General features: G+C 39.0%; 8 protein-coding genes across 19 annotated transcripts; 3 read left to right on the top strand and 5 right to left on the bottom strand.

The window, feature by feature from the left end:
* The first annotated feature begins 21,602 nt into the window (after positions 1–21,602).
* Positions 21,603–26,108, top strand: wfdc2 (WAP four-disulfide core domain 2). Its single transcript, XM_057817002.1, has 5 exons — positions 21,603–21,696; positions 22,921–23,039; positions 23,141–23,284; positions 23,401–23,538; positions 23,643–26,108. The coding sequence occupies exons 2-5, from the start codon at positions 22,943–22,945 to the stop codon at positions 23,774–23,776; spliced, it is 513 nt and encodes a 170-aa protein (XP_057672985.1). The 5' UTR covers positions 21,603–21,696; positions 22,921–22,942; the 3' UTR covers positions 23,777–26,108.
* On the bottom strand, positions 24,693–44,897 carry pigt (phosphatidylinositol glycan anchor biosynthesis, class T). Its single transcript, XM_057816966.1, has 11 exons — positions 44,260–44,897; positions 40,028–40,205; positions 39,748–39,875; positions 37,703–37,803; positions 37,392–37,566; positions 37,209–37,306; positions 36,978–37,134; positions 36,662–36,862; positions 36,036–36,201; positions 35,820–35,903; positions 24,693–32,573 (listed from the first exon to the last, which is right to left on the bottom strand). The coding sequence occupies exons 1-11, from the start codon at positions 44,732–44,734 to the stop codon at positions 32,324–32,326; spliced, it is 2,013 nt and encodes a 670-aa protein (XP_057672949.1). The 5' UTR covers positions 44,735–44,897; the 3' UTR covers positions 24,693–32,323.
* A 472-nt stretch (positions 44,898–45,369) lies between these two features.
* phactr3a (phosphatase and actin regulator 3a) lies at positions 45,370–103,236 on the top strand. Of its 2 annotated transcripts, none has more exons than XM_057816988.1 (12): positions 45,370–45,652; positions 84,908–85,069; positions 86,500–86,667; positions 89,564–89,785; positions 90,301–90,529; positions 91,472–91,725; positions 91,915–92,068; positions 99,182–99,237; positions 99,893–99,954; positions 100,045–100,185; positions 100,265–100,341; positions 100,692–103,236. In XM_057816988.1, exons 1-12 carry the CDS (start codon positions 45,550–45,552, stop codon positions 100,705–100,707), a joined length of 1,644 nt encoding a protein of 547 aa, XP_057672971.1. In that variant the 5' UTR covers positions 45,370–45,549; the 3' UTR covers positions 100,708–103,236. The 2 variants fall into 2 exon arrangements, with proteins under 2 accessions (XP_057672971.1, XP_057672963.1); XM_057816980.1 differs by having other exon boundaries at positions 84,905–85,069.
* On the bottom strand, positions 101,232–143,098 carry LOC130932177 (synaptonemal complex protein 2-like). Of its 7 annotated transcripts, none has more exons than XM_057861657.1 (43): positions 142,968–143,091; positions 136,704–136,838; positions 136,471–136,602; positions 134,729–134,833; positions 134,617–134,641; positions 134,461–134,543; positions 134,303–134,394; positions 134,179–134,213; positions 133,944–134,086; positions 132,681–132,733; positions 129,586–129,631; positions 129,332–129,436; positions 129,021–129,081; positions 127,793–127,941; positions 127,356–127,421; positions 126,193–126,279; positions 126,040–126,115; positions 124,907–125,037; positions 123,977–124,037; positions 123,840–123,885; positions 123,684–123,754; positions 123,360–123,577; positions 119,295–119,410; positions 119,157–119,181; positions 119,023–119,090; positions 118,285–118,330; positions 118,152–118,195; positions 117,973–118,033; positions 117,706–117,856; positions 117,523–117,587; positions 117,264–117,410; positions 116,707–116,830; positions 109,882–109,961; positions 109,494–109,697; positions 109,371–109,410; positions 109,141–109,245; positions 108,754–108,923; positions 107,663–107,757; positions 104,311–104,404; positions 104,131–104,189; positions 102,645–102,720; positions 102,404–102,460; positions 101,232–101,481 (listed from the first exon to the last, which is right to left on the bottom strand). In XM_057861657.1, the coding sequence occupies exons 1-43, from the start codon at positions 143,019–143,021 to the stop codon at positions 101,458–101,460; spliced, it is 3,825 nt and encodes a 1,274-aa protein (XP_057717640.1). In that variant the 5' UTR covers positions 143,022–143,091; the 3' UTR covers positions 101,232–101,457. The 7 variants fall into 7 exon arrangements, 6 of the variants coding, with proteins under 6 accessions (XP_057717640.1, XP_057717647.1, XP_057717655.1 ...); XM_057861664.1 differs by lacking the exon at positions 101,232–101,481 and adding an exon at positions 140,691–140,752 and having other exon boundaries at positions 102,106–102,460; positions 142,968–143,098; XM_057861672.1 differs by lacking the exons at positions 101,232–101,481; positions 142,968–143,091 and adding exons at positions 140,691–140,752; positions 141,830–142,936 and having other exon boundaries at positions 102,106–102,460.
* Positions 143,099–154,828: 11,730 nt separating this feature from the next.
* ppp1r3da (protein phosphatase 1, regulatory subunit 3Da) lies at positions 154,829–159,221 on the bottom strand. Of its 3 annotated transcripts, none has more exons than XM_057828626.1 (2): positions 158,937–159,212; positions 154,829–156,885 (listed from the first exon to the last, which is right to left on the bottom strand). In XM_057828626.1, exon 2 carries the CDS (start codon positions 156,856–156,858, stop codon positions 155,935–155,937), a length of 924 nt encoding a protein of 307 aa, XP_057684609.1. In that variant the 5' UTR covers positions 156,859–156,885; positions 158,937–159,212; the 3' UTR covers positions 154,829–155,934. The 3 variants fall into 3 exon arrangements, with proteins under 3 accessions (XP_057684609.1, XP_057684591.1, XP_057684601.1); XM_057828608.1 differs by having other exon boundaries at positions 154,831–156,885; positions 159,039–159,211; XM_057828618.1 differs by having other exon boundaries at positions 154,833–156,885; positions 159,082–159,221.
* Positions 159,222–159,482: 261 nt separating this feature from the next.
* On the top strand, positions 159,483–165,093 carry fam217ba (family with sequence similarity 217 member Ba). 2 transcript variants are annotated; one of them, XM_057830441.1, is made up of 5 exons: positions 159,483–159,734; positions 159,820–159,977; positions 160,110–160,209; positions 162,468–162,532; positions 162,618–165,093. In XM_057830441.1, exons 2-5 carry the CDS (start codon positions 159,871–159,873, stop codon positions 164,002–164,004), a joined length of 1,659 nt encoding a protein of 552 aa, XP_057686424.1. In that variant the 5' UTR covers positions 159,483–159,734; positions 159,820–159,870; the 3' UTR covers positions 164,005–165,093. The 2 variants fall into 2 exon arrangements, with proteins under 2 accessions (XP_057686424.1, XP_057686423.1); XM_057830440.1 differs by having other exon boundaries at positions 159,483–159,977; positions 162,618–165,092.
* Positions 165,094–165,445: 352 nt separating this feature from the next.
* On the bottom strand, positions 165,446–169,090 carry LOC130912383 (probable tubulin polyglutamylase TTLL9). 2 transcript variants are annotated; one of them, XM_057830442.1, is made up of 14 exons: positions 169,038–169,090; positions 168,591–168,649; positions 168,416–168,508; positions 168,240–168,351; positions 167,960–168,145; positions 167,778–167,846; positions 167,618–167,711; positions 167,511–167,551; positions 166,971–167,058; positions 166,696–166,754; positions 166,363–166,559; positions 165,961–166,074; positions 165,703–165,827; positions 165,446–165,628 (listed from the first exon to the last, which is right to left on the bottom strand). In XM_057830442.1, exons 1-14 carry the CDS (start codon positions 169,056–169,058, stop codon positions 165,585–165,587), a joined length of 1,302 nt encoding a protein of 433 aa, XP_057686425.1. In that variant the 5' UTR covers positions 169,059–169,090; the 3' UTR covers positions 165,446–165,584. The 2 variants fall into 2 exon arrangements, with proteins under 2 accessions (XP_057686425.1, XP_057686426.1); XM_057830443.1 differs by lacking the exons at positions 166,696–166,754; positions 166,971–167,058.
* Positions 169,091–170,036: 946 nt separating this feature from the next.
* On the bottom strand, positions 170,037–180,822 carry LOC130912384 (probable tubulin polyglutamylase TTLL9). The gene is made up of 13 exons (XM_057830444.1): positions 180,678–180,822; positions 179,971–180,063; positions 179,780–179,882; positions 179,514–179,699; positions 179,334–179,402; positions 179,163–179,256; positions 179,027–179,067; positions 173,021–173,108; positions 172,797–172,855; positions 172,515–172,711; positions 171,529–171,642; positions 170,926–171,050; positions 170,037–170,825 (listed from the first exon to the last, which is right to left on the bottom strand). Coding segments are annotated over exons 1-13 (1,242 nt in total). The 5' UTR covers positions 180,680–180,822; the 3' UTR covers positions 170,037–170,754.
* Between the last annotated feature and the right edge of the window lie 37,694 nt (positions 180,823–218,516).

Raw genomic sequence — 218,516 nt, 5'->3', positions numbered from 1 at the left:
GTCCCTTCAAAGAATGCTAATTGGTTAATCATTTTTGACGTTGCACTGCTGCATCAATTTGAAACTTGACATGAGTTGGAGCCTGATACCTCACAAGGTTGGCGGTTTGGCATGCAGTAAAATAGTCTTTGCACAGTGCTTGATGTAAAGTAGACATATGGATCTGTCTCCTTTTTGGACATATTCCAATATGGAATGGTTCTGCTTTGGCCCCAACACAACACCCATCCCCCTAGGAAAGGGGTATTTGCATAACTTTGCCTAGAGTCAGAAAAACATACAATCCAAACAGAGAAGTTAATCACCTTTGCTTCTGGTAATAATCAAGAAAGACATCAAGATTTTTTTCGATTTGCATTTCAGACATTTTGTGTTTCAAGTACTAAACAGGTGGTTGAGTGGTTACCACGTCCGTCTAACAGTTCTTAGACTAAGGGTTCAGTCCCAGGCTCCGGCCTTCCTGTGTGGAGTTTGCATATTATCTTCGTGCCTGCATGGTTTCCTCCTGGTACTCCGGTTTACACCAAATCCCAAAAACATGTACGCTAATGAGATACTGATTGATGATGATATCTGGTGATTGCGAGTGTAAATGTTTGTAATAGAGACGTCCCGATCACATATTTTTGTACCAGAGTCTGAGTCAATCCGATTTTAAAAATCTGCCCATACCGAATCCCGATCAGATATCAAAAAAAAAAAAAAAAAAAAGTTCCAAACATGTTAATCTCCCACTGTGCCGCCTTCATAATGTGAACTATTTTTAAACAGGAATAACATTGAATAATACCCGTCTTTATTAAATGCTTCATTGAGTGAGTCTTCTGAAATCCACTCATGCTGCTTAGAACAGCCTCTCAACTTACACAATGAGTTGCCACAGCACACTTATGTAAATTTAACAATGATTGACACATTTGTGCCTTAGATAGTAGCGCTACCAAGCTTCTCTGGCAAGTTCAAAGCTACAAACCGGTCAATCATCGTTAACTTTAAGTACCAAACGCGAGCTGTACACTATGGTGCACTGCTTGGGATGAGGGAGGGTGAGAGGATGTGGCACTGTACGAGCACGAAGTCGAAAAACATATATATTTTTCATAATTATAAATCCAACACTTTTCACCTGATTCCAATCCTCTGAAAAATGGCACAATCGGCCTGTTTTCCGATCACGTGACCGGATCGTGACATCCTTGGTTTGTAAGTCTATATGTGACCTGCGGTTGGCTGGCAATGGATTTAGGGTGTCCCCTCCTCCTGCCCATGGATAACTGAGATAGGTGACAGTACAAGCAACAGCAACATGAAAAGAAGGATTGATATAGTGCAGGGGTCCTCAAATACAAATCTTGAAGGTCCAAAATAGTTTTTTTTTCATACAAGCACGGGTTCATTTATTAATGTCGGTTAAGTACAAGGCAGGTCGAAGACGGTGAAGGTGGTTTTCTTTTGACCAAACAAAAATACAATGCACATTCTGATTAAATGAATATACATTGACAAAACATTTTCTTGACTAAAAATACACACAAAAAAAAAACAAAAAAACATGCAAGTACAATGTTTACACATGTACACTAAATAATTGACAAGATCTGTCATTAAGGTGAAAACAATAACTATTGACAGTACATTTTGTAACTGTAAAACACTGCTGGACAAATAAAAACGTGTTGATGAATCTGGTAGTGAGATTTGTTTGATTTTTGTTGTCATTTCCTCCTTTTCTTTTCCATCGAACATTGCTGCCATCACTTCAGTCATGCACTCTTTTATTAATTTTCCATCAGAGAACAGCTTCTTATGTTTGGCCAACACCCACGACACTGAATGAGCACTCCGTTGCAATTTGTTGTTGTGTCATAGATTTAACAATAACCTTACTTGACACTTGATATGACTGCTTCAAGCTGTTAATTGCTTGCCTTATCAACTCTGATTTAGGAAACTTCTCTTCAACTGAGCTGTGCTCTTTAACATAATGGCGTTTCACATTTTCACTTTTAACAGCGCAATTGTCTTTAAGCATACTAAGCACATAGGTTTTGTACTTGCAGTTGGTAAAATGGACGCATAAATGTCAGTCCATTCCTCATTGAAACAGCGATTTTCATTGTCCACTTTTGTTCTCTTGGTCAACTTTGAGCATGACATTTTGTTAGATTCGGTCTTCCGCTGGTGGCATGTAAACAGACAGATTGCAAAGTGCCGGGTGAGACTCGTGTTTCACACTTCTGCGGTCTGTCCACTCTAGCTAGCAGCATGCAGGCTCTCTCAGCCAATCAGCGCATCCATGCACGTTCTCGCAGCCAATCAGCGCGTGCATGCAGGTTCTCTCAACCAATCAGCGGATCGTTGTCATTAAGATGACACCACAAGTGGGAACACGGAAGATATTTGACTAAAAATGAAACAGAATTCAGCGATAGCATAGTAGTGCATAGCGATAGAGCGGCGATTCATACAAATAATATATGTTAAAAAACAGTTTTTTTTTGTTTTGTTTTTTTCGTTTATTTATTTATTTATATATTTTTTTGAAAAGTGCCATTTGCTCTGGGTCTGCAGAGAGGTGTGCCGTGGTCCGGTCGTGGACCGCAGTCCGCTAATTGAGGACCCCGGATATAGTGGATCATTTAAAAATATTCAGGGAAATATGCCACTTAAATCATATATAACCAGAGTTGGAAAAATTGTAATGCAAAATGTGTCATGAAAATGAAATGTTCAGCAGCTTGTGAGCCTTAAACCTAGAGCCTCCTGAAAGGAGAAAGTGAAGGTTAAAAGTTAAAAAAAAAAAAAAAACCTTCATTGCAAAGTCAAATGTCTGCATGTCATTTATTTGTGACTCTTTAAAGTGCGTACGATAGGATAAGAAAAAAGTCTTAAATAGCATTATTATGTGAATTAAAATCATATTTTGAGACGATTCGACTATATACAACAATTTGTCAAAGCGCAAATGAAGAGAAATTAGTCTTTTAATCCACCGTTTAGCCACGCCTACCATTATAGGGCTCTAGCGTCCCCAACAGGAGGATGATGTGGGGAAGGTAATGGTTTCATCTGATTTACAATTCAACCCAGTGAGAGGAAATTATTTAGAACGAGGAAAATGCGACGAAGAGAGCCGCAAAATGTAATTGTTTCAGTCTCTCTCCTCCAATATTCGACGTATTTCCCCCCCAATTACTAAATAAATGGAATGGTCAGGGAAAATAAAAGTCTTGTGTTTAATGGATAATAATAAAAATGCATTTATTTAGTACGACATAGCAAAATTACTCTATGATGGTCAAAACGGTGGACTTCACCTTAACTGTCGCACCTCCCGAATTATATTTTATGCCACCGTAGTTAGTCAGGCTTTTGTCATTTCCCTGCCCGGGCTTCGGAGAATGTAAACACACCATGAGGCATGACAGCTAGCAGACATGCTAACCCAAACAGAGTGACGTCTGAAAGTCTTATTTTTGCTTTTCGAAGCGAAAAATCACACAAAACTAACTCGGTGTTCGGCCATTCCTTACTACGCGGCGAAACCTCCTACACAATGCTCAGGGCGCTTGCGCATGCATCCACACGCATGCGCACATCGTTTAGAAGCGGCGAGTACTCAATATTTTTGTTTTTATTTAGTTATTTAGAACCTTTTCACTGCCTCAAAGATACTTTTTGCATGTATTACCCTCTCATACTTTTAACCATTGTGGTTTTTTTGTGTTAGCTTTGAAGCAGTTGACCACATTAGTCACGTAGTGTATTTAAACCGTCCTTATTTGATATAACTACATTTAAGTATTTTCTGCAGGCATTTTTTTGGTACGTTATTCCTGTATGCATCTAAACAAAACAAGTTTAGAGCGCACGGTAGTACTTTAGGTGTCAAATTCGACTAATGTAGGACGTTTCGCCGATGTAGCATATTTTGGCAGAACACCGGATCATTTCACATGGTAGCGGGGTTGTCTATTGTCATCGCCGATCGGTAACCCGCCCGGCGGAGTGCAAGTTACAGATCGTTCCCCTGCGACGGACAGTAGAGCTCGCCGGAGAAGCAGCTGGAGAGTACCGCCGGACAAACCGGCCGACATCGGAGGAGTGCGTAGGTGCCACATGGTCAACGCGAATATGGCGTAAAATAATGCTTTACTACACGGCGAAGACGTAAACAAAGAGCGGCGTGCAGTTGTTGTGCAGCTAACATGGTAGGATGTGTCTGAGGAGAACTTTTCTACATGTTCGTCCATGATCAAATGTAAATAAATTGTTCTTTATTTAAAGAAAAGTTGTAGTGTTTACTTTGTGATAGCTGTATTCGCAGCCATTTTTAACACAAAGTTGCAATTTCTGATGGGGTTTAAAATTTGACAGAACACCGGGCACATGAAGAGGGCAATAAGCCGAGTATAGCGCTCTCCCGGCGGGGGGATGTGCGACAAGCCGCCGATCGTTGACCGAGTGGACAATCGGCCACAAAATGCAAGCCACCTCTGTATTAAAAAATGTGCCATGATCCCAGTATTTGACATAATACAAAATACGGTGTTTACTCTCTTCCTCATAAGTCCAATGGTCCCACAGTAGTAGGGGCTTGTTTTGGCCAATATCAGTGGTGAACGGGAACCTTTTGAAACCCCAAAAGGCTCACACGCCTCTCCTTGATGCAGAAACAATTTTCTGCCTCCGTTTGGCTGACGTGATGCGAAAAATAAACAAATAATTCTGCAAAATCAGCTGAATCAGCAGTCCATCTACATGCTATGAAGCAATGCTGTATTGTGAGATGCTGACCCGGGTGACGACACGTTCGCATTTGTCCTAAAGCAGACACTGAAGCCGGAAGTCACTCATTTTCATGGCGCGGGATTCAAAAATTGTATATATAAAACAATCACTTCCACACACATCCAAGCGGTCCATTTCATTCAGGAGAAAATAACACCACTTTAAGGGTGAGGCCGTCTATTTTTAAAGTGTGAAAAATGTTATAGTTAAAAGTAGAGATGCCGATCGATCGGGTCCGATCACGTCATTTTCAAAGTATTGGGATCGGCAAAAAAATATCGGCCATGCCTTTTTTTAATGTATATATATATTTTTTAATTAAATAGTTTTCTAATTGTATTTAACGTTACAGACATAATATGTTACACTCATCCAGAGTCTTTAGTTTAGGCTTAAGGTAGGGTTATCAAATTTATCCCAATAACGGCGGTAATTAATTTTTTTAAAAATTGTATCACGTTAAAATATTTAACGCAATTAATGCATGCGTTGCACGAGCCACTCACGCATTGTCGAGCTCAATCTGTAATGGCGCCATTTCACCTATATAGAGAGATAAAAGGCAGCGTAAAATGAGTAGAGTGAATTTTGGCAGCCTTTGGAGCCTTTATTTAATTGGCTAAAGCCTTACAATCCCTCTCCCTATGATTAGAAATATCATGGGAAGCAATGTGGGGAAGCAAGGTAGCAACTGATCTTTTTCTTAACACCTTATGTTTTTTCCCAACGCAGAGAAGATATATCAATTGGTAGCACTACACACGTCATGGTTCCACTTCCCATCATGCATTGGGGCATGGCTACAGTATCATTTACTGAAAGCTCAACAAATACACTAGATGGCAATATTTACTCACAATATACAAAGTCACAAGTCTTTCTATCCGTGGATCCCTCTCACAGAAAGAATGTTAATGATGTAAATGCCATCTTGAGGATTTATTGTCATAATAAACAAATACAGTACTTATGTACTGTATGTTGAATGTATATATTCGTCAGAGTTTTATTCATTTTTTTCTTAATGCATTGCCAAAATGTATATGATCGGGAAAAATTATCGGGAATGATTAGAATTGAATCGGGAGCAAAAAAAAAAGCAATCGGATCGGGAAATATCGGGATCGACAGATACTCAAACTAAAACGATCGGGATCGGATCGGGAGCAAAAAAACATGATCGGAACAACCCTAGTTAAAAGTAAAACACAGCATGTACTTACCCTTCTGGGCAATGCGAGTCAGCAGTTGTTTTTTTATGCTCTAGAACAGTGGTGTCCAAACTATTCCACATAGGGCCGCAGTGGGTGCGGGTTTTTGTTCAAACCCACCATGAGGACAACCTTTCACAAATCTGGTGTCTCACAAGTGTAATCAATTGATTGCAGTCAGGTGCTGCTTGTTTTAGCACAAACTTCATTGGTTAAACGCTCTGTGCTCGATTGGTAGGATCAAAAACCAGGACCCACAGCGGCCCTTGAGGACAGGTTTGGGCACCCATGCTCTAGAAATAAAGCTGAGTTAATGAAAAGTTTTATCGTGATGACAGGTTGACAAGGATTTGACTCATTTACATTGTTTCCAATAGGGAAAACCATGCAATCATATATCGTAGTTAGACTGTTCCACTGCATTTTGTTGTTGGCTGCTAATGACTTGATTAGAAAGGATCAAAAACAGGGATGATAAAATCAATGTTGTGTGCTGCTTCATTACTTCCACGTTGCAGAAATCGTATTTTCTTTTAAACACTTGACCACAATAAACCCTATTAGTTGAAGCTGCAGCAGCATCCAATGTGGCTGCTTCGGTGTTGTTTTCTTACCATTTTATACTTTACATATACTCTATCAGAGTGCTCTCATCTATTGTAAATCAAGTCCATCTATGATGCGCACCAATTCCTGAAGTCATGATTATAAAAATGTGTCAGTGAGCAGCCACCTGAGCAAGACCTTGATAAGAAATATTGGAAAGCTTGAGTCTTATCCTGTAGACTGTTTCCTCTGTGCTGTGATGGAGGGGGGAAAGAGACTAAGAGAAGAAGAGAGAGAGGAAAGGGAGGGTTATGGAAAAGAGAAATGAGGTTGAGCTCTGATGAGGATGAATAGTGAAGAGAGGAGGAGGAGGAGGAGGTGGAGGGTGGGCTAAGAATGAAAGGGGGAAGGGATTGTAAGGAGGGAAGGTAGATGGAGAGAACGGCTGCTGGGAGAGGTCTAACTCTAGCATAAAAGTAAATTTAAATGCATTATTCATGGCGCTGTGTGTCGAAATATCATTTACGTGTGCTGTGTTGACTCATGGCTCGTAAAATGAGAAGGACATGAAAAGAAAGAAAGGAAGGGAAAGGAGGAAATAAACAACTCATGAAGCTTCCTCTTTTCATGGACAGAAAATCAAAAAGGAGACCTGCTGTGCTCTCCCTCAACTTATTAGGCATCAATTATTTATTGCATTTTCTGTTTATTATTCTTCATTTCTAGATAATAAGTGGAGAAAGTCAGAAGTCCGCCTTCTAACTTGGTTTAAAAAGGTTTTGTGGACAATGTTAACCAGGTGAAAGAAAACACTCATTACTTGATATTGATCCTCAAACCTATACACAGTTTAAGGAAGAGGCAACCCCCTTTTTTTTTTAATCCACTGTAGTTTGTTTTTGAATCATGAATTAAAACTTTGGAAACTCGCTGAAATTATGTTTGCATGGTCTGAGACAAACAATCCCATGTGGCCTGATAACTGTGTTAGTCACTGTAGATATTTCCTGCATAATGTAGGTTGTCACAATGGTACTGTACTAGCATCAAGCCTGCAGCTTGTCTTTGCTTCAGTATTATCCTTACATTGTCACCACAACGGCTCCTATCAGCGAACAGCAGGATGATGGCATTTCTTGTATTTGGAGTAATTGCATACAAGAGTGCATCCTGTCTTTAGGAGATAAACCATTGAAAAGGCTATCAAAGATAAATAAATGGCAAAAATCTGACTATAAAACTATATACGTAAGCTAAGTGGTGCAAATGTCAATAATTCCCATCATATACTTTTTTATGTTACATTATATTGAAAAGTTTACAGTTACAGCTAACGAAGGTTTCATACTATTTCACACAGCCCTCTTTTTCCAATCTAAGTTCAAAGCATATGCCCATAAAAGATCTTTTGTGTACACTTGTCTTTGAATTGTGTGGTATATTCTGCAATTTATGATGCAGAAGTAATTAGACATTTTTGTATTTTTTGAGCAGGTAGCTCTATGAGTGGTTAGCACGTACGCCTCACAGTTCCAAGGTCAAAGGGTGAAACCTGGGCTACGGGCTCCGGCCTCGCTGTGTGACATTTGCATTTTCCCCCCGCTTGCATGGGTTTTCTCCAGGTACTCCAGTTTCCTGCCACATCCCAAAAACTTGCATGGTAGGCTTATTGAATACTCCAAATTGTCCCTAAGTATGAGTGTACATCGTATCACAAAAGTGAGTACACCCCTCGCATTTCTGCAGATATTTAAGTATATCTTTTCATGGGACAACACTGACAAAATGACACTTTGACACAATGTTAAGTAGTCTGTGTGCAGCTTATATAATAGAGTTATTTTCCCTCAAAATAACTCAAAATATACCCATTAATATCTAAACCGCTGGCAACAAAAGTAAGTACACCCCTTAGAAACTACGTACATCCCTAAATGTCCAAATTGAGTACTGCTTGTCATTTTCCCTCTAAAATGTCATGTGACTCGTTACAGGAGTGCTGTCAGCATTGCTGCAGAGATTGAAGAGGTGGGGGGTCAGCATGTTAGTGGTCAGACCATACGCCGTATTCTACATCAAATTGGTATGCATGCCTGTCATCTTAGGAGGAAGCCTCTTCTGAAGACGGTACACAAGAAACCCCTCAAACAGTTTGCCGAAGACATGTCATCAAACAGTTTGCTGAAGACAGGTCAACAAAGCACATGGATTACTGGAACCATGACCTTTGGTCTGATGAGACGAAGATTAATTTGTTTGGTTCCGATGGTCTCAAGCATGTGTGGCGGCGACCAGGTGAGGAGTACAAAGATAAGTGTGTCATGCCTACAGTCAAACACGGTGGTGGGAATGACTCCCCCACCTTTTCAATCTTTGTCAGTGTTGTCCCATGAAAAGATATGCTTAAATATCTGCAGAAATGCGAGGGGTGTACTCACTTTTGTGACACACTGTATGAGTGAATGGTAGTCAGTCTCTTTATGTCCTGCGATTGGCTGGCAACAAATTCAGGTTTTACCCTGCTACTGCCCATTATCAACTGGAATAGGCTCCAGCATCCCCGCAACCGTTGTGTAGATGAGCGGCTTGGGAGATGGATGAATAAGATTCTGACTAAACATAACACAACAATGGACTTAAAACAGTCAAGCTGTCTAACTGAAGTGCATCGAAGACGTTTCACAAAAACACGAAATCTATAATTAGGTAATTACGTCATGCCATGTGAAGAATTTTTCAAATACATGGGTAGAACTTTGGGGGAGACTGGTGTTGCGGCGGGACCCGGGCCTGGGCCTCTAGGTTGCCCTGTTTTCGGGCATAAAAGAAGGTGTGGGTGGGTGAGGGTATGTTGTCAAATTATCGTATGATGATAAGTAGAATTCTAATAGAGTGTAAAAGTGTTTAAATTTCTCATAACCGTATGCTGCCAGCCCTCCTCGTTGAAATGAATTGTCTATTGCCATCAATGGCTGCCAAACAGTTAGGATCCCATGATGCATAGCTTAAAAATTGGTTTTGTCTTCAACAGTGTTGTCAGTAAGGCGTTACTAAACTGTAATCTGATTACTTTCAGTAACGAGCAATCTAACGTTCATTTTTCCAAGCCAGTAGTCTGATTAAAGTTAGTTTCCTTAGTGCCTGTGCCTTACTATTTTGTTGTTGCCTCATATTGTATGTAGAATGAAGAATACTGCAGTCATGTACGAAGAGCATTTGAATAGAAAATATTGCTCTTGAGTTTGGGAGTGACATCTCACGTTTTCTCATCGCGGAGAAAAAAAAAAAAAAAAAAAAACGAGTCACCATGCGAGCGCTGTCTGCCACGGTGGTCAACAACATAGCCTCGCTGCCTCGTCAGAATGCTAACAGTGAAGGGCAGAAGAGATACCACAAACTGCTGCATTTGCTCACTGGAAATACAGCCATTACTTCACATTTCTTTCCAGTAAAGATGACAAAAATATCTCTGTTCGTTGCAAACCTTGCGCTGGCTCAAAAGGGCTGCCGATCGCTAAAAACTCGACATCCAATTCAAGGAACCCTTGGAATTACAGCACAACGCGACAAAACTCAAAACAAAGCCTACAGGTAACGAGACAGCCAGCACTTCTACAGTTTGAAACCAGCCTTTATGTACATTTTATTGTTAGAGTTTGTAACCATTAGTGGGACTCGGGGCAAAGCATGTTGATGACTCTGACACAAAAGTCAAATGTTGGACACACCTAATCATCTTTGCGTTTTATATATTTTTACTACTTATTGTAAATGCTCACTGAAGACATCAAAACTATGAACGAACATGTGAAATGGCAAAAAAAAAAAAAAAAAAAAAGTGAAATAACTGAAAACAGGTTTTATATTCTACATTCTCCAAAATATCCACCTTTGAGGTGTCTCCAAACTTTTGGCCTATACTGTATACATATATATATAAACATCTTGACACTGTTGGTGTTCAACTGTTTAAGCTCAGTTGTTGGTAGCGTTTAAAAGCTTAGGTTTAAAGAAATTCTAAATAATCATCTTGCCTCCTCAAGTGTAGTTTTGGCTAAGCAAAGCAAAGGATACTCGCTAAGGTGCTAGTCACATGATCCGTTCGAAAAATGATTTTGACCGATTATGAAATATTTTGTTGGATTCTTGGTCATTTCATTAATTTTTGTTGCTTTTTTATTGCTTTACAACTTTTATAGACAACATTTTAACGGCTAGGTCTTTATTTTAAAGGGGAAGTTAAAAAAATTTGTCATTAGGCTTAATCTTGGCGTTAGCGGGGATTTAATTAGTGGTTGGAGCTGATTTGAACGACTTCTGTGCAGTTTGTCCGTTATTTGTTAGTTTCAGGGATCCGGAGTGGCTAAGCTAGCGCGAGTCAATGGTGGTTGAAATCAACTCAATCAACTAATTAAACCCCCGCTAACTCAAAGATTGAGCCTGTTTTTTGTTTTGAAAAATTCAATTACATGCGTAGACATTTTTCTGTTGTCATTTGTGTTGAGGCAGCAAAAGGAGAAAAATTGGTAAAAAGTAACTGATAAGTTAATTTTAAAGTAAGTAAAGTAAGGAGTAAGTAATCAGTAAGGAACTAGATTACTTTTTGAGGTGTAATAAGTAATCAAATTACTTTTTAAGTAATCTGTGACAACACTGGTCTTCAAATAGTAAATCCTGTAATTCATGATAATGAGCATCTTAGCTGGAGAATTTTGATTGCACATGTAACATTTATGTGAATCTACACTGAACAGAAATATAAACCCAACACTTTTGTTTTTTCTCCTATTTCATATGAGATAACCTTTAGATCTAAAACATTTTCCACACACACACGCACCCACACGCACACAAAAAACAATTTCTCTCAAAATTTGTTCTCAAATCTTTTTAAATCTGAGCTTGTGAACACTTCTCCTTTACTGAGATAATCCATTCCACTTCACAGTTGGGCATATAAAGATGTTGATAAGAAAGAATGATTACTGCACGGATGTACCTTAGACTGGCCACAATAAATGGCAATAATAATATATGGTACGTGTATGTTTCCATTCCCTGCCACAAGTGAACATGGCCGGCTTTGGTGAACCCGGAAGTGTTCGACTATCCACAAACACGTAGCCAAACAATTATTTTTCTCGTTTTAATTTTTTTTTTGTTTTTTTTACAAAGAAGTGATTCAAAATACACAAAGGTGTCTGGGAGCTTGTTTTCAAATGTTTACAATTGGTCAACTTTAAATGGCTAGCTATTCGTTTGAACTTTGATGATATTTTCGTTCAACAAAACCCTTCGTCAAAACTAGGGCTGCAGCAATTGATTTTTTAAGTAATGGATTAATCTATTGATTAGTTATTCCGAATAATCAGATTACGAACATTTCGTGCGTGCAGAATACATTTTAGGAGATGTAAAACAAACAAACAAAGCAAAACAAGTGTTTATGCCTGCAATAACATTAATTTTGGCTTGCTAAAATTGCACTTTTAAAAGCGCATTAAATGCGAATACAAAATAAAATTTGTTTCTTCAAACGATGCAGGATTGCACTTTCATTTCACAAGAGCAATAAATGCATTTAAAACTGAATTAAATACCTGAGCTTAGCCTCAAATGGTATGAAAAAAATTAATTAATGAGGATCTAAGTACAACAAAAAAACGATTGGCTAACTTGCGTTTAGCAAAAGTACGCTAGCTTAAGTGCTATAAAATACTAACATTTTTTTTTACAAAGCTCTTAACAAATCAGTCAAACACGTATTCCCAGAAAAAAACAACTTAATATATTCTAAACTAAATAACGAATGCATAAACAAACACATTAGCTCAAACAAAAATATACCTTATGTTGGTCTTAACAGAGGGCAGCTGGATTCACACCACCCTGGTAGCCACCCAAATCAATAAAACTAAATGCAACCCTTTCAATACAAACCATTACAACTTCATTCTAATCAAACAAATCCTTGAAGCAGCAAAATTGAATTCAAAGCTTTTTTCTAATCAAATTACTTGAGTAAATTGATTAATCATTGCAGCACTAGTCAAAACATATGAAAATTTATGTACCCTTTCCTTCATCATAATCTTGGCGACCATTGAGGCATTTTAAACAATGCCCACAAGCCAAATTTGGACGGCCACCTCACTGAGGTCTGAAGCTAAGCCTAATGTGCATATTCAACTGAGTAGTGTGCTTGAACAAACCAATATTTTCTTGTTGAATCAGTTATTTTTATCATTGACTAAGCGTTCCCAAGTTACCTCGTTCATTGCAATCAGCAAGAATATAAGGAAGTTAGAGGCCTTTACTTTGTACTATTGATGGTAATGGTAAAATGGGTCAAAGTCAGATCTGGAGATCTACTGAGTTTCTATTACACTCGCAGACCAAGACTAGCCCTACTTCCCAACATTTTAAATGAACATATCTTTATTATTCCTTGTTATAGAATATTGATCATGGAATCATGTTTCATAAAGATTCTAATTATACCACTTTAAAATGTTCAGTTCTATAACAGACAACAGTGCCACAGATTTGGTAATTTTTGAGTGTGTTCAATTGGCATGTTGACGGCTGGAATGTCCACCAGGGCTTTTGCTTGGGTATTGAATGTTCATGTACATATCATAATCCAGCTCCAAAGTCACTTCAGAGTATTTGGCAGTACACCCAACCAGCCTCACAACTGCAGGCCACGTGTAAGCACACCAGCCTAGGACCTCAACATCCAGCATGTTCCCCTCCAAGATCGTATGAGACCAGCCACTTAGACAGCTGCTGATACAATCTGTTTGCATGTTCGAAGAAATTCTGCACAATCTGTCAGAAACTGACTCGTGGAAGCTCATTTTCTTGCACATCGTTGGCATCTGGATCTCGACTTGACTCCAGTAACTTGCTGTTTATATTTTTGTTCAGTGTAGTTTGCTCACCAAGGTATATTGCATCTACAGTATATTGTTTTGGGACAGTAATATGAGCGCCATGTAAAATGATCATTTTTAATAGGTGATAGCGTCAACAATGCCACCCAGAGGTTCCGCTAGACTTTTTCGTTGTCTGTCATTTTGACTGACAGGGTCATAAAAATCCGGTCATAATCTATTTTTACCCGTCACTTAAATTTTTAAAATGATAATAATGACATATTCAATAGCAGTGTTGGTCAAAAGCGGTGCGTTACTTACTCAACTCTGAATAAATTGAAGAAACTACCAGCCATGTTGTGTCTACTCTCTGCTCTGTTGATTTGTCATCCAAGACTCGGGGTGCGTTCAGGTTTGAGCACGTACCTGACTCCAAGCTGTTTGTCCCTGCTCATTCAATTAGGCTACGTTCATACTACAGGTCTTAATGCACAAATCCGATTTTTTTGTCATATCCGTTTTTTGGCGTGCCCGTTCAGACTGCTTTTGTCCATTGAGACCATTCAAGTATTACGCATGCGCTCTAATTCGCAGTCCGACACGCGCCGGTGCGCAGAAGCATCAAAACAAATGACAAGTCATCCGTCATTCCAGGGATATCATATTTTGCTTTTCAAAAGGAGGAGACAAATAACAGACATAAATAATCCCCGTTTAGGCTTATATTCACAGTTTATATGGATCGCTAGCATGCACGCACTGTCCGTGCATGTCACACACACATACGGGCAGTTTGCCCCGACTCTCCAAAACAGGCTGCAGCCAGACCCCTCTCCCGACTCTCGGCCGTGTAGGAAATGTTGAAATATAGCTCACATAGAGCAGAGAGAAAACTAATCATTCTCATGCTTATCCTCAACCCATTTTTATTTTTTTATGACTTGTCAAGCCCGGCCCTTCCCCAAAAGCCGTGTTCACTGCAAACTAGGCTCTAATAACGCACAGCTGAAATCGGATTTGGGACACTGGACGGTACAGACCGCCGCGACAGTCTGGAAAAATGTGGCCCAGATCAGATTTGAACCACATACAAAAATGTCCCAGATCGGATTTGAAATGGTCCACTTCTATGCGACTTGTCCCGCTCAGACCATCAAGTTAATGCCTGACTCGAGTCGGAAAAACACGAAAAAATTGGATTCGTGCATTAAGACCTGTAGAATGAACATAGCCTTAGACAATGCTCTCCAAAGCTTCCTAACGTTTCCGTGTTTGCTACACCTGAATGCTAGTTCGGACATTTTTCCGAGTAAGGCCAACGACGTCATGCATCAAGAGAGACAATAGCTAATTAATATGCTCACTCGCCATCCTGTGGTCTGAGGTGTGAATTGCAACCTGTCAAAATGACGGATGGACTTCAGTTTTTTCCGTCACCGTTTTAAAAAACCGGTCAACGACGGAAAATATTCGGTTAACGCGACCCCTGATGCCACCCAACAAAATACCAACGGAAAATAACCACAGACTTGGGCGAATGTGTAACATTTTCATTCTCACCAGGTCAGCTCTATGATTGCCCCCCAGCACTTCCCTTTGTCGGATGGGAAAGTCTCTAGTGGCTCCGGATAATCAGAAAAAAATATACAATGTCAACCACATGCAGCAAGATAAATAATCTTAGCAATTATACATAGAAGCTATCTTCCCAAAGCACTCCATACATTTGCATGGACAGATACTGTATTCTTATGTACCTCTGTTCACTCCCATGAAGGTGGGCGCATATATGACCTGCTCCACTTCTCTATTTTCTGATTTATAACTGCGGTGGAGAGCATCATCACAAAATCACTTCATCTTCTCTCTTTTATTACACCACATTTGTTTTCATTTTCCTCCCAAGGCTTGGCTAGCTGAATACATCACGGATCTCCCATGGGGCAACATGGCCAGCCTCACCACCATGGGAGACAATTGGATGATCGCAGGGATTTCAGAGTATGCTTCATCATTAGAAGCATTAGCATTATCTTGACTTCAAAAACATTATTGCAGGATTACCATTACTCTCTGCATTAGCGACATAAGAAGACATACTGCTGGGGCATCGGTCAAGCTTATTGGTCATAATGGCAAACATGTTTAAGTGATAAATGGGAACATTAAAAATGTCAAATTACTGGAGGATCCTTTTATATAAAGTTACAAAAAGAAAATAGAGCAAGTATGTCCATACTCAACTATATAATTTCTCTTTTTCAATCTTGCTGTCAGATTCCATTTGGGTGACTGAGACAAGACAAGAAAAGTCATTTTTGAAGCCCGAGGCTAGAGTAGCGAACAGAATCAGTAGTTCGATTGCTATGAATGGAGATGATTTGGCATTTGGTTTTGCATGCAGAGGTCAATGGGTGCACAATATAATACATGATTGACTGTTGGAGCCCAAAGGGAGAGGGCGCTGAGGTCAAAGGGTGAAGTTTAAACTTGTTTGAGGGTCAGTGTGGACACAGTCGCTGCATGATTCGCTGAACCATTCCCTTGTTGTCATGTTTTTTTTTTTGCCTCATACGTACCCAGTAATCCTAAGATTTTAAGACTACATTTAGAGGCAAAATTCTCGTTAGACCCCTGTATATAAAAAGATGTAGCCACTGTGGTCAATGAAATAACTTCAAACTGATAGGAAATACTAGAATGCAGATTAGACTAGACATGCCTCAAGTAAAGAAATACCATTTTGAAAATTTGCTGATTTTGGCTTTGAGGGTTATCATGTCTACTGTAATGGCAACGTTAAATTGCAATCGTCATAGTAAAGGCAATCACAGCCATCTGGTGGCACCAATTGGTATTTTGTTATTCATGCTCGGGGTGTCATGGTGGTGGTGTAGGTGGACAACGCAGGCAGTTTTTAAAAGCAGGATTTATTTTCGGCAACGCTTTCCCTGCTATTATCACCTTTCTATGATCCATTATGCAAACGTTTTAAATCAGAAATTTCAGGAGTGACTATTACTACTTTACTATTAAATAATTACAAATTTAAAACTTTAATATTCTCACCTATAAATAGCAATTTGCCATTTCATTCGCATGTGCAACATTGACAACCAGTCCTGAAACTGATAGCTTTTATATCGTTTCAAGGACATACAATATCACCCATGAGCCAAACCTTCTTACATGAATACATAGAGGGAAGGTTTCCAGCTACACTTTTCCATAATTGAATTCCCAAGGACATGGCTGGGGGAAGGGCATGTGGTGGGGAGTGCATGGGGAAAATGGAAAAGGTTGAGTGGAGGGAACACAAATGATACGTTCCAAAGCTTTTGTGTGTTAGAGTACAAAAAAATAAAAACACATACCAAGAAGACACTTTATAAGGGTAAGCATACACCAAATCAGGGGAAATTATCACATTTATAATATAAATTATAAAAGAAAATGAGCCCAGAGGGGCTGTATGCTGATCTCTTAATAAGCAGTGCAGTTGTACATCCAAATTGCATGGCCTTTAATCCCCTGGGGGTTAAATTACTCTTTTGCTCCCTGCACTGGGTATAATAGACTGAGCCTGTTTGATGGTTTGGGGGTACCTGCCAATCATATCAAAGCCAGACAGAATATATTTGCATCCTTACCATGTAATAAAAGAGATAACTATAATTCAGACGTTACGTGAAAATACTTCAGTATAGACCCAATCAGATAAAGATGATTTGAAACAAACTAGTTCTCTTAACGTGTCATTTAGGTTTCCATATTTTTTTTGCATTTTATTATAATATTGAAATAATGGAAATGAATGTTGTTCGAGAAACTCAATATATTTTGAGTGTGACCGTTGATGCGTTTATGAGGTTTGTATCAAGATTGGTACAACAGCGCTCTCTGCTGGTTCGTGTCAAGAACACACAATTTAAAACCACGAATGGCTCACCTCTTCCATTCAATAAAAGACCATGTTCAGTCCCAGCAGGCATCCTCCATTTGCTTAGCATACTGTATGTGTGTTAATTTTTTAATTTTTTTTTTTAAAACTTAGTACTGCTGTTTTGGTTTTGAGGTAAGGGGCCAAATCTCAGTGTAGACCTGCCTTTGTGATGTTTGCATTTTTACTGGGTACTCAAACACCCTCCCTCATTTATAAAACATCCTATTATTATTTTAGCTACCTTTTGTACAAAAATTATACAATGGGGAAAAAAACATAAGACGTGTTTGATCTAAGATTAGCTGATTATTAAGTCATTCCATCTATGCTGCAAAACTTTTGACATCATGAGGTCAAAATACAGCACTGAACAATTTGTCAACATGACGTTATTAGCGAGAAGTAGCCACTGTGCTTAGGGCCTTTCACAGTGGGACATCAGCTAGTTGCAAGAGAAACAGACTAGAAAAGTTACAGAAGACATACAATTTAACACCCATGGGGGGAAAAAAAACACATAATTGGAATTTTGCTGTTCAACGGCCTGTAAGAGAACAGTGAGTTGTTTGACAATGAATCTCAAAGAGTTTATTCCACAATATTTTTTGGAAAAAAAAATATCACTGTTCACACTAAAGTGTTGCAGCAATGCAGTTCTAACAGCAGCCCCTTCAGTGGTTCAATCCTCAGGTAAAATCTGACCAGGAGGCGGAATGTTCACATGACTTCCAGGCTGCACCTCCACAAACCCATCGCCACACTCCTCACATATGTTATGCAGCGCACAGCACACCAGAGCCATTTTCTTAGCGAGCTCCACTTTGCAGTCCAGTTTCATCGTGAGGCATCTCCATCAACCTTTCAATCTCCCATAGGCAGCCTCTAAAATAGACTGGGCAAAGTTCAGTCGTAAGTTGTAGAAAACTTGCTCCTGAGTCAAGTGTTTTGCATTGAAGAAGGGTGTGAGGAGCCAGTCTAGCCAGGGGTACGCTGGGCCGCCAATGAGATAATGGCCAGCGTAACCAAAAATGCAGCCAAAAATGTTGACTTTGTTTTGACCCAAGAACCGCCCGTCACTTAAGAGCTTCCACAAAGGTGAAAGTTGCAGCACTGAGGCATCAGGCACACTGCCCGGAAAGTCAACCAATATGTTCCAAAAATGTCCTTTTCCATCCACAACTGCTTGAAGAACAATTGAGTGTCCGCCTTTTTGGTTGCTGTGGTGTTGAGGGTTCTTATTTGGAGTTGCTTTTGAAAGATAACAACCACCGATTACACCTACACACTGAGGTGCTTTCAAAGTGCAATGAAACACCAATCTTTTAGCATCAGGCTGAATAATGTGGATGGGAAGAAGTATCTTAATGGCAGTGTCGCAGAAGTCCCGTACAAAATGTCGACTAATGATATTGTAGCCACCACCATTGGCGAGCTTCCAAATGGCAATTGCGACTCTCTTTGATGAGGGATAGACAGACGGAAGTTTGTGTTGTTTTTTTCCCCCATCACTAAGCTCACCTGACGGCAGATGTACTCAAAGGACTTCCTGGACAAATGGAAATTCTGCTAGAACTGCGAAGGGCTGAAATTGGACGCATCCACACGGAAGGTGTTGCTCCCCTTGACATGAGCCACAACAGCACCTGATGTAGAAAGGCAAACAAACATGAGAGTATTCCACTAATAAAACAATATATTTTGTTCTCAATGCTACCTAGATCTCCATGAAATAATAAAAAAAAAATTGTATATAGAATGAAATTTCCAGAGAAATCTCATTGGGATGCTTTGCTCTCTCTCGAGGGTCATTTCTTTATTCTTTCTTTATTTTGAAAGTGTTTACATTTAGTTGTATTGATTAGGGTGGATACACTGCCCTCTGGTCTGCCTCATTTGACATGGCTGAATCCACCTGCTCCCTGTTAAGACCAACGTAAGCTAAGTTTTTGTTTAGGCTAATGTTTTTTTTTAATACATTCGTGATTTAGTTTATAGTTTATATTTAGCCGTTTTTTTTTTTTTTTTTTTTGCGGGAATATGAGTCTGAACCATTTGTTAAGAGCGTTGTTTAAAAAAAGTATTTTATAGCATTTAAGCTAGCGGACTTTTGCTATGTAAGTTAGCCAATTGTTTTTTTGTTGTACATAGATCCTCATATTTTTTTTAAATACCGTTTGAGGCTCATCCCAGGTATTTTAATTTTTCATGTTCCTTATCAGATTACTCGATTATTCGAACTAACTAGTTCATCAATTCATCACCTACTAAAATAACCGATAGCTGCAGCCTTACTTTCTAGTCATTTCGGGGCATTTCCTGGTCACTTGGCTGTCATTGACGGCACTAGACGTCCAATCCATTGGACCCTCCGAGTCCAGTGGAATGGACGTCTCGCACCATCAACGTCAGCCAATGAGTGTGCCCTGTAAAGACTTTAGTTTTGCATGGATTTTGTGGAGATTTTGTTTTTCAAATTTTCCGCCATTTTGCAACACCCCGCCCCCCGTTTCTGTTTTTTCCCCCGCTGTTTTCGCAGGAACGTTTTTTCAGTGTTGAAGTACAATTTTGACATCCACTGACGTCATTGGCAGCCAATTAGTTTATTGAGTTCCTCGCCCCAACCATCTGATAGTTAACTGCAAATTTCCTTGCAAATGATTGATGATAACACGACTTTAATATCATAATATGCTTTGTCTTGGTTTAAAAAAACACCAATAAGTATCACAAGTTTCCTTCGTCTTGCAATAATAATTGCCATAAAAAAGGCGTTTAGTTAATACCTTCAAAGAGCCATGGCTCACTCAGCAACTCCATAGGCCGATTTTGACAAATGAGGTACCATAAATCTTGTTTTTGTGATCTTTCCGGGAAGGTTTATTTTATTGTGAGACATTTGGTGTTTTTTGGGAAAATTCCTCTAAAGTGCCTAGTCAAGTGAACGGATGAAAAGTCAACCAAGACACTTGAGTTCCAGAAAACATATCACCATTCGAAAATAACATTACTTTAAAACTGTTACATAAATTACCTTCCTTCTGTTTCGTATTCTCTGTTGATGCATGTTATGCATGAGTTGAAGAAGTCGATAACGATTTCCAAAATAAAGTCGCAAAGAGAAAAGCAGAAATTTCACAGACTTCTCCATTGTTATGTTTAGTTTCTCTTTTTCATCTATTTGTTATTATGACGTATGCCAACCAGCGTCCACGTGCATTACCGCCACCTACTGGGATTTCTTGCCTCTGTTGCTGCTTTGATTTGACGTGACGCACCGAGTTCAGCCCCGGAAAACTGAACCCACTCACCCTGGAAAATGTCGCACACACAGGTCGCAGTTCCATGATCAAAACGGTTTCACAAATTATTAATAATAATAATGATAAAAAAAAAAATAATAATAATAATAAAACAATTATATGCTACTCTTGGCGTCAAGTGGAGAACGCTTTTCTCGTGACAAAAAAAAAAAAAAAAACAATTAAATATGCTAGAAAAAAAACGAGAATAAACGTTTGCGCTCATTATTATAATGCTCTTTTCATGTCTGTGTATTGTGTGAGTAAATTTAAAGGCACAATTTACTTAAACTAAATGTATCTCCCTTATTATAGAAAAAACACCTTTTTAAATGTAAATGTTTTAAATTGTAAATGTGTACAATTTAATCTTATTTTTGTTGGCAGGCAAGTATGAGGGGGCAGTCAGAAATGTGTAGGCGGCATCATATGTTCACATCAGGGTCGAGACCCTCCACCCCACCCCTGTGCTTATAGCAAAAATGTTTTCTTCATTGAATCGGGTTGTTAGCTGTGTCCAACCCCAACCAGGAGAATAGTGTGACATATTTGTCACACTATTCATCTAGATTTTATAAATTTACAACATAATATATACCTTAACCTGTTTACCTAAATTTCAAATAAATTCTAACCTGAGAACTGAAACTGTCTTATGAATAATAATAATAATAAAATACTACTCAAATTAATTTATAAAACACAACTGATATAGAACACACATTTTATCTCTTCTTTTATACATTTCTCTTTGTGAGCTGCAGCAAGTCGGAGTGGAAAATAAGCAACATGGCTTTGTATAAACCGTTGTGATATAACAAAACAAAGCAGTACAGAACTACAGTCTGGGGCGGGGCTTTACATAGCGGTCTGTCAATCACCGGTCAATTGTCTTCAGTCTGTCACTTGAAGTGGACATACTTATTTCTGTGCTGTACTGATTTCTGTGGGACTGAAAAAAAATGCAGCTGCTTCTTCAAAGTCTTCCTGCTCCGTGGACGCGGTGAAACCTGACACCAAATTGTCTGGTAACGTTTATGCTTATTTACATACTAACAGTGATTGGTTGTTTACTGGGGGCTGTGCGCGCATTACTGTGCGCGCACTCTGACCATCCTGTGAATATACACACAGCAGAGGGAGAGAGAGAGAGAGCTGGTAACGTATCAGCTTCGTGTCACCTTTTCAGCTGATTTTTTTCCCACCACTGCGGATTAATCTGTCAACTTGAAATGTATTCATTTTGTGAGTATATTAAAAATGTGCCTTCTCAACTTCTCACATTTTGATTTGAGTGGGCAAGATATTTGAGGGAGCACTGCCCCCTCTTGCCCCTGCGTCACTACACACGCAGTAGCCCATGTATAAGGTTCAAATTTAAAAAAAAATGTTTTAAAAGAGGTATTAACTCATTAATTTATTTTAACTTGTTGATTGCCATTGATGGCAAAACAATGACGCCACCCAGTCAAAATGGATTAGACGTCTAGCGCCGCCAATGGCACAGAAAGATGAGCATTCACGGCCAGTCTCATCAACATCAATGCCATGCAATGAGTCAAATGCTATGAAAAAAATCTTAACCTTAGAGTGTTACATAGGGCCATAACCAATGCGTATGTTTTTATTCATTTTAATTTGATTTAGTTATAATCACTAACTTGTTTTTTTCTTTTAATACAAAAAGTCACTTGCTCCATAAATGGGTAATAGTCAAGTGTCAATGTTTGAATAGCTATTAGGAGTGGGACCAGCAAATGACCTGTAAATGCCCCAAAACCCTGGAAATCGGACAGAATAACTGTAAATGCTCTGGTTTCAAATGAACAGACGTTCCCCGTCTAAATGATTAGGCGTCGAGCACCATCAATGCAGCCTTATAGTTAACTGAGACACTATTATGGTGGAAGATTTTGGTAGCAAGTTGTTGGTTCCCTTTTTTTTTTTTTTTTTTAAACAGTGACACCTTTTAAAAACGATATCTCGATTCTTGGCAGGAGCATATCGATAACTTTTTGGGATACAAAGTATCACGATATATCACCATTTCGATATATTGTCACACCCCTAATAGGTATCCACTGTAGTGACAACTGTCTATGAAAGGGTTAACATACCTGTCCATCTGAGAATTTTAATGCAAAAAGTTATCTTAATTACAAATAGGAACTGTGAGCGTAACACAACAGGGACTAGGACCCAGCATCATGTCTTGCGTGACACCAGTCTACAAGTTGTGTTTGTCCCAACAGGCGCACATTCTTGTGTGAAAGTATGGAGAAGTCTACAGTTTGTGCATTGGTTCTAGCTCTAAGTGCAATTGTGCAATTTAACACAGTTTTTACTCAGGATTCTAAGAGCAATCTAACAGGTGAGATTTTAATTTGTTTAGCCATATATTATGTGTATTAAAATTTTGCTGCAGGTATCACAATGTAGTCTAAATCACTGTTTTGTTTTTTTTCTACTCAGGCATTCTTCCAAAAGCGGGCCAATGTCCTCGTCTACTTAAGGTGCTGCCATCAAAGAAAGGGTGTGCATGTGATGAAGACTGCCCTGAAGACCATAAGTGCTGTGTCTTTGACTGTGGAGCTGTCTGTGTCCCTCCTTCTTTCAGTAGGAGCCACATTAGTTTTCTGAAGGAAATCAAATGCTCATGTGTCCTTCTGTGGAACACTCCATTCTCCTATACTACCTGCTTATCTTGTGATGTTCTGGTGATTTTTTTTCAGGTAAGCCAGGGTTGTGTCCTCGGAGAAACTGGGGCTCTGGAATGTGTGCCGAGTTTTGCTCTGATGACAGTGACTGTCCCAATGAGCAGAAATGCTGCCACAACGGATGCGGACATGAGTGCATTGCACCGTACAAAGGTGAGATTACATTTACTGTACCCAGTGAGTGGAAAATTCATAAATTTAATACTTTCTGGTCTATAACCCTACATGCATGCTTGTTTTTATGTTATGTGTGTCAGTGAAGCCAGGCCGCTGCACTCTACCCCAAGGAACTCCTATGTGTGCGGAGTACTGCTACCATGATGGCCAGTGTCCAGCTGAGCAAAAATGCTGCAGGACAACCTGTGGTCATGCTTGCAGTCAGCCCTGCTGAGTGGACATCAATCAACAACACAGATTAAGAATGCATTGTCTTGTTTTATCTTCAACATATACTTGGGTAGGGTGTCAGAATAACCAGCGGCCTCTAAAACGGTGGCCTCATACTAATAAATAATGATATTTAGCCACTTCTTAGATTTAGCTTAAATCATTTCCTTTGTGATGTTTGAAAAGTAATAAATGTCTTACATGTCCTGAAATGTTATTAGCTTTTTTACACAAAGCAGCATAATTTGTAAAATATTACATCATGCTTTTACGCTGTGATTAGGTATTGTATTGTATCGTACAAATCCATTTCGTTTTCATTAAAAATGCATGATTGCTACATAAGAGTTAAACCTCGATCTTCAGACCCGGCTTGCAATAACGGACTCTCGATTCAACCGACAGGTTCTGCTGGAAATAATAGCGTTCATAGAAACCATAGGCGGAGTTTGACTTTTGGGGAAGGGTGGGCACAACATGTTGATGACCCCGAAAATGCAGTGTCAGCAATAAAATTAACGTACAAGAATATTTAGAATAATAAGTTGACAATGAGCGTTTTTTGTTTCCCACCATTCTTGAGGGGAATTCTAAATCAGGCTGCTTAGGCAATAGTACTTTTTGCCAAGATTGTCATCCGTTGAATTATGGTATGCCTGCCAGTGTCGTGCCAATGTAGTTATCCCAATCAAAATTTGTATCCCCGGGGCGAAACCATATGGCGGTAGATTTGTGTCTTTATTATTCAATCCAAAAAATATTGCTTCAATCAAAATATATATTTTCAACCCAAAAAAAAAAAAAGGCGCTTCAATCAAAAAAAAAAAGTGTTTGAATGCAAAAGTAAATTTGAAACTCAAGATGTATGTGAAAGCTGTTTTTCAAGTTTTTTAAAATTTTTTTTTTTATTGAAGCAACTTTTTTGATTTTGGCTAGGACATTTTTGTCTTTATTATTCAATCAAAAAATAAGTTGCTTCAAAAAATATTTTCTAAAAGAAAAATAACCAATCAAAAAAACAACAATTTCAATCATGGAAAAAGTTTTTGAATGCGAAAAAATATTTGAGATTTGAAAAATTTACATTTGAACACTTAATTTTTCATCGAACAAGTTTTCTTTGATTGAAGCAATCCTTTTTGTGTTTGGGCCATATTATTTGTGTCTAAATCATTTAATCCCCCCAAAAGTTGCTTCAATCAAAAAAAATATATTTTCAATCAAAGAAAAAAATCATTTGAAAAATAAAATTGCCCTCCCCTAATTTTTGGGGGGGAATTATATGCAAAGCAAATGACCATCTAAGTTGCTAGTCACATGATCTGTTCGAAAAATAACTGACCCATTATAAAAATATATTTTGTTAATTTCATTCATTTTTGTTGCAGTTTTTTTTTTTTTTTTTTTAACAACTTTTTTACAAACAGGAAAGTCAATTACATGCAATGACACTCTTCGGCCGCCGGGGGGCCGCTGGCCCCCCTAAAAATCCATTTATGATAGGAACTCGGAATTCACCTCGGATTAGCAAGCGAAGTCCATTTGTTATATAATTGCCTGGTGTTTTTTTGCTTATACAATCAACACAGCTTGCTACTGTAGCTCTTGCCTCTAGGTTGGCTTGGAAAGACTCAGGACGACCTCTACCAATCTGATCTTGGAACATTAAGTAGACAGTGCAGTGCCAACAAAATTGAGGTGTGTCGCAGAATATTTCACTACACTAACCCGTCAAAAACACTACGGAAAAAAATGTAAACAGAAAACCAAGGGAAGTATGGAAGAAGTGTTTCAATTTAAAGGAAAATCTGAAATGAAATTAGTCCATTAAATTGAGGTTTAGCTGTATACATAGAAGACGGCTCTTTAAACATTGGCTCAGGAAAGAAACCATTTGCAGTTTATTTTCCCCACACCCACTTCAACATGGTGACCTAATGTGCTGGGATGAGCTTTAGACACAGAAACCTCTGTTTGTCTGCCCCATTTGCGTTTGCTTCAACAGTACATAAATGAAGGCAGTCAGAGGGAAGTAATCCAGTTTCACCCAAAGAAAGGTACTCAAAGTGTGTCTTAGCTCATGTTTAGAATGGTCATTTTTCACTGTAAAATGAAGGCATGATAATGTAAATTTTTTGGTAGTACACAATATATGGAGAACAAATACTTCCTCCTTGGTTAAGTAGGCCAAACTTTGATGTGAAATAAGTCTGAATTTAATCAGATGCATAATCGTGGAGTCTGGAAAAGCCGTAGTCAACTAATACAGCAGTACTGAAATCCCTGATTGTCATGGATCCAATTTAATGTCTGAAATGTCATCACTAAAATGTAATGTCATCATTAAATTTAATGTCATCATTTTAAAAACATGATAAATGCTAAGTTACATTTTCATTTTGTCTGGCCGTTCTTTTTTATGCATATACAGTATCACAAAACACCCCTCGCATTTCTGCAGATATTTAAGTATATCTTTTCATGGGACAACGCTGACAAAATGACACTTTGACACAATGAAAAGTAGTCCGTGAGCAGCTTATATAATAGAGTTGATTTATTTTCCCCTCAAAATAACTAAATACAGTAATTAATATACAAGCCCTTGGCAACAAAAGTGAGTACACCGCATGGGAACTGAAAGCACTCCTCTAACGAGTCACATGACATTTTGGAGGGAAAATGACGAGCAGTACTCAATTTGGACATTTAGGGATGTACATCGTTCCCATGCGGTGTACTCACTTTTGTTGCCAGGGGTTTAGATATTAATAACGATATTTTGAGGGGGGGGGGAAATGAACTATATTATATAAGCTGCACACAGACTACTTTTCATTGTGTCAAAGTGTCATTTTGTCATTGTTGTCCCATGAAAAGATACACTCTAACTGTCACTTCATAAGGTACAATCTTTTCATCATTGAAACAATAAATACATTTTTTATGGAGACATGTCAGGAAGGGCACACAACATAAACTGTGCAAAACAAATCATGCAAGTGACTCTAGGCAACCCCTTCCAGGACATGCCAAAAGTCGCAACAACAACTTAACCAATGTATTACATGTGTCGTGAACGCTTTGAAAAAGGTACAACTGGCATCTTCTGGGGCCCCATGGATGGACAGTCATCAAAAGCTGCTTTTGGACTGTAGTAACCTGAGTACTTAGTTCCTTTAACTATAGGCCTCTCCAGCAGTTATAGGAACTATCCTACACCAGGCAGTCGTGTTCGCAAATGGGTACTGCGCCTGAAATTAACTGCTGTGATGTAGTCTGTGCCAGTGATACATTATTTACTTGCCACCCACATCGCTGGCAAAATAAAACCGTGAAAACAAAGCTGAACGGAAAACAACGAAATGGAGACTGTCAAGGACACAGCGGCAATTCTTGCATGTTTGAAGGGAATAGTTTCCATCGGGGGGCAAATCCAGCATCTAACGAGACTGGAATAGATTTAATACAGGATCGTTTTTTTTTTTTTTTTTAAATATAGCGACTCCACGAGACATGCGAGTATGGAAGAGGCGTAGACGTGATTTCAGCATATCACCAAACACCTATGTAATCGAGTTCCTACGGCACCACTGAAAGTCCCTACCTCAGAGTAGGAACTGAAATGGTTCGCAGAACTCGAGTTTCTGGTCCCTAGTTCCTACATGTGCGAACACGCAAAATGACATCATTGTCCCCCATAAGGTTCTAGAGAATTGCGGATAGTTCCTACAGTGTGAAAGCAGTTAAATACATTGTATGAAGCTCAACTGGCCAAATAATAGCCGAAAGCATTTCACATTGAGTGCAAAACAAAATTAAGAACACTTGTTAGGTTTAAATCTCAGTTGCCATTTATAATTTTGGCCTCCAATAATATTAGACATCAGTGCAAACTAAATAAAAAATACAGTGTGGGAAATTTGGTCTTAATTAGTCCTCTAGCCAGTGACGTGCGGTCAGGGGAGGCAGGTGAGGCAGAGCCTCACCTGTCATCATGACAAAAAAATAATTATAGCATCAAATTTATATTAATATTTGTCCTTTGCTCTTTCTTTATGACTCATTTCAAACATTTTTTATAGTCAAAATCGCTGAATTTGCCTATTTCCTGTTCAAATAAAGAAATGAAACGAGAGGTGCGGCAGCAACGAGTAAAGCCTCACCTCTGATTGCGCAATCCTTAACAAACTGGGTTGATACATGGAATTGGAGCGTGCTGGTTGCCGTACATCTGCATGTCGCCATTATAATGTTTCCAGATACGTTTATTTGACCTGATTTTCCTCAGTCTGGCTAATGTCTTTAACCCTTAAAGTTTAATGTTTGTTAGCGACATAATTAGTTTTGCTGATGGGAAATAAAACCGCAGTGAAAAGACACAGGCTGCGGCAGATAGTACTCTGCCGCACTGCAAGGGGGCGTACGTGAAACTGGACTTTCCGTTAAAAGTGGACGCGGTTAACACAACGCCAGAGCTAAAAGGTTTGCTTCAAACTACGGGACAGAGGATAACTCGCGCTTTTCAAACGGACTGGTACACCCGAAAAGACTGTCTATGTGGCTGTCCTTCGAAAAATCGCCTTTGCTGCTTTCCCTGCCTTTTCTTCTCAACTTGTGCCAATGTCTGGACTAACACGAGATATTGTGACATTAAAAAACTACCACGAAGCCTCAGCAAACATGAGAGCTCGACCACTCACATTCAAAGCCTGTTTGCTTTAAAAACTTTTGGAAGCTCAAGGATCGATTTGGCTTTGACGAACAGCGGAAGCTCAACGGTAGCATCCTCAAAAGCTAAGGTAAAGAAAAGAGTTTGAAAGACCTCATTAATGCAACCTGCATCCTAGCTAAACAGGAGTTAACATTTCGTGGTAACGATGAGCGTGTAGCTCTTCTAAAAGTGGCATACATGTAGAACGATTACATGGTTTTGCTGAGAAAGATGAAAGGTTAGCTAGACATTTGGACACATCCACTGTGTTTTCTGGCATGTCAAATAGAACACAGAACGATCTAATTGAAGCAATCCTCTCCATTGAGGCGGAGAGATTTTTTTTTTTTAAAGTAAAGGAAAATAAGGAGGACTTTTACTAAAAGGGCGTAGGTTTGCATAGGGACGGTAGGGACATAACACTACCAACTTTTCAGCATGCTAAAATTGTCCCCACCAACTTTTAAGCAACCTTACCTTTTTTGCATGATATAATGTTCAGTTATATAGAGAATTTAGATCTTTCAATAGTTCCATATGTTGTAAGGATAGAATTGACCCTACCATTATTAAGTGAATTATTTTCACTATGTTTATGTTTGCTAATAAAAACCAGACATTTATTCAGGAAGTTTTCAAAATGTTTCTTTAGTATTTTTTGAAAACAAAGGTTTGAATTGAACAGTGTATCATCTAAACCAATGCACGTAAAAGTTATTATCAGTAGATAAGGATTTGTTTTGCATTGATCATTTTGCCTATTAATTAATTAGGTTCATATACATTAGAAATGTGGCCCTTTGCCCCCTTCATCCAATCTGTTTGGTCTAATTAATGTCCCGTCCCCAGCAAAAAGTGTACCTACATGCAGGTTATGCTGTTATATCGTCCCTACGAATGTTGAGACAAAACCTATGCTCTTCCAAAGTAACGCCGGTTTTTGTGGTGAAGGACAGGCACAAGACCACAAACAGTTTTCATTTCAATCTTATTTAATTAAAAAAAAAAAAAAAAAGCTTGGACCAAGAAAAATACAATAGAATATTTAAAAACTAAATTTTGGCCTTAAATAAAATATTATTTGTTTTTCTTTTCACACTTTTTGTTTAGCAATCTGTAATAAATTGATTAAAGTTTCAGAATTAAAAGTTTTAAAAACAACTGAATATTTCACTAAAGGTCAGAATTGAATTCTGTGGTTTTGTACACCACTCTTTACTCTCATTTATGTTGCATTAATTATAGAATGGTGACGGCCAACACATTGAGGGTGTAGAGCAAATGCATGTTATTTTCTTACTTTTACGTATCGATAATATGTACCGTGTGTGCCTGTTTTGTAAAGAATGCTGATGAGATATGAAATAACCAGTAGCCAATTGAATAAGCTACCCTTTTTGGTTTATATATTTGGAAATCTGACACTAAAGGAGTCAGTGCCTCACCAACCATGAACCTCACCGCACGTCACTGCCTCTAGCATAGTGTTTTCGAATCGCTGCACCACAGCAAGAGGCCTAGAATTCATCAGTTGTGCCACTGGAATTTATCCACCTCCACTTAAAGCAACACTAGGTAACTTTTCAACGTAACAAAATATCTTCACATTTATGATGCGACTGAGAACTAGTTGAAAGACACATCTTTTATATCTTGAGGGAGTCTGTATCGCTTTCACCGGCTCTAACTTTGAGGAAGGTGTCAGGAACCCTGCCACACAAAAAAACTACTCATCTGCTGACTGCGTTACAGCATACGTCACTTCCCCCTTTCATTATAAACACTGACGTCGATGTGAACGCTTTTGCAAATTCTACAAAGATGGCAGAGCAACAAAAGAGACAAAAAGTTTTGTCCGAGAAGGGAAAAAAAGGCTACCAGGGATAAAAGGATACTCAAGAATAAATGTTAGCTCAGCTTTCACTCGCTGGCGTGATGCCCCCCACAACCGAACTCGTCATCGGTAGCTAGAGGTTAGATCGGGCCAAAAAAATTCCAGGCCGACCCCAACTTGATTTGCAGGCCCGAGCCCGAAAAAAAAAACGAGATTGTATGTTTTATTTGTAGGCGCGAGCCCAAAAAACATGAAATTTTATGTTTTATTTGTAGGCACGAGCCTGAAAAAAAAGAATTTTTTTATATTTGTGAGGACTCAGGAGGAGGAGGAAATTTTGTTTTGTGTGATCACATTTGTGACGATACCTGTGCATAATGATAACAAATTAAAGCCAGTCTTTTGTAACAAATTCTCCCAGTTAAACAAGACTGTAAGATGCATATTCAATAAACATTTATATCTTTTACATTTGTGTGCCTGTTCTATCAGGCTAATAGTGGATTTCGACATTTAATCTCTCCGAGTTGGCAGGAAAAATAAACGCAAGTTTTCTTAATGTTTAAGTGGTCTACATATTTTTATGATCATAAATGTATTTACACAACAAAATGACGCTGGAAAAGTTTGTTATATTTCCCGAGAGCAAAGCGCCACATTTGTTTATATTCAGCGAAGCCGACACAGGTTTCTGTATCGCATCTTCAACAATCAATTTGAAGCCTTTCCATACCCAACTCCTACAGGTGCATGTTTACCTTTTGAATTCCCCCGTTTTTAGTTTGTTTTTCACGTCTTACTGCTCCATATCGAAAAGGAAATACCAGGATGCGGACTCCCGGAGGGCGTCAGGGCAGGCGGGGAACATTTAAAAAAAAAAAAAAGGGGGGGGCCACCGTGTTCACGTGCGCAGGCTTCCTCTGTTTTATCCAATTTATTTATTTTATAACAAGTATTCCTTAGTTTAACATACATACATCGCTTTAGTATACATAGATAAATATGTATTTATTATATAAAAAGTTAGCGAGAGAGAAGTCCGGCCTGACCCGAACGTAAATAATTGACATTTTGGGCCCAACCCGGCCCGGGCTCGATCGTTAGCCACATGGTTGCTAACCGTCATATGCTATTGTTTAGCAACAACAGGATTCATTAGCTTATTACTAGTCATCCTTTACATAGCCACTGAAAACAGAATTGTCGTTTAATTAATCTGCAGGTGACTGGGAGATCGTGATTTTACGACACTGTGTGGGTGTGCACTGGTCCTCATGGAAAACGGTGTTCCTTAAGGGAAAACACTACCGCTTTTGTCCCACGGCGTCGGTAAAATTGACTCAAACTCAAAAGTTACCTCGTGTTGCTTTAATACCCCCCGCCCCCCCCAAAAAATAAATTACTAATAAATTCGTTGTTCCTCTATTCATGCCATTTTAAAGTGAAAGGAAGAACATTAAAATAGTCCCCTACTAGAAGAGAAAAAGCTAATATATTTTGTATCTCCTTGACGCTGTTCATCTACAACGGAATAAATTCTTTGAGTTCAACTGAACGGCCATATTTTACATTGAATTAATAAGTTTTTTTTTAATTAATATTTTGTATATTGAGATATATTTATCACCTGTTGATGTTTTTAGAACGTTTGTTTGGAGATGTAATGTGAGGGTTTTTTTTTTTGTGTTAAAATCTTCTTGGCTAGATAAAGGTTGGAAGACACTGCACTGTGTATGTTCGGAGAAACTCAAGTGTAACTAAAACTACTAGTCAAGTCAAACATTCTGCTCACCTGTTTCCTTACGCTTGACAACTACAGAAATCATCTCTTACATCCATATCCAATACAAAGATTGTGTTTGCATGTCCTTAGGCAACCATATGTAAACATGTATTCTGGACAAATAGAAGAAAATCAATCAGTTATCCCCTGAAAAGGGAATATTTACCAGTGGATTCAACTAAAGTAACGAAGTAGAGTGGGTCATCTGTCCCAACATGTCTCAAAGTGGCGGGACACCCCTTATTTTCCGGATTACGTTGGCAATCCGTTTGGCCAGTCCAGGGGTGGGCTCCTCTATTTGAAAATTACGGGTGAGCAGGTTGAAAAGGGATCCATAACCCACAGCCAACACAGTGCAGGTCAAGCAGATAACGTTGTAAGGCATGCTGAAGTCTGGAGTGGGTAGTTGCACCAGCAGAGGCTCAGTGTAGAGGCGCACAAAGTAGCTGGACTCTTCTTTGTTGGGGAAGCTGGAAATGGACAGCAAGAAAAGAATTACAGGAGATCTTTTGACCTAGTAGAGTTATGCCGAACTCAAACTATCACGACGGTCACATGGTCAGATCAAAAGACATGGTGTCATGAAGTCGTAGTGTGTCTTGAAAAGGGGCAAGTGGTCACACTACAGGACCAGAGCCTGCATGACTGCGAAGAGCGCAGTCAGACAGTAGACGTCATCGGGAGGCGGGACATTGAGTCACAGTGACGGAGGCACTTCATATACTGTAATAATAGTATGATAGTCCTCTGCTCAGAACGGGAAAAAAAGAAACTTCTTCCTGGATGGCAGGGAGCTCTTCACCATTTCAAAAATTTATTACAAATGCAATTTTATTGATATTTCATTCAGATTTGTCCTATTTTATTCACTATTCAGTGATTATTAAAAGCTTTTAATCACATTGCATTTATGTTTCAGGGATCCTGTTTGTGAAAAAGGGGGTGTTGAATAAACCCTGAAAAAATGATTACCCCTCAAGAGTAGGCGCAATGTGTCTCATGGTTTATTGAAACAAAATCGGATCGGCAGACTCAGCAAAACTACAGGACTACTGGTAAGTATGGAAAAGATCCACCATCAAGTCTGTCAGTTTGTGCATTGCACAGGAAATTTATGGAGACAGGGACTGTGTTAGATAAGGGGAGGTGTGGGGGACCAAGAACATCTTATGAAAACATCGATCGTGAAGACCATCCTTTTCCCGTTCTCCCACAAAGTCCTTCTGTAGTATTGCCACACAGTTAGAGCGAACGTGTTTAACGGTGCAGAAAGACCTACGCAAGAACTTGCAATCATACGCAGGACGAAAGAGTCGGACTTAATACACTGGAGGACAAAAAAATCAAGCACAGTCTTGGTGTGCTTCGTGCAACTAATTGTGCCCATGTAGAAGTGTATAAAATGAGGGGGGAAAAAACCATTAATAAATGCTGATTACAATAAAACAAATTTAAAGTGAATATACTATTAATCTCCTCCGTGAATCATCACTATTGTGGTGGAGGGGTTTGTGTGTCCCAATGATCCTTGGAGAGATGCTGTCTGGGGCTTTATGCTCCTGGCAGGGTCACCCATGGCAAATAATTCCTAGGTGAGGGACCAGACAAACCATGGTTCAGAAGACCCCTTATGATGAGAAATACAAATGGACTCAATTATCCCTTGCCCTGAAGCAGGTTACCGGGGCCCCCCTCAGGCCTGGAGGCGCAGCTCAGAGGCGAGCGTCTGGTTGCCAGGCCTGTACCCACGGGCCGGGCACAGGCTGAAAAGGCAACGTGGGTCCCCCTTCCCATGGGCTCATCACCTGTAGGAAGGGCCAAAGGGGTCGGGCGGCAGCCAAAGGCAGGGGTGTTGGTGGTTCGATCCCCAGCTACGGAAGCCAACTCTGGGGACATGGAATGTGACCTCTCTGGCGGGGAAGGAGCCCGAGCTGGTGTGCGAGGCAGAGAAGTTCCGGAGAAGTTTTGGAGGTCTTGGAGTGTGTGCTGGAGAGCAATCCCTCTGGGGAATAACATATTGTGCTGGAGGACTTCAACGCTCACACGGGCAATGACAGTGAGACATGTAGGGGCGTGATTGAGAGGTATGCCCCCCCCCCCCGATCAGAACCAGGGCGGTGTTCTGTTTTGGGACTTCTGTGCTCGTCACTAATTTTCCATAACAAACACCATATTAAAAAAATGAGTGTGTCCATATGGGCACTTGGCACGAAAATACCCTAGGCCGCAGTTCGACGATCGACTTTGTAGTAGTGTTATTGGATTTGCAGACGCATGTTTTCGACACTTGGGTGAAGAGAGGGGCGGAGCTGTCAACTGCGCTGGCTATGATGGTGGGGGAAGATGTTGGCCAAACCTGGCAGACCCAGGCTGAGAACGTTTGAGCTGCTACCTCTCCTGCGTTGAGAAGAGCCCGCTGAGGTGGCTCGGGCATCTGGCTTGGATGCCTCCTGGACACCTCCCTAGAGAGGGGTTTCAGGCATGTCCCACCGGCGGGAGGCCCCAGGGACGGCCCCAGACGACTCTAGACATTACGACATATGAAGGATGTTTTCTTTATACGTTTCCCGAAACAAAAAACTCGAGAGGAAAAAATGTGAAGATAGAATCAACTTGCGTGGACTTTTAACGGCAGCTTGGTGAATCAATTCACATTTCATATACAGTAAACATTTTGTTGGGTTGGCATGGTCTTTCAGAGGACAAAGAGGTAAGCCATTTTGATATTGTTAACTTATTTTTTAGCGTGACGTTGTGCCGTGCTGCTTCTGTCCGACAATGAATGACCTGAAAAGAATTAGAATGGTATCCAACTGCCAGTTACCTTTTCTGTTGTTAAAAAAAAAAAAAAAAAACTTTAGTAACTAAACTTTGTAAACAAATTATAGAATTAAGATTTGTTATCAATGGAAAAAAGTTTTCGTTGGCTGTCACTGACGATCATTTGCGATCACTACACAAACTAACTAAATTACCCCCAAGAACGGTCAGAGACGTAGGACAACCAGAGGATATAATATATAAGAAAGACAAAGCTGGTGGTAAAGGATAGCTTGTTGAAACAGGAGAATGTCACGGTCAGTCGCGTAAGAAAAAGGTGTCGTTAAAAAAGCTAAGGCTATGCTTAGGTCGTCTCATTTTTTTCGTCTTTTTCAGCCCACGACACTCAAGCCATCTCTTTAACTGAACATTTATATGTTCTTCCACATCTTTCCTAGTGAATTTGGCACCAGGGACATCATTTTCGGAGAGAATTGGTAGTTTTAGCTCTGTAAACATCTTAGTACATGATTTCCATTAATTTCCTATTTGGGACAAACGGTGGCGTGTCCCCCCCTTAGCAACAGTAGCTAATGTCATGAATATTAATGAGCGGAAGTGACGTGTTGCTTGCGGTACGCCATTGCAGCTGTAATACATTTTTGAAATGGTAAAGAGACTTTGTGGACACCCTTTATATCCGGTGTCACATGCTGCCTACCTCTATACACTCAGTTTAAAATAAATAAGGAGAGACCGTGCACACGCAAAAGATGGCACACAGCAGTCACATTATGCAGCAATAAATCAGAGGAACACCTAGGATGTGTCACAATATGCAGCAGGACAAGCAGGAATACTGATACGCTAGACTTCTTGCAACATGGCCGTGAGGCGTCCGAGATGCCAGATCGGCAGTTGGTGAATATGTCACACAACACGAGGTTTATACTTACAAATTGCTGAAAAGAGGGCGTTCCTGTGTGGCATTTGTGTCCATGGCAACAATGCTTGGTACAAGAGAACTGACAACAGAAGACCTAAGCAATAAAGAGAGAAATTAGTACAATTTTAAAATACCAGCTACACTTTGACCATGAGTAACTTTAAAAACAAACTAGTGTTTGTTCAGCCACTTGGGATGATTTGACAAAACAAAAGCAAACACAAACCCAATATACAAGCCGTGATTGGGATCCGGAGTGTACTCAGTCCACTTGAGGAGAGCTCTTTCAAACTGCACTGTAACCTCCGTGACAGAGTTGGGAGGAAGCTGCACTAACATCTCCAGCATATGTGGCTTCACACGGTCTTTGGATGGCTGGTAGTGAATATAACCTGGGGTTGTAGGTCACACAACAGTTAGTTAAAGGAGGCATTCCATTACAAGTCTCTATATTGTATTTTATCATATTTGATATCATTTTTATCAGTTTTGCAAGCAAAGAAATTTGTGTTTACAATTCCCAGAATGTAATTTTCCACGCTTATATAGTTGGCCATTTTTGTTGGCCTCTGCAAACAGATTCTCATTATGGATTGGATATCTAGGGCCATCAATGGCAGCCAAAAACTTCATTGCGTGCCCTATTTATGGTTAAGTATAGCAGACTAATTTATAATTATTTTTTGTATTATGCTGTGAATGTGAGATTACAAATATGGATTAGAAATATGTACATCACTTTCTGGAAAAAAGCATTCAGTCATTATTAAAAAACAAAAACAAAAAATGTGCACATTTTAACATGCTTAAAGCAGTGAGTGAAAATACATTTTAATGATGCTCTTTACTCACTGGGACTGTTAGTCTTCCCCTTGCTGGTGACAGTAAGGGTGTGGATGTAGAGACGAAAGTACCAGGGCACCAAGTCCAGTAGTAGCACGGGGAACGACCTGTATGGGTGATTGTTGTACATCAGTGTGTGAATCTCTCCTGTTTGCAGCCCATAGCCCGCCACATAGCGCTCTGCATGGAGCAAAGGGCGCAGCATGTGACCTGTAGGAAGAAGAAAAGAGTGTGTTTTGACAGCCTATTTTGAGAAAATTTATGGCCATAAAAAGAATCACACAGAAATGGCTTAAGACTTTCTTTTTTTGTTTTTTCAACTTACCGTTACTAGATTTCCAGCGAATCAGAAGGTTGAGAGAGTGTGTTGGGCCAAAGGTGCTTTGTTGGGATAGGTCATAGACAGAGTAGGTCCGTCTGTCCCCTAGCACTACCGCTGAGCTAAGCAGAGGAGTAGGAGGACTAAGCTCCAACTGTTCTCCCTGGAAAATAACTACTCTTAAAATGTGTGAAGAAAGGATTTGAATGATTCGACTTTTTAGTGAGCAAATCAAACCTCAACGTTGTCTGAAATGTCAACGTAGATTTTACTGGAGGAAGCCAAAGGACATGCCTCTGTCAGGGTGCGGGAGAACATCTTGAAGAGAGACCACTCTGTGAAAAAGAGCAGTTCAACGAGATTGGTAAAACATGCTTCTGCTGTTTCCAACAAACTATAAACACAAGTCGGAATACCTGCCTCTTTTGCCTTGTCCAGAAGTGTGAAGGTCAAAAACAACATTTAGTGTCTGTCTCAGCTCCCATGAAATGATTTCGCACTGCGTGCCCTGGCACACAGGTCGTACATGTACTGCCTGGGAATGAAAATTGCTGTTGAAGAGCTTCTCTGACTTTAACAAGACTGCTAGTCCTGCCTGTGGGATCAAAATGTCAACATTAGGAAATAATTTGCTGGTGTTGGTTTATAAACAATAAATTCTCAAGATAACGCAAAGCATGTATTGACGATAAATTTGTGGTAGAATTAAACAGGCATTTTTGAGGACTTACCTTGGAGCCGCATGGCAAAAGCTTCTTCCAAGGTGTCAAATTTTCAGTGCAAACAATCTCGCGTGGGAGAGTGGCATAGCGAAGGAAACGCTGGTCGGTCACTTTGGAGGCAAGACAGAAAACATAGCATATAGTTAAAGCCAGTTTCATTAACGGATTCATTTTAGTTAGACTGACAAAAAGCTGTTTGAATGCCAAACCCTGATAGAGCTTAAGCTCTCATGGGGATAAAACGAGAAAGGGGGAGAGGGGGCTGTACATGTCTACTATTCTTCAAAGTGGGTAAGGGGGTGTGAATAGAGCACCCAGATTAGGCCTGAACGATATTGGAAAAAACTATTGTTGCGATTTTTTTTAGGTGTGCAATATATTGCGATATTATATTGCGATAGTAAAAAAAAAAAAAAAAAAAAAAATTTTTTTAAAGAAATATTCACTAGATGACTTGAATAGCTGTTTGGAAATACTTTGCATGACACACCGTGACCACAGTGTATTCATATAATACCGTTTCATTTGTGAATGATTAAGATTGCTGTATTATTATGAAGGGATCCAGGAAGCCATGTCTGCACAAAATAGATAATTTCTTGAACACAATATTTGACACTTCAACAGCAGCAAATACATGAAATGACAAATAAAAGAGCAGGTGCATTCGTCCCCTGAGTTTTTGACAAAATATAACAATAAATAACAACTTCGGTAAAATAACAACAAAGTTGTAAACATATTTGAACAAAAATATTAAATATGACAAATAAGAGTTGTTCACAAACTATAACAATAAATAAGAACCTCAGTAAAACAATAAAGTTGTCAACATATTTGAACTTAAATATTAAATCTGTCAAATAAAAGTGCAAGTGCATTAGTCCCCTGAGTTGTTTACACAAAATATAACAATATAGAACTGCAAAACTGCAACAAAGTTGTAAAAATATTTAAAAAATATTAAGTATCAAAACTTTATGTGCAGCTGTACTATAGTTATTTGAAAAATACGATTTACAGTTAATTTAAATATAAAAGAAACAGAAACTCAATTGAACTTGTAAATAATTGAACTGAATAACAGCAAATAACTGATGAATAACAGAACCATTTTAACTCCCAAATTTATGTATTTGTCTGCATATCGTCCACCTTCCTTGCTCAGCAATTCTCAACTGGGTCTCATAGGTTTTTGGCCAAGACTACTAGTTTATCCACCATTGCAGGCTTGAGACAACAACGTTGGCACGTAACAATGTTCCCACCTGTACTAAAAAGCCTCTGATGGGAAGCTCGTAGCAGGAATGCATAGATACCTGCGTTTTAAATGGTCCCACATGTTCGACGGATTACTTCTTGTTGAGGCAACCATGGCGAGGCACTGTCAACAGGGCTGTTTTTTGTTCCTTATATTCTTGTCGATAGCCAAAATACTTCCAAAACTCCTTTTGGAGACAGTCTTCCCTATTCAACGTGCTGCTTGATTGCTTGCTTTCACTTTGAAAACGGCCCCTCCTCCCTCCGCTCTGCTGTTCGGCCCCTCCTCCCTCCACTCTGCTCTAGCAGGGGAGGGGGAGGAGCCGATGACTGCGAGCTGGAGAGAATGAGAGACTGTGCACTCTCTTTCTCGCTCCTTGCTCAAAACAAACGTTTGTGGATTTAAAAAAATGAAATGAAAAAACTATCGCACGTCCTTGCGATGGGACTATTGCGCATGCGCACATCGCGATGGCGATGTTTAAACGATATATCGTTCAGGCCTAACCCAGATTCAAATGTATTTGCCAGAAGGGTGGGTTGGGGGAGCAATGGAGTTTCCAGTTGTTTTTTCAGGCGCAAAGTTTTTTTATCTTGCAGTTGTCGTGGAATGAAAAAGTTTAGAATAGCCCAGTCCCCAAACTTTACATGCAACTTTATGTTCCCATTGTTTTCCTCTTCAAATATGATGTGGCAAGGCTCCTAGGTATGGTCAAACATTTACATGCTTCATAGAGAAAGAAAAAAAAAAATCACGGAATAGTGGCCCTCTGGGATCCTTGCAGCAACTGTACCATTGCTTATCCCGAGTGGCTTGAAGGAGGCGCTTGGCTGAATGCTGTTGGTGGAGTCAATAAAGTTCAACGAAGCGCAGAAGATCCCCGACAAAACATTTGTCAGCTCACTCCACATGCGATCCACACTAAAGTAACCCAGAAAAAAAATCTCCATGACAATAAGCTTTTGGAACAATGTGAAAAACTAAAGAACACAAACTTTAAAGAGCTTTAGAGGAGCTTTTTTACCCGCTCGTGATCATAATAGGGAGATGGAATGGTATAAAGGACGACTCACTCTGTTACAGAGTCCTGGAACCAGACCCAGAGCTCAGCCCCAGGGGGAGAAGGCAGATAAGGTTGCCCCCACTGCATTGTCCTCCAGTAGCCCTGTGTGAAGGAGATGTGCAGCTCACGCACGGAAAATTTAGAGATGACCTGTCCCAGGGATTTGGGGAACAACCGGTAGTGGGATACTGTTGAGAAAAAGCAAAACTATATCATTTATCAGTGCAGTTTATCAGTCACTTACAGCAGTTGTAAAAGGTTTTTCTTCATTTATATGTCTTTGGTATTGTGTGGTCTTTAATGAATAACAATATTTCAATTTCTGCCTTTTCTTGGGGTATGTACAGATTAATGATATTCCCACTCATTTCATTGGGGAGAGATTATTATTTTATTCTTAAATTACCGTATTTTTCGGACTATAGGTCACAGTTTTTTTTCCATAGTTTGGCTGAGGGTGCGACTTATGTGTGAAATTATTAACACATTATTATATCATTTCACATGTTATTTTGGTGTTTTGGAGTGACACTGATGGTTTGGTAAACTTGTTAGCATGTTCTTTATGCTATAGTTATCTGAATAACTCTTAAATGCTATGTTACGTTAACATACCGGCCTTGTTCGGGTTTTATTGTTAATGCATCATGTAACATTATCATACTATATATATATATATATATATATATATACCATACTTATTCAGTGCGTTGTTCTCTATTGTAATTTTTTTTATTTTAAATTGCCTTTCAAGATGACATGTCTGTTCTATGTGTTGGATTTTATCAAGTAAATTTCCCCCAAACATGCGACTTATACTCTGGTGCAACTTATATATGTTTTTTTCCTCTTTGTTGGCCATTTTATGGCTAGTGCGACTTATACTCAGGTGTGACTTATAGTCCGAAAAATACGGTATTATTATTATTAAAACGTCTCAGGAAAAATATTACACAAAATACGACAGGGGGGGACATTCCCGCGTGTGTAACCATGATGACACCCAAAATATATTTGGACATACTTACTCCACCAATACGATTTTGGGCGGGTATGAATGATCAAAGCAGTGATTTGGAACTTGGTTACAAAGACCTTTCAAATCTGCATTTCATACTTTTCCGTGTATACCTTCCAAATGATAAAACCAAGCATTTGTTCATTACATTTCTACACACTGACAGCATATTAAGGAAAAGAAGACATTTTGTAGTTGCTGGCTGCCGCAAAAAGAGCATGAGGGTTAGTGTGTTACAAACGGTGTAAAACGGCGCTCTGCAAAACTCATATTAAAGTTGAATGCAATGATGTGGATGTGCAACATTTCAATCTCTATTTAGAAGAGAATATAAATGACAAGTTGGGATAAGGCCATTTTCTTATCACCACTGTGAGACATCCTCTCTTTCTGGTGTTCGTTATATGTGCAATTGATTTTTTTCAGATTCTTGTTTTTATCTGTCCCAACATTTTTATTTGTTGACACCATGAAATTTAAAATCCACCTGTTTTTCCTTAAAATGATACATTTTCACAGTATTAACTTTTGATCTGTCATCTTCGTTCTATTTTGAAAACAGAAATTTGGCAAACCCACATTATTGTATTTACTGCCTTCTATTTTGAATAGAAAATTGAAATTGGCCACTTCCACATTATTATATTTAGTCTTTATTCATAGGTTTTATAGCATCTGAACTTTTAGAATCCGGTTTGTGTTACTATAAGAATATTATTTGAGAGTAGGGATGTCCGATCCGATTTTTTTCAAAATGTGTTGCCCATACCGATCTGATACTGTTCCGATACCCATACTTTTAAACCAATTCAAACAATGCAAAAATAATCTAACCAGTAAATTACAAATCATATTGTTTGTAATAATGCAAGCCTTGTGGGTACCTCCACAAGAAAAGCTCTATTTACAAAGATTATACAATGATTTGTTTTATCATTAGTTTCTAAAGAGAAGTAGTCCCACTCATCGGACATGTTTGCCAAGTGGTTTGATTTACTGCAGTCAAAAAGCATGACGGTACTAAAAATACGCGAGTATTGGATCGGATCGGATCGGATCTTGTGACCAAACTAGATACTATTCGATACTCCAGATTCAGAAATACAGTGGTACCTCTACATACAATGCTAGTTCGTTCCAAGACCTTGGTCGTAATTGGCAACGGTCGTATGTCGAGCAGGATTTCCCCATAAGAATATAGTTCCATTTATTCGTTACACAACCAGAAAACCTACACTAAATACTTAATAAACTAAATAACTGCTGGTACCATTACAAATGGCAATTACACATGGCAAAACAAATTATAAATAAAAATTGGAACAATAATATAATAATAATTCCTGCAATAATGTAACGAATCGGGTTCTAATGTAGCGGATGTGTTTTGCGTGCTGTACCTGAATGGAACGCGTGGCTGACGTGACAGTGAGATAGGAGCGGTAGAGATTTTACTTTCTCTTTTAATGTTCTGTAGTTATTGGCGTCAACTGCAGCGGACAGTAGGCATGTTGTTTTGCACAAGTTCTGATATAAATCATTAGAAACCTGATGAAGCTGGCGATTTCTTTGGGGATGGTACCACAATAATAATTGACACCTTAACCCAAAAAGGAGGACTGTCGAGATTGTAGACATTCTACAGCCATATTGTCGAGCCAGTTAACGGAGGCGCACACCAGGTTCATATTTTTCTATCATTTCCATCTTCATTTCAATGGTAAGCGTCACCTTTTCCTTATTTTAACACCTGCATTAGCCACCGATGCGGATTCCTCTCACAGGAAAATCCACCGTGTGTCCGTCTTTCGGGAAAAAAAATAAACTGTGGCGCTGTGTCATCGGATTTAGAAACAAATGGCGAGTGAAATTTTACGTCTGGCGTTGAAAACATCCTGTGTCGATGCAATCATATGTCGAGGTACCACTGTAGCTGTATTGGCGCCGATATCGATACAGAGTAGCGGATCAGAACATCACTATTTGAGAATACGTCTGATAACAAATACATGTTTGCAATTTGACAGCCAAAGGAAGGAAAACATGCAAATAAGAACTTTAGAAGGAGAATGGTGAATTAAACACTGTCAATTAGGAGTGGAAATCTCTTGGTACCTCACGATACGATACAATTTGCGATACAAAGCTCACAATAACGATGATCTGACAATATGGCAACACAACGATTATCGATACATTAGTCAGGAAATCATTCTAGGATATTCTACAAACAACTAATGAACAAAAAAACAAGCTTCTGCTGTGAATTGGAATGAGTTTATCACTTGTTAGACGTTCAATCCGTTTGAAGTGGGAGTCCCAGTTCAAATGGATTGGACATCTATGGCCGTCAGTGATAGCCAATGCCAGGCAATGAGGTAATTTTGGGCCATTTAAGGCTGTTTTCTGTTTTCCTGTTGATTGATGGTTCTTGACGCCCAATCATTTAGACTGGGAACGTTTGTTCATTCGAAACCAGAGCATTTACAGTTATTCTGTCTGATTTTCCAGGCATTTACAGGTAACTTGCTGTTCATTTTGGGGCATTTGCAGGTCATTTCCTGTTGAGTTTGAGTCACTGCCTATTGATTCGGGTGATTCCTAGGTCACTTCCTGTTCTGTAACTTAAAATAAACAGGAAGTGACCCATTTACTACCCCCAAATCAACAGGAAGTATTTGAAAATCAACAGGTAAATGACCTTAGATGGCCCAAAATTACCTCATTACCTGGCATTGGCTGTCACTGACAGCCATAGACGTTCAATCGAACATATGTTCATTCGCTGCCATCCCTCCCACGTCAAATGGATTGGATGTCCACTAGTGATAAACTCATTCCAATTCACAGCGGAAGCTTGTTTTTCTGTTTATTAGTTGTTTGTAGAATATCCTAGAATGATTTCCTGACCAATGTATAGATAATCGTTGTATCGCCATATTCTTAGATCATCTTTATCGTGAGCTGTCTCGCAAATTGTATCCTATCGTGAGGTACCACGAGGTTACCACTCCTAATATACAGTGGGGAGAACAAGTATTTGATACATATCAAATACTTGTTCTCCCCACTGTAAAAGCAGTGATAGAAGCACTGCTATAAAGCTTTCCTTTCCCCTTTTTCTCAACCGTCTTCCACATTCCCCACTTTTACAGTTTTGTTAATGTTTTGAAACTTCTTCAAAGGTAACATAGGCTAACGTTGTTGTTCGACTCCGATTTTACCTTTGTTTCCTCCCATGAAATCAGTTTCCCACAGGGTACGGAATTGAAAGCTCGCGTAAATATCCCCCGACTGTAGCGGCCTGATGACCAGCTCCTCTTGAAAATCATCTTTCTGTGCAGAACCGCTTGAAGAGTGGACAGAAACCGGGTCTGAACGTTCCTGTCGGTCGATAGAAGTCCCTTCTCCAACCTGGGTCGCTTCCCAAGTTTTTTGATCGGTCGTTTTATCGACGTTTTGTTCAGTATTGTGCTCCGTGATACGATAGCCGGTGTCCAATGTCGAGTCTTGACTGCAAGCGGGGACAAATATCGACGAACTAATGAGAAGAAAGAAGGAAACAGTGCTCCGGCACCTGCTGTATGCCATTTTTCTTCTTCTTCTCGTCCGACTTGAGTTGTTCCTGCTTCCTCCTCTTCTTCTTTGTGTTTCCAGCAATTTGGCCTCATCGTGGCGTATACTGCCCTCCTCAGGCATTATGCTTCGATTTCATGATATCCTTGAATACAGCTCAGTCTCGTGTAATCAACTAGTGATTCCAAATTCTTCAATCTCCCCCCTAAAATGGAGGGAAAAGGGGTAAATCTTCCTGACAATGACAGTATTTTAGGAAATATTTCCCCTCAAATCAACCAATGGATTTGGGCGTAGAACAGTCACGTGACATTAAACGCACATGCTTTGTTTTGCACAAATCGTCCCTCTTATGGTTATTGCAACAACGGTTCAATGAAATAATATATTGATAGCCGGTAGCAGTTTATTTGAAATAATGATGTAGTTACACGAATATGCAAATGCACTTAATTTTTTTTTATTTTTTTTTTATTAAAAGTCAGCTGTATGTTCTTTGACTTTTATGATTCATGCCTTAGTCATGAAACAGAATGCGAATTGCGAACAGGACGAGTGCCAAGTTGAAGACCTTTAGATTGGGTAACTCTCCACAATTATTTGCAACGTAGCACGTGATAATAACAGATTGAAATAAACGGGGCTCCCTGGTATTTATAATGCAGCACGCGTGTAGATGCTCCCCCACCACCAACCCAAACCCAATCCCCTCTGCAGCCGCACATGCGCGCACATGCACACGCACGCGCGCACTGACACACACGCATGCACAAATACGTGTTTCTTTTGCCCGGCCATGAATCCCTCGTAGACGCTCCGAGCCGCTGTTGTCAGGGCGAATTAATAGCGGTCTCACTCGCTGCTTTCCTCCCCCTGACCTTGCCCGCCTCCGGCTTGGCTCCTTAATATTTGATCCGGGATTCCGGCGCTGTCCATCCATGGCCACATCGGATGGACTAGACGGCTGTCTGCAGCGAGGCAGATCTCAAAGTGACCCGAATATACTGACCGAACCGGGGATCGATTTGGCTCACGGCGCAGGTAATGTAACCGCATCGTTCTGCGGACAATGATATTATTTCACGTTTTAATTTCCCATTGGGGAAATATCAGCAATAATAAGCGACACCACCCGCCACGCATGGGATGCTGAATGAACCCAAATATAAAAACTGAAGATACCACATCTTTGGCCATGCTTCCTGCAGATTGAATTCTGCAAGCAGATGGTTGTACAGACGCCTGTGGCATCGGCAAGTGTGTCATAATGCACGCGTTTGCGCGCATGTTGCTCATCCAGTGCATCATATTCATCAATATGAACAATGCTACCAGTTGTTGCCCTGCTGTGTGAGCCACCATTGTCCATTGAGGAGACACGCGTTCTATTTCATTTGTCTGGTTTGTAGCGTTACATTTGCACATGCTCATCTTGACGTGCTATTCAATCTCATTGACAAGCCTGTGACACCACCCTTGTCTTCTTCCATACTAAGCCCCTCACTGTTATGATGGATGTCACGTGATGCCACCCGTGGAAGCACTGAATGCCTCTGATTCACCAATCACCACAACCATCACTTTGCAGATCCATTGACAAGGCAGGTGTGCTTTTCAGCATGGTGTCCCTGTTTATCTCACTGTTAGTCATCCCACTGCATGGTGCAGGTTTAGCGTTGACGAGAGCAGCCTGGCGAACTGAATTAAAGTTTCCAGGGTTTACGCCATCTGCACTTAGACTCAGATGAATTCAGGGCAAACCATCTTGTTTTCTTTCTTTTTTTTTTTTTTTTTTTTAAGAGTGAGGCTATTTACAGTAACATGGTGTGGGCTTGTTAAGAGTCTGTGCTTCCTCCTACACATGGCGAGTTTTACGCACATGAACAAGGATGCTCCGCTTAAGGATGCAGGCATAAAAGCATGTCATTCTCCTTTCAATTGTTTACTTATAAGGGAAAAAAATGGAAATCCACACATTTCTTCTTGCTTCTCTCACACTGCCCAACAGGGGTTTGAGTTTGGCTTCTGCTGCATCCATAATTCCTTTTGTAAGATTTAATTCACACATTGGTAAATGTGTTAATTTCACACTGAGAGCTTGACGGAACCTGAGTAAACAGGCCGATCAGCCAGGTTAACGAGCTCATCAGGGGTCATCAGTCATCAGGGACCGTGCACACACTAAGCATGGCAAAGTTACAGTATACTTTCTGAGATTGGGTATGCTACAAAAAAAAAAAAACACAAAAAAAAAACAAGCAAGAACAGGTCACATAATTCGTCGATGACAGCATCTAGTCTGATGATCCCAAGCACACACACTGAGACGACCCCCTCTATATAAGGCTCATCACAACGCTTGCATCTGGGGCACCAGTCTTTGCCAAAGGATTACTTTAACGCCCTTCAACACAGTTGTGGCTTTTACAGCTTTACTGTGAAATCTGTCTTTATTTCTTTGTGCTGTTCTTCTTTACCATCCATCCATCCATCCATCCATCCATCCATCCATCCATCCATCCATCCATCCATCCATCCATCCATCCATCCATCCATCCACCCATCCACCCATCCATCCATCCATCCATCCATCCATCCATCCATCCATCCATCCATCCATCCATCCATCCATCCATCCATCCATCCATCCATCCATCCATCCATCCATCCATCCATCCATCCATCCATCCATCCATCCATCACTTAGCATGACCACCTCAAAGTTCAGAAGTAATGTGCTTGTGTCTGGGTACTACACTTTCCTCATAGGACTGTCAGGTTTTTGTTCTCATTTTTCTTGCGACTCTTATGTGTAGCTGGAATTCTGCACTCACACTCCAAGTTAATAACAGACAGAGATGTAAACAATACTTTTTCTGCTGATGACAGGTTACTTTCTGAAAAAGAATATTCGTAAAAGTGAATTTGCGGCTGTCGAAACATGAAATAGCGGGGGTCAACTGTAGCCTATAGATAGTGGTGTATGGAATAATTGCACTAGCGGAATCAAGGTTGCCATTTAGAGTAGAAGTAAGTAATGACATGCATATTGTTGGCGTCGTGAAGAATTTTGCCCCCCTCTACAAAAAATCTTCCCCAAAAAATGATTTTTGAGGAAAAAAAAAACAAACAAAAAAAACTGAAGTTTGTTGATTAATGTTGCATTGTAATAGAAAGCACGACATTTACAACACTTTAGATTCGCCACAAATTTATCAAAGAAGACTTATGCCAAAACTGAATAATAACATTGATGTATGAAAACTAGGGCTGTCAAACGATTAAAATTTTTAATCGGGTTAATTACAGCTTAAAAATTAATTAATCGTAATTAATCACAATTCAAACCATCTATAAAATATGCAATATTTTTCTGTAAATTATTGCTGGAATGAAAAGATAAGACGCAAGACGGATATTTACATTCAACATACGGTACATAAGTACTGTATGTGTTTATTATAACAATAAATCAACAAGATGGCATTAACATTTTTAATATTCTCTTAATGTGATCCATGGATAGAAAAACTTGTTGTTCTTAAAGATAAATGTTTGTACAAGTTATAGAAATGTTATATTAAAGCCCCTGTTAATGCTTTCGTTTTATTAAAATTTGGAAAATTTTCAATCAAAAATTAAACTAGTAGCTCGCCTTTGTTGACGTCATTACACCATGCTCACTCCCCTAACCCATAAAATCATTTGGACCCAAGCGCCAGCAGAGGGCGCCAAACAACAAAAAACAAGTAACAAGCGGACATTACACTGCTGTCATTTTAATCTGAGCGGGGCATGTGCGTTAATGGCATCAAATATTTTAACGTGATTAATTTTAAAAAATTAATTACCGCCCGTTAAAGCGATAATTTTTACAGCCCTAATGAAAACATGAAATTGACCATAGAAAGGTTTTGAACAACACTATAAAGCAAATATTATTAATATTTCCAAAGAAATTCTGAAGTTACTGAGGTACAAGTTCAGAGCTGTATTATTATGTGACCTCATGTCTTTAGAAGTGAGCCTTTAAATTCTCTAAACGATAATTTATCACTTTGCTTGAAAGTCCCACTCTTTTGTTGGACATTGTTGACCAAGGAAGGACAGCTTGAAGCAGTGAAAGTAGAGTTGTCCGAGATTATTGGATAGCCGATAATATCGGCTGATAAAAGCATTTTAAAATGATATCGTATAATATCAACATCAGTTTTTCTTTATCAGTTTTGGGCCAATTTGTATGTTGCCTTCAAAGTGAATGTAGAAGCCGTCCGCCTTCTGTCGTTGTACACGGGATAGTCATAGCTTAGTACAGCAGTTATGGTTATTGACCATTAGATGTCTCCAAACTAAGATGCTTGATTTGCATTAATGGTGCAAAAAGTAAATGAATGATAAACGATTGAAAAATAATGAATATGTTAAGTCCACGACCGCATTCCAGTATATCTGTATCGGATTTTTGGAGTTGGACAATATCCAATATATATATATGGTTAAAAAGTAATTGTCGAACAACTCTAATTGAAACAAATGATCCGTCTCTGCATAAGGAAATCCCCTCCCGTGAGCCCTGTGCTCTTGTGTAAGATTTGGGCTGACAGTATTCTTCGAAGAGTAAAATGAATCACAAACAGCGAACACAGAACTTAGTGCAGGAGGCCTTTGTATGAAATATGAACTTAGCTATGGAGATAGAATAGTGCCAAAAGAAGTGAGGTTGTAAAATGAAAATTCTTCCTGTAAAATGACCATTTTTAACTAAAAAACACTTGTATTACCGACTTTTTCCTTTTGTAATAAACATGAAAAAAACACAATGTAAAAAATACATTATACAAGTGTTTTTTTTCCAATTACAAGTGATTTTTTTTGTTCTACGGGTGTTTTTTCTTAGCTACAGGTTAAAAAGTTTTGTCTCACCCTTGTCGCGTTTTATGAGACAAAAAAAATACTCGTAACCTAGTTTTAAAATAAAAACATACCTGTAAAATGACTCATCTTAACTAAAAAACACTTGTATTTTAACTAAAAAAAACACTTGTATTTCCAAATTTTTTCGTTGTGAAATAAACATGAAAAAACAATATTATAAAATTTCTTCAAGTGTTTTTTTTCCTCATTTACAAGTGATTTTTTTTGTTCTACGGGTGTTTTTTCTTAGCTACAGGTTAAAAAGTTTTGTCTCACCCTTGTCGCGTTTTATGAGACAAAAAAAATACTTGTAACCTAGTTTTAAAATAAAAACATACCTGTAAAATGACTCATCTTAACTAAAAAACACTTGTATTTTAACTAAAAAAACACTTGTATTTCCAAATTTTTCGTTGTGAAATAAACATGAAAAAACAATATTAAAAAATTTCTTCAAGTGTTTTTTTTCCCCCATTTACAAGTGATTTTTTTATTTTTCTACAGGTGTTTTTTTCTTTGCTACAGGTGAAAAAGTTTCGTCTCACCCCTTGTGGCGTTTTCTGAGACAAAAGTCACTTGTAACCAAAGATGAAAAAATCTACTTGTACATCGAAATAATATGTTGTAAAACACAAAAATATCATTCCAAGTCGTGGTCAAAAGAAGACGTTAGTTAAGAAAGAACACAATCTAGTGAATAGTTCTTCGGGTGTTTTATCTTTAATAATCTACAAGTGTTTTCTGAGCATGTACAACTAAATTTCGGCCCAAGCATGTGATGTGAGGCAAAATTCAGACCAATCGGAACGGCGATTGTTCAGGAGGAGGGCGGGACACACCATTGCCGACCTGCTCCTTCTTGCTTTATTCATCACGGCAGAGTACGACAGAAATGGCAGAGCAGCTCTGCCATTTCGGCCATGGCAGAGCTGCTCTGCCATTTCTGTCGTACTCTGCCGTGATGATTAAAGCAAGAAGGAGCAGGTCGGCAATGGTGTGTCCCGCCCTCCTCCTGAACAATCGCCGTTCCGATTGGTCTGAATTTTGCCTCACATCACATGCTTGGGCCGAAATTTAGTTGTACATGCTCAGAAAACACTTGTACATTATTAAAGATAAAACACCCGAAGAACTATTCACTAGATTGTGTTCTTTCTTAACTAACGTCTTCTTTTGACCACGACTTGGAATGATATTTTTGTGTTTTACAACATATTATTTCGATGTACAAGTAGATTTTTTCATCTTTGGTTACAAGTGACTTTTGTCTCAGAAAACGCCACAAGGGGTGAGACGAAACTTTTTCACCTGTAGCAAAGAAAAAAACACCTGTAGAAAAATAAAAAAATCACTTGTAAATGGGGGAAAAAAACACTTGAAGAAATTTTTTAATATTGTTTTTTCATGTTTATTTCACAACGAAAAATTTGGAAATACAAGTGTTTTTTTAGTTAAAATACAAGTGTTTTTTAGTTAAGATGAGTCATTTTACAGGTATGTTTTTATTTTAAAACTAGGTTACAAGTATTTTTTTTGTCTCATAAAACGCGACAAGGGTGAGACAAAACTTTTTAACCTGTAGCTAAGAAAAAACACCCGTAGAACAAAAAAAAATCACTTGTAAATGAGGAAAAAAAACACTTGAAGAAATTTTATAATATTGTTTTTTCATGTTTATTTCACAACGAAAAAATTTGGAAATACAAGTGTTTTTTTAGTTAAAATACAAGTGTTTTTTAGTTAAGATGAGTCATTTTACAGGTATGTTTTTATTTTAAAACTAGGTTACGAGTATTTTTTTTGTCTCATAAAACGCGACAAGGGTGAGACAAAACTTTTTAACCTGTAGCTAAGAAAAAACACCCGTAGAACAAAAAAAATCACTTGTAATTGGAAAAAAAACACTTGTATAATGTATTTTTTACATTGTGTTTTTTTCATGTTTATTACAAAAGGAAAAAGTCGGTAATACAAGTGTTTTTTAGTTAAAAATGGTCATTTTACAGGAAGAATTTTCATTTTACAACCTCACTTCTTTTGGCACTATTCTATCTCCATACTTAGCACACTCATATTTGGTTTCAAAAATGAATTTGATTGCAATTCATTCCTCACTGACTGATGATCTTTTCTTAAATGATCCGACTTGCTTCACCTGAATAGTAACTAACCTACAACTAGAATTTCTCAAAAACACTTGTCTGATTATATTAAGCTTTGAAAATTATTCACTCAAATCAAAAGCAGCATTTACAGTAATAGGAACATTTGAGAAAATGAAATGAAATTATTATGAAAACATATTTTCTTATTTTGATGAATACAAATGGGTGGGTTGCTACATGAAAGGACTCCAGACTAAAACTGTGCCAAACAAATCATGTGAGTCTCTGCGGCAACTCCTGACAGTGAAAAAGAGAGAAGTCACTTTTTCTATAAGCCCCAGTCTTGACCATTTAAAGGCACATTCCTATGACAAAAACATTCAAAATTTCAAATACACTTGCAGACCTAGTGACAATTTAGATTCTCCAATTTACCTAACGAGAGTGGTTTGGAATGTGGGAGGAAGCCACTGTATCAAAAGAAACCTTTCACACGCTTGGAAAGAACATGAAAACTTCAGAAAAGATGTGTGAACCCAGAATTATAATGCGTCAATAAAGTACAACTAAATACGACCTACATTACTTTGCAGCCTTTATAGCATGTGGTTACAGTAAACTCTGTCCCGAGTCAGCCTAACACACACCTGCACCTACGTAAATAGAGCTCAGCCTAATTCACTTCTCACTTCCCATTTCCTGTCGCAGAGCAGCTCTTCACATCAGAGTCACTCATTAGTCATGGTCAGCTTCAGCGTGCTTCAGTCACAGCCACCTGTTGGTAGAGTCGTAGTCATTGGAGAGCTATTCATCTCTCTCACAGTGATGCAAAGACATCCCTACAGAGACTTATAGGGAACAGTCAAGTCAAGTGGTAGATCTGAACCACTTTTTCATCCGTCATGAAACTTTGCAACTTTTATTTAATATTTCATAGCGGTAGTTGTGACTGTCATTAGTGAGTTTTGTTAAGATTTTTCAGAAGGTGTGTTTAAGACTTATATGATCTCCCACTTGACACTTTTAATACATTTACAAATTGTTGTCCAAGTCAGAAAACAAAAAACTGTACCTCCTATTGTAGCCGTGGACATTTATTTACTCAAACGCAGAAAGTTTTAGGTACTGTATCTTATCTATTAAGTGTAGGATTGAATGTTTTCCTTTTAAGCGTTAACCATAGATAAGAAGTGGATTTGAATTACAATGGAACCAAGGCCCTTTGAAGTGTACCTAACCTTCCACACAGAATAAAATTTTCAGGTGAGCTTATGTTGCAAATGCATTATTTTATTGAAATTATTCATCTTCCATTGGAATACATTATGTACATGTTCATAAGATTCAAGAATAGCACAAATTTCCCGTGTGGGTAAAAATGAATATCCTCATTGTGCAGCTATGGTTAGTCGGTATCTATATGACACTTCATGCAAAACATAGGGTCATTTAACATTGCTGGAAAAACACATCTTATTCTTTTGAACATTACACATAACCACATCCCATCCTGAAGTTATCTTGTAAACAAACACAGAAGGGCGAGGGCGGTAGGATGCAAAGCTACATGGTTACAAGGGTCCTGGTGGATGGAAGGGCAAATTGCAGAAGTGGAGGAAAAACAGAGAGCAAAGTTGATTTAGTAAACCAACGTAGATCCAGCCAAGACAGCTGTTTATGTCACTATGCAACATGGTTTTAAAACCACGACAGCTAAAGCGACATTTTCACTAGAGGTCCAATCCAGACTCAATTCATTTGACATAGGGCAGGGGTCAGCAACCCAAGGCTCCAGAGCTGCATGATCCCTCTGATGCGGCTCAGTTTCAAAATAAAACACGAGTACAGTGATACCTCTACATACAAAGTTAATTCGTTCCAGGACCTTGTTTGTAAGTCGAAATGGTCGTACTATATGTCGAGCAGGATTTTCCCATAAGAATACATTATAACTCCATTAATTCGTTCCACAGCCCAAAAACCTACACTAAATACTTTATAAATACTGCGGTTACTATTGCAAATAGCAATTACAAAGAGCAAAACAAATAAATTACGAATAAAAATCAGAATGATAATACAATAATAGTAATAATAATAATAATACCTGTAATAATGTAACTAACTGGGTTCTAATGTAGCGGATGTATTTTGCGTGGTTTACCTGAACTCACCGCGTGGCTGACGACAGACTCAGAGTGTATTAGAGTTTTTACATTCATTTTTCAATGTTCCATGTTGTCCTTGTTAGGCGTCATCTGCATGGACAGTGGGCATGTTGTGAGGCCAAGTTCTGAAATAAATGATTAAAAAACTGACGAAGTCGGGTGATTGTTAAAATAATAACTGTCATCTTCACTTATAAAGACTGGCGAACGGCGGAGGACCGCCAAGTTCGTAGCCATTCTACGACCATATTGTCGAGCCAGTTAACGGACGCGGACACCTCGCTCATATCTCCCTATCATTTCAAATTTCATTTCAATGGTAAGCCTCACCTTTTTCCTTTTTTTCACCACCAGTACTAGCAATGTTGGAACCCATGTTGATTTCTCTCAAAAGAAAATTGACCATGCGTCCGTCTTGTGGGAAAACAAAGACACTGCCGGGCTGTCATAAGTCATCGAATTCCGAGCATCGGAATGTAGAAACGAATGGAGAGTCAAATTTTACGTCGAATGTCAAAAAGATCGTGTGTCGAAGCGATCGTATGTCAGGGTACCAGTGTATTTGTTTAAAACATATTGTGGCGCTTATGAGTTTTAACAAAGGAATTTAGCTTTGTTATAGTAAGCACAAGAAGTCAGGCTCACTTTGTAAACAGAACACACACGCAGGTCATTAATTCACCAAATATGTCAAGTCGTGGTGCCACCTTCTAAGTGACATTGTGACTTTACATAGTTGGTGAAATTATGACCTGCGCTTGTGTTCTTTATATAAAGGTGTACAAAAAGTGAGGTCGACTGGTTCCTGAACCTTGGGTTAACATTTGGGTTACAGCTATCGATTATTTTAGTAGTAGATTAATCGATGAACTAGTTAGTTAGAATAATTGAGTAATCAGATAAGGAACATAAAAAATTAAAATACTTGAGCTCAGCCTCAAACAGTATAAAAATATATAAATGAGTATCTAAGTACAACAAAAGAACAATTGGCTAACTTACATAGCAAAAGTCCAGCAGCTTAAATGCTATAAATTGCCAACTTTTTTTTTTTTTTTTTTTTTTACAATGCTCTTAAAAAATGGTTCAAACAGATATTCCCCCCCCCCACACACACACACACACAAAAATACGGCTATGCCTATAAACTAAATTACAAATGCATTAACAATTATTCACTCCAAAAAAAAAAAAAAAAAAAAAAAAAAAACAGCTTTTGTTGGTCATAACAGGGAGCAGCTTGATTCAGCCATGTGAAATTAATTATTTCATATTCACTGTTTCCACTAGAGGGCAGTGTATCCACACAAATCCATAAAACTAAATACAAATACTTTCAAAACAAACCATTACGACGCCACTTTACTTAAAGGAATACTCGAAGCAGCAAAATTTAATTCGAATCTTTTTTTCTAATCGAAATACTTGAGTTAATCGATTAATCGTTGCAGCACTATTTGAGATGGCAAAAAGTGTGGGTGGCTCCCAGTGTTGTTTTTTCCGTGAAAACCAGGTCGAAATGGCTCTGTAGGTGTAAAAGTGGCCGACCCCTGACATAGGGTTACATCAGCAAAGAATTTTGGTTCTACCTTTGTTCTTCCTCTTTATTTGTCTGTAATTAAAATCAGACCTGTGCCCTGTAATATATGTAAAATGATACAATTGTTAAATGTTCCAAAGTGGCTCCCAAAGAGGCTCCACTACTACTGAAAAAGGACATCCTACATTTGGGTCACTTCTTGATGTCTGGTTATTGTCATTTAGCCGCTCAGGAAAACAAAGCAGAGAGATGAGAACAGCAAAACCCTCGTGTGCCTCATGTTTGGGTCCCCTGATCAGTGTTTGCACCATGTGTTGCAGCAGCTGTTGTTTGTGCCCATACACCTGCATGCTTGTCTACATGTTTCCATGCAGGTTTGCGTTGATCCAGAAGGAAACTAGCAGCTCTTTGTAGTGACGAAAAAACACAGAGCAAGATAGAAGTTAAAGGGAAGACCAAAACAAATACAAATCCTGCATCAATTGCATAAAGGCAACATAGCCTAATGGCATTTGGCAAAGGGTGCAAGGAATGAGGTTAAACTGAGTTCAAGATGTTGCAAGATGAAAGTAGTGAATAGCTAAGAGGTTAAGCCTCAGCGGGCATTGAGACTGAGGGCTGTGCAGACAGTATTTTGATGGAAAGAGGATATAAAAAAGCTGGAAAGAAATGCACAAGAGTTTGATTAGAGAGACAGACAGGAGATGAAAGAAAGAAAACTGTCCAAATGGAGAAATACATGAGAAGGTGGCAGTTTTCAGTGAAAGACAGCCAAAAATCACTGATTGTTGAGTAAAAATCAAAGAGTATCAATGTTTTAGTTTATTTTAATGGCTTTAATTTAAATAAATGCTAAATGTTGGTCGTTTGGACGGTTGATGGGTACATAGGTGGGTTATTCGCTCAGTAGGTGGGAGATTGGGCCAATTGCTCGAAATGCAATGACAGCAAATCAATGATATGAAGTGGAGATGGGCACTTATGCACACCAAAGAATTATTACGCTTCCCTTGCTATGCCTCTCAGGAGATGCTAATTAAATACTAAGCTGAATCAGACAGTACTGGGAGGACTATGAGCACAAGGACGATATTAATTGAAGTGTTGGGCTGGATAGGACGTAAAGAAAGTACTTACACATGTTCTCTGTTTTACCAAGTGTGAGAAAATATGACAGTTATGATGACATGTAAAGGAAAGAACATGCAAACAACCCACAAGTGAGCTCAGTCATTTTGAGAACTACTCTTAAGTGAGTGTACACATACAATGAATATAGTTCCACAAAGCTTCATATTTGTTTTGATGGCAAATTTGGTGTCCTCAATAAATTATTACTAGAAAATCACCTGAAATTATAGTATTACAGTGAGCGTGTTTCAGAACCAAGGACAGCAGCGGTCACTGATTACTGCATAATAAAGTGATAGCCTGACAAACTCAAAGAAGTTTTAATTTCAAAGAAAAAGTTACATTCCATTGTCTGATGTGTGAGGGTTTCTCAATGCCCAAAGGTGTTGGACCACTGGAGCGTCATCTTGCAAATTCTATTTTAGAAGTTGACTTGACTTGTTCAACTAGCTGCAGATTAGACCTTAATACAGTGGAATGTCTGCAGCCAAACACAATAACATTAGGAATGCTGAGATTTGTTGATGCCTCATGAATTTGGGAGACACTACACTCCAGAGTTTTCACTGCAGGCTGTCATTAGGTTTTTCAATAATGATCTCTTAATCAACTTGTTTGATTATAAATATAAATAAATTGCATAAGGACATAATAGGAAACAAAAGGAAACAGATTTATTTTTATTATCATTGTAGATGTCTGCATGCAAGTATAAACAGTCACAGCCAGCATGTTTTCAGCCACAGTGAATGTAAGTTTGAATTGTCTGTAACTGTCTTGTTTGAGACTTGTACCAGTACGAGGCATAGTTCGCATTTTGTCCCAAGTCTGATGGGATAGGCTCTGGCTCCCTGCAACCCTAATCAAGATGAACACAATAGAAAATACATGAATATTGGTAGAAAATGTTTGTGTTCCTGTAAATTGAAACTCTGTGGGGAAAAACAGTGAGTGAACTCATAGCCATCAATAAATGCAGTCCAGTATACTGAACAATTAATGGTCTGCCTTTAATAACTATTTAATTGACCATCAAACCCTGACACTATTTACACAATGGTAATATCATCTGTGGGCTTTACTATCATAACAAAGTTTAGGAACTACTACAGTATATGCCACCTATTTCTATGTTTTTCTTTAGTAAAATAACCTACTGGTAATTCAATTTATGAACTGTTATGGCAGGTACCATCTATTTAGCAGTTATAGTATGTACACTGTATCACAAAAGTGAGTACACCCCTCGCATTTCTGCAGATATTTAAGTATATCTTTTCATGGGACAACACTGACAAAATTACACTTTGACAAAATGAAAAGTAATCTGTGTGCAGCTTATATAATAGAGTTATTTTCCCTCAAAATAACTCAAAATATAGCCATTAATATCCAAACCCCTGGCAACAAAAGTGAGTACACCCCTTAGAAACTACGTACATCCCTAAATGTCCAAATTGAGTACTGCTTGTCATTTCCCCCCCAAAATGTCATGTAATTGTCATTACAGGAGTGCTGTCAGCATTGCTGCAGAGATTGAAGAGGTGGCGGGTCAGCCTGTTAGTGCTCAGACCATACGGCACACACTACATCAAATTGGTGTGCATGGCTGTCAACCAAGGAGGAAGCCTCTTCTGAAGACGGTACACAAGAAAGCCCGCAAACAGTTTGCTGACAAAGCACATGGATTACTGGAACCATGTCCTATGGTCTGATGAGACGGGCGGGCTTTCTTGTGTACAGTCTTCCTTCTGGGATGACAGCCATGCACACCAATTTGATGTAGAGTGTGGCGTATTAAGGAGGTGGGTCCCAGACTATTCTCACAGTGTTTGAAAAATACAGGGAGAACAGTCTGGCCATGCCAGGCAATCACATTTTAGGTCTGAGTCAATAATTACGCCAAGATTTCTGACTTGATTTGTAGCTGCAAGTGACATTGTGCTTAGGTGCGTAATTATGTTTGACCTTTCTTTTTTTGGGCCAAAAATGATCACTTCTTTCTTCTCCACATTTAGCTTGGGAAAATTCTGGCACATCTATTCATTGATTTGATGAATGCATTGTGTGGGTTGTGTGTCATCTGCATAGGTGTGATAGGAGATGTCATACTGTTCCATGATCTGAGCTAGGGGAAGCATATAGATGTTAAATAAGAGTGGTCCATGAATGGACCCTTGAGGGACCCCACACGTGAATTTGGTTCATTCTGACTGACTGATGGTTTTCGACTGACACAAAGAAATCCCTATCATGTAAATAAGATGGAAACCATTGAAGAACAGTGTCAATGAGCCCTACCCACTGTTCCAGTCTGCTGAGTAGAATTTTGTGATCAACCGTGTCGAACGTGGCACTGAGATCTAATAGTAGCAGAATTAGTATTCCGACGAATATCATTTAGGACTTTGATAAGCACGGTCTCGGTGCTGTGTTGTGGCCCAAATCCAGACTGAAATGAGTTAAAAAGATTGTTTTGCATCATAAAAACCTGGATCTGTTCAAATAAATAAATGTAAATAAATATGTACATATAGTATAGGTAGTCCCCAGGTTACAAAGTTTTTTGTTGTTGTTGGGTAAATAGTACCTTATTGTACCGAACAGTATCTTATTTTTTACTTAATTTTATTAATATGATTGTTCTTCCCTTTGTCAAAATGTGTATTTGATTATAATGTTGACTTGTTTTATGATGCATGCTTTTATTTTGGAGCAGGAAGCGTAGAGCAGGTAGTACTTTCGCACGCGAGTAATAGCGCATGTACACACAAAGATTTGTTTTTGGACAGTTATTTTGAGTTTTAGAGGGTATTTAAGGGTACTTCAAGGGTTAATTCTGACTTAGACGGAAATTCGGGTTACGTTACCAGCGTAGGAACAGAGCTCGTTTGTAACCCGGGGACCAAATGTATATAGTGTATATGCATATATTGTATATTCATAAAATGCAACATCAACCATCTCTTTTTTTTTCTAAAATTGGGCTGCTACAGCATATTTATTCGGTTCCACATGACCATGCTTCATGTCTTCATGTTGTCCATTGCATGTGTGCTAGTGTGAAACAAATCTCGGTGGTCCATTATAGCTTTCCTACTTTGGAGAGTGATGTGTTCTAAAATCATCATGCTATCATTAGAGACACTCTAGTGATCCATTGCCTGGAACTTTCTTTTGGTATATTGTATATACGGCGGAAAACACAGGCAAGACTGGAAAAGCAGTTTCTGCTCTTGCACACTTCTTAAAAGAAACTGCTGTATTTTAACCCAAAACAACTGTTGTGTTTGATAGAACAATATGTCTATATGCTGCCATAAAAGATTCATGGCATATTCAGCCCCCAAACTATTTTTAATTTTTCCGTTTTACCCTGGAAAACCCCGTTTACAGACGTAACGCAACCACTTTTGTTTCAACTCAGCCATAAGATGAAGGTAATTAATTATTATTCAAAATGTCTGTCATTTTTAGCTTAAAATCATTAATTGATGTCAATATTTCGTTTTAAAAAGAAAAAAAAACCTTTAATAAATTATTCACTCTTATATTTTGAACTTTTAAACAAATGACGTCACATTGAAAAAAATGGTGTCTGTAAAAAGTCACGGATATCTACCTCATAAGTATCGCTTAATTGTATATATATATTTTTTTTTTTACTGTCGCATTTTCTCCGATATGTTAGATGATAATTAATCGATCCAAACAAAGAACAATTGAGAGAATAACGTTTAAAAGGGTAAATATATGAAAAAGAAAATTTCAACCACTCCTCGATGTCTGCGATTTCTGCATCGCGACCTTTGTTATATTACCATGTTTCACCCATAAAATCCCCCAAAAATCCTGCTGTGGCCATTCGAAGCTGTGTCTTGACATGCGGTGATACATGCTACATGGAGTTTTTGGATGGAAACAAGGTAAGTACGCGACAATATCTCGTTAAAGTCATGGCGTCTGTAATTCTGCTCTCGCATGCTCTCACATCCAGATAGGGTTTTGCTTTTTAAAAAAAAAAAAAAAAAAATTAAATGCCCTCCTGTTCAAAAATTTTCTTCCCCCAGAAAATTGAGATTTTAAACTTTCCAATGATGTATCACACATGCATATCGGGCAATTCTGAAATTTGTCAAATTGGGGGTCTCAGAGCGGAACTTCAAGTCACCTGAGTGTTTTCCACCATATATTCTTTAGGCAATGTGTTTAACTAGTGGAGATAAAAAACACAAAGAAATAAATTCATGCTGTTATTATTATCATTATTATTATTGGAGTTTACTGTATGCACCCTTAGTTTGCCACTTTGGAGACAAATGCACTGACTGGACAAAGCTCTCAAGACACATCTCATTAATCAAAAAGAGGTGAATAAGACCCCTCATTAACCCCTCAATTTTAATTATTTGTTATATTTCCAGTTCTGTATGTTTCCTGCACTTTTCTCCAGTAGCTACACAACAAAGGGTGTGTTGTGGTATGGAGACGCTTCAGCTTAATCACTAACACTTTTGAGATCAACTCGACCAGAGACTGTGAGCCAACAGGCTCCTTTTCAGATGCAACATTTGACCTCACAAATGGTTAACAAAAAAAAAAAAAAAAACGTACAAAGACACACTTGAAAATTCCGTGTTTCATCAGTTTTTTTTTTTCTTTTTTTTTTTTTTTTCCAAATTTAGCAGGGCTGAATTTTGAATGAGCACTGCTGTAGTGGAAGGCTGACTGAATGAGCAGATAAAAGTTTAAAGGTGTATAACTGCAGTAACGTATCTGAACACGTGAGCATGGTAATGTTGGTTCCAGTGCGACTAATAATACTGGCAATAGATGCTGGAGAGAGTCTGATTTCTGACTATTGTTGTGGTGACCTTGTGATGTGATGTGCTACACAAACATTAAAACCTAATGGAACTTGAATTTCCCCTTGATAGATCCTTATTAGCAAAAATACATAATAATCCAGAGCTGTCAATTAAATACAGAAGCCAGATTTAATTTCAGGTTACATTAAAGAGGAAACAACATTACGACGGATTGTAAATTAGCGTAGTAGCCGAATCCAGACTTTCATGCATGTTCCTGGGAGATCATGGAACAGTTTTAAGGTTCATGTAGGTGTCAGGAAAAATGCTTTTAGCAGGATCGTTTTCAGCTCAATGGGCCAATCTGGTTGCAGCAGCACAGAGGCTTTCACACATTTGGTCTAAGATAGCCTGTCTTTTTTGTTTTTTGGGCTAGTGTGTGAAATGCAGAGGCGTGTCTACGTGGGCGGATATGTTTCATGTATTTCCTGATCTCAATAGCATAGCAATTTCCCCTCATGAACTAATGCTTCATATTTTTGCATGAGCCTCCGCAAATCTTAAGAATTGTTGTGGTGGGAAAAGAAACATATGTTTTCTGATCAATTACTAGACTAGTCCGATGTAGGGTTCAGTCACTAGACAATTGGAGGCTAGGCAACCTATCCGCAAGCCAGTATGACCTGTCAATCATAGAACTGTCACATGCTGTGAGGCAACCATTCACACGCACATTTGCACCTACTGAAGTCTTCAATCAACCAGAAAAATACAGTTTTAGAGCCAGAACCCGCATAACACGGAAATGGAAAATCTATCAAACTTAGTGGGTGGAAAAACAAAAAACAAACAAAAAAAAACATGCCCACTAATGACATATATACATATTGTATATGTATAAATAAATACATACGGTGGTATGAAAAAGTATCTAAACTTTTGGATTTTCTCACATTTCTGCATAAAATCACCATCAAATTTGATCTAATCTTTGTCAAAATCACAGAGATGAAAAAGCGTCTGCTTAAACTAAAAGCACTAAATTTTTTCATATTTTAATAAGGGCAGCATGCAAACAATGACTGAAGGGGGAATAATAAGTAAGTGAACAATCAAATTTAATATTTTGTGGCCCCCCCCTTTGGCAGCAATAACTTCAACCAGACGCTTCCTGTAGCTGCAGATCTGTCTGGCGCATCGATCAGGACTAATCTTGGGCCCATTCTTCTCTACAAAACGGCTGTAGTTCAGTCAGATTCCTGGGGTATCTGGCATAAATCGCCATTGTTAGGTCATGCCGCAGCATTTTAAGGGGTTTCAAGTCTGGACTTTGACTTGGCCACTCCAGAATGTGTATTATGTTCTTCTGAACCATTCTGAAGTTGATTTACTTCTGTGTTTTGGATCATTGTCTTGTTGCAGCATCCGTCCCAGGTTTTCCTGCAAAACATCCTGATAAACTTTTGAATTCGTTCTTCCATTAATGATTGCAAATGAGGCAGCAAAATAGCCCCAAATTATGATGCTCCTTCCACCATGCTTCATGGTGTGGATGAGGTGTTGATGTTGGTGAGCTGTTCCATTTTTCCTCCACACCTGACGTTGTGTGTTATTCCCTAACAATTAGACTTTGGTTTCATCAGTCAACAAAATATTTTGCCAAAACTTCTGTGGAGTGTCCAAGTGCCTTCTTGAGAACATTAAATGAGCTACAATGTTTTTTTTAGACAGCAGTGGCTTCTTCCGTGGAGTCCTCCCATGAACACCATTCTTGGCCATAGTTTTACATATAATTAATGTGTGCACAGAGATATTAGACTGTGCCAGTGATTTTTGTAAGTCGTTAGCAGACACTCTAGGGTTCTTTTTTTTTTTATTTTTATTTTTTTTATCTCTCTGAGTATTTGGCGTTGAACTCTTGGCGTCATCTTTGGCGGACAGCTACTCCTTGGGAGAGAAGCAACAGTGCCAAACTCTCTCCATTTGTAGACAACCTCTCTGACTGTTGATGGAGGAACATCCATACTTTTAGAGATGGTTTTGTATCCTTTCCCAGCTTTATACAAATCAACAATCCTTGATCGCAGGTCTTCTGACAGCTCTTTTGACCAAGCCATGATGCACATTAAACAATGCTTCTCATCAAGACAATTCTTACCAGGTGTGTGTTTTATAGTGGGCAGGGCAGATTTAAACTACTCATCAGTGTTTGGGCACACACCTGACTTAAATTGTCTCCTCTTTAAGTCTCCTTAGGCAGTGGGTTCACTGACTTACTTTTCCCCCTTCTGTCATTGTTTGCATGCTATCTTCATTAAAATACGAAAACCTATAAATGTTTGGGTGGTTTTAGTTAAAGCAGACACTGTTTTTACATCTGTGTGATTTTGACAAATATCAGATCACATTTGATGGTGATTTTATGCAGAAATTTGAGAAATTCCAAAAGGTTCAGATACTTTATCATACCACTGTATATCGTGTGATTGAAAAGTAACTCCCAATTTAAAAAATAATTATCAAATCAAATTTATTTCTATAGCCATTTAAAAAAAAAAAAAAAACGAAAAGTCCTCAAAGTGCTTTACAACAACAAAAACACAGTTCGTGATAAATAAAAGGCAGGAAGGTTCTATACAATGACATTAAGAAAACAAAACAAAACAAAAAAAACAAAAAAACAAAAAACAAACGAAAACAACGCATCACGATAAACGTCAAAACAGCAAATAAAACAAATCAAATCCGAACACATTAAAACCCTTAAGAAATAAAACCAGGCTACCGTAGTCTGGAGAAAAAGCAAGTCTAAAAAAGTGGGTCTTTAACTGAGATTTACAAAGGCCTGGATTAGTAATGGTGTGGATTTCAGGGGGCAGGCTATTCCACAACCTGGGGGCAGCAACTGCAAAAGATCGGTCACCCAACTGTTCTAGTCTCGACCTTGGAACTTGCAAAAGAAGCTGGCCGGTAGAACAAAGAGCCCTGCCAGAGTTACAGAGGGTTAAAATAAGAAGGAGCCTGGTCATTAATAGAATTAAAAACAAATAGTAAAAGTTTGGAATCAATTCTAAAGTGAACTGGAAGCCAGTGGAGCGACGATAGCACGTGGGTAATATATTCATGTCTGAGTGTACCAGTTAAAAATCGAGCAGCAACATTTTGAACAAGTTGCAGACGTGAAATAGAGGACTTGGGAAGACCAACATAAAGTTCATTGCAGTAGTCAAGCCTTGAGCTTATAAAAGCGTGAATCGCTTTTTCATGGTCGTGGCGACTAAGAAAAGGCTTCACTTTGGCCAAGAGAAGGAGCTGGAAAAAAATTAGCTCTTACAACTAATCTGTTTTCAAAGTTGAGCCTGCTATCGAATATCACTCCAACATTTTTAACGTGAGTCTTAAGAAAGGGAGCCAGAGCGCCAGAGTTGGGCTCAAGGGCATTCATCATGGAAGGTCTGCAAAAAGTAATAAATTCCGTTTTGCTCTCGTTAAGATGTAATATCTTATTTTGTTCTCAATTTTTTGTGTGTATGTCCCTTTATGTATACTAATTAAATCTATGATTTTATTTTATTTTCATATATGTTAATTTGTTTGAGATTTCAGAGCCCTACAAAAATGACTTTTTAAAGCTGTTTTATATGCCGTATATATCCAGTACAGGCCAAACGTTTTGACACACCTTCTCATTCGTGCGTTTTTGTTATTTTTATGACTATTTATATTGTAAATTCTGACTGAAGGTATTTAAACTATGAACTAAGATTCATGGAATTATGTACTGAGCAAAAAAGGTGAAATAAACAAAAACATGTTGCACATTCTTGGCATACTCTCGATGAGCTTCAAGAGGTAGCCACCTGAAATGGTTTTCACTTCACAGGTATTCCTTATCTGGGTAAATTAGTCGAATTTCTTGCTTTTATCAATGGGAATTGGACCTTCATTTATGTCACATTGAATGAGGTGTGTCCAAACGTCTGGCCTGTACTGTGTGTGTACTGTATATTATATATTTGTGTGTGTATATATATATATATATATATATATATATATATATATATATATATATATATATATATATTTGGGCTGTCAAACGATTAAAAATTTTAATCGAGTTAATTACAGCTTAAAAATTAATTAATCGTAATTAATCGCAATTAATCGCAATTCAAACCATCTATAAAATATGCCATATTTTTCTGTAAATTATATATATTCTGTAAAATAAATTGTTGGAATGGAAAGATAAGACACAAGATGGATATATACAGTAGGGAGAACAAGTATTTGATACACTGCCAAAGGGAGAATCCATTGGCAGTGTATCAAATACTTGTTCTCCCCACTGTACATTCAACATACGGTACATAAGGACTGTAGTGGGCATTTCACTCTACTGTCATTTAAATCTGTCTATGCTGTCCTCAGTCCGAAGCGTCTACTTTTTCCAAAGCTAGACAGCTAGTGAACGACGCCTTAATAATCAGACTTCTTCCTTTTTCATCTGATTTATTAATAAAATGGCCTCAAACCATTGTCCTCTTTAGACCGTCATAAAACTACAAAAAAAAAAGTACACAAGCATTGCATTAGCAACAACGTTAGCTTAGTACGCTATACAGGTTCACTAAACATAAACAAAAAGCGTCTCATACAAAAAATAGAACATTTCGCTCACTAACATAATATGTACATTCTTTACAACAACCATACTTACGGACAAATCTTGTCCAAGGATCATATAAGCACAACATTACAACGTAGGCGTCAGCCCGAGACGTCGTGCAGCCATAATAAACCATGTCGCAAAGCGACCACAAGAGTTCGCTGTTGTGCTGGAGCACAAAAAGCCTTGCTGTAAAACTTACCAAAAGGCAGAATACTGTCTGAGCGGGACATGTGCGTTAATTGCGTCAAATATTTTAACGTGATTAATTCAAAAAATTAATTACCGCGCGTTAACGTGATAATTTTGACAGCCCTAATATATATATATATATATATATATATATATATATATATATATATATATATATATATATATATATATAGTGGGGCAAATAAGTATTTAGTCAACCACCAATTGTGTAAGTTCTCCGACTTGAAAAGATTAGAGAGGCCTGTAATCGTCAACATGGGTAAACCTCAACCATGAGAGACAGAATGTGGAAAAAAAAAAACAGAAAATCACATTGTTTCATTTTTAAATAATGTCTTTTCAAATTAGAGTGGAAAATAAGTATTTGGTCACCTGCAAACAATCAAGATTTCTGGCTGTCAAAAAGGTCTAACTTCTTCTAACGAGGTCTAACGAGGCTCCACTCGTCACCTGTATTAATGGCACCTGTTTTAACTCAATATTGGTATAAAAGACACCTGTCCACAATTTCAGTCAGTCACACTCCAAACTCCACTATGGCCAAGACCAAAGAGCTGTCGAAGGACACCAAAGACAAAATTGTAGACCTGCATCAGGCTGGGAAGACTGAATCTGCAATAGGTAAAACACTTGGTGTAAAGAAATCAATTGTGGGAGCAATTATTAGAAAATGGAAGACATACAAGATCACTGATAATCTCCCTCGATGTGGGGCTCCATGCAAGATCTCACCCCGTGGCGTCAAAATGATAACAAGAACGGTGAGCAAAAATCCCAGAGCCAAAGTAACAAAAGCTACTATCAGTAACACAATGCACCGACAGGGACTCAAATCCTGCACTGCCAGACATGTCCCCCTGCTGAAGCCAGTACACGTCCAGGCCCGTCTGCGGTTCGCTAGAGAGCATTTGGATGATCGAGATGAGGACTGGGAGAATCTGTTATGGTCAGATGAAACCAAAATAGAACTTTTTGGTAGAAATACAGGTTCTCGTGTTTGGAGGAGAAAGAATACTGAATTGCATCCGAAGAACACCATACCCACCGTGAAGCATGGGGGTGGAAAAATCATGCTTTGGGGGTGTTTTTCTGCAAAAGGACCAGGACAACTGATCTGTGTAAAGGAAAGAATGAATGGGGCCATGTATCGAGAGATTTTGAGTGAAAATCTCATTCCATCAGCAAGGGCATTGAAGATGAGATGTGGCTGGGTCTTTCAGCACGGCAATGATCCCAAACACACAGCCAGGGCAACAAAGGAGTGGCTTCGCAAGAAGCATTTCAAGGTCCTGGAGTGGCCTAGCCAGTCTCCAGCTTTCAACCCCATAGAAAATCTGTGGAGGGAGTTGAAAGTCTGTGTTGCCCAACGACAGCCCCAAAACATCACTGCTTTAGAGGAGATCTGCATGGAGGAATGGGCCAAAATACCAGCAACAGTGTGTGAAAAGCTTTTGAAGAGTTCCAGAAAACGTTTGGCCTCCGTTATTGCCAACAAAGGGTACATAACAAAGTATTGTGATGAACTTTTGGTATTGGCCAAATACTTATTTTCCACCATGATTTGCAAATAAATTTCTTTAAAAATCAAACAATGTGATTTTCTGTTTTTTTTTTCACATTCTGTCTCTCATGGTTGAGGTTTACCCATCTTGACAATTACAGGCCTCTCTAATATTTTCAAGTGGGAGAACTTGCACAATTAGTGGTTGACTAAATACTTATTTGCCCCACTGTATATATCTATATCTATATCTATCTATCTATCTATCTATCTATCTATCTATCTATCTATCTATCTATCTATCTATCTATCTATCTATCTATCTATCTATCTATCTATCTATCTATCTATCTATCTATCTATCTATCTATCTATCTATCTATATATATATATATATATATATATATAGAGAGAGAGAGAGAGAGAGAGAGAGAGAGAGAGAGAGAGAAAGTAACTCACATACACAACTGATATATATACATATATATATATATATATATATATATATATATATACACACATATATATATATCGCGTGAACGGGCAGTAATGAATTTTTTAAATTAATCATGTTAAAATATTTATACACAATTAACGCACATGCCCCGCTCAAACAGATTAAAATGACATCAGAGTGTAATGTCCGCCGCTTGTTACTTGTTTTTTGGTGTTTGACGCCCTCTGCTGGCGCTTGGGTCCAATGGTGAGGTATTAGTTTATTTTTTGATTGAAAATTTTACAAATGTTATTAAAACGAAAACATTAAGAGGGGTTTTAATATAAAATTTCTATAACTTGTACTTTTATCTTTTAAGAACTACAAGTCTTTCTATCCATGGATCGCTTCAAGAGAATGTTAATAATGTTAATGCCATCTTGTTGATTTATTGTTATAATAAACTAATACAGTACTTACCTACCGATGTTGAATGTATATATCCGTCTTGTGTCTTATCTTTCCATTCCAACAATAATTTACAGAAAAATATGGCATATTTTATAGATGGTTTGAATTGCGATTAATTACGATTATTTAATTTTTAAGCTGTAATTAACCCGATTAAAAAATTTTAATCGTTTGACAGCACTAATACATATATACACTCACCGGCCACTTTATTAGGTACACCTGTCCAACTGCTCATTAACACTTAATTTCTAATCAGCCAATCACATGGCGGCAACTCAGTGCATTTAGGCATGTAGACATGGTTTAAGACAATCTCCTGCAGTTCAAACCGAGCATCAGTGCGGGGAAGAAAGGTGATTTGAGTGACTTTGAACGTGGCATGGTTGTTGGTGCCATAAGGGCTGGTCTGAGTATTTCAGGAACTGCTGATCTACTGGGATTTTCATCCACAACCATCTCTAGGGTTTACAGGGAATGATCCGAAAAAGAAAAAATATCCAGTGAGCGGCAGTTCTGTGGGCGGAAATGCCTTGTTGATGCCAGAGGTCATAGGAGAATGGCCAGACTGGTTCGAGCTTATAGAAAGGCAACAGTAACTCAAATAACCACCCGTTACAGGCTACAATTTGCACAAGCTCACCGAAATTGGACAATAGAAGATTGGAAAAACGTTGCCTGGTCTGATGAGTCTCGATTTCTGCTGCGACATTCGGGTGGTAGGGTCAGAATTTAGTGTCAACAACATGAAAGCATGGATCCATCCTGCCTTGTATCAACGGTTCAGGCTGGTGGTGGTGGTGTAATTGTGTGGGGAATATTTTCTTGGCACTCTTTGGGCCCCTTGGTACCAATTGAGCATCGTTGGAATGCAGCAGCCTACCTGAGTATTGTTGCTGACCATGTCCATCCCTTTATGACCACAATGTACCCAACTTCTGATGGCTACTTTCAGCAGGATAATGCGTCATGTCACAAAGCTGGAATCATCTCAGACTGGTTTCTTGAACATGACAATGAGTTCACTGTACTCAAATGGCCTCCACAGTCACCAGATCTCAACCCAATAGAGCATCTTTGGGATGTGGTGGAACGGGATATTCGCATAATGGATGTGCAGCCGACAAATCTGCACAAACTGTGTGATGCCATCATGTCAATATGGACCAAACTCTCTGAGGAATGCTTCCAGCACCTTGTTGAATCTATGCCATGAAGAATTGAGGCAGTTCTGAAGGCAACAGTGGCCGGTGAGTGTACACACACACACACACACACATGTTTACATATATATATATATATATATATATATATATATATATATATATATATATATATATATATATATATATAAATATATATATATATATATGTAAACAGTGCCATTTTCCTTTCACTTTTTTGTTTAAGCAATTGAGCTCAAATCTTAAATGAATTTTGAAGCATTTACTTTTGACTGGCTAACTGCACTGCTCTCAGTTGTGTATGTGAGTTACCTTCTCTTCATACAACATTGCGCTTAATTTTCTTCTGAGCACAATTAGGACTTAAGTGAGGGTGTCAAGTGGTAATGTTCGAAGTACCCAATGATGTTGAGGTACGCTACTGAGGGTGTTCCCAGGAAATGTAATAAACACCTTTGTGAATATTCAGTACGATGTAGGTTCCTCGGTTTTGTTGATGACTGGGCCTGTACTTTGCCTTTGATGCTCTACTTTAAAGTGCGTATGACACCAAAAAGCATGTTTATTTAATATTTCACAATGTGTTTTATGCTCCTGAATGAAATAGACCGCTTGGATGTGTGTGGAAGCGATCGTTTTATATATTCAATTTTTGAATCCTGCGCCATAAAAATGATTTAGTTCCGACTCCAGTCCCAGGTTAAGATGAATGAGAATGTGATGTCACCCGAGTCATCATCTCACAATACAGCATTGCTTTATAGCATGCAGATTTACTGCAGATTCAGCTGATTTTGCGGATTAATTCATTTATTTTTCGCATCACGCCAGCCAAACCGCTGCAGGCTTTTGTAGCTGCACCAGGGAGAGGCGTGTGAGCCTTTTTGGGTTTCAGAAAGTTCCCGTTCACCCTGAGAGCGGCCAAAACAAGTGTGCGACAACTGTGGGACCAATGGGCTTACGAGGAAGTGAGTAAACATCGTGTTTAATATTATGTCAAAGACTGGGATCATCGCACACGTTTTAATACGGAGGTGGCTTGCATTTTGTGGCTGACATGCTCCTTGCCCACCGAGAATGCCACTCGGCTGACGCTCGGCAGCTTGTCGCACATCCCCCCCTGGGAGAGCGCTATACTCTTCGTGTGCCCGGTGTTCTTTTAAAATTTTCCACCCGATCAGAAATTGCAACTTTGTGTTAAAAATGGCCACAAATACAGCGATTACAAATTAAACACTACAAACTTTCTTTAAATAAAGGACTATTTACATTTGATCGTGGACGGACGTGTAGAAAAGTTTTTCTCAGAAACATCCTGCCGCACAACAACTCCATCCTGCTCTGTCAGTGTTTACGTCTTCGCCGTGTAGTTAAGCATTAATTTACGCCATATTCATGTTGACCATGTAGCAGCTACGCGCTCCTCCGACGTAGGGCTGGTTTGTCCGACGGCAATTCTCCAGCTGCTTCCCCGGCAAACATGCTCTCCTCCCGCAGCAGGGCACGAGCTGTAACTTGCTCACCGGCGGCCAAGACAATCGACAACCACGCCGCCGTGTGACTACTGGAATGGCTGGATTACTGCAATGCACTTTATGTTGGCCTTCCCAAGTCCTCAATTTCTCGTCTGCAACTTGTTCAAAATGCTGCTGCTCGATTTTAAATAGGTACACCTACACGTGAACATATTACCCCTGTGCTATCATCGCTCCACTGGCTTCCAGTCCATTTTAGAATTGATTTTAAACTTTTACTGTTTGTTTTTAATTGTATTAATGGTCAGGCTCCTTCTTACTTATCGGAAATATTAACCCTCTGTAACTCTGGCCGGACTCTTCGTTCTACCGGCAGACTTCTTTTGAAAGTTCCAAGATCCAAACTTAAACAGTGGGGAGACCGATCTTTTGCGGTTGCTGCCCCCAGGTTGTGGAATAGTCTTCCCCCTGAAATCTGCACCAATACGAATTTAGGCCTTTTTAAATCTCAATTAAAGACACACCTTTTAAGACTCGCCTTTCCCCCAGTTTAGTGTAGGCTGGTTTTATTTCATAACGGTTTTTAATATTTTCAGATTTTATCTGTTTTGTTTAATTTGCTGTCTGACTTTTATCGCGATGCGTTGTTTAATTTCTTCATATTTCACATTTCTTCTTTTTTTTTTTCCCAATGTCATTGTATAATACTTTCCTTTTATTTACCATGAGCTATGTTTGTCTTTGTTGTAAAGCACTATATAAAGGGCTATATAAATAAATTTGATTGATCGATTGATGATTCTGGCTAGTTTTGAGCGATTTTTTTCACTTCGAAAGCTGAGAATAGACGTTGAAACATCACTCGGTTCGGTTTAGCATGTCGGCTAGCTGTCACGCTTCCTGGTTTGTTTACACTCTCCGAAGCCGGAGCAGGGAAATGACAAAAGCCGGACTAATTCCCGTGGCACAAATTATCGTTTGGGAGGTGCGACAGTAAAGGTGAAATCGACAATTTTGAACATTATGGAGTAATTTTGCCGTGTCGTACTGAATAAATGCATTTCTTTCTTTTTACAAATTCATGAAAAAGGTGTGGCATTTTATTTCATTTCAGCGTGGAATATTGATTTGCTATACAACAAGCAAATGAAGTTACGAGCTTGATTGTGGAACCGATAATATTTGTGAGACAAAGTACCACACATTGACACATGACCTGCTCCGCAGGGATGTGTTAAATACTGAAAACATTGCATATTGAGTATGTGCTTTGCAAAAAGCAGCTTTACCTTTACCAATGAGCGCGACATGCTGAGAAGGCAGAGCCCACATGACGGGAGGGGAGTGGAATGGCCGAGGGCATCTAGTGGACAATTTGAGGAAGACAAGTCATTGTGGATGAAGGGTCGCAAGAGGCCACCTCAGGGGTGGTATATCGGCTTGAGACAGGGAGAGAACAGAAACTTGAGCCTGTGTTAGAAATGTAAGAAAATGACAAATGGTTATGGTTTATTTTATTCATTAAATCCTTTATATGTATTCTGTATTCTATTATGTATTGTTAAGAAAATCCGTGATGTTGCATGTATGGGGGCACATTTAAAAGGTACAAAAAAGATAGTAGTACTCATAATGGTGGACTTAGACTTCATACATACAGTGCTAAAAAACACCACAAAAAACAATGGCATTTATGCCACTGCTGCCTTATATCTATTACTGTTGCACTTCAGAGGGCTTTCCCTCGTTATGTTCATTCTCATCAGTAGCATATGGTTGGTAACTCACAAGGGCCTCTGGCCTTTCCTATTGGCTTTTGACCTCACTGACATTATATCATGTTGTTGATGCCAGTGGTCTGCACAGTACAGTGGAGATGCAGGCGTTCACTGTAAATCATCTGGTTCAGATTGGAGTTGTACAATGTGTTATGTTCACATCAGAAAACTGCATTATTTTAACTTCATTTGTATGTACAGTACAGCATTCTTTGTAAATTTTTCTAGAAAAGCTAGATGGGATCGTACCAAATATTTTGCCACTATTTCTGAGTAGTTATTGTTTCTGACCTGAGGGAAAAAAAAGCAACTTTGTTCAAATAGTTACAAATTCTGTCTCTAATATAATTTCATTGTTATATTATTATATTCAGTGTTGGTACTCTGGATTGGATTGAGATTTTATTAGAGTTTTATATATATATATATATACATATATGTATATAGTATTGCTCTGTTTTCTATAGTGATCTTGAGAGCTTTGTATTGAGGAGTAAGAGGATCCCTGCATTTTGTATTAAATGCAGCGGATGTTCAGCAATAACAGCATTTGTATCTTTTTCAGTGATGGCTCTCTTGAATAAATAACTGATTAAATGGTGACGAAACGGTGCAAAACCACTCCCATAATGCAACTGTCATGTTCATTAATAGAAATAATCCAATATAACATGACATACTTCAAACATGTTTGTATTCTTTCATAATAGTTAAAATTGGTTTATCTCATGAAAACTCTCACATCATCCTATCTTTTCTGTTAGTGACTCATTTGAAAACCATAACAGTCTTTTTTCGCCTTGCAAATTACTTTCTTTTCATGTCGCTGAAGCATGTTTGCCTCTCACTGTTCTTCTGCTAGTCATTTTGTGTGGCTGGGCCCCTGAGGCTGAAAGGCCACAGACAGATGGCAGAGCAGTTGTAATGCCAGGGGGGCAAAGCACAAGGAGGCGAGCTGGCATGACAGTGAGCTTCCTTAAGAAAGTGTCTATTCATTGACACATGGTAGAGAGCTACGTAGGTATTAAGCCGTTGCTTTCATTCAAATTTATGCAATGACACTATAAAATAATAAAGGGTCACACAGAAGTGTTTTGCAGTATATTGTCAGGATTTTACTTTTGTTGTCTTTTCAATGAACCATATTTTGTTTTTTCATGTTGCCTACCATAACTTTAGGAAATATTATTTCCAGTGACATTCATCTGATTGAAGTGAGTAAAACTGTGGCTACAGCAAAAGGTAATTATGCAGCTACATGAAGTAAGTGATCCAGAGGAGATAAAGGAAGATGACTACTGTAATAGCCCTGAAGTTGTGGAATCTTCACGCTTATATACACTAGTTCAGCGTTTGAGAGCAGTTTGGCTACCTGGTTGAGAATAGAATAATGAATCCCAGGCTAACTTGGAGATGCACATCAAATTCTGTAAAATTTTAAAAGAAGCGAACAAAGGCGGCCAATTCCGACAAGAGTTAAAGCAGAAGTTTAATACACTATATAAAACTGTACGTACAGCATGTTTTTTTTTTTTTTTTTTTTTTTAAGATTTAACAGTTCCCAATTTAGGTTAATTTGTTTCATTACTTTGTTTAAACTCTGACATTTAGTCAGTAATTTTTTTTATTCAAACCATTTGAGACTGAGAAAAAAACGATGACAATATGTCTTTGGAAGCCTGAGATGTGTTTGTTGACAACATTCAATTTTAAAGAGTGACACACCTGTGGATGTGTTGGAATGTACACCTGAAACAGTGCTTCTTTAAAGTCATGGAAAAGTCTACAAGTACCATATCTGGTTCAACCTTGGGTGTAATAATATGAATTCAAATACCTGCCCACTTGGTGCTTCCTCCACGCCCACTCATCTCAGGAGTGCATTTTTCTGCCCTGTTCAACTGGTTGGACATGTAGAATGGTTAATCTGAATGCTTCTTAATGCAGAAACAGTTTTAATGTGCCACATGGGAGTTCGTTATACTCCTTTTGTCCATGTTTTAGAAAATGCAGCTAGACAGAAGAGAGAATCAGGCGCCAGACAAAAAGAATGAACATGAAGCATAGAAATTAAAGATGCACCGATACAGATACTAGTATCGGCAGGGGGCGCCGATCCGGCCCAAAATGGTGGTATCGGTATCGGCGAGTACCAACAAAGACGGCGCCGATACCATTTACCGGTCCATTATTATAACATTTGACCGCAGCCTTTTTTTTTCTCCTGGCGCTCACTACACTTTGTCTCTGTGTTGTGTGATGAGTCGATGACACGTGAACACAAAACAGCTATCGCTATTGGCCTGCTCCAGACCAATGAGAACGGGCCAATAGCCACTTCTGACCAATGACATGGCCGACATGGCGACATGGCGACATGGCCGACATGGCGGCGGTCGGGAAATATTTCAAAATAGAAATCCCGTCAATTAAAATCAATGGCTGCGTGCAAGATTTGCGGCCTGAAAGTTTCGAGATGTGGAGTTAAATCGGCCAGTTTCAATACCTCGAACCTGATGAAACATTTGAAGACAAAACGTGAACGAACACAACGAGTTTGAGCCTGCAAGAGCAGGACTGCTATCCAGAGGAAGGGCGCTGGACAAGTGCAACAATCTCTGGTCAGTTCACTATGTCTACTTTACTTTTATTGTCTTTTACTGAAAGAAATGCTGCAGTAATTTGGGAACTGTTTCCAAAGTAGGGTTGCCACCTTTCAGAAATAGAAATAAGGCCCCCCCCCCCAAAAAAAGGAGACTAATAGAGAGACGGGATGCTGTGGTCAATTATTATTACTTATAATTGTTAGCGTCCGCAAATGCGGAAACAAGGTTGGACCTCGAAGCGGACAACAAGCGGGGGATAAGTACAAGGGTTTAATGATTGCAAACAAAAAATAACACGCGATCGCGGGATAGTAGAAATAACAAAAGGAGTCCGTGACAGCAGGTCGACGGAGCTCAATACTACAAACTCGAAGGTAAACTAAGACGATAGGCAGCGGGCCAAAAAGCCAAAATAAAAACACTGAAATACCTGCACAGGGTAGAGGTTACAAACGAGTGCAGCACACTAACAGAAAAAACCCAATGCAGGGGCGTAACAAGCAAATGTAGCGAGACTATAGTGCGAGATGTCAAATGGCGATCAGCAAAGCAAATATCTCAGCAGCCTTCTCTGAGCTCACCCGTGCTTAAATGCTGCGTTGATGAGCCCGCATTGGATTCAGGTGCAACGTCAGGAACGCCCCCACTAACAGCCCAGCAACAAAACACAATCTAACCAGCAGCAGAATGTTACAATAATTTCATGAAAGTTGCACTGTTTGGCCTATGAGAGGTTTAAAAAAAGTTTACTCAGTTCATTCAGAGTTTATTATTATGAACTTATTTTTACTTTCTTACTGTTGGGCTGGTATTATACTTTGTACTAGTCTTTTTCCTATTTTGCAAAGGTAAGCAACAGCCTGACAAAGCCTTGATAGCAATGATTTCACAACCCTAACCCAATTATGTAGCTCTTTTGGGAAAAAAAAAAAAAGAAAAAAAAATATATATATTATATATACATATACATATACATATATATATATATAAACGGGGTGGTATCGGTATGGTATCGGTATCGGCCGATACTGCACAGCCAGGTATCGGTGCCAAAAAATGGTATCGGTGCAACACTAATAGAAATACAGAAACATGATTGAGCTTGTGGGCTTGCTTGGCACGAGAGGGTGGGTCTCCTCAGGCTGCCTTACAGTCAAATCGAGGGCCAGTAAAAATACTTGCCACCAACTCATACAAGAGCCATCAGAGCAAAGAGTTTAACCCTTGAGAGTCGAAGGACGCGCCGGCACATCCTCAGCGCACGTCGTCTTTGAAGCACCCTCACGTTTTAATTACGTCACCCACATGCCGTTGGTTGGTCTCGTTTTAAAGTGCGGAAGTCGCGGTTTACTCTCGTTATTATCTGAAGTCAATCGACCAACTAAAACGTGAGATATTGTCATTTAAGTTTTATAGTTTTATTGTCCTCTCAAAAAAACATTAAAACGCTGCATGGATCATTTGTTTATGTCTATATTTTCATCATTTCTTGTCCTTTTTCAAAACGGAAGCTCCATGAAAAAAACACAAATCAAACGAACCCTTTCGAAGTCACAGTGGAAGCACAAAATGCGTTTTTTTAATAAATATAACTGCCGTGCGAGGTTCCAACGAGCGAGAGGGAGGAGTGTTCTGAAGCAGCGAGGTGGCGAGCGACGGCCGTTTGGATCGAGCAGCGACTTTGTGTGACTTTGAGAATGAACGGAAAACTAAATTTAGCGCAAGCAATTGTGCTTTTTGATCAACTTGAGGAAGAGGATGGTCCAAATTCGTCATCATCGTCTTCTTCGGAAGAGTCCTCGAGTGAAGATAGTGACGGATTTGAACACGTGGGTGACGCCATCGACGAGCAGAGGTAAGCAAACTCACTTTTTTTTTTTTTTATGCTGAAAAAGTTTCTTTTGAAAGTTTCTTTTGATATTGCAAGACAAAGTTAATTTTGATGCAATATAAGTGTGTGTTTGTGTATATAATAATAAAATGTGCATATCAGATCAAAGTCATACGTGCACTGTGTGTATCCAAGGCAGGAATTTATAATTGTGGTGATCTTCTTTCTATATGAAGATAAGGGATGTAGCACATATTCAGCTATGGTATTCTTTCTATTGTCATACATATAGATTTCCATTATTATTTATTGCTGTATATATTTTTATTTTATACTTTATTATTTTCATAAATACTGACTTTTTTTCATGTACATTTATAGTGACAATGAAAGTAAAGTGAAATGAAAATGGAAGGGTGGAAAGAGGACCGACACCCCATGGAAGTGTGGGCTGTGTGATGTCACCCTGTGTCGAATTCCAGGACGAAACTGCTTTTCGGAGTGGCATGCCTGAAAAAAATTTAACTTGTTTATTGTGAATATTTTTGAAAATACTTTTTTCCCCCTAATGTTATATATATATTTTTTTTCCCCACAATCAGTCTTCTCAATTTGTGTATATAAATGTGTGTTCAAGAAGCTTGATTGTGTGTACATAGTTTTCATCAGGTGATGGGCCGCAATACCTAAACTCATAAAGAGATGGCCTCTAAACACTTTTTGTGTTAGATGGTATATATTTTTTTCACTGTTCGGTCTGCTGTATATAACCTGTTTTGACTAGAGCATGTATAAAGGCAAAAAACGCCTATGGCTGTACCTGTTGTTTATGTTGAATTGTCAAATATAAGACTATTTATTCAACATTTTTTTGGTTGAATGTTCATCCTAACATGTTGAATAAATATTACAAAGTTTCAAAACGGTTCGTTACGCATGTTTGGTTGTCAATTGGACATCAATATTAAAAATTTTGACAAAACGATTTTGGAATTTTTGGTCTTTTTGGGTCCAAAATGATGATTTATAATTGGTCATTGAAGGAAACAACAGTTTGGACATGAAGTTCAAGGTGTCACAAAAAAAGGGACCAAACCAGGCCATCGTAAACAATTCTTTCTTTGAAATATAAAGGCAACTTCAAAGGCATGCAAAATCAGACAAAATAGGCCCAGACCTTAAAGGGTTAAATATTAAAATGCGATTCAAACAGCCACATTGTAAGAATCTGGCTAGTGACCAACTAAAATAAAAATACCTCAAAAAATGTCATTCTAGACACAAATGTACAAACCTGATAAAGTAACATCTATAATGACAATATTCTAAAAACAATAATGTAACAGACAATTAATGCAAAGTCACCTATAGGGATGACAAAGTTAACAACATCGATGTTTTGGAGTGGTTAGTTAGCCCAAGCTAGCGGTAAGCCATCGGCCATTGTACAAAATAAGCTTCATTTAAAAATAATAACATCCACCTATTTGCACATTATGTTCCATAATCAATTAGTCCACAGAGCCGGAAAGTTTGTGAGTTACCGAGGGTAAGCAAGACAAAATCAGCTTCAGGCTCAGACTTGTTTTAAAATGACATCTGACCCTGATTACAGGCCTCACAGCTGTGGGACCAAGCCTCAACTTAAAGGGGAAGTTCTGATTTTTTTTACAATAGGCTCAGGCCATGTCTACACCTAGCAGTTTATTTATTTATTTATTTATTTTTAATAACCGAGGATGCTGCCCTAATACGTCCAGAAAAAGAATGACGTCTACAACAGCCCTTTTGTAGAAAAAAAAACTTCCCCAGGCAACCACATTCATTTGTTTTTAGGTACGTTCATAACAATGCGCAAAAAATTATTGTCCATAATACCTCCATTTGTCGCATGTGTTCTTCAATATGAAGCAATGCAAGAGTTGGTAAATAAATGGAAGCAAAAACCACTGTCTAATAATTAGATCTAAACCCATTACGAAGGTATCCATGATTACTCCAAATGTAAACATCAGTCTCATGTGTGACATAGGAACAAAGTTTGTCGCAGTCAGTGACGTTTCCACAGTTAAATCTTTGGTTATCAGTATCCACATGATGGCGCTACAAATGCATATGTGAAAGCACATCTTCACTTTGGATGGAGTTTTTAAGAACCGTCATTTTCAAAGCCCAAAATGTGCATGTGCGTTTGGATAGGCCAAACCTTAGAAAAAGTTTGGTTTTTTTTGCCAAATACCCTGCAACGTGTTGACATGGCCTCAATCTTCGAGTTAGCGGGGTTTAATTAGTCGGTGGAGTTGGTTATCTGTTAGTTTCGGGGCTCCTGAGTGGCTATGCTAGCGCGAGTCAATGGGGTTTGCTAACATACTATTTCAACATCTATTTGGTTTTCCATTGGTTTAGTTGTTTTTGTTTGTTTTCTTGTTTTTCTCTCTATTTTTCATTATGTGGACTTAAACTGCCTGTGACACCATAAAACCAATCTAAAATAGCATTATTATGTGAATTAAAATCATATTTTGTGTTATTCGACTATATACAACAACTTGCCTAAGCGCAGATGACGAGAAATGAGTCTTTTAATCTGCCATTTAGCCATACCTGTCATTATAGCACTCTTGCATCCCCAGCTGGATGATGACGTCGGCAGGGTAACGATTTCAGCTGATACAGAATTCAGCCCATTAAGAGGGAAGATTACAGAATGAGGAAAATGCGACAGGGAGCAGCAAAATGCCATCATTGTTTCAATATCTCAACTCCAATATTTTTACATTTTCTTTTTATCTAAGTATTTTCCCCAATTGCTAAATACGTGGTATGGTCATGACCAATGTTCCCTCTAATTTTCATGTGTCTGAGCAGACACACAAGCTCTCTGAGCACACTGCGGACCACGGTGAGCAACATCAGATGTGTACATGGAGGCCACACACCAGTATCACGCCTATTCAAAACCTTGCATCATAGCAAGTTACATGGCTTATTAGAAAAATGAAATTACAGCAGCAATTTTCATTAGTTTACTTTTAATACAATATAACTGATTTGGCCCACTTAAAATGAAAAAGCCGAAGATCTCGTTGTTCATGAGATGTGTACTATGTTATATGTGAGAGTCCTGCTTTAACCATAGGAGAGTCCTGCTTCGGCCTGGGTAAGGTCCAATTGTGGCATGGGTGAGTTAATAAATAAAACATAATGAACAACCACAATGTATCACACTATATCACTCCCCCATTAAAACTGCTCAGACAATAAGGACAATCAAGATTCCTATTCTCTGTCTCTGAGCAGCTACACGGCAAAAACACACCTCCTTAAGAATGGTTAAATTCCCCTTGTTTTCAGTGTAAATGTACAAGAAATAAATGAAATCATCCGCCAGTGCTATAAGTACATTTTTACTCAGATTTCTTGAAATAAGTAAAATAGCTAGTGGAAAATTAGCTTAACCCTATATTGCCAAATGTATCACATTTGATACACCTAAAATTTCATGATTTTGAGACTAATTCAGAATTTCTTTTTGAAAAAAAAAAAAAAGATGGATGCAAGTCAACACATGCATCTGCAGGTTCCATGAGAAAAACAAACAGGATTTAGCAAGGGTTGTAGATATCTGAGCGCTTATTACACATATCCATTTTGACCTTCCTTTTTACAAATTTGAAAAAAAAAAAGGTTTCATTAGGACCTTATTTTTCAAATTTTGGGATTCTCTGATAATTGCTTAATATTGCTGGCATTAAAGGGTTTTAAAAGACATATTTTAAGCAATGAATTAGTATATTCAATCTTTAAAAAGTTTGAAAGGTCAAAAACGTTCTTAATTCAAGAATAGATATTGTTCCAAACATTATTTGAAAGCATTTTTAGCTGTCGCTCATTGAGTTACTTTTCAAAATGGTACAGAAAACAATTTTGTTGGTCTACTTAATTGATTAGCTAGATTAGTTCTAAAATTAGATATTTATTAATACTGTAGTGCTTGCAAAGATTGGAAGTGGAATGTTGCTTCAGTAGATCAGCGGAGGATCAAACTCACTTTCCTCCACCAATGGGAACGTTGCCGTATCGAAAGCACCAATGGGAGCGTCACGTTGCCATATGGAACGCACCATTAGAAGAGCCGCGTTGCCGTATCAAACGCACCAATAGGAGTGTCATGCTGGCATATTGTTGTGGCGCTAACAGAAAGTAGTCCTACTGGTGCTGCAATACTCTTGAGTTGTATTTTTCTGCACTTCATAGATTTTCTTGTGCGCTGAGTGTATGCAAGCAGTGGGCGATTGCGGACGCGCGCAGCTTAGAGGGAACATTGCTTATGAACAATAACAGTCTTGTGCTAAATGGAATATGAAATATTAAAAATGCATTTATTCAATACGACAGGGGAAAATTACTGCATAATGGTCAAAACTGCCGACTTCTACCTCTCCCGAACGGTATTTTATGCCACCGGAGTTAGTCCGGCTTTTATCATTTCCCTGCCCTGGCTTCGGAGATGGAGGAAATAGCGTAAACAAAACAGGAGGCGTGACAGCTAGCCGACGTACTAACCGAGGTACTTTTTTTCCCCAACTGCGCGACTAGGGCCTCCCTGTTCCAGATATTTTTCCTGGTCGGAGGTTAGAAAACTCCGACTTTCCAACTTCCTCGAATGCGCATGAGCACGAGTGGCCGAAGCACTCCTCTCTATTGTGGTAACATTACGTGTCTTAAAAAAAAAAAAAAAAAAAAAAGTCCTGCAGAATGAAATGAATTACGGCAGTTTGCTGTGACATTGTTTTGGCCGCATGGATGTTTCGAACGATGATCTGCATTTTGAATTTATTTGACAATATTATGTCAATATGTTTTTTATTGGCATGCTAGCAAACCCCATTCACTCGCACTAGCTTAGCCACTCCGGAGCCAAATAACTAACAAACTGCACGTAATTTGTTGAAACCAGCTCCTCCGACTAAACCCCCACTAACTTGAAGATTCAGCCTAATGTCAAAAATTCTTAACACCCCTATAATGTTAGCTCAAAACACTGAACTTATTCAACAGTCTGCAAATCATATTGATCTAATATAACCGGCTATTGAACAATGGAAATTATTCCTGTGGCTTCCCTCACTGTGGGCACTTGCACTCCGCAGTTAGGAAAGATCTAATGCTTTCAAAGGTGCTGAAAAGCTGTTTAAGTGGGTGTGGTGGCTAGTGGCGGCTAGTGGCTTATTCAGCATTTTCTGTGTTCATTTCTCACGATGCCACTTTCACATATTATTTCATTCACTTTTAATTTTGACATTTTATTTTACTTATTCACTGTTCTGAAGCCGCATAATAATGCAGCCAGTGATATGGTTTCCTTTCATGATTTATAGTTTCCATTTTAAATTAATCGTTCACAATGTCACCAAGTGATTGGCATGGCAGGCATTTGGCAAGCAGCTAAAACACAGATTTGATTAATCCAGATTGCTCAAGGAGATTGATTCAATAGATGCATCATGTAATGTACATTACATCCCTTAAATTCATCCCGCTACCCAACAATACTAGGAACCAAAACTCATTTATTTCCCTCTCACTATATAGGTTACAAAACACATTGTAACACCATGAAACGTAACATTTTCACAAAAAATATTGTTGTGTTGTGTGAATCTATTGAGCCATTTTGTAGACAGGTTTGATTTTATTAGTTCCTCAATGGGCAGAGAGATAAATCTCCATGTACTTGCATATGTGTCCACCTATTTTCTGCGTTCTGTCAAACCCCCCTCAATCAAAAAAGGGCCTGATGTGTATTATGAAAGCCTGCACCCTGATTGGCCAAGCCCACATTCTCTGGTCATCTCTTCCGGATAGCAACAGCCCCCCTCTCTTCTTCCAACTGCAACCCCCCTTCTTAGCACACACATCCACCCTCTTCCCGCCTTCAAAGGGAGCACATACCTATTCCTCTATATGGCATCTTTCCCCACCCACCATCCTTTCCCACAATACATCCAGAACGCGGTCACTGTCGTTAGCTGTGGCAGTATATGTGGAGGGGGAACTCTTCTCCTGTCCTCATAAGCTGACTCGTTCAATCCTGCTGGCTCCCGCTGCTGCGACAGCATCTGGATGTTGTTGTCATGGCAACAGCAGTAGGCCTGACCCCACCTCCTCTCCCCTTTCCACACACGAACGCACGCACAAGCACACAGACAACGCCTTTACCCTTCCTCCCTCTGCTTCTCTTCTTTTTCGCACTCTTTGATGCATTTTCCTTCAAGATTGACCTGAATTCAGCTGGCTGTGCCACGCTACATGCAGGACATAAACAATGATGAGCATAATGGTGATGATGATACAAGTGGCACATGTGAAGCATGTGACCTTTTATGGGTGATTTCTCAAGCTCACTACAACTGAACCGTCCTGTTCCTTCTTCTTTGGTGCGCTCCTGCGGCCTGAGAATAACCCCGTACTTTCCAGCCGGCATGCTGTCACTGTGGAGTTGCAAAAAAAAAAAAGGAGCACCCCCCCCCCACACACACACACACACTGTACCCCAATAAAAAATTCTCATCGTAGTTGAATATTCGAACAAAGAAATCAGCCTCCAGATAGGAACAATATTATTCTCCCGTCTTGGTGACATACTTATGCAGCTCTTCACATTTTTCCATAGCTTCCTGGCTTTTGCTTTTATGATGTCTGCACAAAAGAATAAAGTGCACTAATGCAGTGATCTAAATAAACCTAGTATAGTATTTGTACTTGCATTTGCAGACCTTTGAATTGTTTTAAATACTTTTTTTTTATTTTATATTTTTTTAATTTGGGACTTCTTTGTTGTGAAATGCTATGTACATATACAGTGATCAGTTAAAGTCATCTTAGATCAGGGGTCAACAACCTATTTGAAACTGAGAGCTACGTCATACTGAGGGCTACCCGTTGTATGCACACTTCTGAAAGCCATTTTTCTAAATTACCTTTAAAACTAATCATGTTGGAAAACTGCTAAGCTGTAATGTACAACACTTATCTCAGCCAGTATTTACATTTTCAAATGACCACTTCTATAAAATATTGAGAAAATCCCAAAGTGTCATCACTGGCGAGATGTTTTTAGCACAAGACCTCAAGCTACTCCAGTGGTCCTATCCTCTGACCCAAAGCAAAATGGGAGATTACTTGCAGGAATAAGGGCTTCAGAAAACAAGGTAGAAGGGATGGATAATTTAATTAGTAGTAGCAGTTGTATGCTTACTCTTTTGTGATACTGTTTTGTAATTGAGGACCCTTGAACAGGGAACCCCCCCACCCCCCACCCCCAGTCTAAATGGATTGGGCAGAGTCATTTTATGCCAACCATCCAAGATAAAATGGATGACGCGTTAAAAATGTTTATCCCTTTCAATGCCAGTGAAAAAGTTAACAGCAACCACTGTTTGTGCGCCTCTTGTAATCAGTAGATGTGCTGGACCAGCAGAGGGTGCTAAGGACCGGCTGTCTGGTGACCGGCGTCCACACGCCTCCCATCAGGCGGAACAGCAAGCTGGCCACACTGGGGCGTCTCTTCAAGCCCTGGAAGTGGAGGAAAAAGAAAAATGAAAAACTTAAACAGAGTTCCACAGGTACACTAAACGATTACTACGTATGTCTTTGCAGGGGTGAAAGTGGCTAGAATTTCTTGCCGGAACTCCCCGACGTGAAGGTCGCCAAGGAGCCAGAATTTTTTGCTTATTTAGTTATTTATTTTCATTTTTTGGGGGGTGGGGGATCAAACCTCCTAAAACTACTGAAATGCAAAGAAAACTGTTTTGGCACAGTTATTTCTATAACACGCAAAAAAAACCTGATTTTATTCAGAATTGTATTTTTTTCAATGATTTGCAAAATAAAAGTTAACAAAAACAGCGATAACCCCAACCTCCATCTCCTAATTTTTATTTTCCCACATTTCCTCACATACCTAATGCCAAATCTTAATTTTAACTACTTAAGAACATAGGATGTATATTAAAATTGAAGTTAATGTAAACATTTACTTTTTTTTTTTTTTAAATAATAAAGGTATAAGTAACATACATTCAGAAAAATAAGTACATATGACTTATATAATGCAGAGTGAAATGGAATATATTTTGAAGATCGTGCAAACATTGACTTTTTTAAATCATAAGGAAATGAATAAGTAGCCTAACATAAATGAACAAATATAAGTTCAAAGTGCACATTGACAGCTAGGATGTTCTGAGCCTCCCCATCAGAGCAAATAAAACTAAATATGATAAATAAGCCTCCTCAACTCTTTCCCTGCTCTTAAAGATTTGATCCATTTTCTGTTTCATTGCCCTTTTTTTGTCACATCAATTCAACAAGCTTTTTTTTTTTTTTTTTTTTTTGCTGTTCCAGAAAACATGCACATTTGAACCAATCAGAGCTAACCATCTCTGCTGATCACATGTCAGTATGTCAGCCAATTGAATGGATAAATGGTCCAGGCGTTTTGCTTTGCTGCGTGCATTCACAAATTGACGTAACTCATCATCATTGACTCAGATAACTGCAGCAGCTGGAGAAACCTCCATGCCGTCTGTGGAATAAAATCAATAATAAAAAATATCGGTTTAAACGGATTACGCTACACAAGCACTTTATTATGCTTGTTAACACTTGTGTATGTAAATCTGATGTTGGGAGATTGTTTTCTTCTTGGAGATTAAATGCATGTGTGGCAGCTTAGCATTTTTTTTTTTTTATAGCGTTTTGACAGTTGCTGTCATATTTTCGGAATCAAAGCACCGTGTACCAGAACAGCATTCCGGCCCTGAATCTTATACCGGAATGCAGTTCCGGCCCTGAATCTTACACCGGAACTGCGATCCTGACCGTTCTGGCCCACTTTCAACCCTGTGTCTTCGTCAAAGAGTCAGCAGCTTAGGAAAAAAAGCAGAAGAGATTCCTTAAGAGAGTCCGTACTTGGCAATTGAAAAAAAAAAAAAAAAAAAAAAAAAACAATACTGATGGAAGTCATTTCGAGTCTTGTTTCCTCCATAAACAGATGTAGCATTATCCAGCGGCCTTCTCTACCACGACCCAAACTCTCACAGCCAGGGCTGTTGTTCAGATGGAACACTCCTGCTTGGTGGATTCGGGGGACCTTTGAACTCAAACTTGACTGTCAGCAGTGTGGAATACCTTGGTCCAGAAGTAGACCATCCCCTTCCAGGTAGGAAAATTCCTCACGGGAAATAGGAGTTTAATGAATGACCAATTAATGAGTTGGTACTGTACTGAACTGTCAAAATTGAACGGCACTTACCAGTGGAGGGCAGCAAAGACAACAAATTTAAAAACCTAAAACCTGGGAAGTGGCGTTCTGTCTGCCACACATTCATGATGGGACTCATACATAGGCGGGCACAACATGCAACATGACCCCGAAACGCAGTGTCAGCAATAAAATTAACTTACAAGAAAATTTATAATAATAAGTTGACAATGAACGTTTTTTGTTTCCCATCATTCTTGAGGGGAATTTAAAATCAGGCTGCTTGGGCAATACTTTTCGCCAAGATCGTCATTCATTGAATATGGTACGCCCGCTGGTGTCGTGCCAGTGTAGTTACCGCAGTCAAAAACTGTATCCCCTGGGCCGAGCCATATGGAGGTAGATTTGTGTCTTTATTATTCAATCCCAAAAAAAGTAGCTTCAATCCAAAATTATATTTTCAACCCCAGAAAAAGTCGCTTCAATCAAAAAAAAAAAAAAGTGTGCGAATGCAAAAACAAATTTGAAACTCAAAAAAATGCAAATGAAAGCTATTTTTCTTTGATTTTATTTATTTATTTGTTCATTTTTTTGATTGAAGTATTTTTTTTTTTTTTTTTAATTGAATCAACTTTTTTGATTGAAGTAATGTTGATTTGTGATTCATGCCACATTTTGGCTAGGACATGTTTGTCTTTACTATTCAATCAAAATTATTTGCTTCAAAAAGATATTTCTAAAAAGAAAAATCACTTCAATCAAAAAAGAAAAAATTCAATCATAAAAAAAATTTTTGAATGCAAAAAAATATTTGAGATTGAAAATTTTGCATTTGAACACTTAATTTTTCATTTAAAAAGTTGCCTTTGATTGAAGAAATCCTTTTTGTGTTTGGGCCCTATTATGGGTAGGACATTTGTGTCTAAATCATTCAATCCCCCAAAAAGTTGCTTCAATCAAATAAAAAAAATCATATGAAAAATAAAATTGCTCACCCCTATTTTTTTTTTGTTTTTGAAAATTATATGCAAAGCAAATGACCGTCTAAGTTGCTAGTCACATGATCTTTTCGAAAAATAATTTTGACCCATTATAAAAAAAATTGGGGGTTCATTTCATTCATTTTTGTTGCAGTTTTATTGCTTTACAACTTTTGTATATACAGTATAGGAAAGACAGTTACGTGCAATGACACTTTTCAGCCACCGGGGGGGGCCTGCTCCCCTTTAAATCCTCTTATGGACTCATCTTCAAGTTTAATGTCTGAAGTTTTAAGTGAAAGCCTGATAAATATGTAATACACATTCATTTTAAAAAGTAAAAGTAATGTGATTTGTTGGGGACCAGCCCAAGGTACAGTGCAGGCTAAAAGTTTGTACACACCTTCTCATTCGTGTGTTTTTGTTTTTTTTTTCATGACCATTTATATTGTAAATTCTCCCTAAATGTAATATAACTATGAAAGAACACAGGAATTATGTACTTAGCAAAAAAAAGGGTGAAATAACTAAAAACATTAATAATATTCTAGTACTGTATCTTCAAAGTAGCCACCCTTTGCTCTGATTACTTTTTTTGCACACTCTTGCCATTCTCTTAATGAGCTTCAAAAGGGAGTCACCTAAAATGTTTTTGACTTCACAGGTATGACTTTTCAGTAGGGGAGTGACAACATATCGAAATGGTGATATATTGTGATACTTTGTAGCCCAAAAGGTTATCGATATGCTCCTGCCAAAAATCGAGATACATTATCGTTTTAAAAAGGTGTCACTGTTTAAAAGAAAAAAAAAGGGAACCAACAAGTTGCTACCAAAATCTTCCACCATACTAGTGTCTCAGTTAACTATAGGGCTGCATTGATGGTGCTCGACGCCCAATCATTTAGACTGGGAACGTTTGTTCATTCGAAACCAGAGCATTTACAGTTATTCTGTCCGATTTTCAGGGCATTTACAGGTCACTTGCTGTTCATTTTGGGGCATTTACAGATCATTTCCCGTTGAGTTTGAGTCACTGCCTATTGATTCGGGTGATTCCCAGGTCACTTCCTTTTCTGTAACTCAAAATAAACAGGAAGTGACCAATAAAATACCCTAAAATCGACAGGAAGTAACTGAAAATCAACAGGTAAATGACCTTAAATGGCCCAAAATTACCTCATTGCCTGGCATTGGCTGTCACTGATGGCCATAGACGTTCAATCCGTGTCAAGTGGGAGGGATGGCAGCGAATGAGCGCATGTTAATTTGCTGCCACCCTCCCTGTTCAAATGGATTGGACGTCTACAAGTGATAAACTCATTCCAATTCATAACACAAGCTTGTTGTTCTGTTCACTCGTTGTTTGTAGAATATCCTAGAATGATTTCATGACCAATGTATCGATAACCCTTGTGTTGCCATATTGTCAGATCATCGTTATTGTGAGCTTTATATCGCAAATCGTATCGTATCGTGAGGTACCAAGAGGTTCCCACTACTACTTTTCAGGGTTGATTAGTTGAATTTATTGCTTTGTCAATGGGGCTGGGACCTTCATTTGTGTTGCGTTGAATGAGGTGTATCCAAACTTTTGGCCTGTACTGTATATCCTGCTGCCCCTGTGTCAAACTCAAAAGGGATAAACTCCTGGTAACATTGGAACCTTATGAGAATAATCAGTTTAGAAGATGGATGAACTGTTGAATTCTTAATTAGTTTAATAATTTTCTTATATGCACTTCTGATCACAATTCACTAGTTTAAAAACACTATGTTACACGGCATTGTGTACATTATATCAATGCAACCCTACACGTTTGTTGCCAAAATAACAGTATAACCCATCTCTTCCCCATGTCTTCTTTTTCAAGTGGTCGCCCCCATCCAGGACTGCGAGTGTCTGGAGGAAACTGTAAATGTGGCACTTAGAGATGAGGAAGGAGACCAAGAGGCGCACCCTGTTGGGGAGTTATCCGATAGCCTACAGGATGTCAGAGAGCGGATGGAAGAAAAACCAGAGGAGGAGATTGCTCCAGGAACATCTACACCACAAGTACCTCCAAAACTTTTGCCGCAGCTAACAAGTGGAGACGGTAAGTGTCAAGATATTTTGGACACTTTCCTACTTAATTTCTTCTATTGGCTGGCAACGAATTTCGACTGAACCTCGCCTACTGCCTGTAGCTGGGATTGAATCCAGCACCCCCCTGACCCTCGTGAGAATAAACAGCACGAAAGATGAACGAATGAATTATACTTCATTTTGAGGGTACATTTTTGGGGAGGCTATTTTTTTCCTACCAAGCCATATTTTCATGGTTGTTCTTTTCAAGTGCAAACATTTGAAAATCTTGACCTCAGACTGTATTAAACACTTTTTAGGATGAGCTTTTAAAAAAAAACGTTCTGGAATCAAACTTCTTCTTCTAGGTGCAAATTGTTGTCTGTATGTGCCCTGGGATTGGCTGGTAACCAGTCCAGCGTGTCACCAACCCCTTGCCAGACGTCTACTGTGATAGACTGTAGCTGATGCTCAATGCTGAAACGCATAAACAGTACAGACAATGGTTGGGCATATAATGATAAACCTTGCTTGTTTTTGCTTCAGATTCAGGCCTTGTGTCACTGCCTCTCCATCATCCTAACTCCTACCATCCAAAGGAGCCTTTGCCCAGGCCACAAGAGAGCCTGGTGCCCATAACCATGCCCCTACGTGGGCCCCTGGCTAACTCCTCAGGGTCTCCTCACCTTGGCAATATGATTCACCCCCCTATGCCTCCAAGTTGCATTATGGAGGAACTCCAAAGAGCGTTCGCCACCAAGAACAGACAGGAGAGGTGAGGCTGCACACATCTCAGCTCAACTTTTTTTTAATGTAGCATTTTTGCAACGTCTGTAGCAATATGCTGTACAAAAGAGTTTAATTCAAATATTTAAAAAAGGATACGTTCATGAATATTTAAATACACACTTTTTTTTTTTTTAAACTAAAGTATAATTTAGATCCTTTTAGATTGGCATTTTACTTACAACTGAGGTTTTATTTTCTTCTTGTTGAGCATGTTTTTTGAAGCTGTTTCCAGATGAAAGGGAAGAACAAGATCAAAGTCTCTACTGAACAGAATGAGGGGATCCCCAGTACCATTTAGTAACTGTCAGTATTTTAAGATTGATAGTATTACCCAATTCTTATCTCAATAATACTTAGTAATCTCGTATTAGACACTACTGCATTTGTTTTTGTCCTATAGTAATGATCACAATTCTTGTACTTTGTGTTATGTAATGTCTGCATTACAGTGTTTGCACAATTGTCGCTATATCAATTTTACTTCACTACTGGTCACCTAATATTGTTGGACACTCTGCATCACTTGCAAAGCTGTAATTGCTAAGTACATATGCACTACTAGCATCCTTACATTACTAATTGACTCTCTACTAATGTGTTATGCCCCATATGTTATTGTGGCAAATGGTGTTATACTTGTATCGCGCTTTTCCACCTTTCAAGGCGCTCAAAGCGCTTTACACTACATCACCATCTCCCTACTGGTGACGCAGCACCAGGAGCAATGTGGGGTTCAGTATCTTGCTCAAGGATACTTAGGCGAGTTCATCAGGGCAGAGAATCAAACCCACAACCTCTGGGTTGGGGGACAACTACTCTACCACCACCAGCTGGGAAAGCATTCCCTGTGATGAGATGGGGTGTTTCAGATCTCTCTGCAATGTCATGACCTTTTTTTGACATTTCCTATGTTTGTGTGTCCATGAAGTGTGCATGAAGGGTGTGAGCAGGCCTCATCACCACCACGGCTTTGGTGCTCGGACGGACGCCTCTCTCGCTCCTGTAGCTCAGAAAACCAACACACATCGTCTATAGCTGGCATGTGTGTTGGAGGTGGCGGCTCTGACTGGCCCAAGAAGGAGGCGGAGGAGAACAAGGAGAATGTGCGGCTGGACCAGTGCTTCTCCAACACATCTGGCCTCCCCACCGACTTGGACGGATGGAATGACTCTGTCATCTCTGGTGGGTTATGTGTTTCCCTGTTGTTCCAGAAGTCACCCAGTAGGCTTACAATGATTTATTAATATTGAACACGGACTTTTCTTTTGATCTCATTTGATGCGGTACATAATAATGGTTCATTCATGCCAACAAAGAAAATCGTGGAGAGTTTTCCAGTGTGTTAATGCATAAACTGCATTTTTTATGCAGGTACACTTCCTCGCAGGTTAAGAAAGGAGTTACTGGCCGTCAAACTACGAAACAGGCCCACCAAGCAGGAGCTCGAAGATCGGAACATCTTCCCTGCAAGGAGCGACCAGGAGCGCCAGGAAATACGGCAGCAGATTGAGATGAAGCTTGCTAAGTGAGCAATGCTTTCTTTACTGCATGCACTTGTCAGTGATTTCCTTGAAATCACGACACATAACATCGAATTCCAATGACAAATAATAAGAAAAAAAAAAACACTGCTGGGTTGTACTGTGCGATATTTCCATTAGCTCAGTTTGATCCATATGTTAGGGCGTTTTCACACCTCCCCTGTTTATCAGGACCAAAACAAAAATGTTCGTGTTGCACTACTTTTGGGCTGGTGTAAATATCAACCATCAAACTCTGGTGCGGACCAAACAACCGGTCCAAGACCTTGCCAAAGAGGTGGTCTCAGTTCGTTTCCAAGTGGACCGTGATGCGGTTTGCTCTAGGTATGAAAGTGACCGTACCGTGGTCTAGACTATAGCTGAAATGACATACCTCTTTGCAAGTAACAGGCTTCTGTAGCCAGGAAATTTTGTTTGGTTAGCACCACAGTCTTTGGTTAGCAGTAAATCATCTGAGTCGGGATTCAACATGGAGCAATGAAGAGTGGAATGTCTACTGTTGTAGTGGATGACGTTAGTGAGTCTTGTCGCTCAGTGAGTTGAGTTAGTGTGTCGGGCGCTCGTGTCTCTTGTCTCTGCCAGAAACCGCGCGTCAAAACGTTATCCTCCGGAACACAGCATCCCCCACATTAGTTACATGGGTGAATTATGTTAGGCCGCTATGTGGTCTCTACACTGTCCTTGTAAATTGAACTTGGCATTAAACACATCTGATGGTTCAAATTTCCTTCAAACGCTTGTGATTGGATAAAACAAATCATTATGAGCACGTTTGTAGTACTCGGAAGCTCTGTGATTGTTTACTTCTTTATTTTAGCGTGTTACCCCACCCAGACCGTTTTGTCCAATGATTGAACAATCTTTGCACATGCGTACGTTTGTTGTCAAATCCCTGGTCGCTTGCTCAAATTGCAATGTGAAAAGCAACCACATCAAAAAAGTCCAGACCAAATGTGTTTTGGTGCACACCAATGAAAACGAACTATGGACTTTCCTGGATGGGGAAAAAGTATTATCGAGTTTATTTTGTATGCTAGTGACGATGAAAGATTTTGTTGCTGCTTGAGACTTCAGTGTGAACACTGGTTTTGTGGACACAAAGGCTGACAATTCCTACAACCACTGTTTCTCTCCTCTGACGTAGCAACGATGAGGAAAAGACAGTCATGAGAAAAAGATATCAAATTTAGGACACACTGCCCAGCGCTTGATAGAGCATAAAATGAGACAATGACATGTGCAGTTTGTATTGAGATGATTATTCATTGAATATACAGTTAAACAGAACAGGGTTTGAGAGACGGCAAAAAGAAAATAGAAGTCAACAACAGTGTCAAAGAATTTGATCTCAATGTGGACTGGTAAATTAATGGCCATAAGTATAGGACAAGAAAGAAAGAAAGAAAATAAATGGCTGTATTGCTGTGCCACATCAATCTTGTGAAGCATTTGAGCAGTAAGTGTGTGTTCCTAAGGAGGAACATATTTTTCTCCTCTATAAATTAGTTGAGCGTTAAACTTTTTGTTGCAGCAGAATAACAGCTTCAACACTGGACTCTGAACAAAGAAAAATGATGAGGTAATGATGAAATGAGAAAGGAATCTATCTCAGCAACAGGTACAGACAAAGCGTGCCTCTTTGTACAATATGCACTGACTCACATTAGCAAGTGCCTGCATGCTTGGATAAAAATAGCATAGATTTTTTTTTTTTTTTTTTTAAGCACAGCCAAGGAACACATTGTCCAAATTGATCAACAGTGATCTGCTGTTCAAACGTGTCACAATACGAGGTTGTGTGATACACTGGGGTGAAAGTGGCTACAATTTCTTGCCGGAACTCTCGGATGGAATGTCGCCACAGAGCCAGAAAATTTGTATTTATTTTTCATTTTTTTGGGAGGGGGTCAAACCTCTTAAACTACTGAAATGCAAAGAAAACTGTTTTAGCAGTTATTTCCAAAAACTGATTTTCATTCAAAATTGTATTTTTTTCAATGATTTGCAAAATAAAAGTTAGAAAAAAAAGACAAAAACCCCAACCTCATCTCCTACTTTTTATTTTCCACATTTCCTCAAATACTAAATGCCAATCTCAATTTTAACTACTTAAGAACATAGGATATATATCAAAATTGAAGTTAATTAAAAAAAAAAAGTACTTTTTTTTTTTTTAATAATGAAGATATAAGTAACATATATTTAGAAAAATAAGTACAAATGACTTATATTATGCAGTAGAGGTGTGCATCGGTACTGCCCTCATGATTCGATTCGATTACGATTCGGAGGGCCACGATTCGATTCAGAGGGTCACGATTCGATTCGGTTCGATTCGGCAATGCATCACGATGCCTTAAAGCCTGGGATGCATTAAAATTCTAAAGCAAAGCATATTTTTCGTGAATCATGAGGCAACACAAGCGGTCAGACATTAAACAACTTTTTATTGGCTCTTGTGTCACTCCTGGTTGAAGTCAAATGAAAATACTTTTAGATATATATTTAAAAAAAACACACACAAAAAAAAACAGATCACAGCATTTAATTGGTGCTTTGAATGAGACCAGGGCGTTCTCTTTTTTTTTTTTACTCACAGTAGCAGCCTTTCACACAGTGCAACATCTGGACTCCTGTGCAAAATCAGTAATAACAGTCACTGTATTTTAGTCACAACAACCCATCGATAAAAATATTCAAGAAAGCGACACAGAAAATATTGTAGCGCAGCAGCATCTTTATCGCAATATCAATCCAGGGATCAGTTTAGTTGCAAACAAAACATCCAAATAAATTGCAATGTAGAACAAAAGTAAAATGTTGGCCTAGCCCACTATATATGTGCAATCAACTTAGAAATGCAATCAGTAACTACCACATAACAATAAAAAATAATGAATTAAAATGAAGTGCAGCAGCATTTAGCAGCCATAACAATCTGTTTCAACATGAGGAAATATGATTTTTTTTTTGCAATTGAGAGAGCAGAGAGATAGTAGAGGTTAGATGGGGCCTAAAAAATCCAGCCCGACCCGACACGGCCCGCTGATATTGAAGCCCGACCCGGCTTGGAGTGACGCGAAAAAAAAACAAAAACACGCAGCAGCAGCAATTTATTTTCATTTCTTCGAGATGGCAGAAAAAACGCATGTTTCTTAATGTTTAAATAGTCTACATATTTTTGTGATCATTATAGGAGCATTTGCACAACGAAATAACGCTGGGAAAGTTTAATATAAAAAAAAAAAATTAAAAAAAACATGCGATTTTGCAGACACAGAGAAGATTCAAAAGGATGACATTTGTGTTGCCTTTGTGTGCATAAAAAAGTGTCTTTCGTAACGAATTCTCAGTTGAAAGAAAAAAAAACGCAAGTTTTCTTAATGTTTAAATAGTCTACATATTTTTGTGATCATTATAAAATCATTTACACAACGAAATAACGCTAGGAAAGCTAAATTAAAAAAAAAAAAAAAAAAAAAAAAACAGTTTGCAGACACACAGAGGATTCAAAAGGATCACATTTGTGTTGCCTTTGTGTGCATAAATAAAAGTGTCTTTCGTAACGAATCGCAAGCGCCACAGCGGAGAAGAAGAAAAAGCGGGCGGCGCCACTGCTTCATGTGAGTGCACAAGCAAATGCACAATACAGAGAGCCTGCTTTCGGTTTTATCCCCCCCCTTTTTTTTTTTTTTTTTTAAATAATTTATTAGTCCGGCGCGGGGCGGCCCGACCCGACCCTACCCGAACGTGAATGCTTAACATTTTGGGCCCGAACTCGGGCACAAGATCTAACCTCTAAGAGATAGGACATAAGAGATAGGACATAACATAACAATGGCTAAGACATTGAAAGCTGACATCTGGAGACATTTTGGCTTCTATGAGGTTGGTGGGAAACTTGACCAGAGTTATGCAGTGTGTAAAAAATGAAACATGACAATAATAATACAAATGGGGAAACCAAATCCATTGCATCACCGGAATTGCGCAGGGAAGATTTTTGAACGTACTTATATATTTTAAAATGCGCTGAATCGATTCGGCTTGTTGCCCGCATCGAATCGAATCGTCTATGCCCCGCATCGGAATGCATCTCCGCATCGATTATTGTTGACACCACTATTATGCAGAGTGAAACGGAATATATTTTGAAGATCGCGCAAACACTGACCTTTTTAAATCATGAGGAAATGAATAAGTAGCCTAACATTAATAAACAAATATAAGTCCAAAGTGCACATTGAAAGCTAAGATGTTCCAAACCTCCCCATCAGAGTAAATAAAACTAAATATGATAAATAAGCCTCCTGAAATCTTTCATTGCTCTTAAAGATTTGATCCATTTTATGTTGCATTACCCTTTTTTGTCGCATCAATTCAACAAGCTTTTTTTTTTTTTTGCTGTTCCAGAAAACATGCACATTTGAACCAATCACAGCAAACCATCTCTGCTGATCACATGTCAATATGTAAGCCAATTGAACGGATAAATGAGTCCAGGCGTTTTGCTTTGCTGCGTGCATTCACACCTTGACGATGAAAATAGCGTATTTCTTCTTAGATTACCGGTATCTTTCTCCATTTGTGTAACATATTTATGTCACACTGCTGTTGCCATAGTGTGCACTTCTTGTGGGTGTGGTATTACAGTATAAAAGAAATCTCTGTGATGTGTCGGTGGCACATATGCTGAGAAGCACGCTGAATGAAGAAGTGTTGTTCCAATCAAGTCTCGGCCTGACATGTACTTAGATTAAGGAAGTACATAACAATTTGTTTATTGACTTTAAAATGGAATAGCTTTGCAAATAAAAATTTGAGAAGGTGGAAAATCCTTTTTCATGGCACAGTACTAAACTTTCCTTATTTTGTAGTTTATATATATATACATATATATAATGTTGCTATATTAATTGCACATCAAACAAAAAATATCATTAGGCATCAGGGTGCGCAATAATGCTCTGTCTGTACAGTAGACTTGATCGATCACCCTTCTATTTTTAGACTCAGCCCTGCCTCGTGACTTACTTGGCTGTACCCAAGCATGGCTTTTTCTAATTTTAGCCTTAGTCCGCTCAATAATGTATCTCACCATCCCCTCCCCACTAATGTGTCACAGTCATATAAATAAAAAGAGCACTTAAAAAGGAAAAAAAAAAAGACATGAGCACAATGTAGTGGACATAAAGGAGCCAAATTTCATTCCGCATGCATCAAGTTTACGGTGTTTTCATTCCACGATAAACCCCAGGCAACCATATAATGAGCACATGCGTGATACAATACCACGAATACGAGATCAGTGGTCACAAAGTAAATATTTGATTGGCTGTGAAAGTTTTCCATATGGCATACAATATCTGATAATTCTGTGTGATACAATGTACATCATTGCAACCAACAGACAGTTTCTCAAAACTGGGCATTATCTTTTTGTCTCATCATTTTTTAAAAACATTTTCAACATGCCCTACTATAGCACCAGACAGTAGATTCTCACATGAGACACCTCACATTTTATCCCAAATTAAAAGATCACTTTATGAATGCTTTACTCATGACAAGCAAGGAAAAGAGACATTGTGTTTAACTTTGACACCGTCCCAAATTTAATGAGCCTACATAAACAGGCAAAAAATAAAAATGGATAGCTGGTCTCTAAAAATAGCATCACACCAGCATCTAAGCATGTAACAGAGAATTCCCCTTAGTGTGTTGCTAGGGAGAAATGTGTATTTCTGTGCGACGACTATTGTCTTTTAAACTGTGCATATAGTTGCCTAGCAACTCAAGAGGATGGTCTTTTCATTTTCCCCCCCAAATGCAATAAAGGGAAGGGTGCTAGTGAATATTATTTATAAAAGAAATGCAGGTAGTCGCTGGAAATTGTGACTTTTCTCCATGTGATCACTTATAGTAATTTTTACTGACAAAATAAATTAAAAACAAAACAAACGGGACAGATTTTACTCTAGGTTGAAACCTTAATAGTGTCTTAAACTTTTTGGAGACATTTATCATTGTTATCGCTTTTCTAAGAAAACACAAAGGCAGGCTGCTCATGTTATTTTTGGACGCTTGATCATGTATAATTACCAAAGCCCACCTCCATTCAAGCTGTTGTGACGAGAGGTGACAAATATTAACATATGACCATCATTCTGTAAATCTATGCATAAAAATACAATAACAAAATTAATGTGATTTTTCTTGTGGTTCCACAATGTGTTAACATTAACAATAATAACAACTATTTTAGTTTACCTCACTACTGTTTATCTAATTCTATTTTGCAATACTAAGTCACTGCTGCAGTGTATGTTCACTTTGCTATTGCCTGGGTCACAAGTACAAAGTGTCATGAGGACAGGGAAGTCCTGCAGTGAACCTGTCATTCTGCTCTGTCCTCTGCCTTGATCGTGGTGGAGTTCAGCTCTGTAGCGTGGATTGTTCTGTATTTATTATTCATATCGATTATTACTATTTCACAAGCTCGCATAGGGTATTCTGGGTAAGTGACGTCTTCTGGATGCCCTGCTGCTGAAGGCATCTAACAAGCTAAGGAAATTAAACATTATTTTTGCCCCCCCCCCCCCCCCCCCCCAAAAAAAACAAACAAACAGTCTTTCTGTATAAAATCTAGGCACCTCACCTGTAATAAGTACAGAAATCCTTTGCGTGTACTGTTGGCCCAGTGCATCTCTAGTCGGGGATGCCGCAAGTAGGAGCCTACTCTAGCCCTGCCTCTTGCTCATTATGCATGCAGTAACCAGGGAGACAGAGGCAGAACCTCTCAGGCAGCCCATCACGACTCCTCTAAGAACAGTGTGTAGTAGAGTGCTTGGGGTAGTAGAGGATTGCAGTGTACTGGCAATACATGGAGCACCTTTGCTTCCACGAGTAATCCAACAGAAGCTGTGCAGGGCAGCATTTGAGTAAAATTCCAGATGTTTGGCGCACCTCTTCCCAAGTATCACAGCCGTGGTTCAGATGCGAGATGGATACATAGGCAAAGTGACAAAAGTGGACGGAGGACAGGGCCGTGACAGTGAGACAATGGTTCAAAACGTGGTTTTGGTGTTTCTGCGCAGGAGGCTGAGCCAGAGACCCAACGTGGAAGAGCTGGAGAGTCGGAACATTCTGAAACGTAAGTCCATTTAAAACTTCCTCACATTGTAAACAACTGTTTAGGGGGCAATATTTGTCAGAGCACTCAGAATGGTGTACTGTAGTATAAGATATGACTATAATTTGCAAGAGGTCATAAAGTTGTGCCTCAATATGAAAATAACCTTTTTGTATGTCAGTTGGTAAGAGATAATTGGCCCAAACAATAATAATGTGGAATACAGCAACTCCACATTTCACAGTGCCATAAATACCCATCTTTATGGTCAGGTTTTGGTAATTTTTGGGAGACCAGTAGGCATGCGCTTTGCAAAGAGGGCAGGATAGACTGCTTATAGGCGTGAATACCGCACTCTTTACAAGCTTCTTTACATTCGATTCAAACACTATTTGTTGTTACCACGCATCCTCTATCTGACGGAAAGACAAACTGGTTTGCTTAGTGGAAGAGTGGCACACAATATGTCAGAGGAAGTACAAGCAGGCAAATTTGGCCAGGTAGATCTGCACAGGGAAATGGGCATTTGAAGACAGATCATTCATGTTCTTGTCCTCCCAATGAAAAAAAATGTGAAGTTGTCTACTTTGACAAGCCGTGTCATGTTTTATGCTTTAACACATTGGAAAGTCTATAAAATTGGGCTGTGATCTCAATGTCTTTTTTCCCCTACTAGAGAGAAATGACCAGACAGAACAAGAGGAGAGGAGAGAGATAAAGCAGAGGCTAAACAGAAAGGTACAACATTATTCAAACAGTTAAAGCTTTTCTTATTGACTAATGTGTTTATTATAAAGGTGGCAATCTTGCATTTCTTACATGTCACAGCTAAACCAGCGGCCTACAGTAGATGAGCTTCGTGACAGAAAGATTTTGATCCGCTTCAGTGACTATGTGGAAGTGGCTAAAGCTCAGGACTATGACAGGAGAGCAGACAAGCCCTGGACGCGCCTTTCAGCAGCAGACAAGGTCCCACTATGTTTCCATGTTAAACACTTCAAAAAAAGAAACCAACTGTATTTTTAACATTCTTTGTACTCAATTGTAGGCTGCCATTCGTAAAGAACTGAATGAGTTCAAAAGCACTGAGATGGAAGTACACGCATCCAGCAAACACCTTACGAGGTTCGTGTTTTGGGCCGTGCGTATGTAGGGCGTATGGGCAGCTATTATGGGAACCAGAGCTCTCAGTTTAGCTCTCCCGGTTCAGCCAAAGAGGACCGAGGAGCCCAAAAAAAGAGGGAAGTGTCTGATACTATAGGATAGGGGATGAAATGATGAAATGCCAAAATGTCCATGGCTAAGCTTGTTAGCATTTAGAACAAAAGTCATGTTGTAACAGTGACCTACAAGGAGGATAGGCGTATTCGGAGACCCCCAGCACTCGTATTGCTGGAAATATTGAACTGCATCACTAATTAACAGAAGCAGTCATAGTAGGCTGACATAATTTCTCTGTATATTTGTCCCCATAGGTTCCATCGGCCATGAGAGCAAGGAGTTTCTTCTGTGAAGAAATATTTTGAATGTGCTGAGTGTCGACAAGCCTAGAGCCTCATCAGCAAGTCACTCTTCCTCCTTGGACAGGAGATGATGCTAGCAGCTTCGTGTTCAGGAGACTGCTGACCTTTCCAGATGGCAGCAAGTTGGTAGGGCACGGAAATATCGGGCCCAATTCCCAATGAGGGAAAAACGAGTTTAGTCAATGAGTCAATGTTGTTTTTTTGTACCGTTTCATGGACATAAGTCTAGTAAGAAGACTGTGCATGTGGCCACCTTTTCTTAACTGCTGAATAACGTGTCACTTGACCTGGGATGGATTTGATATTCACTGTACATACCGTATGTAAACGTCTGTAAAGAGAACCTTTGTAAGATGACTCTTCAAAATACAGTCTTTTCTTAAAAAAAAAAAAAAAAAAAGGCTCATTTACTTTGTCAAACTTGTTTTTTTAAAGGAACTGAAAATCTGAACTTCAATGGATTTGTTAGAAAACTTTAATGAATTTGTAAGAAAACATAAAATTTTCTTCTAGAATTCATGTTTTGGGTAAAATGTCACATTACTAAATCATGCCAAATTACAAATACAAATGACTAATTTAATGCAAAAATCTGAAAAACTTGGGTTACAAACTAGTATGCAAGTTTATCTTTAGAGAACAAGTTTTAATACAAATAATTGAACATCGAATTAAAACAAATAACTTCTTTCAATTGATATTCATGGATGCAGAGGTCTCAAATCTTCCATTGTCCTCTTTGCTGCAAAATGATAACAAGCAGAATAAAATGGATGATGGTTGCAGACAACCACTTTCCTGGCAAACCAGCCTGACATTCGTCATGTACACAATACAATGCAAGTCAGTCTGGTCTTCTGTGGTTTGAATTGGAAACCACATAAATAAATCAAATTGATAAACTGATGAAGAATAAAAAAAATAAAACAATAAATTGAATAAGACTGACTTTCCATGTATCTTGAACATGGCTAAAGTCAGGCTGTGTTGCCAGGCTAGACCACCACAATGTATCTCTCTTTGACATCTAGGTCAGGAGCGCCCAACCAGTCAACTGCAAATGAGTGATTTTTTTGTTGCTCATTGTTAAGTTACAGTATGTACTCATTAAGAATGTACATTTAGTAGAAGTGCTGCACTGATATTGGGGACATTGCCATCAAAGTAAAATAATTTGAAATGGAAGGCTGCTCTCCTGAGGATGAGTTTCTGACATTGAGATCAAAGCTAGATCAACAACTCCTCAACCTTACGAGCAAGTAATCTTCTGGAAACTACTGGTGGAGAAGCACCACATTTTCAGAAGACGGGCATTGATTAGGTGCCTTGATCCTGACAGCTAATACTGCAAGCTGGAGAAGATGCAAGTGGTTTGCAATGTTGACACTGAATGGGCAGATTTTGGGGGACCGGAGACGGTACTTGAAAATACACCTTGAATCAAAAAAGGTTGAACACTCCTGTTCTTCTCATATATTTTTATATGCAATTGGACAAAGGAATGTCAATATTTTTCTAATACTGTAAATAGGTAATATTCAACAACTTTTTGTATTACAAATGTGACTTATGTTGTAAAATAACTAAAAATAATGTGAACGAGACAAAATTTAAGAGGAATCAAACTCGTGTAAAAATAAATTATCATTGCAATGTCTACTTGCCATTGTTCTGAGGAGGCGCGCCTGGACTGACTCCATGTCTTTTTTAAGATGAGCCATCTGCAAACAATGAAAGTCAGTCATGGAGTGCGGAAGCCACCCAGCAACACACCCACAGGCGCAATATGACACACAGAGGGCACAATTTGATCAATGAGGTAAAGACAAGATAAAAACGTTGCAAAGGTATCAGCGCATAAATGATGAGACACAGCTGACAGATTATATGAAAATTGCTTCAGACCTGGGATATGAATAATTGCTCGTCGTACTTATGGCTCAAACGCAGGTCTCTCAGGGTTCTCTTCAGGACCGCTATGCTAGATAGAAAAATCAACACATTAGAAATAAGGTAGGTTTCTGAGAGACTAGGGATTTTACAGTGTCTTGAATCATATCAGAAATCACAGCACTGCAGCACAAACTATTACACATTTGGATTGGCCAGTATGCCGAACAATGACTCATGAACTGGACATCCCGATTTTGTTTTGATATGTATGTCGACCATTGCCCCGGGAAGTAGCTTCATAAAATTTGTCATTTTGGAAAGGGCTATGAAAACGCAGCAAAAAATTTGTGTCTACTTTAAATTCTTGAGGTTTGGGGAACACACTCAGTTGCACATAGCAACATTAGATGATTAAAAAGAAATCATTTTAACTTGGGTTAAAAAGTATGATATGTGGGCTTTAAGTGAAACGGAATATTATTTTTTCATATGTTCATTTTTTTATCAAAGAAACAATAGATGTTACCCAAAAAAATAATCATTCAATAAAAATTTCAGTAGAATACCTAAACACTAAAATAATCAAAAGCTGCAGCCCTACTAAAGACACGGTACATGATCCTGGCATGTCCTGCATCATCACCTCAAGTCATCCATCGGTTAATTGAATCAAATCATTCAATATGAAATTTCACCTTCGCGAGGCACTCGATTTACAACAGCTTCTGGAGTTTGGAACAGTAAAGGTGTATAAAGCCTACAGAATGTGCGCAACTCGTTGGCTTTTTTGAGGATCCCCACATACTCGGTTGCCCCACCTCCACAGCTAAAACGAGCACACATCAATGAAAACCTAAACTGATGGGAGAATGTGTGCTGCCAGAACAACGCACGATTGTCCGCCTTTTGTGACTTGAGGCGGATTTATGCTTCTGCGTTGCCAGCGAAGCAACAGTGTCGACCCTGCGTCGTCATTGAGCACTTGTTGAATTCCTTTATTTTTTCTTCCAGTCAAAGACAGCAACGGCTACAGAGATTATAATGCCTTAAAGAGACGTTGTACAGGTGGTCGTACTTGCGGACCTCCTCGATAACTCTCTCTTCGGCTTGGTCCATTTTTGCGTGTAACTCAAGAATGTTTGACAATGGCAGTGTTGTTGTGCTGAACCGGAAACGTTCTAAGCGGACCAATCACAGTCCTTTGACATTCACATCACGACGTGTTGACGTGACACGTGGTCAAGATTTTTGAAAAAGAAAAGGTCAATATTTTTGGGAGGTGTACATCAGGCTATGGCATAGGGTCCAAATCTGGGTCTGCGCTAACGGCAATAAATCAGCCTTAAGAAACCTGGGAGAATTTGCTCCTTAGTTATTATATGTTTTTATTATAATTCCGGTGAAAAAATATCTGCACTTTTCTGTAATGCAACTGAATTCATTTTCCACAGAAAAAAACAACACATCAGTAGTCATAAGAACAGAGCACTATAGTTACCTTTTGATTGCCTGCTTGTGATATGACTGGAAAAAAGTGTTCTGCTTTTCCAAGCATATCTGTAAAAGAGACAATGCATTTATCTCACACTGTTGAAATTCCAATAAAATGTATTTTTCTTTTTGAGTGTTATGTGGAGGTGGGGCACTTGCACGATCTGATATGTGAGAGCAAAAATACCTTTAGGTCATTTTCAATGCTACTCAGCATAGCCCTCCCCTTCTTCAACTTGTGGACCTCATTCAGAAAGACCTTTTGAACAATTGCAAGCTTCCTGGAGAGGGAAGAAAATACAGCAGTTAAATTTTTAAGGAACTCTTAAGTCCACCACATTTTAAACTGTTTATTTATTATTATAATAATCATCATCACCAAAGCTTATGTGAACATATCTATTTTTCCCACTACTATCACGGTTTGTATTTGTTTTGTGTTTTGGTTTGGTTGCATTCTTATTTGTTCCTCAATGTGTCTCATCCTAGTCATTCCCAATTCATGTCACCTGTTGTTGCCTGCCCCCTTATGTGTTCTGACCAATCATCTCCCCCTCTGCCTCTTGCGTTACCCACCTGTTTCTCAGGTGGGCGAGCAGGCGAGGAAACAAGGAGACGACCCAAGTTCAGCAAGCAAGGCAGTGTAATGGTGGAACTAAAAAAATGATAAAATACACAAAAAAAACAAACAAAGTGCAAACAAAAGACTGGGGAACTACAATAAAAATAAAAGTGCCAACAAAAGCAAGGGTATCATAAAAATACATACAAGAACCAGGCAGGACAGGAGCACAGGACCATGGAACTAAATAATGTGACAGACGACGACGTTGTTAGTCTATATGCTAGGAGCTAGCCGCGAGTGATAACCATTGGTTTCTTTTATTGTTAGTGTTTGCACCAAGCTGATGCTGCATTCAGAGTTTCTCTTGTTGCTGAGTAATGTTATCACTGTGATTCTCTTGCTAAATGAATATGTTGCTTAATGTCTATGGTGATTATATTTATTACATGAGCAGTGTATTTCAGTTATATTCTCAATGTTTAAGCCTGTTATTATTTATGCAGCTTAATATGTGTGTGTGTTAGATCACTGAAAAGCTGTATATGGTTGTATTGTATTCCCAGAACCACGCCCATCCTTCTTTGAAGTCACATAACTCCTGAGTTCCCTCTGTGGTTCTCTAACCAGATTCACAACTCCCACAGTGTCTTTTTCATTCTGCCAAAAAAACAACAACAACATATTGGGGCAACACGGTGGATGACTGGTTAATACGTTCAACCCCGAGCTCCAGCGTTCTTGTGTGGTGTTTGGATGTTTTCCCTTTGTTTGCATTGGTTTAATCCAGGTACAGTACAGGGTTAGGGTTAGGTACTCTGTTTTTCTTCCACATCTCAAAAACGTCTATGCTAGACTGACTGGATACTCCACAGTAGGGCTGGGCGATATGGCCTTAAGTACGTATCACGATAAACTGAGCAGATTTACCTCGATAACGATAAATGACGATAAATTCGCCCAAGCAAACTGTTATATAATTTGAAAATTTGAATCAATGCATGGAATACAAATTAACAGTTTCTCATTAAATTTATTTACCAGCTTTCAATTTAACAATTGCACATGCAGTCTAAACATTAAGTATTAAAAAAAATCTTGTAAACAATAAGAATTCTTGTGTGAACATTTATAACAGCTTGTATGACTTGAAAAAATATCATCACTTGAATTTCATTAAATTCATTCCGCATTGTTATACACTAGATAGTGGCATACGTTTAGATATTTAGAATAGATACAAATACGACACATCCACCCGCCCCACAGAAATTATACTTAATTAAAAAATAAAATGTTTCACAAACCTTTCCTTTCTTTTATTCGGCTCAATTATTTACATCTTATGATTTTGGAAATCCTTACAGTATGCAATAAATAATATTCCTGTTCCCAAGCACTGTGCTTACTGTACTGTAATTTTTACAAAAAAATAAACAATACATAGTTACTCCCCGTCATCTAGGACGAGCCGAGCCACTTACAAGACTAGCACTGTCGTGTATTACAAATACTGCTTTGAACACATCTTCACAGACAAAAGCGATGACACAGGCTTAAAGAGGTCAACTTTAATTGTGTAAATCACACTTAATAACGACACGATCTCCTGGTTGAAATAGACGACATCCACTTAATTCTATTGAAGATATGTAATGCTGAGGCAATTTGTCAACTTTACTTTTAAAAAGAAACGTGCACTGTTTATCCAGTAGATGGGGCTCTTGCAGTGTGTCAAACAGTGATTCAATTTAGGGCAATTGTCTTAAAAGTGGTTCATTGTTTCAGAAAGCCTCGGTTTTTCCATCCCTATCTGGAACCTGTCAAGAGTTTACCTAATGTCGGGTGAAAGTTTGGCGAAGCTAACTTAAGCCCGACTTCATCCCGTTTACTTGTAGCATTAGCCGCTAGCGTTAGCTGCTAGCGTTAGCCTACCAGGCTTCTGTTTGATTGGCTTCCTGAAAACCATGTGACTCCAAACGTAAGCGCACTGTCTGCTTTCTTAAAGGGGAATGAACATAGCCGAACAACACAGAGTCAAAGCGGGATGAAAAGACTATATTTTCTTCTTTTATTAAATTACCGAATTTACCGACGTGGTCAAAATTACGTCGGTCATCGTGAAGAATTTCGGTAACGGTAAATTTTCGGTTTACCGCCCTGCTCTACTCCACAGTCAAGGTGGGATTTTGTGAAAGGTTGTTTATCCTACGATTACCTGGCAAACAGTCCGAACACTGGGGTGTACCCCGCCTCCTGCAAGTAGTTAGCTGTTACAGGCTCCAGCACCTCCGCAACACTTGTGAGGATAAACGGTACAGTAAAAGAATGAATAAACATTTTGTCAATTTTCTACAACCAACCTGTTTGACACAAAACCAGTTCATCTACCATTTGTAATTTAATTACAGTAAACAAAAGATACTGCTTTCTAACAAAATGAAGCTGTATTATCCCTGAAAATGTGTCGCAAAAAATGTTTAGACTGAGCAGGACACATACAGTAGGTACTTTTAATGAAAACATTTCTAAGTAATGTTTGTATTTCCTCAGTCTTTTGTTTGTAGTTTGTTTTGGGCATTTGTAAGTTCCAACACTACTCTGTTGGGTACTTACTCACCCACCTTATGCCGGACTTAACCGACTACGACTGAACACAAACGGAACTTAATTACAGGGGTAATGAGATGATGAGATGCAGGTGTGTAACACAGAACCACAAGAGGAGCTGATTGGTCAGAACACACAAGGACAAGCAACAGGTGAAATGAAGGGAAAGAGAACCACTGAGGAACAAATCAGAATCACACCAAACCCAAACACACCCACAGCAGCCCTTGAGGACGATTTTGGACACCCGTGCAAAAGAGTGTATTAACATTAGCATTGAGAAATTAAAGGAGTATGTGTAAATTCTATTTTTTCCCCAAAAATTTGTTTCATTGGCAACATTTATTCCAAGAACATACTGGCTGACCTGTGTTTACCAAGTTGCGTGTGTAGAGCGAAGATATGTTCCTGGATGGTCCTCATGTTCTCTTTGTAAAACATGTTCAATATCTTGACATTGTTCTGAATGTAAAAATATTTCAAAAATAGTGTTTTAAAATAAAATATTGATCACTTTAGGAATTAATTCAAGGTTAAAAGTAGTGATGCACCAGAGTGACAATTCTTGGCCAAGTCCAAAAATTAGAAAATCCATGCTGAAAAAAAAAAACCTATCAAACCATCCGATATTGAAAAATAATGATAATAAAAAAAATAATAAAATAGGCTGGAACGTTTTCTGCACGTGACCAAATATGTACTGTTACTCTCACGTGGAACATGAAATCTCTTTAGTCTATAAAGACAGTCAGATTCCCATTCTCCATGTCTAAGCGACTGAACAACACAGAGAAAAAAAAAAAAAAAAAAAAAAAAAAAAAACAGGACAGAATTTGTCTAAACTCTAAAGCTATGCTTACATCGCAGGTCATTTCCAATTTTTTTTGCAACATGTATCTGAGTGGATCGAATTTTACTATTTCATGAATTAATATTTAAAATTAAAATGCTTTGCTCTGATTGGATGTTGGCAAGTGGGTGTGTAAGATGCCAAGTGTTTACATTAAGAAATTCAGTGGCCATAGAGAGTGGCATGTACGAAGGACAATGAAGTCAGGTACTTGCATAATAAGGCATGGTGTGACATTACACTATCACTAATTTTAAATCAGTTCATTGGCAAAGCCGTATGAGTGTCAAATAAAATTGCAAATAAATCATTAACCACAAAGATGACATGTTTCAAACTGGCCATACACTCATTGGGGGGGTGGGGGGGTGTAAATTGACACAAAGTAACCTTTAATATTTTTGCTAAAAAATATCCTGTTTCAGCCACATCGGTTTCAGTGACAAGTTTCTCAGAAGAAATTTTTGGTGACTAAATTCTCGGTGCATACCTACATAGCTTGCATTCAAAGGCACATTATTAAATGTACACTGTTATTCACTGTGTAGTAATACAGTGCGTGGTCATAAAGTACAGAAAATGAACATGATTTCAGTGTGTAACTTTGCCTTTAGTTTGTTGCTGAGCAGCTGAGACAGATTACTGAAGTTCATGGCAACATTTGGTAACTCTAAATCCTCCAAGTGCATCTCTTCATTTCCACCATCAATGGTGGAGTGATCTGTCATCATTGAAGAGCAGGTAGCTAGTCCTTTGCCCTCAGTGATCTTCTCTGCATCTAAAGATTACAGACAAATCAAAGTGCCCTGGGAGGCATTTCTGAATTTCACAGTCTTTAAACAGTTCTCAACTTACGTAATTTTACTAAAGCACGTACAGAGCAGTTGCTTTATCTTGTATTTTCATTACAATAGCAAAATAAGTGAGTGAGATAATTCGGGCAAGGGATGTATTACATGATTTTAATAATCATTCAAAATTGAATTTTTGCTTACATGATTTGAACAGTGCTGTAGGTTTCATGCGAGAGGGGCACTTTTTTCTTTGTTCCTTTTGATCCTCAAAATTTCGAGACGAAGTGTGGTGCTTCCGACAGGGTCCTGTCACCAAGATGTTATAATGTATAATATATTGGACAGATATTTTATTTCATTATTACATGTTGTTGCAATAACTAAATATCCAATAGCTTTGATATTGAATTGAATATTGAAACAATATTTACCTGAGATGAAAGTAGGCTCTTTATTTGAATGTGGTGTTTTCTGTCAGCAAACAATTAATATTTGTGGGTGAAACTTATTTCCAAATTCAACTTTCCATTCATATTAGGTAGAGTAGAGCCTACCTCAGCCTGTGAGGCAATTGTGCTTTGCTGAACTTGAATGGAAAGACAAACAGAAACCTGAGATACATCAGATTCTGGAGTAAAGCTACAATTCAGGTCAGAGACAGAAAAATGTGAATGTGGGGAAGTGACAATGGCGGATGCCTTTTTGAATGCCAAGGGCAAAGAGGCCACTGAAAGTGAAGACTGTTGGATCACAGGTGTCTAAAAAAAAAAAAAAGAGAAAAAAAGAATAGGAATAAAGAGACCCCAGGGCCCCATCTTCATATACTGCTTGGAGTACTCAATAAAAAATTATTACAACATAATCAAAGGGTCTTAAACTTGGGAAATTTGTGATATATCATGAAGTGTAAAGTACAACAGAGACCCTAAAATAATGTGTTACCTCCTTTAGTGTGGAAGATGGTGGCAGACTGAAAGCAGGAGAGAAGGCCATCTCCATTAAATGGGTGGACATTTCAGAGCCTGTAAGTGTCCAAAACGACCACAGATGCTCAAACAGCTGTTTTATTTACTAGTGATGCAAGATAATACATTTTTCAACCGATACAATAACCAATCATTTCCTCCTCGTTCCAACTGATAACCGATAATGTCAAGCCGATAATTCTATTACAATTTATGTAAACTTTTAAAGTATACACAAAAGAAAATATTACTGTGCAAAAATATAATTTATTGCTCTTTTTTTCCAACATCAAATGTGAACAAGTAGTGAATTCCAACATCTAAATAAAGACAGATTGTCTGACGTTGTGTTAAGGTAAACTTTTGGCAACAATTACTTACAAAGTAAATACCTAAGTTGCACAAAAATGCCTTTATAAGTAACCCATTCCTGACATAACATTACTACACTGCATAAACACTCCTCCTTAAAACTAGTTAAATTCCCTTGTTTTCAGTGTAAATCTGTTGGAAATAAGTGAAATTATCTGCCAGCGTTTCAAGTATATTTTACTTAGATTTCTTGAAGAAAAATAGCAAGCTGAAAACAAGCTTAACAGCCTTATTTTAAGAAATAAATTTTTATACTTAATCCTAAAAAAACTTGTCAGAAATGTTCTTTATTCAAGAATAGGTATGGTTCAAAACATTATTTGAAAGCATTTTTTTCTTTATTTAGGTGAAAAATGACAATTTTTTTTAGATACATGGGCTTAAGAACAAATGACAATATTTACTTCAAGTAAGTAAAATAATATGGTGCATTCACTAGTCTTTAATGCTCAAAACAAGACGGAGAAAATAGAAAACTAAACTACTACAAAACTAACTAAAAACTAGATTTAGGAAGAATGATCTGATCAAGACGTCATAAATTTACAGCGTACTGAATGCATTACTGACTGGCTGACTTTTTTGTGAGTGTGGTATGGAGCATGTTGAAACTATCATCTAAATACCGTGCCGTGATGATAAGGATGCTTATTTGACATCACTTGTCCAAATGTACTGTTTGTGGTGAGACCGATGTGATCAGCATGTTTTTCACAAAGAATGGTCGTATAAACTTCATTATTTTTTTATCCGGGGCTTAGGCTCTCAGGTCACTTCAGTAAAAAAACGTCTCTCGTCGGGCATCCCCTGCCGCCTGTGCCCTTCACTCCGTCCAGCCGCCAAATTAGCACTCGCGTCAGGCCTCTGTCTGGCCGTAGTGCTCGATGATATGAACCGGAGATGAGTGGGGGCGACAGCTACAATCGTACCGGATATCAGCCCGCCCCGGCTGGATAGCCGCGGCGTATTCGGGGCCTGGGTCTGCTCGGGACAGATGCGCGCGCCTCGCGTCCCACACGCCGTGGGGGAACACTCGAGAAACTGGGGTGTTCGTCGGAGATCCCGCAGCGGAGGAACAGGGCTCGGCCTGCCTGGAAGACAGTCGGAAGACGGCTACTTGTCGACTATCGGTCTTGTGCCGGTGTTTCGCCTTAGATGGAGTTTACCACCCGCTTTGGGCTGCATTCCCAAAATACCTGACTCCAGGAAGGCCGCAGTGTCTCTCCATCGTCACAAGCCCCGTAGTTTAGCTTAGTTTATGCGTATTCAGCTTTAGCATTCGCGCTAGCAGCAGCCTCGTATTCGTTCCAAAAACTCTTTGTGATGCAGTTTTGAATGGCTGATCCGGTTAGTGGTGTTGAAGGAGGACGCTTTCTTTCCGCCTCATGGAAATTCTGCAGTGCATGTTTTGCAGATGGCGAGAGCGTCGTTTGTTTCACACACGGAAAAAATCAACCCACGCTAGTGACAGAGCAGCCATGATATCGCCTCAACCCTATTGTGTAACGCCGCCTGCTCTATGACGCCATACTCCTCAAAACCCTCCTCCCTCAGGGGCTTCAGAGAGAGGAGGGGTTGAGGAGGCGTCGGTGGAGAAGTGGACAAAACTGCTTCGGTTGCACACATTTAGATGGCTAAATCAAGTATATAATCATCGGATTGCATTATCGGTTGAATTTTTTTTAAAAATCTGGATTATCTGTGTGAAGTCATAATTGCCATTATTGGCCGATAAACATCGGTAACCAATATTATCGTGCATCTTTACTATTTACAGATTTCCATGTATGTTATAGTCTCTATTGTGACTGTTAAAGGGACAAACAACAACCTTAACATGTGCAATTGTGCATCCCTGTAGGAAGACTTGAAAACACAATAATAAAACGTAGAAATTCATATTTTTTTTAATGTGAAATTCTGTAGCTTGAAGCAAATCAAATAGCCTAACACGAGGATTTTTTTGTTGTTGTCATCGTCAGTGTGTATAACAGATGCCTCAAAACCGCTGTTATTTTGTTGTGTTTAAACAGGATTTTTCCCATGACTTAGATAAAGAAATTCCCCATTTGCAACTTTAAATACATCAAAAAATGGTCTTTCACTCTAAGATTATTTACATTATTTAAAAATGGTAAACCACATATGTCCAAACTAACACAATAATGCAACAATCTACAAGTACATGGGTTTCAAACCATCATCACAAAGTGCCAAGTTGTTGCCGGATTTTGTTCCAACCAATACAGCGGCGTTAAGCAGGGGTTAATTTGTGCCGGATCCTGCCGGAACAAGATCCGGCACCTCTTGAGTTTGGCCTCCCTGCGGGACTTATTTGGGCAGATCCGGGACTTCTCGTGTAGAGAAAATCACAATAATATAAAAACGTGTTTTTAAAAATGTATAAAATAAAATAATAATATGCACAAATTCATTTACAGAACAAATCCCAAGAATTGCATGAAAATCTAACGTCATTTGAAAGAGTTGGAGATTTGTTGATGCACTGAAAACCTGGACCAACAAATATTGCTCCTGACAAAGGGGGAAAAAAATCGGGGGAGCAAGCAGCCAGGCTCAAACGGTATTTCAACATGCCAAAAAGTTGCATTTACTGTCTTTTTTTAAAAAAGAAGGAAGATGGTTCAAAACGAGTCGGAAAAGCAACAACCGGCGATGAGGTCAGCTGCAGCGATTATGCTAATAAACAGGACCGGGTGCAGCAGGAGGCTAGCGCTGCAGCAGCTAGCCAGGTTCACGGACAGCCAGCAACCCCGGGGCAGGAGGCTGCTACCGTGGCAGCACCCGGGTCAGGTTCAGCGCCACCCGGAATAGGGGCCAGCTACAGTGCCAGCAGTCAGCCAGGTGGACCACCAACAGTCGGAGCAACAGGCCATTACCCTTACGGGAAATTCAGGTTTCGGGTGCACAATTTGTAAGGCTGTGGGAACTTTGGGGCCCGTGAAGACTGGCATGAAACTCGCAAAACAATGGGTTTGTGTTATTTATTGTAATATCTGATTTTTCTTTTTTATGTTTTACAAGTTAGACCTGTTGAGAAACTGTTGACTGCGTACTGAAAGTCCCACTGTAGTTATATGGGCAATTGCCCGTGCTGTGCAGAGTATAGCCGAAATAATTGTAAAATGTTGACATTAAATTTATACCATGGATATTATCAGGAATTGCGGCTTGTAAGTCCCACACCATGGCAAGTGGGCATTTGCGTGTTGTTTACAGCACCATTTTCTGTGTATGTTCCAGGACCTGTGCCCGTCTCGTCATCCCTGCGCTGTCATATGTAATTTGCGTTCCAGCACCTTATGATTTACAAATTAAGCACTGCAGGTAAGCCAATGAACTTTCAGCTGAAACAACCAGCTCCCGACTGCAATCAATTGATTACAATTGTAAGAGGTCAGGTTGGTGAAAAGGTGTCTTCTTCATTGGTTGGAAATAAAAACCTGCATCCATTTGGCCCTTAGTGGAATTGGTTTACATTGTTCAAATCAAAATTATACTCATACAGTATATGGTGAGTACATATTTGGATAAGTTCAATATAATTCATCATTTATCCATCTTCCATGCCACTATTCATCTTTATATTAACTCATTGGCTTCCATTGACAGCGAAGTTCATTCACTTCAAATAACTTGGACTTCTGTGCTCGTCACGGATTGTCCATAACGAACACCATGTTCAAACATAAGGGTGTCCATATGTGCACTTGGCACCAGGACACCCTAGGCCGCAGTTCGATGATCGACTTTGTGATCGTGTCATCGGACTTGCGGCCGCATGTTTTGGACACTCAGGTGAAGAGAGGGGCGGAGCTGTCAACTGATCACCACCTGGTGGTGTGTTGGCTCCGATGGTGGGGGAAGATGCTGGTCAGACCTGGCAGGCCCAGACGTATTGTGAGGGTCTGCTGGGAACGTCTGGCAGAATCCCCTGTCTGAAAGGGCTTCAACACCCACCTCCGGCAGAACTTCTCCCTTGTCCCGGGGGAGGTGGGGGACATTGAGTCCGAGTGGACCATGTTCCGCACCTCCATTGTTGAGGCGGCCGATCGGAGCTGTGGCCGTAAGGTGGTTGGTGCCTGTCGTGGCGGCAATCCCCGAACCCGCTGGTGGACACCTGGGGTAAGGGATGCCGTCAAGCTGAAGAAGGAGGCCTATCGGGCCTTTTTGGCCTGTGGGACTCCGGAGGCAGCTGACAGGTACCGGCTGACCAAGCGGACTGCGGCTTCGGCGGTCGCCGAGGCAAAAACTCGGACATGGGAGGAGTTCGGTGAGGCCATGGAAAACGACTTCTGGACGGCTTCGAGGAAATTCTGGTCCACCATCCGGCGTCTGAGGAGAGGAAAGCAGTGCACCATTAACACTGTGTATAGTGAAGATGGTGTACTGCTGACCTTGACTCGGGACGTCGTGAGTCGGTGGGGAGAATACTTCGAAGCCCTCCTCAATTCCACCGACACGCCTTCCTTTGAGGAAGCAGAGTCTGGGGACTCTGAGGTGGGCTCTTCAATCTCGGGGTTTGAAGTCACTGAGGTGGTTGGTAAGCTCCTCGGTGGCAAGGCCCCGGGGGTAGATGAGATCCGCCCAGAGTTCCTAAAGGCTCTGGATGTTGTAGGGCTGTCATGGCTGACACGCCTCTACAACATCGCGTGGACATCGGGGACAGTGCCTCTGGATTGGCAGACCGGGGTGGTGGTCCCCCTTTTTAAAAAGGGGGACCGGAGGGTGTGTTCCAATTATAGAGGGATCACACTCCTCAGCCTCCCCGGTAAAGTCTATTCAGGGGTGCTGGAGAGGAGGGTCCGTCGGGAAGTCGAATCTCGGATTCAGGAGGAGCAGTGTGGTTTTCGTCCCGGCCGTGGAACAGTGGACCAGCTCTACACCCTCGGCAGGGTCCTCGAGGGTGCATGGGAGTTCGCTCAACCAGTCTACATGTGTTTTGTGGATTTGGAGAAGGCGTTCGACCGTGTGCCTAGGGGAGTCCTGTGGAGGGTGCTCCGGGAGTACGGGGTACCGAGCCCCTTGGTAAGGGCTGTTCGGTCCCTGTACGACCAGTGTCAGAGTCTGGTCCGCATTGCCGGCAGTAAGTCGAATTCGTTCCCAGTGAGGATTGGACTCCGCCAAGGCTGCCCTTTGTCACCGATTCTGTTCATAATTTTCATGGACAGAATTTCTAGGCGCAGCCGAAGCGTTGAGGGGGTCCGGTTTGGTGGCCTCAGCATCTCATCTCTGCTTTTTGCAGATGATGTGGTGCTGTTGGCTTCATCAAGCCGTGACCTCCAACTCTCACTGGGGCGGTTTGCAGCCGAGTGTGAAGCGGTTGGGATGAAGATCAGCACCTCCAAATCCGAGACCATGGTCCTCAGCCGGAAAAGGGTGGCATGCCCTCTCCGGGTCGGGGATGAGATCCTGCCCCAAGTGGAGGAGTTCAAGTATCTTGGGGTCTTGTTCACGAGTGAGGGTAGGAGGGAGCGGGAGATTGACAGGCGGATCGGTGCAGCGTCTGCAGTGATGCGGACGCTGCACCGGTCCGTTGTGGTGAAGAAGGAGCTGAGCCAAAAGGCGAAGCTCTCGATTTACCGGTCGATCTACGTTCCTACCCTCACCTATGGTCACGAGCTGTGGGTCGTGACCGAAAGAACAAGATCCCGGATACAAGCGGCCGAAATGAGTTTCCCCCGCAGGGTGTCCGGGCTCTCCCTTAGAGATCGGGTGAGAAGCTCGGTCATCTGGGAGGGGCTTGGTGTCGAGCCGCTACTCCTCCGCGTTGAGAGGAGCCAGTTGAGGTGGCTCGGGCATCTGGTTCGGATACCTCCTGGACGCCTCCCTGGAGAGGTGTTCCGGGCATGTCCCACCGGCGGGAGGCCCCGGGGTCGACCCAGGACACGCTGGAGAGACTATGTCGCTCGGCTGGCCTGGGAACGTCTTGGAATCCCGCCGGAGGAGCTGGCTGAAGTGGCTGGGGAGAGGGAAGTTTGGGCTTCCCTGCTGAAGCTGCTGCCCCCGCGACCCGACCCCGGAATAAGCGGAAGATAATGGATGGATGGATGGAGGTCAGGTTGGTGAAAAGGTGTCTTCTTCATTGGTTGGAAATAAAAACCTGCATCCATTTGGCCCTTAGTGGAATTGGTTTACATTGTTCAAATCAAAATTATACTCATACAGTATATGGTGAGTACATATTTGGATAAGTCCAATATAATTCATCATTTATCCATCTTCCATGCCACTATTCATCTTTATATTAACTCATTGGCTTCCATTGACAGCGAAGTTCATTCACTTTAAATAAATTGGATATCTACTTGTGACAAACTCACTTAAATTCACAGCAGAACGATAAAAATAGCCACATGTTTATCACCATTAATGGCATTGAAATAGTTAACTATTGGTAATTACTTACATTGGCTCCTCTCTGTGCATGACTGGGAGGCCAGTTGGTCAGGATGGGAACGCTTGGACGTGGGTTTTTGGGCATGAATCTTTGTGACACTGGACTTGTTTGGTTGGGCAATAATACTATTCCGCTAAGAGAGAGAACAGTACAGATAATAAGTGTATATGGTGTCCATAATAATTATGTAGTAGATGAGATAGGAACCATGTAATTCAATGTCTGTTATATCAAATTCAAGACATAGACATGACCACTTAAAACAAAGCCTAATGCCAATTCCGGGACAAATTTAACAGCCAATGTTGCAAAAAATAAAAATAAAAAATCACTAACTCCTAGAGTTTCTGCAAATTTCTCAGGCACATATCATGCAATGAAGCACAATTTAAAAATTGGGGGAATTTAAAATAGATGAATTCCAAAGCCTTTTTAAGGCACATTATCAAAACTTTTTAAGGTCCTGCATTAACCTTGAAATTAGGATATCAGTAAATATTACAAGCATGTTGATTTCAATATTCTTTCCTAAGGAATAAGTGGCACAATTTCTGAGAGTTCCTTACCTTGGTTGATTGAGGCATCTCTAATTCGGACGAGCTCTCATCGGTGTATGGCTCTTCATAGTTCTTGCCCAAGGTTGCAGCCCGCCGGGGTCTTTTGTTGACACTGGGTTTGCCAGGCTCCGAAATTGCCTTCTTTGGCAACCTCGCCTTCAAAAGAATGATCTCTTATTTAACGATGACACCTTGTGGCTGACTGTAGTTATGTTCCACGAGTATAAATGGCTATTACTGCTTATCATACTCATTGCATTTTACTTACCTTATTTAGTCTTGCATTTCTTTTTCCAGGTTTCAGGACGCCTCGGGGTACAGCTGTGATTTCATCTAACATGAGAAAAATTTTCAAAAGTATGGAAATTTGTTGATTAACCACATTAACGTTTTAATTCAATTAGAAATTAGGCATTTTAATATCTGATTTGGACTAAGCTAGATATTCTACTTGATTTATGAGCCTGAAATTCTTTGACTGTCATTGGTTGCTTTTGGGCACGTGTAGTGGCTTTCTTGTTTGGCTCTCTCAGCCAGCTGGCATCTGGGAAATTAGTATTGTCTTTGGCACCGAACAGTTGCATCTTCCCATTCCGCTTCTCCTACAATTTTCAGTTCACAATCAGAACAACAATTTGTGATTCATGAGAGTAATAGTTTTATTCATCATACATAAAATTACTGAATGTCAGGATATGACAGAAAAAAAAATACATACATTTGCTGCCAGTTCTCCTGTACAGGTTGTTTTAGAATGCCCCGGTGATTTACAGAAACCTCTGCCAATTAACAAATATATAATTAGAGGAGATATATTTTAATACAAAATCTAATTTCTAATACCGATATTAAAAATCTATATAGAAAAATAATGGAACAAATTCAGTCAACACGTACTTGCATGATGTGGCTGATTTGTCAATAAATGTGTTGTATGTTGCCTTAAAAAAAAAAAAAAAAAAAAAAACGGCTGTTAAAACCCAATAATTTTGCATTCAGGTATCATGAGATAGAAATGTACAGTATTTACCTCAGGGCTAAATTGATCATCAGTGGTGAATTCATAAACATGTTTTCTGTAAAATACAGTAAAGTATTAAACATAAATGCAAAATAACAATTCTTTCTCATGAATGATATGACTGTAGTTTTCTAAGTATAAGCCAATATTTTTTTTTTCTCTCAAATTGACCCCTGCGGCTTTTGCAAAAAAGTGGCTTATTCGTGGATTTTTGAGGTGGTGGGCAAACAGGCTTTGCATTCAAACAAAAAAAAAAACAAAACAAAACAAAAAAAAAAGAAAATAAAAATTTGCTCTATTGCATGTCATGAGGAGGTGTCCATGTTTTGACAAATTTAGAGAGAAATGATAGTCACATTTTTTTTTTTTTTTTTAAACTTAAGTGTTTTACGATTTCTCACTGCCTCAGATAATACAAATGGGACTTGTGTGTGGCTCCCTTTACATGCCACTGCATGTGGAGGACACACTCGGCGTGTTGATGTTAATTTGGTTGACAAATATACTGTATTTTTGAGCAATCAAATGTTTCTGTGTAATATTTCTTAATTTGGTTGACAAATATAATTTTAATCAATTGTTTTTGTGTAACATTTCTCATAGTAAATATCCTATATAAAGACATTGACACATGCAGCCTATCGGCAGGTGTGACGTATATGTGGATGTTTTTCTTAAATTTTTGGGCTGTGCATATTATAGTCAGATGTGCAGAATTTTAAGAATTAATTAGACATATAATATCACCTTTGGTTTGCAGAGTTTGATGGGATCTTACTAAGGAGTTTGGTTACATCTCCTGCTCGTGCATTTTCCTATGGCAAGTAAAAATAATCATGAGTAAATCAAGTCTCTGCTTCGGAATAAAAGCGGTTACTTACTTTATTAGCAGGATGCAAGCTCATACTACAGGGCAAAAACAAAGATGAAAATAAAATAAGAGGGATGCATGCCATGCAGTCTATGATAAGTTGTTGAGGGAAAACATGTGAGAATCATTAGTACAGTAGAACGTGCACCTGTTGACACTTGGTGGAATCCAGTGCTCTTGTCGACTTCCAGCATTTTCTTTAGGTTGCCTGTTTGTGGTATAATAACTCAAGATAGATTTGGCCATCTTGCCTTCCACAGGTCTCTAAACGAAAAATAAAACTATCTTATTACTCTCTTTTGTTTACCTGCAAAAACTAATCTGACGTAGTGCAAAACTTGAACTTCGACAGGTATCCATTAGTCACAAAATTGCTGTGTATGCCATACACGTAATGAATGTTTGTGCTACAGTACTTCAACATGACCAGAATATGATTTGCTTATACGTAAAAGGAAAGACAACACCGAGCATAAATGACCTTCACGTGAAAGAAGGGTTTAAGCATGCAAATTGAGAATTTTGACCTCTGATAATGGAGAAAATGTTTCTAAACACAAAAAAATGATACTGCTTTCGAGCGCTTCCATATTGTGACAACAGTGAAACCTACGCACATACACAACAGCTGTATCACAATTCGGGGTCTGCACACTTTGAGTGCATTTGTAGGCCCGTTACATCCCAATCCATTCAAACTTGGAGGATGCTCCTCTCACGCACTCATGATAGGTCCTCCTCGTCAGCCGATTTTAGATGTGTAATGCTTGCATCCCGCCAACAGTAATATGTCAAAACTAGGGCTGTCAAAATTAACGCGTTAACGGGCGGTAACTATTTTTGAAAATTAATCACGTTAAAATATTTAACGCAATTAACGCATGCGCGGAACGACCCACTCAAGCATTGACGCGAACAGAGTACAATGGCGCCGTTTGAAGTATATTGGGAGCTAAGGGCAGAGACAAGCAAGTGGAGTGGACGCAGGTGTTACCGGGTGCCGCTGTTATTTTCAACGTGACCGGCATTGTCAGATTGGCCAGTGAGGAAGTAAGTGGTCGAGCGAGAGAGTAGAGAAAGTGCGCAGTTAGCGCAGGCTCAAGTGCTGCGTCCCCCACATGCTTTTGTTTTGTTAATAAAAGTACCCACAAAAAGCCATCCAACGCCCCTCGGTGATTATATGTACGCCGCTGTCTTCCTCAGGAGGAAATCAGATGAACTGAGCCAACCGACAGGACGAGCCAACATGAATCGCCGGTCCATAGCACCGCCCTTTGCCAAGATAGGCGAATTGGTAACGCAGGCATTTATTGGAGCCGCGCTATTTAATGGAATAGACGGTGGCATCTCTTCCACAACTGTTATAACTGTTGTGGCAAGCGACATGGGGAAGAATAAGTGGAGATGATCTTTTCTTAACACCATGTATTGTACTCAATGCAGAGAAGATATACCATTTGCAGCAACCGCTGTGACTCATGCAAATTCCCATCATGCATTTGGGCAGTTAAGAACATTTAAGTCGCTACAAAAATAATATTCCGATCTCTCAAAAATAAAATAATGTTCACAAAAAGAAAAGCGCTCAATGCAAAGATATCTGGCATTCCCAATCATAAAGACTGTCGGTTAAAAATACATAATGAGCCTTCATGATTTAATGTTTATTTTCCCTGCAGTGCATCTAACGCACCACGATACTCTGTTGTATGCTGCCACCTGAAGTTTAACTTCATTAAAATATTAATGAATTGTTTCATTGCGTTTATGAAATTCTAGAAATGATGATGTCGTTTTTATTTTGAGGTTTCGAAAAACAAGATGGAACGTGCTTAACATGCCCCCTTTCTGGGCATGTCTTTCATTTTCTTCATTATCTCGGTTTTGTTTTTGAAGTCTGCGTAGAAGCCTCAAAACAAATGACCACACACCCTGGCTCAACATCATTCAAAGGTGATCATATTTTGATTTTTTTTTTTTAATGACACAAATAACAGACATAAACAATCCCCGTATAGTCTTACATTAAAAGTTCATATAGATCCAAGTCTATGATGGATCAATAGCATGCACGCACTGTCTGTGCATGACACACACACATACGGACAGTTTAAGACTCTCGGCCGTGTAAGCAATCTTGAAATATTGCTCATAAGGAGCAGAAAGAAAACCGAGCATTCTCAGACTTATCCTCAACCCATTTTATTTTTTGTCAAGCCCGACCCTTCCCCAAAAGCAGTGTTAAAGGCAAGCTAGGCGTTAACACACAGCTGCACCGCTACCGTAGCGGTGCACGGTAGCAGAGCAGAGAGACTGGGTGCTACGGTAAAAGGCTAGACCACGGGTGCCCAAGGCCGATGTTCTGCCAGACCAGTGTACTTTATCAGAATAGCAGACCCGTATGCCAGTCTGGCAACTACGTCTATCATGCGAGCTTACGTAATCACAATAGCATTCTACGTATGCTACAACGATGTTCTATTAGGTGGGCCATTTCAGAATTTGAAGGCAATTTATGTCCTTTCCTTTACATTTTAAATTATTCACACAAGACAACCGTGCTTCTTTTTTCATCCTTTTGTGTTTTTATTTTGGGCTGGTACAATTGATCAGAGAAGCATTCCTATGTATACCTTGATAGTGTTACACTGATTCCCAGAGTAGCATTCCTACGTATACTATGATAATCTTCCAATGATTCCCAGAGTAGCATTCCTCTCTATGCTACAAAGATGTTCTAAGATATGGAATAATTCTACACCATGTTACAGCTGACGTATACCTGCTATAATGACGATAACCAAATAGTTTAAATTTAACGATGCAGTGAATAATACTGTAAATGTGAATAATGTAAGAACGCAGAACGTGACCCACGGCGAAAGGTGATAGCAGAATTTGCCATCTGAAAAGGGTTCGAAAACAAAGACAACGCTTAGCTCCTTTCGAGTATTATTATAAGTAAATTTTAAAAATATATACCATAAAATGTAGCATGAAACCATCGTTAAAATGATTATTTTGCTTCCCTGTCATCTCCGCTATGCCACCATGATGAATGGAAAGCTATTTAATGTACAAACACATACTACACATGCGCGCGCATACGCTGTAATGACAGGTATGCTCATATGATGGGCATCCAGATATGTTAGAAAACCGGCAGTGATAAAGTGTCTGCACCCTTGTCGCACCGCCACTTTTGGTAAATGCTAGTTTTTATTGAAGTGTTTCTCCACATTTGCACACAAATATGAAATGTGTTTATATTGATGATATTGAGGTATTAATGATATTGATGATATTGAGGTATTAATTTAGAGTAATGACGTCACTCACACCCCTTCCGTAACCTGCGCCTGACGGTGCGTAGCAACTCTCTCAATAACCGATGTGTTTCCCAACAACTAGGACAAACGTGGCAAAAACGGATGGCACCACTTCGGGTCCATTTTGCAGTAAATGGGGGGCTTGAGAATTGAGATATTAATTTCGAGTTATGACATCACTCACACCCGCCCGTTATTGAAAAAGTTGGTATGCTCCGCCAGCCGCAGGAGTTAGGCTATGGAAAGGCTGTGCATCATCACTCCTAACTAATATCCCAATAGCTATAAAGCGATAGTAGCACAAAGAAAAGTCACGACGTCACTCGCACCCCTTGCGTAAACTCCCACGGCTGACAGAGACTACCAACTCTGTGTTTCCCAACAACTAGCACAAACGAATGGCACCACTTCATGTCCATTTTGCAGTAAATGGGGGACAGTATGACATCATCACTTCAAATTAAACGCATGTCTACAAAACCGATGCAGCACAAACAAAAATGTTTACAGCACAAGCAATTCAGCCATTTTGAATCAAAATGGGGTGGTGGTTGACCTATAAAAAATTGTAAATATCTCAAAAACTAAAGCACCAAAAAAAAAAAAAAAAAAACAAAAAAAAAAAAAAAAAACATTTTACAGCACAAAAGTAGCACAAATGGTTCACATTTTTTAGATAAATTTGAATCTGATTTGGGGGGTGGGGGGGGCAACTTCACGGCGGCGTGTACAAGGTATTGAAACTACAAAATTATTGTATAACGGACTTGGTAAAGGTTCCAAAATGGAGAGAATAATCATTATGACTATCTTGTAGCATTAAATGTCATTATAAAAGAATATCAAAAGCAATAACAGAATATTTATAAAGCAAAACAAATTACCATATCATTAGAATTTGTCTCCTGTTTGGATGTAGATTTCCTACTGGAAGTTTCTACCAACGAGTGTCTCTCTCTGTAAATAGGATTGTCAACTTGTTTCCCCTGGGCTTGCATCTCTTTGAGAATATACAGCTCCAAATCATATGAGCTCCTTGAGATTTTTTCTTTAGAGGCAAATATGGGTTGCTTTTGTTTCTTTGCATCATTTGCAAATTGCTCTAGAAAGATCACATAGTTGGAAAAAAAAACAACTTTAAATCAAAGGTATAGTGGGTTTAATACTACTAACAATAGCTTTAAAAATATTACATGCACATTCCTTACCGTGGTTTGACAGTGGATTTTTTTGAACAGTTGATGGTATTTCATTAGCTGACAAGTTATTTCTCCAAGCCCTAAACATAGTTGAACACAATGATCAGACATACACCTCTATCACATTATCTATAAGCACCTAAAGTTTATTTTTGTGGTCCTTACATGTTTCTCTCAGTTAACAACTGGGTACCGGGCACAAAAGTATCCTCTGGCAGAAAATTTGTGAGTGAGGTAAGGTGTTCCTTAATACATAAATCACACTACTGTTTATGGGGCTGAGTTTCATGAAAATCACTTACCTTGAGATTGTTCTGTACCCTGTCCCTCTATCTTTACTGATTCACTTATTAGTGGTATGGTCTGTCAGACAAGCAAACAAAGAATGCACTAAGAGCTTCTCGAAGTCAATTACATACAGTGTATCACAAAAGTGAGTTCACGCCTCGCATTTCTGCAGATATTTAAGTATATCTCTTCATGGGACAACACTGACAAAATGACACTTTGACACAATGAAAAGTTGTATGTGTGCAGCTTATATAATACAGTTAATTTATTTTCCCCTCAAAATAACTCAAAATATGGCCATTAGTATCTAAAACCCTGGCAACACAAGTGAGTACACCCCATAGAAACTACGTACATCCCTAAATGTCCAAATAGAGTACTACTAGTCATTTTCCCTCCAGAATGTCATGTGACTCGTTACAGGAGTGGTGTCAGCATTGCTGCAGAGATTGAAGATGTGGGAGGGGGGGGTCCAGCCTGTTAGAGCTCAGACCATAAGCCGCACACTACATCAAATCGGTGTGCATGGCTGTTATCCCAGCAGGAAGCCTCTTCTGAAGATGGTACACAAGAAAGCCCGCAAACAGTTTGCTGAAGACATGTCAACAAAGCACATGGATTACTGGAACCATGTCCTATGGTCTGATGAGACGGGCGGGCTTTCTTGTGTACAGTCTTCAGAAGAGGCATGTGTCCTATTACTTTGTTGTATTTTCATAAACCCAGGAGTATATTATCTCAGATTATAATGGTCTGTGGCACAAAAATGCTTAGGGGCCCTTGCTTTAAGCAACATTTTTTAGTTATATTGGTGAAAGACAAACAAAGGTGGTATAGATTTAAACAGTGACAAAAAATCAAACCAACAGTGTCACTAGTTTTCTTTTGTTCCAAGACCATTCAGGAATTACATCAATAAAAGGTTTATAGTAAAACAATACCTGCTTTGTCATTCCACATTTGATGATTTCATCAACAGGGGTCTTTTTCTGTGCTATGTTAGCACATTTCTTTCTATCAGAAGGACAAAACATCTTCAGAAAGGGTTTCCTTTTGTTCTCATCTGGATTGTCTGATACAGAAAAAAAAAAAAAAGTCATTTTTATTATTATTAAGAGGCAGGGTACACACCTTGGACGGATAATCAGATGTAGCCAAACAAACATTAAAGCTTGTATTGACAACAATGGACAATTATGGAGTCTTCAACGACCCTACAAGTTTTGGGCCTTACGGCCTATTAAGCCTTTGCTGATGCCCTAAACATTTCACTGATATGAATACAAAACTCACTAATACATGGCTCTTTGGCGCCCACTCTGCTCCTCATCTTTTAGTCAGTGTTTAACTCAGGTATCATACTTTCAAAATATTAATTTCTAACCCATAGTTTGCATAGTTCCCCATTTTACGGATAAGGATATCAAACAAATATCAAAGATAATGAAAGCAGACATGAGATTTTTAAAGGGTGACTATTTAAATGGAGAAAAAAAATATTCACAGCTATGTCACCCTGTAAATTCTATTCTGCTTGTACTTTTCTTATTCCAAGTACACGTCATGTCGACCCTCTACTCAGGAAACTGGTTTCTCCTATCAACTAAAAGTGAAGTAATGCAAATGTAGCTGGTTTTGAATGTGCTGACGATGCAATTCCCAGCCTCTACCAGGCCAGGACTCATAGTCCACTGGGTAAAAAGCCCAGGCTATGGCCGCTAGCATGCTCTCTTGAAGGCATCGGGAGTGAGGTTTCCTCGGCATGCAACACACCTGCTTGCACCTGTTAGCCAAAGAAACGTGCAGTTTTAAAAGAAATGCAAAAAAGCCTGCTTAATTTTTACCATTGTTCACACCAAGCTTGCACCTGTTCACAAAATTGCGAAACTCTGGTCTATGCTTAGCACTGAGTCTTGCTGGGATAATAAATACCCGTAAAAGTAGAACTGGCTAAATTGTTTTAGAGGATCAAATATTACGACCAGACATAAGATACTTTTGCTGTGGAGGTTTATGTGCAATGAAGTGGAGTGTATGATCATCAGGTTGGTGACCATTTTGTAGTAGTACATACTAGACTGATGTGTGCGCCCTTTTGAACTTCTGTTGCTGAAAGTAGTCAGCTCTGAAAGCATCATATTGGCTGGTACCTGGACAGAAAATTGTAAAGATTATAGAGAATTCTTTCATAAAAAGTTACAAACCTTCTAAAGAACAAAAAAATCACTTGTGAAGATGTTTCTACGGCTCCAAGGAAGTTGTTAATGTTTTTAACATCAACACCAAGGGACAGTTGACTCTCTGGGATACAATTCTGTCACAGTGACAACACAACACACTTCAGTTTAAACTGCCGGGCATACATGGTAGCAGTGAGTTATCACTTCCAGACCCTACACTGTAATAGTCATGACAAATGCACATTGTGTTTCAGAAGCAGAAAGGTTAATGCAGTAATGCATTTTTATACACCTTTCTCATTTTGGGGTTTGGGGCTAGTCAAAAATAGAAAAAGAATTCTAGCATAACTTGTTTATATGACAAGATAACGGCCTCTGATTGCTTTTTTTTCCTACTTCAAAATACTACCGGCTACTGATTGGTCCATTGTGAGATACTGAGTCTATGGTGGGACAGCACAATGTTTTGACTGTTTTAATAAAGTCAGACTTTTCAACTGATTCTCAAGGTAAAGAAACTAGAAATTTTAATTACTCTTCAGAAGAAAACAAGTTGCTGACAGTCTGAATAAATTATTATCGGCTTGCAATTTGGATGCTGAAAATGGATGGCAGTGGACCGAACTAGTGCCCAAACAGGCATCTGGGATAAATCAGAGAATTACAGTCACTCTGGTCATGCTGACAATGGTCAAATTAATATAAATGATAGGGTTTAATAATTTGTTTTTTTAATTATAATTTAATATATTTTAATGCGTGAATTTTGATGTTTTTTTTTTTTATTATTATTATTCTCACATCAGCATGTAAAAATAAAAAGTGAGATGGGAAAATCAGTTTTTCATTTAGTTGTATAATTACACACAGTAATAATTGCCTAAGAATTCTGTACACATATTTTCTTAAAAAAGTCAACTTTAAACAGGGGTAGTTGCTATCCAATAACAAAATTCATCTTCAAAAATAGAATTTGCCTAATAATTGTGCACACAGTGTATGTTAATGTGCTTCTCTATGAAGCACCACTCCCAAGCAATTTAACTGTTTCAATGCACATGTGCACAACTTATTGATTCCCTGTGAACAAAAACAAAGAAACAAAACAACTCAAAAACGGGGGCCTCTTAAATTCAATGAGGGATCTAAGGATTCTGAGTTTTTAAATATTTGTTTTAACAAATATTCTTGAGTGAAGTGTGCCGTTTACCTGGGATTTGTCTTCCTCAATGATATTAAGTGTCATATTTGCAACAGATGTCTTTCTAATGGTGCTCTGCAGAAGAAGGCGTCTTGTTAATGCATTTCCCCAAATATTATGCTATACTTCTCCAAAAACATAAAGGGTACGCAAACTTTTCAGTGTTCATTTTTTCAAAAGATCAGTATCTGAACATTGTTTAAAAAAAATAATAATAAATGAATATATAAAGGGAACACTGACGTGTTTACGTGTTCTCTTTATTTTTTTATATGTATAGCCAACTCAGATAGACAGATCAAATTAATTTAGGTGCCAAATAAGAAATATATTAGAAATGTTTTTTGTGGTCTAGAGCTAAGCTCCTTTTCCGAAATTACGATCTATACATTAGGAATACATTTGTTAAAGTGTGCTTATAAATTTGCATATCTATAATAATTTACTTTGTACTTTCTGTGTCCATAGATGCAACAAACAGTCTGCAGGATGTTCAGGGTGGAGCAGAAGATGATGGTGATACTTGATCCTTGCAAGCTACCTGTCATGACCACTTCAGAGAGCCGTAACTGTAAAATTTGTTTTGTTCCCTTCTCTGCAGTGAATGGACACAAGTATGGATACAAGTCAGACATTAATAAGATCTCTTCCTAATTGGCTTGAAATGATCAGTATTACACTACATGACATGGTGAAACAGGATCATCATAATACTAAGATTATATTACTGTATATTTTAAGATTTGAAAATTTGTGTTATTGGGCTTCAGGTCAGCCTCTTCCACACCAAACTTGATCAAATATTAATTCATTCCCTCATCGTTCCTTATCTTTACAACGGTTGCCAGGGCCTAACCCAGCTAACTATTGGAAGAAGATAAGGTACACAATAAACTGTTTGCAATTTGCCAGCCAGTCGCAGTTCAATCAAACATATCTTTATAAAAGGGACTTTCCTCAAAATGTTCTTCCACATTTTGCAATAACTAAGATTAAGAGCAGAGTTTACAAAACAATTTACTGCAATTCTAGTTTTATGTCAGTGCGTAATGTTGATGGAATGCCTTTTCCACTTTTTTCATGTACATTTACTAATATACAGTGGGGAGAACAAGTATTTGATACACAGTCAATGGGAAAACCCATTGGCAGTGTACCAAATACTTGTTCTCCCCACTGTATACATTTCAAGTGATAATTATCAAAAAATGTCCGAGTTTATATTCACAACACAAGAAAAAAAACCAAATATGTAGTTGCCCAAAATGCAAGTGAAGTGTAATTATACACAGTTCCACAGTTATTAATGTTTCTTAATTATTCATGTAAACTTTAGTTGAACTCTGTTGTCTTTAAAAGCTAGAGATATGATGGTGTGTGTGAGACCCGACAGGGGGTCAATCGCTCACAAATTACTCTGGGAAACAAAATATGTTTGTCCTCATGCATCTTTTATACTATAATCTCACAGCAAAATGAAACACTTTGACAAAGTGAAAAACTTTTGCGTGTGGAAAAAGTGTGATCGCAACTTTATTATAGTTGTGTGCACCAAAATCAACATGTAATACTGTATATATTTTTCATTCCGATGATTAGTCATATTTACATAGATTTTACTACATACTTGTTATGATCACTAATGTACCTAAGTCTTAAATGCAAGTAATGTACCTGTAAGAGTGTAACTTTGGAGCTCATTCTCAGAGATACAGATTGAATCCCAGAGACTTGTCTACGAGCACATGAAGGGATGTCAATAGTTAATCATTAAGGAGTACATATTGTCTCCCCCTAAAAAAATGCCCAAGTCATTTTTTACAAAAATGATTTAAAAAATTGTTCGTAAATATAAAGAAATTCAACTAGTTCAGTTTTGTGTTTTCTAAAAAATATGAAGAAATGACTTGGGCAAATATTTTAAGGCATAAATGTACAATGAAAATATAATGAAAATTTTAAATTTACTATAAATCTGGACATACCGGAGACTTTTCATCACAAAGTGAGAAATAAAAGGAGATGCTTTGACTGCCGAGGTTGAAGTCAATCCAGAATTTGCTAAGCTTGTCGTCGGAAGGCTTCAGCAACTGAAGCATGAACAAAATGTTTATGAAATAATGTTTAACTTTGTTGCATTAATTACGACAAACTAGCTTTTCATCAAATCATACAAGCTGATATTCATGACACATTGGTGCGCTCAACCAAGATATAATCAAGAGCCCTCGCTACTGACCTTGAAAGCGTCCAGGTAAACCTCCAAACATGGGTAGGACATTACTCTGTGACAGAGGAGATAGTTCAACCACAGGACATGTTAAAAACAGTTCAATGATACTTTGGCTGAAACTGATTATTTTTTTCCAATAAACTGAAAGAACTAATATTTTTACCAGAAATGGATGAGGGAACTTTACACAGGAACAGAGCTCTGAGGCGGACATGCTAGCCACTTATCAACTGTGGCACCTCTATATAAATGTACAGTGGTACCACAAGATACAAAATTATTTCGTTCTGGAGATGCTTTCGTATCATATTTTCGTACATGCAATTCACCGAATTTGTTCCAAGCACTACTAAAACACATTACATGATATAATAAGGGTAAAACCAGATTGAAATAAGATTTGAATCATTCAATAAACCAAACCTAACCATTAATACCTGTAATGAAGTAGATAATAGAAAATAATACACCTCCCACCCACTTTTCAAAAAAAAAAAAAAAAAAAAAAATGGAAGCTTACCTTTCAAGTGAGGCGATGTTTAAGCGAGTGATACCAATGTAGCGGACCGTGTGTGGGCATAAAAACACTTTGTTAGGCAAAAATGAGAGGGGACTTGTGCTCTTTTGGCAAAGGCATGGTCAGCTATTCTTTTGTTTTGACGCAAGCAGCTTTTAGCAGGTAGTGCTTTAGACTTCTGTATGCGAAGAAGGCATTTAGGCACGCAAAGAACGACTCATTTACGCACACAAAAAAAGTCACGTAGCCGAGTGAATGACAAAAAAAATACGGCTTCAAGCCTACGCACGCCTTAAAGCGAGTTATGTAGTTGTTTTGAATGATGTGCGAACACTAGCTGATGCACGGTAACTATTTGTTTGAGTTTATTATATGATATTATATTATATTATATAGTAGGGCAAATAAGTATTAAGTCAACCACCAATTGTGCAAGTTCTCCTACTTGAAAAGATTAGAGAGGCCTGTAATTGTCAACATGGGCAAACTTCAACCATGAGAGACAGAATGTGGGGAAAAAAAAAACAGAAAATCCAATTATTTGATTTTTAAAGAATTTATTTCCAAATTAGAGTGGAAAATAAGTATTTAGTCAACTACAAACAAGCAAGATTTCTGGCTGTCAAAGAGGTCTAGCTCCTTCTAACGAGGTCCCCCTCGTTACCTGAATTAATGGCACCTGCTTTAACTCATTATCGGTATAAACGACACCTGTCCACAACCTCAGTCAGTCACACTCCAAAATCCACTATAGCCAAAACCAAAGAGCTGTCGAAGGACACCACAGACAAAATTGTAGACCTGCACTAGGCTGGAAAGACTGAATCTGCAATAGGTAAAATGCTTCAACTGTGGGAGCAATTATTAGAAAATACAAGACCACTGATAATCTCTCTCGATCTGGGGCTCCATGCAAGATCTCACCCCGTGGCGTCAAAATGATAACAAGAACGGTGAGCAAAAATCCCAGAACCACACGGGGGGACCTAGTGAATGACCTACAGAGCTGGGACCACAGTAACAAAGGTTACTATCAGTAACACAATGCGCCGCTAAGGACTCAAATCCTGCACTGCCAGACGTGTCCCCCTGCTGAAGCCAGTACACGTCCAGGCCCATCTGCGGTTCGCTAGAGAGCATTTGGATGATCCAGAAGAGGACTGGGAGAATGTGTTATGGTCAGATGAAACCAAAATAGAACTTTTTGGTAGAAACACAGGTTCTCGTGTTTGGAGGAGAAAGAATACTTAATTGCATCCGAAGAACACCATACCCACTGTGCAGCATGGGGTTGGAAACATCATGCTTTGGGGCTGTTTTTCTGCAACGGGACCAGGACGACTGATCTGTGTAAAGGAAAGAATGAATGGGGCCTTAAATCGAGAGATTTTGAGTGAAAATCTCCTTCCATCAGCAAGGGCATTGAAGATGAGACGAGACGTGGCTGGGTCTTTCAGCATGACAATGATCCCAAACACACAGCCAGGGCAACAAAGGAGTGGCTTCGTAAGAAGCATTTCAAGGTCCTGGAGTGGCCTAGCCAGTCTCCAGATCTCAACCCCATAGAAAATCTGTGGAGGGAGTTGAAAGTCCGTGTTGCCCAACGACAGCCCCAAAACATCACTGCTTTAGAGGAGATCTGCATGGAGGAATGGGCCAAAATACCAGCAACAGTGTGTGAAAAGCTTGTGTTACATAAAACATGTGGCCTCTGTTATTGCCAACAAAGGGTACATAACAAAGTATTGAGATGAACTTTTGGTATTGACCAAATACTTATTTTCCACCATGATTTGCAAATAAATTCTTTAAAAATCAAACAATGTGATTTTCTGGGGTTTTTTCCACATTCTGTCTCTCATGTTTGAGATTTACCCATGTTGACAATTACAGGCCTCTCTAATATTTTCAAGTGGGAGAACTTGCACAATTAGTGGTTGACTAAATACTTATTTGCCCCAATGTATTATTATCGGGTTTATTGCTGTACTAGCAGCTAATTATAATCATGGATTTACGTTCCTTTGAACATGTCTGTCATTGAGGATGATACTGTTTTATTTCATTTTCTTCTTTAGTTACAGTTGTTGATTCGTTAGTTTAGTTGATATCAGAAACAGCTCAATAAAGGCAGGAAAACACACGGACGTCTGGCACCATCCACTGAGTTTAGCTTGCTGTCTAGCAAAGACTGATCACCAATGTCTTGGCGAGGAAAGGCAAGGAGCCTTTTTGGCATGACTTTGAAATTTTCTGCAAGCAGCTATTACATATGCTTTATAGTACAGTACTTTATATCTTTCATAAGTTAAATAATTTTTTGTAATATGAAGCGAAAAAATAAAATGCAAAATTAATTTTTTTTGTACCAAAGCTTTCGTATCTCGAGGTACCTCTGTACATATACATACTGTATATACGTATCTATACACTGTATGTCTGTTTTGATTGATCAATACAAATTCAGTCTAAATATAAATTTTAATTATTTAATTATTTAAATTTAATTTTAACATATTTCATTCAACATATATTAAAATTCCGAGAATATATGTTGGAAAGACAAGTTTTATGTTTAGCATACCTTCCATTTTCACCTTGTAATCCATTCACAAATATCAGAAATGTGCGACAATCCTAAAATTAGAAAGGTTGATTAGAAAACTGGAATACTAATTACATTGCATTTCAAGTAGAGCCATTAACTGTTAACTGTGCATAATGCAAATGTGAAAAATTAGTGATTCCCAACCACTAGCATGTCATGAAAAATTATCTTGATTACTGCTGGAAATCATCCAGTTTCACTTGAAAAACTCTTTGTTCATTTATCTATGCCAGCGAAGAAAAATTGCCCCTATAAATTAAACCAAGTCTCGAACTATAAGTCGCTCCATAGTGTACTTTAAGTAGCAACAGCCAAAAAAAAAAATGCAACTTGAAGATTGGAGATGGGGGGCTCATGCGTAACTTGATTTTTTTAGTAGATACCTCATCGTGTAATATATATGAAAATAAATTTTAAAATCAATATCATTTTGATAAATCACAAATTAAGTATTATTGCCATTAAATTGTAAAATAAGGTAATATTATGAAAAAGATTTTACAAGATAAAAAGCGTTTTACACAAAGAATTTTTTTATTCCATAATGTCTTTTTCCACAATAGCCGTTTTATTTCAGAATGTCCTTTTTCAGCACAATAATGTCATTTTCCAGCACAATGATTTGTGTTTTGTCGATCAAATACATAAAGGCGGACTAAGTTAAGTGATTAGCTGGATCATGGAGTGTGGTTAGCTGCGTTTAGCCCTTGATTTATTCATTTTATGATGGAGGAGTAGAATATAATAGCAGGGGTGAATGCTCAACTAATGGTTCAATGGGAGTTCAAACTCGTTTGTGTTCCCCGACCTGTTCTCCGTGTGAGTGGCGCTGAAGCATTACAGTGGGGATTTAATCACATGAAAAGACTTCATCTGAGTCCTGGAAGGGTTGACCATTTTAACATCATAACATTCTTTAACATCATAAAATGTGTTTTAAAGGCACAAATTCAAGTAAGAAAAAACTGACAGTTGTACTTCCTATGTTATTTAAAGAACTTGCTGTTTTATGATTTATTAATAACTTTTTACAGTATACATTTTTTATTTCGTTGCATTTGATTGGACTCCTTAAGTTTAGGTCTCGTAATATAGTCTCGAAAATACAGCAACATGTACAGGTATCCAGTCTTTGTGACATTGTTTTTTTGTTGATATCACTAAAGATTGTTTTGATCATGAAAAATATGCACTCCAGCATCATAGAGGTTGGGAAACACTGTCATAATAAAAGTTTACCACTTCAAACTCCAAAGGCTTTATTTGCCAAAAGGCACAGGCAACTTGAGCCATGCTGAACCAGTGAGAAGACAGCTTCTGTCTTTGATCAGTAGTAGTCAGCCGGAATAATACTTCAATCAGAGAAACCTGCATGTCATAATCTGACACAAAAAGATTGTTATTAATTTTTGACCGCTTGTTAAGGAATTAAAGAAGAAAATATTGAGAATATTGTGTTTCAAACAACAAGTACCGCCACACTGCATTATTTGACCAGCAAGGTTCGTCCTGCAATGTGTTAAATTAAACTGAATGAACATAAGAATTTAACTATACGTTAATAACTGCAAAAAGAATTGTAAATGATTTTGACATACATAATATCTGAGGTATCCAGTGATGTGAAGAACTTTTCCCTCTCAGGTGAAGCTGGGACATTTTTCAGAATTATGGTCAATGTGGAAATAGCCTGCACAGATAACATTAATTAGATTCAAGAGCAATATTTAACGTCATAAAAAGTAGCAAATCAAACCTTTTTTCTGATGAAAATGAAAATTCTGGCATCGTTTACCAAGTGACCAATATGATACAGGAAGAACTGGATTCCAAACATTCCTGTAAATAAATAGGACATGACACTCATTTTAAAAAATCTGAAATATAATTTTAAGGACATTTGGGCTCATACCATCTTTGGATGCTTTATGGACCATCTGTCATACAAAAAAATTCAATTAGTTAACAACATGCTCAAGTATATGTGAAAGTATACTATACTGGCTATGCCGTCAAAATCTCACCGTTAAAACATCAAAGAAGTCTTCTGACAATCTGGACAAAGACTGATCGAACTGTGGTCCATGCAGAATCCACAGTTGTTTGCATTTGTCAAACCACTGAACCATGTGCACACATACGAACATCAGAGTAAAGGGATCCTTAATTGGGTTAAACATTGTCACTTATGTAACATGTCTTCTGAGTGTAGAACTATTCGCCTATTAGTCGATGGACATGCAAGTGCAGCAATCGACTAGCTTATGCCGGCCTGTACACTACCAAGTAAAACAAAAAGTAATGTTCGCAAATACCATAAGCAGTATCACCCATTTTAGCGTAGCGCTAGCCATTAGTATCTACATAACCAACCAATCGGCGAACAGTTCAACCCAAGGCACACATAAGACCGCCCTCATTTGAATTAGTTTTGTCTTGTGCATGTTCACTGACAATGAAAAAAAAAAAAAAACGAGAGCAAAGCAGTTCTAATTATTATTTATTAATTCAATTTATATATATATATTTTGAATTTATTTTACAAAATTATTCTTGTATTTTTCATTTTTTAACCTTATTTCTTATTTTTGTATTTATATCCATTTTTACTTTTATTGAATTACTGTATTTTTACGCAATTTAACATATACATAAGCCGCTCTGTATCATTAGGCACATCATACAATAGCGTGCATGCACGCTATTTTATTTATTCTTAAATTTTTAATAAAATTTGAGCCACTTAAGCAAATAGGCTTAAAAGATGTATTGTGGCTGGGTGTGGGAACATCCTGAAAGAAGGAGGCATGCTGCAAATATTCCTAAAGGATAAGAAAGTACCGTATACCATACTTAGAATTTACCAGGTACCAGAGACAGCTCGCATTTTTTGGAGAATTTAAGACCTACCAAATAAAATTTATAATTTTTTTTTAAAGAGGCATTCTACTCAGTTTCCAATATTTTGAACTGTTTCACGCATAAGAGAAATTAACTTGCAAATATTGCAGTAGTTAAACTGCCGTGATACAATGACGTCAGCAGTACAGAAACCATGGCTACAGATGTAGACGTGGTATATGCAACTATTGCGCAGAGCAGGAGTTGCACGACTTTACCAACTTTGTCAAAAAAATAGTATTTAGTAGGGATGCACTGAAAATCTGCGGCCAAACACTTATGATTGTCTCTGGGGACTGATGAATCAGTTTTGACTTGCTGTCCAAGATGTCGTGGGAGCAAAGCACAGTATGGTGTTATGGTAAATGGTGTTACACTTATTTAGCGCTTTTCCACCTTTCTAGGCACTCAAAGCGCTTTACACTATCTCACCATCCACCTACTGGTGACGCAGCACCAGGAGCAATGTGGGGTTCAGTGTCTTGCTCAAGGACACTTAGACGTGTTCATCAGGGCGGAGAATCGAACCCACAACCTCTGGGTTGGGGGACAATTACTCTACCACTGAGCAATTTGTAAGATTATTATTTTTCAAATAGTATACAGTGCCCTCCAATGCCACCCCAATATGAAACTCTGTCAGTTATCAATTGCACTATATGTGCAATATATTATGGTGCACCAATAACAGTTCATATAGATTACGTAGTCCTTAAAAATATATGCCGAGCAAGGCACACAGGGCATGTTAAACATTTCTCATTGGTACAATTTGTACACAGAGATAAAATAAAAAGCATTTTAAAAACTTACCACCCAAAGTATGCAAAAAATGGCTCAGGGCCTTAAGGGTAAATATACTTATCTTCTGGATCAATCCTTGGTCTATAAGTCCTGTAATTCCTTGAGTGCCCATAGGAAATTTCAGGTTCTTCCCCCACTTATAGATGACTGTGAGAGCAATACTGACAGCATTGGAATCTTTTTCACTCAAGCTCTGATTTAAAAAAAAAAAAAAAAAATCATATGGTTTAATTGAATGTACAATCAAGCAAATAGACCACAGCACCCATTATAAACGAGAAGTAAAATACTAACCTGATTGATGAGAATATCCAGTTTATTCAGAAACTCTGCAGAACATTTGACAGCTTCATTTATGGGTTTTTGCAGGAATCCGCCCAGAGCTGTAATGTTCCTACTCTTGAATGCATCAGCAATTGCTTTTTCCAACTGCAAATAAAAATGTATCTATTTTTCTCCTTTAGTTTTCAACAAAGCTTCAATAAATGTTTACGCTTCTGTTTACTCATGCTGTAACCCCTGCAATATACATGTTCTATTTTGACTGTATCAGTGATTCCCCATAAATAAATACATCTTTGCATTGCTTAAATGTCTGCCTTTTGTGACTTAAGGCCTGATTTATGCTTCTGTGTTCCGTAGACTGCGGCGCGACGGCGTAGACCCTACGCCGTCATTGAGCATTTAAAGTTCTGCGTCAAGGCAACGCGCTACTCTGTAATGCACTCCCAATCCACTCGAGGGGTGTGGCTTTGTCTTTGAATGGTTTTGGAGGATTTTTGCTACATTCCATTAGTTTTCCTCCGATCATAGACAGCAATGGCAAAGGAGAAGGAACATGTGCAGTTGGAGCTGCAGCTAATCAATATCGAACAACAAATGTTGTTAATACAAATCTTGAAGGGCAGGTGACACAGAAGACGTTTGCCGAGGTGTTTGAATGTTTGAAAATGGCGGTGTTGTTGTGCTGAAACAGAAACGAAATGTTCTGAGCGGACCAATCAAAGTCATTTGACGTTCACGTCACCACGCGTTGATGTGACGTGTAGTCGGGATCTTTTCTAGGCGCACGTCAGGCTAGCTGCGGCGTAGCGTCATAAATCGGATCATCGTTAACGGTGTAGGTCCGCCATCAACGCAACGCATAAATCAGCTTTAAGGGGCGCATTTTGCTCCTAAAATTTGAGCTAATGCAATTATCAGTATGTTTTTTTTACTCATACATGTGTGACCAGTAAATAGGCCAATTTGTAAGATTATTATTTTTCAAATAGTATACAGTGCCCTCATACCCACTGTGAAGTATGGGGGTGGGCCAGTGATGCTGTGGGGCTGTTTCGCTTCCAAAGGCCCTGGGAACCTTGTTAGGGTGCATGGCATAATGAATGCTTTGAAATACCAGGACATTTTAAATCAAAATCTGTTGCCCTCTGCCCGAAAGCTGAAGATGGGTTGTCACTGGGTCTTTCAGCAAGACAATGACCCTAAACATATGGCCAAATCTACACAGAAATGGTTCACCAGACACAAAATCAAGCTCCTCCCATGGTCATCTCAGTCCCCAGACCTTGTTTTGTTGGCAAAAGGGGGTTGTACAAAGTATTAACACCAGGGGTGCCAATAATTGTGACACAAATTATTTGATGTCAAATAATTATTTCTTTATGTGGGATTTTTTCCCCCACTGAATAAATGCACTTGTATTGAAAGTTGGATTTTACTCTTTTTATCCATTAAGGTCCCATATTATTTGAATTTTTAAAAAAAAAATTAGAAGCTAAAAAACACATCTTAACCAGGGGTGCCAATAATTATGGAGGGCACTGTATTTTGCTGGGTGTTTCCTCCAGGCATCATTTATTTGCCAGAGGTAAAATTGTAGCGACACAGTGGCGAGTAGAGGAGCTGAAGCAGCCATGTTTAGTTGCAGGGTTGCAACGACAGTGAGAAATAAACAGTCTAGGGCTGTCCCAAACGACTAATTTCCTCCCGATTAGTCAGCCGACTATTTTTACGATTAGTCGACTAATCTAATTTTTTTTTTTTAATTTGTATTTTTTTTACAAATTTAATAATGACATGTTAAAGCTTATTAATTCACAAAAAACATTTTGGAACACCTAAATTTTTTATTAGCGTATAAATAAATAACATATATATCAATAATAAATCACAAACAATGAGGTCAAATGCTGCTGGCATTAACTGGTGCAAAAAAATGTAAACAGAAACACTGTGACTTCACCTTTTTAAAAGGAGTCAAAACAATTCTTACTCTTTTTGCGGTATGTCATTGTCTATTCTGTTCTAAATGTTAAAATGAATTGCAATGTCCCGGACAATCATTTTCAGAATACTTTGTGTGAGTTCAGATGCTCTTTCCGGTGTGAATTCCGCATTTTTTGGGGAGGGGAAAAATTGTTCAACTTTTGTTTGTTTTAACTTGAAGATAACGCAGAGGGCACACTGAAATATTACCACAATTATTTTGAATGAAAGGCACACATACCCACAGTAACAAAAATTAAGTATATAGTATTAATTTTATAGTATACTACTATATGTAAAACTTTATAATATTAAATAACTAACATTAGTGCAGTCATGGATTACAGTAAGCAGGCCAGTGGTGTTTCCATATATATTTTTTATTATATTATGTATATACAGGATATATGTATATATTTTCCCTAAGAGGGAGCTTCCATGATCTTAATAAATTTAATAATAATTAAAAATATATATATAATTATATTAATTATTTTATTCAATAAAAATGAGGGTTGTTACGACGCACATAAAGGCAACTTCCATTTAAAAATCGTTAGAGAGTTATGTGGATTTACAATCCGCTAGCTTGTTGTTTCTTGTTGTCTTCGTAAATTATACTTGGGTGACGGCGCTTCAAGTGTTCGTTTATAGCTGACGTGCTACCGTGGTATGCGAGCTCAGCTTAGCAAAGAGTACACACAGTGGCACCCTCCATATTTTCCTTGAAATAATTTCAGGCTCTGGCTATTCTGGTCCGCTTTTTTGGCTTTATGCCGCTTTTACGTGTTACCATTTCCGCCCTTTTTGGAAATTGGCGGTGTTTTCAACTCCTCACCGGCGATTCACTTGGCTCGTTGTCGTCGGTTTGTCTGGGTTCGTCCGATTTCCTCTTCGGGAAGGCGGCGGCGTGCATAAAAACACCGAGAGGCGTCGGATGGCTCTTTAAGGATACTTTTATTGACCAAAACAAAAACGTGGGGGATGAAGCCACTCAACTCGGCGCTACCCGCAGTACTTTTCCAACTCGCCAATCTCGCTCCCTCTCTCTCGCTCGCTCGCCCACTTTCTTCCTCTTTGCTCAATCTGACAACGCCGGTCACACTGAAATAACAGCGGCGCCCTTGGGGATGCCAGTAACAACCGCTTGTATCGCGGGTTCCCGCCATTCTAAACTTTATCATGTATGTATTTTTTTTTAACCCGTCATTACCCGCCGACGGTATCTTTTGACCGTCGACGCATTTACATCATCGATGACGTCGACAACGTCGACTAGTCGGGACAGCTCTAAGTGAGAAATAAACAGTCTGTTGCAAAGTATGCTTAAAGGTAGTCAAAACTAAGGCGACGAGCATGACTGAATTTGTCTGCATTTTTAACTTGCCGACATTGGGGTGGCAATTTTGTTCTGCGCAAGGCAAATAATGAAAATTATCACAGTATGTATCTTGTTCAGGTATGCCAAGGTCATTTTGTTTCTCAGGCAAAATTCAGGGCAATTTGATCTCCATCTTTTGGGCCTAGCAAATTATGGATATTAATTTTACACGCCCTTTTTACCGATCCTTTTTGCAAGTAATGAATACAGATAAGAAAATAGTCAGATAAATATTCATATTTACTGATGATTATCTTGTTGTCAAATGAAATAGCCCTTAAATTGTTTTTTTTTAAGTCTAGAAAAATTATGTGCTTTCGGACAGAATGCACGCTTTGCAAGTAGTTTCTTTGTTTTTGGTTTTCTTGGAAAAAATAAATAACTCATTTATTAAAAAAAAAAAAACAACAACTTATTTATCATGAAATGAAACAATTTCGCCGTGGCACAACATGGTGCAGTAGGTAGCTTCCCACGCAGCCCACCACCACCGCTTAAAAAAAAAAAAAAAAAAAAAAACACATTGCAGAATGAAAGCACAGTTGTCCTCCCGCCTTGTGACAAAATGCATACACATTGTGGTGACAATTAAAAGTTGCGAAAGAGTGTTGAAACAATGTAATAAACTGTACCTCTGACGCCATTCTTCAGTTCTTCATTGAGTAAGTAGGATTAGGTCCTATGTTAAAGACATCTGAGGGGGGAACATTCACAAACAACACCGCACTCCAGTGAAATTTCAAAGTTGAGAGACCTTATTAGTTACGTTTACAGGTGGGTAGTAACACATTATATTTACTGCGTTACGTGTACTTAAGAAAAACATACTTCTTAGAGTAGTTTTACCACGCAATACTTTTTACTTTTAATTGGGTAGATTTGTGAAACACTACTCTTTCACTACTTTGGGCTACAATAGAGGGGTTATTTTTCTTTTTTATTCTACATATTGACTTTTTTTGCCAGACATGATTTATTTTTGCCAGACTATGGCTGTCTGACCACATGATTCTATTATACCAATCAGAGGTAACAATGTTTTTCTCCACTAGAGGGCTAGTGCTCTTTGGATGGGTGATGTTTCAATGGCGTACCGCAAGCAACACGTCACTTCTGCTCATTAATATTCATGACATTAGCTACTGTTGCTAAGTAGGGACAAGCCATCGTTTGTCCCTAATAGGAAATGAATGGAAATCGTGTACGAAGGAGATGCTTACAGAGCTAAATCTACCAATTCTCTCCGAAAATGATGTGCCTGGTGCCAAATTCACTGGCAAAGATGTGGAAGAACATAAAAATGTTCAGTTAAAGAGATGGCTTGAGTGTCGAAGGCTGAAAAAGACGAAAAAAACGAGCCAACCTAAGCATAGCCTTAGCTTTTTTATCGACACGACTGACAATGACACTCTCCTGTTTCAACAAGCTATCCTTTACCATCAGCCCTGTCTGTCTTATATATCCTCTGGTTGTCCTACGTCTCTTACCGTTCTTGGGGGTAATTTAGTTAGCTTTGTGTAGCGATCGCAAATGCTACTCAGTGACAGCCAACGAACACTTAATTTTTTCACTGATAATACATCTTAATTCTTTAATTTATTTACACTTCCCCCTTACAAAAGTTTTTTTTTTTTTAATATATATAACAGAAACGGTAACAGTAGCAGTCAGATACCATTGTAATTCTTTTCAGGTCATTCATTGTCAGACAGAAGCAGTACGGCACAACGTTACGCTAAAAAAATAAGTTAAAAATATAAAAATGGCTTACCTCTTTGTCCTCTGAAAGACCATGCCAACCCAACATAATGTTTTATGCATATGAAATGTGAATGGATTCACCGAGCTGGTGTTAAAGTCCGCGCAAGTTGATACAGTCTTCACATTTTTTCCTCCCGAGTTTTTGGTTTCCGGAAACGTATGAAGAAAACATCCTTCATGTGTCGTAATGTCTAGTCGTTTCTACAAGTACCAAAAAAGCAATGCGTGATCGGCAAGTTCGTTTTTGAAAGATTACCGGAGAAAAGTAGCACAAATTACGTTGCGTCTATGTGAGGGCGGGTCTATAATGTCCCACTTCGGCTTCACTTCCGCTTTATGATGCGACGTCACGGTCTAAAAATAGCCTGCGTGCGGTACGCCATTGTTGTTCTGGTCTTGAAGCAATTTGATTTGATCTTTAGGCCTAGTGTGGTTATGTAATATAGGTTATATTATATTAAAATAATAACAGTTCATTTAGATGAAGTTGTGCTTGGAAAAAAATACACCATTATTTAAAAAAATAATATAGCCATTGTAAGCAGTTAACTCAGTGCTTGAATATTCTTTTCAACGAATACACTTATTACTTCAATTTGAGTAAATTTTTGGATGACTATTTTTACTTTTTCTTGAGTAATCTTATATTTAGAAGTAATTCTACTCTTACTTGAGATAAAAGTTTAGCTACTCTATCCACCTCTGGTTTTATTCATCTGTAAAAGTCATATTGCAATAGAGCTAAATTTTCACTCGAAAGCCAAATCTCATATATCTGCGTCAGATAATGTAAACTGCAAAGGGTGGATAGAGGGTGTAATTGATTTGCGCTCATAAAATGTTCTTTTGTTGTTACGTTTTTTTCTTCGAAGGACAAAAAAATTATAAACTGTATATAAATATGTCCTAAAATTACTGTGTAGTTTTCTCCGTAGCGCGATATAAAAACCACACCGAGGGTTTATGCAAGCTAGCTTCCCGACTTGTTAAGTTAGCATTACTTCCAGTCGTCGAAAATGCACATATTTTTAAACATGTAAATAACCTTTAAAATGGATTTTGCTTAACAGTTATGTGGGCTCCAATAAAAACATTCACAGTGACCGTGAGTTAGTGTGAAATGTTGCTTAAAAATCAGGTTTCCTTACTCGTCTTGTCCTCCGGTATGGTGTACCGAGCCAGCTCCGGTGTCCAATGAGCATTGAGTAGGTAACGATTTCCCGCTAATTACATAGCTAGCTACAGGGTCAAAAACGGATCAATTCAATCAACAGGTGTTGTGCCGAAAAATAGCCGCCCTGCGTGAAATATCCCCCCTTGTCGGGAGCGCGCACACGCCACTCGCACATCGATACACCACAGCGATTATACTCCAAATTCATTCAATGCTCGCTATCATTATTTGCTTTGTCATCGAGCCTGTAAAGAAATGACTTTAAAACAAGTTAAAAGAATTTACTTAGGCGAAATAAAAGTTTTCCCTTACCGATCGAAATAACACAGCCTCTCCATACCAATCGTTGGACACGTAAACGACTATCTTTTACAGTGAATATGTATTGATAAATGTTATGTGCTTTAATAGACCCTTTTACACCCAAGTAAACGGTCAATTTCTAATCAGACGAAACAGAAGGCGTTTTCTGCGGGCTTTGTGTTCATCATCACACCACACTTAGCATATGAATACATTTTGCTCTGCTTGAACTAATAAATCTCATACCTGAGCGATTCTCATTGGGATATGGTCGTGAAAACCTGTAGACAAATACATTTCTGTTCGAAGATGGTTATGTGGCCCAGTCCACGATTTGTTACCAAAATAATAATAATAAGATTAATAATAATAATAATAATACATTTTATTTATAACGCATTTTACATTTGAAAAACAAATCTCAAAGTGCACATTACCATGTAAAAAATAAGACTAAGAATAAAAGAGTAAAATAAAAACAGACAGAGATAAAATAAAAAACAAATCAGATAAAAGTAAGATAATCATAATAATTTTAAATGTCATTTAAAAAATAAATATACATTTGTTTAAAACTAGAATTATAAAAAATATAAACATTTGTTCAAAACCATTATTTAGCAGATTATGACATGTTCCCGTCAAAATCTTTTCTTTTTTTTTTTAAACATGAAAATAGTATTAACCTTAAAGTGCTTGTGACACGAAAAAGCATGTTTATTTCATAATACACGCGGTATTTTATGCTCCTGAATGATATGGACCGCTTGGATGTGTGTGGAAGCGATCGCTATATTTATTTAGTTTTTTGAATCCCGCGCCAGGAAAATGAGTGACTTCCGGCTTCGGTCTCGCATTGAGGAGGAGGGCGCTGTGACGTGTACGGTAGAAGACGTCCTCTTCACGCTACAGTGTACTGTTGTGTATGAGGACGAAGGATTCAGCTGATTTGGGGGATTAATACTTTTATTTTTTGCATCACGCCAGCCAAACGGCTGCAGAAAAATCATTCTGTATGCGGGAGAGGCGTATGCGCCTTTTTGGAGTTTCAAAAGGTTCCCATTCACCGTGGATATTTACTGTGGGACCATTGGACTTACAAGGAAGTGAGTAAACATCTTGTTTTGTATTATGTCAAATACGAATACAGTGATTACAAAGTAAACACTATAAAATTCCTTTAAATAAAGGACTACTTACGTTTGATCATTGATAGGCATGTAAAAAGCTATCCTCACGCTCATTAGCAGTTAGCTGTTAGCACGTTAGCTACACAACAATTCCAGCCACCCTCCTCCAGGGAACGAACTGTAAATTGCTCTCCGCCGGGCGGTTTGCCGATCCGCAAAGAAACTCGACAACCGGGTCTTCATGTCAAATAATCCAGGCTAGTTATGTGTGATTTTCCACTTCGAAGACTTTGAAACATCCCTCGGTTCGGGTTAGCATGTCGGCTAGCTGTCACTCCTTCTGGTCTGTTTACATTCTCCGAAGCCGGGGAAGGGAAATGACATATGTCCGATTTAGGTGTCATAAAATATCGTTCGGCAGGTGTGACAGTAAAGGTAAAGTCGACTGTTTTGACCATTATGGAGTAATTTTGCCATGTCGTCTTGAATAAATGAATTTTTATTATTTTATATTCCATTTAGCACAAGTTATTTGTCATGACCATGCCATTTATTTAGCAATTGGGGAAAGTACTTGGGTAAAAAGAATATCCTGTAAAAATATTGAAGTAAAGAGACAGAAACAATGACATTTTGCCGCTCTCTTCGTCGCGTTTTCCTCATTGTGAATAGTTCCCCCTCGACGGGCTGACTGGTCCTTCTCAAGCCATTTATATAGCTATTGGGGAAAATACTTGGATAAAAAGAATATCCTGTAAAAATATTGGGAGTAGAGAGACTGAAACAATGACATTTTGCAGCTCTCTTTGTCTCGTTTTCCTCGTTCTGAACAATTCCCCCTCAATGGGCTGAATAGTAAAACCGATGAGCCTAGTCTACCGCTGACGTCATCCACCTGTTGGGGACGCTAAAGCCCTATAATTGTAGGCGTGGCTAACAGGCAGATTAAAAGACTAATTTCTCGTCATCTGCGCTTTGCTAAATTGTTGTATATGGTCGAATCGTCTCAAAATATGATTCTAATTCACATAATAATGCCATTTAAGACTTTTTTTCTGGTGTCGTATGCTCTTTAATGCACCATGAAGAAGGCAAGACAGAAGATGGATCGTTTGAGAATTATTGGTTGCCCTTGAAATTCACAACGGTTACTCATAGTTGGTCTACCATTTCACAGTTAAAAGTACTCCCTGCTGACTGCAACAGAACCTGTTTTAACCTGACCAAAACTGTCCCGCCTGTCTATTTCTGGCTAGGAAGGTCACACATCTATCAAACTCACTACAGTTACTCATACTAGGTCCACCGTTGCACAGTGAAAAACATTTCTTGCTGGCTGCAACAGAACCTGTTTTAAGAGGGAGGCCCATTTCAGGTCAAGTGCTGACCAAAACTGTCCCGCCTGTCTATTTCTGGCTAGGAAGGTCACACATCCATCAAACTCACTATGGTTGAGTATGGTTGATTCAAATTCAAGACATCCTTTATAGTATATCAACTGCGTTGTTGTTGATAATATTACATCAAATATGATCTTAGTATTCTGAAACACAATTGATCATTTGTCCCTCACAATTGATCATTTGTCCCTCAAATCACCATATTTTGAACATTTTGAACTCTGTAGTACTGACTAGATACAGCAAGCCCAACGACACAAATATGGCTGCTGATTGACAATGCTGAAAATCTAGCTTTCATCACCGCTTACTCTGTGAACACCTTTGAGGTGAGGCCCTTAAAACCTATTAAGATGCATGGAAGGATTCCAATGTTTTTCAAACGCTCTAGAGAGTTGGAGGCAAATCTTACATCCTGTGTGTAAAAAAATATGGCGCACGCCATGGTTTTAAACTTTTTATGCAATAACCAGAGAACATACATGACAAAATTCAACACAACACAGCAAATTCACTCTTTCATAGTCAGAGTAAACCAGTTCCAAAGTGCAAACATGATATGAATTCTGTTGAAGGCCTTGCATCAATAGATCTCAATGGGAACAACCAAATAGTGTAAAGATTAAGCAATGTTTCCAAACACACATGTATACAAACAAACAAAAATAACAAGAGTAAATTACAATCAAATGAATAAATTAAATATAACATGTAAGTAATGTAAACAGTGCAAGCAAGTTTAACATATATGTATGGTATGAATATACTGTACATACAGGCTGGTTTAATTTTGACTATACAGTATAATATAAGAATTGTTGTTTCATGTATTTGATTTAGCCTTTCATAAAATATTGTATTATCAAATATATAATTCGAGGCACTGTTATTACTTTATTAATTCAGTGATTAAATATTGACATAGAAATGCAATGTAATCAACAAATGCAATGTCAACACCATAACCACGATTCAGATAGTCTAAGAGCTGAACTAATGTTTTGTTTGTCCTGGAGTCAGATTATTATGAAAATGTTTGATTGTGCAACGGTGGACCTAGTATGAGTAACTGTAGTGAGTTAAAACAGGTTCTGTTGCAGCCAGCAGGGAGTACTTTTAACTGTGCAATGGTGGACCTAGTATGAGTAACTGTAGTGAGTTTGATGGATGTGTGACCTTCCTAGCCAGAAATAGACAGGCGGGACAGTTTTGGTCAGCAATTGACCTGAAATGGACCTCCCTCTTAAAACGGGTTCTGTTGCAGCCAGCAGGGAGTACTTTTAACTGTGCAACGGTGGACCTAGTATGAGTAACTGTAGTGAGTTTGATGGATGTGTGACCTTCCGAGCCAGAAATAGACAGGCGGGACAGTTTTGGTCAGCACTTGACCTGAAATGGGCCTCCCTCTTAAAACGGGTTCTGTTGCAGCCAGCAAGAAATGTTTTTCACTGTGCAACGGTGGACCTAGTATGAGTAACTGTAGTGAGTTTGATAGATGTGTGACCTTCCTAGCCAGAAATAGACAGGCGGGACAGTTTTGGTCAGCAATTGACCTGAAATGGACCTCCCTCTTAAAACGGGTTCTGTTGCAGCCAGCAGGGAGTACTTTTAACTGTGCAACGGTGGACCTAGTATGAGTAACTGTAGTGAGTTTGATGGATGTGTGACCTTCCGAGCCAGAAATAGACAGGCGGGACAGTTTTGGTCAGCACTTGACCTGAAATGGGCCTCCCTCTTAAAACGGGTTTTGTTGCAGCCAGCAAGAAATGTTTTTCACTGTGCAACGGTGGACCTAGTATGAGTAACTGTAGTGAGTTTGATAGATGTGTGACCTTCCTAGCCAGAAATAGACAGGCAGGACAGTTTTGGTCAGCACTTGACCTGAAATGGGCCTCCCTCTTAAAATAGGTTCTGTTGCAGCCAGCAAGAAATGTTTTTCACTGTGCATTGGTGGACCTAGTATGAGTAACTGTAGTGAGTTTGATAGATGTGTGACCTTCCCAGCCAGAAATAGACAGGCGGGACAGTTTTGGTCAGCACTTGACCTGAAATGGGCCTCCCTCTTAAAACAGGTTCTGTTGCAGCCAGCAGGGAGTACTTTTAACTGTGAAATGGTAGACCAACTATGAGTAACCATTGTGATTTTCAAGGGCAACCAATAATTCTCAAACGATCCATCTTCTGTCTTGCCTTCTTCATGGTGCATTAAGGTTAATACTATTTTCATGTTTAAAAAAAAAAAAGAAAATATTTTGACGGGAACATGTCATAATCTGCTAAATAATGGTTTTGAACAAATGTTTATATTTTTTATAATTCTAGTTTTAAACAAATGTATATGTATATTTTAAATGACATTTAAAATTATTATGATTATCTTACTTTTATCTGATTTGTTTTTTATTTTAGCTCTGTCTGTTTTTATTTTACTCTTTTATTCTTAGTCTTTTTATTTTTTACATGGTAATGTGCACTTTGAGATTTGTTTTTCAAATGCAAAATGCGTTATAAATAAAATGTATTATTATTATTATTATTATTAATCTTATTATTATTATTTTGGTAACAAATCGTGGACTGGGCCACATAACCATCTTCGAACAGAAATGCATTTGTCTACAGGTTTTCACGACCATATCCCAATGAGAATCGCTCAGGTATGAGATTTATTAGTTCAAGCAGAGCAAAATGTATTCATATGCTAAGTGTGGTGTGATGATGAACACAAAGCCCGCAGAAAACGCCTTCTGTTTCGTCTGATTAGAAATTGACCGTTTACTTGGGTGTAAAAGGGTCTATTAAAGCACATAACATTTATCAATACATATTCATTGTAAAAGATAGTCGTTTACGTGTCCAACGATTGGTATAGAGAGGCTGTGTTATTTCGATCGGTAAGGAAAAACTTTTATTTCGCCTAAGTAAATTCTTTTAACTTGTTTTAAGGTCATTTCTTTACAGGCTCGATGACAAAGCAAATAATGATAGCGAGCATTGAATGAATTTGGAGTATAATCGCTGTAGTGTATCGATGTGCGAGTGGCGTGTGCGCGCTCCCGACAAGGGGGGATATTTCACGCAGGGCGGCTATTTTTCGGCACAACACCGGCTCCCTCGAGAAAAAACGGCTCCCTCGAGAAAAAAAAAAAAAAAAAAAAAAAAAAAAAAAAAAAAAAAAAAAAAAAAAACGAGGTGTTACAATGCTTTACACTACCACAATGTGGACACTTCGTGTACTCACTTGACAGTTTCGCATTGGGAAGAACCTAGTCAGTAAAGCACTGCGGATACTACAAAGGCCTGAGAGGTATAGTCATTGTGGAGACGCTGAAGGACAGCGGCTTGACTGTTGAGATGAGCGCATAGGAGGGGCCTGAGAGGTACGCTCTGCAGCCAGACCCCTCTATAGACCCTACCCACGTGACGTCACAACTCCGCTCTCCTGAATGGTACCGCCCAATTGTCCGTCAAAACATAGTGTTAACCTGTTACGGCTACGTACATTCCTCCTATTTACGGCGTGTTTTTCTGCTCCTTAACATTAATAATCAAAATGGTGAAGGCGTGTGTGGCTTTTGGTTGCACTAACAGAGAAGATGGAAGGAGAGACTTGAAGTTTTACCGTATTCCGAGGGATCCAAAGAGGAGAGCGAAATGGACGGCTGCAATTCGACGTGAAAACTGGGCACCAAAAAATCACCACAGACTATGTAGTAGTCATTTTATATCGGTAAGATGCATTTAAGATATACTTAGAGGGTTTTGGGCTGACAAATAACCACAATTAAGATCATTGCTAGGCTAATCGCCGACAACATACACGTATGTATGTAGTGAGAGTGCTATCGCTAAACCATATAAACATTAAAAGCCTTAACTCCATTGACAAACGACATGAAATACATTAGACTTGACAGTGGATGTTAGCAATAACAAAAGATTTTGAATTGAAAATTTCGTAACTCACCTTTCCAAGCACAAGATAGATTCCTGCCGAATTTTCGTGGACGAGGAACTGTTTCACCCAACCAGCAACGAAGTATTTATAAGCCTCCAAGCTCTTGAAGTTTTTCAAATTTTCGTGAGAATAGGCTGATTTTGTGTGGACAAGATAATATCAGCGTAGCAGATGTCAGGCAGACAGGGCGAAGACAGTGGGTCGAAAAACATCGATTTGGGCATCAAATATGGATCTGGCGACTGTATAGAACGAAGCTTTTCCACATAACGCCTTTTATGCAACACATCCAGTGAGTTTACGGCATCAGAAAGCACCGGGTCTTCCATGAAATGCATTTTAAATTCCTCGATCAATTGAAACCAATGCTAATACAGAGACAAAATGACGGACAAGTGGGCGGAACCATATAGCGATCACGTGATTTTGTGACGTCGGTGGGTAGGGGTCTATAGACTTATTCTCATTGTTTTCAATTAGTCGTGCAATTTATAGAGCAATTCATGGAAGCTCCGGTGTTATCTGACGCTGGAAACTCATTGGATGCGTTGCATAAAAGGCGTTATGTGCAAAAGCTTCAGTTTATCCATTCGCCAGATCCATATTTGATGCCTAAATTGATGTTTTTCGACCCGCTGTCTCCGCCGTCTCTGCCTGACATCTGCTACCCTGATATTTACAACCATCTTGTCCACACAAAATCAGCCTATTCTCACGAAAGTTTGAAAAACTTTAAGAGCTTGGAGGCTTATAAATACTTCGTTGCTGGTTGGGGGAAACAGGTCCTCGTCCACGAAAATTCGGCAGGAATCTATCTTGTGCTCGGGAAGGTGAGTTACGAAATTTTCAATTCAAAATCTTTTGTTCTTGCTAACATCCACTGTCAAGTCTAATGTATTTCATGTCATTTGTCAATGGAGCTAGGGCCTTTAATGTTTATATGGTTTAGCGATAGCACTCTCTCTACATACATATATAATGTGTAATAAATATGAAGTGCGATAGCACTACTCCAGATTGTCCCTAGTTGAATTTATTTTTTAGCTTTTGACCTCAATAGTGAAATTGTAAATTAATTGTATGACAACTGTCTTATTATCCCCTTATAATTATATATTTTCAGGTAGTTCATTCACAACGTCTGAGTGTATGTTGTCGGCGATTAGCCCTAGCAATGATCTTAATTGTGGTTGTCAGCCCAAAACCCTCTATATATTAAATGCATCTTACCAGATATAAAATGACTACTACATAATCTGTGGTAATTGTCTGGAGCCCAGTTTTCTCGTCGAATTGCAGCAGCCCATCTCGCTCTCCTCTCCGGGTCTCTCGGATTCCGGTAGAACTTCAAGTCTCTCCGTCTATCTTCTCTGTTATTGCAACCGACCGCCACACACGCCTTCACCATTTTGATTATTAATGTTAACGAGCAGAAAAACACGCCATAATAGGAGGAAGTTACGTAGCGGTAATGCATCAACAGTGATGAGTTGACGGACAATATGGCGCGGGGGCGTGGTTGTGACGTCATGTGAGTAGGGTCTATTCTCGAATTCTGACATGCAGCCCAAATCAAAGACCAAAATCAGACTATTAACTTTATCTGACATTATCTACATGGCGATACTCAAGCTGGTTTACTAGCCTATTAGGGACCATCCGCAAATGGCATCACTCAGACATAACTTAATCTCTAAAAATCAATTGAAACACCTTTCTCATTCTGATTGCTGTACTAGCCGGCAATGGAGGACCGTCAAGCCAGCAGATATTCGTGGTCGTGGTTCTCTGGTCAAATCAGCGACCCTAAATTAACGCACCTATAACCGAAGCATTACAACAAATTCATTCAAATGATCCCGACAAAATTACGATTATTTTGATTTTATTTTTTAAATATTGATACATTTAAAAGAAATAGTTTGAAGTATGTGAGTAATCAGACATTTCCACTATTATCACGAATCTTCGTTAGTACTCATACAGAGATCTGGTTTTACAGTATCACACAAATGAGAAATGTAAGCTTCTCAAAGAACGAAACAAGACAATCTAACTTGAAGTTGCTTTCTGGACTAAATATTCATAATTCTGAGTGTATGAGTTGTCAGAGAAGCCCACTATATTCGTCAATCTTGGCGAGCACATATCTAGAAAATCTGGATTTACATGATCAGAAATAACTGGTGCAATCTCCAGCTGCAAATGTAGCACTTTTAATTTTAAATTTCTTAAGTGTTGTTGCAATAAAAATGAAGCTATGTATGTGAGTAGTCAGATGTCCACTACTAATACTGAGCAATCTTGGCCAGTACTTTGAATTGTAAATTTACTATATTTACTCAATTATGACTATTAATGGGGACCAGAACCGACCACGTAAAGTGAAAAATCATAAATCAGCCCCCCCACCCCACACACATTTTTTTTTTTAACGGAAAACACAGACAAGGCAGAAAATGCAGTTTCTGCTCTTGCACTCCTCTTTAAATGAAACTGCTGTATTTTAAGCCAAAACAACTGTTGTGTTTGATAGAACAATGTCTATATGCTGCCATGGCAGATTCATGGCGCATGAAGCCCCCAAACTATTTTTAGTTTGTCCGTTTTACCCTGGAAACCCCCATTTACAGACGTCACGCAACCACATTTGTTTGAACCCAGCCATAGAACAAAGGTAATTAATTATATCTATTATTCAAAATGTCTGTAATTTTTAGCTTAGAATCAATAATTGATGTCTCACATTTCGTTAAAAAAAAAAAAAAAAACGACTTTAAAAAATTATTCACTCGCATATTTGAAACTTTTAAACAAATGTCACAATGAAAAAAATAACGTCTGTAAAAAAGTCACGGATATCGACCTCATACTTATCGTCAAATTTTTTTTTTTTTTTGTTACTATCACATTTTCGGCCAACTTTCAAAATTGTCCGATTTTTGAACTGGAGGGAATTTAAAAAAAAAAAAAAAAAAGTTTTTTAAACAGCAAAACCCTATCTGGAGGTGAGAGCACGCGAGAGCAGAATTACAGACGCCAGACTTTAACGAGATATTATCGCATACTTACCTTGTTTCGATCCAAACGAGATATTATCGCATACTTACCTTGTTTCGATCCAAAAACTCCATGTAGCATGTACCACTGAGTGTCAAGACACAGCTGTGAATGGCCACAGCTGGATTTTGGGGGGATTTTATGGGTGAAACATGGTAATTTAACAAGGGTCGCGATGCAGAAATCAAGCAGTGGTCAAGATTTTTTTTTCATATATTTTCTCTTCTAAACTTTTTTTTTTTTTTCCAAATTTTTATTTGTTTGAATCGATTATTTATCATCTGACATTTCGGAGAAAATGCGACAGTAACAAAAAAAAAAAAAAAAAAAATACAATTAAGCGATAGTTATGAGGTACATATCCGTGACTTTTTTACAGACGCCATTTTTTTCATTGTGACATAATTTGTGTAAAAGTTTCAAATAGGTGAGTGAATAATTATCTAAAGCCGCTTTTTTAAAAAATAAAATATGAGACATCAATTAATGGTTCTAAGCTAAAAACGACATTTTGAATAATACATATAATTAATTACCTTCGTTTTATGGCTGGGTTGAAACAAAAGCGGTTATGTGACGTCTGCAAACGGGGGTTTCCAGGGTAAAACATACAAATTAAAAATAGTTCGGGGACTTAATGCACCATGAATCTGCTATGGCAGCATATAGACATATTGTTCTATCAAACATAACAGTTCTTTTGGCTTAAAATACAGCAATTTATTTCAAAGAGGGGTGCAAGATCAGCAACTTATTTTTCAGCCTTGTCTGTGTTTTCAGCCATATATTATATATATATCATGCAAATCAATCATTTTCCATGCCGCTTTTTCCTCACAAGTGTCATGGGGATGCTGGAGCCTATCCCAGCTAACTCCAGGCAGTAGGCGGGGTACACCCTGAATTGGTTGCCAGCCAATCGCAAGTATAACATGAAAATATTAATTATAAATAACATACATAAAGGAATGTATAATATACATAGGTTGGACAAAATAATGGAAACACCTTAAAAAAAATCAACAAACACTAATATGGTGTAGGTCCGCCTTTTTGCCGCAATTACAGCCTCAATTCTCTGATATATTGATTCATACAACTTGTGAATTGTTTCCAAATGAGTTTTAAGCCATTCTTCAGTTAGAATACCCTCTAACTCTTTTACAGATGATATCGGTGGAAATCGATGTCTTAACTGAATCTCTAAAACTGACCAGAAATGCTCAGTAATGTTGAGGTTTGGGGATTGTGCCGGCCATATGAGATGCTTATGTTCAATGATTATGATGCCAAAATGTTAGGTGTTCCCATTATTTTGTCCAACCCAAGTAAATAATTCGTACTGTACATTAATTCAGTCACTTTCATTATGCGTGTGTGTGTTTGTACATGCACACGTAGATGTACGTACATAAAGTGTACATAAATGTTTTTTGAACTCTTTTATTCAATAATGATTTAACAAAATCCGTGATGCACTGAGGGCACAAAAGTTGGGCTGCGAAGTAGCGAGGGATCACTGTATTATATACAGGTATTTTAAAAATATAACCTTCTCAAGGTACCTGTTGTTAAAAAAAAAAAAAAATGCACTGACAATGCATGTAATACACAATGTATTGTATTTTCCGCGCTATGAGGCACTAAAAGCCTTCAATTTTGTCAAATACAACAGCACACGTTATAATTCGATGCACCTTATGGCTTATATGTATCAATATTGGTTAATCATGGCATGACATTCCCTTTAGTGTATCTTTGCCTAATGGATACACAACTCAATCCCAACTAATGCTACTTCTACTGTGCCTTATAATGCGGTGCGCCCTATATATGAAAAGAGTTTTAAAATGGTCCATTTCTTGAAAGTGTGCCTTATACGCAGATGCGCTTTATAGTGCGGAAAATACGGTAAATGGAGCAGTTTTAGGTCAGGCTGCTTTATTTTTAAATGACATTTTTAAAATAATATATAATGTAAATATATTATATCAATACATGTAGAAATGAGTGTTTCTAAAAGTTGAGAACTCTGCAAGCACATGGAAGTCATACTAGTCGTATGTGGGTTAAAAGTGTTTTTGCCATGCTGAGACTAGGTGGAGGCTACGCTCCAGTGAACAGTTCCACAGGGCTCACCACAGGGGTTCAGCACCATGTACGGTGACCACCACACCTGTCAGCAATTGCCTCATCAGGCCACACCTGGTGGCTCGTCACCCATCTAGGTGCTCTCCCCAACAGATAAATGGGGAGAGGTCGTGAGAGAGAAAGGAGTAAGAGACTTGGGACCGGTCGTGAGACGACCAGAGGTATTCCACAGCGTGGCCGTGACATACGACGACGAGTTTTGGTTTGTTTATCTTTTTGGATGTTTTCTTTTTGCTGAATAAAAGTGTGCCACAAGCGCCCAGCCTGTTCGTAGCCTCCGCCTGCCTGTCCTTCTTCCGACCCTGAGTTTACAAGCGTTACGGGACTATAGCTAGTCATGTGTTCTTACTTTTCAGAAGTAAGATCAGTGATCAGCGTATGACACCAATCAATATAGTTAAAAAAAAAAAATAAAAAAAAACACCAACAAAGTACCACTGCTACTGGCCTATTTACTGGAGGATGGGGGGGAACAAACACCAGATATGATCACATCTTTATTACAAAAAAGTCCTGATTTGTATCACACATGACAGAAAATAGTCCTCATTTGTGAATTGTACAACAGAAGTTGCACATTTTCTTCATTTTTTTTGTTTTTGTTTACAAACACATTGAGCCACGCTAAGATTTGAGGGCCATACAGCCTTTTCTTTGAGTGACTTAATAAGTTATATACTACATTCTGTAATATTTTGCTAACCTTATTGCCAAGTATAAACGTATAGGAATGCTTGTGCCAGTCAAATTATGTACAGCAGTATAAAATGACAACATATGAAAAAGGTATAACTGCATTCACTGACGGATTTAGTTATTCCACCAAAGGTCAGTTAATTACAAGTTCAGGTGTAGTGTGTTATTTTTCAAATAAAAGGTGCTTTGTCAATATCGGAAAAGTCTTACAAGTGTGCTTTTTATTTGCCTTCAGTCAGCATCCTAAAAAAAGTGAACCATGCTATCCTCACATTCCTTGGGCACAGTGTGTGTGTAACTATAACAAACTAACTTGTAATTTTGTCCGTCATTATTGTCCCAGTATTCAGTTCCACAAACCTTGTACTTGATGGCAAATTCCAACACTGCCCCAGGCTGCAGGAATGGAGGGACAGGCAAATAGAAACGGAACATATCACATGTGAGTTGACCATCTCCTTCATAGATCTTGGTGTTGGTAGAGACCCACGAGGCCTTTGTTTCTGCACAGCTCTTCCACTCTGTGAATGAATACCGAGCTGTTACATCTTTCTCAAAATCCAGATTGAGCACCTGGGCGATTCCAATGACACAAAATTCAAACACTCGGACTCGCTCTAGACACACTTTGTGTTTGCAGAGACGATGCAAAAATCCCGGTTGATCACTGGTCTGTTGATCAAAAAGGGGTTTTAAGTATGGCAAAGATATCTCCAAATGGTTTCCACCTGCCAACTCTGCTCCCATCAGTAATTTAAATCTGACATGATGTGGTACGGATGGTTCATCTCCAGCTTTGAAAAACTTGATATCCTCCAGGTCAAGGCCAAGGGAGTCAATAAATCGTACGCCAATATGTCTGCATTTCCTCCTTTTTTCTGTGGTAGGTGGAAGAGACCGTGAGCGTTGTCGGATGATGGATTTTGGAATGGGCTCACACAATGGTGTGTGGCCGTTCAGAGCACTTGGGGTAGACAATCTGGGACATGGCGGTCGGATGGGAATCGGCTTCTTCTCCACATCACTTTTTATGTGCCGTAGCATGTCATTCAGGTTGATTGCCAAATAAGGCTTGGAAAATAACGTACAAGCATCGGTCAAAGGTTTGTCCTGTTCAGATGTTGTGGGCAAAACCTTCTCTTGGCCAATAAACCACCCTCTGTCCATGGTTTCAGAGACTGGTCAGCTGCTTACCTGCAAAAAATATTTGGAATTCATTTATACAGTGTTTTATGGCTAGTCGGCTGTCAAACTAGTAAAAGCACCAAGAAGCTATATAAAAGCTACCGTTTACAAAGTCACGCTTCACAAAATGGGTTCAACCAAGGTATAATCATGGATCAGAAATGCTTTTGCACTTCTTCAAAAATAACTTGACAGACTTTGCCAACTTGTATAAAGCATGAGCTGTGTTGTAACTCAGCTCTCCAAATCTGCTCGTTTGACTTACACATGTGAGTGCAATCAATTACAAACCATGTAAATTAAAGCGCAAGGCAACTGCTATTACTATATAAATTACATTCATATAAAATACAAATGCTGAGAGTATTTAAGTATGCAAATTGTGTATTTGTTTGACCTCTGATAATGAAGAAAATAATGTTTTAACACAAAAAAAAAAACAAAAAAACTGTTCATAGATGCAGCCATTAAGTGATGTGAGTTATACCCACACGCATGCACACAAGGGCCACGTTCAGACTGCAGGTCTTTTTGATTTTTAAAATTTTTTTGCCATGTCTGATCTTTTTGTGTGACCCTTAAGACGGCCTTTTCCCCTAAATCCTGTATATTCAAGTTTCAAGCATTTGCAGTAGTGCTGAATAAACTGACCTGCATATGCAGAAGCATGAAAACAAAAGACAGTAGCCTGCAAATGCTGGGTTCACATTATTCTAGGATGACCATATTTTGAATTCTAAATAAGAGGACACAAATAAGAGTCTTAAATAATCCTCGCTGTTTACTCAAAGATTCCTTATTATTTCAACTTATCAAAAGTTTATATGTATGAATAGAACACGCATACATACACAGTATACTGTATATGGTCAGCTTGACCTGACTCTTGGGTCACGGCCATGTAAGAAATATTGACATATCACGTTACGCTCCCTTCGTTTCTCTACAAGGTGTAATTAGGGATATACACAGTACTATGATTTAGGGGCTACTGGATTAGCCATATCTACCAATTACGTTGCCAACTGCACACAAGTGAGCAGGCCCACTTAAAGGCATCAATGTCTGTTTGGAAGATAGGACCTATGCAGACACAGAAAGAAAACTGGGCATTCTCAGGTTCATTCAAGGCTATTTATTTACTTTGCTGTCAAACCAGCCTCCAGTGTGAAATAAGAGCTCATATATCATTTCACTCCGTTGCTGACATAATTGTCGCATTAATTCCAATTTGGCGGACTTGAAAGTTCAGACCGCAGCCACATTCTGAAAAATGTTAAAACTACATATGAAAGAGTTCTGGGTCGAATTTGAAAACTCGTTTCCATGTGAACCGGCCCGCTCAAATATTAAGAAGTCAGAAAAAGGCAAAAAAACAAAAACAAAAAAGACATGAAAAATGAGTCACTTCAGCCTGCTGTGTTTACCAGACAGATTTAGGCACAGTTGTATGGGGTGATGGGTATAAATAACATGATGAGGAAAGGGCAGGAAATTTTAGATAATAGTATTTGATTGGCTAAAATAGTAACAGTTTTGATGAGATGTCTGGCCCAATGTCAAGTGGCCACTTCCTGGAAATACTGGCTTTTATTTACGTTTTTCTCCACTATTAGACATCATAAAAATGAAATTCTGTGTTTTTTTTCCAATTGAGTTTACAAGCTTCTTTGGGCTTTACCCTGGGATGGACATGATATAGGTACTGTCCTTCACTTTACAGTTAACAGTCAACCTGGTCACACTAATTTTGACTTGTTTTACGCATGGCAGCTGGATGGGGGGTATCATTTCGACAGATGAGGACCTTTAATTAACAATTCAGTTCGCATTTGTGTATAATCGATTCCCAATGTTTACATTCGCTTTATGAATACCCTGCTAGGAAATCCAGCATACGCGGGCTTCTTAACCAGCAAGCGCTTCTGGATATCTTAGTAAGGTAATTATTTCGGAAACATGCATATTTGGCCTATGCATGTAGCTTGACCCCACGAAAAACCAAACAAACAAACAAAAACAAAAAAAAAACACGCGCTACACTATTCACAGTAGCTTACATGTGAAGGCATTAACAGTCAGGAAGAAAATCTAGGCGTGTGGGCCCACTCGGCAAAAAGGTGCAAGGCAGCATTTAAGTTATTGTTGAAGTTCTAGAATACCTCAGCAATCTGTTAATAAAATGAGACGTTGAATTGACATCACCATGTAAAAATCTTAGCTCCGAGTTCCATGCTGCAGCCTCGACTTGAACCTTTATTTCCCTGTGATAGTCTCAAATTTCGGCGACAACTGCACATCTTAATCTATATATAAAAAAATACTATCTTAAAGTCAGTTATGTCCGCAGCATTTGAGGAAGTTACACTGAACCGATGATTTCTGGGAAATTGAGTGATTGAAAATTTCTAGCATTTGTTTAAGACAAATGGTGTACGTTATTTTGAACATGTATTTTTCTGCTCCAGATATTCTATCTCTACTTACGAACGGTGAAGCCCATTGTACTTTAAAGTATCGTTTTTACATTGATTGAATTATACGACCAGCCACTGAAACTACAAGTCCCATCATGCAATTGTTCAATACGTCACGGCTAGCAGCAAGCCAGTCACTGGCAGGTAAACAAACCTGTCATTGACTGGGAAGGCGAGCCAAACAAAGAGAAATATCCATACAACCGTGTTGTTGACTTGAAAATGGCGATAATGGAGACGTACAAAAGATAGTATCGCCAATTTCAATGGAATTGAAGCTGACGTGTTGCCGCAGAAAGGAGACTAAATTGTAAAGATGGTAGCAATGCGTTCAACAGAGGCAGCTGTCCACGCTGAGTCGCTGACGCATGATGCATTGCAGTAATTTTCCAGAATTGGGTGTTCTCATCCTTCTTTCCTACAGAGGAGCATCTATTCCAAGGCATAATTTGCTTTCTTTCTCTAGTGTGTCAAGTCTATTGATTGACTCAAATGTCCACCCCCGCTGACAAACAACATGGGGCCGATCATACAGGAGCGCGCAGCATCCACGACACTGAAACGCGTCGTTTCCAAAGAGAAGATCCGCGTAAAAAACACGGAAAATAGCGGACCAAACAGCAGGTAGGCCATTCAATCTACTGTGCTTAACTTGAATTGAGTTGAGGTGACCGTGACCTCTTGGGACATTCAATTCACGGTGCTTAAATTGAGTTGCGCAGGTTGAGGTGACGCTGACCTATCTTGTTTGCACAGTTCAAGGAAAGGTAAGCAGATGAAGAAAACAGTGGGTCAAGCGAAAAGTGGCCAGCCAGGATCAGGACAGGACCAGAACACCTTAGGAACAATGCACCGGGTGAATGGAAGTAATATGTAACACAGACAATATTGAAATTGTATTTTCACATATTGGATAAGTTTGAGACGATGTACCATTTGTACTAGTATTTCAAAATGTTGACAAAACACAGTCATACAAAACATTTATTAGATCACCATTTTCTCCAGTGTCTTGTTGATTTTCAATGCTTGGTACAGCTAAAGTTGCATTTGGAGGGGCTTTTCCAACCAGGAAAAGGTTAGTTATCGACAGCATTATATTTGATTGTCTTGGTGACGGGTAGTTGAGGTGACCCATCCAGCCTGCCAGCTTTTTCTCTAATCAGTATTGAAATGGATTTTTCCATACCTCTCCACATAAGTAATGAATCAAAAATGGCACGTGATACAGATTCCCCCCCCCCCCCCCCCCCCCCCCCCTCACTCAGTAACGTCCCTTTCCTTCAAGTAAACTAGGAATAATCAGCTATCGACTACTATTCCAGTCTGGAAAGCCCCTCCCCACGCCATTTAATTGAAGACCATTCCTATTGGTAAAAGCAAAGGCAAAAGGGAAAGACAGACAATGAAATGTTATTTAAAATTTTAACAATTTTACAAAATTACTTTTATTTTTGTATTTTTTTTCAAAATTTTGGCACTCCCATGATTCCATATTATACAGTGTATCACAAAAGTGAGTACACCCCTCGCATTTCTGCAGGTATTTAAGGATATCTCTTCATGGGACAACACTGACAAAATGACACAATGAAAAGTAGTCTGTCTGCAGCTTATACAATAATTAATTTATTTTACCCTCAAAATAACTCAAAATATAGCCATTGACATCTAAACCCCTGGCAACAAAAGTGAGTACACCCCTTAGAAACTACATCCCTAAATGTCCAAATTGAGTACTGCTTGTCATTTTCCCTCCAAAATGTCATGTGACTCGTTAGTGTTACTAGGTGGCGGTGTGCATAGGGAGCAGGTGTGTTCAAACTTGTAGTGCAGCTCTCACACTCTCTCATACTGGTCACTGAAAGTTCCAAAATGGCACCACATGGCAAAGAACTCTCTGAGGATCTTAAAAGACGTATTGTTGTGCTATGAAGATGGCCAAGGCTACAAGAAGATTGCCAACACCCTGAAACTGAGATGCAGCACAGTGGCTAAGATCATCCAGCGTTTTAAGAGAGCAGGGCCCACTCAGAACAGACCTCGGGCTGATCAACCAAAGAGGCTGAGCGCACGTGCTGAGCGTCACATCCAAATGCTTTCTTTGTAAGATCGTCGCAGGAGTGCTGTCATCATTGCTGCAGAGATTGAAGAGGTGGTGATGGTGGGGGGGTGTCAGCCTGTTAGTGCTCAGACCATACGTCACACTCTACATCATGATGAGACGAAGATTAATCTGTTTGGTTCCAATGGTCTCAAGCATGTCTGACTGCGACCAGGTGAGGAGTACAAAGGTAAGTGTCATGCCTACAGTCAAGCATGGTGGTGGGAAGGTCATGGTCTGGGGCTGCATGAGTGCTGCAGGTGTTGGAGAGTTACATTCGATTGAGGGAAACATGAACTCCAACATGTACTGTGAAATACTGCAGCAGAGCATGATCGTCTCCCTCCAGAAACTGGGACGCAGGGCAGTGTTCCAGCATGACAATGACCTCAAACACACCTCCAAGATGGCCACTGCTTTACTGAAGAGGCTGAGGGTAAAGCTGATGGACTGGCCAAGCATGTCTCCAGACTTGAACCCAATAGAACATCTTTGGCGGAAGGTGGAGGTGGGCAAAGTCTCAAATATCCGGCAGCTCCGCAACGTCGTCATGGAGTGGAAGAGCATTCCAGTGGCAACCTGTGAAGCTCTGGTAAACTCTATGCCCAGGAGAGTAAAGGCAGTTCTGGATAATAGTGGTGGCCACACAAAATATTGACAGTTGACATGTTGTATGTTAATATTGACAACTTTCACAAAGGGGTATACTCACTTTTGTTGCCAGGGATTCAGATATTAATGGCTATATTTTGAATTATTTTGAGGGCAAAATGAATTAACTCTATTACATAAGCTGCACACAGACTAGTTTTCATTGTGTCAAGGTGTCGCTTCGTCAGTGTTGTCCCATGAAAAGATATACTTAAATATCTGCAGAAATGCGAGGGGTGTACTCATGTGATACTTTACACCTTTAACAGTACCAGACACTAAATGATTAAGACATTTGAGAAGCAAAGGCCTTCTAATAACCTTTTTAGTTACTGTAAATAAAGAAGCTTGCTTTATAGGGTTCACAACTGAGGAGTTCCAAGTTGAAATCTGGCACCTCGCGGAATACAAGCAAACTCCCCAGGTATATTTTGAGAGAAGGCTCCGTTTTGTGTACAGTCAACCACTGAATCCTGAAGCTTTTCTGTATTTGTGCAACCTTCTCACAGCCCAGCAGAAGAGCGTGACATTAGACCTCAACTTGGCCAACATTCACGTGCACAGAGAAATGAGGAAAGGAGAAATAATCAACGGACGTCACAGTGCAGCATTGAACTGCAGCAGAATCACGGGGGGATGAGCAAGAATCGCAGAGCACTTTCTCTCCCCCTTTCCCCAATATCAGGGCTACGGCACACCCCGGGACACCCACTAATTCATTCCCCAGCACCCATAGCGGAGGCCCTGCAGGACCCTTACAAAGTTGACGACAGTGACAGTGCCAGTGACCTGTCTGACTCAGAAAGGCTACCTGTCCTACCATCACCTTGTACTCCATGTACGCCACCTCATCTAAATCTCAGAGCAGAGGTCATTAACTCGAGTGACTTCCCGCTGGACATCCCAGGACCTCATGGGAATGAAAATAATGAAGACGAGAGTAAGATACCTTCCCACTGTTACCCAGACTTTCTACCTCCACCTTTTAACACATGGAGCCTTCGGCAGCTTGCGGTGTTTCTTCATACAGAGGGTCGTGGTGCTCCCAGGCCTAAACCAGTGGGGCCTTTGGAGAGATTCCTGGAGAGATTACTGCAGTTAGAATGGCTCCAAATCCAAACAGTTCAAACTGAGAGCAGCCGTCAACCTGGAAGACACACAAGGCCTCAGGCCACATCTGGTCAATCACCTAGACCTCACACAGCTCCATCATCGCGACTTAACTCCCCTAAAGGGGCACGTCACAGCCAGCGAGCCTTTCCATGTGTCATCAATCCGCCATCACCAGCCTCTGCTGTCGTCCATTCCCGACTGCCACTCTGCCCACACTGTCACATACGCTACCCTTTGTGCAATGGGAGTTGTTCTGCTTATGCATACCAGCGCCACTCACGTCTCAGCCCATTACTTGAGCGTAAAACTCGGCCAGGGGCACCCGTAAAAAGGAGTTGCAGCGAAACACAAGAAGCCACTAAAGAAGGTAGGAGCCAAGGAGCCCAAGGCGGAGGTGGGGCCCAGATCCCAGTGAGCCCCTCAGCAGAAAAGAGCCATTTTAGGCACATGCATGCCCCAGGCAACACACGAAAACATCCCCAGGAATTGGGAACAAGCCCAAATGGTCAAGGTCAAGTGAGGAAAACTCGAATCAGAACCAACTCTGAGACTAATTATAAAAATGAGCCCGGCGTTGTAAAATCAGCAGGTGCTGAAAAACATGTTTTAGGAGGGAGTAAGAAAACAGCCATCGCCTCAAAGAAATTAGAAGATTGGCAAAGAACCGCTGCAGGTCAAGTATCAAAGACAGCCATGAAAAGAGTGGTTAAAGACCCACAATCTCTCTCTAAGACGCCTTCTAGTGGTGGAAAAACAAAAAATGTCCAATCTGTTGCAAAGTAATGCGTATAGCAGGGGTCTCAAACTGATTCCACAAAGGGCCGCAGTGGGTCCTGGTCTTTGTTCCAACAGATCCAAAACAGACAGTTCAACCAATGAGGTTTCTGCTAAAGTAAGCAGCACCTGACTGCAATTAACTGATTACACTTGTTAGACACCAGATTGGTGAAAAGGGATTGTTCTCGTTTGGTTGGAATGAAATCCAGTACCCACTGCGGCCCTTTGAGGACCGGTTTGAGACCACTGGCGTATAGGCTCATAGTGGTTTACTCTGTGATGACTTGGCGCTGGAGTTTCAACTTTTGCTTGCTTTCTGTGTACTCCTAACGCTTTACAATGCTATGCTGCTGTGCAATCACTTTAAAAAGGTACCATGTAACAATTTATCAGCATTTTAAAGCACATTACATGTAACAGTAAAATAAAGATAACCTAGCACGATGTGCAAGGGAGGGGTTATAATGTCCCCTAAGAAAACAGCTTTACTGAAACTGCACGAAACAACAATGCTATTAAGGTTAAAATGGCATGAAAATGGCAAACAGTGGCCAGCTTTTAATGTAAGTTGTCCATGGTGAAGGTTGCCACAAACAAATTTATGGTATACATTATATCTGTCACTTAACAATGATCATGAATAATTTTTACTGACACCAGTAATAAGGTTTGAGAATTCTGCGCTTTTATTTATTCCTTCTCTTTGTTGGCTCATTTGATGACGTGATCTGTGTTTTCATTGCAAACCCTTTCTGAGAGGTTGGCAAAATGGTTGTGTGCCAGAAGAACGTTTGCTGGTTTTACATGTGAAATTAGTGACCTTTTTTTCCCCAAAAGGGCTTCTGTGTATTAAAGCTTGGATAGTCGTCTTTGAAAAACTATTTTGGATCAAGCCGAGGTCTGATGAAATTATTGATAGTGTTTGCTATGAATGTAAATGCATATTTTTCCAAATTTTATACAAGTTATATTTATGCAACATGTGTTGGAATTGTATTTGTCATTGTCATTATTATGTTTTCATACAGTATGTGTCCTATACTGAAAAATATTTATTAAAGAAAAAAAAGGATGTCCAATGTGCTGTCATTCTAAGTAGTGATTATAAATTAAGTAGTGAATGATTACATTTTAAAATTTAACACCCCGGATGTTAACATGAAACCTGGTTAACAGAGTAGACTTCTATTATATCCTGAATTTTAACCTTCTAAATATGATAACACGTTTAAATATCCAATTTCCACACCAGACTTTGAGGCCTGTTATAGCTCAGAGAAACTGTAAAAGTAATTGATTAAAATGTACATCCATGATGTTGATACTGAATCAATGACAATCAATGTACAGTACTTTGCGCGGAAGATGGGCCTCTTCAGTTAAACACAAAACTGCTCTACTTGCAGGAGCCTAAGAAAGATGCGTCATATGACGATTTTTAATTCTTTGAAAAAATATTTTCCATGCATGCCAAATGACCAATGACACATGGCACCTTATAGCAGAACACAACAGAGGCAGAGGGAATTTTCCACGTGCAGACATGGATGACACTAAGAGGTCCAAAGGTCTTTAGTAAAAGTAAGTCAAACTTTCTGGACTTTTTGGTTTGCTCCATCATTTCTACATCCTGTAAAAAAACATTATATATAAGATTTCCAAAATAAATAATTGCCTAAAACAACACTACTGTATTATAAATACCTAAGTACGTGTTAGCCTTTAAACAAGAACACCCAAATATTGTTGGGTCGACGTCCTCTCGAAACACAGGCCCATCATTCCACATGAGTTGATATCCACCCACTCTCGTTTCCTTCCCAGAGAACCTAGGGGTGCAGAATAGTTCATATCTGCAGTGTGCCCATAGTTATTCTTTTCTCTCATACATAGCTTTTCAACATTGAACTGACAGTGCAGCAGAAAATATGCAGCAAGGCTTTTAACGTCACGGAAATGTACCTTCCTTCCATGTCAACAACATTTAAAGTGTCTTCCAGCAATCTGTACTTCATCTCATAATCATCTTGGCTACTTGGTGTCAGTGAAGGGGAGGCATTTACTTCAATTAACCACCTGCAATCAGATATTGAGTGGAAATAGTGACCAATTATAATTAGTCATTTAGAGCAGCAATAGACCATAATTTATGGAGAATCACAAACATTACTATAAGATATCTTAGTAGAAATGCAATTCATAGATTGACAGAGGAGCCAGGCAGTGGGATCAATGCCAATGTCTGTCATTTGAAGGTATATTGTAGATTAGCGTATTTGTTGGATTTCCGATACTAGAAGAGTTACTATTTCCCCCCCCAAATATCCTCATGGGAAATAATGTTTTTTGTGTTTAAACTCACACGGTTTGAGGTTCTCATCTAGCATGATGTCATAGCCATAGAGCTCAAAGCAGTGTTTGTCATTTATAATGATCTTCTGCACACTCTGAAGACTGTAGATGAAGATCTCATCCATCTTTCTGAACAGAGTTTCAACTGCTTGCCCGCCATGCTTTGCAGTCAGGTATCTCCGGAGCTTTTCTATCTTCCATTTACAACCCTATGTAGAGGTGGACAGAGGGTTTTCAGTCAATAAAGGTTTCAGTTTTTCCCACTGACATACGTACTGTATATATAATTTAGTAAATTGTATAATTATCTATACTTCTAATCTTCATATGTTTTAAATTGTTCACCTTCTCTGGGTCATAGTCAGGTGCTGTTTTCTGAACAGCTACATTAGTGAGATGAACATCTGTCAAGGTGGCATTAAGGAAAATGACTTTTGACTGTCAATGTTTATTGAAAACTAATCAAGAAAAGAAAATATCAAAATGTTGAAAATAAAACCTAAGCACCAACTGCATGGACATGTCAAGTTTTCTTCTATTTTGCTGACTGGTGAATACTTTTTGCACCATATGCTCTAAATAATGTTCGATTAATTAAAAAGAATTAAAAGAAAGGATACATTTGTCATCAATACTATTTAGGGAGAAACGTGTGCTTGAGAGGCGAGCAAAACCTTCTCGATATAGCCATGCCTTCAAGGGAAAAAACTGAACAACAAGATCTTGAACTGTAAAAGAGGTACAACTAAGCCCAAAATGTTTCATACATTTACCAAATTTTGAGTTTTTATTTTTATTTATTCTAATAAATCTGTTAAATGTAGTAATTTTTGGGAGAAAATGACACAGGCACATGTAAAAAGGTGAAGACTGGTGCAAAAAATTGTAATCTCCCTCAATATTTCTTTTCTCCAGATTTTAATAACAATTACAGATTAATTTTTATGGTCTATCCATTGCACTGCTGATCTTCACAAGGGTTGTGAGATGCTGAAGCCTAAGCCAGATGACTTCAGACTGGGTAACACTTTGAACAGGTTATCAGCTAATCATAGATATTTGGGTGATTTCAATTTTAAAGATACCCATTCAAGAAATACAAATTAGCTTCAACTCAACATTTGGCCATGCGGTTATGTTGGGCTTTTTTATTTACATACCGATGTGACCATCACATAGACCCGCAGATCAAATTTCCTACCTGTGGAAAAATTAGTCAGTAAGTGTATATTGCTTTACTTTGAGCATTTTTCAGTCAATCAATTACCACCAAGCAGATAGGGGTTTTCAATGTAACGCTGTACCACATAGAGTTCAGCTTGAGTTGCCTCCTTTTGTTCCTCTGAGCGGGTGCCATCATGCTGGAATTGCAATATTTGCAGGTATTTATAGTGCTATGTGTTTTATTGGTCCTCACTCAATCTCACCTTCCTCCAATCTGCAATGTCTTTGATTCTTTTAAAAAGGAAGATACCAGCTCCTTGAGATTTTGCTGCCTGTGAAAACATGAATTGGCATTACATGCGCTAAAGTAGAATGTTCATGTTCTATCCTCTATTGTGTTCTTAAAAACAGTCATACATTTTAATGCTGATAAATCTGAGCTAACCGGCTTCATGATCCAGGTGCTACCAGGATTTCTTTTGAACTCTTCAACAAAAAGATGATACTCATTAGGCAGCACGAAGGCGCAGGGGAAGAAATCACATTTGGATTCTTCCAGGCAGCTGGCGTCACGTTCAAGATTTTTCTTGAATCTTTTTAGATTTTTCAACATGAAGTCTTTGCGAGTCAACTAAAACATTGAGGTGGGGGGGGGGGGGGGGGGGGGGGATTACATCATGAAAAAGCTGTGAGGTGATAAACCAAGATAGAATATGCACACTCACCTCATAATTGTTGCGAAAGTGGTTTATTCTTACATGTTCCTCCATGTATAAATGATCATAGTTCTCCCTCAGCCAGCCCACATCACTCCAATGGAAGTCCCATTGACCATCACTGCAAAAGAACACTGTCATAACAATTTAAACCAGTGATGACATTCCAACAAAACATTACTAACTCCTTGACTTCGATCCAGCCAGCTCTTTGTTTCAAAACATCCTGTATTGTGCCAAGCGGGCCACATTTGTAACGCACAGTACATCTGCCCTCTCTATGGAGACATTGACATACATTTAGATGAGCTGTGTCAGTTTTGGGAAGTTCGTAGGAAAACAAACAAATACGCCACCTACCGTTTTTCAGTGAGTTTGGTACAGTCCTTGGGTGATTTGCACTTCGCCGTCTGGGAAAGCTAAGCATGTTAGAGCAAGCAAACCATTATCATTCAAATCAATATAGACTCTATTAGCAGTAACTATGATCCGACACGCAACCTGATATTATAACAGTGAAAGGAAGTAAAAATGTTTAATGCAGAAATTTAATTTTAATTCAGTTTCATTGTCCTGAAATAATGACAATAAATGGCTAGTCTATATTTTGTTTTCTTTTTTCAACTTTAGCACTTTAGCACCGCAAAAGTCCCGCGCATCAACAAAGTTTGAAAGCCATGCTTTCTATCGACTCGTACGTAACTTCGTGAACGCAAGCTTTACAAACGTGAACGAGTACGCTAATCCTTCCAACCCCATTCGTAAGCATATCACTATATGACAACAAATATTTACTTTACCGTGTACCTTATTCTTGGACACTGACATAGATGCGATGGTGGTAAAATGTTCGTAACAAAAGGAGGAGGGAGGTGAAGGGAAGTTAAGTTACTCGAGTGACAGCAGCTGTTGTCATGGTAACGACACAACTGAGCGAAACTAAACTGCAACGACGCAATACACAGAAAAAGAGAAACTCGGTAGCAAATGAGGTATATATATATAATATATATATATATATATATATACAGTGAGGAGCAGAGGTATTTGCACCCCTCGTGATTTTGTAAGTTCACCCACTTAGAAAATAGGTAGAGGTCTGAAATTTCAATCATAGATGCATTTCCATTTATAGAGACATAAAAAAAAAGTCCGAAACTCACATTGTATGATTTTTCAATAATTTATTTGTAATTTACTGAGGTATAGGTGCCAATATTGAGCTCTAACGGCTGGTGAGTGGGTGGCTACTCATGGGGTAAAGGTGGAGTTTTTCAAGGTAGACTAACAACTCTGAGTGTCATAGTTATTGTTGATTCTCAGGGGTACAAATACTTATGAACCCCAGTAAATTACAAATAAATTATTTAATAAATCATACAATGAGATTTCTGGATTTTATTTTTTTTAAAGATTATGTCTCTATGAGTGGAAATGCATCTATGATTGAAATTTCAGACCTCTCCCTCTTTTCTAAAATCACAAGAGGTGCAAATACTTCTGCTCCTCACTGTATATATTCATTCTCTCAAGCAGTAATAGTCCAGCCCTTGTTCGGAGCCCTTTGGAGAGCAAAGAAGAATAAAATTTGGTATAACATATCGAATTGCCCCTGACTCAATTTACTGGCCAACACTGAACAGTAATTTCTAAAAGCCAGACACAGAAAGAATAACAATGTTTTAATTTAAAATAACAACAACATAGAAACAAAATGCAAGATAGATTAAGCAGCATACACCGCATATCCACAACAATTCACAAATGAATCATTAATTAATATCTTGAATTTCTAAAGAGCTTAAATGGTGACTACAAAGGCCACACTGTTCAGCCAATTCGACCTTACACTATACAAACCCAGGCTTAAATTGCTTAACTAAGGCAAACAAACCCATGAGTCTTCCAATTTACACCTGCAAGGTATCCATCGTCTGCGTAACTCACAGTCATTTTCACTTTCTTCTTGTGCAGTGGATGCTGCCTACACCTTGTAGCACCACCCACGACTGATAAGTGTTGAACCCAGTCAATTCCACAAGGAAAAACAAGTTGCACAAGAGTTTGCAAAGTACAATAGGAAAAATGTGGTTTATTTACCAAGCACATTCATAAAAAAAACAAAAACAAAAACAAAAAAACAGCAAATGTCAGTACAGTACGATTATAATATACCATGTGACAGATTGTTCATCCAAATTTACATAATGTAACATACCGTAACATAAAACATCCCATTAAATACATGGAATTCGGCATAAATACAACACCACATGCAATAACTATCCTGCAATTACATGAGTGGTGTCCTAAATATATGTAATCAACATTAGAAATACGAGAACTAAAAGGGCAAAAGTATAATCTACAAAGAATGACATAATGAGAGAGGTAACACGATATGATAGTTTGTTACAGAATAGTTATTAAATGTTGATGACATAATGGATCACAAAGTTGAAGTTTTGTTACAACTGTGGTCAAGAGGAAAGGTATTTAGTTGGAGAACATCAAACTGATTGGTTTATGTCTTTTTCTGGCCAGGAAATGTTTTCAGAAGGGAATTTAGCTGGCGTTCCCTGTCATTTGCACAACCTAAAAAAGGTAATTTAAAGAATGTTACGTTAAATGTTACATAATGTACATTTTTTTAGCCAGTACATGTTTGCTTAGACTAAATTAGATGCTTCCTTACCCAAATATGTGTTAGCTTTTAAACATGAACAGCCAAATATTTCTGGATCAACCTCCTCACTATAGACCGGTCCATCATTCCACACGAGATCATACCCACCCACTCTCTTCTCCTTACCAGTCAACCTAAGAAGAAACAGCAGAGTGAGTATTGTTTTTCCTATAAATTATCTATATATTTAATGGATAAACATATTGCAACTTAAACTATTCGATAAACTGTATTTCAAGTGTTTAGTTCACGTCTCCAACCTCCTGCAACAGTTTTCATTCTCTTGACAGTCATGTACAAAATTTAGGAACAGTGGAAATTCAATTTGTGGTGTTTGATGTGATGACCTGACCAGCAATTTGTTTAAGTACATCTCATTGTTTGAGTCAGTATGAACATTGCCCTTCGACCTTGGCTTTGTTAGATGGCAGTCGAAGGAAGACTTTCCCAACGTTCACACAGTGGACATAGAATTAACTAAAATGCGATGGTAACATTCACAAGTTTCTTCAAAACTAATTATTAAGAGGTTTTTGCAGAGACGTTTGCCCATGTTATTGTCAACCAATACATTTAACAAAAGCCATAATATCAGGAGTAACAAACATTTACCTTCCCTCCATATCCACAATATTCACAGTGTCTTCCAGTAAACTGTACTTCATATCATAATCCTCTTGGCTACTAGGTGCAAGCGATGGAGAGGCATTTACTTCAATTAACCACCTACAAATAAACACAAGGTGGCATCATTGCCCGTTGGGTAATGTTTTCAATGTGATGGATAGAAATGTTGATAATTTTACGACATTTGCAGAGGCATTGTTGTAAATAATATTTTTTTCCAGGAACATTGTAGATACCTGTCAGTTTGCCAAGATTGCTGTACAGACATGTAATAGACATACTACCTTTCGGCCACTAAAAGATTTTACTACTGTTTTGATATCCGGGTCAGCAGGTTTGATGCACAACAACGGATGTTTTTTTAGGTTGCTTCATCGTTGTCTGTGCCTGTTTGTATGTACGTGTTTGTGCATGCACAGTATGTGTTTATGTACATTAAAAATGCATGCCTCCATGCAGCTGGTGTTGCACTATAAATTCAACACACACACATGCGTGCGTGTGTTGATACACATACACACACACTATGGTTTTAAAAATGGGGCCATACAGTTAAGGGACTCCACTATCGGTTCGCCATCCTGGAAAATCAAACGTAATGGCTAAGATATCATGAAAAGTATTTTGGTCGGGTTTTGTTTCACCCCCCCCCCCCCCCAAAAAAAAAAAACAATAAAAAAAACCAAAACAAAACAAAAAAACAATAAAAACCAACAACACTGGCAACAATAAGGAGCATGACAAAGATAACAAAGGGTTTTGACATGGCCAACAAAGTTTTAATTTCAGTCATCATTATGGCAATGATACCATATTAATCGAATGTACCGTATGTAAACTTCTGACTTTGAAGAACGAAATGAAAAATTGTCCGGAAATCCTAAATTACCTAAAACTATATACATATGAAAAGATTTGCATGATCTCGCCTAATCAAGCAAGCAAGCATCTGTTTTTAACTGTACTCACACGGTTTGAGGTTCTCATCCAACATAATGTCATAGCCATATAGCTCAAAGCAGTGTTTGTCATTTATAATGATCTTCTGCACACTCTGCAGGCTGCTGATGAAGATGTTATCCATATCTTTGAAAAGAGTTTCAACCACCTGTCTTCCATGCTTAGCAGTCAGGTACCTACGGAGCTTCTGTATCTTCCATTTACATCCCTATGGAAAGGCAGGCACAAGATTTAAGAAGAATGAAGTGAAGTTAGAGGTGGTCACATATAAAGTGAATGTAAAAAAGACTCACTTTTTCAGGATCATAGTCAGGTGCAGTTTTTTGAACAGCTACATTAGTGAGATGCACATCTGTACAAACGGCACTAAGAAAAATAGAGTAAATTTGATAGATTTAATGAATTTCAACATCTATTGCTAAAAAAAATATGCAGTAATGTATATTGAAACTAAAACCCAAAGTAGCAATGGCATAAAGATATCATCACTGGTAAACATACTACTCAAAAAGGATACACTTATCATCAATGCTATTGAGAGAGAAACGTGTGCTGGAGAGGCGAGCAAACCCCTCTCGATATAGCCATGCCTTCAAGGGAAAATACTGAAAAACAATATCACAGTATTACAAGGCATTTTAATATTTTTAAAGCATCAAGTTAAAATGACTGGTACTATAGTTAAAGTGGATTTGAGTTTGTTTGTTTGTGTGTGTGTGTGTGTGTGTGTGTGTGGTTTTTGTTGTTGGTGTTTTTTGGGATGGGGGGCATCTTTTAGCTAGAAATTATCCAATGAGGCAGTAAAAAAAAAAAATAGAAGTATATAGAAAACATAAATGCAACTTTCATGATTTCCATTGTCCTGAAATCCATGCTGTCCTGAAATCCATGCTGTAAATGTATAGTTTGAATTAATTTTTTTTAGATTGGTAGCTTAATTGGGTTCCGGACAAAAGACACAGACAGGATTAAATGCTAACTCATTCTGTTCTGGATGCCATATTTCCAGATTTACTCTTAGCAATTGAATGCATCAGAGCTAACTATTCTGTAATTACTGTATTTTTTTCAAGAATGCAATGATGATTTGTGATCTTGAATTGTGAGGTGTTCATAGTTTCGCAAGTCATCATCTATACACAACTTCACGCAAGTGACCCACCCAGGAGCGATCAAGCAGTTTTCAAGCAGCTGCCAATAGACTGGCCCTTTTTCAAACAAAAGTATCTTGAGGCTCTCTCTGCTGCCTTGTTGGCAGTTGCATGACATGACCCACTTTTTTCCTGCTCTGGGAATGTTCATCAGGTAAGGATCATGCACACAAAGCACCAGGCACAACCTTTGCAACAAACGTCCATTGACTTAACCCCAAATCCAATTTAGTTGGGATGTTGTGTTAAACATGAACAAAAACAATATAATGATTTGCAAATTAAATTCAACATATATTTAAAATTAATACACTACAAAGAGAATATCTATGTATAATGTTCAAACTGATCAAACTAAATCATCATTCATTAATTTAGGATTTTATGGCTGCTACACATTCCAAAAGAGCTGGGACATGACAAAAAAGACTGTGAAAGTTGAGGAATGTTAATGTTAATTGGGAACAGGTGGGAGCCATGAACAGGAAAAGGAGCTTCCCTGACCTACTCAATCATTCACCAGCAAAAATGGGGTGAGGTTCACCTCTTTGTGAAAAAGTGCATGAGAAAATAGTTGAACAGTTTCAGGACAATGTCCCAAATGTGAAAATTCAAGGAATTAGGGATTTTGTCATCTACCCTCCTTATTATCATCAAAAGGTTCAGACAATCTTCATATATCTGCATATAGGCGGTAAAGCTAATAAAACATACCGAATGCCCGTGATCTTTGGGTCCTAAAATGGCTCAACAAACTGGAATGTTACTGTAAAGGAAATCACTAAATGGATTCAGCAATACTACCAGATAAGTTAAGAGTTTGAAGATTAAATATCTTGTCTTTGTAATGTGTTCAGTTAAACATAGGTTGAACATGATTTGCAAATCATTGTATTCTATTTTTATTTATGCTCAACATAACAACCCCACCTTCATTTGAATTGGGGTTGTAGAAGTTTTTCCTAGACTCTTCAATAGACCCTACTCACGTGACGTCACAGCCACGCCCCCGCACCATGTTGTCCGTATACTCGTCATGTTCATGCATTAGCGCTTCGTAAATTCCTCCTATTAAGGCGTGTTTTTCTGCTCGTTAACATTAATAATCAAAATGGTGAAGTCGTGTGTGGCGGTCGGTTGCAAAAACAGAGAAGATAGACGGAGAGACTTGAAGTTTTACCGTATTCCGAGAGACCCGGAGAGGTGAGCGAGATTGACTGCTGCAATTCGACGAGAAAACTGGGCTCCAAACGACTACCACAGATTATGTAGTAGTCATTTTATATCTGGTAAGATACATTTATTATATATTTAGAGGGTTTTGGGCTGACAACCACAATTAAGATCATTGCTAGGCTAATCGCCGACAACATACACTCAAACGTTGTGAATGAACTACCTGAAAATATATAATTATAAGGGGATAATAAGACTTGTCATACAGTTAATTTACAATTTCACTATTGAGGTCAAAAGCCAAAAAATAAATTCAAATAGGGACAATCTGGAGTTGTGCTATCACACTTCATATTTTTTACATATTATATATGTATGCAGTGAGAGTGCTATCGCTAAACCATATAAACATTAAAAGCCCTAGCTCCATTGACAAATGACATGAAATACATTAGACTTGACAGTGGATGTTAGCAAGAACAAAAGATTTTGAATTGAAAATTTCGTAACTCACCTTCCCGAGCACAAGATAGATTCCTGCCGAATTTTTGTGGACGAGGACCTGTTTCACCCAACCAGCAACGAAGTATTTATAAGCCTCCAAGCTCTTAAAGTTTTTCAAACTTTCGTGAGAATAGGCTGATTTTGTGTGGACAAGATAGTTGTAAATATCAGGGTAGCTAGCAGATGTCAGGCAAAGACGGCGAAGACAGCGGGTCGAAAAACATCGATTTAGGCATCAAATATGGATCTGGCGAATTGATAAACTGAAGCTTTTCCACATAACGCCTTTTATGCAACGCATCCAATGAGTTTACAGCGTCAGATAACACCGGGGCTTCCATGAATTGCTCTGTAACTTGCACGACTAATTGAAAACAATGAGAATAAGTCTAAAAAATACGGACAATATGGCGGCCGGAAACAGCGACACGTCATTTTGTGACGTAGGTGAGTAGGGTCTATACAGTGTTGTTAATAACGGCGTTACAATATAACGGCGTTGCAAACGGTGTTATTTTTTTTCAGTAATGAGTAATCTAATTAATTACTTTTCTCATCTTGGCAACGCCGTTACCGTTACTGAGGCGGGAAAGGCGTGCGTTACTATGCGTTACTAAGTTGGTTGAATTAAAAAAAAGTCTGAGAGAGACGGACTCACGGAGACGAGAGAGCAGAGCAGGAGTGGGGAGGACGCCGTTGCAAACGCGATGCTAGGTTCTTCTTCTTCTTCTTCCGTTGATTTCCGGCAGACTCGATGCCTATTGGCACATTGCTGCCTTACCCAATGTGGCCAGATCACGTAATGACCTCTATGTCCATCTCAGCCCGGAGGCAACGAAAAAGTCCGCCAAAGCTCTTATCGTTCCATCCTGTCCCACCGCGGGACACAACAGATCGTTCATAGTCACAGTGCCATGCGGCAACGGCCCTCTTTTTCCAAAAAGCTCCCGTCGCTGCTCACTATATAGCGGACACTCCATCAGCACATGTTTCACCGTTTGATATTGTTTGCAGTGCTCACATTTACCATCAGGATGTTTACCTATCTTGGCCAGATCCCAAGCTAGTCCACAGTGACCCAATCTTAGACGCGTTAACATGACGGCATATTTCCTTTCTTTACCGATATACACCGGAGTAAATTTGACAGATGGGTTAATAGCAAAGTAATGACGCCCCCTGGTGTCACTCTCCCAATTTTTTTGCCAGACAGCTGTCACATACGCCTTAATTTTACCCTTCCACTCATAAATTCCAGGGACTATTTCAACTTGAATTTCCCGTTTGAGAGCCCACTTCGCCGCCATATCGGCCATTTCATTTCCAAAGATCCCCACATGGGCTGGAACCCATACAAAACCTACATCACCGCCTGCCCTCTCAATTCTATGAACGATTGACAGCAATGCTGAGATGAGGTCAGGTCGTGAACCTTGTCCTCTCCCCCCCAAAGCTTCCAGAGCAGATGCTGAATCAGTGCACACCACTACCCTTTCCTTTTTTGTACTCTCTGCCCACTGTAAAGCACATATACAGACACATTAGAAATACTTTTAAACTGAAGAACATCATACTCAGGGACGTAAATTGCAAAACCAGTTTTTCCCGACTTGAGGTCCTTTGACCCATCAGTGTAAATTTGGAGAAACCCCTCCCATCTACTCGCCATCAATTTATCCACAAGCCCCACATAATTACTTCCTTCTTTAGCCAGTGCCATCACCGACATATCAATATCCGGGGTAGGTAAAGTCCATGGTGGACTACCAGTCCAAATCACACTCGGAGCCACACCCACCTCTCCTAGTTTCAGCCTTTGCAGCTCTTTACCCATTTTGTATACATAAGGTACAGTCTTATTAGCCCCCCACTCCCACACCTCCTCAAGGACCTGCCTAGCAGGATGACTCCCCGGATATGCTAATAATTTGATCACATATTGCATAGCTAATTTTGCTCTCCTAATTGACAGAGGAGTCTCACCCAACTCTACCAGCATTGCCGGGATTGGGCTTGTTCTGAGAGCACCACAACAGACCCTTAAAGCTTTTGCTTGAACTGTATCCAGTTTCTTGAGATGGGAGGCTGCAGCCGCTCCAAAACACATACAACGCGATGCTAGGTGGCTCCAATCGGTCGAGAGAATCGGTCTTTGTCAGTCACGTGCCCAAACTAGCGGACACGCCTCCATGCGCCATTTTGAGTGTACCACGGATGTAAACAAACCAGAACAGGAGTAGCTCCGACGCCACATAACTGCTTCCAACTTCATCGCTGGATATAAAATAAACTCCCTCGTTTACCTGAGTGTAGCCATAGCCTACAAACTACGCCCACATGATACGGTAGTTATCACATATTATAGAACTAGATGCAAATGACAGACACGGCTGCATTGTCAACATGTTTTAAGGACTACATGCAATAGTAAACAGCCGCCATCTTAAAGCAGTAAACCTCGCAGGAAGGCTCTGATGTAGAGATCCTTCCTCGCGAACCTAAGTGACTTAAAAAAAAAAAAAAAAAAAAAAAAAAATTTAAATGCTCCTAAATCAGCAAAATCTTGACTTAAATCTATCTTTAAATGATGAAACAGTTTTAAAACTTACACATGTTGATTGTTGAAAGAAGGGAACTAATGCAATAACGGGAGCAGTTTAAACAACTTTAACGGTTGATTCACAACTTTAAATGACTTCCACACATAGCAAAGGTTACTATCTAGTTATCGCAAGACCCTTGTGTCTAGTTAAGTGGAGGGGAAAGAATTGGGATAGGGCCAATTGTTCCCCAAACCCTTTAAACTTCAAATTGTGTGACCTTTTTTTTTTTTTTGGGAGAAAAAAAAAAAAAAAACATGAAAATGATCACTAGTTACTTTGCCAAGTAACTAATTACTCTTACATTCAGGTAACTGAGTTACTAACGCAATTACTTTTTGGGACAAGTAATTTGTAACTGTAATTAATTACTTTTTTAAAGTAAAATTAACAACACTGCTTCTATAGCACCCCCCCATAAATTTTGGTAATTGACAGGTTTTTATCATTGACTTTATCAATTTGCTATTCCCAGGACACTCTGTTTCCAGCATGATTGGGTGGTTAGAAGTCTCTATGGTGTCTCATTGTCTTCACACACTGAGGTTGTCGCAATTTTGCTGTTGTACTGGAAAACACTATTAGGTGGCTGTCTGAGAAGGCCTGCTGTTAGTTTTGCCTCAAGTGATGGCTTTATTGGGTAGGCTGTGATATTTGGTGTATAGTTTATGGCTGACACTTGATTCCCAGAAACGGCTTTAAGTATGATAGGTGATGTCACCAGCAATAGCAGCCGATGAGTTTTCTAGCCAGCCCAGGAGGGTTCCCAAGATGGTTTACTTGGCAAACTAACTGAATAAAAAAATAATCACCAAAAACAAGGACTTGATGTATTTTTATTTATTTTTTTCAACAACTTTTCCGTTACCCATCCATAATGGAACCTGAACAATTCTCAACATGTTAAAAAAGAAAAATGTAGAATGACAATGAATATCTCCTCTAAAACTTGTTGTTGTGCCACTTTGTCATTTCTAACTATAAGATACCCATTCTTGAAATGTGTCTATCTGAGTAAGAGTAATTTTGTGATGTATGCTACACATTTTATTTTTACATATAAATGTTGGCTTCACAAATGTTTTTACATACTGATGTGACCATCACGTAGACCCGCAGATCAAACTTCCTCCCTGTGGTGATGTAGGAAATCAGGTAGGTAGGTATTCAATATATATTTTCTAATACTTCTGCTTGTTAAAATGTTGTTTTTGAGTCAGTGAATTACCACCAAGTAGGTATGGGTTCTCAATATAGCGTTGTGCCACGTAACTTTCCACCTGAGTTACATCTTTCTGCTCGTCAGAGCGGGTGCCATCATGCTAAAACACCATGTGATCAGTCAGAATACATTGCTGTGAATTGTAGTATATTTATTCATCCATTTGTTATCACATACCTTCCTCCATTCCATAATGTCTTTCAGTTTTTTAAAAAGGAAGATACCTGCCCCTTGAGATTTTGCTGCCTGTGGAAATATTACACTTAATTTCTTATCATGTGTTGGTTTTTCACATTAAGTTAGAAATTATTCTTGCTGAAGCCATATCATTTTGTACCGTGATGAATTTGAGCTAACCGGCTTCATGATCCAGGTGCTGCCAGGATTTCTTTTAAATTCTTCCACAAAGAGATGATACTCATTAGGCAATGCGAAGGTGCAGGGGAAGAAATCACATTTGGAGCTTTCCATGCAGTTGGCCTCCCTTTCAAGATTCTTTTTGAATCTTTTCAAATTTTTCAGCATGAAATCTTTACGTGTTAACTGAATAGAAACCCTAGCTTTATTACTGAGACAGGTGAATTGAAGTGTTAAAAGTAATAGTAGTACACATGATTTCTCACCTCGTAATGGTTACGAAAATGGTTGACTCTTACATGTTCCTCCATGTACAAATTCTCTTTAAGCCAACCCACACCACACCAGTGGAAGTCCCATTCACCATCACTTTTAAGAAAAAAAAAAGGAAGAGATTAATAATAGACAACAAAACAGAAGCGGACGATTTCTCATGATGACATCGAAATTTACTTACTCTTTTACTTCAATCCAGCCCGGTCTTTGCCTCAATACATCCTGTATAGGGCCAGGCTGACTACATTTATAGCGCACAACATATTTCGCCTCCCTGCAGCGAGAATTTCACAGGGTTGACGTGTTATAGGATTATTCTACCATCGTTTTATGTTTAAGCAACAGCTCCGAGAGATATGTGATGTTACAATGGCATGTCATATGGAAAAGCATTTAAACTCTATACTGACTGGAGACAAAATAATGTAATGGTTAAAAAAAATTGTCATGATGGAAGGCCTAGATGGCCGAAATATGCCGGCATTTTTAATCTGAACAAAGCCATGATTTACTAAAGGTTTTTTATTTTTCAACTTCCTGCCTCGATTTTTTTGAATCATCACTTTTTTGATCCTCACACCGAGGAGCACCAGAAGTATACTTTCTTTACCCCCATGTTTTACTGAATATTATAGAATTAATCTACCATTGTTTTATTTTTCAACAATTGCTCCGAGAGATATGTGATGGTACAATGGCTTGTCATAAAAGGAAAAGCATTCAATTGCTATAATGACTGAAGACATAATAATGTCATGGGTAAAACAAAAACAAAACAAAACAAAACAAAAAAAATTATCTGAGCGTGTGGAAACATTTGTACAATCCTAAACCGCGAGTACAAATTTTGTCTGTGTAATCAGATTTAGTCACGTGACAGACGCTCACATTCGGAAGTGGCTGTGTCGCCGTTTCTCCACTACGGGAAATGCGGTTGCGAAGAAAGAAAATAATGTCCCGTAGCAATAATAATGTGGAGCTTAAATCGTGTAATTGGCCTAACTTTGAGACGAACATGTTTCCGACGAGCGCTTCACAGTCGCTCTATGACGTAATGAAGCGAACAACACTTGAAACAATCACAGAAGACGAGAATCACCGACACATCAAACTCGTCAACTATTGCTTAGAGTACGCCAAAAATGTCTCGTGAGACGAACATGACATGACATCATATCCATTATATACAAACGAAATCAATTATGTAGTCGGCCTATATTAATATATATAAAAACCAAGGGCGTAGGCAGTGGTGTACCAGAATGGCAGGTGTCGGTGGGCATTAGTCTTACCGGGGGAGGGCAAACAAAACAAAACAAAAAAGCTACAATGCTCAAGTAGGTCGAAATCCAGCGAAGGGCAACTGCACCTTAAAACATGTTTTGTTTTCTCCATGAGATTACTGTTGCTGTGATTTGGTCTAAAGTCTAAACAAATAAAAGTTGATTTGATATTATTTGACTTAGAACACATCCATAACTGAACAGTATGGACATGCAGGTGGCAATGTTTTTTTTTTTTTTTAGGAACCTATTGTGGTTCCTCGGTTTTATTATTATTATGATAGTTATTCTTTATTCCGCAGCCCCTTTGAGCTCAATTTGACCCCCTTAGAATGCTTCAAAACGCACCAAAATCGGTAGGCAGGTCAAGACAGGTGCAATCTTTGATACCGTGTAAAGACAAATTCCAAATACACTATGTATCACCCCCTAGCAGTCATTCTTTGTCCCGCTGACGCTTTGAGCCCTACTTTGACCTGCTCAGAATGCTTCAAAACTCACCAAACTCAACAGCCAGGTGAACACTGGTGAAAACTTTGATAAAATGTAAAAAAAATAAAAATAAAATTAAAATCATAATATACGTAAATGTGTGTAGCGCCTCCTAGGAACAAAACCAACTTTTCATTTTTTTTTTTTAAGGTGAAAGAGGAGGTAACAGCGCAAAGGTTAAAACTTCCAGTGTTGTCAGTAACGCGTTATACTTAAAGCGTTACTGTAATCTGATTACTTCTTTCAGTAACATGCAATCTAACGCGTTAGTTTTTCCAAGCCAATAATCTGATTAAAGTTAGTTTCCTCAGTAACTGTGCGTTACTATTTTGTTTTTGCCTCATACTGTATGTAGAATTAAGAATACTTTAGTCATGTATGAAGAGCATTTGAATAGAAAATACCGCATTTGAGTTTGGGAGTGACATCTCATCTCACGTTTTGTCAAAAAAACGGGTCACGTGCAGTAGCATGCTGTATGCGCGCCGTCTGCCACATAGCCTGGCTACCTATTAGGATGCTAACAGTAAAGGAGCCGGAGAGATACAACAAACGGCTGCATTTGCTCACTGGAGATACAGCCATTACTTCACATATCCGTCCAGTAAAGATGACAAAAATATCTCCGTGCGTTGCAAACTCTGCGCTGGCTCAGATGGACTGTCGACCGCTATAGACCCTACTCACCTACGTCACAAAATGACGTGTCGCTGTATCCGGCCGCCATATTGTACCTATTTTTTAGACCTATTCTCATTGTTTTCAATTAGTCGTGCAAGTTATAGAGCAATTCATGGAAGCCCCGGTGTTATCTGACGCTGTAAACTCATTGGATGCGTTGCATAAAAGGCGTTACGTGGAAAAGCTTCAGTTTATCCATTCGCCAGATCCGTTGATTGATTGATGCCTAAATCGATGTTTTTCGACCCGCTGTCTTCGCCATCTTTGCCTGACCCTGATATTTACAACTATCTTGTCCACACAAAATCAGCCTATTCTCACGAAAGTTTGAAAAACTTTAAGAGCTTGGAGGCTTATAAATGCTATGTTGCTGGTTGGGTGAAACAGGTCCTCGTACACGAAAATTCGGCAGGAATCTTGTGCTCGGAAGGTGAGTTACGAAATTTCTACCGGATTCTGAGAGACCCGGAGAGGAGAGAGCGAGATGGGCTGCTACAATTCGACGAGAAAACTGGGCTCCAAACGATTACCACAGATTATGTAGTAGTCATTTTATATCTGGTAAGATGCATTTAATATATATTTAGAGGGTTTTGGGCTGACAACCACAATTAAGATCATTGCTAGGCTAATCGCCGACAACATACACGTATGTATGTAGTGAGAGTGCTATCGCTAAACCATATAAACATTAAAAGCCCTAGCTCCATTGACAAATGACATGAAATACATTAGACTTGACAGTGGATGTTAGCAAGAACAAAAGATTTTGAATTGAAAATTTCGTAACTCACCTTTCCAAGCACAAGATAGATTCCTGCCGAATTTTCGTGGACGAGGACCTGTTTCACCCAACCAGCAACGAAGTATTTATAAGCCTCCAAGCTCTTAAAGTTTTTCAAACTTTCGTGAGAATAGGCTGATTTTGTGTGGACAAGATAGTTGTAAATATCAGGGTAGCTAGCAGATGTCAGGCAAAGACGGCGCAGACAGCGGGTCGAAAAACATCGATTTAGGCATCAAATATGGATCTGGCGAATGGATAAACTGAAGCTTTTCCACATAACGCCTTTTATGCAACGCATCCAGTGAGTTTACGGCATCCGAAAGCACCGGGTCTTCCATGAAATGCATTATAAATTGCTCGATCAATTGAGACCATTGATAATACAGACACAAAATGACGGACAAGGGGGCGGAACAATATAGCGATCACGTGATTTTGTGACGTCGGTGGGTAGGGTCTATATACTCGACATCCAATTCAACAAGGAAGCACCTGGAATTACAGCACAACGCGTCGCGAAAAAAACTCAAAACAAGACGACAGGTAACGAGGCAGCCAGCAATATGTGTAATTATGTACATTTTATAGTTAGAGTTTGTAATCGTAGGCGGAGTTTTACATTTGTGGGACCGCGGGGAGAAGCATGTTGAAGACTGAAACGAAAGTCAAAAGTTTGGACACACTTCATAATTTTTGCGTTTTATATATTTTCACTGCTATTGTAAATTCTCACTGAAGACATCAAAACTATGAACGAACATGTGGAATGGCAAAAAAAGTGAAATAACTGAAAACAGGTTTTGTATTCTACATTCTTCAAAGTATCCACCTATGAGGTGTCTCCAAACTTTTGGCCAATACTGTACAGTGGGGAGAACAAGTATTTGATACACTCACAATGGGAAAACCCATTGGCAGTGTATCAAATACACACATCTTGATACTGTTCGAGTTCAATCAGCTGTTGAAGTTGTTGTTGGTAGCGTTTGAAAGCTTAGGTTTAAAGAAATTCTAAATATCCATCTTGCCTCCTCTGGTGTAGTTTTGGTGAAGCAAAGCAAAGGATAGTCCCAAGGTGCTAGTCACATGATCTGTTCGAAAAATGATTTTTAACCATTATGAAAACTGTACGTTGTAGGATTTTTGTTCATTTAATAAATTTTTGTTGTTTTATTGCTTTACAACTTTTATGGACAACATCTTAATGGCTAGGTCTTTATTTCAAAGGGGAAGTTCAGAATTCTTTACATTGGGCTTCATCTTGGAGTTAGCAGGGATTTAATTAGTCGTTGGACTTTATTTAAACAAATTTCGTGCAGTTTGTCAGTTATTTGTTAATTTCAAGGCTCTGGGATGGCTAAGCTAGGGCGAGTCAATGGTGGTTGAAATCAACTCCATCGACTAATTAAACCCCCGCTAACTCAAAGATTAAGCCTTATGTGAAAACTCAATTACACGTGATGAAATTTTTCTGTTATTTTTATGTTGAGGCAGCAAAAGGAGAAAAATTGGTAAAAAGTAACTGATAAGTTACTTTTAAAGTAACTTAGTTACTCTGATAATAAAGTAATCAGTAAAGTAACTAGAATACTTTTTGGAGGTGTAGTCAGTAATCAGTAATTAAATTACTTTTTTAAGTAATCCGTGACAACACTGAAAACTTCACATGAACACATCAGTACTATATGAATGATACCATACGCGGTGCCCAGACTGCCGTTAGTACTACATCCAGTTTTCTTTGGGTGAACAGAGCGTGTACGTGGGTGGGCACTGAACACCCCTGACCCCCCTTGGTAACGCCCCTGGGCATAGCTTTGGTTTCAATATTGGTAGGGACGATATAACAGCATAAAACGCATGTACACTTTTTGCTGGGGACGGGACATTAAGACCAAACAGATTGGGTGAACGGGCATCAGGGCTACATTTCTCACCAATATGAACCTAATTAATGCAAAACATATGTATTGACTTATGCCAACTTTCACACTGCAAATTTATAACGTGTTTATCTGATATTTTTTCTTAAATCTAGTCGAATAATTTTCTCCATCTTTTGAGTGTTAAAGGCTAGTTAACAGTTTAATGTGTCAGATTCTTCCACTTATTTTAAGTAAATATAACTACAGTACTTGTTCTTATTAAGGCCGTACATCTAAGAGTTGTTAATTTTTCACCTAAATCAAGAAAAATGCTTTCAAACAAAATTTTGAACAACATCTGTTCTTGAATTAAGAACATTTCGGACAAACAAGTTTTTTAAATTTTTTTTATATTAAATATTCAAACTTAAAATAAGTCTGTTAAGCTTATTTTCAGCTAGGTATTTTTCTTATTTCAAGAAATCTAAGTGAGTAAAATGTACTTGAAGCACTAGCAGATAATTTCATGTATTTCGAGTAGATTTACAATAAAAACAAGGGAATTTATTATTACCATTATTATTATTATTATTTTTTTAGTTTTAAGGAGGTGTTTTTTCATTTTAGTGCATATGTACGTATTTGTTTAGGTGGTACACCATTCGATTCAAACCTTTGTTGTCAAAAACTATTAAAGAAACGTTTTGAAAACTTCCAGAATAAGTCTCTGGATTTTATAAGCAAATTTAAATTCCAATATTTGAACACAAATTATGTTAACTTACACAAGAAATACAAACTTGTTAATCATCTCTTAACTATCCAACAATGAAAAAAATAAAGTTCTGCGCATGAGCGTAATGTAAAAAGTGGCCGTGAATGCAGCGGTTCCAAAGTAAACACTACAAACTTTCGATAAAAAAAGGAAAATCTACTTACGTTTGATGATGAATGGACATGTAGAAAAGTTCTCAGACACTTCCTGCAATGTGGCTGCACTATCCTCAACTGCACGCCACTCTCTCACTGTAACGTTTTCGTGTCTTTAAGCATTTATTTATGCCATATTCATGTTGGACGTGTATGTTTATGATGTAGCTTGTTTATTTAGCGTCTTTGGATAACATTGACAGTACCACTGAATGTAAAAGAGTGCTTTTTCACCACCACAAAAGCTTCGTGAGCAAAATATTATCAGGGTGAAAAATTTGACAAAACACCGGCTGTGCGTTGTGAACGTGTATGTGTGTGTGGGATGCCCTTGACAAAAGCCATCCAACAATCTACGTAAATAGAATATGTTTGTTCAAAATGTATTTGTTTTTTTAAAATTGTCTCCACAAAAATGTGAAAGTACAATTATAAAACTCTATACTGTTATGCATGTATAGGTCTAACCTATGACTGCACCTACAAATATATGCTGTATATATATATTTTAATATATTAGCCTGACAAGCTGCATCACAGCTCAGGATGTGACTTAGAATTTTTGTTTTGGTTGTTTCCGGTCCTTACAAGGGGTTGTCTACTGGATAGGCGTATACACTTACATCCCAAAGAGCTGCAGTATTCACCGATGCTTTGAAATTTGGAATTATAACTTGTATGGTGGCAGGGTGTACTCCTCTTGCCCAGACAGCTGAGATGGGCTCCTGCTTCACCTTCCACCCTGATATAGAAAATGCATGTTTGAATAAGAGCGCGTGCCTCTCTATGTGGACTCTGATGTTCGCTACCTTTATGGGTTTTCCTGCATCGTTCATTAAACAAATAACTTTCCAGATAGGTTAATTGAAGGTCCTAACCCTAGTCCATAAATGTATATGTGAACGTCAGTGGATCTTTGTTTATACATTAAGTGCCCCGCTGTGATTGGTTTGAGATCAGGTTGTTCCCCATGTCAAAGTACACTGGAATAGGACTCCACCTCACCTGTAACCCTAATGAGGACAAACGTTATAGGAATTGATGGATGGATGACTTAAATATTTTTACTTACTTGACTTAATCATACTCTTTTGCTGTATTGTGTTTCACACCATTGATGTTTATGCAGTCACCAAATAATTACAAACGTATTCTAGGACTCCATAGAGGATGTATATCACTGTTTGCAGCTGAAAATATTTTAACTTCATTGTAGTCAGTTCCTTAGTATGTTTAAGATACTGTGAGCCAGGCCTATGCTCAGATCCAAAATTACCTCACAGATCTTGTGGATTTGTTCTTGTGAATAAAAGGAAAATATGTATAAATCCACAGACAACGTCTTTGAGAATTCTTTCCAGGTTACAACTGTAAAAATGAGACCAAGCCCAAGGATCTTTTCTTTGGTATCTTTATTCCGAGAACATAGAACATGCAATCTCAGCCAATGAAGTCCAAAAGCTATGCCAATTAAATGACAATGCTTGTGAATAGGTGAAATGATCATCTCCACATCATCTTTTATTAAGCGTCAACTGTGAAGTCTGACCGTTTATGTTCCAAACATCTACGGTACGTAGAATCATGCATTTAAGGGAATACTGTGACTAAACATTACAGTTACACAAAATTATTGTGCTCTAATAACATTTTGTTTAACCTTTACTTATGCCAAATGGCTGGGAGTTACTGCATTGCCACAGCTCAGAAATGTCATGTTTGCTCTGTGTTTTTGATGAAGAAAGGGAGATCATATAAATAGCCACTGGAATGAAGTTCAAGCCAGAGTACTATTCAAACACCTCTGCCAACTCGACTTAAATTATTTGATGACTATTGGGTCGAGATGAAAGTGACTATACCTTTGATTTTAAACACAGAATGTTTGAACCTGTGCATTCCATCCACAGTGTTTTAAATTAAGTAAAGTGTGTGCAGATTTTGTAATGGAAACTCACAAAGCATGACATACTAGCTCTTGTAAAACATTAGAAATACTACAGTATGGTTTTATAGGGCTCATCTGGTTTGATTTGTTCAGCTTTCATATATTACTACTGTACTGAGAAGACAGGCTATTTATGGCTTTTAAGCCTCGAAGATATCTCATTGTCGATATACTTTGTATCTTAAATGGAAATTGATTTTGTTTTTCTGTCATTGATTTTTTTCAATGAAAGGTTGCATGTTTGATGTGAATTTGACAGAATTAATGACAGTTTTATTTTAAATGTGAGAATTGTGAAGAAGAAAGGAGATAAAATAACATTAAACCACAAACAAATGTAAACACTGAGATTATTTAAACAATACAACAATATAAATATTTTAAAAAGGCTAAGGAAGAAGCATTTGCGTTTTTAATCCTACCTACCACTTAAGGGTCACATCATTTACTTCCTTGGTAACTTTTTTTTTGTCTGAGTCCACAAAATAACTGTGCCAGCAGTAGAAAATAAATGAAATGTATAAACATATGCACATGTATATATAGTATAAGAACACTAGTGTCCACCATATCCTTCTCCTTCCCTGTACCTCATGAATACCATGCGTTTGTACCACTGCTTAAACATGCCTGTGCTTGGAGATTGCTTCAGTTCTCCCACCAGTCTGTTCCAGTTTCTTTCCACTTACAGAAATACAAAATGTTTCAAAAGTTGAGTGAGCATAAAGATGCTTTAAAGAAAACCCAGCAGAGGCCGACTTGGCCTTTCCCAAGACAAACACTCCTAATATTCCCTAGCAATGGCCGATTTGACCTCTCCTCCGTGACTCATGTGATAGTTTGTGTCAGTTCAAGTCAAGCTACATTTATCTAGTTACACTTATTTATGAAGTTTGATACTTTTTACACATTTTATAATTCACTTCTCCTATACTCCACACATAACGACAGAAAGAATGGCCCAAATGTGTACATTGTTTTGAAGAAGAAAAAACTGTTTTAGAACTGCAATTTGAGTGTAAAGCAGGAATTGTGTCTATAGTTTAGAAGGACTGAATCGGGAGCATGGAGTATGGATTGTGGTCATTGTGTCTGAAGTTAATGTATGTCTAGCGGTTGCATTTCCATATGAACGGCTGTTGTCTGTGTGACAACGACTTGCCAATTCAAAAGCACTTGAGTCATTTTTGCCACCTCTGGGTTTTCCGGGGGAGAGGCCATATCGGCGATTGTTTGGGACTAGTAGGAGTACCAGAATTCTCTGGGACTTCTAGTATTAAATGATCCCTTCCTCTCAATTTACAGTATATCCCCCATCTCTTTGATGAAACAGTTTTTGCATATTTTGTGGGACTATGTTGTTACTTACTCTGTGCATTATTTGTGTTGTTTGAAAAATATGCATTATCACCATGTAGACTTTATAGATATCATTTACAAGTCAGAGTTAACAGTGAACAGCGCCATCGGCACACTGTGCTGATGGCGAAGTGCCAATGGTGCCTCATAGCTGGTGGGTATAAAGGCCTTTTCAGACAAGTGATAGCAGTGCGCAGCATGCATTCATTGCGTATGTGGTAGGGGTTGTTTCATAAATGCACGTCCTTGAAGTTTCCCCAGGTGTCAGACACTTGAAAAGTGGCTCTCACACCTCCACGCTCTCGCAGAAACTCGTAAAGCTTTTTTCACAGCTTTTATAATCTTTCTCCTCTCCTTGAAATAAGAAAACATGTGCAACAATGAAAAATAAAAGCATTTGTGCTTGGGACTATACTGTAGTTCAGTAAATAAGGCTGCGTTTCTTAGCCAAGACTCAGAATAGACAAATGTGGAAGACCAATCAGCCTAATAACAGCGTAAAACATGCCTAGTTAAGTTAAAAAAAAAAAAAAAAAAAAAAAGCAGCTCAAATGACATCCTTGGTTCAAGATTAAATGTTTCACTTATCCAACTCAATTTACATTTTGATAGTACAACCACAAAACAAATAAATCAACGGTTACACATTTTAACAGATCAATTTTTCAATCTGTCAATTGTGGTTGAGCTCTGTGGCAGCTGTCCACGTACACGTACACCTCTTCCTCTTCTATTCTTTCTGTTATATAATTCAGTTCATACCCCCCCCCCCCCCAAAAAAAAAAAAAAAACGTTGACTCCCTAATCGACAATTATCAAAGTTGCTGATACAGTATAGCAATAATTCAAACGGTTTCTTAAATCGACTTCAGCAGTTTAGTTGTTGAAGTTTGCATATATGCTTCCGCAGTTCAAATGGATTATGGAAATTTTTCCCAATATTAATGATCTGATTGAGTTCATCCCTGTAAAAACAGCAGTTGTCATGAATGTTGGGAAAGAAATTATTGTATGGATCTATGTATATAGTTTTTCTTATGTCCAGTAAATGATCTTTATATTGATAAGTTTTTAATCTTTTTTTTTTTTTTTGTTAGCGAGATTTGAAAATTAAGAAATTATCATGTGCACCGATCATGTAAATTGTGGTTTAGATCAAATGTTTTTCCCTCTACATGATGTAAATATCTGATTTGCAATAAAACCATTTGGTGGCACCAAATCTCAATTTAATGAAATGTGCTGCACATGTCTACTTAAAATTATCAGAACAGACCAGTTGTTTCCATTTATTCCCATGCTTGAAATTAAAATAAAGATACTCATTTGTTCAGGAAATGACAGACCTACAGTATGATTTTGCATCACCACAAAGGTTTTGTAATTTAACAATCAAGATCAAGTGTAGGTTTTCAGTTTTGTTTTGGTTATTAAGACCATGTTATGTTTTCCGTCACAAAAAAGTGTGGAATCTATCATCACATTATAGTATTTTTAATACAAATATTGTGTATTCTTGACATTTTCAGGCACCTAACAGTTTTCGAAAGCACAGTTCAATGTTCAGGTAGTTGACAGATCTAAGACTCAGTAAGGTTTAAATTATGCTTTCACTCAATAAAGACCATAGGGGAGGTCGGCAGACCAACAAATAATGAAGAAACTGTGGATAGTGGCTACCTGGCAATGATCTGAGGGAATGGTTATGTCGTTGGCTTGCAAATCCAAGCCAGTCATTGACTGCAAAGAATGATTATTCTCTTAATTTGGTCATATTTACATTTATTGGATTAATAACTGCACATAAAATAGCTTTCATTCCTAAATGGTCAATACCGTCTTTGAAACATGTTTAACTAAAGACATAATTGTTCAATTTAGTCACATTTTGTTTTATTCTAAATTCATCATGTGCATGCTGGTAAACTAATGAAAAGTTTGTCACATTCTTCTAGATTTGACTTGGATTTAAATTATTTCTGTTAGGGCCTCTGCCCCTTCCTCCTGAGACCTGGCTACCTCCGGCAGGTGTGCATGTTTTTATTCATTTGCAGATCTGACCATAACGCGATGCATAACAGAAGATTATCAGTGGTCTTGTATGTCTTCCATTTTCTAATAATTGCTCCCACAGTTGATTTCTTTACACCAAGCGTTTTACCTATTGCAGATTCAGTCTTCCCAGCCTGGTGCAGGTCTACAATTTTGTCTCTGGTGTCCTTCGACAGCTCTTTGGTCTTGGCCATAGTGGAATTTGGAGTGTGACTGACTGAGATTGTGGACAGGTGTCTTTTATACCGATAATGAGTTAAAACAGGTGCCATTAATACAGGTAACGAGTGGAAGAAGAAGTTAGAAGAAGTTAGACCTCTTTGACAGCCAGAAATCTTGCTTGTTTGTAGGTGACCAAATACTTATTTTTCCACTCTAATTTGGAAATAAATTCTTTAAAAATCCAACAATGTGATTTTTGTTCTGTTTTTTTTTTTTCCACATTCTGTCTCTCATGGTTGAGGTTTACCCATGTTGACAATTACAGGCCTCTCTATTCTTTTCAAGTAGGAGAACTTGCACAATTGGTGGTTGACTAAATACGTATTTGCCCCACTGTGTATATATTATATATATATATATTAACGGGCGTTAATTAATTTTTTAAATTAATCACGTTAAAATATTTGACGCAATTAACGCACAAGGCCCGCTCAGACAGATTTAAATGTCAGTACAGTGAAAGGCCAACTTGTGAATTGTGTTTTATGGAGTTTTTCCGCCCTCTGCTGGCGCTTGGGTGTGACTTGCATATGTTATGTGGCGTAATGTCGCCCTCTGCTGGCGATTCAGTGCAGCTGATTATTTGGGTTTCGGCGCGCTTTTCTGACGTGATTATATGTCGACGCGAACTCACACTAATACAGTACTTCTCAAATAGTGGGGCGCGCCCCCCTGGGGGGGCGCAGAGCGATGCCAGGGGGGGCGCATGTGACCTCGGGGAACATGCTTTTTTTTTTTTTTTTTGCCGTACTGGAATAAAGTGTACTTGCACATCCACTCAGTGGGTGGCAGCAGTGGCGCTCTCATTTTCAGAGTGCACGCAGTATTTTTGAACTAAGGAAGAGCACTAAGCACACACACACACAGAAAACAGGTATAAAGAGCAGTGTCCCACCGCCGTTTTCGAAAGCCGTTTTCCGACCGGACTCACTCACGCAGCGACCCACTGTCTTGTCCGGTTCTCACGTCGCCGCCCAAGAAGTGCCATTTTCGGCTTGGGATCGTCACGACAACCGCCCTCACCTACGGTTCTACCTCGGCCGCCGAGAATGCGCTTTTTTCATGCCGTTTGCCTTTTAGAACGTGCCGAATATTGCCAACAATCGTCCTGCTTTGTCAGTGTTATATCCGTAAACCAGTGAGCATTGTTAGCATGCTCATTACAAAATAACTCCACACCATTTCAAAGAAGGTAAATACTGTGAGCAGCAAAAATAAAAACTGTCCTTCTGTCCAAGGACACTCTTTTTTTCTTTTATTCAGTTTTGTTTTTTCGGTCAAATTTTTTGGCATATTGTCCTCATGAGTGAATGTTTCTAATCAATTTTAATTTTTTATTATTTACTGATTTTATTACATTTTATTTTTCTGTATCAAATGGTCAAAAATGTACCTTGAGTGTATTTTTTACAGTTTGGATGTGACTTTTTTTTAAAATTCAGGCTAATTGATGCGCGTCAAGTCTTCTCTGTTACAAACAAAACAATGTTAATAAGGTTATACTTTATTATAAGTTGATCTATGTTACTTTTTTTCTTTATTAGAAAAAAAGGACACAATGTTAGGCAGATGCGTATTTATAATAGTAATTCTATGGACAAATGATACTATTTACAGTGGCGGCAGAAAGTTTGGGGGGGCGCGAAACATTTACGTCTTCCTTGGGGGGGCGTAACAGAAAATAATTGAGAAGCACTGCACTAATAGACAGTGCTATTCAGACCAGCTAACGTCCGCATCCAGTATTCAGTGGCAGTTCTCATAGCCCCATCACACTGTTTGTGTCTAATACATGCATCGCTTGTGAGTTATATTCCTCCTTTGCTTATATTCATGAGCATTAGATAGTTATTGATGATGTGTATTTGAATTTGTTCACATATATGGTGAAATGCAGTTACATTGTTAGATGCTTGTGAGCTAATTGGCTAGTGCTACTGCTCAAATGGACACGTGTGTGTACATTTTATGTTATTTTGTGATTTATGCAAGTTATTGACACCTTGCCTTGTTATTTTCAGTTTTACAAAAATACAAGAAACGTGCTCCTGTCAAAAAGAGATGACTTCAGTAAAGCCCATGCAACTTTGCCACACCGTCTGATTTCTTTTTGGAACTTATGTTCGCTATCTGTCAATTTGTGTACTCACACACATTGAGGACAGAATAGGGCTACTAGTTTATTTTTTGATTGAAAATTTTACAAAATTTATTAAAACGAAAACATTAAGAGGCGTTTTAATATAACATTTCTATAACTTGTACTAATATTCATCTTTTAAGAACAAGTCTTTCTATCCATGGATCACTTTAACAGAATGTTAATAATGTTAATGCCATCTTGTTGATTTATTGTTATAATAAACAAATACAGTCCTTATGTACCGTATGTTGAATGTATATATCCATCTTGTCTTATCTTTCCATTCCAACAATAATTTACAGAAAAATATGGCATATTTTATAGATGGTTTGAATTGCGATTAATTGCGATTAATTACGATTAATTAATTTTTAAGCTGTAATTAACTCGATTAAAAATTTTAATCGTTTGACAGCCCTAATATATATATATATATATATATATATATATATATATATATATACATATATATATGTATATATAATATAGCACATCCGCCTCACAGTTCTGAGATCAAAGGTTCAATCACGGAGTATGGCCCTTCAGTGAGGAGTTTGCATGTTCTCTCCATGCCTACGTGGGTTTCCCCCCCACATCCCAGAAATATGCATGGTAGGCTGGTTGAACACTCCAAATTGTCCTTAGGTATGAGTGTGTTTGTGTGTGTGAATGGTTGTTCATCTCCTTGTGCCCTGTGATTGCTGGATTGCTGGATTCATGGTGTACCCCGCCAAATACTTATAGTTAGCTGGGATACCCTCCGGGTCCCCCGCAACCCTCGTGAGGATTGGCGGCACAGAAGATAAATGATTGAATTGCACAATGATCGCAGCACAGCTGAGTGGGAAACAAACTTATCTCCTCCCAGGAGATCATATATGTACGTGAAATCAGTGGCGAACTGTGCACTGTGGACGTGGGCCTTCACTAAGCCACAACCTACGCAGGTGTCCATTTAATTTTTTGGTGCAACTTCTAAACACTTGTATTTCTATTTTATATATTTTTATTTTATATACTTAAAAACCCCCCCCCCCCCCCCCCCCCACACACACATAATATATAATGTATATCCATAGTCGCAGTAGGGATCATTGTTATTGCTGCATTTGCATCAGCTAGGAGACTTTCTGATGGTACTCCACTCATTCTCGCTAGGCGGTGTCGGGGTTGACAGGCTTTTGTCTTAGCCGTGATCATATCTCTTTGGTCAGTTCCTCTCTCATTAAGCTCCACTGACACTAGGGCTTAGTACCCAATCTCTGGGGGGGAGTTAAAATCAATCCCTTCTTACCTGGCATCCTGGCTCCCCCTTGCCATAGCATTAATGAGCCCAAGAGGCCCCTGAAACAGTCCACCACATAACAGCAGGGTGTAATATACTGGCAGGAAAAGAATACATTAAATGCTATAACCAAGTAGCCGGTATAGTGTACAGAAACATCTGTGTAGAGAATGGACTGGACACTCCTAGATAGCAATGTGGAACACCTCCCAAGGTGGTGGAAAATAATAGGGCTAAGATCCTGTGGGACTTCCAGATACAGAATGATTACATGGTTGTGGCGCCCCACCCGGACGTCGTGATCGTGGATAAGCAGCAGAGGACAGGCGTTGTGATTGATGTAGCCATCCTCAACGATGCCAATATCAGGAAAAAGGAACATTAGAAAACAGAAACACCAAGGGCTCAAAGAAGAACTGGAGAGAGTTTGGAAGGTGAAAGCAACAGTGGTGCCCGTGGCCATAGGAGAATATGGAGAAGTGGCTCCAGCAGATACCTGGATAAACATCAGACATCTCCGTCCAGCGCAGTCATAGGAAAAGCAAAGATAATGCGCAAGACCCTAAAGCTCCCAGGCCTCTGGTAGAGGACCTGAGCATGAGATGAACAGCTACCCACCCTACCCGGGGAGATGGTGGGGGGAGGGGGAGGAAAGAGTTTATATATATGGCGGGAAAGACTCAGTTGACTTGAAGTTCCGCTCTGAGACCCCCAAATTGGCCAAATTTTCAAATTGTACTTTATGCATGTGTGATACATCATTCGAAAGCTTAAAATTTAAATTTTGTGGAGGAAGAAAAATTTTGAACAGGAGGGACTTTTTAAAAAAAAGTTTAAACCCCTAAACCCTAACACAAGGTGAGAGCATGAGAGAGCATAATTAAAGACACCATGATTTTAACGAGATATTATCGCATACTTATTTCGATCCAGAAACTCCGTGTAGCATGATTCACCGAGTGTCAAGACACAGCTTTGAATGGCTACATTTGGAATTTTGGGGGATTTTATGGAAGAAACATGGTAATATGACAAGGGTCGCGATGCAGAAATCACAGACGTCAAGGAGAGGTCGAGATTTTCTTTTCAAATATTTACCCTTTTAAACGTTTTTTTTTTTTTTTTTTTTCAATTTTCTTTGTTTGGATCGATTATTTATCATATAAAATATCGGGAAAAATGCTACAGTAACCAAAATAAATAAATAAATAAATAAAAATTGAAGCAATAATTATGAGGTAGATATCCATGACCTATTTACAAACACTTTTTAAAATCGTTTTTTTTTTTTTTTAACTAAATTTGGACACCAATGAATGAATCTAAGCTAAAAATGATAGATATTACAAATAATAAATGAGGTGGTCCATGCCCAGACTCTCCTCTGCTGGCTTTTATTGTTATCACATTTCCTGTTTTGATGTAAGATATCAGTTATAACTAGGCTCACCGGGGAGTGCACCTGCAGCTCATCAGCGATCTGCACTGCTTATAAGGAACGGCCTGGGTGGCAAGCAGGTGCTGATTCTGCCAGTCACCAGTGGTACATCGGCCAACTACTCCTGCAGTTCTTGACAATTGTTTAACAAACTTATGAGTAATCTTGTTTTTTGCCATCAGGAAACCCACCCGTCAAGCCCTCGCAGCCACAGCCTTAGCCACAGCAATAGCCATTGTTGATTAAAACCCTTCACTCCACTTCCGTTTCATGGTTGCACTTTGGTCCACATCGACTTCGCCAACTTAGCCTTTACATAATCATTTGGCCATTAGAAATGGACCAAGCGACCGCAGACTCCTTTCAAGAGGCCCTCGGACACCAGGGGGCCATGCTGGGCAAGCATGAGCAGATGCTATGCACCCTTGGAGAAATGCTCCGAATGATTTCTATGGACTTGCAGCACGTCAAGACAGAGCTCTCGCAGTCCACCACACCCAGGGCCGGTCCTACCATATCTGTGAGTGTGAGTGTGGACGTGTTCGTTCCGACACCTGAATGTTTTTCTGGGGAGTTGGGCTCTTGCAGTTGTTTTTTGCTCAATTGCAATCTAGTGTTTAACATGCAGCCTTCTAGTTATACCTCTGATGCCGCCAGGGTTGCTTTTTGCATTAATCTGTTAAGGGGAAAGGCTGGTCAGTGGGTGACCGCACTTTGGGAGAGAAACTCACCTGTGTTAAATACTTTTGAGGGCTTTTCTGGGGAACTCCGCAGGGGAGTTGATCACCCTGTTCGTGGGAAAGAGGCTAGAGACCGCCTCTTCTCTCTCCAGCAGGGTTCTAAATCGGTGGCAGACTTTTCCATCGCATTTCGTATTTTGGCCACAGAAAGTGGCTGGGACAAGCTAGCCTTGGTCTCAATTTTTTCACGCAATTTGGCAGACGATATCAAGAACGAACTAGCAACACGGGATGAACTTTCCACCCTAAAAGAGCTAATTACCCTAGCCATAAAAATAGATAATCGCCTCAGGGAACGTAGGAGGGAGAAAGCAACCAAATCACATCCATTCCCGCCACCCATGTCACCCTCCGCCGATACAACCAACCCATCCCCTATTGCTGCTCAAACACTGACACCCCCTGCTCCATTGGAGGAGACCATGCAACTCGGGCAAACACAGTTATCTGCTGATGAGCGCCGCAGGCGCCACCAAGAGAAACTTTGCTTTTACTGTGGACAAACTGGACACTTTGCTACCTACTGTCAAATACGGCCAAAAGACAGGGCTCACCAGTTAAAGAGAGCACACTGGTGAGCCAAACTTCCTCAGATCCTCGCTCTCTGTCATGACTCGTACTACCCGCTAGCATCTCCCATGGTTCAGTCGCTATGCCGCTTCAGGTTCTTATTGATTCCGGTGTGACGACAGTTTCATGGATGAAGGCTTTGCAACCGAAGCCAAAATTCCTCTTGAACCCCTTGGAGCCCCCAAGGTGGTCGCAGCCGTGGATGGTAGAAAGTTGTTTTCGGTAACTCATCGCACCATCCCTCTCATGCTCAAGGTCTCGGGTAATCATCATGAATTAATACAGTTGTTTGTTATCTCCTCCCCAGTAGTGCACGTCATCCTTGGTCTCCCCTGGCTTAAAACCCACAACCCAAACATCAACTGGGACGGAGGGAAAGATCATGGGATGGACCAATCGCTGCCACTTGGAATGCCTTGGCTCAGCGCACCCACTTGGTAGACCGGTAAGAAAGCCAACCTGTCCGCCGGTGCCTCCTGACCTCACCAATGTGCCACCTGAATACCACGACTTGGCGATGTTGTTCAGCAAGGACCTCGCCCACACTCTGTCTCCCCATCACCCCTATGACTGTGCAGTTGATCTCCTGCCTGAGGCTCCCCTTCCAACGAGCGGACTCTACGACTGGAGAACAGGCTTTTTGTTAAACTGGAGAAGTGCGAGTTCCATGTGTCCTCAGTGAGCTTTTTGGGTTACATAATCGCCCAGGGGTACCTCAAACCAGACCCGATAAAGATCAAAGCCGTTGTTGATTGGCCTACTTCCAATACCCGGAAGGAGCTTCAGAGGTTTCTGGGCTTTGCTAATTTCTACCGTCGCTTTATCCGGGACTACAGCAAGGTGGCTCTCCCCTTGACTCAACTCACTTCCACCAAACACCCCTTTGCCTGGTCCGAAGCTGCTGGTAAGGCGTTTTCACAGTTAAAGTCACTCTTCACCTCTGCCCCCAAGCACCCCGACACCTCGCAACAATTTGTTGTGGAGGTGGATGCGTCGGACACCGGAGTTGGGGCCATCTTGTCCCAGCAAGACCCCACTACCCACAAGCTGCACCCATGTGCCTTTTTCTCCTGACGGCTCAGCCCTGCTGAAAGGAACTATGATGTTGGAAACCGAGAATTGCTCGCAGTTGTTTTGGCCCTGCAGGAATGGCCTCACTGGCTGGAAGGCGCCAAGATCCCATTCCTCATCTGGACAGATCACAAAAAACTCTCCTACATACAATCCGCACAGCGTCTTAACCCCAGTCAAGCCCGCTGGTTACGGTTCCTTGCCCGTTTCAATTTTTCACTGTCATACCGCCCAGGTTCACGTAATGGCAAACCCGATGCACTGTCACGGCTGCATTCTTCATGTCCGAGCACAATAGACCCCGGACCCATTCTTCCCTCGGCCTGCGTGGTTGGTGCAGCTAGATGGGAGATTACGTCGCTGGTCAGGGAAGCTCAGAAGGCTGATCCGGATCCAGGAAATGGTCCCCCAAACCGCTTATTTGTCCCATTTGGTGTGCGGTCTCAAGTCCTGGAATGGAGCCGTTCTACCAAACTAACCTGTCACCCTGGTATCCATAGGACCCTCGGTTTCCTCCGACAATCGTTCTGGTGGCCTGGAATGGCCAAAGATGCCCGTGAATTTGTCAAGGCCTGCACAGTCTGTGCTCGAGAAAAGGCCTCCCATCAGCCACCCGCTGGTCTGCTGGGTGCAGCAGTAAGCCTTTCTAGAGGGTACCATCCCCAGACCAATGGCCAGGCGGAAAGGGCCAACCAGGACCTCGAGGCTGCTCTGCGTTATGTTACCTCCCACCATCCTGTCTCCTGGAGCACTTTCCTCCCATGGGTCGAGTATGCTCATAATTCGCTTGTCTGCTCGGCCACTGGTATGTCTCCTTTCATGGTTTGCAACGGATTTCAGCCTCCTTTGTTCCCGGAACAGGAAAGGGAATTAGCGGTTCCTGCTGTGAAGGACCAGATCAGCAGGATTAGGGGCATATGGGGTACTGTAAGGGCAGCCGTCACTCGCACTGCTGAGGAAAACAAGAGACTGGCCGATATCCATCATTCACCCGTGCCAGAATACAAGGTGGGTCAGGAGGTCTGGTCGTCTGCCCAGGACCTTCCTCTGCAGGTGGAGTCACGCAAATTGGCCCCCAGGTTCGTGGGCCCTCACAAAATAACAAAGATCATCAACCCGTCTGCTGTTCGTTTGGACCTCCCTGCATCCATGAATGTCCACCCCACTTTTCACGTTTCCCTGATCAAGTCAGTTTCCTCCAATGACCTCTGCCCTCCGGCTGTTACGCCTCCCCCACCCCTTCTTATTGATGGCCACCCAGCATTTGCTGTCTCAAAGATTCTGGATGTCCGACCTCGCAGCCATGGTTTCCAGTTTCTGGTAGACTGGGTGGGCTATGGCCCTGAGAAGAGGTCTTGGATCTCCCGAAGTCTGATTCTGGACCCGTCCCTCTTACGGGATTTTTACGCTGCAAACCCTAGAAATCCAGGCAGGCCGCCCGGTGGCGTCCGTTGAGGGGGGGGGGGGGGGGGGGGGGTACTGTGGTGGTCCATGCCCACACTCCCCTCTGCTGGCTTTTATTGTTATCACACTTCCTGTTTTGATATAAGATATCAGTTCTAACTTGGCTCACCTGGGAGTGCACCTGCAGCTCATCAGCGATCTACACTGCTTATAAGGAGCGGCCTGGGCAGCAAGCAGGTGCCAGATGATTCTGCCAGTCACCAGTGGTACATCGGCCAACTACTCCTATAGTTCTTGACAACTGCTTAACAAACTCTTGAGTAATCTTGTTTTTTGCCATCAGGAAACCCAACCGTCAAGCCCTCGCAGCCACAGCCTGAGCCTCAACCGCAGCCAAAGCCGGAGCCACAGCCGGAGCCACAGCCGCAGCCACAGCCATAGCCATAGACATTATTCATTAAAAACCCTTCATTCCACTTCCGTTTCATGGTGGCACTTTGGTCACATTCGACTTCGCCAACTTTGCCTTTACAAATAAATATAATAAAAAATAATTACTTACCTTCTTTTTATGGCTGGGTTAAAACAAAAGCGGTTGGGCAGTGTCTGTAAACAGGGGTCTCCAGGGTGTATATATATATATATATATATGTCGATATATATATATATATATATATATATATATTTACTGTATAGATAGATACTTTAAAGCCAGGCAATTTTATTTGTATAGCAAAATTAAAACGCAAGGTAAATTAAAGTACTTTACATCACATGAATTTCCAAAAACACACAAATAAACACAAATAACACAAATAAAATGATAAAAATCACATTAAATTATCAAGACAGTTATAAAAAGAACCCATTGAAACAGGAAATAGAAATCAAACAAGAAATTAAAAAGCAAAAGTCATATAGCCCAACTTGAAATTTTTGAACGACAACATGTCCCTTTATAATTTTTTGGTGATATAAGATTCTATGATACAGAATGTACTTACTGTCTCAGTAAAGATAACAATTGCCATTTTAAAGACATTTATTTTTCAAGTGTGGTTTAAGATGACAAGACATGCCTTGGGGAAGAGATTGCAGGTGATGATTTCGCGTGACAGGAGGATTAAAAAAGAAAACAGTGCAGTGTGGTCTATATTGAGCCTTGGCAAGCTACAGTTGGAGAGCTCACCGACAGGGCAGGAATTTCTGTTGCCTTTAGGAAAAAATAATTGGGTTCTTTTTATGAAATACATTATGAAATATGACATTTGTGATCACGGTTTGCAATTTGCTCATAGTATCTCTCTCATAAAACGTCTCAACCACATGCTACCCAAATTCCAATGAAGTTGGTAATGTGTGTGAAAAACAGAATACAATGATTGGCAAATCATGTTCAACCCATATTTAGTTGAACACACTATAGAAACAAGACATTTAATGTTCAAACGGATAAACCCTATTGTTTTTAGCAAATAATCCTTTTGCATGATTTTTTTTGGCTGCAACATGGGTCATGTTTACTGTGTCACAGCACCTTTTCTTTCAACAACGTTCAATAACGTTTGGGAAACGAGGACACAAATTGTTGAAGCTTTTTACTGTATTTTTCGGACTATACGTCGCACCAGCCAAAAAATGCGCAATGAAAAGGAAAAAAACATGTATAAGTCGCACCGGAGTATAAGTCGCATTTTTTGGGGGGAAATTTATTTGATAGAATCCAGCACCAAGAACAGACATGTCATCTTGAAAGGCAAGTTAAAATACAATACAGAACAACAGGCTGAATAGGTGTACGGTATGCTAACATTACATGACGCCGACCGTCCCACGGGTATTAAAGCCCGATGCAGCCCGAGCCCGATCAGTTACATTTATTTGCTTGCCCGAGCCCGAAATAAACTAAAATTTTATGTTTTATTTGTGACGACTTAGGAGAAGGAGGAAATGCGGGGATGCGATGCGTGGTTGCGTTTTCTGTGATCACGTTTGTGATAATGCCAGTACATACACTCACCGGCCACTTTATTAGGTACACCTGTCCAATTGCTCGTTAACACTTAATTTCTAATCAGCCAATCACATGGCGGCAACTCAGTGCATTTAGGCATGTAGACATGGTTTAAGACGATCTCCTGCAGTTCAAAGCGAGCATCAGTATGGGGAAGAAACATTGAGGAAACATTGAGTGACTTTTAACGTGGCATGGTTGTTGGTGCCAGAAGGGCTAGTCTGAGTATTTCAGAAACTGCTGATCTACTGGGATTTTCACGCACAACCATCTCTAGGGTTTACAGGGAATGGTCCAAAAAAGAAAAAATATCCATTGAGTGACTTTGAACGTGGCATGGTTGTTGGTGCCAGAAGGGCTGGTCTGAGTATTTCAGAAACTGCTGATCTACTGGGATTTTCACGCACAACCATCTCAAGGGTTTACAGAGAATGGTCCGAAATAGAAAAAATATCCAGTGAGTGGCAGTTCTGTGGGAGGAAATGCCTTGTTGATGCCAGAGGTCATAGGAGAATGGCCAGACTGGTTCGAGCTGATAGAAAGGCAACTGTGACTCAAATAAACCACCCGTTACAACCAAGGTAGGCAGAAGAGCATCTGAACGCACAGTACGTCGAACTTTGAGGCAGATGGGCTACAGCAGCAGAAGACCACGCCGGGTGCCACTCCTTTCAGCTAAGAACAGGAAACTGAGGCTACCATTTGCACAAGCTCATCGAAATTGGACAATAGAAGATTGGGAAAAACATTGCCTGGTCTGATGAGTCTCGATTTCTGCTGCGAAATTCGGGTGGTAGTGTCAGAATTTGGCGTCAACAACAACATGAAAGCATGGATCCACCCTGCCTTGTATCAACGGTTCAGGCTGGTGGTGGTGGTGTAATGGTGTGGGGAATATTTTCTTGGCACTCTTTGGGGCCCCTTGGTACCAATTGAGCATCGTTGGAACGCCACAGCCTACCCGAGTATTGTTGCTGACCATGTCCATCCCTTTATGACCACAATGTACCCAACTTCTGATGGCTACTTTCAGGATAATGCGCCATGTCATAAAGCTGGAATCATCTCAGATGGGTTTCTTGAACATGACAATGAGTTCACTGTACTCAAATGGCCTCCACAGTCACCAGATCTCAATCAAATAGAGCATCTTTGGGATGTGGTGGAATGGGAGATTCGCATCATGGATATGCAGCCGACAAATTTGCACCAACTGTGTGATGCCATCATGTCAATATGGACCAAACTCTCTGAGGAATGCTTCCAGCACCTTGTTGAATCTATGCTACGAAGAACTGAGGCAGTTCTGAAGGCAAAAGGGGTCCAACCCATTTCTAGCATGGTGTATCTAATAAAATGGCCGGTGAGTGTATATGCATCATGATAACAAATTAAAGCCTGTCTTTTGTAATGAATTCTCCCAGTTAAACAAGACTGTAAGATGGATGTTCAATAAATATTTATATCTTTTCTATTTTCATGTCTATTCTAACAGGTGGATAGTGGATTTGACATTTATTTTAATCTTGAGTTGGCAGAAAAAAACCCCGCAAGTTTTCTCAATGTTTAAATAGTCTACATATTTTTATGATCATTAATGATGCATTTTCACAACGAAATAACGCTGGAAGAGTTTGTTAAATATATTTCTCGTATGAGACCAAAGCGCCACATTCGTTTACATTCAGTGAACCTTACACAGTTTTCCGTATAGCACCTTCAACAATCAATTTGAATCCTTTCCATATCCCACTCCTACCGCAGTTGTTTGCTTTTCAGTTCCCCTGTCTTTAGTTTGTTTTTCACTCCGATAGCTGCCCCACAAAGGAAATACCAGGATGTGCGCGGGGGGGGGGAGACTGAAAAGAGAGCGAGGCCACTACGTTCACGTGTGCAGGCATGCGCAGCGCCTTCTGTTTTATCCAAATTATTTGTTTTATTTAACATCCATACATCGTTTTAGTATAAATATATGAATATATATATATTTTTTAAAAAGTTAGCGAGAGAGAAGTCGGCCCGACCCGACCGTAAATAATCATACATTAGTCGCTCCAGAGTATAAGACGCACCCTCTGCAAAACTATGAAAAAAACGGCGACTTATAGTCAAATAAATACACTAAGTGGAATTCTTCCCCATTCTTGCTTGACATACAGCTTCAACTGTTCAGCAGTCTGGGGTCTCCTTTGTCGTAACGTAGGCTTGCAGACAGGTTTGGACTGAAGGCAGGCCAATCTGGTACCCGCACTCTTTTACTACAAAGACATGCTATTGTAACATGTAGAGGATGTGGTTTGGCATTGTCCTGCTGAAACAAGCATGTCCATGAAAAAGACATGAAAAAAAGTTTCTTGAATGGCACCATATGTTTGACCAAAACCTGCATGTAACTTTCAGCATTAATGGTGCCTTCACAGAGGTCCAGGTTACCCATGCCATTAACAGTATCACATCCCAATTCCATTAAGGAGACTGAATTTTGAACTTTGTGTCCACAACAGTCCGAGTGGTTCTGTTCCTCCTTGGCCTGATGGATACGACATCCAGAATTTCCAAAAACAGTTTGAAATGTGGACTCGTCAGACCATCGAACACTTACCCACTTTGGATATGTCAATTTTAGATGAGCTCGAGCCCAGCAAAAATGGTTACGTTTTTAGGTGTTGCTGATAAAGTAATTTTGATTAGCATAGTAGAGTTTTAAGTTTGTTTAGTGTTAAGCTGTATTGACTGACATTGGTTCCTTAACCCATGCGGTGATATCCTTAATGTTGGTTTTTGGTGCACTGCCGCATGAGGGATGAAGCGCATGAGCATTCAATGTTGGTTTTTGCCTTGCCGCTGACATGCAGCAATTTCTCAAAATTCTCTGCATCTTTTGATCATATTATGGACCCTATATGATAAAATCCCTAAATTCCTTGCAATTGTATGATGAGGGACATTGTCCTTAAACCTTCCGACTATTTTCTCACGTAGTTGTTCACAAAGAGGTCTGTCAGGTTTCAAGGATGAGGTAGACCCAAACGCAGGGAAAACAGCAGGGAGGAAAGGCAAGGTGGTGGTGAACTCAGTTTTTTTCTAATGATAATTAACAAAAACAAAGTAGTACAAACAAAGGCCGGGGGATCAGACAAAAGGCATTAAAACTTAGTCAAACAGGGAATGCACAAACACGAGGGCTTAGACGTAGAAATCGACAACAATTGGATAGACATTGATGATGATGCAATAAAGAATGAACAGAAACTGCGAGCTTAAATACACAGACAAGGGGTAACAAGACAATGAAGCACATGTGGGCGATACAAGAGGCAGCGGATTGGTGGATACACAAGGAGCAGGCCACAACATGTGAAATAAATGGGTAATCACAATGACAAGACCCACGAAGGGCACAAACTTGACAGGACCTAACTCAAGGCATGACGGCGGTCAACCTCACCCCGTGCTTGCTTATGAATGACTAAGGAATTAAGGGTGGCTCCTTTTATTTCCAATCACGGCACACACCTGTTCCCAATTAGCCTGTTCATCAGTGAGATACACACAACTGTTTGATAAGTATCAATTATTTTTCTCAGTCTGTTTTGTCACTTGTCCCAGTTTTTTGGGGAATATTTTGCAACCTTAAAATTTTAATTAATTTTAGGGGTGAAACTTATGGGCCATTTACATGGTGACACTGCGACACCAAGACGCAACGATTGTGTTGCGGAATGGTGTCGCCTTTACATGGGGACGGCGAAACAGGAGTTGAAGACGCAAACTTTTGATTCCGGCTTCCAAAGTGGAACGATTCGACTGCGGGAATTTCACGCAACCATATGAATGGAATGCTCTCGCTCCAATGGAGTCAGCACTCTCACAAGTCACTTTGGGCATGCGCAGTCGCTTCTAGTAAACATTCAAAATGGCAAACATGGTGGAACGTCAGCTTAACTTGACTTTTTTTTTTTTTTTAATAATATTTTTAATTCAAATATTGTATTAAGGTTCACATTTTTGTGCATTTTGAAGCAAAAAAAAAAAAAACTCGTGAATAACATTGCTTCGAGTGGGTGAATATGTTGTCTTCCAGGCTGAAGTGGTTGTTGCCAAGGAAGTGCATCTTTGCTGTCACCTTGTTAAACTGCACTGCCCCTAGGGCCTGGCATGAATACTGCATTGGTTTCTTGCAGAATTGCGACATCATTTGAATAGAGACGGAACCATGAAAATGCAAACATGACATTTGCATGGAGCATCACCATGTAGACGGCCCCTAAATACGAGTGAATGGAAAAATTTTGTGAGAGTTGAATGTGACACTGGAAATAAATGGAGCCATTGGAAATGCATGGGGAAGTGTTCGTCCAAATTTGGCGAAATTGTATGTTTTTGCTAAAAACTGGCTGACATATTTTACCTTCATTTTGTGAATTTTTCTATGTATGACTGATGTAAATTTTTTATTTTTATTTTTTTCAAGTCGGACATGGGGCGTGGGCGAGTTCATGTAACAACTTGTGCATTAGACAAGCCAGTTAAGTTGTTTTAATTCTCAAGGCTCAATAGATAATACTTTTTAAAATGTTAAAATAGAGCCAGTGTTACATGAATCTTTGGAACACTTCGAAGTTGGAATGGTGCAACTCGGTCAAAGTGTATGGGTGTGTGGAAAGTGTCATAAAAGTGGACAGCAAAAAACAAAACAAAAAACAAACAAACAAAAAATTATATGTGGGGAGCTTGGCTTTGCAAAGCATCCTTACAATTACTATCATAAAAGACATGTATGTACATTAGGTCTTTTGTGGCACTCGAATGTATGTACTGACAGTGAGATTTAATGAATGCTCAAAGTTCACGTGATTAAATGGAAAGCGCAAAAGGTGCTTTTTCGTCGTCATATTCTCTGCACGTGAGACATTGCTGTGCGAAAAGAATATGTCGAAGAATTGATTTATGACTATTTACACTCGTGCGAGTAAACCGATCATTCCAAATACAATAACAATATAAAACAACAACAACAACAAAACAGAATATTGACCTCAACCGAGATATTGTTTGCATTTAAACATAGCCAGCATGGCAGATAATTAGCAAAATTTTTGACAAGTATTCTTATTACTAAAGGAGGACTATAAGCAACTATAAACACACAGACACACCAATCTATTTTTCTTTGCAAAGGGATTCTTGAAGGATATGTGTTTTATGTCGCCCCGCCTAACAATGAACTACGTATAATTAAGAACATGCCAGTTTTATCTGCAGTTTCACACTGTTTTTGCAACCCCAGTTTGTGGAATCCATACAGCCTCTCCGCTTCGTGGTGACGGAGGAATGGCTTGACGGGTGTATGCATTGCATTCCCCCCATGATTAGCTGTTACATGTTGCTATAATTTGACAGATATGACCTTTGTAGGTTGGAATACTTTGCTTTTTTATATCTGTACCCAATATGGTAACATAACATCTCACTGTTTTTGCAGAACATATAGCTTTATTGTTTCAAATGCCTCATTGTCAATAATGTAAGAAGAGCTTACGCCTCCAGTCAGATTCCTTTGAAAAACTAAATAAATGGGCAGATTTCTGTCCATCAATCCTGCCTCTTTCTTGTCTCAGCCACCCACCAGGAGTTAAACAATCAAGCTCACTTTAGACGCTGCCATAAATAAACACAACAGACCAAACGTTTGGCTTGGTTTAGTCTTAAAAATCAGGTTGATGTATGGTTTGGCTACTTTCCACTGTGGCCACAAAAGTATAGAACATTGGCAGCAGTTCTCAGCAGCAAGTACTACTATCAGGATTGCTCAAGTAGACCTACCCTCCTGTATGTTTAAACTGCTGAATCTAGAATATTCTTGACATTTGAATTAATATTAGTGGATTCTGAAATACAGTAGTCAGAAAATAATTAAGAAACGCGCTAGCCATCACCTTGTCAACCTCATTCAGTATTTCATAATTAAGCTTCTTTGGGTCCGGCAGTTGTAAAAACGGCTATTACAAAATGTAATGTTTATGCGCTTAGGTCATTTAATTGTGTAAATTATCTTTCTTATGTATTGTGCCAAACTAATCATTTTGGATGAATCACAGAAGTCATTTAAATCAGAGTAGCTTCAGTATGTAATTTGTCTTGTATTATCCACAAATAAATTGTGTCTTCCTAACTCCACAGTAGCACAACTGTCAAAATTTAGGCGTAATGGATTAGGTAGCAGATGTTGAAGTTTACTTTTCACAGTATTTTTGTTTATTGAAATTATTTTCTTTTATTACGCATTTGTATTTTGCCTTATTTATTTCTTAATGATTTCAAGGGCTAAGCGAGGCTCTGTTTGGTTTGGCACTCACTTTTGCAGAGGTCGCTCAGGTTGCACATTCTCACTCACCACATTTCTCCCGATCCAGCATATTTCATCAGTTTGTATTTTGCGAACCATTTTTTTGTCACCAGTGTTCTCATAGCTCCGAGCTAAAATTCCTGTTTCACTAAACAATGGTCTTTATTATTTTTTTAATACATTGTATAAACCTTACGTATCCTTTACTGGCTTTTAGGTTGACTGTGCAGGCCACAGTGGTAGGGAGGTATTGACTGATTAACTTGTTACCTGTGTGGGTGCCTACTATCCTAAATCCATTTGACCAGACACTAGCCCCCTTATGAGTATTGAGACACTACAGCCAGCAAGCAGTACAAATTATGGTTGGATGGCTCTTCAGTTTCCCTGAATGGGATTGACCGCTTACTTATTTTACTGAAGCATGGAGAAATATAATTCAAGGATGTTGCTATGACACAAATGGAAATTCCTAAATCTGTATTTGAGAATGTTAATCTGTCAGCAACAATATATCAATCTCACCCTTTGACTGCAAAAGTCGTCCTATCAATGGAACTAGGAAGAAGCTAACATTGGATGATCCCGTTTCAGTGCCACTGACGGTCAAAGATGTCCAATCCATTTAAACTGGGAGGGGTTGGAAGTAAATAATCATGCTCCAGTACCATTTAGTTAATATGTCAAATAGCACTAGTACTTGAATTTCAGGTGAGGAGTGTTCTTGAACGCATCATCTGAAAGTGCAGCGCATGAGACTTTTTTCCCCCCGTGCTCACAGACTTAAAAAGTGACTCCCTATTGCTTGAAAGTATCCCCCTAAGAAACACTCCAAATATGACTTTGGCAGACAGAAATGGGTTGCTGATCCTCAAACAGGCCCATCTCCTTGTTATTCTTTAGCCTTCTCATATTCCACGAAACAAAAAGGCCAACCAAACCATAGTGAACCATCCCGCTCCATGACAAACTTATAACTTGAATGGCATTTGGGACGGAGTCGCCATTGTTTTTGCTGCAATAGAGGCAGAAAAACAAAACAAACACAAAATATTCGTTTGAAAAGCATCCTCTGGACGGAACGCTTACAGATCAAACGTCACGTTGAAAAGTGGGCTGGCACCACGCACATCTCCCTCTGTGGTGGATGTAAAAATAATAATTGGAAGCCCTAATGGGGCCTTTTTGGAATGCTGGGTATTTGTGCACTTTGTGTCGTGAACTCAGCCTGTGGGCTTTTCATCATCGCGAAGCTTCTGTGCACCTCCCTTTCTATTATGTAGTTTTCCAAACATTTGTACCTTTTACATTGTAAAAGGTTTACTAAAATAAACTTTTTACCCAAATCTTGAGAACATTGACAAATTCATATTTAAAATTTAGACTACGTATGAATAAAAAAAATGCTAAATTTGAAGACCTGCCAAACTAATCTTTATTTTAACAACAACTTTAAAACTCCCTGTATGGCCTTTTATTTCAAATAATTGAAATAATTTCTGTGGATCAAGACTAGTTTGACTTTTGTATTACCACTACCACAACAATACTGTAAGATAAAATTAGATGGGGTTTTAGATGGAATTTTGTAAATCAGTGAAAAAATGCAATTTTGAATGGAAATCAGTTTCTCATTTATGCCCTTTTTCAGTGTAATGTAGTATCCTAATGCATGTGTGAAAGCTTTCATTCATTCATTCATTTTCCAAGCCGCTTACCCTCACAAGGGTCACGGGGACGCTGGAGCCAATCCCATGGGCCCACTACGAGCAGTATTTGGGGTACATTTTGAATTGGTTGCCAGCCAATCGCAGGGCACAAGGAGATGAACAAGCATTCGCGCACACAGTCATACCTAGAGACAATTTAGAGTGTTCGATCACCCTACCATGCATGTTTTTGAGATGTGGGGGGGAACACCGGAATACCGGAGAAAACCCATGCAGGCACGGGGTAAAAAAATGCAAACTCCACACAGGTAGGCCGGAGCCTGGTATTGAACCCTTGATCTCCGAACAGTGAATGGAACGTGCTAACCACTGTTTGTGTCAAACCTGTTGTGTCTTACATTTATAACTGTGCCAAAAGCAGTTTTTGCATTTCGGTGGTTTTAGGTGGTTTAAGCCAGCCCCGAAAAAAAAAAAAAGAGGGCTCTGTGCCTTTAATGTCAGGGAGTTCCGTCACGAAATTCTCGCCACTTTCAGCCCTGTCAAGCCCTGATTGAATGTAGATTTGTATAACCTTTGACTTCAAACGAAGATGTGAAACTAGGTATCTATCCCAGCTTCAGGTCAGATCAAGAAGACAGCCAGAGATTGTAACAAATCATTTTGCTTGTATGTGTTGTCCAGACCACAGGAACATGTGAATGGCAACTTGAATCCTAGATTGGATGGATCATGAGTATGCGGCGTTACTATAAGTGGAATGTATGCAAGATGATACACAGGAAAACCTGAGAAGCTTACCTAACCACATACATAGAAACATGCTGCATATGTTTGCCATCGAGACTTGATGGCAAAAACAAGGAAAACAAAGAAACCAGACATTCAACCTAATAGATCTCCAACTTTTTACCGGTACTCCAAACAGCACCTAAAAAACGTTTAAGCGGTCCATGAACCAGCATTATGACTTTTTTCATGTTTTAAGCACAGTAATATAATAGCCCTATGTGTTCTTAACAAACAAACAAACCGAAACAAAGTATATTGTTTGTCTATGCCGCTGTAACGTCATGATACATTGTCATTGAGTTTAAATGTGGGAAAATAAAAGATTTTAGCCATTCATAGGCATTTACATATTTTGCCTGTGCTCGTGAGTTTTTCTTTGGGTACTCTGGTTTCCTTCCACATTCCAAAACCATAATAGTGCCCTCTCTTCTGCAGCCCAAATTTTCTCTTCAATCATCTATATTAAAACATAAATACAAATGAATTATCTGTGCTAAAATATAATCATAATCGTATGTCTCCACTTTTACAGGTTACAGGCTAGCTAATGGAAAATCTCATATGTTGTAATATCACAAAACCTGACATTTAATAAAACACAATTAATTGTATTTGGAAACTATAACACAAATAATCAAAATCAGGAACAAATCGATGGGGATAACATAGAAAACAAATTCATCAGTGTATTATTAGACAACAAAGATTACCTGGAAATCTTGTCTTATATTTAACACATCCAAACAAAATTGTCTCGAAGTATTTGGCCAAAACAATTTTTTTTTTTTTTTTTTTAAACATGAATATAATTTGTATAGTTATTGTATTATATTCATGAGATATTCCTTATGAATCATTGATGTTTTTCAATATAAATATGATTAGAAATTCGGTAAACACATACAAAGCAGGTCTTCTAAGACCATCAGAAGAGTCCAGTTGTGATTGATTCAATTCACAGAAAATTAAGTGACCTGGTTGAATACAAATGTTCACAAGACTTGTCTCCATCAGTTCCCCTCCTCCCATTTACTTCCCAGTGCTCCAGACTGAATGCTCAGTATCTTTCTCAAGGGACACCCAGAAACTTCAGGACTGAGCCACGCCAACCCATTGAGAATGTCACAACTATACTGTAAAATTCGAGAGGAGGTAGTGTGAAATCTGTGGCTAAACTGCAGGCCAAATGCTATTCTTCACAATTTTCTTACCATCTTGTTATGTGCGTGGGACTCCCTCTTCACCCTGTTCATTTCAACTGGCTTATACCTGCTGTTTATTGTTTCTGAACTCCCTTAGTTCAGAAGCTCAACATCACTTCAGGGGTAAGTCTGTAGATCCCCTGACTTTGCGCAATAAAAATGTTTTCTCATAAAACACGTGAGACGTGTCTATTAGCTGAGGCTAACTTGCATTGCAATGTGTAACCTGTTCTCAAGATCAGTGTTTTTTGAATTGGTGCTTGCCAACATCTACCTTGCCCTCTGACTGCCCTGTAAAGAAAAACATATTATAGCACATTCATCAGCGCTATTTTCTTTGATCCTTTAGTATCTTGCCATGTTGATATTTTCATGAACCAGCAATACATATACATATATATTTGTACATCATCAAATGAAGGATACCATGTATGGTAAATTTTGGTACTAGTCAAAATAGTGTTGCACTACATTTCATTTTACTCTCAGCTATGGCTTTGCTCTTTGCTCACTGCCCTGCAGTGAACACCAAGAACCCCAAGTGGCAGTGTGACAATGCCTTAAGGCTTAGTAATTATTATCAAGGATGGTAGCCATAAAAACAGAAAAGAAACAGACTTTTGTGTTAAAGTTGCAAGATGTCCTGACCAATGTGAAAGGTTAGATTTTTTGTGTAAAATTCCTTTTTGTCTGTTTTGTCCTTCGAACACAGTGGTTTTGTTTGCAACTGATATCAGGTTAATTTCGTGCACTAATAAAATACAATACATAGCTGTTTTAAATTTGTTTTACTTTTCCAATCACAGAGCTTGGTAATAGCCTGTAGAAGTTTTGGTAACTCCAATAGGGTAAAGATTGCTCTCGATCTGGGTAATCACATTCATATTAATCATTTCACTTCAAGGTTACAATGATCTTAAAAAAGAGAAAACAATTCCCACTAATTGTTTTCTTGTCATCTGTTTCTTTTCTTTTCTTTTTTTTTTTTTTTTTGGTTAGTTTTTATTTGCAGTGGGGCAAATAAGTATTTAGTTAACCACCAATTGTGCAAGTTCTCCTACTTGAAAAGATTAGAGAGGCCTGTAATTGTCAACATGGGTAAACCTCAACCATGAGAGACAGAATGTGGAAAAAAAACCAACTGAAAATCACATTGTTTGATTTTTAAAGAATTTATTTCCAAATTAGAGTGGAAAATAAGTATTTGGTCACCTACAAACAAGCAAGATTTCTGGCTGTCAAAGAGGTCTAACTTCTTCTAACAAGGTCCAACGAGGCTCCACTCATTGTCTGTATTAATGGCACCTGTTTTAACTCATTATCGGTATAAAAGACACCTGTCCACAACATCAGTCAGTCACACTCCAAACTCCACTATGGCCAAGACCAAAGAGCTGTCGAAGGACACCAGAGTCAAAATTGTAGACCTGCACCAGGCTGGGAAGACTGAATCTGCAATAGGTAAAACACTTGGTGTAAAGAAATCAACTGTGGGACTAATTATTAGAAAATGGAAGACATACAAGACCACTGATAATCTCGCTCGATCTGGGGCTCCATGCAAGATCTCACCCCGTGGTGTCAAAATGATAACAAGAACGGTGAGCAAAAATCCCAGAACCCCACGGGGGGACCTAGTAAATGACCTACTGAGAGCTGGGACCAAAATAACAAAGGCTACTATCAGTAACACAATGCGCCGCCAGGGACTCAAATCCTGAACTGCCAGACGTGTCCCCCTGCTGAAGCCAATACACGTCCTGGCCCGTCTGCGTTTCGCTAGAGAGCATTTGGATGGTCCAGATGAGGACTGCGAGAATGTGTTATGGTCAGATGAAACCAAAATAGAACTTTTTGGTAGAAACACAGGTTCTCGTGTTTGGAATACTGAATTGCATCTGAAGAACACCATACCCACTGTGAAGCATGGGGGTGGAAACATCATGCTTTGGGGCTGTTTTTCTGCAAAGGGACCAGGATGACTGATCTGTGTAAAGGAAAGAATGAATGGGGCCATGTATCGAGAGATTTTGAGTGAAAATCACCAAGGGCATTGAAGATGAGACGTGGTTGGGTCCTTCAGCATTACAATGATCCCAAACACACAGCCAGGGCAAAAAAGGAGTGGCTTCGTAAGAAGCATTTCAAGGTCTGGAGTGACCTAGCCAGTCTCCAGATCTCAACCCATAGAAAATCTGTGGAGGGAGTTGAAAGTCCGTGTTGCCCAATGACAGCCCCAAAATATCACTGCTCTAGCGGAGATCTGCATGGAGGAATGGGCCAAAATACCAGCAACAGTGTGTGAAAAGCTTGTGAAGAGTTACAGAAAACGTTTGGCCTCCATTATTGCCAACAAAGGGTACATAACAAAGTATTGAGATGAACTTTTGGTATTGACCAAATACTTATTTTCCACCATGATTTGCAAATAAATTCTTTAAAAATCAAACAATTTGATTTTCTGTTTTTTTTTTTCCACATTCTGTCTCTCATGGTTGAGGTTTACCAATGTTGACAATTACAGGCCTCTCTAATATTTTCAAGTGGGAGAACTTGCACAATTAGTGGTTGACTAAATACTTACTTGCCCCATTGTATATCATCCAGGGAGTACCGTAGAACAGATGATATATACATATACAGTAAATTAGGCATGTCAAGAGTGGCATTGGATAAATATTAGATACTCTGAAGGGAACACCATCACCGATTGCTCAGAGTGATTAATCTATGTCAAGCAGATATTCAGCTTTTATTGATTCAAACATCCATCCATGTCAGAGTAAAACATAATTGCACATACTGCTTTACTTAAACATACATTTTTCACTTGATGAAGATGGAAAAACCACAATGCAAAAGGAGTCAAATGAATGCTACTTGCAAATTCTTTTCAGAGATTTCACTCATCGACTCAATATGTGACACACAGCAAGTGTTGTGCAGAGATGAGACATTTATGAGAGATTCTCCAAATTTTTAGTTTGATCTTGAGTCATCTGCCTGCAGGTGTGTCTGTCTGTTAGGAACACAAAACACGGCACATGCCGGAGGCACCGGTTTACTCCTGAACCAGTGATATCGTTGATAAGTGGTGAGGCGCACTGCGTCATCAATCTGTTTTATCTGTCCCACCTTGTTGAGATCATTTAAGTGCATAGTTTCCCTCTTCCAAGCATTGACAAGTCCCATCATCAGCATTCCCTGCCTATTATCAACTATACAAACAATGGCCTGACATGAAAGTCTCTAATTCGCAGTCGTTGCTACTGTATCAGTGCTCGTTCTTACCTGTCATTGGATTTTATCTCTAATACCGGTAATTCCTGAGAATACAACAGTTGGAACGCTGCTAAAAATGTAACTAAAAGTTAAAGAATCAGAATCATAACTACTACCATCAGAATAATCTTTATTGGCCAAGTATGTTAGAAGCACATGCTGTATGGATTTTGTCTAGTATTATTACAAATAAGGCACTGTACCATTCTATAACACAAACCTTATGAGAGTTTGATACAGACTTATCCAATAGTATCAAGTAATCACTGGTGCACTAATTATGGTACAATGACAATTGTGCAAATGATGCAGTGACTACATACTTTAATGACATATAATGACAAATACATTTTTAAAACAGTTTTAGTAACACAAGTTTTATGATGGCAACCATTTGACCTTGGGACAGTTAGGTGTTTTTTCCCCCCTATAAGTGTAGGCTTCCAGTACGTGTTGTGTTCAACCTTGGACCTTCCTTTAGATCCCAATTCCTGGATGGAGTGTGGTTTTCAGGAATTCCAGTCATACCATTTTCATTTGTACCACAAATTTTCCGCCCCAAATGTGTTTCTTCTCAGTGGTCAGCCACCTCTTTTATTACCTGGACTCATCCACTCCACATCACCATGGTGTTCATCCAAAGAGGCTCAGATCAAACCCTGCCTTTAAACTGTAATGCCTGCTCGTTCGCTTTAAGTATCCTAGTATTTGCCTTTTTGCTCTGTTAAAGGCATACCCGTGTTTTGTTGGTTACTCAAGTTTAATGTCCGGTTCTGTTTTTATTTTTGTTCTATCTCTCCCCAGGCATGACCTTATGTTGTTCCTGTTTTGTCTGCCTTTTTGCCCCTCACTGTGTGGCTGGCTTCTTGTGCACTAAAGCAGACAGGTACTGACCTTAATTTTGTACTTTCATCCAAACTCCTGTATGATCCCTTCATTAATGTGTTCTCTTGAAAATTACCATGACAATAGGACATTGGTTTCCACAGGAATGTCTGGTATGCATTTGGCCGAAATAGCTCGGGTCAAATTTTGGGAAAATAAAAGATGCATAACACCGCATGTGTGCTGTGAGAGGACAGGCTGCTCCCATCATGACTATTTTGAAGCAGATAATCACAATTATATGACGGGCCAATCATTGATTACCTTTTCTGACTCATGTCATTTTTGTAAAAGATGAGGCAATTTATTATCTGGGTATATTTCATGGATACACCTTTCTGAGTAATTCAGCCTTTATGTCAAGTGGAACCAACGTACTATATCGGTATTGACCATTGTTTCAACGCAAGAACCCACATTTTGTGGAACCCCCCCTTTATAGTATGAAGTTATTCCATACCATTCCATAGGATTAATAGCCAGCCTGTGATTTTTATATGCACTTATAAGTTAGCAAATACATAAAATTTGTCAAGAATTTGTCAGGTTTAAGGCAAAAAACAACAACAGCAAATATCGAACAAACAAACTAACAAACAATTTAAAAAACGTCAAAATACGTTTTTTTTGATAGCCTGCTAGATTGGTACCCTGAAATCAGGAATGTTCTGTATTTTCTTTATGTATCTAATTTGGTTTATTATACCTTCTACAAAAATGTCTTTACCTTACATAGCAGGCATAAAATTGGATAGTTTATCCAGATAATCTTTTCTGCATGGCCCACCAAGATACCACTGCATCATAGCCAACCCAAAGAAGCTATCCTTAACAGTGAAATACTGTACACAACACATAAATATTCAAAAATATTAGTAGAATTTCTGACTGGGTTGTTCAACAGGATGTTAAATAATATACTGTATATGGCGGAAAACACAGACAAGACTGAAAAAGCAGTTTCTGGTCTTGCACTCCTCTTTAAAAGAAACTGCAGTATTTTAAGCCAAAAGAACTGTTGTGTTTGATAGAACAATATGTCTATATCCTGCCATAGTAGATTCATGGCGCACTAAGCCCCCGAACTATTTTTAATTAGTCCGTTTTACCCTGAAAACCCCCGTTTACAGACGTCGCGCAACCGTTCTTGTTTCAACCCAGCCATAAAAAGAAGGTAAGTAATTATATTTATCATTCAAAATGTCTGTCATTTTTAGCTTAGAATCATTAATTGATGTCTAATATTTAGAAGAAAAAAAAAAAACACTTGAAAAAAATTATTCACTCACATATTTTAAATTTTTAAACAAATATTGTCACAATGAAAAATTTGGCGTCTGTAAAAAAGTCACGGAGATCTACCTCATAACTATCGCTTAGTTGTATTTTTTTGTTACTGTCGCATTTTCCCCGATATGTTAGATGATAAATAATCGATCCAAACAAGAAAAATTAAAAAAATAACATTAAAAAGGGCAAATTTATGAAAAAGAACATCTCGAGCACTCCTTGATGTCTGTGATTTCTGCATCGCGACCCTTGTTATATCACCATGCTTCACCCATAAAATCCCCACAAAATCCGGCTGTGGCCATTCACAGCTGTGTCTTGAAACTCGTTGACACATGCTACATGGAGTTTTTGGTTCGAAACAAGGTAAGTACGCGATAATATCTTGTTAAAATCATGGCGTCTTTAATTCTGCTCCCGCGTGCTCCCGCCTCCAGTTAGGGTTTTGCTGTTTAATTTTTTTTTTTTAAATGCCCTCCTGTTCAAAAAATTTCTTCCCCCAGAAAATTGAGATTTTGAGCTTTCCAATGATGTATCACACATGCATAGAGGACAATTTTGAAATTTGGCCAAATTGGGTGTCTCAGAGCGGAACTTCAAGTCACCTGAGTGTTTTCCGCCATATACATATTCTTTCTTTAAACAGAAAAATGTGTTTTTTTTGTGTGTGTAGACATAACCACAACATATTAATTACATATACAAATAGAAAACTTTTCTAGAATGTTTAAGAAAGCCATGGGAAAGGTTTTACTTGTAAGATCATGTTCAACATAAAGACACTAAAATGACTTTGCTTTTGAACTGAAGAGGCAAGACCTCATCTTTGCCTGCGGGCACGTTGTGTTATTTCCATGAAGCCTCTTATATAACACATCGTACACTTCTACAGCAAGTGGATTGCATTATGGTGAACTGAGATGATGGTGTCCACCTGATGGTGGACATCACAGGTAATAAAAAACAAAAACAAAAC

The sequence above is a fragment of the Corythoichthys intestinalis genome, chromosome 2 (assembly GCF_030265065.1).
Source record: "Corythoichthys intestinalis isolate RoL2023-P3 chromosome 2, ASM3026506v1, whole genome shotgun sequence".
In the NCBI taxonomy this organism is placed as follows: Eukaryota; Metazoa; Chordata; class Actinopteri; order Syngnathiformes; family Syngnathidae; genus Corythoichthys; species Corythoichthys intestinalis.
The sequence above is the reverse complement of the archived record's forward strand: the minus strand, read 5'-3'. Positions and strand labels throughout refer to the sequence as shown.

Coding starts and splice junctions, on each gene's coding strand:
- LOC130912383 (XM_057830442.1), bottom strand. CDS start 169,058: ATGTCAGTGTCCAAGAATAAG. Junction 168,352..168,415: donor GGCTGGATCGAAGTCAAGGA/GTTAGTAATGTT, acceptor GTTCTTTTGCAG/TGATGGTCAATGGGACTTCC. Junction 166,560..166,695: donor CTGACTATGACCCAGAGAAG/GTGAACAATTTA, acceptor ACCTCTACATAG/GGTTGTAAATGGAAGATAGA.
- LOC130932177 (XM_057861648.1), bottom strand. CDS start 143,021: ATGCTCATTGGACACCGGAGCTGGCTCGGTACACCATACCGGAGGACA. Junction 134,642..134,728: donor ACTTCTTTGATGTTTTAACG/GTGAGATTTTGA, acceptor TTTGTATGACAG/ATGGTCCATAAAGCATCCAA. Junction 109,411..109,493: donor CAATTGCCTCACAGGCTGAG/GTAGGCTCTACT, acceptor GTTTGCTGACAG/AAAACACCACATTCAAATAA.
- LOC130912384 (XM_057830444.1), bottom strand. Junction 179,068..179,162: donor GAACCCATACCTACTTGGTG/GTAATTCACTGA, acceptor ACATCACCACAG/GGAGGAAGTTTGATCTGCGG. Junction 173,109..179,026: donor TCTACGTGATGGTCACATCA/GTATGTAAAAAC, acceptor ATTGTTTTTCAG/TATTTTCCCTTGAAGGCATG.
- wfdc2 (XM_057817002.1), top strand. CDS start 22,943: ATGGAGAAGTCTACAGTTTGTGCATTGGTTCTAGCTCTAAGTGCAATT. Junction 23,040..23,140: donor TTCTAAGAGCAATCTAACAG/GTGAGATTTTAA, acceptor TTTTCTACTCAG/GCATTCTTCCAAAAGCGGGC. Junction 23,539..23,642: donor GTGCATTGCACCGTACAAAG/GTGAGATTACAT, acceptor TATGTGTGTCAG/TGAAGCCAGGCCGCTGCACT.
- fam217ba (XM_057830441.1), top strand. CDS start 159,871: ATGGGGCCGATCATACAGGAGCGCGCAGCATCCACGACACTGAAACGC. Junction 160,210..162,467: donor CCTTAGGAACAATGCACCGG/GTGAATGGAAGT, acceptor CTTGCTTTATAG/GGTTCACAACTGAGGAGTTC. Junction 162,533..162,617: donor AATACAAGCAAACTCCCCAG/GTATATTTTGAG, acceptor ACCTTCTCACAG/CCCAGCAGAAGAGCGTGACA.
- phactr3a (XM_057816980.1), top strand. CDS start 45,550: ATGGCCACATCGGATGGACTAGACGGCTGTCTGCAGCGAGGCAGATCT. Junction 45,653..84,904: donor CGATTTGGCTCACGGCGCAG/GTAATGTAACCG, acceptor TCTTGTAATCAG/TAGATGTGCTGGACCAGCAG. Junction 99,955..100,044: donor AGCAGAGGCTAAACAGAAAG/GTACAACATTAT, acceptor TACATGTCACAG/CTAAACCAGCGGCCTACAGT.
- pigt (XM_057816966.1), bottom strand. CDS start 44,734: ATGCCTGAGGAGGGCAGTATACGCCACGATGAGGCCAAATTGCTGGAA. Junction 39,876..40,027: donor TTCCAGGACTCTGTAACAGA/GTGAGTCGTCCT, acceptor GGGTTACTTTAG/TGTGGATCGCATGTGGAGTG. Junction 36,202..36,661: donor GGGGAAGACTAACAGTCCCA/GTGAGTAAAGAG, acceptor CTACAACCCCAG/GTTATATTCACTACCAGCCA.
- ppp1r3da (XM_057828618.1), bottom strand. CDS start 156,858: ATGGACAGAGGGTGGTTTATTGGCCAAGAGAAGGTTTTGCCCACAACA.